The 257,636-nt window shown below is 38.8% G+C and overlaps 6 protein-coding genes, 1 long non-coding RNA gene and 3 other non-coding genes across 15 annotated transcripts; 5 read left to right on the top strand and 5 right to left on the bottom strand.

The window, feature by feature from the left end:
* Positions 1–27,816: 27,816 nt before the first annotated feature.
* Positions 27,817–87,237, top strand: MROH2B (maestro heat like repeat family member 2B). Its single transcript, XM_032468249.1, has 42 exons — positions 27,817–27,844; positions 28,959–29,020; positions 30,573–30,683; positions 34,891–35,050; positions 35,755–35,853; positions 38,669–38,823; positions 40,938–41,078; positions 41,452–41,544; positions 41,637–41,706; positions 42,811–42,924; positions 44,973–45,046; positions 46,657–46,779; positions 47,972–48,085; positions 49,746–49,899; positions 50,047–50,087; positions 50,709–50,850; positions 51,406–51,449; positions 53,315–53,422; positions 57,257–57,373; positions 59,870–59,977; positions 60,498–60,650; positions 61,544–61,570; positions 62,305–62,424; positions 62,642–62,721; positions 67,415–67,550; positions 67,646–67,741; positions 67,994–68,083; positions 68,418–68,538; positions 71,256–71,353; positions 73,736–73,888; positions 75,982–76,139; positions 76,582–76,708; positions 77,218–77,405; positions 78,616–78,756; positions 79,165–79,279; positions 80,059–80,205; positions 80,694–80,876; positions 84,506–84,661; positions 84,993–85,127; positions 85,525–85,627; positions 86,580–86,645; positions 87,091–87,237. The coding sequence occupies exons 1-42, from the start codon at positions 27,817–27,819 to the stop codon at positions 87,195–87,197; spliced, it is 4,758 nt and encodes a 1,585-aa protein (XP_032324140.1). The 3' UTR covers positions 87,198–87,237.
* Positions 87,238–95,993: 8,756 nt separating this feature from the next.
* On the bottom strand, positions 95,994–143,664 carry C7 (complement C7). The gene is made up of 18 exons (XM_006193051.3): positions 143,471–143,664; positions 141,526–141,581; positions 139,581–139,656; positions 136,610–136,751; positions 134,314–134,461; positions 133,139–133,277; positions 126,555–126,725; positions 125,057–125,300; positions 122,786–122,896; positions 119,488–119,654; positions 116,554–116,782; positions 114,356–114,527; positions 112,023–112,110; positions 109,658–109,790; positions 105,132–105,323; positions 101,439–101,529; positions 98,977–99,161; positions 95,994–97,259 (listed from the first exon to the last, which is right to left on the bottom strand). Exons 1-18 carry the CDS (start codon positions 143,474–143,476, stop codon positions 97,078–97,080), a joined length of 2,532 nt encoding a protein of 843 aa, XP_006193113.1. The 5' UTR covers positions 143,477–143,664; the 3' UTR covers positions 95,994–97,077.
* A 605-nt stretch (positions 143,665–144,269) lies between these two features.
* LOC116660907 lies at positions 144,270–163,943 on the bottom strand. Its single transcript, XR_004316554.1, has 3 exons — positions 163,167–163,943; positions 158,801–158,922; positions 144,270–144,959 (listed from the first exon to the last, which is right to left on the bottom strand). It is a non-coding gene; the product is annotated as an uncharacterized LOC116660907 (long non-coding RNA).
* Positions 163,944–163,949: 6 nt separating this feature from the next.
* Positions 163,950–167,334, bottom strand: CARD6 (caspase recruitment domain family member 6; the record flags this gene model as incomplete). Its single annotated transcript, XM_032468236.1, is given in 4 exon segments — positions 163,950–164,844; positions 166,754–167,167; positions 167,170–167,230; positions 167,233–167,334. Coding segments are annotated over 4 exon segments (675 nt in total), but the record flags the coding sequence as incomplete, so codon positions are not given.
* Positions 167,335–171,389: 4,055 nt separating this feature from the next.
* Positions 171,390–173,948, top strand: RPL37 (ribosomal protein L37). Its single transcript, XM_006193050.3, has 4 exons — positions 171,390–171,544; positions 172,136–172,271; positions 172,496–172,580; positions 173,831–173,948. Exons 1-4 carry the CDS (start codon positions 171,542–171,544, stop codon positions 173,898–173,900), a joined length of 294 nt encoding a protein of 97 aa, XP_006193112.1. The 5' UTR covers positions 171,390–171,541; the 3' UTR covers positions 173,901–173,948.
* Positions 173,672–173,750, top strand: LOC116662860. The gene has a single exon (XR_004318949.1). It is a non-coding gene; the product is annotated as a small nucleolar RNA SNORD72 (small nucleolar RNA).
* A 1,794-nt stretch (positions 173,949–175,742) lies between the features above and the next one.
* On the bottom strand, positions 175,743–175,814 carry TRNAT-CGU. The gene has a single exon. It is a non-coding gene; the product is annotated as a tRNA-Thr (tRNA).
* Positions 175,815–191,445: 15,631 nt separating this feature from the next.
* Positions 191,446–218,880, top strand: PRKAA1 (protein kinase AMP-activated catalytic subunit alpha 1). Of its 3 annotated transcripts, XM_032471442.1 has the most exons (9): positions 191,446–191,602; positions 201,191–201,332; positions 203,016–203,109; positions 206,388–206,532; positions 207,885–207,972; positions 209,897–210,121; positions 211,948–212,434; positions 212,547–212,673; positions 215,381–218,880. In XM_032471442.1, exons 1-9 carry the CDS (start codon positions 191,476–191,478, stop codon positions 215,623–215,625), a joined length of 1,680 nt encoding a protein of 559 aa, XP_032327333.1. In that variant the 5' UTR covers positions 191,446–191,475; the 3' UTR covers positions 215,626–218,880. The 3 variants fall into 3 exon arrangements, with proteins under 3 accessions (XP_032327333.1, XP_032327345.1, XP_014421810.1); XM_032471454.1 differs by lacking the exons at positions 201,191–201,332; positions 203,016–203,109 and having other exon boundaries at positions 191,506–191,602; XM_014566324.2 differs by lacking the exons at positions 191,446–191,602; positions 203,016–203,109 and having other exon boundaries at positions 201,194–201,332.
* On the bottom strand, positions 214,122–214,193 carry TRNAA-UGC. Its single transcript has one exon. It is a non-coding gene; the product is annotated as a tRNA-Ala (tRNA).
* Positions 218,881–221,741: 2,861 nt separating the features above from the next.
* Positions 221,742–253,022, top strand: TTC33 (tetratricopeptide repeat domain 33). Of its 4 annotated transcripts, none has more exons than XM_014566329.2 (5): positions 221,742–221,872; positions 225,932–226,153; positions 243,385–243,466; positions 244,907–245,038; positions 248,134–253,022. In XM_014566329.2, the coding sequence occupies exons 2-5, from the start codon at positions 225,933–225,935 to the stop codon at positions 248,485–248,487; spliced, it is 789 nt and encodes a 262-aa protein (XP_014421815.1). In that variant the 5' UTR covers positions 221,742–221,872; position 225,932; the 3' UTR covers positions 248,488–253,022. The 4 variants fall into 4 exon arrangements, with proteins under 4 accessions (XP_014421815.1, XP_014421814.1, XP_006193110.1 ...); XM_014566328.2 differs by lacking the exon at positions 221,742–221,872 and adding an exon at positions 221,911–221,958; XM_006193048.3 differs by lacking the exon at positions 221,742–221,872 and adding an exon at positions 221,963–222,101.
* The last annotated feature ends 4,614 nt before the right edge of the window (positions 253,023–257,636 follow it).

Below are 257,636 nucleotides of genomic sequence, written 5' to 3'. Positions count from 1 at the left end.
TAAATAAGACTCCAGTTTAAAGAACTTTATAAATAGACATGACATATCTCAGATGTCCGAGAAGCAGAGTTCTAAGACTATGATTTTTCTAGTCCTCTGGTGAGGTGACTGACAGTCAAGCTTAACCAAATATTTCCTCTTTTTGGCAGTCTTCAGTAAAGCTCTAACTTCTAGACTAAATTGTTACTGTTTTTTCACTTTCTACAAGAGCCTGCAACTTGCACTATTTACAAAAGCTGAGACAGAAGCAACCTAAATGTCCATTGACAGATGGATGGATAAAGAAGTTGTTTTGGAATAGATAGATAAATAGATAGATAGATGATAGATAATAGATAGATAGATAAACATAATACTACTCAACCATTTTTTTCAAAAGAATGAAATAATGCCATTTGCAGCAACATGGTTGGACCCAGAGATTATTACACCATGTGAAATAAGTCAAAGACAAATATCATATGGTATCACTTATATGTGGAATCTAAAAACTAATACAAATGAACATATTTATAAACCTGAAACGGACTCACAGACATAGAAAACAAACTATGGTTACCAAAGGCTGTAGGGGTGGGGGTAAATTAGGTGTTTTGGATTAACATATACACACTACTATACATAAAACAGATAAACAACAAGGACATACTGTAGAGCACAGGGAACTGTATTCAATACCTTGTAATAGCCTATAGTGAATATATGTGTAGAACAAAAGGATCTGAAAAATAGTATGTATATCTTTTTCAGATTGTTATATAAATGTATAACTGAATCACTTTGCTATACACCTGAAACTAACATGACATTGTAAATCAACTATAATTTAAAAAAATTTTTCTGAAGACTGCAACTTCCACAACCAACATTCCTTAGTTTTAGAGATTGAATTCTTCTGTTATTTCCAGAAGAGCACCCACAAGCTGAACTAAATCCCTTCCTAAATTCTAATTCTGAGCAACAAAATCTGACAGAGCATGATGGCTCTGGTTGGCGCTGGGCACTGAATATCCTGGAGCTTGATTAATTGGATTCTAGATGGCTGGCTGTCTCTAAGGTCACCTTCATTCTTTTGGGATACATCTTGTGTGGAATCAAGGAGGCATCAGCTTCTAACCAAACAAATGGCCTGCAAAATCATAGTTATATCCATTTTCTTTTATGAGCATGAGACAGGCCACTGCTACACAATTTGTCTTCTTGACAGGTTCTAGCTGTACATTTCAGCTCCATGTGTCAAATGTCAGTAGGAGTACATGTCAGCAATCAAGGGACTCCAAGGGATGGACGGTGCTTTGAAAATCATGCTCACGAAGATTTATATAGACAGATGTTCATCACAACATTATTTATAATACAAAAAATGACAGAGCCTGAATGTCTAATAATAAATTGCACCCCCTCTATCTGCTGGAACAGTACAAGACCACTGATAAGCACCTTCTAAAAAGATTTTGAAGGACATAATAAAAAGTGAAAAACCAGGCTGCAATACTGTGTATGCTTACAGCTATGTAAATTGTGTGTGTATACATGCCTTTAAAACAATGATTGGGAAAACAAAATTCTGGAATTTGGAATTATTTTTATTTTCTTATTTATATTTGTCTGAATTTGCTACATGTTCTATAATCAGCATGTAAATTTTAAATATAATTGGTCATGAAAATCATTCATAAAAATGTTCTCTTCTTCTTAGGTAGAGAAAGGAGAGAGGTAATTCTTGTAGAGAAAAACGATGGCAAATTGGCCTCAGAGTTCAAGCCAGCCCAACTGGTCTGGATTTGCACACATGAGGCAGGTAGTAGCTTCCAGCCAAACATGTGAGTCTCATACACATTCATTTATTCATCCATGAGCAGACATCTGAATACCTGTTAAGTCACAAGAGTTATAGTTGTGCAGAGATTTTGGAGGTACTTACAGCACCTGGGAAGACTTTAAATGTACACTTAAACCAATACTATACAAAATAGAGAGCTGTTTAAAAATTACAGGTGTAGATAACATCTTTCGGGAATTAAAAAAAATCTGGACAGTTAATAAAATACAATCAAACTTAAATTCTCAATGTTTTATAACATTTGGAGACACTGAGTAGCTGTTTGAACTTGGATAAATATCTGATACTGTTTCCTCATGTGAAAAGGGAGATAATACCAGCTAACTCACTCTACTTGTTCTGAGGATTGGCTGGAGTATATTATATATATATAATGTATATTTGTGTAACATGTATTTGTATAATATTACATATATGAAACAACTACTAAAGAGCTTAGGATAAAATGTGCATTCAACTACTAAAATGTTTTATTATTATTATTATTATTATTATTATTATTATTATTATTATTATTATTATTATTATTATTATATACCAATGGAGAGGAGTGACTGGACTTCTGCCTTTATTTCTTGTCAAGTGAGACACCCCTCTATTGCCAATCTTGCCACTGAAGCGTGATTTATTAATGAGCCCATGGGCTTATTTAGATTGTTTGCAGGAGAGAAATGGCTGGAGTATTCAGACTAAGTATTCAGATTAACTAAGCTGATGAAAGGTGCTTGTTCCCTGTGCTCAGGCAGGCATGACCACGATGACAAACATTACCAATAAAGGTTTTAAGTTCTGTTTAGAATGAATCACCCTTTATACCAAATAAATGCAGATGGCCCAATGTTTGCAATCAAAAACCTAACATTCTATGATATTCAAGCAATATAGACAGAAGACCCAAAGTGAAGAGGAAACTAGACTGGACAGCTGGAAGTACACTCCAAGGAGCACTTGCTTAATGCCACCCCCCCACCCCAGTATGCAGTGACATAGTAGATTTGTAATAGGCTGCATTTTACCTCAACCATGACCTTAACACGAGGGAAAAGCCATGTCATTTTTCAGAGTCATGAGATGAGATTTCACTGTCCTTCATGAAGCTCTCTTTGTAGTAACAGCAGGGTATAGAGCTCAATCCCAACTGAAGCATTACCATCTTGGTGATAACAACTGGAAACTAATTGTTGCTTTGGAGCATGTCTCCCCTTCCATTGAAAGGCAGTGATCCACACTGGTACATCTCTGCAGTTGTCAGAAATACTGCTCACCAGCGGCTCTCCATCTCCAAGGGACCTGGTAGGAACATACTTCTTGGCCTCCATGAGTTGGGGGCCCATGTAATTGGTTCTGACCAATAAAATGTAACCAGAAGTACATGTGTGGCTTCTGGACAAAACATGCACTTGCTGGCATGAAGATTTCCCCCAACCGCCTCCTCCCTGTGGCATGTTTGAATGGTGGCTCCTCCATCAGCCTGAGTCCTGGAGTCACTAACAGGAGCAGAGTCCTCCATACTGCAGTGAACTTCTATGGGTATGTGGCATGAGCAAGAAATAAACTTTTCTGAGATCTGAAGGTGGTATATTTGTTGCTGCATTACCTAGCCTACCTGTCTGAAAGTAACTGACATCAGAAGCTGTTCTCTTTCACTTGTCCAAACTGCATTCCAGAACACTGCTTCCTACAGGCGTTACCAAGTAAATAGGAATTACTATTGCTTTGAACATGAACTATAATCACTAGGATGCTTGGGGGGAAAAAATACAGAACAAATTAAAATTAGGAAAGAGTGATTATATTTAGCTCTTAAATACATTCTTAATTGCATCCATCATTTTATAGAGAAATTGATTAGTGGAAAATTGAAGTTAAAAGAAAATAAATCCTTATATAGAAAGTTTACCGGCTAAGACTGAAAAGAAATATAAATGCAAAAATGGTGAACACACTTTTAAGAAACTCCTTATCATATTTGGTAAATTTGTTAGAATCTGAGAAACATTTATTATTTTAAAAAGCATTTCAAAGTTAATTAAATCTACTTCATATTTCTTGATTACCAAATCATTCCTATTATATTTTATGCCAATTGCTTATCAAAGCTGCATTCTAAAGAACTCCAGGTATTTGCTAATGATGCAGATATACAAAAATGGATTCTCCATTCCAATTTCTAATGCTTGGATATACTAAAATCTAACTAGTAAACTATAGCAGGTAGTATTTATTGCCCCTCCCCCCAAAAAATTTATTCAGCCCCCAGCTAATGACCAGTAATTCAGAAGAGGCTGATACCAGTCCCAACACTAGACCCAGGAAGTAAACCACAGTTGGTTTAAGTCAGTCAGTAGGGTTCCATTTCCCTTTCCCATGTGGTTTGGGCATGTGCAGGTGATGCAAATCTGACGAATGAGAGGTGAGGAGCATCTTCTGGAGGGCTTCTCAGAAGGAGATCCTTACTCTTCAAGAGTTCACAGGAAGAGATGATCAGTTCTGAATGGTGCCATGTCTGAAGGTGATGCTTGAACCTGTCGCAGCCGTCTTGCCACCATGAGGAGGTTTCCACTTATGGTCTAAGCCAACATTTGAAAGAGGCTTCAATAGAGACATAGAAAAAACCTAAGTGAGAACAGATTAGAAAACAAAACAGGCTGGATTCTATTCAACTATAAACAAAAATTTTTTAGTACTCTTTGCCTGGCTGCACTTAAGGGCTGACAGCAGCTGATCATTCGACACTGAACATTAGTGATCATAGCCCTGATTGTTCACAAGCCTGTGTTATGGAGCAGAGCAGACAGAGGTTAACAGCAGAGCTATGAGGTTGAATTTCCCTTTGTGGGTGGCTGTCTTCTTCACTTGATCAATATGCCCATGTTACTCAAGACTAGAGATCTCATTTTTCAGGTTGTTATGTTTCTCCTCTTAGTTCTAAACAATGCCTTTACTCTTTGGAGGACTTTATTGCTCGCCTCCCTTCCCAAAGAGAGTGACTGGGCAGGAATGAAGAAGGAGGACTGAGCCCAAGCCCAGGACCTCTGTCCATCAATGCAAGGGCTCCAGAGTAGATGACCATAAGACTGGTTTTCAAGGAGCTAAGGACAAGTGAACTGAGAGTAACTCAGGAGTGTGGTTTCTGTGTCCTCAGTCACTGGAAACCATCCCCTTAGCATTACAGGACTGGCCAATAACACTAAGAAATTCTCAGTCGTGCCTTTGTTTTCACCTGGTGCTGCTGCTATAACAAATTAGCATAGGTTTAGGGGCTTAAAATAATACACATTTATTATTTTGATTCTGGGAGTCAGAAGTCCAAAATGGATCTCACTTAAAATTAAGGACTGCATTCCTTCTTGTGGCTTTATGGGCAAATCTCTTTGCTCGTCATTTCCAGCTTCTAGAGATTGTCTGCATTCCCTGGCACGTGCTTCCCTTCCTGCATCTTTGAACCAAAATATCTCATCACTTCAAACCCTGCTTCTGTCATCTCATCTTCCTCCTTCTCATTCTCATTTTTTGTCCCACTTTCTCTTAAAAGAACCCTTGTGATTACATTGGACCCACGCTGATAATCCAAGATAATCTCCCTATTTCAAGATCCTTAACTTAAACACATCTGCAAAGTCCCTTTGTGCATGTAAGGTACCATATTCACAGGTTCTGGAGATCAGGGCATGGACATCTTTGTGGAGCCATTATTCTGTCTACTACATCTGGTATACTTCAGCTATCATTAGCCATAATAGATTCAGAGTACTCCATGAACTTGGGAGTTTTGGGTGTTTTTTTTTTTAATTAAAGAGAAATTATTTTACAAAACAAAAGACAAATATTATCCTCATAAATAGTAAGGGTACCCTGCCCTCTTTGCACCTGACCTAAACATGGGACCAGAGCTGCCAGAACCTTCCAAAATACTTGGACTTGACTGTTATCAGGACTATCTCCCTATCTCATATTTAAGTTTCTCTATGCATTGTGCTTTATTCTCTAGTTCCACGGGTGAGCTTTATCACCTAGTAGAAAGCATGGTAGCCAGATTTTAAAGAAATGGTAAGTGGGTATATCTTGCCTTTCTGAGTCTCAAGTTAAAACCCCCAAGAAAGATTCTTATTAATCCTGCTTTAGTAAGATGGTTACCTCTAGACCAAGATTGGACCAAAACTAATACAGCAGTACAATGCCACAACCAAGCTTCTACATTTCCACTGACTTACCAGACACTGAAGGGTCTTACAGCAGAATAATGTTACCTCTTTCAGAAAGTAGAGATATTGTTACAATGAGAAATCTCCCAGCAGTGGTTCCCAAACCTGGTAATCATCAAAACCATCTGGAGAGTTTTTAAAAATATTGACTCCCAGCCCCACCTTGAACTGCTAAAACAGAATCTCCAGAACCTAGAAAATAGCACAGACTCATTACAAATGCAGTCAGGAAAGCTGTTTCAGATCCGGGCTGAGGCCGGCCATTTATAACAGGGATCATCTACCAACTCTGCCCTGAGCCTTTGAACACGGGCGCTGATCCAAACTCTATCCCTCCCCCACTTCCTTATGCCTATCCCAAGGCCTCCACATCTTCCCTAGACTTGTGCCGGTGCAATAAGATCCAGGGCTACCTGAATCTTCTTCTGAAAGTTTGTTCCTTTAAACATTGTGCTTAAGTCCTGTAGCTTGGCTGACTGCACTAGCTGACTCTAGCTTTACTTTCAGGACTCGCAGAATTCTGCATTCACTGGTTCAGGGAACTGTTTCATTCCCAGCAATTACCCCTAAAAAGCTTACTGCTCTAAGATAATAAGGAAGGGAGGAAAAATAAGGAGAGAAAAATGGTGGAGAGGAAAATGAGAGGACTCTGACAGACGAGGATGAAAGGGAAAAGAAGGTAGGCAATTTATCCCTCACACTCAAACGTTGGTCCCAAGGTCACCTGCACCAAAATCATCTCAAGCAGTGCTATTCAAAGTGTTTGTCTTTGAATTATTTATTACGGCTTCCAAAAAGATAATGAGCTAGCACCCAAATGCAAATCAACAGACTGCCTCCTTCATCCACGAAGTCTTGCTACCAAAAAATAAAAATAAATAAAGTAGGCTAAACTAAGCTGTGTAATTAGTAATAAAGTTCATATACATTCCGTCTTAGGCTCCTTGTCCCATGAACACCAACAAAAATAAGTTCTCAAAAGGCATTTACATTTACTATATGCTTCTGGGTCTCATGTATAAAGAGATAGTGTAAGTTTTATTAATTGTCCACTAAAATTGATAGCAATATATGTGAGGAAAAGAGCTATGCTAAAAATCTTCTTAGTAAACCTCAAAATAACTGGCATGGAGCAAGCAATCAAAATATATTTAATTGCATAAAGTAAAAGCATAAGAAAAATGAAGAAAATGTTGGCTTAGAAATATAAATCTGGAGGTCATCTACCAGTGACTCCAAAAATCATGTAAGTAAATGACTTCCTCTAAGAGAATAAAGCCCAGTTTTCTCTTCTGAATTATTCATTCACTAATTCATTTTAGTATTTATTCATTCAATTCAGAGCTTACTAAAAGCACTATTAGGGACAAACATAATTCTTATTCTCATGGAGCATGAATTATTATAGAAGAGACAGAAAATAGCTTAATTACTAATAAGTAAGTTACTACCAACTGCAATGAGAACCGAAGAGTGGGAAGAAACCAGACAGTATGCGAAGTCTTGGGGAGCATGGAGCAGGCAGTTCTAACAGCCCATGCAAAGACTGAGGTGAGAAAGAGTCTGGGTCTTGCCAAGAAATGAAGCTAATTTGACTTCTGTTTTCAAGTAGATCAGAGGCCAATATGCTGTTGAAAACAAAAAGAAAGGCCAGAAAAAAATTTAAGTCATATAGTGAGGCATAAGAGAACTGTAGAAGTAATAAAGACCAAAAGGGATTAATGTTTCAGAGAAGAAACTTTCCAGAGGTGAACTGAGGATTTGCACCTGTCTCTAGGGACACATGCTGAGCCTGGACATTGACTAGAGGCCAAGAATCAGGGCAAGGCACAGGCCAGGGGCCAGTGTTGGGGGCAGAGAAACCAGTGGGATCTTTGGGTTGTGCGGATAGAGTGATCAAACTGGAGAAGTGAACAGCCTCAGGCTCATGGCCACTTTCTCCCTAAAATACTGACATTCCAAAGATGTAGAGCAGGAGACTAAAATATTAAGCTGAGGCATCAGAAAAGCAGAGAGGGATTCCCTGCAGTCTCTCAGTGCTTAGGGGCAAAAGACCTGGGAAGAAAGGAACAAGTGAGAGTCAAGAGCCCTTGAGTGAGTGATGATGATGATGATGCTGGCGATATCGTACCACTTCTTACATAAGGGCATGTATGGGAGCATCAGCACTTCTGGAGGCTGAAAATCCAGACTGGTTCCCAGCAAAGAGTCACTGCGGGGTATTGAAAAGCCATCGGAACTTTTGGCAGTTCTGTAGGCTAGGCGTGACAAAAGTGGAGATTTATGGGTTCAGCACGGAAAGTGTCTTCCTCAAGACATCTGCCAGTTCTGGATTTACGTGGGGTAGGAGGCTAAAGGGCCAAGTCGAAACCCTTTCAGAATGTCCTAAAATTTGACTGTGGTGATGGCTGCACAACTCTGTAAATATAATAAACACCATTGTACACTTAATGTGAGTGAATTTTATAGCTCAATAAAGCTGTTAAAACTCTCAAAATCAGAGTAGAAATGTCACACCATATCTCACCACTGAGAAGAAGTTCCATACGACTTTCAGTAAAAAGCCCCAGAGGACCAAGTCCTAAGACCAGGGGTGACCTGAAGGCACTCCGCAACCCAGCCTCGCTCCATCAAAGAGTAGGTTAAAGTCATCAGTTCTGCACTCTATCTGCCTAGCAAAGAAAAGAGTGAAAGTTCCTGGGTGAATAATAACATCAACTGGAGTTTCTACATTTTTAAATATATGTGTGTGTGTATACATATATATGCTGTCTGATATTTAACTAAAAATTACTAGACAGGACCATATAATGGTTTTATAACCAATAACCAAGAGGAAAAAATAATAGACAATAAATACAGACCCTCATGTGACCCAGATATTGAAGTTAAGACATAGGACATTTAAAGAAGTACAATTATTATGCTCAATAATATACTTTTAAAATTGGGAAATAAGGCTAATGTGGCTGGGCCATACAAGAGAATGAAATATAAAACTGAAGATATAGGCAGGGGCTGATCATGCAGGGCCTTTGAGGCCATGATAAAAAGTTTTAATTTTATCCCAAGTCATGGTTTTAAGTAAGAAAGTAGAATAATCCAATTTGCATTTTAAAAGGAAGAATCAAGGAACTCATCTAAGAATCTATAGCTCTTACCTAGATAAGAGACGATGGTAGCTTGGACTGAGATTGCTGTAGAAGATACGGAGAGATGTAGCTAGATCCAAGATCTATTTTGGAGGCATAATCTACAGAACTTGCCAATGGTTTGAAAGTAACTGATGAGAGAAATAAAAATGCCAAAGGTAACTCTCAGGTTTCTGACTTGAACAAGATGGGGTAGAATGACAGCAGAGTAGGTGAGGGAGCTGAGGGAAGTCCCATAGAAGCTGCGAGGCTTTCTTGAGATTACCAACCAGTTAGTAGCAAAACAAGGGCTAGAACCCGAGTCTCCTGATTCTTGTTGCAGTGCTCTCCACCACGCGAACTCCCCTTTAGGAATTCTTTTCAGTAGTATTGTGCCTGTCTGTATGACACAGACCCTGCACAGAAACATTTTGTGTTTAGAAGTCCAGTTTCCAGGAGTAGTCAAATATTAATTTTGACACTTTAAACGTGGATGGCAAATTCGAGTGCATTCAGAGCCAGGAAACATGAGGTGAGTATAGATCAGGTTTTATGCTAATAGAGAATGTGGGGCAGGGGTTTCTTTTGATGAACCCGCAGTATATATACACCATCAAAAGCCATTCAAATTTAATCTCTCAAATATTTTTAATTACTCTCCTGCCAATTAAAACATATTTATATGCAGTTTACCAACTCCTGCTAATTAGATGCAAATGTTTGGTGACACCTTATTTTGCCTTTGAACATAAGCAAAAGATAGAGTTCTGTTCAGGGACTCTACTCTTGTTTAGCCACTTATTGGAAATGGCAGTGCATTCCTAATTGCATGAATATTTATATTTAAAATAGAAGTCTAATGTTTATTCCATAAACAAACAAAGAACTAAAAGAAGGCCGTGCATAAACCAATGCATTGTGATCCAGGGCTTATGATTAATCCAAACTTTTACAACTAAAATCCACATAAGTTAACTGGATTATCTTGCCCGATGCACTTTCTGTTCCCTTGAGATCTGATGCTGGGAGCCCTCAATCTCGTCACCTAGGAACAGACAATAGAAAGAGGAAGAAAAGGATGATTACAAAAAAGAAGCTGCCAGTGATGAACTAACATAATGGGTAAGTCAACAAGAAAGCAATGGGAAAAAATTGTGACAGAAAAACCTAGTTTGCCCTTGCTTTATAAAATTGCTTAATACTTAAAGAAAATGTTTAATTCATGTATGTTTCAACCGGGAAGTCATTCAGCTTAAATGTGTCTTGCCAGTTTTGTAATTAAACATTGCTTCTATATTTTCGCCATTGTAAATAGTGGTACTATGAACACTGGGGTGCATGTATCTTTTTAAATTAGAGTTTTCTCAAGATTTATGCTTGTTTCTGTTTTGAAATAAGTTCATTTGTATCATTTTCTAAATTCTACATATAAGTGATATCATAATATTTACATTCCTTGTGGCAGCTTCTCTCATAAAAACATATCTGAGCAATGTAGCTCTCAGATGCTGCAGTCCCCCTTCTATTCCATGCGGATCCATATTCCATACTTGTTCAAAGAGCACCTTCTTGTGGGCCTTTCTTCCTGAGGTAAACACGGAAGAGGACAAGCGACAGCCCCTGTCACTACAGTTGATCTTGGGGCACAACTAGTGCTCATCGTCTCTCTGCTCCGCTATTGGTTTCAGTTCCCCAACCCTCAGCAATCATCTGCAAGTTTGAGTACTTACTTGGCAATACTACCCACAGCCTCATTCTGGAAACGTCTGAGACTCAGGTAATCACACTTCTCTGGACAGGGTTGCTGCTTTTGTCAGTTCACAGGTATAATAGAGTAAAGGGGGGACAAAATGGACCCAGGTGGATCATTTGCATTCTGCATGTATTCTTCCCTGCTTTCACTGTGAAAGCAGCCCTAGCTACTCAATCCTGGATGTATCATTTCGACCCCTACTGTCTCAATTCTGGGTGTCCAATTTCCATCCTACGATGGACTACTGCTAGGTTTCAAATCATAATAGGAAATGAGAGATACATGGTCACTGGGTGCCAAGGTCAAGTGTTCTACCAGGACACAGTAACACTCCAGGGGCTGATTCTCAAGCAATGTTTCATTCTCCACCACAGATGGCTTTTCTTTCTCCAGAACACCAGAGGTCTGCATTAATCCTTCCATTGGTGCTTGTCATAAACTCCATAAAATGAATCCTTTTTTCACCTGATACTTCAATACCTTAGTGTTAGCTGGATCAAATGGCCCAAGGGGCAAGGGTGTTTGTGTCAAAGCCGTCAGCCTTCCATGTATATTTTAAGCTGGAGAACAATTCCTAAGTACAGAATATGCACCTGCAGAACCTGAAAAGGACCACCAGCCATGGTGCAGTAGTTTGTCTTTTACCCCTGACTATATCCTCTAAAAACTTTACAGAAGTGTCAGGTCCCTGAATCTCTATCATATTTATCTCTCATCCTCTGAAGTACCATGGCTTCCGGCATGTCAGTTACCTCTTGCTCATCTGGCCAGTCAGCATGATATCCATCAGTGTACTGGATCAGTGTGGTGCTCTGTGGGATAGCCAGACCGTTCAGGTGGTCCACATCCCTTTGAAGTACAATATGACAGAAGATGGGAGAATTAACATAGCCCTGAGGCAAAACTTTAAGTAAATCGTTTATGTGGATGCAAACTGTTTCTATTCCATTAAGAATGGAAACGAACACATTTGCCCAATAAAAAACCACATAGGATGTGCCTGAGACTTTATTACTCTGGTCTACCAGTGATATGAGGTCTGGTATGGCCGCAGAAATCGGGGCTCCTACATGGATGAGAGCGGAGTAGTCCACACTCACCAGCATCCGTCAGATTTCTACAGGTGCCAAATTGGCTAATTAGAGGGATAGTCAGGAACCACCAGCCATGCATCTTTTAGATCTTTAAGTCTGACACTAATACCCACTCTCCTCCCAAGATTTTATGTTTAATATCTTCTCCAGGATTTAACACAATTTCAGAGTCTTAAAACATTTGTCCTTCCCCATCACAGTAGCTGCCAACCCACAGGCCAAAAACTCAATGTGAGGATTACTCTAACTGCAAAGTATATCAATTCCAATTACATACTCTGTGACAAGGAATGGATCCATTGTAAGGCAGGCTCTGGCCAGGACTCCATTTATTACTTAGCTCCATCGTGTCTCCACTCTAACAGGGAGGCTTTGAATCTCTGTGTCACCTCAGACCCTGTGTCCTACAGTCCTCAAAACATTTGGCATTTTTATTTCCACAGTGTAGAGTGACCTGAGTAAATGGCTGTAAGTTTTGGGGGGAAGTACTAGAGGTACTTTTAAGTGTGCATTTGCCATGCCTTTTTAAGGTCCTTCCTTTTGACCTGACCTCCCCTTGATTCACTGAGTCCCAGATCTGAAAATGGGAGGAGAAACTGGCTGAGTAAGGGATCATGATATTTTATTGAGCAACAGTCCCCACCTTCTTGCTCCTCTATTCTTGCCTTATTCTCATGGTTGATGTAAGTAGCACCCTCATTGGCTGCCTCTCTCAGTCTTAACTGATGGTCTTAATGAATGGAGTGTCCTCTGGGTCATCCCATGTAATGAAATCTTATGGTGGGTCTCCCAGCCTCACATAACATACCTACTCCAGCATGCTTACCTCCCTCAGCCTTCTTGCTTCCTCTACAATCTGCCCTAGTAGCTCAATCGTTTCATTTTCACCCAGGGTGGGCCACTACTTTCTCCAGGCTCCTAAGAACCACCCCAGCAGTTAACTCGCCCCATTTACTAGGATCTTGCCAGGGTGTTAATTCCGTGTTTGAGAAAGTGTTCCTAAATCACTGAATTCTTGCTTTATGCTGTCTTACATTCCAACCACTAGATCAAAACCCCTCAGGGACAACACTTTAAAGCCTTTAAAAAGACATCGGATACAAACTCCAGTACTTACAACTGAAATGGTATGAGAGCTGTGATTTTCTTTAAACACTCAGTAGAGGAGACGGATAAATTGGGAGTTCAGGATTAAAAAAAAAACACTCAATAGAAAAGTAAATAAAATAAAATATGTGCTTAGAAGGTGCTAGATGAAATTAGAATACCCAAATGTTGGTAAGTACTGAAGCTGGTTGACAAAATCATGACAGTATATGTGTGGTCCTTATTACATGTTCTCTTTTTTGTGTGTATGTTTGAAATGTTAGATGATGAAAAGATAAACAACAAAAAGATATTAGAGAGCTTCAGATTTTTTACATTCCTATGGAGTTTCAAGATGAAAACAGTTTCGATTTTTTTTATAAAAGGTAGGAAGGAAGGTTTGAATGTAATAAGATTGGGCAACGTGAGAGAGAAGGAGAAAGCCATGGAAGAGAGGAGAGGGAAGAGGAGGAGAGGAGGTGGAGGAAAGGGGGAGAAAGGGAAATCTGACATATAATGTGGGGTGGAGATCCAAAACTTAAATGTAACTTAAACACCGCCCATCAGATATTCCTTTTCCATAGAGCTTCGTCCTTTGGGAACCCTGTGGGATGGGCAGATGCTGTGTATGAGAGCTCTTCTAAATCTCTTCAGTGGCTGCATGAATAAGATGACGTGATCCAAAGTGATCTTTGGAAGATGAGAGACCGGTGTTCTGAAATCTCCAAGAGCCTCAGGCATTTTACATTGAGGTAATATGCCTGTGGTTAAGGTGTGGAATAACTTGCTTTGCATAAGGGATTCTAATATACAGTCGGGGTTGAGAACCACTAGATTAAGAGTTAAAGTTGTGAGTGCTGCCCTTCACAGGGAGGTGCCATTGAATCACGCATTAGGAGCTTTATCTTGGATTCAGACAGGCTTTTATTTGGATGCTATTCTTAGGCAAGTTATGTAACTTCTCTGGACCTCACTTTTCTTGGTTTGTCAGATATAAATAGTGATACTGACTTCATAAAGTTGTGAGGTTGAATATAATACCAAGTACTATTGTTTGGGACACATCTAGCTGTCTACCCCCTAGGTAAGTGTTCAATGAAGAGTAGCTATTGTTATTCTACAAAAGATTAATGAAACCAGAAAAGCCTTCTAAATCCCAGAGGGAAAAAATCTCTAATTATGAAATAGCATTAGAGATGAGTAGGGGACATCTTTGGGGATTTTCATAGGAGCCCTCAAGTTACACAGGAGGAGGCTCCAATCCATGTGGTTGTAAATTTGACATCCTCCTTTTCCACATCTGCCTGTATAAGGTTACGGCTGAAAGGGGCATTTCGTAAAAGTGTGAGAAAATGCAAATCAAGATCACAGTGAAAAAAAATGTACCTCATCTTATTAGGGAAAACTAATCTGTCAATACAGAGTGTGAGGGAATAGCTATCACTGGGGTCGTCTATATGCTGCTGATGGGGTGTAATTAGGACACCTGGGGAAATACTTTGGCTTTCTATCGGATAGTTGAGCAGCCATGCACCCTATTATCTAGCAACTCCACTCCCGCAGTTGTAACCAGGAGACGCTCCAGCGCATATTACCTAAAGACATGAAAAAGTTCATATCATTTCTACATTGTAATAACAAAAAACCGGCAATAGCCAGAGTGCTAAAAAAAAAGAAATCTTATTGTAGAAAATTTAGAAAATATGGGCCAAAATAACAGAAAAATATAATTATGATATCTTTAGTATTTTTCCTAGATATAAATACAATTTAATGAGATAATACTATATGTACAGTTTTACACTTTATCCTTTTGAGTTCTCATATGGGCTGATACTAAGCTGGAACACACAGTACAACCATTTCAGTCACTGAACTATTGAATTATTTCCATAGGCTTGGAAATGGTTGCTACCCCAAGGCTTCCATATGCCCCTTCTTGAATTTGGCATGGCTCCATCCCTGGGACCTACTTAGACTCCCTCACATTTCAGAAACTAGAGGAGTATGTCTGACACTGACAGAGGGTTTCAGAATGCACTCCAGCACAATGTCCAGCAACCAATCGAATAAATTAGCACTTGTGCCATATCAGTTAAATACTTCTACTATGCCATGTCATTAATTTTTAAAATTTGTATAATGTCCATGTGATGGGTATGCTATAATTTGTTCAATTACTTCCTTACTTTTTAAGAATTAGGAGTTTTTAAAATATTTTTATTTTGTAAATATTACTGTGATAAGCATCTTTGTTTCATTGCTTCTTTGGGAGACTACGACTAGGTCACACAAGGATGAACACTGCTGAAGCCCCTGGTACATGCTGTGTAACCTTGGTAACACTTTTTAAATATGGCAATGGGTTGACTTGAAAAGAAACCCATGAAACAAAGGAACTCAAAGACCAAAGGATACTGAAAATGTAAGACTCTCAAATGGGGGTTTTCATGACATAGGTTACAACACTTTAACATTTAAAAAGAACTTTTCCATTAGGTATTGTTTCATTTGATACTCAAAACAATTCTGTCGAAGTGGTTAGACAGATATTACCATTGATAATGTTTCCAAAACCAATCAATTAATAATCTATATAGCTGAGACTAACACAAGCCTTGTGAATACACATGCACTCTCCTCATTTCACAGCTTTTGACTTGATATAATATTGTATATATACATGGGTTAATACTAACGCTTTTTAAATGAATGTTGCTGAAGTTTTACTCTCATCCTTGTGCTTATTTGATATTACAGAAAATCCACTGAGAACTAATTCTGAAGCAACAAGGTCCTACTGTATAGCACAGAGAAATATATTCAATACCTACAATGATAGCCTATAATGAAAAAGAATATGAAAAGAAATATATATATATATGTATATGTATAAGTGAATCACTATGCCATACTCTGGAAACTAACACAACACTGTAAATCAACTTCAATTAAACAAAACAAAAGAGCCAGTTCTGACTTTAACCAGATAATGGCCATACCATCCTTAAAGTCGGATGCTTCTCTTCCATACGCGTAAATAAACTCCAATTGATGATGAGTTTAGACAAAATGTCATGGATAATTCTCATCTCTAATTTAATAAAAGTGATTGTATTACTCCTGCTCCGCTTGTAGCGGATAAAAATTACAGAACTCTAGGAAAGGAAAATATGACAACAGACCTAATGATTCTCAAAGAGAGGGACACATTCCCAGAGTTATTTTTTTCACTTTGAGTGGAACTTTCATTTGGACTCATCCTTCCATTCTGCCTCAACTACACAAACCAACATCCTTTTCTAGCCAAAGCCTATATTCTTAGCACTAGAAATACTCCTTCTAGAAACTGATATATTTTTGTTTGTTTGAGGAAAACTTGATTCAGCCCTTGACAATCCGGCCATGACAACAAGTTTGTTTCCATCCAGTTCTGTAATGTCTATTTGATTTCAAACATACCACCTCATGCATTCCCAGAATACAGCATCTCTCTGTTATTTTAGACTTCAGTCTGCTGCAGGCCCAGAGAGCATTGTTGTGTGTCTGTAATTCATGTTTATTTTTAGAGCTATATGACTTTCATTAGAAATCACAAATCTATCCTAACCCAGTTTAGACTTGTGTTCTGACAAAAATATTCATGCCGAGAGAGTTTCAATGAGCAGGCTTTGAAAAAATAATTGAAGGACTTGTTCCTAAGGAGATATGATGATGGTGGAATATGTTCATCTATCTGCATCTCTCTTGTAGGATTAAAAGAGTCTTTTCAGGTATTTGATTCACACCACCAAACAATATCAAGTGAGGGTTTCTTTAAAGACAGAGATTACAAAATGAGTCTGATAAATAAACCGCAGCCCCATAAAGCAAGACAAAGAGATATTTACTGTGGTCGCCTGAAATTTAATCATTAGAACCTAACACTCTCACGGTATGCTGTCACTTTGAAAGAAAACATATTTGAAGAGGGAAGGGCTAGCACTCATTAAGTGCCTACCAGGTTCCAAGCACCTTCTGCAATATAAGAAGTAAGTATTGTTACTATCCCCATTTTAGAGTTGACAAATCTGAGCAAATAAAGAGCAGAGCCAAGACGTGAATCCTATTCTGTTTAAATTCCAAAACCATTGAATTTTCCAGCCTCAAGTACTGTAGTGCACATGTTGAATGACAGTGTGATCTAGCTCTTAGTAAATTGCCTTAATGCTCCCAAATGTTCACCGTTCCTGTACAACCACACTTTGCCGTGTACTTCCCAGTTTTTGTTTTACTACTTCCTGCATATATGCCCTCTGCCTGGTAGCTTTCTAGGGCCTTCTCACCAGCGGCAGAGAGTAAACCCTGTATCTCAAGTCTGGTCTCAGCCATGTGACTTGCTTTGGCCTATGGAATATTAATATACATAATACAAGTGGGTGCTTTAAAGCATTTGCATGATTGGGTTTGCCCCCTTGTCCCTCTGCCAATGCAATGAGATAGACTCACTGGTCTGGAGGGAGGATGAGAAAAACATGAAACAAATCCCCCAGGCTGGATCAGCTGAACTCTGCAAATTGCAGACACATGAGTGAATAGAGCCAAGACCTGCAGAACCACCCTGTCACACCCTGCCTAACTCAGCCACCATCAGCCAACCTATAGACTTTTGAAAATAAATCTTAGTGCTTTTAAACCACTGAGCTTTGGAGTAATTTGCTACACAGCAGTTTTGTGGCAATAGCTGACTAATCTATCCCCAAAACCCTGTCTCAATATGGCACAGGAACTGGGTTGTATGTTTTTGTTAATACTGCAGGTTGCAAAGCCTATAAAAGATTGAATACAGCTTCTATGCACAATGAAGGAAAACCCTTCAGTCAAACAATTAATCCTAGAAATGTTCTCTAAGAGTTCTTGAAATATTAAAACATTAGCCACACTACACAGTTAAGCAACTGTGAAATAGTAAGTCCTAAGATCACCAGCTGTTTCACTTCCTAGAATGTAATCAACATTCCAGGGACAAAGGTGATGTGTTTCTAAGAGACACTGGCAAGCTGTGACTCTGAAAGAAGGGGGTATATAAAAATTTCAACCCATAAAAAAAAATCACACTTTAAAATAACTGATAGGGAAAGTTTGACTAGTTTTTATCTTTTAGCCTTAGTTTCATATAGTCTCTCTTCCCCCAAAGAACTTACTTAATTCTTTATGTAAGAGAGAAATGATTATGTGAAGATAAACAGATTAGTCACATCTTTTCTTTTTGCTTATTGTTGCCCTTATTGTAACACCCAGGGCTTGTTTCTATTTTGCATATTCTTTAGTGTCTGCAAACCACACATTAGAATAAGACTTTTTTGCTGTATAGTGAACATTTACCCATGCTTTGAGACTCAGCTCCAATTTTTGCTCTTTAATAAAGAGTTCCATAAACTGCTCTCTCTTTCTATCCTAATGACTTGCCACTAGCCAAAAATAATCTCTGTCCCAGAGTTCTCCCCTTGTAGCTTTTTGACACTTTCCAGTTGGGTTTTGAGATATTTTGTACCTTTTGATACAACAGGTCATGAACCTAATTGCCTCCAAGCACCAGAAGGGTAATGATGAGTAAGGAGGGCTGACAAATGGCAGTTGTGGGTGATGGAGTTCCTGGTTAAATCAAAAAGCAAATCCCTTCTGAAGGTAAGAAGCTACACTCAGGTACACCTAATTTTTGCCATTAGGAAAATAAAGGCTCAGAGGTGACAAATCTACCAAATTTTAAGATTTGGAAGTCCAGATTTTTATGCATTTCAGGCCCAGGGAGGAGAAAGAAAATAGAGGTCAGTGTCCTTACCTTCTAAAGGCATGACCCAGAAGTTGTATATGACAACTCTGCTCACATCCCATTGGACAGAGCATTGTCACATGATTCCTTGGTGGCAAAGAAGGCTGGGAAATGTAATCTTTCTAGATATATTGCTACCCAGCTAAAGCCTCAAATACTATAGAAGGAGAGAATATATACTTAAGAGAGAATGTTCTCTGCAACATGCACATAAAGTGAAAACATTTTGACAAGTTTTTAGACATCAATTTTGTTTTGGTCAGTGCATGTAAATTTATAAGTAAATCTGTCTCTAGGTACACTTCTTTATCAAAAAGGGCCATTTTTTCTCCTTACTTCCACTAAACATTGAAAAGAGATATTTAAAGAAATACATTTAAAACAGTACTATAATTTTAGACTGCCTGAAATGGCCAGAGGATTTGATCTAGCCTTTTGCTTGCTCACTACAAGATTGATATTGGGTACACTTCATTTTTAAATGAAAAGGGGTGAATTTCACAAATGATACTCAGGCAGATGAGCTATATTTATTCATTAAGTGGTTAGTGGTTATCTGTTTATTGAAGGACAGCCATGGCAAGTTACCGTGTTGGGCACAGATGATACAAATGGATCACAAAGCACACATGGTCCTTGTCTTCATGGAGAGAAGACAGACATCAATCACATGATCATGTAAATAGAAGCATGATTACAAATGGACATAAGTAGAATTAAAGTTGATACAGAGCACCGGGCAGTGTGTAGGCAAAGGGAATATGAAGATAAACCCTAAGAGAACACAAAAAGCTTCTCCTTTCACACTCAAGCACCAATTCTAGCTCTCTCTTTGTGCACCTTTTGTTTTGAGGGGAAACCTAAGGAATTTCCAAAGAATATGCCACTCAGAAATGTAGATGATTAGCAGCCAAACATCACAGTTATGTATTGTAGGCATGCTTTATTGATAGAGCAATTAATTTTTACTCCAATCTAGATTTCTACCAAAAAAGCTGAGTAGTCTGTATGAATAATAGAAAGCAGCTCAGCTATGTGTTTGTCCCAAGCCATACTCCCTGCTTCTTCTGTCATGGAAGTCTTGTTGAGCTGCCAAAATGATATTAGACTTCATTAAAAGCATCCCAACAGTCAGTGTTCAGCAGCAATTCAGGAGGAGAATGCTGGAAAATTACCATTGCCTTGCCAAGATGCTGGGTATAAATCAAAAGAAGCAGGTTTTTCCTGACAGGAGAGTGAGGTCCAAAATAAATTAACACTTCTAGATTACACATTATCCAGGATATTTTAGAGTACTGTGGTTCCTGTTTTTTAGGGTTTCCACTAAGCACACTATTTTTCTTTCTTATTTTGTTGTTAATATCTTCTGACTATTGCTCTTGCAAAATCCCACTCTGTCCCCTGCCTCTAGTTGCCCCCTTTCTGCACTTCTGTCTCTTCTGTGGCACTCAGAAGCTCCCAGGAGGACGTTCACTCACCTCTCAGCTCTGCCTTTAAACCCCTAGAAGTGCCCTGATCCTCTTCTACTCCTCAGTGTTCAGCAAAATAACAAAATTTTTAAACACTCAATAATTGCATTTTCCAATAAAACATCGAGCACCCACTGGCTTCAGCAAGGAAATTCAGAAAGGGGGATGTCCTTGAAGTCAAGAGATGTGAGCAAGTTGCCGTGTCAGTGGAAGCTTTCGTTTCCTCAACAATTAAATATAGTTAAAATTAGCTACCTTTCTTTACCCTGTGGGGCTTTGATGAGATGAAGTACATGAAAGCACTTGAAAGACGACAATATATATTATATGAGCCGAAGGTGAGAGAATCAGGGTATCCCCTGAACACATTGAGCGTGAGACATTTTAAAGACTGAAAATCTTGCTGCCTTCATAACTTCATTCCATCCTCAAATCTCAAAATAATCCATTTTATCCTGATACCTGAAATTTGCACACTTGCCATTTTCAAGGGTCTCCAGAAGCCTCCCTGGAAATACACAGATCTACCCAGTATTGGTAACAAGTGAACCTCAAGGGCAGATGCAGAGAGAAGTTTATCAGATTGTTCCAAATGGATGATGTATATTAGAGAGTGAGATATGACATGAGCAAATTTGGACTAAATTCAAGCTTGCCTGAACTACTTATGCACATGGGTAGAACACAAGGAGAAAAGAAATTGGAATCAATCCCAAAAGGGAAATATGAAGGCAAATACTATAGAGAAACTTCTACTTAACCACTTGACTCAATTCTAGATGATAAGGACCAAGTTTGGCTGTGAAAATCAATTATCTTTCTTTCCAATTCCCTTTCATCACCTCCTTGGTCAGTCTTGTTTTCCTTGCTTGTAAAATAAGAATAAGAAACCTTATAGTTTTGTTGGAGGATTAGATATTAAAATAACTAAATGCACTAAGATACCATATCTAGAATTTAGTATGTGATCAATAAGTCTACTTTCTTCCCCTTGTACTCTCTAAGAAATTTTACTGTATGAAATTTTGATTAGGGGTGCAGAAGGGAGAACTGACTTAAAGGGGAGAAGAAAAAGTGAAAGTGAGAACTTGGCTCATGGACAGTCACTTTAATGGGTGTGAACAGTCATAAATAAATGTGCAATCTCTCTCTATAGAAAAACCAAAAACACTACACGTGCCATAAAGAACATGGTTTTATTTCAACTGAGCAAGTAACAAATACTCTCACAACCATATGGTCAAGAGAAAGAACTCTATAATGGATACACGCAATATACAGATAAAAAGGAAAATCTGTAGAAGTATTGAGAATTAATCCTCAAATAACTGGCTCACCCATGTCAATAAGGACAGAATAATCTAGGGCCCAGCTACGAACTTCAATTCCTGCTTGATTTTCCTTGCCCCATCTGCCCCATCGCTAGAATGTGAATCTCCATATCCCAAGCCAGTCTTGACAGCAGCATATACACCAGCTTCTTGTAACAAAGAAGGCTAGAGGGCTCTCTGGGGTCTCTTCTGTAAGGGCACTAATCCCACTCACGAGGATGCCATCCTCATGACCTAGTCACCTCCCAAAGGCCCCACCTTCTATACCATCATGTAGGGGGTTAGAATTTCAACATATGAATTTTGAGGGAACACAAGCATCTGTTCCATAGCACTGACATGCCTATCCCTCAAGGTCTTCTTCAAAGCCAATTAGACCCAGATTTCAAGAGCCAGAAGTAAATCTTGGGCCCTTGGGTAGCAGTCCTCGAATTGTAGTGCTAGCCTCACTCTCTTCTTCACACAGTCCATCTATAAACCAATATGATTTTAAATGTTTGTCCATTAATTATTTTTCTGTTCTGTTCCTTCTAGTAGCTGAATTTCACCAATTGGGTTGGGATTTAGTGGCCACCAAGCTCCTGCTGTACTCCTCTCTGGGACAGTCCCTGGTCCTCACACACTCGCTTCTCCAACCTATTGACAAAGATCTCTCTCTCCTCATATCATTCACAGCTATGATTTGTTCTATACTTGTCTGCCACCTGAAATCCCAGGCTCTAGAACTCTGCTCACCTTTTTGTGCGAGTGCAAGCTTCCTTTCTTAGTTCCTCTAAAAACATCTTTCCTTCATCTCAATAAACATGTCTCTGGTTCCCTAATATTCTCTCCCTACTGACTGGCCAGTGTTATCAATTCCTAAGTATTTCTGTGGCTGAGGCCACTCAATTTATAAGCTCTAAAATATTTTTAAATGTTTATTTGCAATTTATCTATTCCACAAATATTTACTGAGCACCTACTATATGTCTAGGACTATTCTAGGTAGTAGGAACAGAGAAATGAATAAACAAGTGAAATTACCTGCGTTCATTTAAGGTCGATAGATTTAATCTAAATTTTTTTTAAAAAACTAGAAGGTGTATTCAGTAAGTTAGGAGACAAAATAATCAAAATAAACTATAATGATAAATCAAAACAAATAAGACTTTATTTAGTAAAGTAATACATTTTTAGATTGACTTTAAAACCTCCTTTGTTCAAATATAAGTTGGGGAAGATCTGGTATGCTGGCAGTTCAAGGAAAAAGATCTATGAGTTAATTCGAACATAAAAACCCAATGTGATAGAGGCTGCTAACAACTACAACAACAACTACCCAAAAAAACTTAAATCTTAAGCTGAAGTAAGAGAAGTTCAATGTTCACATCAGATTGAATTTTGTGATCAGTTACAGAAAATATAGAGGGGCTTTTAAACACTAGAAAGTATTCAGAGGAAAATGAGAAAGGTGGTAAGACACATAGAAACCACTGATTGGAGGAACTATTGTAAGAGCTCATTTGGAGATTTTGTCCTAGCACATAGAAAATCTGCAAGGTGTGGAATGGTTCTGAAAATCTTTCCAAATATTTGAAGTACCATCATATGGAAGCAAGAACAGAATTTTCCTACTACAAAGGACAGATCTGCAGCTGAGCACAGGCATTCCAAAACCAAAGAAATTGGCTCATAAACTGGGCTTTCGAATGATTTGACTTGTGTCAAAACAGTGTAGTCTGGCCGTGTAGAAGCAGTCAAGTCCCGGAAGTTTTCCAGCAGAGATCAAGTTGCCACCTGCCAAGAACTGGAAGAGTGGGGAGGAAGAGCACAGTAGGATGTAGGTGAGCCTGTTCGACCAGCTAACATCCCTGCCATTTTAATTTAAGGCTCTCTCACCATACATGGTACTCCACGACTTACCAAAGAAAAGAGAGAGATTTCCCAGTCAGTAGAAAAAATACTCAGACAAGCCTGAGGATCCTCTTTCAGTGGAGAAAATTACATCTAACCACAGGGCAGTCAGCACAAATTGAGGCAAAATGGCCCTTGTGAGAACTGCTAATTCAGTCGCTTAAATAAAACTGTCTAAATTTAGATGTGCATATGGTACTCATTTAATAAATCTTAAAAATGACACATCTTGACAGGCAAGGGAAATATTTAAGTGCCAACTTCAGAACTATAAATCTGTCTAAATTCTATAACTTGTGAATCAGATACACTGCCAATTTTTAGTGCAAATAAGGTATATATACACACAGACACAGACACAAAAACACACACAGGGGTGTGCACTTTTAAAAGTATTCTTTCTTATGTTGTGCAGGTTTGTCTTTATAAGGCAATTGTTTATGACTGAAAATGTACAGTATTGCTGTCTTTAAGCTTATTTTCTTTTTTCCTTATTATTTTTTGTTATTGCACCAATGTTTTGTAAATAAGGAAATAATTATTCTGTTATAGCTCACATGTTGTTAAGTCACAGTAGGCAGTAGTAGATTTTGTTTCATGTTAACCTTAAAACCATATGCAATATTGTTATTTATTAATATATGTATGTGTCCAATATTCAGATGACCAAAATATATTCAGTGTATCTGTAGTCAGATGTATTTGGGTTTCACCCATGGTTCCTGGCTCAAAGCTCTCCAAACCCTCGAAATTTCCTGTGTTGAGAGTGATAAAGAAGTTTTTGTCGTGTTCAGGAGGTAATTTTAGAAAGCACCAAAGGATGGGGGCAGGTTGCCCATGGAGTCAACTGTGTGCTTAGAGGATTGGAACTTTCAGTCCCACCCCATGGTGTCTCTGCAGAGGGAAGAGAGGCTGGAGGTTGAGTTCAATCACCATTGGTCAACAGTTTACCAATCACACCCATGTAATGAAGCCCCTATAAAGACCCAAAAGGACAGAGTTCAGAGAAGTTCCAGGATGCTGATCAGTGGGAGAGGGCTCATCTGGAGACAGCGTGGAAGTTCCAGGCCCTTTCCCTATATCTTGCCCTATGCCCTCTTCCATCTGGCTGTTTCTGAGTTATATAGCTTTTATAATAAACTAGCAATCTAGTAGGTAAAATGTTTCACTGAGTTCTGTGAGCCACTGTATCAAATTAGTGGAATTCTAGAGGAGGGTTGTGGGCAATTCTGATCTATAGTCTGTTGGCCAGAAGCTCAGGTAATAACCTGGGCTTGTGACTGGCATCTAAAGTGGAGGGGAAGTGGGGGCGGGGAGGAGGGGGCAGTCTTTGGGGACGGAGCCCTATACCTGTGGAATCTGATGCTATCTTTGGGTAGATAGTGTTAGAAGTGAATTGAATTCTCAGAGAATCCAGCCAGAGTAGAAATCTTCATAATTCATGAGACAATGCTCAGAAAGACATCACCTCAGTAGTGGGGCCAGATTTGCCCTATATTAAGATGGCCTGATCCTCACACTATATAAAACTTAAAAGCAACCTTGGAAAGGATCAAAATGTTTCCAAGTAGTTTAGCTGTGTCACAGAACTAAGTTAAAAAGTACTCAACACCCAACAAGGAAAAGTTCATAAAATCTGTCATCCAGTGAAAAACAAAACACATTCAAGAAGCAGGAAAAAAAATCAATAAAAAGAATAAAAAGAATCAATAAATAGAAACAGATTTAAAAATTGCATGCTTTAGGTTGTAAACAGCAAAGGATTAGGCTTATATCATGAAACTAACAACCAAAAAAATCAGAACCTAATTTCATTTTTAATATATTTTATAAAATCCAACACTTCATTTAAAGAATAAAAGGATTCATGTCAAGATTTAAATGAATTGTACTCTATAATCAAACCATGAAAACCACAAAAAATTTTAAATTTTATTTTCACAAAATTTAAATTTTTATAATTTTTGTGTATCTATTCTCTCATAGCTTTATATGTTGCCTTTACTGCCTTATTGATATTCTTGTCCAATAAAATGTCATTTGGGAACGTAGTACTCCTGGGGTTGGACAGTATCATTTGACAAGTTACACTGAAAGGGGGTTGGGTACACCCAGAGAGACACCCCAATCCTTAAGTTAAGTTGAAAATCAACTCCCCTGCAATCAAATATCTAGAAACAATACTTCACTAGTTAGCACATGCCATCCTATTAGCTTTGAGAATTAGGGTTTAACATGTTTCTAGGCCTTCGGAGAAATCAAACCCATATTACGCTAGCCTACCATAAAGAGAAGAGTAAGAAATAATGGGGAAATACAAAAGCAAGCCCAGAAAAACAGAATAAAATGACAGCAAGTTTGCTGTTTTGAGGTTTGACTTTTTAAAAATCTATCTACAGTATCACTTTATGAAAAGAGAGATCCATGGGTAAATTGCTGTATCTTAGAGAATCTTTAGCAAAAGGATGCATTTTGATTGCCGTGATGAATAAATTGCAAAGTCAGTATAAATCAATCATCTCCTAACTTCTACGAAATCAGTAAAATCTTTATGTACAGACATTCAAAAAATTCATTTGCCACTATTCACAAAAAGAATAAGAAACTGATTATTACAATAACCTAAATGGCTGGCTTTCTTATTATTGATTCTATTGCGCATTGTTCTTTAAGATTCTAAGAGCAAACCATTTTCAATGTTTTTGTTTCCCTATAAGACATTAAGAGTTTCGGGTTGCCTCTCATCACCTCGGTACCTCTCTGACCCACCAGTTCTCTGCCTTTTCTCCAACAGGTGAGTGAATCATGGTTCTGGAGATGAGCAGCTGCTGTTCTTGCCCAAACACAATGAGCATCTTTCAAGTAACTGCCAAATTTTCAATTATCCACTAATGGGGGATTGCACAAGGACCTTGGCCAGTGCTTCTCAGACTTCAGTGAACATAAAAATCACCAGGGGTACTCATTAAAAATACAGATTCTAGCCCCCTCGGTAGTTCACCAGGTCTGCGGTATCATTGGGACTGGTCATTTTAAATAAGGACACCAGGAGATTCCTGTTACAAGATACTTGTGGACCACACTCTAAGAAGTAGCGGTGCTGGCTTGGGAAGCTGAAAGTGTTTTCAAGCACCAACCTACTGAGGGCCATTGTGAATAGATTCAGTGCAAAATACCTGTCTATGAAAAGAATGATGAATCCAAAGATTTAGCTGGAAGCATTCAACTTTTGAATCTGAACTATTCAGTAATGAAGGGAAGATAACTGAAGCAGCAGCAGCAGCAGAGCATTGTCATGAGCCCTTCTCATCAGCCCCTTTCACACCCAGACCTATAGACTGTTGGTACCCTCTTCCCACTCTCTGACATCTGCCACATTAACATACAGTCTGGACGTACAACTGGAAATTGTGGTGTATAGAGATTTAGGATTAGCGGGGCATTGAGACCAGATTTATGTACTAGTAAAGTTGAAAGCATTATAGTCAAGAGGTCTGAATAAAGAATGATTTGAAAACAAGAGAGAATGGAGTCAGAGAAAAAAAGCCTGAGTCCAGAGTGAGGGCAGCATCCAGATCAAGTCAGTGATGGTGAGGCTGAAGGGGTGGTTGGGGAGGGAGGCTGAGAAGATTTTCCTTTGCTGCTGTCAGTTGGACATTCCACTCAACTGCCCCTGTGGGCATTCCGGTCCACTGAGCATGCCCAGTTTGTGTGACTTACTTTCACCAAGTAGAACAACCAACAAGGTCACCATAAAGGCTTTACCAACACCAGGCCAGTCAAGTGACCACGGGAAACCATTCCCAAATTTGAGATCAATGGACCCAGGTTTAGGGAGAAGAACTCCTTTGATCTATGAAAATGGTTTCAGTTTCAGTCTCTAATTTCTTCCTTCTCAGATACTCCAGTCTCCAACAAAGGGACAACATTCGGTGAGATGAAGCCATTTTGTTGGTCAGCAGGAGCTCAGAAGCAAGAAAATGTCAGAGTGGTAGAACACAGCATCATCTTCCTCTGCAGCCGCCCAACGCTGGAAACTTCCAGATCACTGTGCCAGTCAAGTGGAGGAGGGACTTTGATTTAGAGACCCTTATGTGAACCTTATATGAGAAACTTGCTGACCTGCTTCTTCGATTTGTTAGCCTTATTATTCCTGATACTTAGGTGCTATCTCTTAGAGACCTTGAAACAGCCAAGCCATGGCTGAGGACGTGGATGAATCTGCAGGTAAGCATCATCAGATCCTGAGGAGTCAGGCGTTTTGTGTCTGTGACCATATGTGTATGTGAGGTGAGGCATGGCATGCATCGTTAAGGGAGGGTCTGCACACCTTAAAGGTTTTATGAAAAGCTATCCTAAAGTAAGATCGTTTGTCTCTATTCTCCCTTTATTCCAAAATAATAAAATCACATGGGTTGTAAAGGACCAATGACAGACTAGGAGCTTGAGAGATGATTGTGCTTTACCTTCTTTAAAAATGTTTGGTCCACTTGAGGAGAAAGTGACTACAACACAAAGAAAGATAGTTTCTTGTTTAATCTTAAATACTGAAAGAGTCCTTTGGAAATACTCTGCTTTGCCAAAAAAAAAAAAAGGCTATATCCAACAGTTATGTTGTTTGATTTGGAGCCTTGTGGAAACTCACCTCATCCAGAAGTATCCCTCCTGCCAACTTTCCACATAGCATGAAATTGCTCAATATCTTTGACTCAAATATGTCTTCTCAGTTTTCCAAAGAGTTTTATTCAAATAATTCCTGGAAAGTGCAAGTCAAAAATAGTTAGGTCATTATCAGAAAAGAGCACGTTTCCATGAGCATGGAACCAGAAGAGAGACCTGGCAGAGAGCCAGGAAGGAAGACAGAGAGAAAGAGGATGTGGAGAAATAAGGTGGAGCATTGAGGAAGGAGTGGAAATTAACTATGTTACACTGTTGCCCTCTCCCACTCAAGTCATGTGTAAGGGAGTCAGCCATGGAATCTGAGAGCTGAGCTTTGCTAAAGTGGATATAGGGTGATGCCTATATGACTGGAGAGATAAATAGGAATCTAGCATCTTTTCTCTCCTACTCCACATTTAACTCAGGTTTTGAAAAAAAAAAAAACTTAGCATCTGCTATTTTCAAGTATCTCAGGTACACAAAATAAGAATCAGACACAGTTCCTGCTATCAAAACACTGATAGTCTAGAAAGGAAGAGTGGGAAAGGGGGAGAGGGGAAAGAAGGAGAAAGAGACAAGGAGAGAGAGAAAATGAGAAATAAGCTTTCTGTGTCTGTTGCATAGCAATTAATAGGAAGGCATTTCAGCACATACTTAATGCTTCTTTTTCTGTACATTTTAGAGATTTTTGGAGATATTAACCTCACTCTCGGCATGCTGAATAAGGAAGATGATATTAGCAAGGTAAGGAAAATAGAGAACAATCTCTTCCCCATTCACTTTTTCTAGTCCAGTTACTGCAACATTTTTCACCTACATCCCTCTTTGCCTCAACTTCCTCTTTTCTCTCTGGCTTCTTAAGTGGCATTCAATTTTTCAAAAAAGGCAGTTATAATTGAAGTCATTGTCATGTTTAAGTAATGGTATTTGGCATTTGAGGATTCAGAGTATACAATTCTAAAAGCTAACAAAAGAATGCCCCTTTCCCTAACCATATACAGATAGATGTGGAAGAGGGGGATGTCACGTACAACCTGATTAGATTAGAGCCTCCTCCGGTGTAATTTGAGGGTTAGCAGACCTTTGGTCCCATCCAAAATGTATCACGGACTTTTTGGTGTGGACCAAATATCTTGTGGATGTTTTGAACAGGACCAAATGTCCTGCAAAGAATTTGAGAGTTCCTATGAAAATCCCCAAAGATCTCCCCTACTTATCTGAGATGCTATTTCACAATTAGAGATTTAGTTCTCTGAGATTTGAAGGCTTTTCTGGCTTCATAACCTTCTGTAAAATAGCAATAGCCACTCTTCACTGAACACTTATCCAGGGAGCAGAGAGCTAGAAGCTTTCGAAACAGTAGTGCGTCATATTATATTCACTCCTCCCAACTTTATGAGGTAGCAGTCGCCATTTCCATTTGAACACTAAGAAAAGTGAGGCCCAGAGAAGTTACATGACTTGCCTAAGGACGGCAGGAATGTATCCAAATACAAGTCTGTCTGACTCCAAGATAATGCTCCTAATCATGATTCAATGTAGCCTCCCTGTAAAGGACAGCACCTAAACCTTTGTCTCTTAATCCAGTGGTTCTCAACCCAAGTGCATACTAGACTCCCTTAGGCAAAGTGAGTTATTTCACACCCAATCATAGGCATAGTACCTCCAGGTAACATGCCTGAGGCTCTTGGAAATTTCAGAACATCAGTCTCTCATCTTCCAAAGGCCATGTAGCCACCTAAGAGATTTAGAAGAGCTGTCATACACAGCATCTGCTCAAGCCACACAGTTCCTGGAGGCTGCAGCTCTATGGAAAAGGATCCACAACTTCTTCTCCACAAAGGCATGAGTGCAGCAATGAATAAATCCCCTGTAGGAACAAGTTTCATAACTTATCAGCCTTTGGGGGATTGCACTGTGTTCCTTAATGCCACATTCGTTTCCTGGTAGTCAGAGCAACAGTTAGGTTGTTGGGCATTTCCATTGCCCTGAGTCCCCTACAGCAATGAGTTTCGAGAGAATTTGCTAAGTCAGGTAGTCCGCCCCTGCCTTCAGTTAGATTTTGCCATAGAAATGTAGTCAAGTTAAAATAGTATTTAGAAGGGACTTTGCTCTACATATAAGCCTTGACTCCTAAAGATGTATGTTATGTTCAGGAAGCCCCAGTTAGGATATATAAAATACACTGTGTAGCAGAGATACATTGATTAGTTTAATGGTGTTATTCATTTGGACTTTATCTGATTCCTTTAGTTTTGTAACTCAAATTTCTGTATATAACTTTGTATGTTTGCAGGAAGACATTTATAGTCATCTCACTTCCATCATTCAGAATACTGACATCTTGGATGATGCAATTGTCCAAAGGCTGATTTACTATGCTTCTAAGGACATGCGAGATGACAGCGTAAGTTTGATCTTTGATGATGAATCAGCGTCAGGGCCAGGAACACGTCTTTAAGTGACCCACTGCACCCATATAGATGGCTCCATAAACTTTTATGAACCATAATCTTTTTCTACATCACTTCCAGGACCACAGATCACTTTTACTTGTTCTTCATGGTAATTTGGATACTGTTACAGCACCTATTATATACCCCTTCACAGATGATGAAACTGAGGTAGAGCTAAAAAAGACTTTAGAGGTAATATCCAATCCACCTTTAGAGGAGGAAGTTGACACTTAAGAGAGGTTGTTTTCAAAGTAACACAGCTGTCCAAACAAAATACAACAACACATAAAAAAGATCACATACTGTGATCAAGCTGGATTCATCCCAGGGACACAAGAATGGTTCAACATACAGAAATCAATAAACACCACATCAACAAAAGAAAGAACAAAAATTACATGATCATCTCAATAGATGCAGAAAAAGCATTTGATAAAAGTCAACACCCATTTATGATAAAAACTCTTACCAAAGTGGGTATAGAAGGAGCATATTTCAACATAATAAAGCTACTTATGACATATCCACAGCCAAAATAATACTCAACAGTGAAAAATTGAAAGCCTTCCCACTAAAATCTGGAGCAAGACAAGGATGCCCACTCTTACCACTTCTATTCAACAGTATTGGAAGTCCTAGACATAGCAGTCAGGCAAGAAAAAGAAATAAAAGGAATCCAAACTGGAAGAGAAGAGGTAAAATTGTCACTATATGCAGATGACATAATAATATATATAGAAAACCCAAAAGGCTCCACACAAAAACTACTAGAGCTGATAAAATAATTTGGCAAGGTAGCAGGATACAAGATTTAACATACAGAAATCAGCTGCATTTTTTTTAATTTTTAAAAAATTTTTAATTGAAGTGTAGTTGATTTACAATGTTAGTTTCATGTATACAGCAAGGCAAGTTAATTATACATATATGTACGTTTTGGGGGTTTTTTTTTTCAGATTATTTTCCATTACAGTTTGTATCTGCTAATCCCAACCTCTTAATCTATCCCTCTCACCCTCCTTCCCACCTTGGTAACCACAGTTTGATCTCTCTGTTGCATTTCTTTACACTAACAATGAAATATCAGCAAATGAAAGTAAAAAGAAAAATCTCTTTTAAAATTACATCAAAAAATAAAATACTTAGGAATAAACCTGACAAAGGAGGTAAAAGACTCAGCAGAGAACTACAAAACATTGATTAAGGAAATTAAAGATGATTTAAAGAAATAAAAAGATATCCCATGCTCTTGGATTGGAAGAATTAATACTGTTAAAATGGCCATAGTACCCAAAGCAATCTATAGATTTAATGCAATCCTTATCAAATTACCCAGAACATTTTTCACAGAACTAGAACAAATAATCCTAAAATCTATATAGAATCACAAAAGACCCAGAATTGCCAAAGCAACTCTTAAGAAAAAGAACAAAGCTGGAGGCATAACCCTCCCAGACTTCAGACAATACTACAGAGCTACAGTAATCAAAACAGTGTAATATTAGCACAAAAACAGACATATGGATCAATGCAACAGAATAGTGAGCCCAGAAATAAACCCACAGACTTAATGGCTGATTAATCTTCAACAAAAACGGCAAGAATATACAATGGAGAAAAGACAGTCTCTTCAGCAAGCAGTGTTGGGAAAGCTGGACAGCAGCATGTAAATCAATGAAGTTAGAACACTCCCTCACACCCTACACAAAAATAAACTCAAAATGGCTTAAAGATTTAAACATAAGACAAGACACTGTAAACCTCCTAGAAGGAAACATAAGCAAAACATTCTTGGACATAAATCTTAGCAGTGTTCTCCTAGGGCAGTCTACCCAGGCAATAGAAATAAAAACAAAAATAAACATATGAAACTTATAAGCTTTTGCACAGCAAAGGAAGCTGTAAGCAAAACAAAAAGACAGTCTATGGAATGGGAGAAAATATTTGCAGATGATGCAATTGACAAGGGCTTAATCTTCAGAATATACAAGCAGCTCATACAACTTAATAACAAAAAAACAAACAACCCAATCAAAAATGGGTAGAAGATCTCTAAGCAAGCAATTCTTCAATGAAAACATACAAATGACCAATAGGCACATGAAAAAAATGCTCAATATCACTAATTATTGAAGAAATGCAAATCAAAACTACAATGAGTCTATCACCTCACACCAGTCAGAATGGCCATCATTAAAAAGTCCACAAACAATAAATGCTGGAGAGGGTGTGGAGAAAAGGGAACCCTCCTACACTGTTGGTGGGCATGTAGTTTGGTGCAGCCATTGTGGAAAACAATATGGAGATTCCTTAAAAAACCAAAACTAGACTCACCATATGATCCAGTAATCTGACTCCTGGGCATATGTCCGAACAGAATCCTGTTTGAAAAGACGTGTGCACCCCGATGTTCATAGCAGCACTATTTACAATAACCAAGACTTGGAAACAATCTAAACCTCCATTGACTGGATAAAGAAATTGTGATATACTTATACAATGGAATACTACTCAGCCATAGAAAAAAAATAAAATAATGCCATTTGCAGCAACATGGGTGGACCTGGAGATCGTCATTCTAAATGAAGTAAGACAGAGAAAAAAAAATACCATATGATATCACTCATAGGTGGAATTTTTTTTTAAAAAGACACAAATAAACTTATTTACAAAACAGAAACTGACTCACAGACATAGAAAACAAATATATGGTTACCGGGGGAAAGGAGGTAGGAAAGGATAAATTGGGAGATTTGTGGATACTAACTACTATATATAAAATAGATAAACAACAAGTTTCTTCTGTACAGCACAGGGAACTATATTCAATATCTTGTAGTAACCTATAATGAAAAAGAATATGAAAACAAATACATGTATGTATATGTATGACTGAAACACGCTGTACACCAGAAGTTGACACATTGTAAACTGACTATACTTCAATAAAATACATATATATATAAAATGCTAAAAAATCTTTTTTTAAAAATGTAACAGCTATCTATCAACAGGACAAATAACTAGAACCCAGATTTCTAGACTCTCACATGAATTCTAATTTGTTCATATGCCTAATTATCCATGTATACTAGGCATTGTATCTGAAAAATTATTTGTTGAAATAATTTGAGTCTTGAGATAGTTATTTCCTTCCAGAAAGGATTTTTACTTGTTTACCTGCCAAGGGCACACACAAAAAAATCTGTGATTAATTTCAGAGCCTAAGATTTTTCTAGGCAGCTTCTTTTTGGTGTGGCCCAAATGTCTTATGGACATTTTGGATAGGACCAAATATCCTGCAAGGAATTTGAGGGCTCTTAGGAAAATCCCCAAAGATCTCCCCTACTCACCTGTAATGCTATTTCATAGTTAGAGATACATTTCTCTGAGATTTGAAAGCTTTTCCTGGCTTCATTAACCCTTTGTAAAAGAGAGCCAATTTCACCTTTCATCTCAATGTAGCCCTTTGGGGTCTTAGCCCCAAAGATGAGAAGTAGGATGACCAGGTTCTCATCACTGGTTGGCAATGAATTCTTACTATTGTTCCAAATGCTGCAAAGCAGCCTCAAAAGCAGGGCTTATCTCTCTGGATTTCCAACCTTGCCCAGATCTCAATTCAGTAACTCCACTTTATATTGTGATCTCTTTGACGTTTTTATGAGTATGTTTTTTAATATCTTGCCCAGCACTTTTTTTCTTTTTAGCAGGAAAGTTGATCAAATTGCCTCATCCACCGTTACCAAAAGCAGAAGTTCCTCCAAATAGCTCTAACATCAAGGATAATTAGATCAAGACAATGCTAAAACCCAAAGCTCTAGACTCCTCACTGTTTTTCTTTCTCCATTCCCTTCAGTAATTCATATCACTTAAACAGAAAACATCAGTCTTAACATTCACAGTACCTGATATCGTACCAAGAAACGTGTATTGCGTCAAGTTTACAAGAACTCTATTAAAAACTGGGTTGAGGTGACTTTTGAATTACTTCTGCTTTGCTGGCTGCTCCCACCTATGTTAGAGCCTTCCCCACTGGGTCTGTAACAGCCTGTTCTCGCTCCATGGAAAAGGTATAAATACTATGTAAACTATTTCCCCTCTGCTGACTCGCTCTGCTCTTCCTGTGGTTGTTACTGTTATTTTCCATTTCTTCGTCAGCTCCTCCGAGAAATCAGAATGCTAGCTGGTGAGGTGCTGGTGTCTCTTGCTGCACATGACTTCAACTCTGTGATGTATGAAGTACAAAGTAACTTCAGGATCCTGGAGCTACCAAATGAGTTTGTTGTGCTGGCCCTGGCTGAACTGGCAACCAGCTATGGTACGGAGGGACTGCTGTCCACATCTTCCCTGGGAAACAGTCACCCTGACTAACCGTCTAAACCCAGATGGGAGCCGAAGCAGAAGGGAGAGGGGTCGAACTGCTTCTGGACTAGAGAATACTGACAGGGATTTGGGGGGTTGTTCGTGAGCATGGATGAGCCTGCTGGCCAGTCGTGGGTCCACACTGCTCTGAGTTTGGCTGGACTCTCCCCCACCCTCATCTTCCCTATCATCTGGCTTTGTGTTTCCAGAAACATGTTTTCACAAGCCGTATTCTGCAAACCACTGAATTCTTGCAGGAAGTAAGGGGTTCTTAGGATGTTTTTTTCTAGACCACTTTATTTAATGGATATTTATTGAGACCCCATCACCTGTGCTAGGTCCTGGGGATACAGGCAAGTTCTGGTGGGGGGGTGAACATTAATATAATCTTATTCAAGTCAGTAATTGCTACTAAACAACAGGTACAGGTGGCTGTTATACTGAGTATCTTATTTTAAACCAACCACCCCTTGACTCTCTAGCGACAGCCTGGCATCATGGTGGGGGAGGGGGGAGGGGATGGAGGAGCACGACTGCTGCTGCACCTCACCTGCCTCCCTCATGCAGCCTTGACAGGCTTGTTGTTGACATGAGGGGGAGTCACAGAGCTCCCCAGCGTGGGGAGGTAACGTCCTTCTCCTCTTGTGCCCCTCACTGCAGTGTCTCAGAGCATTCCTTTCATGATGATGACCCTGCTCACCATGCAAACCATGCTCAGGCTGGTCGAGGAGGAAAGGATGAAGGGAGCGTTCTGTATCGGTGGGTATCCCTGTGGTTTCCTCTTTGTTAAGACCAGACTATGAATGGAGCAAATGTCTGAGTTTTCCTTTTACTCCAGTCTTGTCCTTTGTAGTAATAGTAGCCACCAGGTATTGAGTGCCTACCACATGGAAGGCCCTCTGCAGGGAGTGATCGCTGTCAATCCTCACAGCATTTCTGAAAGGTAAGTATTATTAACCCATTTTACAGATGAGAAACTGAGGGTCATGAAAGTTAAGCGATTTTCTCAAGGTGGTGACAGCCAATGAGATGGAAAGGTGGCATTCAGGTCTATATGACCACCCCATCTATATTCTTTCCACTCCCCTACACTGTGTCCATTTCTATTAGCCTTCTTCAATTAGATCACACTTTCTCTACAATGAACATGAGAGCTCACCAGCTCTTAGTCATAGGCTAAATTTTGGCATCTTCTTATAATGCAATGTCATGAAAATGATAAGCAAACCATCTAATCAAAATACAAGCAATCCTAAAGTCAAGGAAAATTGGTAAGGAAATTACGGTCACAAATTCCTTCTACCCCCAAACTGAGATGCATCTACAGTAATCAACAGTCTACAGAGAAGAACAAGCCTTGGAATTCCTTGAAAAAGCATTTACAGCACAATGAAAGGCTTCTTGAATGAGTCTCGAGACCTAGACTCTGGTCTCTGATCAGCCACTGAGCCATCATAGGACCTTGCCCTTCTCTCAACCTCAATCTCACCTCTAAAAACAACAAATGAAGTGATTGCTAAGATCCCTTCCACCTTTGACATCCCCAGCACTACTATTTTATGATATTTTAAAGCCCAGGCTGTCCAAAGTGTCTTCTTTACCTACCAACCTCTTCTTTTCTGTTCTATTTTGCCCATTCCCTCCTGTTATGTCCTCAATGAAGGTAAATATGTATATCTGAAATTTTAATATGTGTATTGAGAATTTACTGTGTGTCTAGGAACTGCCTTAGGTATTTTAAGATCATTATTTCATCTAAACTTCACAGTGACCTACCTAACACAATATTAGGTAGATAACATTTTCCATTCATCTTACAGATGAGAAAATTGAGGCTTAGAAAAGTTAAACAGCTTACCTGCAATCACACAGCCAGTATGTGGCAAAGCCAAGATTTGAACTATGAGTTTGACTCAAAGACTCCAACAACTACACTAGATTAACCCATTTTTCAATACTTTTTACTTTTCCCTACTTACTTTCACTATCAGCTAACATTGTGTTCCCGCAAATAAACTTTGATGCCTCTAATAGTATTTCTGCCTCCAATACTAATAACCAAGAAGATAAAAGAAAATAAAACCAGAAATCATCATGGCAATGAGTAAGGGAATTCTCTGTCTTTGTGTTATAAAGTTACCTAAGTGCCCTTTGGCCCTAAAACAACTTTGATCTGATTGCCACTAAAGAAAAGGTGTAAAATTTATTTCTTTAATGGAGGTACTGGGGATTGAACCCAGGACCTTATGTATATACTAAGCATATGCTCTACCACTGAGCTATACCCACCACCCCCAAAAAGATATAAAATTTAATAGCCAGCCAGCCATCTATGCATTCAATCAAATTGGCAAATAAACAGAGATTGTGTTTGTTGCTTCGGCTACCATCAACAGACAAGACACCATCCTTTCTCATTAGTTTATAGGCCAGTGCAAGATACACACACACACACAATGGATTTGATAAAATACAACATGAGATTATCAGAGTTTGGAGGGAATGGGAATGAACTGATAAATTACCAGCTCCAAGGCTGAGATACTTGGGATATTTTCTATGATGTTTGCACATGCAGTATCCTTCAGAGAGCAAACTGCAATTATTTTTTTTACTATCTAATGAAAGGGGTAGCATGAGGAGCTGAAGGAAAAAATATTATTATTTTAATGCATTTGATGTAAATATACATGGATAAGTAGCCAAAATGATATTTTTGCAGGCCCAGGATTTTTTAATTGTATTAAAGTAAAACAGACATGGAGAAAAACATACAAATCAGAAGTATACAGATTGATAAGTTGTCACAAACTAAATTTATCCATTTGACCACCACTCAGGTCAAGAAGCTAGATATTACTAACACTCTAAAAGCCCCCCCCCCTTATCTTTTCTCCCAGTCCTCACCCTCTCCATCCTCTTGAAGGGAAACCAGTCCTGAATTCTAACACCACCAATTAGTTTTGCCTATTTGTGAGATTTGTACATGTTGTTTTGTGTACCTGTAGTCCATTTTCATTTCTGTATACTATTATATATCTATACTACAATTTATTTTTCCATTCTACCTGTTGACAAAAATTTGGATCTTTTATTTGTTTGTTTGAGGTTATTACAAAAAAAATGAATATGAACCTTCTCGCACAAGTTTTTTAGTGCCCATCTGTATGCATGCCTAATGGCTGTATGCCTTGGAGTGGAATTTCTGGATCATAGGTAATGCATATTCAACTTTGGTTGATCGTGCCGAACAGTTTTCTATAGCGTTTGTATCAATTCATCCTCTAACCAACAGAATGTAAAATTCCAGCAGCACCTTAGTCTTGTCAACACTTGGTACTAACTGTCTGAAATGTTAGCAATTCCAGATGGGAGGTTGTAGTATCTCATCATGGTTTTCATTTGCATTTCGCTAAAGTGGCTGAATACTTTTTATATATTTACGTGATACAGTCATAAGATTTTATAGAAACTATTACACATTTGATAATCATCAATCCACCCTTCTCATATTGTCTTATGGTCCTTCCCATGTTTATATTTTTCTCACTCTGTGGTTGTTTCTTTAATGCAGCCCTTCAGAAGTTCAGCAAAGCCATTTATAAATATGTCAACCACTGGAGGGATTTTCCCTATCCCAGGCTGGATGCCAATCGACTCTCTGACAAGATCTTCATGCTGTTCCGGTATATCATGGATAAGTGGGTCCCCACGACCTCGCCTATGCAAGTGAGTGGGGGCCTTAGCATGCCTCAAGCTAGCCATCCTTGCATGTTAATTGGACCTCCTCTTCTCTTTTTGACATGATAATTAATCTTAGTTCTTTTGGAAAGCTATGGGTTGTATTTTTATCAGGTTTATTAAATCTTTTGTTTTTCCTGTTTCAAATCACTATTTACTCATTATTTCAACTGATATATTTATTAAGTCCCCATGACATGCCAGACATCATTTCATGCTGGGGAGACAGCAGAGATTAAACAGACCCAAGTCCCCACTCTCATGGAACTGACATACCAATGTGTAGAGAGAACAATGAATAACTAAAGTGATCAAAATTATATAGAATGTCAGCTATTTCATGTCTTATATATCATAACCCATGTTTGAGCTGAGTCACTGACTAGGAAAACATCAATCTACCAAAATTTCCTGTGTCTAGGAAAATCACATTTAATTTAAATGACATATAAAGAAAGCTTGACTGCTTCAAAATAGTGTAATGCCTTATAAAGACTAGGTTACACAGTGCATTCACATATGTAATCCCATCCTTGTCTTGCTTAATAGCTACAATTTTTTAAAGTAGGCTAAATTATATCCTATTTAGATCTCTTTATTGCTATATTATAAAAGATTTAACACTTAGCTACCTTCTCTGATTCAGTTTCTTTTCTGTGCTTTGAGCTATTAAAGCTTTTATTTTTTAACATGCTGGGATAGTTAACTCATGAGCCAACATGGAACGTTTAAAATATCTTGTAGAAGTCTTTTCTGCAAAAGCAAAATCCAATGCAAATTTGCTGACGACTTTCCTGGCTTCCCACAGGAAGACAGAAAGTACACAAAATAATAAGGGAGCTCAGGGAGGGAAGCACAGGAAAAGCCTTGACATTGGAACTTAGCTTGCAACCCATGAAGTCATCCATTACAGGGGAGGTGCAGTCCCTAAAGAGGGGATAAAACCCACAGAAGCATAGGTTGGAGGTAGGGTAACGTCCACACTTGAGTGAGTCCTGTGGGAGAAGGGCAATCAGACAGGGGAAAGGGGATATAAAGAAGCAGAAATAAAAGAAACCAAAAAAGGTGATCTTGGCCACACAATAAAAGCCTTGACTACACAGGCCTTTTTTTTTTTTAAGAAGTAAGAAACCTTAGAAGGGCTTAAGCAAGAAAAATGAGATCTTAAAAATGAGAAAAGAGTGATTTTCAAGAAACAAAGGCAGATCTGCAGAGTCCATTTCTGTAGTGCTCAAGCAAGAAAAATCTTTAAACTTGTCCACTGCTGGGAAATGTGGTAGAAGAACCTCCCAAGTGACACACAGTCTCGAATGACATAAATGGTTATTATTACTAGCCACTAAGTTTTGAGGTAGTTTGCCATACAACAAAATGTAGCTAATAGAAAAAGAAATCGTATAATATTAGGTAGAAAAAAAGCAGAATATAGGACTATCAAGAGTGGTGTCAATCTTTAAGAAATTAAAATACATAGAAGGAAAGATGGAAAAGAAAAGTCAAATAAGGAAATAACATGTTGAAATTATACCACACAGTGATTACCTGTGACTGCTGTGGGAACCATGTTTTCTGCTTCATCTTAATCTTTGTAATTTCTAAATTTTTATCATCACTACATATTGCATTTATATTTTATACTTGTTCATTTTTCATGTCAACAGAAGCCAGTTATAGTGGATTGAGAAATAAATGGGTGGCGGGGAGTGGAGACTGCAATGGCAGAACACTCCTTCAAAAAGCTTTGCTCTGAGAGAAAAGAAAGAGAAATAGAATCAAATGAAGATAATAGTGGGGTCGAAATGATATGGAATCAAAGTTTTTTTTAATTTTCAATTTATTAACATAGAAAAAGAAAGTGACAGAAGAGCTGGGCAAATATTGAAATGAGTATCAATATAGATAATAGATGTAGATATAAATATAAATATAACTCTACCTCATACAATGATCTGAACATAAACATTTTTTAAAGAAAACTTTCTTGGTTGAAAGCAGTGGAGAAAGTTTTTTGGGGGGAAGTATCTAAAGCTCCTGGTATTCTGAGAAATGTACAGAAAGCATGATGAAGTATTAGAAACGGTATCTGTTTGCTGCCTCTGCAGGCTTTGGCCATCATTGAGGCTCACGGACCCGCTGTGAGCTTGCTCCTCCACCGGGAAGACCTCTGTGAATACGCCCTGGGCCAGGTCCCCTGGCTCCTGAACCAGTATAAAGACAAAGAGATTGATTTCCACGTCACTCAGGTGAGCATCGCACCCTAAAGAAACTGATGCCAATAGTTGACCAGCAATTGTCCTGGAGGATATTAAGTTGTAAGAGGGCCTGAGGAACTTAAAGGCCTGTTTGGGCAGCTGAACTTATATACGTCTTGCGAAATATGAAGTAGAGAAGAGCTGGGTATAGCTGGAGGGTGGAGACTCCAGAAAAGAATTTCTTCTTAAGCTGCTGGGGCACTGAACAAGGTAGAGAGGCCGGAATCACTACGAAAATCTGGTAACCACAGGAAGGCTATGTATGGGTGTGTTCTCCTCACAAAATGTAACTGTCTGCCTTCCACATCCTGTCCTGCTGCTTTGTGGGCAGCCTCCAACTAACCTTTGAGAGCTTCTTTCCCAGAGTCTAAGACAAATACTGACGGCGGCAGTCCTTTATGACGTTGGTCTTCCGAAAGCCTTGAAAAAAACTATCTTTATCAATTTACTCCACCAGGTAAGAAGACCATGCGGTCAAATCTGATTGTTTCATTTTCACCAGTTTTCTGTTTCTAACATGAACCACCTGATTTTTTATTTGTCATCCAGGTGTGCAGAATTCCAGAGCCGCCAGTAACAGAAAATGAAATTGAAGCTTCAAGCTGTTTCCTCATTCTAGGTAGGACCCAGCATCCAGAGGGTTTTTAATTAAAATATCTCCAAGTGATGCTGACGACAAGGATGCAGTGTGTGCAAACTGTCACTTTGTCACTTTCACACATACACACAAAATGTTTCTTCAACTCACAGTAGTCTGCGCCTTTCCCCATTCCACCTGTTCCTAAGAGGAGCGCTATAGGTAAGGTGACCAGTCATCCTGGTCTGTCTGGGACTAAAGGACTTCCAGGGAAATAGAACTTTCAGTTCTAAAACCAGAAAGGTCTCAGGCATATTTTGGACATTAACTCCTTACTGGATATATGGTCAGCAAATATTTTTTTCCCATTCCATATGTTACCTTTTCATATTTTGTTGATGGTTTCCTTTTCTGAGCGGAAGCCTTTTGGTTTGATTTAGTCCCACGTGTTTATTTTTGCTTTTGTTGCCTCTGCTTTTGGCATCAAATTCAAACAATCTTTGCCAAGACCAATGTCACAGAGCTTACGCCCTATGTTTTCTTTGAGGAGTTTGACAGTTTCAGGTCTTATGTTTAAGTTTTAAATCCATTTTGTTTTAATTTGTGTATTTGGTGTAAATCCAATTTCATTTTTTTTCATGTGGCTGCCCAGTTTTTCCAGCACCATTTATTGAAAAGACTATTCTTTCCCCTATTGTATATTCGTGGCTCCTTTGGTGAAAATTAATTGACCATATATGCATAGGTTTATTTCCAGGCAAACCAGTATGAGTTGGTAACCCTAAGGCTAGGAAATGCTTTTTTTCTTGGTATTTGAGATTATTTGAAACTCTGTCAAACCCAAAGTCACCCTTTCTTCTTCCTTGTCATCTCTTAGTATCTATTCCTTGACTCTCTTTTCCTTCTTCATTCTCTCCCTTTCCTTCCTGCTTTCACATCAGAGTCCCACCCACTACATGGTTAGAATACCTGATACAGGTTGTAGAAGAAGCACCAAGTCCCCAGGGTCAGGATACAAAACTAATTCAATTACCAGCTGAAGGGTGACTTTGACAATCCTCATAGAATTATCCTCTTCCCATTCACAAATATCTTACCTAAGGTCAAAATGAGTTCTTATGATGCCAGTATTTCTTAAACTTGCAGCCCATTCCAGCCCAGCAGACCTGATGGAATTTTTTGATGAACAGATGAGAAGTAATAATGAAGCCATTCGTACGGGAATCTTGTCTTTGTTAAGATCGGCTATCAGTGCTGAGGGTGAGCAATCGTGAGGAAGCCGGAGTGGTCTGTTTTGTACAAAGAAGCAAACTGAAGCCTATGCATTCTCTAAGTTTATCCTGTGTCTTTGGAATGTTTATAGAACATTATATTCAAATGAAGCTCTGTTTTCTTAGTTGTCTACAATCTACTACTTTTAAACAGGCATTTCCAATTACCTCGCTTCTTTCATGATATTTATGGATGCACCCATTAGATGAGTAGAATATTTGAGAATTGAATTCAGAATTTAAGAGCACTAGTAAGCTGGTTAAGTGGGCCAATAAACAGGGGGTGCGTAGAAAGAATGCACAATGTTCCAAAAATTAGTAAACTTAGAAAAAAGTACAACTTAAGATTTTCATATCTAATTCCAAAAAGCACATACTTTCTTGTTTTTTCTTTTTCAGTTTTATTAGGTAGAATTATTATAGTTTGATTGCACATACACATTATATTGCATGTAAATACATATATACAGTGCACTGCACATTTTTTTAGTTTACATGTATGGACTGATAATAGTTTCTAAGAACAGGTTAGAGCTTTAGCTTTTTAATCTTACATAGTTATCAAAGGAATAAAGCCAACTACAAAATAAGAATCAACAGAATTCGGTAATCCAATCATAAAGGACAGTCAAGTGTGCTTACACATATTCAAGAAATCAATCATCTTAGTTATAAATAATAATTAGTTCATTTGTGTCTTTATTATTATTTTTATTATTTTTTAGATTCCTCATATAAATGATGTCATATGGCATTTTTTTCTCTTTCCGGCCCACTTCACTTAGAATGACAATCTTCAGGTCCATCCATATTGCTGCAAATGGCATTATTTTATTCTTTTTTATGGCTGAGTACTGTTCTGTTGTATATATGTACCACATCTTCTTTATCCAGTCATCTGTTGATGGACATTTGGGTTGTTTCCATGTCTCAGCTATCATAAATATTGCTGCTGTGAACATTAGGGTGCATATGTCTTTTTCATTTTATTTTTCTCTGGTTATATGCCCAGGAATGGGATTGTTGGATCACATGGTAAGTTTATTTTCAGTTTTTAAGGAACGTCCATACTGTCCTCCATAGTGGCTTCACCAATCTACACTCCCACCAACAGTGTAGGAGAGTTCCCTTTTCTCCACATCCTCTCCAGCATCTATCATTTGTAGACTTTTCAGTGATGGCCATTCTGGCTGGTGTGAAGTGATATATCATTGTAGTTTTGATCTGCATTTCTCTGACAGTTAGTGATGCTGAACATTTTTCCATGTGCCTATTGGCCATTTGTATGTTCTTATTGGAGAATTGCTTGTTTAGGTCTTCTGCCCATTTTTAGATTAGGTTGCTTCTTTGATATTAAGGTGTATGAGCTATTTGTATATTCTGGAAATTGGTCCCTTGTCAGTATTATCATTTGCAAATATTTTCTCCCATTTTGTAGGCTGTCTTTTCGTTTTGTTGATGGTATCCTTAGCTATGCAAAAGCTTTAAAGTTTAATTAGATCCCATTTGTTTATTTTTGCTCATAAAGTACATACTTCCCTATTATTGGGATGCATCTTATAATTGATAGCATCTTTAATTATCATCAGCCACTATAGTTTTTCACTTTGGGTGCAATATAAAATAATGATGCCTCATAAAATTGATATCTTGGATTTAATATAGTATGATAATTCATTTTTACATTATACTAGTTTTTAAAACCTCAGCTTGCCCTGAGATTTATTGGAGAATTGGCAGAAAAAACATGAAGTGGTCTATAAAACTTAAAGCCGATCCATTAGGCTTGATGTATTGAAGCCACTTAAGAATCTAACATTTTAAACAAGGTGAAACAAAATGTAACAGAGAACCCAAAAAACAGCAATCAACATCTTTAAAGAGCTGGAAAAGGGGAGGGTAGGAGGGAACTGAATAACATAAAAGGTTAAGGATCAGAGACTTTGCAGTTACATACTATAACTCTAATGGGTTTTCATCAATCCAAATGTATTGTACTGCTACTGAAGCAGACCTCTCAATCTCTCCCTCTTTCAGAGCCCAAGCTGAGGGATCATATCACTTCAATTGAAAGAACAGTCAAAGTCGTCATGGGTGACCTCAGTATTAAAGTAAGAGGATCAATGGGGGCTTTTATTTGGATAATGACAGTTTTAGGAGTAAATGAAATGGTTTTGATTATTTAAGGATCTGCTTATGAGAATGCTTTATAAAGAGCTCACTGATCAATTCTCCTTTTAAAAGAACTGTATCTTTCCCCAAAAGATAAGCTATATCAAAGTGAAGTTCTAAAGCACATTTAATTCAAGGGTTTCTCTGTAAGGGGAAAAAACAAAGATTTTTGCCCTGAACATCACCATGCCATAGACTTCAAATAGTTAAGAAATTAATTGTTCATTATAAAGATAACATATCTTCCTCTAGAAGAGAATAACCCTTGAACTTTGTTCTGAGCATAGACACCCTGTTTTCCACTCAGGGAGCACCTAGAGCAAGTTTTGCACACAGTAGATGGCTCAATATTTCCTGATTATTTGATTAAAGTATTCCATGTTAGAAAAGACAGAATTCGTACAGGAACAATTTTTTAAATTAGCAATTGTTGTATTATTTGTATGAAAACTATATTTTGTTTGGATCAAAGCCCTACACAGAAGCAAAGGAAGAGGAGAAAATTCCCCTAGAGGCTTTAGTCACCAACTAACTGCGGTTAAAATAACCAAAGCTATGCAATAAACAACAATGGAGTGATTTAATATAAAGGCCTGACCCAGTAACTGGCCAAGCCAATCGAAGAATTACTAGTAGATTTTAAAGTAGAATAAAATAGCACGGGAACGTTAGGGAAGGCCAGCTCCTCAGGCAAAAACAGAGAGACGTACCTCTGTCTCCTCTCTTAGGGCGATCACTGAGTGCCTGTATGCTAACTGCTAATTGCCACCATGTAGCCCTGCCTTCCTGTTTAAAAATATTATTTTCTTCCCACTCTCCATTAAAAGACCCATTCACTAAGCAATTAGATCTGAGCTTTCTATCCTCCAGGGAAGCAATCCAATAAACTAATTGAAGCCAAATTATCAAAAACTTGTAACACAGGTTCATAAACCTTTATTCGAATCCCTAGGGCCAGGCGTATTTCAGAATTCACAATTTTTCAGATGTTAGAAAACCATTACTGTGACTGTGGCCCGCTGTCAAACCTATCGATATTTCTTCAAGAAAATGTATGCATACCCACACTTCATAGAATACGTAAAGACTACAAATAGCTTTGCAGCCATTCAGATTGGGGTTTGCCACCAATGAGATGGGAACACATTTAAGAAACAAAATCCCAAGTTTTCAGACTTGTTCGGAGTTTGAATTTGTGAATAAGGAATTGTGAAACTTTATTTAAATGTGCCCCCTTCCATTAAGGATTTTTAAAGCGAGGCAATGTTTTAGTCCAAAGTTGCTAATGTTTCACAGGATGTAGTAGTAGAGGCTATGTCTTGGGAATAAGGAGAAAGATTTGGGTTAAAGAGAGCTTTTCCAGTGACCCCTAAATCATAGCCTATAGATTACTTCCTGCTCCATCTATCATTAGTCACATCATTCAATTTATACTCTTTTTTGGAAAGATTCTCCCTGAATGATCCATGAAGGTTAAACAATAGGAGAATCTAGATTTTTATTCTGCCGAACAGAGCAAAATGTTGTGAATGCATTTTCCGTACTCTAGGTGAGGAATTCCACCCTCCTCCTCATCCAAACCATGTGTGAAAAATGCTACATTGAAGCCCAGGAAGGATGGCCACTGATTGATTACGTCTTCTCCCAGTTTGCCATGTCCACCAAGAATCTGGTATGAAGAGGGAGCCGGTTTGAGTTCTGCCCTGAAATAAATGCAGTTGACTCAGCTGGATTTAAAAAAAGAAAAGAAAAGAAAGAAAGAAAACAAACAAAAAAAAAAACTGTGGTTCAATTCGGTAACTGGTTTAGAAGTTGTATTTCGGTCTTATTTTTATTTATAGATTTTTCAGCTTCTAGTGTTTCCAGTTCCCGTTCACTGATACCATTTTTAACTTATAATAAATGCAAGGGAGGTTAAATCACAGTTTTCCCTAAGGAGGAAGCAACCTGGCCTCAAAAGGTTTGGGGATGGTTTGGAGGTGGGCAGAGAAAGGTAATTGTTTCTAGAAAACAAGAGACATCCATACCTGTTGCACTGGTTCCTTTCAATGAATAGCCTGAAAAACATGTGTGTAAGAGACCAGTGATCTTAGCAAGTTCATTGCAACCAGAGCTATAGTCCACTCCACTAGGAAGCAGTGTCTTTGGAAAGTTTTGCCCCAGAGAAAATGGGGAAAGGCCAGAGGGAAAAAGGGAGTATCTGAAGTTTAAGGCTCCTCATGTTTGCTTTTCTGCTTTAGCCAGGGGTCTTTTTTCTAACCCATTCCTCCAAGGAGCACTTTATTTTTTTTCTCTTGCATTGCTTCTTTTTACTTTCTAATTTTTTTATTGAAGTATAGTCAGTTTACAAAGTTGTGTTAATTTCCAGTGATCAGGAAGGGGGTTCAGTTATACATATATACATATATATATATTCTTTTTCATATTCTTTTCCATTATAGGCTATTACAAGATATTAAATATAATTCCCTGTACTATACAGTAGGTCCTTGTTGTTTATTTATTTTATATATAATAGTTAGTATCTGCAAATCCCAAACTCCCAATTTTTCCCTCCCACCACCCCACCGTCCCATAACCATAAGTTTGTTTTCTATGTCTGTGAATCTGTTTCTGTTTCTTTAAAAGTTTGTGTCATTTTTAAATTCCACATATAAATAATATATGATGTTTGTCTTTCTCTGTCTGGCTTACTTCACTTAGTATGACGATCTCAAGGAGCACTTGAAAACACGGATCAGATACTGAGACCAAGATCACTGGGTTCTATGAGCCCACCCCAAAGCCTGAGACCACATCCAAGTAAGGTCGGGGGACCAACAGGAGGGATTATTAACAAGTTACCTATTTCATCTTTCTTAAAGGAGAAACCAGTAAAACCTAACTCCCAGGAGAATGAAAAGGGAGAGAAATCTGTCCAAGAAACAAGCTTGGAGATCTTAAAAACCCTGGACCCACTGGTCATTGGCATGCCTCAGGTAAGGGGTCTTCTGTCTCCACTTACCAGTTACTCTGATGACCCTTCTGAAGCCCTGTGCACTTGGGAGTGAAGATACGAGTTTGTGCTCCACGTGTCAGCAGCTTTTCAAAGCTCCGACTAAAGGAAATATATCGGCATGCTCAGTGCCAGCACATAGTAGTTCCTCAAAAACAGATATTAAATAGTCTTTTATAGCTGGATCGCAAATGGCCGTTTATAAGCATCTTAATATATTTCTCTTCTTCCCTAACATACTTAGACATATTGTCAAGTAATGGTTGATGATTTGAATACAATGAATACTAACCTTTCCCCATTCCTCTGGGAAGGTGTTAAAAGCACACATTCTCAGGTCTCCCTGGAGGCCTGATATGACCTGGACCTCAAGGGGAGAAACCTTGGAGTCTCCATTTTCCTTAAGCAGAACAACTTGGGAAAGGATTGAATGGCCAAAAATACATGGCACAGCCCAGAGACAATCAACAGACCAATTTAAGTGGCTCTGAGGCCTTATCTAAGATGGTATTTTAAGATGTGGTTCTTGGATCATCTGGGGTATTTATTTAAAATGCAGATTTCCAAGCCACATACCAACCCTAAATGAGTCTGCATATCTGGGCATGGGGCCCATGAATCTGCATGCAAATGAATTCCAACATCTCTGGTGCATACTAAAGTTTGGGAAATTCTGATCTAGTAGGAAATAACAAAAAAAATAGTCTATGACAAAGGGCCAGGCTCTAAAGGGTCTGAAATGCCAAATTCTACCTTGTCCTTGATGAGCCATTGAAAATTTTCAGCAAGGGCTGAACTTTTAAAGTGATGACTGTCGGAAATCAATGGATGGACATGAGTAGACAAAGCATAAAGAGACTGAGATCAGATGAGGTTCATAGGAGCCGGAACTGGGTCATAATAGCAAGAGGGAAAATATGGAAGGGCTTGAGAAATCTTACAATGAAAACAGGACTAGGCTTGGTAATTAAATACAGATGACAAGACAAAGGGGAGAGTCCAAGCTGACATCTAGGTTTCCATTAGGAAGTAAAACTTACTAAGAATATGAAAACAAATACATGTATGTATATGCATGACTGGGACATTGTGCTGTACACCAGAAATTAACACATTGTAACTGACTATACTTTAATAAAAATAAATAAATTAAAAAAAAATACTGACTAAAGAAACTAGGTGCTGCAGGTTTCCGGAGCAAGAAGATCCGCACCTGAAGCCTGGACAGTGACAGCTGCCCATTCACTGTCCATCCCATCCTCACTTTGGACAATCTCACTCTAGTCTTGGAGTCTGGAGAAATACATGGGGTATTTTTGGTTGTCACATCAACAAGGGGCTTACCGGCACATGGTGAGTGGAGCTGGCACTTCCTGCAGTGACCCACAATGAAGAGTTGTCCTGCCCCAAATTCCAGCAACAACCCCATGGAGAAACACTGACCACCACTCACGAAATCTAGCACCTGAAAGCTCGTGCGCTGTGCAGAGACTGTATTTCATGATCTCATTTTGATTTGGCCTGAAAAGCAAAATAATAAGTGAGAGAAATTTTTCCAAATTTGAGGGAAACACACGGCAGACCAAGGAGGAATAAAGGAAAAGCATAAGTAATCCTTGCATCTTGCCTTATGTTTTCTACAGGTGCTATGGCCAAGAATCCTGACTTTTGTGGTACCTGCAGAATATACGGGAACTCTGAAATACCTGTTCAATATCATCAGAATTCTGTTCATGGCAGAGGAGAGGAAGAAGAAAGACAAGGAGTCAACAGCCCTTGTCATCTCTACAGGAGCTGGTTTGTACTTTCAAAAACAAAGCAAAACCTTTCTCTCCTGAGAGACTCGTTTCCAGAAAGGCCACATGGCTTTGCTCGTTTACCTGACCCCAATCTAAATTTTCTTAGCCCCCACAAGCAATAATGAAAATTGCTCTCTCTTTCTAGTGAAACTTCCTTCACCACAACAGCTGCTGGCCAGACTTCTGGTGAGTGAGTTATGAAAAACCAACGTGAGATAGACTGAAACCAATATAGATCATTCAGTTCCAAATAAACGCTACTAAAATTACATAGATATTCCAAACCCAAAGAACCACTAAAATGGCATAAAAATGTTCTGCGATACTAGTGACACTCATGAAGATTTATTTTGTCGCAACTGAAATGTTTGTTAAGCTTTATTTATAATTTTAAATAAGCATAGACTGAATCTGATTCATACGAACCATTCAAATAAATTCCACATCTGTTTGTTTACGTTTCTCTCTCTCCTTTTGGCCACATACGTGTCATTCACTCAAGCACCGTGTCCACATGCCCTCATTTCACTAACAGATACATCTAAGTGTTGGTACCTTTCATTTGTTTCTAGTTGATGATTTCCCTGTATTTTTTCACCTTTATCCTCAGAAGAAAATTGGGCAGATGGATTGTCTAAGTATTTATTAGCTTTGCTCCAGAATAAGTAATAATAGACTGTGATGATTTGTTAAAAGATCATCTAATGAAAGATTCAAGGGAATCCAGAACAATGATCAAAAAGGAAAAGCTAGGTAAGCCTTATAAATAGCTCTGAGTTGATTAGCATTTTCTCTTCTATCCTCCAGGTAATATCTATGCTCACCAGTTTAGGGAAATTATGTGGTGCTGGTGCAATTGGACTTTTGAAGATACTGCCTGAGATAATTCACCCAAATTTGGTAGAGCTGTGGAAAACACGCATACCTGAGCTCCTGCAGCCTCTGGAAGGTATAAGGGAGTGGGATCAGGCCTTTATCCAAGGTGGCAAGAACACAAAGAAACACTTCAAAGTCTTAAGCCACTGTTGTTCATTTTAGGCAGTAGAAACAATGAACTTGATATGCAAGCTAACAGATGCATTTTCTCCTGGACTCCTTATGTTTTATTTCTCTATGAGATATTTAACACTACAAGAGGACCTGGTGGGTTATATACTCAGCAGGAACTTTTACTTTTGCTCTGGTCTTTTTCTTATATGTAGGGAAGCTCTTTTTTGGTATTGTTCTAAAAACTTATTGTTCATTCATGCTAGAATATTGAAATATGGTCATTCAATAGTTAGTATTGCAATTGGCAAAAAGCCCAGATTTTATCATGAATCTGAAGAGCCTGTGTCGAGCTAACTAGCAATTTAAAATTGCCAGCATAGTAAATTTAATCTGAAATAACCATCCTGCATAGAAAGAAAGCTTGAAATGGAAATCTAGCATCCACTGGGGACCTGGCAAGGGGAAATTGTCTTGATATTTTTTTTGCAGTTATTGCATCAATTTCTGTTTCTAGGAAAGAACACTAGTATTGTGCTATGGGAGACCATGCTGCTTCAGGTAAGAGTGGCTCCTAGACTAACTGCTGATGAAGGGTGATGAAACCACCGAAAGTTACCTGTCTTAACTAAAAGGAGTTAGACTCCCAAGGGCAGGAAACAGCATTTTCTTTTCTTGAGAAAAACACTAGACTGTTAGATATGATCACATTAGAATTATGCTCTTTGAATCACTGAAATTTGAGCAACAATCTTTAGCCTTCGATTTGATTCAGAGTTTCAGACAGCTTTGAGGATTTCACTTTATAGAATTTTTCTCCATGTCTTTCTTAAATCTTCTCTAATTTTTAGGGGTTTTTTCCCTCTCCTTGTAATTGCATTATTTTACCATTTATATAAAGAAACAGAGATTAACATCATTTCTGGTTCTTTACTCCTAAATATAATTCCATTTCCTCCTCATTCTGCATCTCACCATCTATTTCCTGATATCTAAACACCAAAAGGCCACATTGTAACCCTTCTCCAGAAAAGTATTTTTCTCTCATTCATAACTTTTTGGACCTTTACAACTAAACAGTGCCACAGACAATGCCAAACCCCCCAAATGGTAAACTGCACACAAGAGTTGGATGGACATTGGCTTTACTGAGAGAGTTTTGATTTCAAGGACTCACGGGAGCCCAGAAGCAGGGAGATTTTAATCCAGCAGAGTTTTGGTTCATAAGCTACCGATACAGGAATTAACTATGGCTTCTTAAAAATGTCAGTTTTCAGTGACCTCTCCACAGCACCTCCATCTCCCAACACCACCCCTTCCAAAAGCAGAATCTCAAAGAGGGGCACCTGAGAGCTCACGTGTCTTAACGACTCCCACAAGTGATTCTTACCCAAAATGAGATTTGAAAGCAACTGCTCTACGTTTCCTGGTCCCTAATTCTAAGACTTACCTCTCCTCCTATATTTGTGCTTGTTTTATCTCACTTTCCTTCTCTCAAAATATCAACCTTATTTTCCCCTGCCACCCTTTTAAAATAACTGTTCTTACTAGGAAGGAAAGTTCTTTTTCTACAGGGAAATCTTAAGATCAATTCGTTTCCTTCTTCCAATCTTGAGTATACTTCGAGGCTTCTTTTTCCAAAATGGTCTGCATTTGTTTTCTTCCCTTAAACCGCCGAGGCTGCTTAATTCCTCCTTAAAGAATTCACTGAATGAGTTCTTATTAAGAAAATACATACAAATCTTTTCATTGGCTTTGACACTATGTCGTTTTTAAGCTTAGAAAAACACAAGAGAAATCATAGACCTTAGAAATTGCAGTGGATTTTGTCCTCCAAAAAGACAAAAACAACTTTTTAGGTATTGTTCAATGAAGGACACGGGTGCAGACAACTGATTGTGGCCTTGGCTCAAAATAATTGGTGAAATCAGGAATATTTTGTGACTCCTGAAGTTGACAACGTGTGCTTGTACATATAATTGGATTTTCAAGGCATTTAATTCACTATTCCACAAATGTCCTTTTTCTTAACATGTAATAAAAATAAACTAACTTTGACAAATGGAGTTTTTTCCAAATTGACTCGAACCTTGAAAAACATTAACTTCAATTTAAGTTTCAGATTGGATTCATTCCTATTTGAAGCCTTTCAGCAATTTTTATTTAAGAGGAAAAAGTCAGGCACTTACACAAAGTTACTGCCACTTCTCATGTATCTTATTCTTAATAGGAATTTGGAACATAACAGAGTACAGCTTCTAAAATAAACTAAAAGGGAAAGTTCCAAAGTAATCAGTTTTTTATGGGAAAAGGAATAATCCCATTTAATGTTGACTTTGTACTTTTAGAAGATATTGTAATAAAAAAGTACCAAGAAAGCACATTAAGCAGTTACAGTCATATCTGACTTTCACTTCCTACAACAGTTGCTCAAAGAATCTTTATGGAAGATCAGTGACGTAGCCTGGACCATCCAACTGATTCGGGATTTCAAACAGCAAATGGACAGTTACAGCAACACCTCCGTTGAGAAGGTTGGTTTTTCAGCTCAGAGAACTTAGCTTCTACTTCTGAACTGAAATGGCTGTTCAAGTTCCAACTTGTCTGCACTGCAACCAAAAGGAGGGGAAAATGGTTGAGGAAATGCTACCATCTCTTCACCTTACGTATGACCAAAAGTTACAGGGCTGCACCTATTTGCGAGGAAAACTGCGTAGTGCCTTCAAAACAAATATGTGCCTGACTCAAATTTGAGGGTTCTGTCATAGAGAAGGAAGAAAACATTGGATACTGGACAGCAAGTAGCACCCCCCTACCATAGCACTGGTTTAATGCCAGCTTATGTCTTAGTTTCCACTGGGTCACTCTTGTGAAGCTGGCTATGAGAAATAATACTACAATTCTTTTTTTAGTTGAAGTATAGTTGATTTACAACCTCTTAGTTTCATGCAAAGTGATTCAGTTATACATCTATATTCTTTTACAGATTCTTTTTTGTTATAGGTTATTATAAGATATTGAATATAGTTCCCTGTGCTACACAGTAGATTCTTGTTGTTTGTCTATTTTAGATACAGTAGTATGTACATGTTAATCCCAAACGTCTATTGTATCCCTCCCTATTCCCTTTCCCCTTTGGTAACTGTAGTTTGTTTTCTATGTCTGTGAGTCTACTTCTGGTTTGTAAATAAGTTCACTTGTGTTATCATTATTTTTTTAGATTCCACATGTAAGTGATATCATATGGTATTTGTCTCTCTCTGTCTGATTTACTTCACTTAATATGATAACCTCTAGGTCCATCCATGTTGCTTCAAATAGTATTATTTCATTCTTCTTTATGGTTGAGTAGTATTCCATTGTGTGCATATGTGTGTGTGTGTGTGTGTGCGCCAGATCTTTATCCATTCATCTGCCGATGGACATTTAGGTTGTTTCCATGTCTTGGCTATTGTAAATAGTGCTGTTATGAACATCAAGGTGCATGTGTCTTTTCAAATTAGAATTTTCTCCAGATATATGCCCAGGATTGGGATTACTGGATCATATGATAACTCTTTTTATTACAATTTTTTTTAAACTTGAGAAACAATGCTCAAAGATCAGTTCTTTCATTCCTCTGTCTCCATATGACCTCTACAAAACCTTCCACATTGTAACCATCCATTCCACATGGTGTTACTGATTCCTGTTTCTGCTACTTACTACATTACTTTGTAGTTTTAGGTAAATTTTTTAACCTCTCTGGGACCTCAATATACTCACCAATAAAATGGGAATGCTATCCATTTCTGAGAATTGTAGTGTTATGAAGGTTCAATGAGATAAAGTATATACAGTCCCTAGAATGTGCCTGTCATGTGGTGTGTGTTCAATAAGAAGTAGATCGTGGTTATCATTGTGGTTAGGTTATTTTTAAAAATTTTTTCCTGGAAAAACATTTCCTAAGTCATTAAGTGTTCCCAGTATTGAGTGTCTCTTCCTACAAATTCTTTATTATCAACCTGCAACTCTTCTATGTAATTTTCTAAATTTCCCCTCACTGATTGACTCTCTAATTAGGTACAAAGTACCGATTCTCCAAATTGGTCCATCCACCTACAGACACATCCATCAGGCAGATTTGGTGAGCAATGCCTCATCTTCTTATACACAAACCAGCCTTGCGCCTCTCGTGTAATATCATTTATCCAACAGCTTCCAGACCCACAGGATTAGTCCAGGATAATGGTGGTATGAGTAGGCAGAGCAATTCATGCCATTAGCTGCCTAAATGGCTCTCAACCCTTACACTTAACACCAGAAAAGTGAGAGTACCAAGGAGCTTTAGGAGCATAACAAACCAACTAGTGGTTTAAAATAACAGGCACCTAATTAACTTACAATTTTGCAGGTTGACAGTTTGGGCGGGGCTCAAATGGGCAGCCTTTTGATCTCAACTAGTCTCACTGGGGGCTACTGGGGATTGACTGGTCTGGGATGATCTTAACTAGAACAGCTTGTTTCTGCTCCTTGCAGTCTCTCATCTCCCAGGCTAGCTCAGGCTTGTTCTCATGGTGGTAGGGATGGAGTATGAAAGGTGTCTTGAGGTCTAGACTTCGAACAAGCATACTGTCACTTCTGCCACATTCTAGTGACCAAAGCAAGTCACAAGGCCAGCCCAGAGGCCAGGGATGGAGACAGATTGACAACATTTCTTTCCCAGTTCTAGGTTTGTGATTTATGGGATTCACAGAAATTCTGGGATTCAGCCAAGACCTCAAGTAGAATGCACCATACGCTGAATCTGACCAAATTCAGCAGAGAAACAACAGGTCAGCAGTACCGGGAGGCACTGAGGCTAACCCTTCACCCATAAGTCATACCTTTCCCTTCATGGAATCAATTTTTTCTGCAGCACAAGACTTTTCCAGACTCTCTGAAATTCTCCCAAGTTGGAGTTAAATAGACTCTAGCAGCTTTGTTCCTCATTAATATTTACTCCAGTGGTGTACACAGTTTTCCTCATTATGATTCCATTATCATGGGTTCCTTTTTCCTGAATGACCAAGAGTGGATTGGGTGCTACCTTGTCAGATTCTTACTCTGATCGAGGCCACTCTTACCTTGGTGGTTGTTCCACATGTTTTATCACCTTATATCCCCCTCTCATCCCAAGTCAGATAATGGGTACAGTTTCTCCTGGATGTGCTCATTTGACTTCATCTGTTACTACTAGAGTTTCCTTTCCTCCTGTGCCATAGATGCCTTCTGATCAAGAATGACCACTCAATAGCTACAGTCCTTTGAGCTTTGCAGAGTCCTTGGAGTAGACCTCCAACTGGCCAGTTTTTCATATGTGTGTAACAAGATGGACATTCTAAATAAAGAGATGCCAATCTGGTGCTATGTAGCTGTCCATGCACACATGCACATATACCTGTTTCCATCCCAGCATATGCTGTAGTGTTCAAACACAAGCCCCTGCTGGGTTGCCCCACTCCCCTACTCAAAGCTCTACATCTCACATGGCTTCTAATGAATGGTAACAGGAAGCCATGTCTGTCCTACTGGTCTTTTCTCCATCCTGACACTGCAGAAGTAACCAGGGTAGGGCTAACATGATGAATCCCACATCCTCACCACCTATAAGGGAGGTGGAAGCCACAGAGTGATTCCCCACCTGCTCACACACCAGTCTGCCTCCATTATGAGCTTTCCCTTCCCGACTTACTCAGAGTTCCTTACTAAAGACACAGTGTAAAAATATGCATGCAAGAGTTTTTATATGACTTTCCTTCTTCACTCCTAACACCGTCCCAGCAGCACTTCTGAACAACTCACTCTAATCCTGGGACAGAGATAATAGCAGACCATAAGATAATAGTAGAGAATGTTATTTTCAAAATTATTTTGAGTAAAATCTCCAAAACTATAAATTAAGTTAATATACTGTGGACTTTGAGAATAACTGATGACATCATCTTCATAATGACCCAGTTTTCATTGAGCATGTTCAGTCAATAAGCATGTACAAGCACTTACTAGCTACCAGTGATGGAAGTAAGCAATAAGACCCTCTGCTACCAAGAACTGAAGTTCAGAGCACAGAAACAAACAAGAAAATAAAAATTACAGTAGGGAATGAAATGTTCTGTGATGACAGGGCACACAGCATAGAGGGGGGCAGAAGAACACAGGTAGAGGACAGAGCCTGGGGTGGGAAGGGGGACACTTGGAAGAAGAGATAATACTTGAAAGTGCATGGTTCTTAAGCAGTCATAAGTCACCTCGATTTCTTTTCTTCAAATGATTGTTTTAATTCCACTTTTCATCAGAGTCTTGCTTTCCAATCTTTAACATTCTGTTGCTTGTCCTTTGTTTTCCAGAAATTCCTTTGGAAAGCCTTGGGGACCACCTTAGCATCCTGCCAAGATACAGACTTTGTAAGCTCACAGGTTAAGGAATTTCTGATTGCGCCCAACCAACTGGGGGATCAACGACAGGTGGGACCCCTTTCCCTTGAGTTCCTCTCATGACAGTGACAATGAATCTCTTTCAGAAAACCTCTGACAGTTTTTATGTTAGTCTTACTTATGCAAAATTTTCCATCCATACACTCAAAATAGTCCAAAAGAATTTTTCAGAAAAAAAATGAGGCTTCCCTATTTAAATATCAGTGCTTCATTATTTAATCAAGCTTGTGAAAATATTTTTTAAATGGATTTCAATCACTCTTACTAAACAAGAGTATTTTAAGTCTGTTTTGGCCTTGGCTTTATAACTGAAGAGTATAATCATCAGCATCAAAATCGCTGCACTTGTAAGCTGAAATTAACCTTATATACCATTGGTTCTTCAACCTAGAGAAAATATAACTATAACCTGGAAAGCGTTTGCAAAGTGCTTTTGCCTGTTCCCTACCTTAATCTAAGCTGGCGAGCATATGTGAATGTGGAGAAAGAAAAGGATGTCTATTAAAAAAAAACAAAACTCCCAGGCTAATAAAGACCAGCTAGTGAAAGTAAATTAACATAGTGTGTTTTGTTATATACCGTCCTCAGAAATTCTGACACGTTTAGAGTTCTTTCTCCATCATAAATGACTGAAAACCAGTAGACTTAAATAACTGAACTTTTGAAACTGCTTTTATATTGCTATTAGTTCTTTTTTTCTTCTCAGATATTCTGCTATTACTTATTCCTCATAGACATAACTCCTAGCACCATTTTCCCCATCCTGCTTGCCTTCTTAGTTCTGCTAGAGGCTGGGAAACAACATAAGCTTATTTTAAATGTAGGTATAAATATGGTGCCCACTCAAGGTCCCAGGGGTTCTTGGGTACGTCCCACACACGCAAGTCGATTTGTCAATGACCTATGGATGGGTCAGAGTCACGTGTTACCATGTTAAGGTTAACATATAACTTTCTTAGTCTCACTGAGCTGTTGATCTTCCATCTCATACGGATGCCTCTTCCCCTCTGGTAACACCAGAGCTCTGATTCTGGTGTCAGATTAGCTGGATTCAAATCTTGGCTCTGCAACATATTACCTATATCCGTCAGGTTCCTCAAACTAGAATAAGGGAAAATGGAACGCTTCTCAAAGTTCGTATTCATGGAGAGTGCTTGGGGAACAGTTTTGGGAGAGAAGATTTGAAATAGCAACTGTGAGGAACTGGAAAGAGAAAACAGACTAAGGGAAAGTAGTGGGACACTTGTGTGGATCTGAGGGCCCAGATGGGGATTAAAGTCCTCCTCTGTTGTCACCGATGTTCTCAGTGATGTCACTTTTTTTCCAGCAGCCTCCAGCAGATGAGGTGCAGGGATAGGTGATAGTTAAGGGCAGAGTCAGATTTGTCCAGGGCTTTGCCAGACTTAAATGACAGAAGGATGGTGGGACATAGGTCACAGAGTGGGAAAGTTGGGGAAGGACTTAAGAAGTCAGGGGGATGGACTGGGAACCCTGTAGGATGAGAGGACCCAGAGGTTAAAAGATAGAGATGTTTGTATCTTGAGCCATGACCAAGGGACACAGAGATGTCAGGTCATAAGCCTTTAAAGAATTCTTCCAAGTGTCTTCTGGTTGTGGAGGGTGTGTGGCCTGTCTCTTAGGACAAAGAACAGTGCTGGCTGAGGCCTTGATGACAATGGTCTAGTCCCTGGATTGTCCTGCTGGTTCTAGCAGGGTAATTGAACCAGATGAATATGACAGGATTCATGAACAAACTGCCAAGAAGGCACGTTGGTAAAGTCAGCCTGGGGCAAGAGAGGCAGAAAAAATGTGGGCCAGGGTGGCTATGACCATCGAGTGTGAAACAGGAGCTACCAGCTGTCGAAATTTTAACCACTGAAGATGGAATGAAGTTTCAGCAGAATAGTGCAAGCCTTGAAAAAGCATCAATCAACTTCAGCTCAAAAAACTCTCCATTGGCTTCCCACTAATCTAAGATTAAAAATCCCAGCTCTTGACTGTGACCTAAAAGGCCCTACTCAGACCAACGCCCTGCTTCCTCTCTGACCTCACCTTGCACTTTCCCTTGTGTGTCCACTCTACCTCCCCAGTAGACCTCAGGGCCTTTGGACTTACTTTCTCTCTGTTTGGAGCTCTCCTTCCCAGATCATCCAATGGCTCCCTTCCTTGCATAGCTCTTCTCCACGTCACCCTTTTATTGAGGCCATCTCTGGCCACCCTGTTTACATCACTAATTCCCCCAACCTGCAGCAACTACTCTCTCTTTTCGCTTTTTCTGTCTCCGTAGCACTTATTGCCATCTGACATATCACATATTTATATGTTTACCAAATTTATGAGTTAACTTCATGTCAATTCTCTGTGACTTCCCCTGGTTGTACACTCACAAGGACAAGGAGTTTGGTGTGTTCTGGCCACTAATGAATTCCCAGCCCCTAGAATAGTTCCTGACACATAATAGGTGCTCAATAAATATTTGTTAAATAAATAAATAAACTCAAAATCTCCTATCTCTTCTGATTTTAGGGGATAACGTCTATTTTAGGATGCTGTGCCGAGAACCACTTTGATATTGTTTTGAAAGTTCTTAAAACATTCCAAGATCGGGAAAAGTTTTTCATGAATCGATGTAAGGTAAGAATAATCTCCTCCTTAAATGACCCTAATTCCTTCGGTGAGTCTCCTTTCTCCATAGTATACTGGCTCCTGTCCCCAGGTCTTTACTCCAGATCAGAACCGTCCAAGCCCAAGCCCTGGAGATGACCGGCTGTATAGCAAGTCTACTCCACTTTCTGTCACTAATGCTGACCTGGAGGGTCCAAAGGAGCCCCGTGTGTGCCTAGGTTTGTCCCTCCGCCAGCTGCTCAGGCCTCGTGGACAGTTTCTATTGTGTGTTCCTGGAAGGAGAGGGATTAAATAAGTAAAAACTAAACACAAGCCTTCTCACAGTTACCTCTGTGATAGCCTGATAGCCCCACCACCCCGTCCTGGGTGTTTACATTTATATCAGCAAGAATATCCGTTTTTGACTAATTTTAATAATCCCAGTCTCATTTCTTAACCCCCATCATAGTCCACAGGATTAGGAAAAAACATGAAAGAAAAAGAAGCTCCTTCAATCACATTTTTCATGTCTCTCTTTCCTCCTCTTCAGGGTCTTTTTTCTGGCAAAAAGAGCCTGACCAAGACTGACGTCATGGTAATCTACGGAGCTGTGGCCCTCCATGCTCCCAAGAGTCAACTCCTCACCAGGCTTGATGAAGACATTGTGTCCCAAGTCCTGTTTCTTTATGGCCAGTGCTCTCAGGTAACAGCCAACACAGGGCCACCTCAGTTTCCCAGCAGGAGTTCCCAAACCTTGGAGGGTCTTAGCTCTTGGAACTCTTCATGCTTAAAAGATAACAGATCAGGGGGGTAGGTATAGCTCAGTGGTAGAGCACATGTTTAGCATGCACATAGTCCTGGGTTCAATCCCCAGTACCTCCACTAAGAAAGAAAGAGAGAGAGAAAGAAAGAGAGAGAAAAAGAGAGAGAGAGAGAGAAGGGGTGTCTGAAATCTGACGGACGGCTGTAATGCCGGATTTGGATGGGAGCAGCTGAGCCCACACAGTGAACTGAGGCAGTCGACAGATGCTTGAGGTATGTGTGTGCGTGTTCCTACGAGGCTCCGTTCAACGGGTGCACCTTTTTACTCTCACGACAAAACTGCACATAAGCAAACTCAAGATTCAGAATATGCTGAAAGTACTCTCACCACGTATCAATTTCATTGGAACCAATTTGCATTTTTAACACAAGAGTTGTAGCAGAATCGACTGTAGCTCAGTTCCAAAGTCAGCTGCCCTATTAACTTTCATTTTGTAACTTTTCACTGCCCTTTCTGCCAGGAGACTACATTTATGCCTTTTTTCTTACCAAAGTCTGATAGAGCCTCTTTAAAATGAGAAGCCTGAAACCCAAAGGGCTTGAGGTCTTTGCGCTGCTTCTGGAGCTTAGTCACGATTCACCTGGGGCAAAGAATCTGCCAATGTACAGGGTCTCACTTGGAAAATGGGGGAGGGAGGCAACAGCCCCTGCCACTTGGAAAGATAGCATCCTGCTTCACTGCTGTCCTTCAAGCTGATGGGGGGATCTTTTCACTGGGATGAGGGAGATTTCTAACTGCTGCTCTAGTACCTGCTTTTGCCTTTGATTTTTCAGGTTCTGGGCATGTCTGTGATGAACAAGGTACGTGACATATTTGATATAGTGGAATACACATATTTGAATATAAATATATTTGAATATAAATCATGATCCCTGGAAGTGCAGTAAGCATAAACATTCTCTTGATTTGATTCCACAGGAAAGGATCCCAATAGATAACTAGTTAATCCAATTCTGAAGCCAGGATTCCTGACCCTAATCTAAGACAGAACAAGGAGCTGTATTTGGTTCCAGGTGGTCTGCAAGTTAGGCTGTGAACTAGAACAGTGTTCTTAGGACTGTGGGTTGTGAACCAGCTGTAGATCATAAAATCAATTCAATATATCTAACAGATCACAACCAGCAAATTTTTTGTAAAGAAATAAAATAAAAGAAATAGAAGAGTATGTTGCATATAGCAAAAATAAGCATCATAAAACTCTCATTTCAATTGTACATTATATACATAAATACATTGCATGTAAGTACTGGGTAGAATGGTAAATTGTTTACTACTGTGATTTCTGGTCAAAAATGTTCAAAAGCCACTATTCCAGAGAAACCTCAATCTACGGTGGGGGGGTGGGGCTGGAGATTGACCTTAGTTTCTCAATTGGATCAAATCCCTGCAACTTGGATCCTAAATTCAGGTGAAGATGACAAAGGTTGCGGACTCTCACCCCTGTCTGGGCATGTTTCAACCCCAAGTTGAACATTTGTAGAACTGGGTGTGGTGTCTAAGACCTTGGCTTGCATTATGAATTGTTTTACTCTAGGATATGGATCTGCAAATGAGTTTTATAAGAAGTATCACTGAGATTGGCATTGCTGTCCAAGATGCTGAGGATGAGAAATTCAAGTTTTCCTACAAGGAGGTGCTGCTGGGTTACATGCTGGTGAGTGTGCAGCGAGGACACGGCAAGACCCTGAGAAGCTCATTACCAAAAGTGCAGGGCTGTCTTTTTTTTAGTGTGTAAAACTTGCCAGTCTCAGGAAACAGATCTTGCCATATTTCTGTCTGAAGACACCCAATGGCCCAATGAGGTCTCAACTACATCTAGAACCTTCCCCTGGTCCTTCCTGAGACATTTTGCCTCCTTGTCTGTGTTGCAGGACTTCATCAGGGATGAGCCCCTGGACTCCTTAGCAAGCCCTGTGCGGTGGAAAGCTTTAATCGCCATCAGATACCTCAGGTAGAGAATTTTTTGTTGCTTTCATTTTTAAAAATATTTCCTCTCCTGTATGCTTCTTCTGATCAACTGACTTATTGATCGATGCAGACTCTAGTGCACCCTCCCAAAAATGAACACAGCTCATCGATAGATTATTTCAAATGGGGGCTTTTTCTCTTTCCAGAGTTTCAGAATTGCCCGAGAGCCTGACCATTTGATGTCTGACAGGGACTAACCAGGCTGCTTAGAGGAGTCAGATTTATTGATATATGAGGACTGAAAATTCTGTGCAAAACAAAATTTATCTTCACCCACAGGCAAACTTTAATCTTCCCATTAAAAACGTATGAAAGCCTTAATCACATCCTAGTTTGGTTAGCAGCAAGCAGTAAGCCTGAGGAAGGAAATAAATTTAAGCACATTTTAAAAATAATATTTTCGCCCTGCAGTAAAAGAAGTAGAAGTTCACTGTTAAAACTCAGAAACTATGGAAAGTTTTTAAAAATAATAAAAATTAAAATCACCCCTAACTTCCCCCTATTGTCAACTTCTGGTGTGTCTCCTTCGAGTCTTTGTTTCTAGTCTTCCATGTTGATTACAGAGTTGAGATTCTACTCTGTGTATGTTTTTTTAATCCTGTTTTTTCTCACCTCACCTTACATGTTCCCGTGTGATTACCAATTCTTCACAAACGTCATTTTCTTCTCATTAAGTTTTTTAAATTTTTAATGGTGGTAAGATATACATGGTATGTTTATCATCTTAGCCATTTTTAAGTGTATAGTTCAGTAGTGTCAAGGGCATTCACATTGCTGTGCAACCAATCTCCAGAACTCTTCTCATTTTGCAAAACTGAAGCTCTCTGCCCGTTAAACAACTCCTCATCCCCTCCTTCCACCAGCCTTGGCAACTACCATTCTATTTCCAGTCTCTGTGAGTTTCATACTTTAGGTAGCACTCATCTGAGTGGCATCATACAGTGTTTGTCTTTTGATGCCTGGCTTATTTCACTTAGAATAATGCCCTCAAGGTCCAGCCATGTTGTGGCATGTATCAGAATTCCATTCCCTTTTAAGACTGAACAATATTTCATTTTATGTGAATACCATAGTTTGTCAATCCATTCATCTGTTGGACATTTATCTGATGGGCTGTTTTCACATTTTGATTATTGTGAAAAGTGCTGCTATGAACATAGTTGCTCAAAGATTTCTTCCAGACCCTGCTCTTAATTATTTTGGGTATATCCCATAAGTAGGACTGTTGGATCATATGGCGATCATATGAGGAACCACTGTAGAGTTTTCCATAGCAGTGGCACCATTTTACATTCCCACCAACAGTGCATGAGGGTTCTAATCTTTTTTATAATCTTGCCAACACTTTGTTATTTTCTGTTTGTTTGTTTTTATAGTAGCCACTCTAATGGGTGTGAGGTGGTAGTATCATTTTTTTTTTTTTGAGGGGTGCAGTTAGGAGATAATTAGCTTTATTTATTTACTTATTTTAATGGAGGTACTAAGAATTGAACCCAGGACCTCGTGCATGCTAAGCATGCACTCTGCCACTGAGCCATACCCTCCCTCTTCACTGCAGTTTTGAGTTGCCTTTCCCTAACGATTACTGACCTTGAGAATCTTTTCATAAGCTTATTGCCTATTTGTGTATCTTCTTTGGAAAAAATGTCTATTCAATCTTTTGCCCATTTTTTTTTTGGTTCTTTCTTTTTTGTTGTTGTTGAGTTATAGGAGTTATTTATATATTTTATGTTCTTTCTATTCTACATAAGAATATTAGCCCCTTATCAGGTATATGATTTGCAGATTTTTTTCCCATTCTATAGGTTGTCTTTTTACTCTATCAATTGTGTTCCTTGATGCACAAAAGTTTTTCATTTTGATGTATTTGTACTTTTGTTGTCTCTGCTTTTAGTGTAGTATCAAGAAATCATCACCAAGTCCATTATCATCCCCCACTGAATGGTTATGGAGCCCTTGTTGAAAATCATTTGACCATTCATACTAGAGTTTATTTCTGGGCTTTTTGTCATATTCCATTGGTCTGTGTGTTTGTTCATGCCAGTACTACACCATTTTGATTACTGGAGTTTTGTAATAAGTTTTGAAACTAGGAAGTGTGAGATCTCCAACTTTGTTCTATTTCAAGGTTGTTTTGGCTACTTGGTGTCCCTTGAGATTTCATGTGAATTTTAAGATGGATTTTTCTATTTCTGCAAAAAGTGCCATTGGAGTTCTGATAGGGATTGCATTAAATCTGGAGACTGCTTTGTATGGACATCTTAACAATATTAAGTACTCAAATCCATGAGCATGGATTGTCTTTCCATTTGTGTCTTCTTTAATTTCTTTCAGTAATGTTTTGTGATTTTCACTATACAAGTTTTTAACCTCCTTAGTTAAGATTATTTCTAAGTGTTTTATTCATTTTGGTGCTATTTTAAGTGGAATTGTTAACTTCCTTTTTTGATTGTTCACTGTAAATGTACAGAAATGCAACTGATTTTTGTGTGTTGATTTCGTGTTCTGCAACTCAACAAATTTATTAGTTCTAATAGATTTTTGAAGATTTTTAAGGTTTTCCTATGTATAAATCATGTTACTGGGAAACAGATAATTTTACTTTACCTTTCCAATCTGGATACCTTTTATTCAGTTTTTCTTGTCTAATTCCTCTGGCTGGGACTTCCAGTACTATATTAAATAGAAGAGAGATCATTGTCTTGTTCTTTCCTGATCTTAAAGGGGAAGTCTTCAGTCTTTCACCACTGAGCATGGTGTTAGCTATAAGCTTTCCACATATAGCCTTTATTATGTTGAAATAGCAAACATCATTTTTAATGGCTGCCTAAAGTCTTGATGTATAGATATGCCTCATATTGCTACAGTTAATTCTTTCTTGTTTTTGAAAACCATAAGACTTTGGTGAACACCTTTGTGCAAAATGTGTTCTCTGAACTTCTAATTATAAAAGCTGACAATTTGGTTCAATAAATATTATTGAGTTGCATCCATCTAGTAGACACTGAGCTACATTCTAAAGGACAATGTTGAACAAAATATGGCCTTGCCCTGAAGGAGTTTTATCCTACTGAGGAAAATACATGCAAAATACACCCACATAATTTCTCTAAAATTTGATAATAAGCAAGATAAGAGAAGGCACAGGTTGCCATGTTTACAAAGATGAAGGAGGTTTGAAGAAAGCTCAAATAAATCTTGAAGATAAATTAAGAGTTAACCAGGCTCCAGAGTAGTGCTGTCAAGTAGAAATAAATATAATACAAGTCACACGTGTCATTTAATTTTCTAGTAGCCACTTTTAAAAGTGTTAAAAGAAACAAGTTAAATTAACTTTAATAATGATTCTTAATCTAATATATTCAATATATTATCATTTCAATATGCATTCAGTATAAAGAAATAGTAAGGTAATTTACATGATTTTCATACTAAATCTTCAAAATTCAGTGTTTTATAATTATAGCATTTTTAAACTCAAACCAGCCACAACTCAAGTGTTCAATAGCCACGTGTTACTAATGGCCACCCTCACTTGGACGGGACACCTGTAGAACTCACAAACTCATCTCTAATGACAGAAAGTAAATCAGTGGTTTCGTGGGGCCAGAATGGAGAAAGAGATGAGCTGTAAAGACGCATAAGGATAGATTTGGGGGTGGGGTGGGGTGGGGTGGGGTGGGGCAGTGTGATAGGAATGTTCTGTATTGATTATAGCGGTGGTTTCATGAGTGTGACACTCATTTAATTGCACACTTTAAATGGATGTACTTTATTGTGCGTAAATTATAGCTCAATAGGTTGATTTTTTTTAAAGCCAGCCAGACAATAAAGATGAGAAGACTGTTCAGCATTTTTCAACACACTTAACACTTTCAGTAGAGCTGTCCCAGCCGGTGCTGATTTTACTCCCCTGTGATAGGACCAATTTCACCCTTCCCTGACGGTATCATCATTTTTAATTTCTTTGCTAATTTGGTTGCTGACATGTGGTATTGTATTGTTTTCATTTATATTCATTTAATAACAAATGGAGTTTCTCCTGTTTATTGAACATTTGTATTTTTCCAAGTTATGTCCAGATTTGTTTATATCCTCAAGATGTTTATAATAAATGTCAGAGAAAGAGACAGAAAGGAAGAGGAAAGAAGGAAGGAAGGAAGGGAAAGAGGGAGGAAGGAAGGAAGATTCCAGTATCGTTTGTTCACTTGTGCATTCATAAGATCCTGTAGGACGTGAAGATCCTATAAGACGTGTGACACTACATGGAACATGAGAGGACATATGACATTGAGAAAACTCATTGTTCCAAACTTAGAACCTCATTCTGTCTCTCTCTCTCATTCACACACATACACACACACACACACACACACACACACACACACTGAAGAAAACAAGTAGATTGCCTTTAGATCATATAATAAAGGGTTAAGTAATGCAAAGCCAGCTCACACTAAATTAGAACTGAAGCACTTTGACTATGCCCATCACTACAGTCTGGTTCTACGTCCCCAATCTCTCTCTACTCCTGTCACCACCTCCCTCAGCATCCCAACACTTCTGGGACTGTATCTGAACCCTTCAGCCCCTTCAGATTGACGATTCTTGGAAACTCCTCTGGGTTATGTTTTCCTGATCGATTTAATATCCACTCCATGTGGTTCTCCTTTCAGTAAACTGAAACCTCAGCTCTCACTGAATGACCATCTTAATATTCTCGAGGAGAATATCCGGAGGCTGCTGCCCCTTCCACCTCTGGAAAAACTCAAAAACGAGGGCGAGACGGACAAGGACAAGGAGCACATTCACGTACGCGGGGGCAGGGTCCGAGTGGAGGGCAGAACCCAGTAGCGTGGATGAACTCCTGCCCTCAGCCCGGCACTCATCCTCACCTCTGATTTCAGTTTCTCTACGACCGCTCCATGGATGCTCTGGGGAAGCTGCTGAGGACCACGGTGTGGGATAACACGAGCGCAGAGGACTGTCAAGAAATGTTCAACGTGAGTAGGGCCACCGCGCAAACCGACCCCATGTTCCCTCGTCCGCGCTCCCACGCACCCTCCAGATGCTGCCTCGTCCTGGTCACAGGGGCTCGCCCAGCCCGACCCGCTTAGCCCACCACGTGGGGCCAGGCCACCTGAAAGTTGTTCTTGGGGAGGCGAGCTCCTTGTGCCGGAAGAGGCAGAGCGAGAGAACTGGACAAATGAATCCGAAGGACACTAAGGGGAGGACTTTTACTCTTTGACTAACAGCTTCTCCGAATGTGGCTTGTTTCCCAGAAAGAGTGGGAGAGAGAAAGAGCTTTCCAGATCACCGCAAAAGTGCTGACAAATGACACTGAGGTAAGAAGGGATGGATGTCGTTTCTTGCTAACAACAGGGCCCTGTGAGGCCTCTGGAATCCAAAACTCTGCGTGATGAGTCTGGGGTCCCAGCTGGAGTCTCTCCCAAGAACCAACTGAGGGGTCTGTCCTAACCACGAGCACTTACTTGCAAACACGCTCGGAAGAAGCTATTTGGTTGTCTTTGCTGGCTGACTCGTCTACGGCCCTTAAAGGGTAGCTTTGAGAGTCTAAGGGCCCGCCCGGAGGAAACAAGGGACTTAATAGCCAGTGTTGGGAATCTCCTGGGACATCACCCTCACCCCATCACCTTTGGGGCCCCCTTCGTCCTGCAGGCACCAGAGAACTTTAAAATCGGCTCACTCCTCGGCCTCCTGGCTCCTCACTCATGTGACACCCTGCCCACCATCCGCCAGGCAGCTGCTAGTTCGGCTATTGGTCTGTTCTGCATAAAAGGTGAGGGGAGGATGAGTAACGCACAAATGAGAGAAGATGTCTGTTTGCTTTTGTTCTCAGCTTTTCTCCTGGTACATTTACTCTCCCTTCCTCTTCTCTCTCCCTCCCTCCCTCTCTCTCTGAGTTCTAATACCTTAATTATGTCACAGCTGTCTCTTGGGTCCTTTTTTCGTCAGTGGCTCTGCTTTTCGGAGTTTTTTACATAATAAAGATAATAACACCAAAGCATCATAAAAATCTACTAAAGTAGATAAAATGTTTTGAGACTGTCCGATTTAAATCGCATAGCAATTGAACATATTAGCAAAGCTTTCTCTCACACACATTTTTCTTCTGGAGGAAATTGCACTATTATTATGGTGCTAAGTGATTTTCAAAGTTCTCTAACAAAGATAACTTTGTGGAGGTTTTTCCAGCTTTCATAGCAGGACCTCTGCTCTCCGAGGACATGTGAATAACTGTCAGTGTCAGAAAAATGTAAGGGACTTTTTTTTATTGAAGTATAGTTGATTTGCAATGTTATGTTAGTTTCAGATGTACAACAAAGCAATTGAGATATATAGATATAGATATAGATTCTTTTTCAGATCCTTTTCCATTATAAGTTATTACAAGATATATAGATATGCAGATTCTTTTTCAGATCCTTTTCCATTATAAGTTATTACAAGATACTGAATATAGTTCCCTGAGCTATACAGTAGGTCCCTGTTGTTTATCTGTTTTATATATAGAAGTGTATATATGTTAATCCCAAACTCTTAATTTATCCCTTCCCGCCTCCTTTCCCCTTTGGTAATCATAGTTTATTTTCTATGTCTGTCAGTCTATTCTATTAGAGTCTATTAGAGTCTAAAACTGTAATTTGAAGAGATACATGCACCCCAATATTCACATGAGCACTATTTACAATAGCCAAGACATGGAAGCAACCTAAATGTTCATCAACCTAGATGAATGGATAAAGAAGATGTAGTGTGTGTGTGTGTGTGTGTGTGTGTGTGTACAATGGAATATCACTCAGCCATAAAAAAGAGTGAAATAATGCCATTTGCAGCAACATGGATGGACCTATAGATTACCAAGTAAGTGAAGTAAGTTAAACAGAGAAAAACAAATATCATATAATATTGCTTACATGTGGAAATCTGAAAATATTCATACAAATGAACTTATTTACAAACCAGAAATAGACTCATAGTCATAGTAAATGTAAGAAATTTTAAAACCTCAGTCTCAGACTGAAACCAGAGTTCTGGGCCTTCTGATTAAATCCAGGTCAAATCAGCAGGAGCTTCAGGCGAGGTTGGCCCTGCGTCGTGTGCACAGTTGTGAGCAGACCGGGTGCAGCCAGGGGTGCTCGGTCCAGGTTTACTGCCTGCTCATACCTCATTTCCCCTCCTCACCCTTTTAGGTACCTGGAAAATACTTATTGAGTGCCTTTCCACGTGTCAAGCACTGTTCTGATGCTGGGAACACAGATACTACAATTCTAAGATTCACATAAGCAAAATGTACTAAAGCCAAAAAGTTGGGGCAGAGAGTTTAGTCAGTCAAAAAGAAAAAACTATTCAGCAGAGCAAGAATAAGTATGACAGTTTCTTGGGATTTGGGATGATAACTCATTAAGGGTATATGTTTTTACCAAAGCCAGGAGAAAAAAATGAATTAAGCAAGTGAGAACTAAAAGACTATCTAATAAGACAAGATATGCCCCAGAGAGGGACCTCCCAGGAAGAAAGGAATTGGAATTCTATTAGTGTTCTACCGATTCTCCCGTTAGCCCTTTTTATTTTTCTGAAACACACCAAGTTCAGGTCCTCAAATATTCTTTGTTAACAAGAAATCCCACACTTCTTTGTTCACCTTAACTCTTTAATTTGGTTCATCAAATAAACGTGGTAGAGAGAGAGAAAGAATATGATTATTCAATACCTACTAGATAGAAGTAACTAGTAGGATACTAAATTAAATACCCATTTAATGCACATGAATGTTATGCAGTCAGTTTAGAGATGAAGGATCTGAGGTTAAGAAATTTACCAGTTGCTTGGACAGTTGAGAGCAGTGGGGCTGGACTTTGAGCCCAGGTCATCTGTCTGAGCCTGGAGTCTGCGTGTCTTGCACTGGGCTAGTCTGCCTCCCAAAGACTGGTTCAGGTGTGAGTTTCCACAACTACTATACTTCATTCAAACAACAAAGGGAAAATCATTACCATTTAAGTCTGTGTTTATGAACTGATATGAGCAACCATTTACACAGTCGCTGATGTTCCTGTTACAATAGTCACTTTACCATCTGCAGGTGGCCCACTGCAGAGTGGAACTCGAAGAAAGACAGTAGCATAGCATAGTAGTAAGAGCCCGGGCATCAGTGTCAGACCAGGGTTCAAGTTCCAACGTTCCTACTTTTACTCACTGCACGACTCGACCAGATGGCTTTACATCTCTCCCCTTCAACTTTCTCAACTGCAAATAACCTCAGATGAGCTCTAGGAGTAATAAATGAGATCACTGTGTGCAGAGTACTTAGCCAGCTGCTAGCATGCAGCAACTACTCCATGAGTGTTTGCTCTGTGCTCACCCTCTCATCAGACAGGCTTTAGTGCATTTGTGAAAGGCATCCAACAGCTGAATTAGTGTCACATCAAAACATAGTCAGCCTCTTCTACCCTTATCAGCTCTATGAACTCCTGTGTCGCCCTTTGTTGATTTTAGGCATTCGCCTGGAAGTGGACAGACTACAGGATTTGCAGGAAGGGCTGCAATGTGATGATGTGGAGGTCCAGATCAAGATTTCCTCTAAAATAGCAAAGGTAATAGATATGGAGGACAGGCCAAGGGATGTAAGGATGATTCTGGGTTGGTTTCCAAATGGGTAAGCTGGATACGCCCACTACCAAGGCAGGCAATTGTCTAGCCATTCTAGCAGAATGAGACATTTGTCCACTCATTTATTAATTCTGGGTCCACGCACTGATCATTTCATACCCTAGGAAACCTCGTGAACCAAGTGACCCTCTCCAGGGGAGGGAGGCAGTGAGGCGGAGTAGAAGGGGCAGGGCTTTGGAGTCGGATCAGATGTACTCTGAGTGCACTGCTTGAAGTGTGTCCACTGTGTGATCAGTCTCCTCATCTTAAAAAAAAAAAATGCATAAGCTCCATCTCAGAGCTGTTGTGAGGATTGATCAATCAACTCATTCATTTATTCAGTCATTTATTCTTTCACCTAATATGCACTGTGCATCTACCATCTGCCAGACTTTGTTCTAGGCTCTAAGGACAGAAAAAGGTAAAACACCTGCCTTCACTGAGCTTGTGTCCTAGTAGATAGAGCAGCCAGAAAAATATGATGTCAGCTAGTGATAATTGAGAAAAATAAAGTAAAGGAAGGGAATAAAGAGTTGGGGGGGAATCCCCTGGGAAGACCATGGAGACATCTGGAAAAGAACATTCCAGGCAGAGGGGGAACAGCATGTGCAAAGGCCCTGAGGCAGAGAAAGAAGTGGGTCCTGCAATCCAAGAGATAGACCAAGGCTGATTGAGGAGCCTTCCAAGCCTTGTTAAGGACCTTGGTTTTTTCTCCAATTGAGATCAAAACCCAGCAGAGCTTTTGAGCAGAAGAGTTAGGACCACTCCATACAATGGTGGCAGTTGTGAAGTGTACAAGGGCACCCTCATGTGAGGCAGCATCATTCCTAATGTAGACATTGTAGATTTGCATGTGTGCTATGGCAGTTATCCACAGAGGGAAGCATAGGGTCCAACAAAATCAGTCACTATGACAACAACAGAGAGGAGTGACTATCTTGAGAACAGGGCACTTTTCCTACTTTGCAGAAGTTCCTCACTGGCTTGTGGTGGTTCTCCAAGGAGGAACATGATTGTACTTAAATTTTTGAAGGGTCATCTGGCCGCCATGTTGAGACTAGACTGTAGGCTGGCAAGAGTGAAACTAGTGAGATCAGTTTGAAGGAAACTACAAGAACCCATGCGTGAGATTAGGTGGCTTGGATCAAGAAGGCAGCAGCAGAGAGGAGAAAGCGATGAGACTGCAGGACAGAGGCCCATGGGGAGACGGGGCAGGAACACGTGTCAAATGCTTAGAAAGTGTCTGATGCATGGTAGGTGCCCCAAACATGAGTTCTCTTCCTCCCTTTCTTCCTAAACCAATATCCATCCCAATATGAGAAAAATACATGTGACCATTGAGCTTGGACCTGTTTGGTGTTACATAGAGCAGATGCCCTAGTCTGGTCCTTGATCTTGGAGCTATGGTTACTCAGAAACTGGCTGGGATGTGCAACTACTTTTTTTTTTTTAATCCAGAAGGTACATAGAAACCTTTTCAGATTTTTAAGAAAAGGAACTCATTTTCTCTCAAAGATGGTTCTATCAAATATCATTGGGCCATTTAATACAGGCGGAATTCGGTTGTGACTAGGAATGTTTTTGTATGCACAAACTCATAATCATCACTGTCTTGCTGGTTAAAGCCCTCGCTAATGCTCCTGGAATTTATTCAAACTGCTAACTTTCTCCATCCCCTGCCTGCCTTTTCATTCATACACACACAGCTATATATATAACCAAACATTCTGTAGAGTTCTTGTTTGGAGACTGAACTTGCAAAGGTGTTTTTTTCTTGACCTTTTATTGACTACTTTTAATATTGAACCATGAAAACGCACAAAACAGGGTTCATAATAATTCACACCCTGTACAGATACGTGAGACACCTGGTATTTAGCATTGCACTTGGTACATGGTGATGGATTTCCTGTATTCTCAAGCTTAGCTATTCTTTGGCAGACACAAGACTGATTTCTATGATATATGAAATGTATGTGAAAGTACTTTCAGCGTATAAATTGCCATATAAAAATTTGCATGATTTTTTCCTTTGTGAGGTATACCATAACCTCAAGTTCTGAGAGGAAATTGCCTCAGCAGGTCTGGAATTCAATACATATGAAATGATAAAAAGATAACTTCAGAGAAAGTTTGCTTAGAGTTAAAAGATCATGTCTATGTCCCATTTTACTATTTTCTCTAGTTTCTCTAGCCCCATACATACGCCAACTGTTTGGAAAGGCTGGTGGTTTCTAATACCCTAAAACAAAGAGTAACGTGTTGTAGGCGTCCAGGCAGGAAGTGAGGTTGGTTGATGACCTGAGCCTTTTTGGGTACCTTCTCAGATAGTCAGTAAACTCATCCCAAGTGAGGAAATCCTGATGTTCCTGGAGGAAACCCTGGATGGTCTGGAGAGCCTCAACCCCACCTGCACGAAGGCCTGCGGTGTATGGATGATCGCCGCCCTGAAGGAGCAAGGAGCTACTTTGGAAGATCAGGTGAACTGACAGCCAGTTTGACAACTGAGCATAATTTCTAACACCCCTGAAATACCAAATAGGCCACCACCTCTCAGTCGGTCCTCTGATGGGCTGCAGGCTCATGCTGAGGGCCTCTCTCCACCTGACTCGGTTGCCTCCCTGGGCTGGGATGATAGGAACTTTCCAAACCGCCACTCTCTGGACAGAGGAAGAATCTCTGAACCAAAGGCATTTGGATTATGGAAAACTGGGTTGCGAGGTCTGCAAGGATGAGAGGGGCTTTGTGAGTGCATGCCTTTGAGATTGTCCCTGAGGGCCAGGAGGGTCTCCAATTCCTCTGCCACTCTTCAGGCTGCTCTTGGACACACCTTAGGTCCTTTCTGATAAAGGAGGCTGTCACTGGGGACTTGATTGAAAGAAAAGTCCTCAATCCTTCCTCCCAGCTGGAGAGTTAAGCAGAGAGAACAGGATTTAAATTCAGGAAGCCTGATTAAAAGCTCTAAATAGAGATGCTCTATCCTCTCTCTTGAAGTCAGAAACAATACCAGCAATTCAGAGATGAATGAGGAGGAAGAGAAGTTTTAACTCAGTAAAGGCTTCCCAAGGGGAACAGGAGAAAGAAGTTATGGTCCCCCAAGCACCAGAGTCAACTACCCTAAATTAAAGAATTCTCAAATGCATGGCTTTAGGAAATGACCTCTGTGCTAATTACTATTCAATCAGGTTTTTTTTCCAAAAGCATTTATTGAGTACATACTATGTGCCAGGCACTGGGCCAGGCATGGAAGAATCAAAGGTTAATAAATTTGAAACGTTCGTGTATTTGTGTGTTTAGCATAAAAGGGGAGTTGTTCACACACTAGGCAAAAGTTTACAATAGGGACCTAAATCCTCTCCAAGAATTATTGAAATGGGACTCTGTGGTAATCGTGTTTACAGGATATTTACAATAAAGAAATCATAATTTTGAGATGTTACGTTTAACCTAAAAATGTCTGTCCAAAGTCAGCAAGACAAATATTTACTAGGAGCAAAGTTACTTTAGCACAGAGACGTAGAGACATGCCCTTCCCCTTGTCAAAAATCCAGTTGTATAAGTTCATCCCCCACTGCACACAGGTTAACACCCCAATTCAGAAAGAGCCCTCAATGTCCCTTAGATTCTGGCTGCTGCTTTTCCATCAAGTTATCTTCTTTTATCACCCTCATTCTCCTTGTGCTCCAAACTGGACCATTCTTCTATTCCATAAACCTTTTCAAATTGGCTTCTAACATGCTCTCATGCTATTTTTCATATGGACTTTATTTTTCACAGCCACCAGGTTCACAGCAAAATTGAGGAGAAGGTACAGAGTTCCAAATACCCTGTCTCCACACAATCAACCCCACACCACAGTGGTACATTTGCTACCATCAGTGACACTACAGTGACACATCATATGATCACTCAAAGTCCATAGTGTACATTCGGGTCCACTCTCAGTGTTGACAAATGTATACTGACGTGCATCCACCGTTGTGGAATCAGACAGACTAGTTTCACTGCTCTCTAAACCCTCTGTGCTTTACTTTCGTGGTTTTTTTATTTTAATCTTTACCTGTGCTCTTCTTTCTGGGGAGAATATCTTTCCCCAAGCAGATCTCCACCTTGCTTTCTGAGATTGCTATATATCCTTTGAGATCCAGACCAGATGCCCCTCCAGAGTGACCTCAGTTACTCCTGGATTCCCCATCAATCCTGTGCACCTCTTGTTTACCATTTGCCATACACTGCCTTGTGCCCAGGGCTCTGGGCATAAAGCTGAGGTCCTGTACTAGACCACTCATTCCTTTTGAGAAAGGGCTTCATCTTATTGATCCTTGGTAAATTCCCCACAATGCCTAACACAGCATCTGGTATGATGCAGCCTTTCACTAAATGTTTGCTAAATTGATTTAAGCATAAATGCCCAATTTGTCAGTAACAGCCCTGAGGAAGAGATAAGCCATGTATGGAATCAATTACTTTCATTATTTGTAATTCATCCACCACCACTTGTAATATGCTGACCGTCCATGACCCAAGCCATCCATATAGAGGGAAAATGTTTGATTTGGCTTTTTCTTTTTAGCTGTTGGAAATCTTGGGCATAATTTATCATCACATGCCGGTCCTCAGACAAAAGGAGGAAAGTTTTCATTTCATGCTAGAAGCCATCTCCCAGATAGCCAGCTTTCACATGGATGCAGTTGTTGCCAACCTTTTGCAGAAGCCTCTGCCCTTTGACAGGTAGATTCTAACTGAGCTGGTCCCTTCTCCCAGGGAAGTCCACTCTGTAAGGCATTGGGCAAGAATTTGTGGTTTGAGAGAAAGACAGCAGACAAAAGTCAAAAACATTGCATCTGAATAATTTCAGAAATGGTGTTTGAACCACAAGTAATGGTTTTCCAAGTGTTTTTCAAATACACGTCTTCATTGAATAATGATTTTATATATATTTACATCTATAATACATCTATATGAGAGGTTTATGTCATGATGGACATTAACAAACCCAAGGCCAGTAAGCTAGACTGTTGAATAAAATATCCTTATTATCCCTGGGCAAGTTGGCATGTCCATCTGACCTTGAAATTGTGATGAGCCATAATGTGGTTTTAGAGCAGATCAGCTGGAAAAGCTCACGTGCCAAGGAGTTGTGCCTTATCGGCTCCCTGCCTTGCCTCTCCAGGGACACAAAGACACTGTGGAAGGCTCTGGCTGAGAACCCAGCCTCCAGTGGCAAACTCCTACGGGCCTTAATAGACAAACTGGGGAACGGACTAGAAGATGATTTAGCTGGAATAGATGCAATTTCCGTGAGTTGTACATCCCATCAGCGCCTGGAATGGCGCCCCACTCCGCGATCGCTCCCGCCTGGCACCTGGTGATGTAGTGTTATTCACATGTCTCCCCCCCTCATATCCTGGTTTTAAACTGACTCCAGTTTATATTGGACAAATAGTGCAGTGATTTTTGTCCGTCACTGATCATGTTTAGAAGCAAATTTTTCATCAGCCCAAAGAAAATCTGTGTATCTCTATTTCCACCTCAGTCTTCAAGTTACCCAAAACATCCCTTTTTTGTTGAAATACCCCAATACTGGAAAACATTCCATTTTACATGACTGGTGCCCCCCTAGAGTCCGGAGTCACCCCACATGGCAGTCCTGAGAGAGAAACACAGTATGAATTGAGACGTTTCCAGGCGAATAAGCCCTCCCTTTTCAATGTATTTTGAACCTTAAGTGTGGTCTATCTGGAAAGCAGTCATCTGGGGAGAAAACAAAGCGTGAAGATTAGTCATGACAAGGCTTTTCTCCCCTCAGGTGGCCTGTGCGATCCATGAGGTGGTGTCGACCGGCAGCCCTGTCACAGGCTTATACCCGGAGCTATTCACCCTTCTCCTGAAGCTGGTCAGCTGCACGCTGGGCCAGAAGTTGCCCACGACGACCTTGAACCGCAGGCGCCGGGTGATGCCACAGGGAGAGCGACAGCAGATCTCAGACCCCAGCAGGTAAATGGCCTGGCGGGGAGGGAGGGCCTTCCAGAGCAGTGCTGACCCCAGACTCCAGAAAAGGGACTGTGGAAGTCCAGGCCTGCGCCTTCTGGTAGGGCCCTGACTGCCTCTAGAAACAAGGCCCCTCCATCCTGAAGGCTTGTAGTTCTTCCCTGAGCCAGTACCCAGGCCCCAGCGCGGCTGCCCAGAACAGTCACGTAATGAATAAGCAGCTATGTCCTCTTCCCTCGAGGACCCAGCCCATTTCCTTTGTTTCCCTTCACTGAGAACTTTCAGGGAGAGCTAGAATTCTGTGATATTCAAGGCCACCAGGGAAAGAAGAAAAATAAAAATAAATACCCTATTTCATCAGATCGAAGACTTCACCAGTTGAAGGAAGCAGAATTATTTTGGATACCACTGAGAAAGAGAAAAAAAAGAGTCCCCATTTAGCCATGAATCAATGCTCTCTTACATTTTTTTATTGAAATATAGTCAGTTTACAACATTGTGTCAATTTCTGATGTACAGCATAATGTTTCAGTCATACATACACATATATTCCTTTCATATTCTCTATGATGTTCTCTTATATTTTTTAATTTGTATTTTATATTGATCCAAAGAGCTCCTTTAGGATTATTAGGCATAGATTTTTATCCTGTGTTACACAGCTGTTTCCTTGCTCTTGCATAACTTTTTATTCCAAGGTGTCATCAACCTTTTTCTAGACAATGTATGCAGTAGTCAGGCTCAGCACACATAGTTACGCTAACACACATGGCTTCACTAAAATGACCGCAGCATAAAGAGGCACACCTAACTCCACGTGTGTCCATGCGTTGTATACACAGGCAGCACGACCACATCACCACGACTGTCTGGCCAACGATGGTAACGCGCTATCCATTGCGAGATGCATCCTGATTTCCCAGCTACTGTTTTAAAATCAGTGAAACATGATATTTTGCACTGTCCATCCTTAGGGCTTTATTTTCTCAGGAAAGATTGACAAGATTTTGTGGCATCATTTACCAACTCAAATCATCCCAATGCCCCCTTGACCCCAGAACTAAAGAGTGAGAGCCAGCTGCCTGTGTTTTCCTTGCCAACATTCATTTACCCAGGATTGAGGGAGCATCATGGGGAATAGGAAGAGTGAACATGGGGATTCACAGTTCCCTGCGTGGGGTTGACTTACTTTTGTGATGTCAACTGTCTCCTCCAGGCTCTCAGCGACAACTCTGAAGTGTGTGCAAGCCCAGGCCATGAGAGAAGGCCTGGCCAAAGAATCTGACGAGGGGGACAACGTATGGACCCTGCTCAGCAGCCCCGGTACCCACCACCTGGGAGTATGTGCACTGGCCAGGTAACGTGCAGATATTCTAGAACTAGATGCAAAGGGAAAAAAAACCTAAAAATTAAGTAAAAATGCAATGCAGGCAACTTCACTGAGAGCAGTCGACTCACCAAGGACCTACAGTCCAGGGAAAAAAAATAGGGAAGAAAGAGCAAAGTGGTTTGGGAAGAGCTGGTGGAATCAGCCGTAAACTCACCAAGCCCTCAAAACACAGTGATACAACCAATAGCTTTAGGCAAACGGCACTTCAGTCGGGACCTTGGATAGGCTATTATAAAGCTTAAGCCTTGGTGCTCTTTCCTTTTTAACATTCCTTTTTAGATCATTTATTTTCCTGATAGAGAAATAGACTGAAGTGTCTTCCATCATTTTGAAAAAAAATGATCTCTGCTACAATGGGAGGCTTGGTTTTTCCAGGAGCATGACGGTGTGGCAACACGGCATCATACTGGACATCATGGACCAGCTCCTGCCGTCCCTCACCTCCTCCTCCGAGAACTACCGGATAACTGGCACAGCTTTCTTCTCTGAGGCAAGGAGGGCAGCCATCCCAGCAGGGTCATTGGGTTCCCCGGAGGGATTTCTCTCGGGACTTCAGTGGGAGCTGGAGCCATGGAAGAGGGACCCTCCACGGGAGCTTTGGGAGTAGAGACCCAGCTACAGGCAGAGACACGGCACTTGATCAGGGAGAGAGAGAGGAAGCCACATCCTCTCCCTGCCCTCTGCTCTGCAGAAATCATCTCCCAGGACACAGAAGGGTAGAGAATAAACCCGGAAGGAACAAAACAAAAAGTAACCAACAAATGTATTACTGTGATCCTTTCAAACTCTGAGATAACGGGCTGACTCAGACGATCCAGAGAAGGGACGTTGTCAGTACCTCGTTTTCCCTGCTGCATTTTTCCTCTTAGATGGGAAATATCTTCTCTTTTTTTATATTATTACTGAAGTAGAGTTGATTTACAATGTCATGTTAGTTTCTGGTGTACAGCACAGTGATTCAGTTATACATATACAAATATCATGTGATTTCACTTATTTGTGGAATCTAAAATAATGACACAAATGAACTTATTTAGAAATATCTTCTCAACGAGGTACTTTGGTTTCTCATCACCACGTAGCCTTGATCCGTGAGGCGCTCACAGCTAGAGCTTAGCTCCTGCGAGATGTGCTAACTCACCCAAGGGCTCCCTCCTCTGCTCCCCAAGCAGCTGAGCCCTACTCCTTAACCTGAGTTAGGATGCCTTTGACACTCACCAGAAGGGAGGCCGTGCCCTGATCTAAAGGGGAGGAGCATGTCGTTTTCAGCTCATGAAGGAGCCAATCCTCTGGAAGCACGGGAATCTGCGGGAAGTGCTGATCCTCATGGATCAGAGTGCCTGGGACTCCAACGCCATCCTGAGGCAAATGGCCATCCGAGGGCTCGGTAATACGGCTTCGGGAGCCCCTCACAAGGTAAAAGGAGTTTAGTGGGGACAAAAAAATGGTCCATCTAAGTAGAGGGTTTTTTGGTGGGTTTTGGGGGGTTTTGGGGGGGTTTTTTTTGTTTTTTTTTTTTTTTGGTGGGGAGGTAATTAGGTATCTATTTATTTAAATGGAGGTACTAAAAATTGAACCCAGAAAAAAGAAAAAAAAACATAGGTAAAAGCTAAAAAGAAAAAAACAATTGAACCCAGGCCCTCGTGCATGCCAAGTATGCATTCTACCACTGAGCTATATCCTCCCCGCTTAAGTAGAGTTTTCAAATAATTATTGACTCACTCCTCACCTCGTGGTTGCATGGAAATGAAGTGAAAATCCAAATAAATTGCTGAGGTGGTGGCTCTTAGATTGAAGTACATGTGACCCCAACAGAATTTCAGTCCCCTCGTCTGAGGTCTCCTACCCTGTTCCAGGCACACATAGAACAATTTTTGAGATTAAAAGACCGTATTTCGAAATAGGTGAAGAAGCATAAGCAGATAATACTAGAATCTGTCATCAGAGGCCTCTACCACCTGGCCCGCACCGAGGTTGTCTGTGAAAGCTTGAAGGCACTAAAAATGATCCTGGAGCTGCTCACAGACCGAGATATCAGCTTCTACTTCAAAGAAATAGTGCTGCAGACAAGAACCTTCTTTGAAGACGTAAGTGAGTCTGGTCAGGAGTCTTCTCTCCCCAGAAGGAAGGAGTGAACAGAAAGAGGCTCAGATAGCGCTGGTAGCAGACTGTGTCGGTGTCCAGCTGCATGCCTGGGCCTGCCCCTGAGGTCACCTGTTCATTTCCTGGGAGGCTGTTGGCTTCCTGGGTCTCTGCCCGAGGGTACTCTCCCGGCCAGGGAATCACGATTGGGCTGAGCAAGGTGGGCCAGACCTGTTGGGAAGGGACCCTCAAACAATAAGAAACAAGCGTTTGAAGGATGGAGTGCTCCTTGCCCATCAGGGGGCCACATATGACAAATCCCCTTTCGTATGTTTCTTCTCTTCCCTGTCACTCTTCCTGGGCTCACCTCTCAAATAAATTTCTTTTTTTTTTTCTAACAGAGGTACTGGGGATTGAACCCAGGCCCTCATGCATGCTAAGTGCAAACTCTACCACTGAGCTATACCTTACCTGCTCCAAATAAATTTCTTACTCCTAAATCCTCATCTCAAAGTTTGTTGCTGGGGGAAACACAGATTATGACAGTACTCAATACAGGACTAGACGTTGTTGCTTCCAGCACTTTCTTTCCCACATCCAAGATCTCAAAGATTCAAAATGCCTGTGCAGTTCATTTCATCCAGGAGTTGGTCAACTGACCTGTGGTTCATGGGCCACATTTGACCCAGAGCATCTTTTTGTAAATTAGGTTTTATTGGAACACAGCCATGCTCACTGGTTACTTATTATCTGTGGCTGCTTGCACACTTCATCCACAGAGCTCATTCATTGTTACAGAAACTGGCCTGCAAAGTCTGAATTAGTCACTGTTTGGCCTTTTACAGAAAAAGTTTGTCAACCCCTGATGTGGTGTGTAGCCCTCATTTCAAAAAACATCAGTCCATGATCTTAGACAAAGGAAGGTCATTCTCCTTTATGTCTTCTGGGAAACTAGATTTTCTTAGTTCTTTTCGGTTTATTCATCGTCATCAATGTAAAAATCTATTTCACGTCTAACTTAGATCTATCTTTTGTGATCTAAACCTGTCTGCTCATGTTGTGTTGTCTGTCAGAGGAGACAGAAGCCGCTGGTTGCCTCCTCTAGTGCATCCTTCTTAAACATTAAGGCTTTATTAAATTACCCATTCACCTGATAGTCTCCAGACTGAAAAGTGTTTATTTCTGTCATTATTCACCATAAACCTAATTTTTCAGCTCCTTAAATATTTTACAAGCCAGTGACTGTGTTGTATCTCTAAATGAAGCCTGAGAAGTATTGAATAGAATCAAAAGAAAAATTACCTCTCAAGTCCAATCTTTTTCTATTTATTCTCTCCAAAATTTTTTTAATCGTGCCCTTTCTTCATGACTCCTTAGCAATTGATTAACCACACAGACCCCCAGATTTCAGTCTGCCACGCATGCCCGCAGTCAATAGTCCTCCATTTTTGTGATTTTCCATTTCCCTTGTTTGTGTCCAGCCTAAACCTAGCCTTTGAGAGCCGCTTTCTGCTGGTTTCCAACTACTTTCTCCAATGTACCAGTATTACTTTTAATTTTCATCTTGTCCTCAAGTGTACTTACTGGGATCTCAATCTTCTGTAAAATAACAAGGATGTTCTTTTTGTTTTCATTACACAGATAACAGATGACAATCTTTACCAACAAAGGGCTGAAGTCGCCCATACAGAGCCTCACCTGCTAGGTTTCCCTGGGCTGTTGTGGATCCAATGATAGTAACTCTCTTGGATCTGAGCCTCCAATGATCACAAGTCCATCCATGAGTTTTGTGATCAAGAGAATATTTCTGTCTTATTGTAGAGGAGAAAAATCTAAAGTCTCTCTGGTTGTTAGATTAGAACTTTCTCATTCCTAGTAGGTATCAATTTCATCAAATTCACATAAAAGTCAAGTTTGACAAAACTTGAGTCTTCATTATGCTCTCTTTCTGCATCTAACGATGATATTTTGCCCCTGTATTTTTCTATAGATTAAGCATACAACTCTGCAACCTCCAAGTTTTTCCTTTCTTTTCTTCAATATTTAAGCACTTTCTTGAAAAATCTCAGAATACAGCCACACTTTGATGAAACAGTAGAACAGCAAATGTGGCTGCTGTCCCAGGCTCCAAGTCTGTGCACTGCTGTTCCCCACACTGTCACCCTGAGCCAGCACCTCAATCTCCGTGACAAGGACATTCAACCCTCAGATCCCTCCTGGCACCCAGAACACTTTGCCCCTTCTCTTCTCTGCTTTTTCATCATCCCAATTGGCTGATTCTCTTTTGACCTAGCATTAGATCATTGATTTTAGAAAATTCAAAAAATTCTTTAAGAAGTGGATACCTCTCTACCTTTTGGATACTTTGCTATTGGTTTTCTTTCTTTTTCTAAAAAGAGACCTTTTAAAAATATACCCTGACCTTACTCCTGGTGCATTTAAGGCACATTTCTACTTCGATTTCCATTCTGTGAGGTCCCAGCTCATGTATTCAGTTAACTTTTCTGGACTTTTCTCAACAAGTCATCTTTATTTGTTATGGAAGACCTTTATTAAGTTCCTTTTTCACAGCATTTTGTTGACGCGCCCACTTCTTATACATTTTGTTTTGCCATCAAAATTAACTCCTCTGTTCTGTAGTTCTGCATCCTTCAGATGCAGACCTTTCAGATCTGCTGATCTGAAAATATCTTTATTTCCTCTTGTAGTAATTTGAATGAGAACAGAATTCTAGAATGAAAAATTTCTACCATTAAAAAAAAATTAACTCCTTCCTCTCAATTCATGGGAGTGCTTTTTTTGTTTGCCCTTGTTCATTGCTAATCGAAATAATATTCTGCTATTCAGAATGACTTTTCCCTCCATCCCTCTGCATTCATATGGGTATGTTAAACTACTTTTCTAGGTCACCTCCCCCACAAAAAAAAAATAAGAAAAAAGGATGAAAAAAGAAAACCTCCAGAAAATTCATCAGAGTCTGTTAGAACTCTGGACCACAACAACAAGGTGTCTGAGATCCTAGAAGGCCATCTTTCTCTACCACCTTTTCCTTTGCTGCTAAAAAGCATCACCCACCCTCCTGGACGGCAGGCGGGGGGCTCCATAACGTCACATATGCAAGAGTACAGCTAAGCTCTTGTTTGTTTATCCTCCCTCTCTGACACCCAAGGCCCAGATTTTTGAGCTTCCTATAATCCCTTTGGAAAGTACTTGGGGTCTCTGAGGGAGTCCTAGGCCTTGGGCAATTTAGATCAGAGGCCTCCTAATTTCAGGCTAATGATGCTATCAGGCTAATTTGTGTAAAATACAGAATAAACAGAACCATCCCTAGCTGCCAGCACTCCCTGTTTCTCATTCCTGTGGTCACGGTTCCCCATCAGCTACTGAAAAGCAGAAACCAAACCTCTAGCTCCACGGTATCACTTACACCCCAGACCCGTGGTCATTTAAACTCGTGTGGGTAAAAGCTGCTGGGTGAGCATTCTTAGAATCCACAGGGTTATGACAGGTGTGCATCAGTGCTGGGTTCCAGCCTCCCTTTACTGAAGTGGGGCAGGGCGGGACGGGGTGGGGGCCACCAGCAGCGGGTGGCCTGCATGGGGGACTCACCCACAACATGCCTCTGTCACCACAGGAGCAGGATGATGTGAGGCTGACCGCCATCCTCTTATTTGAGAATCTGGCACGCCTAACAGGAAGAAAGTGGAAGATCTTCTTTGCTGAAGAAATAAAAAAGAGCATGATTTCATTCCTTCTCCACCTCTGGGATCCCAATCCCAAGATCGGGACTGTAAGTGGCCCTTGCACAGAAGCCTGTACCTCCCCACAAACCCATGGCCAAGAGGTGCTGGGAAGCCTAGTCTTCCTGGACCAGAAGCCAGATTTGAAGGCTCCCCTCTCAAATGAACCTGAAACCACTTCACCAATCCTGGGGGCTTTTTTGCCATCCCCTCTGGAGTTTGCGTTTCCATCCTTGAAACTGGGAAGGTGGCAGCACTGAGTGTGAAGCCCCGCATGTCACTGACTTTTACTGTTCCTTTCCCAACACACCAGTCAGTATTTCTCCCCTTCTGGAAGGGGATCCAGCATTATGGACCGTGACGCAGAAAACTGTTTTCCAGGCGTGCCGAGAAGTCCTGATCATCTGCATTCCATTTCTGGGTCTCCAGGAACTCTATGGGGTATTAGATCATCTCCTTGACGGTCAAGATCTACCAAGGGCCAGGGATTTCTATAGGCAATTCTGTGTGAAACTGGTGAGTGTGCAGTAGAAGCTGCTTCCAAAAATGCCAGACAAGAGTCCAGACAAATCCCAGAAGGCAAACAGCATAGCAAGGAATCCTGGCCAGAGCCAGAACTGTCCTAGAAGGATTCTTGGTGGCCTGCCACATTACCCTCTGTTCTTTACCCAAGTCCCAACTGTGATCCGTTCTCAGTTCCTGAAACACATCTGTTGATTTGTCCCAAAGCCCCAGTGCCATGCTGATTAAATTGAGAATGAAACAGCCGTAAGACATCTTCGAACAGAGTAATTAATGGCTGTATGGGTGCTTGCTGGCCTTTAGAAGTCTCTCCTTAGGACCTCTAGGATGCTGAATTTCACAACAGGTCACTTTCCAGTTGCCCTCTTTGTAACACACATCTCTCTTCTAGGCAAAGAAAAACCAAGAAATCCTGTGGATCCTCCACACACACTCATTCACCTTCTTCAGCAGCAGCTGGGAGATGATCAGGAGCGCGGCCGTCAAACTCACAGGTGAGGGCATGTCTGCCTTCCACACTCCTAGGTCTGCACCTTGTGCTTTGTCTGGAAGCTACCCCAGCGTGAATGCTGGCATGATTGGCATGACCCAAAAGACACCAAAAAACAAAACAAAAAAAGCCAGAAAGGAATCCATTTCATGTCTTGCAACATTTTGCCTCCAAAGAACCTGTTCTCTTTTGCAGATGAAAACATAGCCTGCTGTGTTTCTCCTGGTTCCAAGTCACTGCTCTTTCTTTACCCCAAGTCTTTGCTCCAAGCCTGCTGCTTTCGCCTCAATGTCTTCCTTTGCATTATCCCTTAAGATTAAACTGGAGTCAACCTTTAAGCTCAGTTCAAGCTGAGAGCTTTAGTAGCAATATGATCCTAGTAGAAAGTGTGTGGGTGCAGGAGCCAGCAGACCTTGGCTCTGCTGTGTGATTCTGGACAGTTCATATCTCTGTGTTGCCTCTTGGTCTGATCTGTAAAATAAAGGAGGAAAGTCAGTGAATCTCAGAGGATGCCTCTATTAGGAAATTCTAAGTCTGTTCCAACTAATCCAGCGCACCGTGAACAGGCCCACTCAGTTGGCCACCTTTAAGATTGGGTTAAAGCCTGAGATTCCTTATGGATCGTGTGTGTGACCCTCCCTAACTGCACTGCAAACTTTTTGAAGACAGGGCCCATAGCTTACACATGTTTGAAACCCTGACAACTGGTGCCCCCTAGAGGACATAGTGTGAGTTTTCCCAAATCCATGGTGAGTGGCTGACAGCTTCCAGCCGTGGCACTCAAGACCCAGCAGATGTCACCCTCACATCCTCCTGGAGATGCAGAGGGAGTCTGTAGCTTGTTCAGTCACCAGCCAGAACATTAACTTACAACCAAGTGCAGAGTCTGACCTGACCTGCTTTTCATGGCCTGTTCCTCTATAATGAAACCAGTAACTTCCTCCTGCTGCTTTTAGATGCTATCGTTCTTAATTTGACCAACCAATATGTGGAGTTATTGGACAGAGAACAGCTGACCACGCGTGAGTACCAACCCTGGCTTCTGCCCAGAGCACTGTCAAGTTCTTAGAGAAAGAGAAATCAATGATGATCCAAGTTCCATGTCAGCCCTGAAGTTAAAAATCATAGTGTCCCCATTAGCAATCGCCTCTGATACTCCCTAGATACTGGAATTTCTCCAGAGTGTAATGCAACCTGGCTCCACTTCGCTGTGGGTGTCTTTCCCACCAGACCTTGATTTTCCAATTGTAAGCCTAGTGACCACAAGGTCAGGATCTTCTCTTCCCTTATTTTAATGTTAAAATAGATTCTCAACTTGTGGCTTTAGACCCTACATGTTAGGGTAAAACGTGAGCCCAAGGGCCTGAGCCCCACACAGCATAGGCCCTCAGTGGGGGCCTCACTGTGCTGCAGAACTTGGGCCTTGGCTTCCTCATTCACTGGATGTTTCTAATCTTTCCATTTCAGGGCTCCAGGCACTTCGGCAAGACCCCTGTATCAGCGTCCAGAGGGCAGCGGAAGCTGCCTTGCAGACCCTCTTGAGAAGGTATAAAGAGACAAGCATCCGTCCGTAAACCATTGGGAAATAAACTGCTAGGCTTTTTCTGTAACTGACTCCTGTCTCCATCCTCGTAACTGACGAAACTGCAGCACCTCTAGGAAAGAGATGGCACCTGGGGTGGAGATGTTGAGGGGGTAGTGCATTCCTTACCCTCCAGGGTCTCCCATTAGTGAAAACCAATCGCACCAATGCACCTGAGGGGAAACCTGTGATCTGAGTGTGGACAGCCTTCACAGCTTTGCATAGGCTAGCCTCCGGGCTTGGGAAGCTTGCCTCCCAGTGGCTATCAAAACAGGACAGAACGTGAAACAGTTCTGCTGCCATTAAGAAAAGGACCACTGCTTGTTTCCACACATAGCCTTTTCGTCTCACATCTTTGCCAGCTTTGAATTACGACCTTCACTCTTCCCTTTCTAAAAAAAATAGTCTTATAACAAACTTTAACCTGTCTGTTCTTTCTTAAGTTGTAATTTATGTTTCGAGACCACACGGGGTGTTTTTCTACAAAAAAAACCCTTTCTGACATTCTACTAAATCTCATAGTTTCCTTTCCATTTTTGTCCTAAAGCATTCCTCCTTTTGAATTGTGTGTGTGGGTGTGCATGTGTTAACCTTCTCCACAGCATCTGAATCATAATTCTTTACTCTTTTCCACAATGAACACCTGAAAGGTCACCTACAGGAAATTATGTACATAAAAAGAAGTTTCTAATGCAGAACCTGGCACACATTTACAACGTTATTAAATTGATGTATCTCTTTACAAATTCCTTTTACCTATGTCCTAATCCCTTCGTCCTCAAGCCCTTTGGGAAAGCATCTTTTGTTTCTACAAAACCTTTTAGGAACCAAAGGAATCTTTTTGTTCAGAGATTTTAGGCCAGAGTCCATTTTTTCATTCATGTAACAAATACTCATTGAGTGCCATCAATTTATAAGGCACTATTATAGCCACTGGGCTACAAATATGAGGAACAAAATAGAAAAATTCTACACTTATGGAGCTTATATTCTATGACATCTGCGTACAAATTCCAGAGGATGGAGCCAGCCTCCAAGACGGCTCCCAGTGATTCTTGCCTGCTGGTGTTGTGCTCTCCTCCCATGCTCCACAGAAATGACCTGTGCAATCAACAAAATGGCTCAAGGGGGAGGGTGTAGCTCAGTGGTAGAGCGCGTTCTCAGCATGCATGAGGTCCTGGATTCAGTCCCCAGTAACCCTGTTAAAATTAGTAAATAAATCTAATTACCTCCCCCTCCAAAACAAAACTAAAATACAATAGTTCAGAGATGAGAGAGTGTGATTTCCAAGGCAAGGTCATAAATGGTATTGCACTCTCTTGAATCACCCACTCTGGAGGAAGCCAGCTGCTAATATAAGGAAACTCAAGCAGCCCAAATAGAGGTTTGTGTGGCCAAGAACTGATGCCTCCGGCAAACAACCGAAGCTAACTTGCTAGGCTCGTTTCGTTAATGAGCCACCTCAAAATGAATCCATGAGCCCCAGTTAACACACTGACTGGATTAGGAGATAAAATACGGAATGCCCAGTTGAATTTGAATTTCAGGTAAACAATGAATATTTCTTTAGTAAAAATATGTCTTGATTATTGCATGGGACACATTTATACTAAATTATTATTTGTTGTTTTTCTAAAATTCAAATTTAACTCAGCATCTGGCATTTTTGTTTGCTATATCTGGCAACTCTAGTGCAATCTAATGAGAGTCCTGAGCCAGAATCACTAATCTAAACCACTCCTGAATTCCTGAGCCACCAAACTGTATGAGATAATAAATCCATGTTGTTTTAAGCCACTAAGTCCTAAGGCAATTTGCTATGCCCCGGTGGGTGGGTAACTATTACATACAGAGTCCATGATCCCACTGAAGTCAAATGCAAATTTCTGTGTATAATTGCATAGGTACATTTTCTGGGTAATGGCTTTCATTAAATTCTTAATGGAGCAGAAGCTATTCTTAAGCATAACACCCATGAAACAGAGCAAGAAAAGGAAGGCAAGAGATAAGGGTTTAGTTGACTTGTTGGAAGGTTATTTTAAGTCAAATGACATTTCCAATAGAACTTAGCAATGGTGGAAATATTTTATATCTGCACTGACCAATATGGTATTAAAAACTTAATTCCTCATATTAGACCAGCCACATGTGGCAACTGAGCACTTGAAATGTGGCTGGTCCATCTGAGGAATTAAGTTTTTTATTTTAAGTTTAATTAAATTTAAGTAGCCATATGTAGCTAGTAGCTACAGTATTGCACAAAATGACTTCAGAACATGGGGCAAAGAGTCATCACAGAATTTGGGCTGAGTCACCCAGAACAACAGGACATTCTCACCAAGAGTCTAAGTTCACTGACACAAGACTTTCTGCATATGTCCTTCCCCACCATCTCTTTCCACCCATCTCGGCAACGAGAAAAGAGGCTTCCTTACTATTGATTGGTGGAAATTAGGTAGAATGGTCACGTGAAACACCGATCACAACTGAATCTTTATCTAAACCCTAATCTTAGAAGGATTCACCCCAACAAGGATATCCAAGACTCATTTTATCACATTCCAGCTTCACCCGTTTCTAGCTGTGTGACTTGGGAAAAACATTTAACCTCTCTGTACTTCAATTTCCACACCTGTAAATTGAGCTACTAATTATCTACCTCAAGGTGCTACTGTGAGGATTAAATGGATTAAAACATACAGGCAAAGCACTTAGAAACTTCACACAGAATCATTATTGAGTAAATGTTAACTATATAATATAAATGTGAACAATATTAACAGATTTACTATAAGAATTGCACAGTTTAACATAAACTCAGTGATTGGCACCTAAAGCCAGCTGCTGATCCCACTCCCGACCCATGTGGCCGTGTCCCTTGCCCTGGGAATGTGGTGGCCATTCTCGGGGGGCTGATGATAAGGTGGCCTCTCTAGTCTGAAGATCCCAGCTCAGTAGCAGGTAATTCCTGCCCTGACTGCTTCTTACTCACTGCAATTCCTCATCAAAGCCTTCTTACTTGCTCTGCTATCACTCAGAGTAAGCCACGTGAGGCTGTGTGATGGGAGAAATTTAGATCTACTTGCTCTCCCCAACATTTATTTCTATGAACCCCTCCCAACCACTACTGTTCACTCTCAGAGAGCTGCCACCAGCCCCTCTTGGTGCCTGTCAGTCCTCCAGTGGCCCCTTCACGGTTCATCCGTATGGTTAGAACACAGGCATGTTACTCAGGGCAGAAAGACTTCTTGAGCGTCTCAGGGAACTCAAGTCATAGAAGAAAAGGATGGTCGAGTACTCTTGAAGAAATTACAGATTTGTTTTTCAGCCTTTCTCCCGTTGCTTGCCTCTCTCTTATTTGCACATGGAATCATTTTTCAACTTGTGTTTACTTTAGGATAGAGATTCTGTGATGTTCACAGACTGCCTAATGGGCTAGCACTGCTTGGAAGCACTCTGAATCACATTATTTTGCAATTCAGTACTCTGCCCTCTAACCCAACAGGGAGAGCCCAGTGTTCTGCTGGTAAATCAGGGACGTTTAGCTTGGCTGACCCTGCTAAGAAGGCAGTTTTACCAGAAAGGAGGAGAACAAAATATCCCAGATGGGAAGAAAGAAATAGGCTCCCAGAGAACGAAGCCATGGGGATTGCTTAATTGGAATTGTCCTGCACCTCCATAGTTTTAAAAGATAAAGTAGAAGACCAGGCGCATCTTCTGGGGCCCTCCAGAGACTCCAAGATTACAGCAAAGATTATCTCACAGTGTTTTATTATTACCTGATGTAGTCCCAACCCCACCACCATCCTTCAGATTAACCTAAGCAGAGACCTGGAGAACGCACGTCAGTGAGACGTGGTAGCAACGACCCCAGAGCTCATCAGGGGCCTTGATCTATGTCCTTGACAGAGAGCAACTCTCTGATGAGCAATTTTCTATAGCTGCAGTCTGGGAATTATCGTTTCTTGGAATTTCTCTTTCTTTCAGATTTATTGCAGGTATCCCCAAAACTGGGCCAATAGAAAACACTGTTAGAGTCCAGAGCCACACGAGGGAAGGACGGTGGGATTCATCACAAAAACTTGCACGTCTCCGCCTGTGCCTGGGTCTGGGTCTGGGTCTGTATGTATAAAAATCGCCAAGTCATGACCTGAAAAATGGCGTTTGCTTCTTATCTCTACTTTGTCAAACTTTATTTATCCAACAAAACAATCTTACTTATTTGTATTCCTTCTGGACACACTGTCCTGGATTTTATTTATTGAATTATGTGGTTATCCTGAAAGCAAGATAAATTTGGAGAACACATTTTCTAAATACATGTGACTCATAGCTTCTTTTTTGATTTGGGAGCCACCGAAAAACACAAGATAAGAAATCCTTCCTTCTGCCTTACCTACCACTTCCTCCAAATAGTCTCAGAAGTAAATCCCGAGGATTAGCTTGACCAGCGTTCTAACACCTCAGCTGCACAGTGGTCAAAAAGAGGCTCTATCTTTTTTTGTTGTTGTTGTTAACAGCATGAATTAAATATTTATTGGTATGGTGATTAAATCACATTGCAATGTATTTCCAGGAAATTTTTTCTTGATTTCCCTGCTTACTAAAGCCATGGGTTTTGTTCTGTTTTGTTTTGTTTTGTCCCCCCCCCAGCACTCGGTATCTGTGCAGAGAAGAGCTTCCTGACTTAGGGTTCAGCTGGAACCCTTCATTCACTGCGTCATGGTGCGTACTTGAGTTGCATGTGATCTGATAACACACCAGCCCTAAGACTTTCACGCTAATCACGTTCTCCTTAGGATGTCTGGTAGGACTTTCCTCTGATGAGACAATTCCATTTCACTGCTACAGAAAATTCCTTTGGCGTGTCTGTGTTCCCAGCCAACTTGGTTGGCAGATCACTCCGTAATGGACCCTCATTCAGCGGCAAGTTGGCTTTATTCTTTCAGTCAGTGCTTCTCTGTTTTGAGCATCAGTGATCGGTTATAGGCCTGAGGGCCCTCCCACAGAACTCAGCACCAGTCCCCTCTCACAGGGCTGCCTGGAAACAACAATGATAACAGCACAGTTCTTCATGTTTTTCCTTTTACAGGAAATTGTCCTCAGCCTGTGAATCAAAAAGAACATTTTATTTTTCTTTCTTCTGCCTACCTTCTCCCTTCAGCCCACCCCTTCTGAAACAATGACAGTCTTGCCATCTGGTCTTCTTAACCCTTGGCTGAAAAGCAAAATTTTTATGTGATTGATGTTTTGAGTATAAATTTGGAGCTTGGCCTGACAGGAATAAATAAAAAGACAAATTGTAGGCGCTTTGGTTGTCACAGCAGGGACTCCTATCACGCCATCAGCCTTCCCATCCCCAAACGAGTGAACTGCCTGAAAGACCGAGGTAATTGAAAGGCATGCAGACACCTCTGGTTTCTCAGATATTAACGGAAATTGCCTCCTACTGCAGCTGCTTTCTGGCTCAGTGTTTTCTGCTTTCTCTTTCTGCTTTCAGTGTTCTGAAAGAGAACAGTTCATTCCATTTCTAGCTGAAGTATTAATAGCCTTTAACTAGTCTATGAAGGGAGAAAAAGCTCAGTGGACTGTTAGGTAGTAGGATTAATGTGGCTGCTCGATTCTGCTGCTTCTATCCTGAGAATGCTCCAATCTCTCCCCCCCACCTCTGTCCCTCTCTCTCTATCCCTCTCTCTCTCTTTCCCTCTCTTCCTTCTCCTTTTCATTTTTCTTCTGTCTCTCCTCCCCCTCTCCTACCTCAGAGAAAGAGTCGTAAATACACCTGAACACCCAAGAGTATGTTGCACCTTAATTTATCTTACCTTCAAGTTTATGGTGGCCGCCCTCACTAGCTGTTATGTTCATCTTACTAATAATCCGGATGCCTATGGTGGGTCAGTATGGGTGTGTATGGGGGTGTAAGTTGGGTAGGTATAGGAAGAAAATATAGAGCAAATGATAAACTGTGGGGTTCAAAAAATATTGATTAATATACTTATCTTAGCCAAAAGGAAAAGTGATTAACATTTTACATGCAGACACATAAGAAGCTATTTTAGGAAGTGTTGGTGTGAAGGAAAAGCCAGGCTGGGCCTACTCGTAAATCTAAGTGTAACAGGTGTCGATTACTGATCTGAGTTTTGCTGGGCCTAACTCATAAATCTAAGTTTAATTAGTGTTGGTAACTGATCTGTTCTTATTAGAAAAGTTCTAGTTTACTGATTCCCTGCTTCCCTTTTGTGATATTGCTGAGCTGTTTGCGCCCTTTTGGCTAAAAATCCCACGCTTATAATTAACCCTATAAAACCTCACACACACGTCTTGAAGGTGCTTAGAGCTCCAGAGCAGAAGCCCCTCTGAGCCCACCGGCGTAATAAATCTGAGTATTCCAACCCTCCGAGTGGTGCTTGTTTCTTGGCTGGTCTGTTGTTTCCATAACATTGGGTGAACCAGCTTCTCAGCACCTACAGCTCTGGTGGCTACTTAACAACAGGATGGGCTCACAAGTCCCACGTGAAGCTGGGATTAGCCACGAGCTGCCTAGCTGAAAGGGGGAGCCCTCAATCAAATTAGCCAGTTACCTGGCTCGTTGCTGGGCAGGCGACTCAGGGCTCCAGGAGAAATTTGTCAGCTAGTCCGCAACCCCACCTTCCCCCATCTGAATACCAAGAACCCTCCCTCTGTTTCAAGGGGATTCCAAGCATCCTGGACTGTTGATGGTGGGAGGGAGGTTACATACAGAGCAGTTAGGATGGGGCTCAGTAAATCTCAGGGCATTGATAAGCAGCACTTCTGTTGGTCAATTATCAGGAAATGTGTGGAGTCACAAGAAGGCATATTCCGCCACAATTAGAACTTCCAAAGCAGCTTCTCTTCCCTGGATGACTTACAGTGTCCACTTAAACTGTGAGTGATGGTCTGTAGGATGTGGCTTGTCTCCCACATAGCTCCCTGATGCTGGTTAATGCACCAGCTGATTCCTTCCTTTCCCTGTGTCCGCCACTAGGTCCTGATGACTTTGACTTCAGCACTTTCTGTTTTCTCCTCCAAGGCTAGAGCCCAGCCCAGCCAGGTGGCCCTTACCTGGTTTGAGGCAAAGAGCGGGGCAGATGGGGAGATGCTCACACTCCCTCTGTTCTCCTTGCAGTCTATTTTCATAACATAAATAATCCTCCCAGCTTTCCTCAAAGCCTTCTCTTTAGATATTCTAGAACTTATTTTGGAAGTTTCAAAACATTTTCAAAGACAATGTTGAAAGTAACTTTCCTCTTGCAGTCCTGCTGCCACTATCCCACTTCTCTCATAGACAATTGTGAGTGTCTCTGTCTAACTAGAGGAGAGGCCAAGTATAAGGATGTTTAGAAAAGAAAAAAAAAAGGCATGAAATTTAGTATTTCAAGACAGAATCTCTCTGCAACCTCATTCACTGGTCCTTTCCTTCTCCACCAACTACTCACCCAGCCCTTCCTTCTCCTTCACTAATTCTGTGAACTTACTTCTCAAACCTCTTAGTTGTCAAATCTGCTAATTAATTTTTTTCGTTCAGACCTCATTCTCTTACAGCATTGATAATGCTGACCATTTCCTCGGTATTAGTTAGGAAAGGAGGGTGGCAGGACATAAGTAGTACACATTTAACTTCATGTAGCTTAAGATGAAAGGAGAAATTCGGGGAAGGATACTGATCTGTCTCCTCCCAAATAAATTATTTGTTCAACTCTTTGTCTCAAGGTCTGCCTCCAAGCCTGGACTTTTCAAACCTATCCCCCTACCCAGGGTAGAAAGTAACCCCATAATAACCTTTAACAAATGCAGTTGACCTCTGGATTGTCTGGATGCTGTTGTCTTCAATCAATTTAAACTTGCCTTCTTCAATCAATTTAACATGTAACTTCCACATATTATATCTGGATCTTTCCTCAAAGGACAATTTGATATATAAAGCTGGACCTAGATCAGACTTAAAACTTCAGACAGGAACTTATAGGTACTGCCATTATGGAAAACAGTATGGAGGTTCCTCAAAAAACTAAAAATAGAAAGTATAATCAAACAATCCCACTTCTGGGTATTTATCCAATGTAATTGGAATCAGGATCTCAGAGACATACCCGCACTCTCAGGTTCATAGCAGCACTATTTACAGTAGCCAAGGTAAGGAAATAACTTTAGTGTCCATCATCAGATGACTGGATAAAGAAAATGTGTATACATACAATGAAATGCTATGCAGCCTTAAGAAAAGAAATTCTGCCATTTATCCCAACATGAAGAGACCGGAAAAACATTATTCTAAGTGAAATAATCCAGACACAAAAAGATAAAAACTGTATTCTTACTTATTTGAAGTATCTAAAATAGTCAAATTCATGGAAGCTGAGAGTCGAATGGTGATTTCCAGGGGCTGGGGGCCAGGGAGAATGGGGAGGTGATGGTCAAAGGATAACAAGTTTCAGTTACACAAGATAAGTGAATTCGAGAGATCTACTACACAGCTCAGTGCCCACAGCTAACAATACTCTGAAGAGGGAAGTTCTTATGTTAAGTTTTCTTACCATTATAAAAACAACGATGAGGGTGGGAAGAAACTTTGGGAGATAATTGGATATGTTTATGGCCCTGATAGCAGTGATGGTTTCACGGATGTATACTTATCCGCACTCACGTACAGCTCTTTACATGTCAATCATACCTGAATAAAGTAGTGTAAAGAATTTAAAAATATTTTTTTAAAAGCACATTAGCTATTCTTCATGGAAAGATTCCTTAAAATTAAACATAACACAGATTTTTCCGTTTCAAAGGACAATATCTTTAATGAGTTTTTTAATCAGTATTTAAACTAAAGTTTTGTTGAAACATATTTATCAGTATCAGAAAAGTACAGATATTATTTATATATAAAAGCACATTTTTAAATTCCATTGAAGCCCACTCATTTCACCTCCCACAGCTGCTATTTTGTTTTGATGAAAGATGAATAGGGAAGAAACAGAAGGCTAATGCTTCAGGATCTACCTGTAGAGCCCCCTGAAAAATAGTTGTGTGTCCCCTTTAGAGAACATCATTCTCCCAAATACGCAATCCCTCAATAGCTGAGGCACGAATGATGCTTCCTACAAAAGCAGAGGGGAGGAGGGGGGCAAACTGCAGGTCTCGTGTTTGGCACACACTAAAGAAAAGCCCCAGACAGAAGCCTGAATTGTATTTGTTGTCAGACAGGAAGGTAGAAGGTGCCCCTGTAACCGTTACGTGATGAATCTCACTCTGACACGACCATGGTTCAATCTCCTCACACATCCGCGATCCCTAGGCGTGGTGCTTGAGTCAATAGGGTGAAGTCTGAGATTACCTCTTGGGATGCAATAATCATATCTGACTTTTTCCATTCAAGGTCCCCTTCGTATTTGGTTTTAACTGAGGGAAGCCAGCCTCTCTAATCTTTCTGTTTTCCGAATCAACGTAGAGAGTGTACTCTTGACCAAGGGCAGAGTCAATCATACTTAAAAAGAATCACAGAGCATTCAGATTTCTCCAGTCTAATCCTGTAATTTTCAGATTAAAAAGTCAAGGGCGAGAAAAATTAGCAATTTTTCCAAGAACACCCAGTTAGTTCCTGCAAAGGTTCATCAATATCCTTCATCCTGACTGACATTTAAGAAAAAGAAGAAAAAGAAGACCTGGATTCAGATTTGGGAAAACAAAGGTTTGCGTGATTATACAGGCGGCTGGGAGTTGGGAGAAATGGACCTCAGGGCAAGGACGAAGAACGTGCCTGCGCGCTGAGAAGCTGTCTGCGGGCCGGTTGTGCGGAGGTTTCCACTCGGCCACAGCGGCTGGGGGACTCCGAGCACGGCCACGGGCACCGGGAGCTACGGCGCTTCGGTGGCGCAGGGCCTTATGCTGGTGACGGAGATGCTCTGCCCTCGGCATCTCAGGACCCCGGCCTCACACTCTGTCATCGTCCGCTCCTTGCCGTTCACATCCACGCAGACACTAAACCCTTCTTCCTCGCACTCCGAGGCGGCTCTGCAGACACATTTGCTGCTCTGGGCTGCAATAAGAAGCAAGAGAGGCTTGAAGGCACATCGCAGAGGTGGGAGAGGCAAGGCGCGTTCCATCCAAAGTCACGATGCGGTGGTTGGAGAGCTTTGGACGCCTCTGCCTCGCGTGACACAATTGATTACATCCCCCCACCCCCACCCCGCCCTCCGGGAAAAGCAGCAGGACCAGGAAAGGGAGGCATTTCGCTCCACTCAGAATAAGCAGCTTTTGAGGCTGGAGCCAGGCTTCCTACCGGACCCAGAGGGGCAGTTCTCTTCCCCTCATGAGCTCTCTACCTGCTGCCCAAACCTGGTGTGGTCCTTCAGCGCCCAGACCAAATGCGGACACCTCAGCAAGGAGCTGGGCAAAAGGCTCAAACAGGGAGACAAGAAAATAATTCAACTTGCTTTTTTGGAGGGTGGGGAGGGGTGAATTATGGATTTTTTTTAATTGAAGTATAGTCATTTACAATGTTGTGTTAGTTTCTGGTGTACAGCATAGTGATTCAGCTATGTATATGTTCCTTTCACACTTTTTCATTATGAATTATTGCAAGATATTGAATATAGTTCCCTGTGCTATACAGTAGGACTTTGTAGTTAATCTATTTTATATATAGTAATTAGTACCTGTAAGTTTTCTATTAAATTATTGGAATAAAACTTGCTTTGAGAGAAAGGGCAGGAATCTCAAAAAGCCTCAGATCTGGTAAAGACCAACCAGAAACAAGCTGGAGAGGAAAGCGGTGTGTGCACAGAAGGTGTGAGGCTGGAATACCAGCCAGGTGTCCGTAGAAGAAAGGTAACAAGGTCAGCCAGCCAAGTGTGGTGACTGCCAAACCAGAAGTGGCCCAGACGTGGCTGGAGTGGCATGTGTCATCGTCTCTCGAGTGAGGGAAGAGGTGCCCGGCGGGGACCAGCCGGGAGGGGGAGGGCCTGAGGAGCTGGCAGAGACCTTGCAGATCACACAGTCCAGCTCCCAAATTTGCAGACGGGGAAACTGAGGGCAGGGACTTGGCTCCAGGAACTCCACTCTTCCCCCTTGATAGTAAAGCCCAAACCCTGAGAGGTGGACCAGCCGGTGATGGTTATCAAGATGACTGTGAGTGCTACGTGGACACAGCACCAGCAAATATTGAGAAAGTGGTACCTCTTTTTCTCTTCTCTTCACATCCTTCTGAGTACTTCTGGGAGAAAGTGTCAGCTTGGCATTGGAGTGCTTTCAACATCCCCCAACACTTGCCAAACAACCCTTATCACAAAGAAACATCATCCCCCAAACTTTGAGCAGCATCTGACTAGTATCACCAAAACTTGTTTCATTTCATTGTATGCATTTTTACGGTCACCCAATATTTATGACAAGTGATATTTCCTGTTAAGGATGTGATAAAAACTTCCTTTTTTAAAAAAATTGTTATTTTTGTTATTTTTGTGTGAGTCTGTTTTTTTAGATGAGTACAATATGGATAATACCAGGACAGAACAAAAATCATGAAGGTGGAACATAATGTTTGGGAGGACATTCAGACCCTCAGGGAAGGTTCTTGATCCATTCCTCTTCCCAGGGAAGGCAGTGGGAAAGGACAGTTCACTCTCAGACTAGCCTCAGTCTTTGACATCCTCAGGGATCTGCTTTGATCTGCTGCCAAACTAGAAAGCTGCATTTCTGAAAACTTCACTATGACTTTAGCATTGTTATGGTTACAAATATGAAATGCCCCTTACCATCACATTTTCCCCACAGTGGACACACTCCGCAAGCTTTCTCCACTGAGGCAGGCAGAGTACAGCTCTCTCTACCAGTAACGGTGTAATTTCTCCCCTGACACTGGAGAACGTGCATCTTGCAAACGGTCAGAGGTAGTATCCTTTTGCTTCTCTCGTCTCGAGCACATACATCCAAGGAGGATCTGAAACAAATGTTTTAAATTACTTTTTTTTTAACAAGATGTTCATTCTTCAGAGCTGAGAATGAGAAGTAAAAGGGGAGGCTTTGAGCTCAGCGCCTCCAATGTTATCACCCAGAGCAAAACAATGAAACGGAAAGGCAAGTCCCCTTCACTACTTCAGCCTGACCCCCTCCAATCTTCAAAATGAACATATTTTGCTCTTTATTTGCTCACAATTTTTACAAGCTTAGATATCTACTGTCGATCTAGTTTCATCTAGAACAGATCAGATACAGCAAATTAGAAGAGAAGGCAACGTATGCTAGCAACAGCTGATGGACTGAGAACAAAGGAGACAGAAAATCAGCAAAGATCAAACACTCAGAGACTTCTTAGTCAAGTGGCACCACTGACTGCGGGAGAAAGTAGCTCCTTCCAGCCCAGCAGCCCTGAGAGTGCATGTCCACAACACTATCCACAGTTGATGACTGAATCCTCAAGGGAAGATGAACTCTTTTTTTCAATGCCATTTTTAGAGTATCTATGTTTGCAAAATAGTTTAGAAATATTTCCATAAAATGTGTTGCTTTTTTCTTAAGCATTGGTGCTAAAATAGTGCCAACTATTTGAAATGTCACTAACTAAAACAACCACATTTCTGAATGCTGATGGGTAAGGAAGCCATTACTATAGTGAAACCTTAGACAACAAGGCTTTTTTTTAAGAAATTGCACTTTTTTTTTTAATATTGGGGATTGAACCCAGGACCTCATACATGCTAGGCATACACTCTATCACTGAGCTATTCCCACCCCCAAGGTATTTTTGAATAGCAGACAGAATCTATATTTACTTATGTATATGTCTAGCTCTAATGTTTTCTTCTCTGACCAAGAGCTAAATTTACTTGGACATTTACATAATAGAAACAAATCCTTGTACCTCTTTTCTATCTGTTTATTTAAACTTTAAATAGAATGACTCAGGTTAAAGGGCAGAGACCTTACAAGGTCACCTACCTTGTTATCAGTATTTGTTAAGAAAACTCATACCATGTCTATAAACAACAGGGTGCAGATAAACTAAATGAATCAGAGAAGTTGGAAAGAGGATGAAAGTGAATCAAAGTAAAAAACGATTAATAAAACAGCACAGTCAGAATATTCTGGGCTGGCCATTTCCATCTATACTATTCAGTTATATTGTCCTTCATACAAGAAGTGATTTCTTACAAGACACCACTGCAATCATCATTAACCAATGTAGGTGTTTAAGGAGTTGGATATATGTTTTAATGATCATACTAACTGAAAGCCAAGTAATTGGCTCATAAATGTGTGTTTCTATTCTTAACCTTAAAGATGGCCAGTAAGTCTGTGGCATAGGATATCTCCCATTTGCTTTTCCCAATTCACCCTCCACTCTTTTCCATCTTGCTTGAGAGGCTGACATGTGTGGACCACATCAACAGACTTCCTTGTCCTCTAGTTTCAGGTGTGTTTGATCAATGGTCAGGGAGCAGGGTGGGGATCAGGGGGTGCAGGAGATTGGAGGGAGGGAAGAGAGTGTGGGGGGTATTCCCCTGAGGGGTCACTGAGGCCCCTAAAATGAGGGACTCAGCCCCTTCTCAACTCCTCCTCAGCTAGCCCTCTCTGTCTCCAGTTGTTGTCAAGGCTCCTCTCTCCCCGCTTCAGGCTTGGACATGGATATACTGTGTACTCTAGCTCCTACCAGTCCAGGAGGACTGCCCTGCCCTCTTCTCTCCCCACATTTCTGTAAACAGTCCCACCAGTAAACCTCTTCTTGTCCCCATTTAGTTGTGCCATCTGCATCTGACATCTAGTAACTGCTTCAGATATCCTTCTACAATGGAGGGGCTTCAAGTTGGGTGATGTTCTTATAACACAAATCTACTTCAAGAATCAGAAAAGCAGCTGCTTTATTATTGCTTTAAGAGTTTACATGTCAAGGGAATTTCAGCACTAATCTCCTCAAGCTCTAAATTCTCAGGTGACAGTTTTGTCATTCTGCCCCATTTTACACAGAGAACGAGCAGTGCTCAAACACTCCTTCAGCCTCTCTCACCAGCCAGCTTAGAACACTGCTTTACACCACCAATCCATCAGTCCTGGTAACCCAGGCAAATGACAGGCAGCACATGGACCAGATTAAAATGCAAGAACCCTTAACCCTAGGTAGGTAACACCTTCCATCTAACAGAGACTACTGTCTTAAGAAATCATCCCATTTACTTTGAATAAAATAAAACAGACAGAGGTGAGCCTAGAGAGAGCTTACCCACATTCATAGGGCATTTTACAAACACATCTTGAATTCTGCAGTTTCTCCCAGCGCTGACATTCAGGCACTTTCTGTACCAAAGGGGCGTCTAAAAGAAAAAGATAACAGAGATGCGGTTGTTAGGAGAAGAGCTTCTTCGTAGCAAACAAGGTATTATTTTAATTGTTGAAACAGGCTCTGGAATACTCTGAAGTGCAACAAGTTTCTAAAAAAAAAAAAAAAAAGCTTTAGCTGCAAAGCATTTTATAAGAGATAGAGTGTTTCTAGAAGCACCCTACAAATAATTTCATTGGTCATGATAGCCACCATTTCTTCAGCATTTACTCTTGGCCCTGCACTTTTTATACATGGTGATATTTAATCCTTCTGAGCAATGCCCACTTAAGAGATTAGGAAATTAAGAGTCAGAAAAGTTAGGAAATTCATGCTAGTTAAATTGGCCAAGCCAAGGTTTAACTCCAGCTGTGTCTGAATTGAAGGCCAATGGAGTAGGCTCCCTTTCATCAAGACAGTGGGGTTTACTCTAATGGAAAAAAAAAAAATATGAAAACGAATACATGTATGTATATGCATGACTGGGACATTGTGCTGTTCACCAGAAATTGACACATTGTAATTGACTGTACTTCAATTAAAAAAAATTAAATTAAGTTTGAAAAAAGAAGGTGGGGTTTAAAAACCATTTGCTGTGTGGACTGAATTTTGCCCGCTGTGCCTATAACAGGACAAAGCAGCAACATAACTTGACCTATATGTGGAGAACTCTCAGATCTCAAGGACAGCTATAATAACCTCTTAACATGTAAATGATCAAGTGGTCTTCCCTCCACAGTGAGTAAATGTCTAGAGATACTTACATTAATAAAATCCTCTCCACCACTTTATGTTTTCTACAAACTGATAGAAAGCCAACCATCATTCTAATTTTAACAGGTCCAACTTACAAGAGCATAATTTGCCATGGCCTGGGCTACGCCTGATTCCAACACAAACCATCTACAACACCCTGCTGTTTCCACCTTCCCACCAGCTTCATTAGATGGAATTCAGCGGCCTGTATTTGTGCATTATAAAGCTAATTACCTGTTTCCTATATCTGTAAGAGTCATTTATCTGAAGGACATGTTTAATGGGTGCACAAGCCATGGAATTCCTTACTTTGGAAAACTTAAGAACTTTAGACATGACAGGAAAATCTCATGAACAAGGAAGGCATAAACTTGAAAATATGGTAGCAAGGTGAAGTATGCCTGCTATGTCTAGCAACGTCTGTAGCAGGTACTTATTCTTTGAACGTTTTTCTTTGAAAGGGTATTATCCTAAATGCAGTGTAGTGTCCTGAATTGGATCCTAGACCATAAAAGGACACTGGTGGAAGAACTGGTGATAAATGAATAGGGCCTGTAGTTTAGGCAATAGTATTGTAATAATTAATATTAGCAGCTGGGTTTTGACCAACAAAACTGTCAAGGGGTGTGAAATGCTAATATTACAGGAAGATGGGTAAAGGGTATATGGAAACTATACTTGCAGTTTTTCTAAAATCTAAAATGATTCCAAAATAAAATATTTTAATGGTATTATCTAGATCAGTGCTTCTCAACCAGGGGCAATTTTGCTCCGCAGGGGACATTTGGCAATGTCTACAGACATTTTTGGTTGTCACTCCTGTAGAATGCTACTGGCATCTTGTGAGAAGAGACCAGATTCTGCCAAACATCTTACAACGCACAGGACAGGTTCCCACAACAAAGAATTACAGGCATTTCAGTAATGTTGGGGTCGAGAAAGCTTGATCTAAATGTAAGTTCAATGATTAAGCCATATAAGTTAACTCTTCATTTGTATTCGTTTATTTGCTAATCATTCATAAGGATGGAATTTCAGATTGTAAATATTTTCTAAAAGTTATTATAATTTCTCAGTGAAAGATCACTTGTAGAATTACCTAAACCAAAGACTTTGGCATTTAAAAAGAACACAGCTTTGTTATCTTCATAGTATAACTCTTAGGGTCCACCTACCGTATGCACCTTTACTATTTTAAAATCAAATATCCTCACATCAAGACTAAATACTGACAGGGATGGGGACAAACGAGGGACTAGTGTTTAGTGGGTACAGAGTTTCAGTTTGGGAAGACGGAGAAGTTCTGAAGATGGATGGTATTGATGGTTGAACAATAATGGGAATGTCCTTAATGCCACTGACCTGCACATTTTAAAATGGTTAAAAATTGTGTATTTTACCACAATAAAAAAAAAAAAAGACTAAACACTTATACAACAGATATTTTAAAACTCTGGAGGCTGACAAGATTCGGATTTTTTGTTTGTGATGGGCTTAGTTTAAGGGGAGTTATTACTGTTATCCACGTCTTCTGAAAAGCACACAGGTCTCAAAAACATCCTTAATTAAAACCATAATAAAATTTGCTGCTGAGAAAATTCATACCAAATTGTGCTACAAAGTGATTGAAGAAGACATTTTAGGAAAACAAGTATTAATCTCATTTGGAAGAAAAGAGCACCGTCATCGACTGCACATTGTTCTCTTTAATGTCGGCATTATTGGTACAGGTCCATTACTTTATCCTCAATGAACTCACGGTTATGCTGCAGTGCACGTGGACAACAAAGCAGTTGTCTCTGATGTGGGTCTTTGACAGCTAAAGTGCACGCGGGAACCAGCATGGCGGGCGTTCCGGTGGACACACTGCCCTCCCATTCTGTCATCTGTGACTTGTTTAACATCACAGCCCAGGTCCACCATCAGTCACAGAGAGCCCCATACACCCTGCTCTCTTTTCAGTTGTGAACATCTAATCCACCTACTACTATTACTCATGGAATCTTGTCTTCATCTTCAGCACAGAAAACAATTTCAGCATTGAATTAAAAATCATATACTCAAGAAATAAGTAAAATAAAATGCGAGTGTGATTTTCTTTTTTCATTTTTAATTGCTATGAACCTGATATTTTCCATTTATTAAAAAATGTAAGCAAAGAAGTTTGAGGTTATTTTGAAAACAAATCCACCCCCTCTTAAGTATCTCTAAAAAGAAATAGTTTGACTTTCGAAGTCTCTTCCTGCCTTAGCTTCTTAAAAGAACATTTTAATTTTCCATGTATTCAAAATACTGGATATTTTGATTTCTATTATTAAGAACAACTTCACAAACTACAATACTTTTCCTTCAATAACTCCTGCTTTGCAGTGTTAAATGTAAAGGCTTTTAAATTTTCAACTTCAATAATACTGATAAACTCTGAGAGCCCCAAAATGAAACATGTAGAATTTTATATAAATTTTGACCTCAACTCTGGACTTTATAAAAGTACATTTAAAAAGTCATGAGGAAACCAGAAATCAGCTTTTTGAAATTCTTTATTTTCTTGGCATCCTAATAGATTTAAAGCTAATCTTTGATATGAAGGATATATGTTAAAATTACAGAATCACCAGGGCTAGTCTTGCCTTTCCTGGAATTCTGTGAGTCTGTCTGTGCCACATGAAAAAAGTCTGTTACCCGGTCTATGAACTGACCTCCTTCTTGTAGGGAGGCAGGGAGGGAGGGAATGACCCACAGTTATGGTGGTCCGATGCCTTGAAGAACCACCACAGGGACTCTCACTAGCCCGAGTTCACCGAGTTCAGTTATCCTTGGACAGAACCAGGAGCCACTCACCTTTTTGCACACACTGGACATTCTTCATCTCAGGGCTCCACTTAAGGCTGGATCCACAAAGAAACGTTGAAGGACCTTCTACGGACATGCCACCTGAACAGGAAATGGCCACCTTCTCGCCGACTGTGTAGAAAGCTTTGTGGGGATGACTCTGCATGCCATCCATCAGTGCAGGCAGAACACAGGCAATTTCTAAAGAGAACGGAGAGCAGAATGCAAGGGTCATTGCTTTCCTAAACCATCTTTTAAAAAAATTGACAGTCTTGAACGGTGCTGATACACTTGTTCTGCTTCTTCAAATTAGCAGACAAGGAGGAAGAGGTGAGTTCACCCTGAAGACAAGTCCCAGCGTGCCTGGCAGATAATGACATTAACAACTGAAGACCAATACAGTCCCCATCCTCTCACCTCTGCCCTCAAGGCAATGTGACAATTCAAATTGAATAAGCCCTAAGTCCAGCCTACTGTTAAAACCAGACTTTGCATAGCTGCTACTTCTCTCTCTCACCTGGTGAAGTCCCACCAGAATTTTCCCAAGAGCTGTGTTCATTTGCATGTCATTAGCATACTTTCAACTAGATATTTTACTACCTGAAATTTTAAAGAACCACCTTTAACATTGCAATCATAAAAATGTTAAATCTTCTTTGGTTTCCCATTTCTATTTTTTCTTATCCCATTCCATTCCTTAGCTTAAATCTTCTACTTGAAAAAACAAGGAGAAAAGTGAGAAATATGCATAGTCATGAAATCAAGTCAGAATTCAAGCTTAAAAAAATCTTGCCAATCTCTCTAATGGACTTTGGACAATATTCTATAAAGTACTATTCTATTTCTGCACCATTTTCATCAGAAAATCCATTTATTCATTCAAAATCAGCATTTATTGAGTGCCAATATTGTGCCAATAAAGTTGTACACAAGATGCTCATCACATATTCTGCCTTGAAAGAGCTAATAATCTATCTACTCAGCCATAAAAACCGACAACATAATGCCATTTGCAGCAACATGGATGCTTCTGGAGAATGTCATTCCAAGTGAAGTAAGCCAGAAAGAGAAAGAAAAATACCATATGAGATCGCTCATATGTGGAATCTAAAAAACAAAAACAAAAACAAACAAACAAACAAAAACAAAGCGTAAATAAAGGACAGAAATAGACTCACAGACAGAGAATACAGACTTGTGGTTACCAGGGGGGTGGAGGGTGGGAAGGGATAGACTGGGATTTCAAAATTGTAGAATAGACTACACTGTATAGCACAGGGAAATATACACAAAATGTTATGATAACTCACAGAGAAAAAAATGTGACAATGAGTGTGTATATGTCCATGAATAACTGAAAAATTGTGCTGAACACTGGAATTTGACACAAAATTGTAAAATGATTATAAATCAATAAAAAATGTTAAAAAAAAAAAAAAAAAAGAAGAAGAAGAAGTTAGTGAAGTGGACCAATCAGAAGTGAGAGTAATAGCCAATCAGAAGTGAGAGTAATAACCAATCAGGAGTGAAGGAAACAACCAATCAGAAGTGAGCTCAGAGACCCAATGGAATTCTAGGTGTAAGTTAGCCACTTTAGAGGCAAAAAGTGAGAGAGAGCTTCCCGGCCAGGGAACCAGACGGTGCTGTGAAGACAGCAGCAGCCCTGCCTAGGGGTCCTGCCGGTCCTTTTATGGGGCTTCCTGCCTCACATAGATTGTACCAAATATGCCACATTGATGAGGGTTGTTGAGGGCAGGGGAGTATATACGTGTGGGTGGGGAGGGCTATGTGGGAACTCTGTATTTTCTGCTCAATTCTGCTGTAAACCTGAAACTGCTCTAAAAAAATTAAGTCTATTTTTAAAAAAAGAAAAAATTCAGTGGTGGGAAGGGTATAGCACAGGGGTAGAGTGTGTGTTTAGCATGCATAGGGTTCTGGGTTCAATCCCCAGTGCCTCCATTAAAATAAATAAATAAATAAACCGAATTACCCCCTCCACACCAAAAATAAATAAATAAAAATAAAAAAACAAATAAAAATTTTTAAAATGGGAAAAAAAAATCTATCATCAAATTTGTTTATCTCTGGCCATGACACATTTCTTGCTTCCACAATCTCGTTCCCACCAAGACAAATAGAAAGGCTGTACAAAATTATAAGGAAAAATATTCCTGACAGCATCAGAGAAAAACCAAAGCAGTGGAAGTTTGGAGGTCCAAGATTCCAGAGAAAAGGGAAGTCTAAAGTAGTGATTACAATATTTGGTAATGCCTTTGTCCTTGAGGTATTTATAAATTTGAAAAACAAAAAATTTTTTTAATGTGCTGAAAGACAGCTAAACTAAGGAGAAAGCTGCAGCTCAGAGGCTGAATAGCTGGATACAGTTTTTAGCAGTCTCACAGGGCTGGGAGATCAAAATTAGAGTCCAGTCCTCTACAAAGGGGAGGCCTCGGTAGAAATCCCATACTTTCCTTTAGAATCCTTAACGGTGACAGCCGAGGGCAAATGGAAACTGGACTTAGGTCAGCCACATCACTTGCCAGAAGCAAACCAACATCTTTACCATCATCTAAAGTCTCAAATTATTTCTTTAACTTTTTTACATGTGAAGTCTGTAATTCAACCAAAACTCATTTAACATTAAAAAATACGACAGAAACAGACCTATAGCAGATCCAGACAATGGGATTAACAGTCATGGACCATGAAATAACTATGATTAATACGTTGGGAAAAAAAATAAATGACAAGATGGAGAATTGCAACAGAGAGCTAGAAGGTATAGAAAAGTAGGCAAATGGGATAGCTAGAACTGGAAAGTGAAATTAAGAACTCAGTGGAGTTCCGGAAAGCAGAGTAAGCTCAATTGTTCAGAGAATTAATAAATGGGAAGTAGATCAACAGAAAATATTTAGAATGAAACAGAGAGAGAAAAACAAAGATATATATGTATACATACGTATGTACATGTATATCTGTTCTAAAAATGTATCATTTGTGTCTCATGAGGAGAAGTGAGCAAGAATGAGACAGCAATATTTGAGGACAAAGGTCAAGAATTTTCTAAATTTGACAAAAGACGTTAAAGCACAGGGTCAAGAGTGCTTTGACTATCAACTACGATAAAGACCAAAAAAATCACCTCTAGGCACACCAGAGTAGAGCTGCTTCTGAAAAACAAAGACAAACAACAAATTGACAAAAGCAGCCACCCAGAAAAGATATGGCTTCCAAAGGAGAAACAGTAAACCTGAGAGCTGACTTCTCACCAGAAAACAATGAAGTAAGAAGGCAGTGCGATAAAATCTTTAAAGGGTTTAAAGAAACCAACTGCTAACCTAGAATTTCTTATCCTGTAAAAAATATCCTTCAAAAGTAAAGATAAAGTAAGAATATTTTTAGATGAACAAAAACTGGAACAATTTTTCACCACTAGATTCACAAGAAAGGAAAAGAAGTTCTTCAAGCAGAAGTATCTTTGAAAGCAATCTTTTCAAAGAACCAACTTTTGGCTTTATTACTCCCAGCTAGGGAATATTTATATTCTATTTCAGCAATTTCTTCTCAAGGACTCCAGGGCAGAGAGGCCGAGAGACAGAGAGACAGACAGAGACAGAACAAGAAAAGGCCTTACAAATCAGTAAGAAAAAAGACAGACAAACCAACAGAAAAAATGCCTCCAAAATTGGACAGCCACTTTACATACACACAAAAAAATCCAAATGGCCAATAAATACAGGGTTAACATTAGTCATCAGAGGAAATACAAATTTAAAAATACAGATTAGAAAATAAGATATCACTACACACTCACCAGTATATCTAAAAATTTTAAAGATAGATGATATCAAGTATAGGTGAGAATACAGAGCAACCTCAAATTCTCAGATCCTGGTAGGGATGTAAATTGGTACAACCACTTGGAAGACTGGTGGTATCTATCAAGCCTAATGATTCAGAAATTTCACTAACAGGTACGTATCTCAGAGAAAAAATGTACACGTGCAGTACGGCTTTCCTCACAGAGCACAGACTAACTGGCACAGGAAAAATACATCCCTGTAGCTCTGTCTATCCATCTGCTGAACAATCTTACATCGTAACACCTGGGATGGAAGCCAGAGAATTGAGTTAGGGTGGAACAACATGCAGAAGCACTTACTCAGATGCCTACATCTGAACAGAAAAGGATCCAAAGCATTTAAGGAAGGAGATTGTGGTAAATCCCCAGTAATTGAACTCTAAAGACTGTCTTGATGGTCTTAGCCAGAACTCAGCTCCCTGACCTATTCTAAGTTGCAGCAGAAACTTTAAAATTGCCATAAAATGTGCCTTACCTAACAGAAGCACCATCAACTAGAGAAATCTGAGGGTTTTTTACAAAGTATTCCTGAAACTTGGACAGGATCGTATGAGCCTTTCAGGAAAAGGAAATCGAGACATACGGAGAGTGGTTATCTATCCTGATTCATTCTCTTCCACGTTATCTTTTCATCTTTCATCTTAAGTTAGATCCTATATCCAAGGCCACTCACTCTGACAATGCATTTCCCCAACCAGCCACTGTAAATTTTCTCCACATCTGGCAACAGGGTCTCCAACAAGAGAGTATCCTTCATTGCAAGTATACACTATGTCTTTCCCAACAGGAAACATGGCACCTTCATCCTAAACAGAAATAGAAGATGGAGAGAGGAAGAATATGTCCATTTTGCATTAACAAAATGTTTCTTTAGATATACTTGGCCCATAAATTATGACTTATTTCATCATCAGGCAACCTACATTCAAGTAACCCATTTTGAAAATTGTAAAATTCTTTTTCCCTGTAGAATCCTAGCCAACAACACTGGTACCACCATTAACTGAAATAAAGTTATTAATGCCATTGTACTAGAATTTTTTGATTGCTCCCCAAACACCAAGCACTGACCTAAATATTTTACTAAAATTATTTTAGTGGGTACTGTCCAAGTAACTTTTTTCACTTATATTTTCAGGCAAGACTGTTATATTTTGAAAATATCCTTGTCAGTCAACTCTTCATAGTATTCATAGTAAGATGTTATGGGCTGTTCATTGACAATATTGCCCAATAAATGCTGCTATGAACAGGCAGAAATATTCGATATCTATAATTGTGTTCATGGAAGTTTAAGTTCCTCACTGATGACTTTTAGAGGAAGCACAGTGTTGTTGTTCGCCCCTCACTCTCCCCAGCCCCATCCTGTAAGGGACGTGCCTCCATGGCTGGGTCAGATTCAAGGACTTGTCTTTAGCCTGTAATGCCAGGAGGTAAGACTCACAGTGAAGCAAGGAAGAATTTGAAGGCTGAGCCTTGGGGGAGTATTCATGCTCATGTGTGGTCTCTTTTGGTTCCTTTCCTTATCCTTCTAGGTCCCTGCGACTTCAGGGCTTGGTGAAGAAAGCTGGCCCAGGAGAGGGCGCGGAGCTGGACCAGCTCTGCTCTAGGCATTAGGACAAAATTCTGTGGTGCCTTCTTCTTCTCACAGTCCAGTCTAGCTCCCCCTGGCCCAGTCTGGCTCTGCCATGGGAGTTGGTAGGAAACAGGAGGTCCACGGTGGTGTTGAGGTTTGAAGAAAACGGGGAAAGATACTTGATCTGCTTTGGTTCTAGCCCCTAGGCTTTCCTCTGCTTGCATAGGGACTTCTATATGGGAAAGTCTAACTCAGCAGTGTCTAAACCTGGCCGGCTTTGTCAGAACTACAAGTAACAACTGAAAAAAAAAAAAAAAAGGCTCTACCCCAAACCCACAGAATGAGGGGGGAAAAAAAGGAGAACAAGGGGCAAGCCACAATCTATTAAGTTCCCCAGATGCCTCTATGCAGCCAGTCCACGAGACAGTGTTTGGAATCCCCAGCTCCTTACAGGACATCACCTGCGCTGGAGTTTAAGACAGCAGCTCCATGATCTGCTGCAGTATGAGTTTGCTTGGCCTCATTCTACAAGAGTGTTTCCTTGAGGAAGTTCCTGGATTGTGGTGACTGTAGTGGGACAGTGTGAGTTTTACCGATGCTAAGTTCATTCTCTCTCTCTCTCCTTACACACACACACACACACACACACACACACACACACACACACACCCCTCCATCTTCCAGCTCCCAACTGTACCTACATTTGGGGAAACTTTAGCAAATGCTTACTGAGTATATGTTCAAGGGCCTGGAATCTGAAAGGCAAAATCCTTCCTGCAGAAAGCAAGGCTGGTGGCAACAAGAGAATGACGAAAAATAGCTCCTATGTGAGCCATGAGGAGACTTACTGGGGTTTGGAACCAAAGCCTCATCATAACAGGGAGTGGGAAGAGTACAAATTAATACGACCCCAAAGACAAGAAAATTCCCCAGAATTACAAGTGGCAGATGACTTGTGTTCCTTCATGAACAAGAAAATTGCTCAAAGTACAATGACCCACATCTCACCAGACACGGACTGAGAGTCTTACTGGCTCCTGGAATAAACCTAATGCTTCACCCAACTCCCATATTTATGAAAAATTTAAAAAGGTTTCTTTCAGTGGAAAGAATAGGGAACATTCTCTATGAAGAACTTGCTTATAGATTCTTATTTTAGTGTTCAGGATAGGAATAGTTTAGCAGCCCTCTGGCATGATAACATTTCTAATTCATTGGGTGATGATATTGATTTCCCTTACCACAGGAGATGTACTGCGTTCTGCAGAATTCTAATCACCTCAAGCCAAAGAGGAAAAGTCACAGACTAAAACCCTTACCACTAAAACTAAGATGCACACATAAAATGTTTTTAGCACCATTTCATCACGGAACAAGGAAATAGATTATGACATCAGTAGAGAGCTAGATCTTGGAGCAAAGAGTGTATGTAAAGGGAAAAAAAAAGTCTTTTATAACCAACTTGAACAAATCCATCTTTCAAGGCAGGAGGTGATGGACAGAATTCTGTTGGAACCAAGGACAAAGGAAAACAATGTGGTTCAAGCAATCTGAAAGGAAAAAGAAACGAAACATAATTAACGTGATGGATTTGCACACTTTAATAAACATTTTATACCACAGTGAACTTTTCATTTGCCTCTGAAAGGACTCCATTCAGTAAGTACATTAATGTGCTATTTTTGTCATTCTCAGAACCAAATATCTGATCACACCCTGGGATAAAAAACACAAACATAAACGCAAGCTTCCAAAAACTAACTAATAGATCAGTAGTATGGAAAACAGAAAGAAAACAAAAAGAAAAAGAAGACACTGGACAACACACGTGCTTTATGCGATATCTAGACATCACCTATTTCACACCTACTTTATCTCCTTTGTTTGGTTCTTAAATACCTTTAACACAGAATTCATTCTGTACTGAAAATAAGGTTGAGATCGTGATCCTGCAAGAGAGGTAACAAGATGATAACTACTTTTGACCGAGCGCTCACTGTGTGCTAGGCACCGTGGCAGTTGGTCTACTAATGTGTTCAGTTCACACTCACAGTACACTGTGAGGTACGTGGAGAAAGGCTCGGAAAGTTTGAATAACTAGCCCAAGGTTACAGAGTAAAAACTATCAGGGCTGGATTCGCATCTAGTCAGTTAGGCTCCTAAAATCACGCTCTTTCTGCCTCTCACGCGGCAGTCCCTGGGGGCGCTCACAATAGTCACAGTGATGACTTCCTTCGTTAAACAGTGGTTTTCAATAGTCCCTCTGAGGTCAGTGTACCACCGGTAGTATCTCTACTCCAGAAACTCGAAATCTGAGGGAGAGAATTACAAATAGCCTGTGACTGTTGCCTTCTTCTGAGCTGGGTTCCTCCTATTCTTGACACACTGAGGAAACTCAGAAATGTGAAGTATTAAGCGTAATTGTCCTTTTTGTACTAAGGGAGAAGTAGATATTTCCTCTCTTTGGAACACCAAGAAGAATGAGAATTGGTTCAATGCTTTCCTTAGGATGCTCCTGTCCTTCTCCTTCCAGCTTTATGTCTAAAGGAAAAGGAAATATGCCCACATGGGCAGAGGTCTCCTCAGGGGCCCTCATCTTCCAACAGATTCATCCCTGAAGGCAGCATTCTCCACCCACCATAATCTCATGTTTGCCAGCTTCCTCAGTTAAGAAACAGTTTATTCAATTTCTTATAATGAGCTGTAATTGAAAAAAATCGGAAAATACGTGTATTTATATATATACATATATGTATGTCTGTATATGTATAACTGAATCACTTTGCTATACACCTGAAACTAACATTATAAATCAACTACATTTCAATAAAAAATAAGAATTTAAAAAGAACCCTATTAATTGGAAAGAAAACAATAAACACATTAAAAGAAAAGAATTATTAAAAACAAAACAGCCTATCAATAAAATCACACTACATGAATTGTAAAAAAGAGAGAGGGAGAGAGATACTGTTTATTGTTGGATTATGAGGCACCAAAGACCTAAGAATAAGACATCCCACCTCCCTAGACCAGACACCCAACCATCTTACATCTTTCTTCAACTCACATGACCCTCAAATTATCTTCCCAGAGTTTGTGACAACCCCTAAATCAGAGAGGGTTACAAGGACAATGTAAGACAGTGGGGTGTGGATTAAGAACTCTTACTCAGGGGTATGGTTCAGCAATTAAGCATTTTTGAAGATAGCTTTTACAAGATCCTGATGAATGGGAAGGTGGTGTCAGCCAGCTGGGCTAAGCAGTGAAGATGTTAGCCTCTCAAATTTGTACTTTACGCTTAGTCCAAAATAAATAAATAAGAGGGAATGGTGTGTCTGAAGTCACACAACCACAACTGAACGCCTGCTACGTGCCAGGCACTGTACTAACCATCTTATACTCTTAACCTCAGACAATATCCTACCATCATTGTGTCTACCATTTTTATCCGTATTTTTGAGGTGTGGCAAGTAACTTGCCCAAGATCACGAAGTAAGTAAGTGGCAGATCTGCTTGATGCCAAAGCTGCTGCTCTCATCCACTAAGCCAGAAGGCCCCCCAGTTCCCCAGCCTTTTGTTAACACCCGCATCAGGAAAACTGGAAGCACACAAGTGCAAATTGGCTGCGGCATGTCCGTCCCCTGTAACTGAACCCAGTGCTAAGGGCAAAGTACTCACTAATAAAACCATGATTAAGGTTTAAATCTTTCAATGGCAGCAGGTGTGTACTCCAAGCTTACTGCAGAGGGCACTGTGTTTGATGTAGCTGCCAGGAGGTCTCGTCTCAATTACCGAAAATGCTCCAGCTCCTCATCTTCGCATTGCCTGCTTTCTGACGTTTCTCCAATACAGGATTTCCCTCCCCTACTGGGAGGTGGGTTATTGCATTCTCGGCGCCTTGTTTTCTTCCCCTGAACACAGGGTCCCCAAGAGGACCAGCAACTCCAACCTCCGTCAACCCCTCCTGTGAATAAGGGAGAGGTTGTTCAGAAAGTAAGGAGAGGAAGATTTCAGAGCTTAGTGCTAAGCTTCCTGCCCATGTAGTTGCTGGTGGAGGGGACCATCTGGGGTTTATTACCATCCCTCTGTTCACTGAGGTCTTCTACAATGGCCAGAATGTCTCCGCACACTGACTAGGATCGTCAATAGCAAGGCTGGATTAATGAACTTCTTGCAGTAATATCTTAAATTTGTTTATTATTTTACAATCAAAGCACTTTCACATGCATTTTTTCGTTCATTTACTTCTCACAAGAATTGGGGAGAGGGTGTAGCTCAGTGGTAGAGTGAGTGCATGTGTGCTTAGAATGCACAAGATCCTGGGTTCAATCCCCAGCACCTCCACTAAAACAAACAAACAAACAAACAAACCTAATTACCTCCTCCTCCCCACCAAAAAAAAATGAATGGAGGTGGGCAAGAGATCTGTTAACATTCTCTTTAGAAAGGCATGGAATCTAAGACAAAGTGGTTAAATGCCCAGTGCTGGACGGCCACATCCAGACCATGACTCAGTCTTACGGCTGAGTCCAGGCTCTTCTCATTACCCACTGCCTCTCGATAAGACAAATAAGTTCCTATTGGTAAAGCAGTCATTGGGCATGAGAAGAACATAATCTATTGGGTACTCCGGGCTGTCAACCCCAGGGCTGTTGCTGCACAAAGTGAGGAAATGTGTAAGCAGGAGACATGCTTCTACCTCCTGTCAGCATCCTTCTCCAATCTACAGACACCTCTTCAAACCACCCTGGCCAACTTCCTCCTCAGGGCTGATTCATGATGAACACAGTTGTTTCTTTTAATATTTTACCCATCATATTCCTTGGAGGAGGCAAGAGAGAATTTGCAGCATATTCTAAGAGCTTTGCATTCCTAGTTAGAAACTGATCTCAGAAACCATTTCCCCAGAGCATTATTTCCTGATAATAGACGGCTGTGTTTACGGCTCCTTAGCTCTTTCTGCTGTGTGACCTACATCCCTCTTCCCCCCATTCCCTCCACGCCCATTCCTCAGTACCACACACAGCAAAATAAAAATAATGTGTGTAATGTTTTCCCATGATCTTCCTTAGCCTTTCTTCTGCAATTAGAAACTGAGTTAATAAAGTAGTCCCCTATGAATATTAATAGTACTTAATAACAGCATTTGATGTATTATGAGTGCTACTCCATTCCTTACCAGCAGGGGGAGCTTCGCTTTTATCAAAGAGCTGTAAATCCAAACCACAAAGGAATTAAGCAGAGTGATGGCATTTCAATTTACCAGGACAGGCCACTTGGGGAGATATTTGGAGGCAGGGATGCCTTTCTGCTTGTCTATAGGCAACCATAGTTTAATCATGTACTTATCATTTATCAAACATTTATTGACTTCTATGAATCAAGCCCTATGCAAGGCTCTGGAAATAAAGGAATCAGTCTTGACCTTAATAAATGAGCTTTCTAGAGGAGAGAGACGTATAAATAAATATAAAAATAAATATACACAAATCATCCCCTACTTTGCCTACTCATAAAGTCAACTTCACATGATAAGTACTTAAAGCACCAAGTGCACTGTTTGAGCACACAGCCGTCATTCAACAAATACTTGTGAATGGTTGGTTGATGGGACATAATACAAAATAGAAATAGAGGTGCTTCCAAGAGCTTGCCACCAGAAAGCTTAGTGACTGCTAACACAAGCTCCGTAAACCTAAGTTATGACAAAACCTTAAAAAGATGACTAGGGAAGGATGGAGGTCCTTTAGGCATAAATCGATTCTAAGGGAGAGTGAAGAGTAGAAGGCATGGTGGGTCTGTTAGTTCAGATGGGAAAATGGACAGCAAATAGCCCTGACCCCAGTAGCTATGATCCAGAGGTGGTGTAGGGAAGGCGATACTAAATTCAAACCCTGATGAGATTCCACCTCTTCATACACAAAGAAGCACAATCTCAGGTGCCCTTTTCAATGTGTCCAGCATAACCAGAGGAAATGCAGTACACTGACCTGCGTGATTCCCTACGAGGGCTCCGCGCTCACACGCCACACCAAATGTGTATGGTTTGCAGTGGCACTGACACTGGGTCCCCTCCACAGTGGCTATGCCACCATTTTGACAAGGCCGGCAATGGCAGGGGTCAAATTCATCCAGATACTCCTCCATGGCCCGTTTCAGGTATAGCCTTTTCACAGAGGCACAGGGTACTTCCTTTACCAGCTCGTATAAAGGTGTCAGCTACACAGATAAAGACATCACGGTCAGTAATCAGGGTTTTAGGCGAGAATACGTTCAGCATTTTGACTCAATCCTCATTTAAAGAAAGCCACTCTTACATTAATTTCAATTATTTCTTGTTCAAATAAAAAAGAGAAAGCAATTCACTTTCTTTACTAGATAAATCTAGGGTAAATTAAGACCACACAGGGAAGGCTTTTTTTTTTTTTTTTTTTTTTGGTATCTTGTGTGGATCATTAAAATTTTAAAAAACCAACAGGACATTCATTTTCATTATTGAAAGATTATTTGCAGAAGAATACATTTCCACCCCTGCAGAGGACAAAAGAAAACGAAATGCACTTAAATTACAGTGAAGAAGCAAGAGCAATTGAACTTAAGATTAAATATCTTGACTCTGAGATACTTAACATGTCTCTCCAGTGGACACTACGACTCTTTCTCCCTGAAGAAACTGAAAACAGGTAGGCGTTATTGCTCCGTGTTGGACAGGTCTGATGAAGATTAACTTCAAGCCCAGAGATGTGCTGGCTAAGCTCTAACAATTTGCTTTCCCAGGAACCAAAAGGCTCTGATTTGTAGCCTTTTCCAATTCCTGGGTGTAACTACTCTCACCCTAGCCAGTTTCGGACTCAGTTTCAGGCTAGCACCATGCTAACACCGAGCATGGAGCTGGGAAGAGATGTGCACCATTGGCTGGAGAGACAGTCCGTAGGAGCTGGCTGGAGCACACCATTGCCCTCTGTCTCTGCCCAAGCTCTTCTGAACTGAAGGGCCTTGTGAGGTCATCCACCTGCAAAATGTCTCTTCTTTCTCCGTCCCTTTCTTGTCCAGCTAGTAAGCCAGCACTGCTATGATAGTTACAGTCCTCTGCTGGAAAGTGCATAGTTGAGAATGGAAAAGAACACGTTTCTCAACAGTTTAGGATTTTTAAAGATTTGTATGAGATACAATGAAAAATAGGTCACTTTGAATATTAATGGATGACACGCTAAGATAAGACTTCCCAGGAAAAACCCCCTCCCACGTTCACCCTTACTGGGAGGCAAATGCGTTTAGTATATTGTTAGGACGGTCCTTGAGGAGCTATCGTGATTTTTGTATTTATAAGTGTGTCCAAGTTTCTTAATCTCAAAAAGCAAGTGTCATCTGGGACATTGCCTGACTTCTGTCGACTGAAATAAATGCACAGCCTAAAAGTTGAGAATTATGTTTTATTTGGCAAACATTTCTGAGGACTCGAACCCCTTCGAGCCTGAGATGACAGCCTCTCAGATCGCTCTGAGGGACTGCTCCAAAGAGATAGGGGAGGAGCCAGGATACATAGGAGCTTTACAACAAAGACCAGGTAGTTGGAACATTAAAAGATTACTTGTTAACTGAAGAAAACAAGGCATCTCAAGTTAAAGAATTTAGTGCTTTTCTTTGTATAGGAGGAAGCAAACATTTGGGCTCATTGAATTCATTCCTTTGACAAGCACTTAGCTATCTAGGGCCAGTATCCTGCCCTTTCTTATTCTAAGTCCCCTCAGGGTGCACCGTTGTGAGTGGCTGCAGAGGCCTGGCTGCAGGCTTGTCTTCCCTGGGGGGTGGCAGTAGCCGCTGATGACTTGATGGATTCAGTGTTCTTTGTTTACAGATATGGTTTGCAGTATTTTTCATTCACAATTCCATGGCAGACAATAAGTCAAAGAATCACTTCTGCTCTATCATTTGTTTTGAAACTGTGAATTTGTTCCATTTACATACATCTGAACCAAGCTGCAGAGGGATACACAAAACGCACGCACATACGCACACACCTCAAAAATCCACCTAGCTCGCTGCCTGTATTGTAAATTACACCCATGTACGAATGGTTTTACAACCGCCTGTCATTTCTGATACCTCTCCTACTACTTTACAATAATTCACAAGCTTCAGTTCTTTTTCTAGGTAATGTGCCACATTTATTGTAGTATATGCATTTCTGAACAACTTAACATATATAAAACTGCTGCTGTTTTTATTGGTGCCTTTTCTAACACCTTTATTGTGATACGATCCCCCCAATTCTTTTTTTTAATTGAAGTACAGTCAGGTGCCTCTTTTTTTTTTAATGAGTGTCACAGAACAAGTTTTTGACTGTTGTGTTCCTAACTGCATTTTTCCCATAAGCTCTGTGGTATTCATTGTGCAATTTTTCCTAGCTCTCTGGTTTTTAGGAACACATACATTGTGCTATAAAAGAACTAATTGTACCAATAAAACATTCTAAAATTCTGCCAGCCAAATTGGTTCTCTTAATTTGCATGACTCCAGGAGCCTACCAGCTGTGGCCACAGGAAGAAAGGTGATCTGATAAATGTAACACTGGGCAAACCTAAATACCTTCCTCTTGCAAGAATCTGTAACTCCTCTGAATCTGGGACCAAGGAACACATGATTAAATTTAAGTTAAAAGCTTGAAATGCAAATTTTATCTTCAATTTCTCTTGGGATTTGCAAGACATTTAACCTTTACAATGGAAATATGGACATACAAGATAACAAACCTTCTGTTTCCTATTACGTATGCATTCATTTTACTATACAAAACATAATTGGGATACAGAAAATGCTAATTACAGCCTTCTCTGTTTAACCACCTTGATTTAATCTTGTTTTCCCGGTGCAAATAAACATGATTGCTTTCTGGTGCTTTCAACAGAGCATCCATCACATACCTTTTGTTTTATGACTTGGGGAAGATCAGTCACTGAGCCTGCCCAGGAAGAATAGCGCTGTTTATTTCCAGCAGGATTGTCCAGCTCCAGGTAACTAAGGCCAGACACGAGGCCAGACCGTCCCCCAAGGACAAATGGATTCCCTCGCAACACATTGCCTTGGGTTTCTACTCGAGGAGAAATCAGACGAATTAAGTCAGGATGCACAAATGAAATGAAAATGAGAAAATGAAAGTGAGAGTCAGGCAAGTATTTCAACACAACCCATCAAACTGTACAACATCCTGGAAAAGGCGAAACTATGGAGACAGTAAAAATAACCTGTGGTTACCAGGAAGGAGGATGGGAGAAATTTGGGGGATTTTTTAGTGAATTTTTAGAGGATTTTTTTAGGGCAGTGAAATTGTTCCATATAATACTGTAATGGATCATGTCACTAAGCATTTGTCCAAACCCATAGAATGTACAACACCAAGAGTGAACCTTCATGTAAACTATGGACTTTGAGTGATTATTATGCGTCAATGTAAGTTCATCAGTTGTAGCAGATGGACCACTGTGGCACTGGAGGCTAATAGCAGAGGAGGCTGTATGCACAGGGATGGCAGGTATACAGGAACCCTCTGTACCTTTTGCTCAGTTATACTGTGAACCTAAAACTACTCTAAAAAAAATTATCTATTAAAAGAGGAAAGAAAGACACAATAACTACCTGACAGTAAATAATTATTGAAAAATTATTATTCATATTCTTAATGTTCTTAACGTAATAAGATTATGTTATGTTATACTGTCTTGCTTCTTAGTAGATACATGCATTTATTTAGGGATGAAACATCATGATGCCTGAAATTAATTTCCCAATGGTTCAGCAAATATTATAAATATTTTAAATATATTTTATATAAGGCTAAATAGTCAACATTATAAATATTACATGTAGATATATGCCAAAATGTCAAAATAATAATTGTTACATATAGGAGGTAGATATATGGGTGTTTATTCCTGTATTCTTTCAACTTTTCTGTATGTTTCAAATTTTTCACAAGAAAATGTTGGGGGTGGGAGAACTACCAAAAAATATTAAACAAACTGAAAAAAAAAAAGGGAATAGTCAGGGAGGGGGAGTTCACTGTACCTGGAATACTAACCTTAAGCAAAACATGATTAATTAATAGGCATACATTAACACATAAAAAGTGTTCTAAAAGCTCAAATACTAATCAAATCCTTTTTTACATTAATGTGCCTTATAATTTCAGAAATATTTCATCTCTGTTTGTAGTTGATTTTCATACTGGTCATGATTAGAAATTCCTAGCTTGCTGATCAGATTTGGGGTGATTTTCATTCCCTTTCTTTTAACCACATTTTGCAATTTCACAAAATTTTGCAAATTCAAATATTATGATTTTATCATCAGAAACTACTAAAGCCTCCTATTTTTAATAAATTGCCTGAGTGCTTCCTCATCTTCCTTGCTAGCTATGTTTTCAGTATGCAGACTGACACACTTTTAACTTAGTGAATATCCATGTTCAGCCCCTGAATGATAGGAATCAGAATTACCCAGAGAGACTGCAGATTCCCGAGCCCCTACCAAGACCTAGGAGGAAATAGCTGAGAGAGAAGCCTTGGAATCAGCATTTGAATGGCTGCCTCAGGTAGTCCTCATGCATCCCAAAGTCTGAGAATCACCACCTTAACTGACATACTTGTTCACAAACCACAGATATAAGTAATATATAAGAAATCAGTTTTTACATTTATTTTTAAGCCTGTAGCCTCTGTCTCTACACCTCGGTGAGCTCGCTGCTCCAGTGGGCCCCTTCTTCCCCTAGACAGTCTCCTGGGGCGACAGGGAAGGGCCTAGATTATGAAGCCAGACATTGGAATCTCATGCCTGGCGCTTACCAACTGCCGTCTTGGGCAATCTTTCTGTGCCTCAGTGTCCCTGTTGGTAAAATGAGAATATGAATAATAATACCCAACTCTTAGGTAGGAGGAGTACATTGGTTAATTTTGTAAATCGCTTTAAATTGCGCTGGGCACATAGAAAGCATTATCTGTTTGTTAAACACACAATAAAACCAATGAGTGGCTTCCAATGGCCAACCCATCTAAAATTGATGTCAATATCTTCCCAAAGCACTCACTTTCATTTCTATTTCCAGGTCCTTCTATTTCCATCTTGTTCAAAAACTTGTCCACCCCCTTTGTCATGCCAGCTCCAAGAAGACAGGCACTTTCTCTGGCATAGTCACTGCTGTATCTCCAGTGCCTAGAACAATTTCTGGCACATACTATCAGCTCCATAGTTGATGAATAAAGTGAATGAATAAATAAACTGGGTTTTACTACCCTGTCTCTCTCTTCCTTGCAGTCATCTACTAATATGCCAAGAATCCCCATTTCTTTGATGAAAACTCTAACATCTGAGTCAGTCTTCACCTTCCCCGCAATTTCTCCCATCGCCCCAGGAGAATTTAAGCTCTAATACTGCTCCGTGGCCTCACACAATGCACCGCAGTCTCATTTCCATTGCTACCACACTAAGAATCTCTTCATATTAAAGCAAACTAAGTCTTAATCACCAAATCCAATGAAGAGTCTTCAGTTCTTCTCCTACTTAATCACTTCTCTCTAGCATTACCCTCTGTTGACTTCTCTTTCCCCTTCCATGTTACTGACTTTTTTCTGGTTCTTATCCTATCAGATTATTTCTTCTCAATCCCTCTTCTTTCACTACAACTTTATCTTTGTCACCTTTGATTTAACCACTCCCTGTACTAAATCCTTTCATGGCATCCCTTGCCATCAGGATGAAACTCAAACTCCTTGACAGTGTATCTAGAAACAATCTACATCTGTTTACCTTTCCAGTTCCTTCTTCGATCACTCAGACTAATACAGCATCTCCCCCACTCCACCACCATCACCACTACCACTGCCCTACACCAAGAACTTCAGCTGCACTGAGCATCCATGTCAGAGTGAAACTGAAGCTTCTCCTCTTGGTGTCATTCTTCTATGTTTGCCAACCATCCTCATGGGAGACAAGGGTGGTGTACACTGAGGACAGTATACGGGACATCCCCAGTGAACTTTCCACTCTGCATGATGTCTCACTGCCATGACATATGGGAGAGAGACCAGAGGTAAAAATAACCGAAAGTTTGAAAAACACAAAATAGAACACCTGCTAAAATTTCAAAGGCCCTTGGAGACCAGGAATTAACCACAGAAAGAGGGTTGGAGGTAAGCTTGTAATGCACATTGCCCTCTTCTCATTTACCTGAAGCCAGTTTTAAGGCCTCTTCCATCTCCTTGCATTTGTGCTTTGATAATTTAAACAAAAATTTGAAGTGTGAGGAAGCACATTTCTTCTTATCCTCTGAACTGAGACCTGGGGAGGAAAATGTTAAGGGTGCTTAATTTCTGCATTTGTTGACAATCTCCTCTGAGATGCTGGCCAGGTATGAGAGTGGGGTAAGAGGTTGTTTTCTACCACTGTGGCCATATAATCAAAAGTTACATGGTATGTACATTTTCAAGTGCTCTAGAAGGGTCAAGGGTCAGAAAAAGCCACATTTTACTTTTTATTAAGCAAAATAAAATCCAAGTATATACTTAAAGATAAAGCATCCTGTATCTGAAACTTACTTTCAAATGGTCCAGCCAATACTGGCTTTTATTAGCCAGAGGAGTTGGGGTACAGGGATGATTTATACATGAAAAGTGGAGGGAGCAGAAATTGAACACCTCAAAGAGTGTTGTCTTTAACCCAACCACAGACAGCTTCTCAGTCATAAAGCAAATAAATAAAAGTAGACATGCAATGACCTCCAGCCCACCTCCTGGAAACCCCAAAATCTGGGTTCTGACTCTCCAGTAATTAATTCCTAAAACCCTAGTTCTAGTGCCCCACTCTCTTCATCTGTAACATCTCTGGTTTCTACGTTTTCTTCCTATGACTCAAAATGACTGTGACTATGACTTAGACTGTTACAATTTCTACTCATTATCAAATGGATTTTTGCCACTACATTTTTTTAAAAGAGGTTAGAAAATAATAAGAGTAGAAATATATATTTTCTTGTATAATTTTACTGACAATATTGTAACAGTGTCAATATTTCATAAAGAACAACTGGGGACATATGTCCCAGGAGCTTTGATTAATTTTAATTAAAACTTTTAGGAAGAACAGAAACTGCTCAAGAGTAAAATTTGTACTCAAAATTTTTTTTACCAAATTTTACTGACTCAGAAAGCTTTAAAAAAAAAAATCCTCTCCATTTCTTTTAAGTGTTAAGGGGGAAAAAATGGTTGTGAAACTGAGTTTAGATAAAGCCACTTCCTGGATTAATTTCTAAAGAAATATTGCCTCTGTCATCACTACAAAAACTTGTGCTTCTGCATTCATTTCCAACATGTGAGATTAGAAAAGTTCACATTCTAATTAAATCTTAATTAGTAAAAACTAAGTCCAATGGGGAAAAGGTAGCTAATGGAAACACAAACAAATATTGTAGTTCGCCCACAATGGAAGGGAAGGCTACAGGACCTCCTCTGAATCTCCTAAGAAGTCTTACTCTCCTCCAAGGTGGAAGAAGACTTGACTGAAGAGTAAGACCCCAAATGCAGAAATAAGTGTGGACATCCACTTCAGGACAAAGCCAGGAAGGAGCAGGTGTGACTTGGAATATTAATAAGTCAAAGCCAAAAGGCCTCTGGAGAGGAGGAATGGATACTAAGAGATCTCTCCCCTCCATCTAGGGGCAGGTGGTGAGGAACACCCTCTCACTGTGAAGTCAGCAAAGCATGAACTCAGTAGTGTGCCCTGATTCTAACAAAAATCAGGCAATTCCGGCAGCAGCACAGCATAAGGAGAAAGGTAAGCTGACATTGAGCCAGTGAGACTTCCTTACAATCTGTGTGCCCTTGGGTGAGTCTTATCATAGCCCTGAGTCTCCCTTTCTCAGCCTGTGGAACAGGAGTCCTAGTGGCCATCTCCCCGGGTGGTAGGGAGGATCACTGCTAACAGAGGTTACTTCCCTGTCAAGAGAAAGGCCTCCAATACATGTAAGCTATTGTCACAAGTCTTAGGCAGTAAGCAAACTTGTAATAACCAGAGCAGATTTTTTTTTAAAGAACGTGAGTGGTAAAGAACAGGAGTAAATTTAAAAAATACTTTGTTAAAACGTTCTGATTTCTGCAATATCAGTAAACTCCTCGTTAGTTTTCCTCAAGGAATATTACTTAATCTGAGAAACGGGGAAGATTAAAAAGTATTCTAAAAATTTAATCAACAGTCTCTGGAGAAAGCAATAATGATAATGGCTTAATTCTCATTTCAGGGTACTATCCAAAAAATAGGCACACTTTTTCTTGAAGCCTGGAAGATTTGGAGTAGAGTATAATGGATTCTTGCAATTTTGGATTCCTTTGCAATTTAATCTCTATTTTTCATATTTTAAAGCTCTAAAGTTTAAGTTAACTACATATTATTTCCCCCATTAAAACCCCTGCAACACTTGTATATAACATTTTTTTAATACTCTACCTAGTTCTTTGGATTTTTCTGAGTCCACATGAAATATAATTTTGTATTCTCCTCCTAAGGACCCAGACTGCAGATAATGTGTCCCATACTTGTCGATTAATCTTCGGTAGGCACTGTAGTCATACAGAGAGGGAAGGTAGGAGAGTTCCTTCCAGAATGGCTCAGCAAGTTGTAAAAATTCCGGATTGCTATTGATAAACTGAGCCACTTCAACCGTGTTCTGAACAACCAACAACTGATAACTCTACAGGAAAGAAGAAAGAGTAAAAGGAGTTTTAGGTTGAAGATGAAAAAGCAATGGAAATAGTTCCCTCTCCAATATCTCCATCAACAGACACCTCTATCAACACAGACTACATGAATTTTTATTTTTTAATGCATGATAAGGTCTCTCCTGTGTCCATCTACTTGCAGCAATCTAAGGAATTTTTGGAATCCCAGACAGGAATAACATCTGAGTGATGACATGGTAACTTCTTTAAATATGACCTTTAAAATCCCAAGACCCAGTTGTTATGCCCTCCTCAACTAAAAAGAGAATCAACTTCATTAACTGCTAAATAATCTCACAAATAAGGATATAATGTCCCTAGAGTGTACATCTTGACAATGACTTATAGGTAGAGTGATCATATAATTTATCTCCCATACTGGGGTATTTACAGGGTAAGCCACTTTATAATGGGGTCTTTTAAGCCCTTCCTAAGTGTCTTTGCATGATGTCCAAGACAGAGCTGCCTTATACCAAATCCTCACTTATGTGAACAATACAATATGGATAAGACAAATGTTTTTACCGTTCATATTTCCATAGTAGCCTTCTTAGTTAAGAAACAAACAAAATCTATATTCCTAGTATGATTTATTAATCAAGTTACCCATTTTAAGAATGAGATGAAATATTCATATTGTGAATGATGATTAAGCTGAAAAGTTCTTCAGTGGTAAGTGTGCATCAATTAGTACAATCCACCTCAACCATTCAGGTTGCCCATGATGAAAGCTGTAGTCTCTCAAAACAACAGAGTATCTAAAATTAAGTCCTTTAACCCGCTCATATGAAAATCTTGATATCTCCGAAGTAATAAAGTGTTTTAACATCTTTCAGTTTCATGAACCTTCTAAAAAAGACTCTTGCATTAATGTTTCAGAAGCAGATCTTAATTGGATTTTTTAAATTGTATATGACACTTAAAACAGTCAAATCAGTAATCGTGAATTAGGAATTTAGGCTACTTTTAACAAGATTTGAAAATAATAAGCTTTTTTTAAGATTTTAAAAATAAGACCAAATACTTTAATAAGAAAAATATAATTGTAAACAGATATATTATCAAAGCAAATTCACAAGACAAAACCATACCTTTTAAAGAAATGTATTAGATTGTTTCTTTGAAGAAGATATTGTGACCTAATTAAAAAATGAAAGCTGACTCTTTTGTTAAAAAATACGTAAACCAGTAAAATATGGAAAAGCCAACTAATATTTCATACTAACCTTTGTCTTATGGATTTCATTGGTATCTGAATTGTGACTGGAAGAAAAAGATGATGAAGAAGTAAAAAGAAAACGTCCTTTACTAGACGATGTATGTTCTATCGATGTATGTTTTACGTAAGACCAAGTACTGTTGTAAAATTCATAATTAAAATCATTATTTATTTTCACCTAAAAAGAAAATGAAAAATTTTGCTATGAGCTAATTAAGGCCTTAGATATAACCAAGGATCTCTTGTCATGGCTCCTTAAACGTGAATACATTCTTCATACAAGCTTCTCCAAAAGACAAAGCTCTTCATTGACATAAAACAACTGTGACTCTCCTTAAGACTAGGCCTGGATAAGCATAAGGAATAGAGCTCATTATAATAACTACTTAATTCACTATTATAATAACTAGTTCATTATTAAAATTACTCTTCCTTAAGCAGGAGACACGGTATTAATAACAGCAATCCCATGTGATTCACAAAACATGTTCACATACAAACATCTTCCACTTCCCTTTAATGTCAACATTTAGCCAGAGGTGAGCAAATTAACAAAGCTAGACTAACAGAGACCTGCAAAGCAGTAAGTTCTTGATTTTTCATCTAACAGAGGGGAAGAGAGATGCAAATTGGGGATATGAAGCAGTTAGACCTATGGGGCTTTGCTTTGAAATGCTCTATGTGATACAGTAGTAGATTTAAATTTCTAATCCTGTTTGGCTTGAACAAATGCTAAGATTGGAATAGTTTTTTCCTGTGCTAGATGGTAGAAGAAAAAGCCATCCCAAAAGAATTTTTAAAAACACAACAGGATGGTCATATGTGGCTGAGAAGTGACAGCTCCAGCATCCATGAAGAAGACTATCCATTTCTTTATCCCTTATTTTGTCCTAGATCAAGTGTTCAGATGAAATGCCCACGGAGGGCTGGCAAGTAGTATAAATGTTGGAAGCCTCCAGTGGAAGGTGGGGTAATAAGGAAGTGAGTGCACACCCTGTCTAAAATCCATCAGACAGTTGCTATACCTAACTGTAGACTTTGGCATTAACAGGTTATCTGATTTTTCAAGACAAGAGATAAATCTGAATCTTTACATAAAAATCTCTATTTTTTTGAATGATAGGCAACTAATTTGCTAAAATGTCAATCACCATGAGAATAAAATAAAACATGCAATTTGACACTCTTTGTTCAATGTAAATTCAAACCAGTAATTCTCATACGTATTTGTGTTTTTATTAAATAGCCATATGCATCTGTTTGAGTTCAAAAAGCCTAAATAAACATGGGGAAAATTTAAATGATGAATATGATCATTTTAAAAACAAAGCTAAAAAGAAAATGACAGAATATTACGCAGCCATCACAAATGATGCCTATGAGGACAAACTATTCATGTTAAAGCAGAAATGTGGTGTCTATAAATCCTGTTAACTACAAATATGCAAGTATGTGTCCAGTCAAAAAAAAGACTAGAAAGAAATTCAACAAAATGCCAGAAAATATTACATCACTTTAATCACTACCATGTTAAAAAATTAGGCATGCATGATGAAAAAAGCAACAGAAGATAAGAAAAATGGGTTTGGTCATACCTCTTATTCAAACATTATTTTCATTATATTATTAAATCAGTTTATTTCAAAATCAAATGCAAAAGTTCAACATTATTGACTGCAAAGAAGACATTATTAAAAATCTGTCAGAGATTTCTAGAATCACTAGATAGTGTCTCAGTCTTAATTTGGTTTTGGAGAAACACAGAATTTAGTTTTTTCTCTCTCCTGAGAAAAGGAAGTTACCTATCTTCTTTTCAATGCAAAAAAAAAAAAAAAAAAAAAAATTAGCCTATTTTACCTCATCTTCAGATGCACATTTCAAATACTTGATTCATGATTTCTGCAAATAAGCCTCTTAGGAGCTCCTCACTCCCATGTACTCTACACATGGCCACAGGAATCATTGCTCAAGGTGGTGTGATCTCAAATTTTCCTTAATACCCTCTTTCTTTCAGCTGAGATATTGAATTGCTCCAGACTGAATCTACCTCTGAAATCACAAAAATTCATTCATCTTACACTCTGATATCTCTTATTCTTTTGACTCTCATTCTGTTACTGCCATATCTATTTTTCAACTTCATACAGAGAAGCTCTTCAACTTATTTTCTCTTCTCTTTCCTTATCAGCATCTTCATTATTTTACTTCCTTCCTGTTGCAGTTGGGCTTCATGGTTCATGACTTCAACCATTCTCTTGCCAACAAACCTAACTTCCTTGCTGAGGTATGGTCTGCCACCATGTCTGCCAGGCAAAAACCCAACCCTTGTTCAATGCTTGCAGCCAAGCAGCTTAGCGTTCTTACAGAAAAATCACACAACTGTAGACTGATGTTACTGTAATTCCATTCATAATTTCTAGCCTCAGTGGAACCCTCAGTACTTTCCAGCAGTCCTCTCTCTAGCCAATTCTCTCTCTCTCCCATTCCCTACAGTATCCATTTCAAAAGTTCTGTGCCCACCTCCATCCCCCAATCTTACAACCACTTCCTTCACTTTTAGAAGATAATCTTAACCTCTTTCCTTACAAACACTCCCACTATTAGACAGCGACTTCTTACACTCCAGCTAACAAATCTACAAACTTATGAAGATTTCTTCTCTTCCTTTCCTCCGCAGGTGTTCCTCCGCCTGTCTAAGGCTACTTTCTCTGTCTCTTCTCTGGATTGTATTCCCTCTCACTTCTTCAAAGGACTTATCCAATTGATTAATTGTTCCCTCTCTTTCAGCTTCAATTTTTTTTCTCTGTTGGCTTATTCCCGTCAACACTCTAACCCCTCCAAAGAAAACTGTACTACACTTGTAGGGTTCAGCTCACACGGTTGTCGTCTGCTACCTCTAGGATTGTAAATTATGATGGTAAATTATTCAGCATTCTTTGTCTCATTTTCCTCATCTGTAAAACAGAAGATGATGCCACCTACCTATCTACTTAAGTTATTATAAAGAAAAAAAGAAGATCCATTTAAAGCACTTGAAATAGTGCTTAGTATATAAAGGGCTCTTAATATATGTGAGCTATTTTCATCATCATTCAAAATTTGTTTGGTTAACAAAGTAGATTCAGAAACCTCAGATATCTAGATTCACACCATCAGAGAAAGCACAGGATCAGGTAACTAAGCATTAGTTAATACTGCCTTGGGAATACATTTTTGTTTTTCATTGGATATGCATAGAGGCTCTCTCTTCAAAAAATACAATGAAGTACATTCAGGACCAAATACAAGAGGATCCAGGAAGTTCTTTTCTCCACCCTAATCTTTGCTCACTCCCATCTGTAATTCATTACATGCTGAGAATAAACACGTTAGTCTTTCAGCAGTCTCCCAGGCTGAACTAAGTGGAGTGGCACCTTTCCAAAGCGACCCTGGAGCGGGAATGTGCTTATGTTTCAAAGGCTTCCTTTGGTATGAAAAATATGAGAAAACAGAATGTGCATGGCATCAAAGTCAGTGTCTTATTCAATAAGAAACCAGGTTTGTCCTGGATAAACTACCCTGCTGATAACCAAAACAGAAATTATAAGACAGGCTGACTGAGTCTTCTTTATGTTTATTTACTAATAGTTATGTTCCAACAAGCCATAAGTCACATACCACCTGTAGATAGCTGAATGCCTAGTGGCCGTCAGTCTACCTGAACTGAGGAGGACATTTAACGCCTCCATACTGGCATGTGGGTTCAGCACTTCAGTGATTGACGCTGCCTCTTGCTTCCACCTCACTTCCCTCTGGCTGGATCCTCAAAACAGCTCTATTCTTCACTAAATAACAGCCTATAATTTCCCTCTACCTCTGACAAACACTTTCAAATTCAGTGACAGTAAAGGCATTTCAGATGTCAATCCAAAAACCAAGCCATGCTGAGGAAAACGAATGTCAGGATTACGCTGTTACTAAATTATTTCTCTTCTTCAAAAGCTGCAGACTTGCAGCATGTTTACCTTCCAACTATGTCAAAAATCCTCTCCCTTATTATTCCTTCTGCTCTGGAACTTTCTAAATTTGACCCTTGAAAAAAATATATATATACATGCAAATCTCCTCCTTATAACTAGCAACACACCCTCCTAGGAATAAAAGGAGAAAAAATTCTCAACATACGCCTATTTCACATTCTCCTTTCTGGCCAAAGGTTAAATTATAAAACATATTTTCACAATGTAGAATTTAGAATTGAAAAAAAATTTAGTATAATACATTGGCAGAGTAAAATATGGTAGGAAAGTGAAGGGCTATGAAGTCTGACAGACTGAACCCAAGCTCTCCTGCTTATTATTTCTGATGACTTGGAGCAAGTCAGCTGAAGTCCTCTGAGCCTTGATTTCTATGTATATAAAATAGTAAAGTATTAAATATTTTAATAATTAAACATTTAATAATTAAAATATTACCTTCTACAGATGTCATGAGATTAAAACTAAATAAATTGCCTAAAATAGTACAGGAGGGGAGGATATAGCTCAGTGATAGAGTGACTAGCATGCACAAGGTCTTGGGTTCAATCCCCAGGACCTCCATTAATTAATTAATTAATCTAATTAAAAACAAAACAAAAAACAATTAAAATAATGCAGATGCCACAGTAGATATTCAAAACTTGGTAGATATGATTATTTTTCAGATCAGTTTCACTTTCCATTTTCATGATTCAATGGCTCTTAAATGTAACTTACTCTATTGTAAGTTGAAGGATGGTGAATTTGCTCTTTATAATCAGAACTGCTTTCTGGAAATCATTAATTTTGGTAAGCAAGAGGTCCTTCAATCTGAACAACCTAATAGTTTTGGTTTACAAATTCAAAGGTAGTAAGTCAGAAGGGCTGAATTGGAAATTTTTACGTTCTGGAAAAAAGGGAGGAAAGGAATGAGAGACGAGATCTTGGAAGAGAAGAGGAGGAAAGAGGTTAACACAGGATGAGACCAGAAACTTCATTTTGTTGAGGTTGTAGAAGGACAGATTTTAAGCTGGAGGATGTCAACTCTTTTCATCAAATGTGTTAGCACTACTGCAACAATCTCTCCTCCGTATTCCCTCCAAATCTTCAGGAATGTCTCCTAAAGCCAGTAATGTTTTGTGTGAGTAGATCCTGTGCTGAAATCAAGGAACAGGATGAGTTTAGGTATCTATCACAGAAACAGCCTGCGAGAAGCCAAAGCCTGCAGAGGAGACCTTGAGACCATAAACAAGATATAAAAGTTTGGCAATACGGATGCTGGCAAAGATGTGGACCACAGGCCACTCTTCCACACTGCTGGTGGGGTATAGATTGATGATCTATCCCTCGTGGAAACTTCACCTAGTAAAGTGTACCCTACACATAACCTACAAAGCAGCAATTCGAGTTCCAGGTGTGTGCCTTAGAGAAACTCTAGCTGATTAGCATGGAACTCATGCACAAGAAAGTTCGAGGCATTTTCATAAGAAAAAATTGGGAACATCACAAAAAATGCCATCTACATTGGCGTGAATAAATTTCAAAGTGCTAATTTTGAGTGAAGGAACAAGTCACTGATTTATTTATTTAAGTATATGATTTAAGTATATGATTTATTTATGTAAGTAGCAAAGAACAGGTAAAACTAAATCACAGATTTTTCTTAGGGACAGAGAGGTATGGGATAAACATACACAGAAAAACAAGGAAATGACTAATACAAAATATAAGACAGTGGTTGCACAGGCAGCACAGGTGGAGAGGATGCGATCAGAGTGGGGTAGCTGGGAGCCTTTAAGTCACCGGTAATATTCTGTTTCTTAAGGTAGGTGATAGGCATACATGATTCCTGTTTGTTTCATTAGATTCCTCCAAACTGCAACTATAGGTTATTCACACTCTTTTGTACCTATGAACTATTTCATAATTTAAAAATAAAACCATTTTTAAGTGAAGTGACACTAGGGCAGTGATTTGGAGCTTATCACTAGTCATGACCAGGACCTTGGGTTTCAAGTCCCATACAGGGACAGACACCATCAGGTTCTGGTCCCACATGGAGCATGGAGTTGAAAGTGAGACAAAAGGACATTTCAGCTTGAATGACACAAATTAAAAGCATCATTGCCCTGAACCTCAGAGTTAAAGAATATGTGTACTTAACAAACTAGTGAATATAACAATAAAAGAAGTAGACTCACAGATATAGAGAACAAACTAGTGGTTACCAGTGGGGAGAGTTGTGTGATGGGGGAGCAATACAGAGGAGTGGAGCGATACTACTGGGTGTCAGATAGGCTCAAGGATATATTATATAACATGGGGCATACAGCCAATATTCTGTAATACCTATAAATGGAAAGTAACCTTTAAAAATTGTATAAAAATAAAAATTTTAATAAATAAATACTTTTAGAAAAGAATATGTATTCTTTTAAAACCCATGACCCATATAACATATTTCTAAGAATTGACCACGTATGAGGCCATAAGTAAATTCTCAACAAATACTAAAAAATCAGTATTATATAAATAATGATCTCTAATAACAATTCACAGATTAGAAATAAATTAAATGATTATAATTAAGTACCTGGAATGAATAGGAGAGGATATTTCCACTCAGTCTGTAGAAATGTCTCCCATCCCCACTAAATACCTTTCTGCACTGACCACCAAAACTTTTAGTGTTGAGGACTCTGCTCCTAAACTGGCCCGTGAGTGCATTATAACTGTTTTAAAAAAAAAAAAAGAAAGAAAGAAGAAAAGGCTGTTAAAAACCAGAAAGAGCCTTGCTAAAACAGGCATCATTAGAGAACTCTAGATATTCTTGAAATATATTAAGGTTAAGCACCACTCTCTGTGAGATCTTGAATAAAAACAGCCTCCTAAAGCACATCATATGTTGCCCGACCCCCCTGCTTGGTATAACAGCTAAAACTAGTAGCTGGGAAAACCCAACATCCTTTCAGCCTGAGAATATATTTGGGAAACATGCAGCCTTTTTGTATCTATGGCAACAGCTGGTTTTGAATTGAATCTATACATAAAACCAATACAATTAAGATTACTCAAGGAGAGAGGGCTCTCTACCATGAATTTCAACTAATTGGCCTCTTAGCATACTCTTTAGAGTAATTTCACCACTTTTCTGTTAATGAATTGTATAATAGTATAGAAAGATCACATCCAACTATCACTCTAAAATAGGTTATTTTAAAATCTTGAAAATTTTTACCTTGGGTCTGACCCTTAAAAGTTTTTCAGAATTCTTTTTGAAAAGGCAAACACAGGATTGTCCCGACTTCACTCAGAAATGGAAGGTCCCAGCTCATTTAGGCCATTACTTTTCAGCCTAAGTATCCAACACACCACGTTCTCTCTTCTCCTGCTCTCATTCTCTGGTCTCCTCATTTTCTTGAGTAGTCTCACATCATTAACCCACTTCTCCATCTCCATCTCCATGTCCCATAGAGTGACTGACTATCCAGATTTTCCCAGCTCTGATTGGTTTCCCTGAATGCAGGAGTTTCAGTGCTAAAATCAAGACAGTCCAGGGACAATTGGCCCCTCCACATTTTACCACATATATTTACAGGCCCATAGCTATAAATAAAATAATTGTTTCAGGATGTGGCAAAGAGCTCTGAGCCAAAGCTTTGGCTATTAGGTGATTTGTCCTTAGACTTATCAGACCACAAAATAAAACAAAACGAAATGAAAAACTACAGCCCATCGATGTGCACAGGAAGCTGCCCAGCACCTTACCCATTTCCAGTAAGTTCTATGTTGGGAGGAGGTTGATAGAGGTCACAGGAAGGTCTGCTTTCTGAGTCCTCGCATCTGTCTTCATCAGCACTGTCTTCTTCACAGTCAGAATCCCCATTGCAGACCAAAGATTTGCTAATGCACTGACCTGAACCCAAGAAAAGCCACCACACAAAAATAAAAGGGTAAAGAAAGGAAATGCTACCTGGGATCAAAAGGTTTTGCCCCGACCCCCAACACTGCACTGATATTCTACTGTGAATTTGAGATACAACCTCAGTGTCCAGGGAAAGATCTGTTGATTATTTTGGTCCTCATTTTGCAACATGCAGAATTGATTCTGACTTTGGCTGGACACAAAATTGAAAAGACAACCTAAATTCAACTTCCAGGCTCTCACCCATAATCATCAAGCATCTGAATTCTGAATTCTTTGTCTGCATTCTCCAAAATCATATAATGCCAACCACTGGGAAGACAGATTGACCCCCTCCTGCCCTTCAACTTTCCATTTCTTTTCTGTAATCACTGACCAAGATGCCTTTCTTGGTAATTTAGACACGTGCACGTTGAGAGCGTGGGAACTAGATCAAAAGGTTAAAATTCAACATTTCTTTAGCACCTAGTCTGTGCAGGACACTCTTTTGGGTGTTGGGATGTGAATATAAATTAAAAGTGTGCTCCTCAGGCTTTGCATACACTTTACAATCTAATAGGACAGACTAAGAAGATAGGTAATTACAATTCAGCAACATAACTGTGATACTTACAAGCCCAGGGTACCAGCAGCACTAGAAGAAGCACTAGAGGAAGCACTAGGTACCAGATGACCTAGCCCCTGCCTACCTCCCCAGCATCGTCTCCAGCCATTCCCTTACCAGCCTCCTATGCCTGGTCATGCTGGATAACTTACATAAATCAAAGGCCAGGCTTTTTGTCATCTCCACCGACCTGGCACCTACAGTTCTCTCAGCCTAGAAAGGTTTTCTCTACCTATTACCTATTTGCCCCTCAAGAATCAAATTATACATTATCTCCTTTCTGAAACCATCCTTGCCCCTCAGGCTGCGATGTATGTCCCTCCTCTATGTCATTATAGTATGGACTGCACAGAGTTACCCTGATAGCATCCCATTATGCTGGGACTTGACCCAATGCAGCAACTATTTGTTGAGTCTACTATGTACCAGACACTAGATGCAAAAATAAAAGAAATATAATTGACATCTTTAAGGAGTTCGCAATCTACCAAGAGAAATCCAGGGAAACAAATTCAGATTACAAATATAATGCATATAGAGAACACGGAAAGTGACTTGTTAAATAGCTCTATCAGTTGGGGGCTTAGAGAAGTCCTCCCGGAGGAGGCATCATCTGATTTCGGTTCTGAAAGTAAAATAGGAATTTGACAGGTATTGTTGAGAAGCACATTTAACACAAGAATTATTTATGTACTGTTCTGCCCATAAAACTTTGAGAGTTTTGAGCAAAGAGCCTATGTGTGTCATTCTACATTCACAACTCTCATCACTATACCTGGAACATAATAAGAACTGTTATTAAATTAATTTAACTGTTGTTGAATTAATTTATCTGCACAAATGCAACATAGACCATAGGTCAAATAACTCTCAATCCAAAAATTACGTTTCAGTCACCACGCATAGGGATGATCTATATTGCTCATTGATTAGCTAATTAAAATTGCTTTTCTTGTAAACATAAAAATAATTTGGGCAGTAATATTCTTTTTGCCCAATCTCAGTGTACATTCCAGGCTCACTCTCCATTTTCACCAAAAATGCAATGTCAAGAACCATTTGGGTCTGTCAATAGCCATATTTCTTTTCAAAGAGGCAAAGTTTATCCCCCACTTTTATTACCAGATGCCACTGATGCATTTGAAAGAATAATAGTTGAGTGTGCAATTAAATGCCAATAAAAATCCTATTGGGGGAAGGGTATAGCTCAGCAGTAGAGCACATGCTTAGCATGCATAAGGTCCTGAGTTCAATCTCCAGTACCTCCATTAGAATAGATAGATGAATAGATAGATAGATAGGTAGATAGATAGATAGATAGATAGATAGATAGATAGATAGATAGATAGATAAACAAATCTAATTACCTCTGCAAAAAAAAAAGCAAAACAAAAAAAATTTTTAAATCCTACTGATTTGGGGAGAAATTAATTTATAGGTGAATTCAGTATAATTCAACAAATATATACTGTGCAAGTTAAACAAATAGTATTTGAATTTACACTGTGCATGCCAAGCCTATGGAAAACAAATACCTGAAGAACACCTGAAACGCTCTCCACATCCTTCTTCTATTGGACATCCTCTTGTAGGTTCACATGATTGTGTTTCAAAAGCACTTCCTACACAAGGTTGGCCGCCATACTGCCCATAAACAGCAATTGACCGTCTGCGAGTCTAAACACAAAACAGATAGTACTTTTCAATATCTCCAGTTTCCTTTACCTGAGAAATAAAATCTGAGAGAAAGTAACACAATTGGAGAAATAATGTTCATGAAACGGTTCTGGTATCCTACAGAAGTAAAACCTCCCAAATCAGTGAACATAGAGACCCCCTTGTCTTTGAGTCTGGTGACACTTAGATTATTATTTATAGAGCATTGCCAACTATATATTTACTCTCAGGGTTGAGTGAAAAAAAAAATAGTGAATCTTTAAGAGAATATGCTGGATAGATCTATAAGCAAATAGATCACAGTACAGAATGATTACTGTTTTTGCCAAAGCAAGGTACCAAGAGCTAATTAGAAAAGGTGAAGTGAATTTTTTTTTTGGAGGGAGAGTCAGGGTATCGGGAAGGGGAGCTGAGATGATGTGGCATTAAGGAAATCTTTAAAAAAGTGGTGGTAATTGATTTGAGCTGAACCTTAAGCTTTCTTCAGGAAGAGAAGGCAAGGCAAAAAGGAAAAGAATTTAGAGAGAGATATGTACTAACATGGAAGCCTAATTTACAAAACAGAAGCCTAAGTAGTCCACAGATGAAGCTATAACTACAATGAAACTTTACTCGACAATCAAAATCATTGACCTCTGAAATGGGAAGTATGTCAAAGGCATATCCTTGGGCAACGGAGAGGCGTGTGTATGAAAAAAACTGAGGAAATCTCTAAGCCAAATGAAAAAATTAATTCATCCTAAAATTATTTTACACAATATAAAGACATGTATCTAATGTTTAAAGCAAAAGAAAGATCTACAAAATCCTTTTCCTCCTCAAACTCAAGCAAAGGTGCATGTTTTAAGCCTCTTCCTATACTCACATCTTACCCGTTAATAAAGCTGGACAAAACCTGAGATTCCAGAGATTGTAAAACTTGAGCAAAGGCCAACAGGGAAGACTAAATATACAAATCAATGTTGAATGTATTCGTTCAACCTAACTGGGACAAGGGTCACAGATATGTAATCTAAACCCAGAGGAGGTTTACATCGGCCTGGACCTGGCGCTGGCACTTTTCACTGCATCTAAGCAGAAGGGTCATGGAGGGATATGAGTGGGGATGGAACTCAGTACAGTTTCTTAGTAAGTTTTTGGTTTCTGCATTTAATTAATGAAGACACCTCTTGCATATGGCTCAGTAATGTGTGCTTTTCTGAAGTTCCAAAGCACAGACTGTGGTGCTGCATTAGTAACATTTTCCCTCTCCATAGGTTCCAGGATGACCTTGATGACTGTCTACTCTCAATAGTCTCACTCTCGCCTGTCAAGTCCTGATCTTATGACCCCCCTTTCATTTTCACTTGTCTCTTTCTGGATGAAAATTTTGTTTTTATAATCTAGGCATGATGACCCTCACTCAAAAAAAATTACTCATGTGAAAAATATCTTCTATCTACTTCTATTTAGTGTTCTTATTTAACTTGTTTTTAAATTATAAAAATGTTTTCTGAGTTTGATGTTTGTTTGACCTTTGTCTTGTTTTTCATGTACCTGTTTGCCTGTAATCAGAGTTGTCACTGATTATATTTGCCAGAAGCCAAATTCTACACTTGTGTAACTTGTTCTGTAGATACCCCTCAGGTAGGTACTAAATAGATATTCAATGAAATGATGATAATGATGATGCTTCAAAATAGAAGTTATCTCCTGTAATATGGTTCTGTTATTTTAAAAATTAAAATGATTTTAAATATACAGTTTTATCTAAACTGAACCACCTTTAAAATACTTTACAAATATCAAGTCATGTTGTACACCTGAAACCAATATAATGTTATATGTCAACTGTATCTCAATAAAAAAAATTTAATCAATCAAACATTTAGAACCTTTGAAACAAACATTATATTTTTGGAATTTATCCTAAGATAATTATCAGAAAAAAAAGATAGATATCTATGTACAAAATGTTCATTACAGTTTTATTCATAATAACAAAAAATGTAAATAACCCAAATCTCAAACAATAGGAAAGAGAATAAATAAGATTGGTATATTCATATAATGGAAAATAATACAGTTGTTAAAATTCATGCTGATAGTATAATGTTAGGTTAAAATAGTAGAATACAAAACTATAATCAAATAATCCTATTTTTAAAAATCATAAGCACACAGAGAGAAAATAAACTGAAAGAATATATATTAAAGTGCTGATACATTGGTTTCTTCTAAATGGTGGAATCATTAAGTAGTGTTTTCTTTATTTATACTCTTCTATGTTATCTCCAATGAATAATTTATAATGAGGAAAAAAAGACATTTTTAGAAGCACTCTATAATCTCCAAGTCAAGTCTGGTATTTTATTTATAATACTTTTGCATTAAACTTTAAAGCATTGAAAAATGTTTGACTTTCCATGGTCATTCACTATCTGCTGGGTAAAACAGAGCAACTATTTCACTACTTGTTAGTGTTTGTTTCAAACGAAAAGAAAAGTTGAATCCAGTAACTATGAAACAGATTTTGAATTATCTACTAACTTCACTTCGTGCTATTCTTATTTCTCTAATAGTTAAAGAGTGAGTTGCTTTTAACTTTTCTCCTATGCATATTTCTAGGTTCAAATGTAAGATTTAGAAAAATCCTGCAAGAAAAATGAGAATGCATAAATTATTTTATTATAATATTAATTATTAAGTGTTATACTTTTTCCCTTCAAAATTACTAATTACATTTTCAAGAAACATAAAAAATAACATTCAAAAGTTAATGCCATGTTGTCCATACCTAAGCTATTTCTGCACATGGATAATAAATACAAAGTTTTCATACAGTCCTACCTGAGTCTTGATACAACCATTGCATTCTGACCAAGGGGCATAGGAATTCCACTGGCAATTGACTGGAGAGAAGGCGCTGTCAGAGTGTCAAATTACCCATCATAAAACCGATAGAAAGGTAAGAAAGAAGACAAAGAATAGTCAAAAAGAGTCAAAAAATTGCTTCATCTTTTTTTTCCTAAGAGGCACTCAAAATATCCCCAAAATATATAAAAATATATGTGGGAAGGGCTCACTTTTTCGGAGATTTGTTAAATATCTAGAATGTACCACACACTATTTAGACAGTAGAGTTGTAGACACAAAAGAGACAGGTCGTTGACCACTGATGGAAGGGAGGATGAAGACACAGATGTGTGAACAAATAATCATAACACAGTGTACAATCACTAGCCGTTATACAATATACCTAATTGGATATATTTCCTAACAGAAATGTGTATAGTATGATATATTATGGAAGTACAGATAAGAGAGTGTTCAGAGTTTGGAGGATAAGTGAAAACATAGAGGAGGAGGGCATTCTGGCTTTTGAAGGGATTCTGGATGATGAATTGAAGAGTTACACAGAAATTTAACTGAGAGACAAGAAGCTTTAAGAAGACTGCATGAGAAGGAGGCAAGTCAAATCTGGCAAAGGTTAGATGGACAGAAATTTACTTGTACCTGATCCCCCTGTTGATGTAGGCCACTTCTCAAGCACATACGTAAGTAGGGGCAAGTTGAGCTCAAACAAGTTCACTCAAATAAAATACATGTGGAAAATGGCGAGTTGACTCACACCGTGCTTAATTCTGGCTGTGTCGAAGAGGGCACATTGCTTAGTCCTAAGAGTTTAAGGAAGCCTTACCTAAAACCACATTTTACAAGGGGTAAAGGAAACAGGACTCCCAATTTCTGGATTTCAAGTACATTCCTAACCTGGGAGGCATCTCAAGGCAAACTGAATGCTGATTACGTTCAGCATTGTCAGTTAGCCCTGCAGATAAGGAGTCCCATTTGTGCCTCAGGTGCTTTGATGGGACCAATCTTGCTAATTTGTAGTCTTGATATGGCATCAATAATCCAAATGCTTTAGTGTCTTTGACCCTTAAACAATCTGAATTTAATGTTATTTGTCTATTTTGTGTCCCAGGGACAGGTGGAGGCTTAGGATGGGAAGCTAGCTTGGCCTCACCTTCTCTGGGCACCCCCAGCAGCCTGTGCAGTCCCCTCTCAGAGCCTTGATCATTCTTGTATTGAATCAGCTGTTTCAAGATCTGAATCATTCCCATGATTCTCAGTACCGTCTTGCTCCTCTGTGTCCCCCGTCACTAGCACAGCTCCTGATTCATGTCCTGACAATTTGATAAGGTGAACCGACCTGGTCCTGTCTCATTAAACTGACAGTGAAAGCACAACAAGGCTGTGGGTAAATGATGCTGGTTTCTTCCAGGTCCCAAGAGCCGATAAAGCTATTTCCTTAAAAAAAAACTCTCAACTTTCAAAATCCTAAGACTGTTTTGCAAGAATTACATTTAAAGACCAAATTCTAGGATATATAAATCAGCTGTGATCTCTGAACTGCAGGTAAAACTGTGGTACTGGGACAAGCAGAAAACCTTGAGGTGTTTTTAGTCTTCAGGTTTCTTCCTTACAGGAATAAAATAAAGTAAAAAAGCCAGAGCGGGTGAAGGGTAGTCTAGTCCAAGAATTAGAGTGCATGCTTAGCATGCATGAGGCCCTGGGTTCAATGCCCAGTACCTCTATCAAAAAAAAAAACTAAAAAGTAAAATAAAACTTCCTTTCGCTATCATTGACTTTTCTAAAAACATGGAAAGAAAAAAGTTTTGAAGGGATAAACATGCTCAGGCTGTAATGTAAAAATCAGACCATTTTAAGAATTTCCTAAAATTAACAGAAATAATTTTTAATGATTTCCACACCCAATCCAAAAAATTCTCACCTTGAAAAAACTTGGAACTCTCCTATAAATCCCACCAAGAAGAATAAACTTATTGCCTAGGAGGGAAAAAAAAAAACCAATAAATCAGTATCTTCATTTGCATTGCTTCAGTGAGTTAAAAGTGAATACATTTTGTGCAAGCCAAGATTTGTGAACTGAGACTATTAAGAGTAGAAGAATCACAGAGAAGCCTCTATGATTCTGCTTGTCTTTTACATTTCCATTTTAAATAAAAGTTTAATACAATTCTCTCGAGCTGACTTCCCACTGTTCATTTCTGGAAAGACGAGTAGGGGAGAAGCGAAGTCATGGACAAACTATCAAATGCATTCAATTCATAACCCAGAACAAAAGTCCTTAAATCATATCACCCCACATTTTAGTAGGCCAATATTATTTCTCCTCTGACCTCCCCATGCCTCTCTTCTCTCAGTGTAACTATGGAATGTTTCCAACATTTTTGCAGACCCTTCTACTCACCTTCCTAGATTACCTATCTTCTTCTTAGATATCTCCCTTTCAGTTGTAAAATCCTAGCTGCCTACCTCTGTCTTTCATACGTCTACAAATCTTTCAGCCTATAATCTGATCAGCATAATCAAAAGGACAGAGAGGTACCAACAGCTGTGGGTATCCCAGAAATGAGTAAACAATGGTGGGAAAGGCTATGAATATTTTTCTGACTTTTCGACAAACGTGTGAAGCACATAGTGTAAACCAACACCTTTTAAAGTGTTTGTTTGTTTGTTTGTTTAATCCTAAACTACACAGGGTTTTTTTTTCAGCAGTACGTCTTTACTTGTGCTACGTCAACTCATTTTTCCTGCCCCTGGGCAGGCCTATCTCATAGCTTTATTAGTCATTCCCAGGCATTAATAAGTAGTCACATTTTCAGAAAATAAAAATTCTGGAACCATCTAATCGTCTGATTTAAATTTATCATCTAGTTTTAAATTTCTCTCCCATGCCCAGTTCCTGCAGGAAGGAGTCCACTTCAAAATTCTTCTTCCTCGTTCTCCTGGTTTCCTTCCCCATCTCCACAAGAAGCCTCTCTATCTTCAACTTCAGCAGGAGTGAGGGGAGCAAGAGCTAAAAAGGATCTTGCTTGACCCATGTAGCTGGAAACTGGTGATGGTAAATCAGGGTGTGTAGGATGTTTGAATGCCAGTTCTTTGACCCTCACAGTGTTAGGGCTTTTGTTTTAAAGGCACAACCACCACCACAGTATAACTGGTAGAAGACAGTGGATACCATCAGATCAGCTCTGGGTGTGGCGAGGAGGCAGAGAGGACCCTCCCCTGAGACATCACGGTGCCTGACCTCACCCCAGCCCCATGTGAATCATGCCTTAGGTTGACAACCCCCTCTCTTCAGTCCTGTATTTTTTTTTAACATTTGGCCAATACGTGTTTTCGGTAAAACGTTAGTTTAATTCCATCTATCTGTATCTTCCACTCTCACAATCCTGATCTTCTCATCCAGATTCCAAATTCTAAAATTCCAACTCTCCAAATACACTTTTCTATAAACCTCTTAGATAAGTCAGATCATGGGGGATCACTGCATGATTCCAAATCAACAAACAAACATGAATACACTGGAATTCTTCCCTAAGAAATACCACAGAAATAACAACAGTTTGGAGTATTTCTTAGCAGCTTTCTTGGGATTTTCACAAACATTGTCTTCAGTCTCTGATTCCCAGACCTCTAAACTAATAAATTAACTGCAAGATGAAAAAAAAAAAAAAAAAAAAAAAGGAAACTCACTTTGGCTGAACTGCTAAATAAATATATTTAATTAAGATTTTTAAAAAGTCACCCTCAAATCTTTCTCTTTCCTATCTTCCCATGTCTTCTTTTTTTTTTTTTTGAGCTATTTCAGTTAAGCCCTATTCCCTTTTAAGATAGCTTTGTTCACAGAAGTAACGAAATGACGATCTTACCTTCATGTTTAGGAAAACATTCGGGGGGAAGAGAGGAGGAAAATGTCCTCCTTCAGTGCCCAGTGAATTTTCAACAGGAGGAAGAGCCCAGCAGTCGGCTGCCTGTCTGCCTCTCTCTGCTAGGGATTAACTTGGCACTCATATATAGAGCAAGTGGTTCCGAGACCTACTCCTACCCCAACCCTATCCTCCGGGACAGAGAGCCTGCCCGTCCTCAGTCTGTGTCCTGAAGCCAGATGCATCCTATCAATTTACAGAGGTCTTAGCTACAGCCAACTGGGACTGTTTGGAAGTGTAGTTCTGAGAAAACATCTGTAAATAAAGAAAGGCAGCCAGTGTTCTCAGTTCAATGTTTAAGTGGTTTTCCACCAAAGGAGATTCTGCGTAAGGCAAGGGATAAGCCTTTTCCTGTTTCAGTCTGTTACACTAAGCAGATGCTTTTATGATTATCTAAAAGGGTGCTGTACAACAGATTTTGAGATTAAACACTTTGTGGAAGAAAAATTATAAATGCAGTTCTGTCCCTCAAAATGTAAATGGAGCATTCTGGAGTGGAATCCCCCAAATATACATACGTCTCCTAACACAATATACTATAGAGTCCTTCATGCTTGACTTTTGCAGAATGATCAAAAAGAGCATCATGTTTTGCAAACATATTTCAAGGCATCACTGATTTCCCCAAGAACTTCCCTTGATGCTGTGATGTTCAGATCACTCTGTTGGAAAGTTCTTGTCACAGTCATCACCCACGTCCATTTTCTCTTCTTCGATTGCCTTGTCTTATTCTGTCAGACTCTCATTTTCCATGGCTTTGCATTGATTCTAGCAGTTCTCCAACATCACTTTAGAGATTTCGTGAAAGGCTGCATTTTTGCAAGATTTCAGATTATCTATTAAAGTTGAGCTACAGTTTCATATGCATGGTTCACCTTAATATTAGGATTCTTGCTGCTAGGGCACTACAGGTAGGAGTAACAGAAGTGTGAATTGGGAAAAGAAATTTGAGTTGAGAGTAATCTTATAACTAATCTTATAACTAAACATTCCATTAGTGACTATTCTTCAATTTTAATAATTTTTTTTCTTTCTATATCCAAAAAGTTTTTTGAATAATAGAGAAAAACCCCCACCCTATCTTCTTAATTTAATGGTGGTCTTCCAGAGACAAAGCATCCACATCTTTTGTTCAAACCATAGTGATTTCTGTGGGAAAAATTTTGCCACAGAGAAGATGATGTCTGATGCCTAAAAGGTAATTTTTTAATTCAAGTCCAACTGCATGAATTCTGGATGTCATGGACTCTTCTTAATGTACAATTCCACAGTCAGTGGCTGTCTTATTTTGGGGTTCACCAGAAGCAGATTCTGAAACAAGAATTCAATTGCAAGCAGTTTTTTTGTTTTTCAGGTTTGGGGTTCTTGTTGTGTTTGGGAGGGTTTTGTTTTGTTTTGAGATGTGATCTTGCTGAGGGATGGCAAAGTGAGTCTGGAAAGGAAAGGAAGCCAATAAAAGGTACTTTAGCATGCCAGATACTGAGGAAATTAGAGTGCAGCCCCAGTGAGGAAATCTGGGAGACACTGAGTAGCACACCTCAGAGTCACTCTAGCTAAGAGGTAAGGAAACTGGGGATATATTTACCAACACCCTGTTTATCGTTGGTTGAGGGTGGCTTCTGTACTCACCAACTCTCTGACACTTCCAGCCTGAACTGAGGGTAGGTTGAGCACACACTTGTGGCCAGGGAGGGAAAAAAAAAAAAAAAAAAAAAAAACCACAGAAAAAAGATTTCAAGTAGAGAATTGCAGGTATTTTCAGTATTGGAAGGTGTGTGCAGGCTATAGGCAGGACACCAACAGCCCCCACTACAGTACTTTTCCATTCATTCATGCATGCATTTATTAATTTGTTCATTCTAAATTCAACAAATACTTACTGAAGACGTAAAATATAGGCTAGGGGCTTTGACAGATAGAAACCTTGAGCAATAGTCTTTTTATTTTCATTCTTTACATGTTCTAAGGATCATATTAGCCCATTTATAGAGTATCCTTAGCCCAAAGGATGTCACATGCATACAGGTGTTATCTGCAGTAGTTTAGACCTTAAATTGTTCATCTACCAGAGACTATATGCCAGAAATTAAATCTAGAACATTTATAAAAACTTCCTTTCCCCAAGTGCTTTGCATAAGCCCTTCTCCACAGCTTTGCTCTCATATGAACAGTATTTTTTCTTTCTGAAATTTCAATGGAGGAGCCATTTGGACAAAGGTTTCAAGTACAGGTGGGAGCCACACTGCGGGAAATTTCCCTGGCAATGTACGTGGTGTGGATTTTATTCAAAGGGCAATGGGAACTCACTCACTGGAAGTTTTTAGGAAAGAATCAAAGTGATACTTTAGGATGGTTGGAACAGTGGTAGCATGCAGGCTACATGGAAAGTACAAGAAGGGGAAGCAGGAAGTGTGTGATTTGGAATTTATTTCCATAGTCAGACAAGGGGCAATCACGGTCTCATCTGAGAAGAAAGAGAAAGGACCAGAGACTTCCCAAGTCTTCATGATTAAACATGGCTTCACATCTGATTGAGAAAATTGGAAGAATTTAAGAACAAATTAATAAAGGAGAGAAGTAGGAAGTTTAAGATAAAGAGATAGTTTTAGAAAAGGGACATTTTTATTTTGCAGAAACTATCCAATACACAGCTGGAAATGTAGCTCTCTTTGGGAAGAAACATCTTGGCATGAGGGTACATATCTAAAGCCATGGGAAACTAATCACAATGAAGTATAAAACCACAAGAAGTGCCCCTATTCTGGAGCAGGAAGAGGGAGAGAAGACAAAAAAGGAGACAGAGAGGTCACAGATGGAGAAAGAAAACCAAAACAATTCAGTGTCAAGCCAACTGAGGGGAATTTCAAGGAAAGGCCAGCCAACAAAGACAAGTGCCATATGGAGGTCAAAGAGAAGGAGTATTAAGGGAAGACCACACCACTCGGCAATTAAAACATAATGAAAACATTGTGGATAAACTGAAGGCAGAGTTCCCACACATTTTCCACTCTTGCTACAAGACACTTCAAGGAAAAATAATTAATTTGTGGGTTCAATGAGTGTAACAAGCTGTGTATATTATAGAGCAGAGTTCCTCAACCTCTCAATTGCTGACCTTTTGAACTTAATTATTCTTTGTTGGGGTGGCGGGGGATGGGGAGCTGTCCTGTGAGTTGGAAGATGTTCAACAGCATCCCTGGCCTCTACTTGCATGACAATCAAAAATGTCTCCAGACGCTGCCAGACGTGCCCCAGAGGCAAAATCACCACCCTCCAATGAGAACCCCTGTCAGAGTGTCTACCTCTAGCAAATGCCCAGCCTTAGATTCACAAATATAGTACACAGTGCAGTGCGAATTCAATGTTCTGAAAGTTCTACACCAAGTAAAACTTTTAAAAACTTTTTCAGACTAGAATTTACCGAATTCATATGACCATAGAATCTGTATTTCTAACAACCCCTCAAACTGGTACATATGACAGGCCAATGGCGTCTGAACCAGTTCTGAATCAGTAGAGGTGGGAGTAGTAGACTTCTGCCAGACCGCGGAAGAGTCTGCAAGGACCCAGCCCTCTCTCTTCCTGCTAGACACGCCCCCTGTTCCCCATTAGTCCTCACTTCCCGAGGTAGTAGTTTAAAAACGGTTACTATCCCCAGACGGTAATGAAACTATTAGGCACTGATGATGTCAAGAAGCTGTTCTGGTCCACCTCGGGGAGACACTGGAAAACATTTTAACAAGCCTATTTCATTTACTAGCCGCTTTGTTTTATTCTGAATTGTTCCAACAAATTCCATTTTACTCTGAGGGTATAGGAGGAATGAACCCACCGGGGATGGATAAAGTCTCCTTTTCTTTCCATCGCTGAGTCTGAGGTCAGAATTGAAACTGCCAAAGGTTGGAGTAAAGAGGCAACAGCACCCCCTAGTGGTAAGCCAGCTCCAGTCCCTTGAGTTGAAGAATAATATTAGGCTCTGAAGTTGAGCTACTCCAGAGGGAATGAGAAGTACTGAATCATCTTAGGCTAACAGTCAAGGGCTTGTTAAGCTAATAAGCACTCCAGGTGGTATCTCTTTTACCATTAAAGCGTCACTGTGAATAGTTTGAGCATGAAAAATGGCTGCTAGGCAATGCCTTATCTAAAGGAAGATTCCAGCAAAATAATTTTTGTTAAATGCTTTATCATTACACCTAAGAAACTGCTGTCCATCTCTGCTGGTAATACTGCATTAAATACTGTGATTTGTGCATTAACTTAAAATGAGGTCACTAGATGAGTATTCTCTGTTGGCATCCAGTCCTTCATAAGAATGTTGTTAAAGTTTTAAATAGATGAAGAAACATGTACAGGGCTTCACACTTCCTGTTTAGACAAGATGTCCTTGCCCTTTACAGCACTGGACATGCCTTTGCCCTGGAGGTTCTGATGGCTACAGATGGCAAGGACCAGAGGACAATAAGGAAGTGAGAAGACGTTTTGTCGTGATGGTTTTCAATAGTGACAGGGGCTTGCAAAACTTATGAGAGGGCCTAGATTTGTCTGGGTTTCTGTCATCTGAGTTTTTCAGTTATCTGCAATACATGGCAGGAGCCTGCAAGTCCAAGATACATTTCATTTGGTTTACATTTGAATTAAGTCGAACAGCTCTGAGAAAGAAATGCAAAGATTTCTGTGTTTCTATAACTGCATTGTGTAAAATCTTGCAGAGAAAGGATGAATATCAAAAGGCAAGGTCATTTATTTGATCTTCACTTTAAACTTGTGCTGCCCAAGTTAAAAAAAAAAAAAAGTGGATTTTTTTTTCCCTCAGACCAAGATTTTAGCATATTATAGCCCTAAAATTAAAATCAGTCACTTTCAGAAAATGTCAATCTTCCCCATAATTTTAAACTTTACCTCCTTAAACTGTCTTTATATTTTGATGTCAGATTCATCATTACATGTTCTACAGGTCAAGAAAAAATAAAGAATGAGTGGTAGAAAGGAGTAAAATCCTGAATTGTACAAATTTGTCAAATGTTTGTGATAAAATTTTAGAAATCAATGGGAAATAAACACATTACTAGAAACTTCTCCTTAAAAGTAGGAATTTTCCTGAAAGCAATAAAGGGTACTAATTTGTATTTCACTAGTACTAATATGTACTCTAAAGGCAGACAGCCTGGGTTCAAATCTTGAACAAGTTGCTTAGCCTCTTTGATTCTCTTGCTTCCTTATCTGAAAAGTGGAAATAGTATTATTTAACACAAAGGGTTGTTATATGAAATGAATCCAAGTAAAGCAACATAGTAAGTTCCATACACCTGGAACATAGTAAGTTTAGTCCACTACATGTGAGCTAGCATGCAAAAGGTTAGGAACAACCCAAATATTCACCAGTTGTGAATTGGTTAAGTAAACTATAGTATACACGTTAAATAAAATATTATGCAGCTATAAAAAAAAACAAAAGTTCTCTATGCATTGGTATGGAAAGATCTACAAGATACACTGTTAAGGAGAAAAAGAAAGATACAGAATAATGAGTTAACTTTGGGGTTAAAAGGAGGAAGGAGAATAAGAATGTACTTTCATACTTGTTTGTATTTGCATGAAGAAACTGGAAGGATACACAAGAAACTAAAAAAAAATATATTATCTGATGTGGGATGCATATGAGAAGGAGACTAGCTGAAAAGATGGAAATAGGTTAGATTGAAAAAGAGACGGGACTAGATAAACAACAAGGTCCTACTGTACAGCACAGGCAACTATATTCAATACCTTGTAATGGCCTATAATGAAAAAGAATATGCAAAGGAATATATATGTGTGTATATGAATCACTGTACTGTACACCAGATATTAACACAGCCTTGTAAGTTAACTACTACTCAATTTAAAAAACAGAGACAGGACTAAGACTCCGTGCCTTATACTAGTTTATAGTTTTAATGAACGTATTACCTATTCAAAAAAGAAATTTAGAATTATTTAATTTTATTTTGTTAGGTATTATAACTTTCTTATTCATAGTGCCATAAAATAAGCATCCTAAAGATTCTCTGTCCTTTAACTGTCTGCTTGTTTGTTCATTCATTTGTTTGAAGGAACCAGGATATATTGTAGGGACACATGTAGCCATCATAGAAACAGGAATCTTACAGAAATGCTTCATGGGCACCAGAGCCAAAAGGATGGTCTGGATGCAGAGTAGATCTAGTGATGCATAGCTTTCTGCTTTAGTGCACTGCCGATGTATTTCCTTGATATTTACATGACCATGTTTCCAAGGTGCACATATGAGTGAAGTGTACTGATCATGTGTATTTAAATACACAAATACATTTAATAAGTTACCCATACTCATAAAGAAATTACTTTCACTCTCTTCTTGTTCTTTCTTCAGCTTCTTACTGGTATGGGCCTGCTTTGAGGGAGAAAATGTGGCTTGCCAGAAAAAGCATCAGACAAATCTTGTCTCAAAAGTAAGTTTTACCATTTGCTATCTGGGTTATCCTCTTAAGCCTCAATTTTCTTACTTAAAGGATAATGAAACCTTCTTCATAGGGTGGATGAAATTCAGGATATATAAACTACGAATTGCAGCATGTTGAACACGTATAGGCTTCCACACGCTCCCCATCTATGACTAATAAGTGAGTTTTTAAAACATACGCATAAGCAAATGTGAGCCAAAGGAAATTTTTGCAAAATAGCTTATCCAGAGATATTCCTCCAATGATACACAGTTTGGATGCCAAACTTCCTGAGGACAATCAAATCAACTTACCGACACTCAGTCAGAAGGAACCTGGTTAATAATGACCAGGGAGACTACCAACTATGTGACACTAGATTCTGATAGGTCTGTGAGGATAGCCATTGTGGGTTCTAGTGCTGTTTTACTGGTCTAAGTTTACACAGTCTAAAATGAAAATATACAGGCTTATCAAAGTACCGAGATCATTTTCTTTAGGTTGAAATAGTATCAAATAACATCATGGTAGTGATTGTATAACTCACATCGATGAGATGGTTCCAGTTGACAGTTGCATTATTATAACTTCAATTAGGCAAAAAGTGAAACCAATTATGTTACTAAATGCTCCTAGTATCAAAAAAAAAATCCTTCAAAATATGTAACCCAGTGCAGGGTGAAATGAGGGCATCTCATTTGTGAAACAGTCAGCAAGAACTCTGAAGAACATTTAGCACTTAATAGAGTGTCAGTAGAGGTTAGTGGGTTCTCTCATCAAGACTCAAGTGGGGAAACCTCAAAACGGGAAGCAGACTTTTAACACTGTCCAAACACAGGAAATAACCGCTTAGCTCACAAGGGAAGTTGAGCAACAGTCTTGAATTGTATGAAACAGACCCATGAAAACGGACATACTGTTGGTATTTTACCTAAAGTGTGTCTAAAAACTGCCACTTACTTCTCCCCTGCTTAGAATAGACCCTATGTTTTTAGCCAGGGTAGGCTGAGAAACATACATTCTAATGCGATGGGCAAATACAGAAATCAATGCAATATAAGGTGATAAGGCACCTCTGAATCATTCTTGACTTTTTCCTTCTTCTCACTGCCTCCCACACCCAATTAGTCAACAAGTCCTGAGAACATACTCCTCAATTATATCCCCCCTTCATTCAGTCCTGCTGCCAGTGTACAGCCAAGCCCTCCATATCTGTTACTCCCCGTCTCCTGTCTGGTGTCTTTGTTTGTTGGGATATAATTCACATACCATTTGGTATGTATAATTGAAATTGTATAATTTGTATGTATGTATAATGAAAATGTATAATTCAGTGGTTTAAAAAAATATTCACATGAATGTGAAGCCATCACCCTTATCTAATTCCAGAATAGTTTCATTATCCACAGGAGAAATCCTGTAACCATTAACACACAACCTTCTAACTCCTGGAAACCACTAATCTACTTTCTGTCTCTGTGTATTTGCCTCTTCTAGACATTTTATATAAATAGAATTATACGATATGTGGCTTTTTGTGTCTGACTTCTTAGCATAATATCTTCAAGGTTCACCCATGTTGTATCAGTACTTTATTCCTATTCTATGTCTGAATAATATTCTAATATTCTATACCACATTTTATTTATCCATTCATCAGCTGGTGGACATTTGAGCTGTTTCACTTTTTGGCTGTTATAAATAATGCTGCTATAAACATTCATATACATGCTTTTATGTGGACATATGTCTCCAAGTCTTTTGAGAATATACCTAAGAGTAGGATTACTGGGTTATATGGTAATATCCTCAAGTCTTCCAGCATAAGAATTCTTGGAGCCCTACAGTCAAAACTACCCTCGCCAATTCTCCCCATTTCACCCCATCACTTGGCCCTAACTGCATATATATATATATATATATATATATATATACACACACACACACACACACACACACTCACACACGCACACACACACATCAAAATCACAACCCTCATTAAATTCAGTTCACCTATTCTTTTCCTGTACCCTGTGATTGGGTCTTACTTTAAATTCACCGACCGTGAACCTCAAGTGGGCCTGTAAATAGTAATCACACTACTTTTCCTAGTCCATTTGATAGTTCACTCTATTTTACACTCTTTTTCTAAACTTCTTTCCACAAACTCACTCTCCAGTAATAACCTCTTTCTCTACTTCACTGAGAAAACTGAACCTAGAGCGAGAGCTTCCCCACACCTACACTGAACCAGTGTACTCTGCTTTCTCTCTGGTCGTAGTGTATTGCTTCTTTATGCTCCTAACTCGGCAGCTAGAAATTCTACCTCACATTTCTCTACTAGAAGCCACTTTGGACTCATACTTTTTGAGCTCCAGAATCCTTGAGATGCCTATCAAAGCAAATTGGTTCAGAATGCTCTCAAGTAGGCATTCTAGACAGGAAAGGAGCCTCTGCCCCAACCCTCAGCCCTGGTGTCTTATGGGGCACAGGATGGACATAAAGTTGAGTGATAACAAGACTTTAAATGGCAGGAACAGAGCCCCCCCCCCCCTTAGCCCCGTAGTGCTTAGTAGAATTGGTAATGGGCTTAACCAGTGTTTGTCTTGCATGTCTATCCCCTGTGACATTCCTCTCTTGTTAATCCTGTTATGAATCTTACTGGTTTCTACTTAGTATTGATAATGGGGATGCTAGGGATAGGTAGGGGGTGCAGTGGGGAAAGTTGGTGAGTGTAACTTAGGCTGAAAAAATTCAAGAATTCTTACATTGAAAGACTTGTGGATAACTACTTCATACTTACTTTTCCTCTCCTACTTCCAATATTTACTATTTCACAATCATTCTTAATCAATGACTTTCTGTTTCATTGAAAAAATGGAGTCCATTACATAGAAAACCAACTATGATTACCAAAGGGGAAAGCTCAGGGAAGGGACAAATTAGGAGTTTGGGATTAACAGATACTAACTACTACATATGAAATAGATAAACAACAAGCACCTACTGTATAGCACAGGGAACTATATTCAAGTTCTTGTAATAACATATAATAAAAAAGAATCTGAAAAAAAATATATATATATACACGTGTGTATAACTGAATCATTTTGCTATACACCTGAAACTAACATGGTAAATCAACTACATTTCAATAAAAAACAAAATTTTTTAAATCATTAATACTCTTTTAAAAAGTAAGTATTTGGAGTCCATTATAAAAGGACTTCCACACACTCCCACTGTGCATCCACGCACCTACTGACATCTGTGCCCAAGCACTCTGCCTTACCCTTTGTTACCACGAGTGAACTCTGCATGCTCCTGACTGAGGCCAACTCCTCCAGTTGTTGCCCAGACTCTACCTTGTCCACTCACAGTTAGAGCCTGAGGAACCAGCCTTCTTCATCCTTAAACACTCTGCTAAGAAACACTCTGCACTCAGTGAGATCACATCCCCACTCCCTTTACAATTAAGCATTGCATGACGGGGTGATTATGTGACCCTTGTTCCAGCAGACGTATTTAAGTGTTTCCCCAAACAAGTAAATTTCCAAGACCAAATATGCTCTGCATCTGGGCCCATGCTTAGAGCATTTTGCAGAATGAGTGATGTTCATAGACAACCCCAGATCCCAGGGTTCATCTCCAGCCAGACAGTTTCTAACTCTCTCAGGGAAAGCTTTACCTAGTGTTTGATTCATTATTGATGAATGACCCCAATAAAGTATATTGATTAGGCCTATTTCAAGAAGAAAGCTTGTCATCCTTTCTAATCCAATAGATTCCCCACACCTTCATGCTCAAGGAACTTTTTTTTTTCACTTTCACAACAACCAAGCACTCTGATGAGTGATGTGCCCTTTTGGTTTACAAAAAAAAAAATATATATAAAATTGACCTTCCATTCACCCTAAATTTCTTCAGCAAGAATATAAAATATATGATGCTGCCTATAAATAAAATTGAATTTCTAAAGCATTTTATATTCCATATGAAAGCAGCTTTCAAAAATGTCTGGAAAAAGATGCCACTGATGATTTAAGCTCCTAGGTAATGAAAGGAGTTATTGAGCCCGATTTTCTAGGATAGATTCAATACATTAAAGCAGCATTTCTCATGAATTAGTGGCAACACTAGGTCATTGCAAATACTTTTCCATGTGCCCTGGTCTCTGTCATCTGCCCTCTCTTTTTTCAGTTTTCTTTCAACCAAAAAAAATTCCCTCATGTCAATTTTCAGGCATGTTTTCCAGATACCCTAAATAAATTCCAATATTTATCGCTCATGAGGCCTGAAATTATAGCTTTAACAATTTATTCTTTGCTTCACACCATCCTCCTCCAGGCTGGGCAACTTAAAAATCCTACTTGAAAAGGGTACTGACTCTGTGGACAGAAAGAGAAAAGAAGGGTAAGGAAAAGATACAAGAAAGAAACTAAGCAGCATATTAGCTACCCCCTGATGTGTGTATAGCATCACCAGTCCTGATGTCCAAACCAAATCTGAGGTGAGGTCCATGCATGAGGGTATAAAAATACACAATGGGGCTTTTTGACAAGCTATTGTTTTTCAAGTACCTACATGTTTAACAAGATCCCATGAAGTTTCCTAACCACTAAAGCATACAAATTATCTGGAAGAGCAGAATAACAGTAGGCTAACATGTCACAGTCAAAAAGGAGAAAAAAGGAACAAGAAAAACTTCTGGTTTCTCAATCTAGTTTGTCAAATGTTTGCTGAGCACTTAATATGAGTTCTCATATAGGCCTCTCGATAGAGCAATGAACAGGACAGAGAGAACTCCGGCCCTTGTGGGGCATATGTTTTATACTAGTGGGAAGATATTACAATGCAATTGAGAATTTTCAGTGGGAGGATTCAGTGGGAAGGATGCTTACCCGTGTCACTCAGAGACCTACCTTTATTACCCCTTCAACATAATAAAAATAACAAGAGTTATAGTCAATATTGAGTACTTACAACATGCCAGGCATGTACTTGGCACTTCGTATATACTACCAAGGATTCTAATACAGACATTTGCACCAATATGGTTTTCCCTTTTGACACACTTCGGTGTAATAAAAAGAGCACTGCATCCTAATTCAGAATATTTGGACTCAATTCCCGATTTGACCATGTGCTGAACTTAACTCACTTAACTTTCCTCACTCTCAATTTCATTAAATAGAAATACTGCCTTTATACTGTCTTCTTATGGAGAAGATCAACTGACTTTTCATCTGCTAAGTGTTTAGGACAGCACTTAGCACATAGAAAAGACTTGATAAGTACCTGTGATTACTGCGACTCTTCAATATTTTATTATTAAATTACAAAGGTAAGTAAAAAGACATTGCACTGTAAATTTAGCCTCATGGTATAGATTTCATAGAGCATTAAGTTTTTCTTTCCATTACTTTAAGTTTTTCTTGAGTAGAAACCACACAATATAACATGAACTCAAATCATTTCTCTTATTGTACTATAGATTATGAATCTAAGATTTTACTTTGTTTCATGTTCTAGTTTTTAAAGCCACTCTTCTAGTGGCAGAAATCCAAAGGTAGCTTTTTTCCTTCTTTTTTTTTAAATTGACGTATAGTTGATTTACAATGTTGCACTAGCAAATGTAATTTTTGCTATATAAATATATCTGCTAGTAAAAAAAATATGAAGGAGCACTTTTTTTGCATAGAATCTTCCAGTTCTAGGTCAAAATATTTCAAACAAACCTCTTATAATATCGGCTATTATTAGTTATTATTACCAGCATATTAGAACTACATCATTGTTCTTAGACACCTACATAGAACCACACTGCACAGGTGTAGTAGCATCATTTATTTAAGCATTCTGGGTTTTTCTAGTCCTTTATAAACAATGTAAGATTATGCATCTTATACAAAGATATTTACATCTTTGCATACATTAACAGGAATATACATGTATGACAAATTCATAAAGTAAATTTACTGGGTCAAAGTTACAGTTTATTTATATTTTTTAAATATACAATCAAATTACCTTCCCACAGGACTGTGACAATTTATGCTCTCATCAGCAATAGAAATGCTCTTCTTAACATTGGAGGAGGTTGAAATTAATGGCCAAAGGTGGAGGTTGAATTACTTATAAATTTTAACTATGTGTGTTTGCTTCCATCCCCTACAAACAAAAATAACTGACCTCTTTAAATCAACTATACTTCAATTTTTTAAAAAAGTTGACCTCTGAATACATCTACCTTATAGCCTTAATATTCGACATGTATTAAGTTGTTAAAGAACTTTTCCAATTAACTAAGGAAATAATTTTAATTATGCAAAGTTTAATATGTCAGCCTCAGATTAGAAACAGTTGAACAGACCTGGTTTTAAATACCTATATTGGCATTGATCTGTTAGCCTTCAAAAGATCCAGAAGATGGCAGTATAATGATGTTTTTCCTAAATTTTAAAGAAAAAAATTTAAGTGGGAAAATCTGAAAGTACAGATTATTCCCACTTTTATTTTCTCTTTTCTTAAAATGATGCAAGATCACGAGATGCAAGACATTAAGGAATGAGTAGAGGAGATCTCACACTTACAGGAAAGAGAAGTCCTGACGCGTGGAACGCGCACCAGGCAAGGAATTTGACTCCCGCTTCAAAGTTGAGCCCTTTGGGCAAGTACACTCTAAACCTATGTTTTCTTGTAGGTGAAATCATCTAGCACTGCCCTCTCTGCAAGACCACTATGAAGACTAAATGAGATAAAATATATGAATATGTACAGCACACAGGGGTACTGAGAATATAATGAGCATTCTGATTTTAATTTTTTAAGTCCTCCTCTGTTAGCAATATCTCCTGAAATATTCATGGCTGAAATAATATGGCATCTTAAATTTGCTTTTAAATGATTTTGAAAAAGAAAAAAAGAAAAACGTTGAGGTCTGGAGATAGTTAAAACAAGACTGACAACTGATAATTTTGGGAGTTGCTGGGATGAAATTAAGGGGGTTTGTGATACTACTCTGTGTATATGTTTTAAAATCGCCATGTGTATACATACACCTCACTCTGGCTGAAATGCAGAAACAGGGATGCAGGGGGCAGTAGTGGAAGCAGAGAAGACAGGTAGAAGGCTATTGCAGCGGTCCACACAGGAGGTGATGGCGGCTTAGATTGGACTGGTAATAGTGGAGATCTTAGAGAAGTGGGTGGACTCAAAATACTATGGAGATCCAATTGACAAGACTTCTTGGTGATTTGGAAGAGGAAGGAATGATTTGGGATTGGGGGAGATGGAGGGAAAGACGCACTGCCAGAAGTCCTGGGTTTGGGCGTTATTACAACTGGGGAGGGGAAGAGAATATGGAAGAAAGGCTACAAGTTTGGAAAGAGTTCTCTTTTGTCCATGATAAGTTTGAGATTTCTATCAGGCATGTTATGGAAATGTTGATCAGACAATTGAATGGAGTTCACAACACAGGTCAGGACTAGAAAAGTAGATGGGGGGAGGGTGTGTGGGCAGAGTCATGTAGAGAACATTTACTGTCAGGGGACTGAGTGATGCCACCAAAGGAGTGAAGAAATAGAGAGGGAACCCCAGGATAGATGTGTAGAGACAGCAAAGGAGAAGCCAGCCGAGCACTGACGTCTCCGTCTGTATAACAGAATGGTCGTAGGGCTATTGGAAGGACTGTATGTGGTTTCTGTATGTAAAGCCCTTTGGGACACATAGTACACGTCAAAAGCCATTATTCGTCTTTGTTCATTTGTTTTGAAGTTGGCCTCCTCCCTTACTCCCCTGAGGAAAGCAGAAAACAGAGGAAGCCACACTATCAACTTCTTGCTTCCCCTCAACCATGCAAGCCACTTGTAGGCCTACCATCCATTCCCTCTTCCTTTCAATGTCAGAAGAAGACAAATTCTCTTCCCTCTTCAAAGTTCTTTTTCCCAACAGGCTGTCAATTCTATTCCTCCCACCCCTTCTGGAATGTTGCCCTGCCAAGTATGACATTCTGTCTTATGCTTTCTGTTCTTTCCCCTTTACAGATTCTTCCTCTCAGTCTCTAAGCACAAATTCATTCCATTAAAAAAAAAAAAAAAAAAAAAGTCTTCCTTATTTGTTTTAGAGATTTTTCTCTAGAAAGTGCTGCTCAATTTTGATTGTGCATATGAAACATCGAGGGATGTTGTTAGAATGCAGACTGTGATTCAGTAGGTGGAGGGGCTGCGGAGCTCATATTCTGCTGAGCGCTGATGCTGATGCCACTGGTCCACAGACCACACGCTGAGCAGTGGTTCTCAGCCTTGACTGCATGTCAGAATCACCGAGAGCTTTAAAGAATGCTGATATCTGGGTCCCACTCCCAGAGATCTCGGTCTCTTTGACACAGGCTGTGGGCTCAGCATCAGGATTTTTTAAAGCTCGCCTTCTAATTCTAACACACAGCTAATATTGAGAACTCCTGCTATCCAGATGGTGGAATTATGAGGGACTTTCTACACCATATATTTCTACAGTGTTTGAAATTTTTTCCAAAGATTATGTTACCTTCTATTTTAAAAAAAGAGATGAATTAGAAGAAGAATGAGGAGGGAAAGGAAGGGAGTAGGGGGTTTGGGAAAAGAAGAGAGGAAGAAACAATTTTCTTGACCCAGTAGGCACAGCACTTTCTTTTCAATCAAACTTCTTTAAGTGTCTGCTTCCTCACTTTCCATTCACATCTTCACCCTCCCCAGCCTGGCTTCTGTGCCCTTTTCTCCCTAAAGCTATACTGACAATCAAACAACGCAAGGGAGCATGTCTCAGTTCTTACCTTAATGATCTTTCTGATATATTTGACACAATTTGCCAAAATTCCAAGAGATTCCCACGAACCTAAAGTAATATCCCGGCATACATCACATGATTAATGATTTTTTTCTTCTTTCTTGTGGGCTACAAATGAGAATAGCAAATTATGAGTGGTCTTGTATTGTCATTAAGCAAGGAATAGTGCTTATGCAGATGAAACATGCATGCATGCAAGGCTCCTGTTAAAAAAACCTCTCCATATCCAAAATTAATGTTCATCCTAAAGCAGATAATTAAAAAGATTAAAGCATTTCTTCCTTTTTGAACCAGACTCTAGGAGTTACAGAGAAGAGCCCCAGGGTCTGCTTTCTCACAAAGTGGGAGGGGAAGAAGAAGGTGTGTCCACAACTGCTCAGACATTGAAAGAAGAAATACTTTTTGCAAATAACTTGTGCCAGTTCAGGTCCTCCAGGAAGCAGATGCTAAGATGGAATTCAAGTGCATGAAAAGCCTGTGGTGCAGAAAGGGAGGAGGGGGCAGGAGTGGGTGGGAAAAGCCTCACACTGCCTGCAGGTCTGACACCTGCAGAGGGAAAGAGAAAAGGGATGGGGGACTGGGGAGAAGAGCATCAGACTACAAGTGCGGCTCAGAGAAAGTCACAGCCAGGCCAACAAGGGGACCCAGAGCAAAGACTGCCTGGTGGGGTCCCTGCACGTGGGAAGGACTGGCCCAGCTCCAGTACCCCCACCATGCTGAGTCACTGGCTCACAGCAGCCTGACCAGAGTGCGGTTTCTGGAACACTGCAGTGGATCCCTGAGGCAGTGCAGCAAAGGGCTTCTCACAGCAGGATGCCCAGGCAGCATACTCCAATTGCCACCCAAATCTGAATCTATATGGTTAGTATTTGAATAATTTTAATATGGTTTAGGAAGAATAAAGAGGCAACAGAGTAATCCTTTGGCAGTTCTATCTGCTAGTTTCTGAAACTTTCATCTCATTCTTTATCTTAAAAGCATCAAAAGTAGCTCTAGTCTAAAAGTATGGAAATTGGCCTTAATTTGATAAAATGCCCAAGACAGTCTCTGTCTTCTTGAAACACCCCATCCAGGGCTTCCAGGCACCCCTCTTGGCTCTTCCCCATCCAGTCCTCCTCCATATATCTCACTGATCCTCTGCCTGTCCCTTAAATTCTGCCCTTCCTCAAGCTGCTCTTGTCACTCTGTCCCCAGTACCCAGGCTACTGTTGTGATGGAATGATACTTGAAGTATTACCTGATACACATTTTTATTAATAGCATTTCCTCCTCTACCTCATCCCTTCACCCAATCCAGTTCATGAGAAGTGGGACAGATATTAAAGGCATGCAGTATTCGAATCTCTCTTTGTGTATTTATTGCTCACCCTGGGAACTAGCGGTAGCTGTAGGGGTTTACCCAGGATTGGGGGTAGAGAGCAGGGTCCCTTCTGGAGGACATGCACAACATCTCAGTATCCTCACCTATTCTCCTTTCTCTCTGCCTCTGCATCCCAGAGAAACTGATCTTATCTGCGAGGCTTAGAGTTGTAGGGATATCAAATCAAGACCCAAGCCAAAAATTATAGTGCATTTAGCATTAATAAAGTTGTCTCCCATTAGTGAAAGAATAATATCATATATACCAGTGATATTGGACAATAGGAAGGAAGGATTGAGGTCTAAGGGAAAAAAGTCAAGTCTTAAGCTGTGAAAGAGAGAAAGGAGCACATTTTGAAAAATAAAAGGATGTCTTTTAATCAGATACAAAATTTTCAGGCAAAATGATAAGTGTTAGATATAGAAGCCTATAGGTAGAACAGCCCCAATCTTAAATGGCTAGAAGTTTCTACCTCATTATCAAATTACAGGAGCTTTTAAATGCCCAATTTTCCAGCAGGGGAGGAATAATGAGTTTAATAAGAATGATAATGAACAGAAATTATCCCAACCTGGATTCCTGGCCCAGATGAAAATATCTTTCTCTGAGCACCAGAAAACAGGTTTGCAGCCCAGGCTATATCTGAATTTTTTGGAATATGGCCCCAGAGACTTTTGCTTCAATGAGAGTTCCTGTTAAAAGGCTATTCCTGCGGGGAGGGTACAGCTCAGTGGTAGAGTGCATGCTTAGCATGCATGAGGTCCTAGGTTCAATTCCCAGTCTCTCCATCAAAATAAATAAATAAATAAATAAACCTAATTACCTACGCATCTCAAAAAAAAAAAAAAAAAAAAAAAAAAAAAAGAGGCTCTCCCTCAGACCTACCCCAGACATACTGAGTCAGAATCTCTGTGGGGAGCCCCAAGAGTTTTAACAGCCACCTCAGGTGACTTTTTTACACACATTCAAATTATAGAAACACTGCTTTAAAATTTAAGGAAATTTGACAAAAGGGTATGAAGAATGTTAACACCTTGGATTAAAGAGACAGTTATTTTATATTTCCATTATAGAATAATAAAAAAACTTTATGTCCCTCGTGTATAATTTAGGGTTAGAACAGGCAATACCCAGATCACAATAGTAGCCTCATCTTATTTAAAAGAGTGAATAATCTAAAATCCTGTCTTTACTGCAAAACAATTCAAAATCTTCTCTTCAACTCAGGCAATTACCACACCTCCCCATCACTAAAATAATTTATATCCTGTAAGTAGCCAAAAATTATGATTAAGGTGACAGGGATAAACGTTTGATGTTGGTTTGGGGGTGCCATCTGGTGACTTCCTCTTCTGGGTCTCTGATATTCTTGGTATTTCATGATGTGGTGGTAAAGTGCTACCTTTCCTCTTCTTCCTGGAGGCACAGGCCCTCAGCTGGTGAAATTTCCCATCCTCATTTGCAGCTATATGTGGCATGTGCTCTACCACTGAGCTATACCCTCCCCCTCCACTTAAATATTTTAAATTTAATATTCCTTCTACTTAATGCTTCTCACTAGCAGAACTTAACCAAATGGTTAGAACAATAATAAATCTAATAAATTAAAATTTTTAATTGTGTGACTCAAGTCTTCTTAAATATTTCAATGCTTTTTTACAAACTTTGTAAACCTATCATAATCTTTTCAATTGAAAAAAAATCACAACTCTAAAATTAAAAAAATCAATTATATATTTTAAGTTGGAGTCATGAGGCTAATATAGCAGATCCTCTTATTAGCCAAATTATCTTAACTACTACAAATATTTAAAATATGAAACATACACAGATCATTTCTCAAGTTACTGCAAAATAATTAATTTTATTGTTTGTTAGTTCATTATTTCTATACATAAAGGTCAAATGAGTGTGATTTGGTGCTATTATCACAAACAAGTTTATCTGCTTAGCAGCTGATATAGAACTAAAAAATTTTTAACCAAGACACCTCTAGAGCAGCCAACATCTAGGGCAAGTTTTCCTGCAACACTGACGTTATGTGCACCCTACTTTATGTTCACTTTGCAATTAGAGGCTTCATCCCCACTCTTTCCAAGTGATACTATCTTACAGCCCCCATTCCCAGGGTTCAGGTTATATATTACCTAATATTCAAGGTCGGATTCAATTCATTTATTTACTGCTTGATTGTATTCTTTATTCTTTTCATAGTTTTCCTCTTTTGTAGGGACACAATTCTTACAGATACTTTCGTGATATCCAATCAGGCTGTGCAGATCATGTTTTCTGTGTCAAGCTAATGATAGTACTCTCTTACCATCGCTGCCACTCTTCTTCAAGTGACTATATATATGACAGGCAAGGACTGGGCAACGGATACACTTCATAGGTCTCTAGAGTAAGCACTTTAATGCTTCCCTACCCTCTTGGGCTCTGCTCTTGGGTAATAAGCCTGAGCCGGTGAAGGACTGGTCTTAGATGACTTGCATTGAGTGGGTCTGGGCTGAGAAGTCTCACCTGGGGAGGACTGGGACTTGGATGGCTTGGACTGAGTGGATGGAGAACATTCAGTTTGGGTTGGCTGGGGCTGAGGGGGTCTTGTCTGAGTGGGTTTGGGTTGAGAGAACACAGACTGGGAGTGGTTTTGCTGGGAGTGCTTGACCTGGGATAACCTGGGTTGATTGGATTTGAACTGAGAGCTGGGCAAAAATGTGCTTTTGGACATGGGATGGAATCCCATTTGGAAAGATGGACTTGAAGGTCCACCTTGTGTCTTCAGCTTGGCTCCTTGCTGAGAGGCAGTTATGGGTTTTTGTTTGGCTCCTCATGGTCGAAAGGCTTGAGGGTGAGGATTTTTCATATGGGATGTTGTTCTCATAAACTTTCCAGTTGCCTCAGTTGGCTGTGTTCCCCATGCACAGGCTTGCCTAGGCTGTGACTTTCCAACTGCTCCTGCTGGCTGCAAACCCAGAGAATGGAGGTGACCTACCTGGGAGACCAATGCCCCAGACCTTTCAAGGGCTCCCATTGTCTGTGGTCTCTTGGGCCAGGCCTGTACACGTTGAGAAATGGGTCTTGGTGTCTCCCAAAAGTCCTATCCACATGATGTCCCTGTGCAGTTCTCGAAAATTTCATAAATCTTTCACCAGAATAAAATCTCTGCGGTTGGAAGTATTGAATCCCCAAACTTTTCCTTGGACTGTGGGCCCCTGTATTCTGAAAGGGCAAAGGATGGAACCACTTAGGTCTCTGCTCTGATCAAAAGTGGGAGCCCATAATCCAGGGGGCTTTCAAAGAAGCATGGTTAAAGTAACCTCTAATTCTGGTTGGTAAAGGGTGGGAGTTTTTCAGATAAGGCATGAATACTGAGGTAAGATGGAAATTCTGAATATTCTGGCTGATCTCACATATAGCCCCAGGCTCTCTTACAGACATCTCATTGGGGCTTTCAGATGAGTTTTTGGCTGACTGTGTCTTTGTTGTCCCTCATCTTCAGCTGTTCCAGCCAAGTTTTCCCCAGGGGAAACTTGAATCCCGAATGTTCTCAAAGTCTTGGTCTACCTGTATTCCCAACTCCCTGGCCAGGAAGGCCATATCCTCCACATACACATATCTGAATAAACAGGACATCACTTCCTGGAGGGCAGCTTGAAGGCCCTCCATGTTCTTCCCTCTCTCCCCAGCTTCCTCCTCCTCCCAAAACAGTAGCTGTGACGGCTTCAACTTCAGGATCCTGTGGAAAATCTGAGCCTCTTCACTCTCCCGACTTGTGGACTGAAGACAAAATATCATCTTTCAATCGCAGCTTCTCCTAAAAACATTAGCAAGTCCCATTCCTTCTTACCTAGGCAGTCAGTGAAAAAAAAACACAGCTGAGGAAACTTCCATCAAGAAACCAAACTGTGTCCAAAAGCTTTCTAGATCTCCACGAAGGTTGGCCGCAGCAACAGGCTTCTGGAAGAAACTGGGGTTTTCCCTCAGACTGTCGCTATCAGGAAAACACCAGGTTATCTCAACCAGGCCATCAGAGATCTGCCGGGGAAGCACCAGAACAGGCAAATCCTGATGGAGAAAGATTTTGTGTGATTTCAAGTGGGCAGGGCTGAGCAGTGTGTTGAGGATTTTGGACTTGGAGAAGCTACAGTATCCTAGACGCACAAAAGAGATGACAGGCATCTTCATGAGAGCCAGAAACTTTTCTGTATCCCTTGTTGACTGCTCCTTCACAATGTCCTTCATGGCACCCAGCATCAAAATGGTTTTGTTGTTTTCTGCATCTGGCAGTAGCAGGGAAAGAGCAAACTAGCACTGATACATGTTTGACATGATCTCGCACTGCAAAGAGCTGTCTGAACACAGCAGAGAGGCACAGAGGACATCAAGGGGATTAATGGTTTCCGTTTCTCTAATTTCCAAATCCTCTGATCCAGTCAGCAATTCCCCTTTGCCATTCTCACCCAGAACCTTCTGCCTGAGGATTGAATCTCAGGCTGTCACATCCAGTGCTTGAACTTTCATCAGGAAATTCCAGGCTAAGTCACCTGGAGTTTCAGGCATCCACCCACATCCTCAGTCTAAGGAGAATTGCTTAATGAAATCTGGCAGAAGCTTTCTGCTCCTAACCAGGTTCAAACAGGACAGGACATCTTTAAACACTTTTTTTCTTTCTGTAGGAAAGAAGATAGTCAGTGAATGTTATGTTCAGCATCCAAGCTTCCTTCATTGGCTTTTAAAATTAAATAAGTAATTGACATTTTCATTGGGGAAAAAAAGGTGAAATGATACAAGTGAAAGTTCCCTTTCACCACTCTGCCAACTCTAAGAGATACATCAATTTCCTTCTAAGAGATATGTCAATATGGTATGGTATGTTTCCTTCCCATCCTTTCTCTATGCAAGTAATAAGTATGCTTGCATATATAGAAATACAGTTTGGTTTAATGGATGCCATTTTAGTTTCTAAATGATATTATTCCAAATGACCCTTTAACTTCTTTTCACTCAATTGTATTCCTTGCAAATTCTTCCAAGTCAGTATATACAGAGACCTACTTAATTCATTTTAGCTAATCTATTGTATTTCCTGGTTTGGAAGAACCATTATTTATTTAAACATTGTCTACTGATGATCATTTAGGTTTTCCAAGTTTTGGGCTAATGTTTGTATGCAGCAATGAAAAGCCTTGTTGATGCTTCATTATACATAAGTATGAGGAATTCTCTAGGTTGATACTGATTTCTTTCTTAAATGCTATTTCTTGCTAACATTTGGAGAAATGGAAGATTTTATTTTCATTAAGGTTTTCTCAAAATTTACACGTTGTACCTAATTTCTCTTGATTTCCCACTTTATAATTTATCTTCTAGCCACTTCTTGGGAATACAGAGATAGTTCTTAGTAGAGAAAGGAAATCAGAGAGCATTTTCTGTTCCTGATGGATAGCAAGTTAGCACAAGCTTCTTGGATCTCCTATAAAAATAGCCTAGAAGATACAACAGACGTAAGAGACAGTATGGATTTCAAGAATTGACAAAAGTAACTCTAAGAAATCCTTGGATGGTCTGAAACTGGTATATACAGCTATCCTTATAAAAAGGGGAAATTTTAACAGAGAGATAAGCACCATGGAAGACAATCACGTGAAGATGAAGGCAGACTCGGGGGATGGTTCTACAAGCCAAAGAAGGCCAAAGATTTCCAGCAAACTACCAGAAGCTAGGAACAGATTCTTCTTCACAGCCTTCAAAAGGAACCAACCCTTCAGACACCTTGATTTCAGACTTCTGGTCTCCAAACTGTAAGACAATACATTTATTTCTATTGCTTACTGTTTAAGCTACCAAGTTTGTGGTACGACTTTGTTACAGCAACCCTAGTAACTACTTCCAGGTGTGCTGAGCAGGAAATTACTCTTTTCTGATCCATAACTAGATTATGAATCCCCAGAATTTGGACTCAGTGTGAGTCAGTAGTTACCTTCCCCCTCTCTACTCAGAACTTGATGTTTATTTCCCATGACAATATGTCTCAAAAATTAAACATTGCTCATATTTTGAATTTTCATTAAGAAATATTCACACTCAACATATCAGTTTAATTTTCTTCATCAAGATGGTAATATTGGGACTGGATCCAACCAAGCAGCAATATTTTGGGATCTTACCCATTCAGCACAAACTCCTCCCCTGTTTCCACTTCCACAGTCAGGCCCCAAATCCCTATTTTCTATTGGTCACAACGGTGCAAAAATGTCTAAAAAGGCTTAATCTGAGGAACAGAGGTAACAGCTAAAATTAGTGCTTAGCAACTTCTTATATGTATGATGGAAGTGACTGCAAAAACAGATAAGCTGATAATCAATATTTACTTTTGCTTATCTGACCACCACTTTTAGGTTCAGGCTCTTCTGTCACCACCTACTCCTGAGAAAATCCCCAGTTAGAGAGGGACAAGTAATTTCTCAGTAGCTCTTTTTCTGCTGACATCTGGTGCCCATCCTCAGCCCCTCTCTCCTTTATGTCATGGCAACCTAGAGGTAAGTCGCCTGAGTAACTACACACACATCACTCCCATACCTTCCAGTCTTTTCTCCTCTTCCTCCTCCAATGACACGCCAGCTTCTGAATCCTCATCATTCTGTTCTTCATCAGAGAACTCCGTGGTTTCTGAATACACAGAGTCCTCTTTGCCATCATAGATAATGCACTCTGGGTCATCAGAATCCTCCTCTTCCACGGTGGTTTCTGCATCTTCAGAGTATCCAACAGATTCCAGATAGTCCTCTTTTCCTAAGTATAAAGAATCATCTGGCTGCTAGTATCTCTGTCCATACTGTAAATACTCAATAGTTTTTGGAAATTCATATTCAACATTCTCAACTGATTGTGGCGATGTGAACTTTGGTGTATTGCATTCCTTCTTGTCTTCCTTTGAGGACCAAGCAGTTTCCTGATAACTAACTTTCTTGTCCGTGAAAGACTCAAGAGTTTTTTCTCTTTGAAGGACTTGGTGATCTCAGGAGTTTCAGGCTGTTTCTCTCCAGGAAAAAAAAAAAATCTTCCTTGTTTACTCCCATAGATTGAGGTGGTTCTATATTCTCATGTTTTAAAAATTCTGAAAAGAACAAGAAAGTTTTGGGGAGTTTTCTTTTCTTTTTTTAAATTAACAAATGTTATAATAACTTGAGTTTCCATGGCCTGAAAGCATCACCTCTCTTCTTTATTTCACTGGATGATAGGAATACCTACTACCTCCCACAGAAATGGCAACAAGAGCTTTCAGCTGTAAGAGCTTTCTCCCAGCAAAAAAAAATCAGATTACACCCCTGCCTTGTTCAAAAGTTCAAAATAATGTCAATAGACACATAATACACATTTTAGGAATATACATGGAATCAATATATTACATAAAATGAAAAGTTAGGAAATGAAATTCAGAAGGATGGTTACCTTGGTTGGGGGATGCTGGGGATGGGATGGGATTGGAGGACAGGAAGATCGTGGAGTAAGACATAGGATATCATCTGGGGATAAGTTTATAGGTGCTTATTGTATTATAAAAAGTGAACAGTTAAACATGTAAATGACAGAAGGCCATGCAAGGACCAATGCTGAGCATGTATTAGGAACCAAGGGTGATGATTCATTAAATTCTGGTGTCCCTAAGTTTGAAAAAGAATAAGAAAATCCTAATATGACATTAAAAATTAACTTCAGGTTAAGAGTTTTAATACGTCACAAAGATACGGGTTTCAAAAGATGCATCCTATCTAATACTAACATTTTGATTTGCAATGTTAGTAAGCTTGCCAATTTTTTTTGTATTCAGCTTGGTTGGTAAGGTATTCTAATAACCAGCTTCTCAAACCCCGTCTCCCCTCCGCTGCTCCCCTCTAAATACTCTCCTTTCCCATAACCTGCTCAAGGAGATCTCACAGCTGATGGGAAGAAGTCTTTATCTGAACTGGATATTTCACAGCAAGATTAAATTTAGGGAAGGAAGTTTAAATTCAGCTCCTTGGTAACAGGAAATCTGCACTGCACAGGCTTAGAATGCAAATGAAAGTGAGATGGGGGAGGGTGACCAGGAGATGCAGATTTGAAAATAGATCCCTCAAATCAAATCCAATACAACAGGAGTAAAAATTTTATTTGCATCTAGGAATTTAAGTTAGATGATGTTTTTAAGAGAAAATTCAGCAGTAATTTTGTTTCATCTATCATAGGGGAAAAAAAGGCAGGTCTACTGCAAGTCCCAGTGATTGAGACTTGAACTGTATCAGAGATGCAGGATTTACGTAGTCTTCATCACTCTCTGCCAAAAGGCGAAATGCCATAGGGCCAATACCTAGGAAACAGCATTGATCATCTGTTTCAGAAGTCAATCTACTGCTGAGCTAAACTTGGCATTTGAATAGAAACTTGGAGGTTCTAAACTGGTTTCATAGGCCTCTGCAGAGCCACGGGCCTACTTGACCAGGGCCAGAATGGTGTGATTTTAAGCACACCAAAAAGGGAGAGGAGGCAAAATATTTCACTCTGATGTTTACAAATTTGGGGAATGTCTGGGGCAAAAGAGACTCTCACACAGTGCCTGCCACACAGTTTGGCTCCTTGATGGTTGCTACCTGTCCTACCCTTTCTGAAACCCAGCAGGACACTGTGGGGCCCTCCTGGGTACAAGTATTTCCGCGTCCCCCTTTTCTTGTTTGTAGGAAACGCTTCAGCCTCCTAGACCTTCCCTGAGCTCCAAAGGACAAAGTCACTAATTAGGGAAGTGGAGGAAGGCAGAAACAAAGAAAAAGCAGTTAAGTGTGGCAATAATGCAGGGTCCTGGTTCCTTGGTTCCTCCTCAATAGAGACACATTACAATCTGATATGTACTTTTGAGTTCTTCTAAAGGAACTAAGGAAGCTTTAGGCTAAGCCTAAGGAAGCTTTAGGCTGAGCACGTAATCCCTGGAACACCACTGTTACCTCACCACCAACCAATCAGAAGAAAGACACACCCTACAGCCCTCACCTCAAATTTTGCCTTTAAATATCAGAGAGTTCCTGTCTTTTGAGCATGAACCGCCCCATTCTCCTAGGTTGGCCCTTACAGTAAACCTTTCTCTGCTCCAAATGCCAATGTTTCGGTTTATGTGGCCTCACTGTGCACCAGGCACACAAACTTGGGTTCAACATGTCTACACTGATCTCACTTCTCACAATACTGTGCTAGGCAGAATAATGATCCTCCCTAAAGATGACTATGTCCTAATCCCCATACCTGTGAATCTGTTAGGTTACAAGGCAAAGGACAATTAAGGTTGCTAATCAGCTGACCTTGAGATAAGAAAATTGTTTGGGTGAGGCCAAGGGGCTGTTAAAAGATAAACTCAGACATATTACAAATGTTAAGTTTATTTGAGCAAAAATTGATTCAAAAAGGGCAGTAGCAAACCAGAAGTGGTTAGTAGCATTCCACCTCTATGCCACACTTCATAAATAAAGCAAAGAAAAGAAATTATTTGATTGGCTTAAAGACTAGTTGGCTGTGATCATTGTCCTTAGCGCTTCATAACCTGGAGGCATTTACGCGCCTAAACGTTGGTTTGCTTACTAGGCAACTAAAGCATTAGAGCCACCTCCATCTAATGGCTTTCTCGTTGAATTAATTCAACAAGACCTTAAAAGTAGAAGAGGGGGACAGAAGAGAGTCAGAGCAATGTGATGTGAAAAACTCTTACTGCCTTTGAAAATGGAAAAGGGCTAGAGGCCAAGGAATATCAGCAGCCTCTACAAACTGAAAAAGGCAAGAAAACATATTCTCTGCAGAGCCTTGAAGAAAGGAATGCAGCCCTGTCCACACTTCCTTAGTCCAGGGAGACCTACATCATGCTTGACTAAAACTATAAGATAATAAATGTGTTCTGTGTTAAGAACATTTAACATGAGACCCACCTCTTAACAGATTTTAAGTGTACAACACAGTATTGTCAACTGTAGGCACAATATCGTACCACAGATCTCTAGAATAAACTCATCGTGCATAACTGAAACTTTATACTAGTTGATTAAATTTATTTTGAGCCACCGAGTTTGTGGTTAATTGTTAGAATGGTAATGGGGAACTAACACAACGCCTAATCCAGAAAGTCTCCCCTGAATCGCAGTTTGGTCCAAGCACTCATATTGGCCTTCTTTCTCCCAGGCTGCACTCCCCCTCAATCCCCTACTCTCCATCTACCACTTCCATGAGGAGGGGGACTATGAGGACATTGTCATGCTTCTATTCTCAGCTCCTGGAAGAGTCTAGTACTGATTAAGCACCAATCAACTGTTAACCTGTCAAAATTAAACCTCTAATTCCCAGACTCGATCTTGTTCCCTTAGTGGTTAGTCAACCACCTTTGCTAATATTTCACAAGTGACAGGTTATGAATTCTGTTTCCTTTAAAAGCACGCACACTTAGGATAGTTTTTCCCTATTAACTCTTAAATGATGGGATTTTTTTTTAAATCATTTTGCAAGGGTAGGGGCTTTCCCAGGTAAGAAGGTTACAATTGGATTAGCGTTTATCAAGGTCTAGGAACCGCCAACACTAAGACTATTACGTGTTTTTTAAAAAGTACAGATTTCCACGCCCTACCCAAAGCAGCTGAACCAATTTCCTCACGCTGGAGTTCAGGAAACTGTATTTAACAAATTCCACGTGTGATTCCTTGGCATAATGAGATTTGGGATCAAGCGATTTGCCTCTAAATTACTATAGTTAGAAAAAAACTTTATTTGCCTTTCTCTCAATATTCTGAGCCCAGCTCCTTAAAGGCCGGTCGTGCCTCCATCCTCCTAGTGAGCATCAACGTGAGCCAAAAGCTTCCGGCCGGAGTGAGGAGGAACCTGGAGAAGCAAATTGGTTTCTCTCGGATTAGGACTCCAGTCCCATCCCGACCCCGACACAGACGGCGGCAGCGATGAAACCGCGCGGGAACCCCAAAGCAGAGTAGCCCCTCTCTCCAGGCTCTCCATCCGCTCCGGGACCGGATGTAGCCCAGCTCTGACTGAGAAAGCACGAAAGCCGGAGGGAAACAACTGCAGGAGAGGGAGTCGAGTTCCGGCCTAAAGGAGGCTGCAGTGCGAGTCCGGCGGGGATACGCCCACCTTGGTCCCAGGAAGCTGTTAGCTCCGCCCTGCTGAACCCTCTATTGGCCCCGCCTGCCTCCGGCTCCTCCTCTTGCCCCACCCACACTGCGGCGACGGACGCTTGAGAACGGTGCACCGCGCTCCGCCGGAAGTACTTTCCTGGGCGGAAGCTTTTGAGCGCGATATAGCGGAAGTACCTTCTCTTCCGGCCTCTTTGCCCTCGGCTGCAGAATCGCGATGGTGAGTTGTGTGCAGGAGCTCTTGGAATCAGCTTCCATCCTCGCCCCCTGCGCCCCGCTCTTTGCTATCCGTGGGGGCCCCGCGGAGTTTTCAATAAGGGGAGCCGGAGGACAGGAAAGGGATGTGTGATTGACCTCAAGAGCCAAAAGAATGGCTCCTAATTATCTGGGGGTGCACAGTTAGGACTCGTGGAGCTCCAGCTCTTCTAGGCCCTTTGCTTTTGTCTGACCTTTGGAGGGTCCCGCACAGTCATGCCCTCGAATGAGAACTGACGGAAGAAATACGGTTTGAGAGTGTTTGGCTGTGAAAGCAAGGGTATCAGTTGGCGGTGGTCCTTGGCAGGAGCTCTTAGGTTTTGAAGTAGGAGAGGGTAGGAAAACCACATTGTCTCGTCTTTCACCTAAGGCTTTTTTTTTTTTTTTTTAAATAATGTAGCAGATTAGAAGACAGCAACTCTTGTGGCGAGCTTCAACATTTAAGAAAAGGCCTTGTGATTGTCATTGAATCTTACCAGTAGTTTTTAAAGCTGAAAACATAAGAATTTGTCTAGAAACTACTAGGTTTTAGAATCGTTTACCCTTTAATTTGTAGACGAAGGGAACGTCATCGTTTGGAAAGCGTCGGAATAAGACCCACACGTTGTGCCGCCGATGTGGCTCTAAGGCCTACCATCTTCAGAAGTCGACCTGTGGCAAATGTGGCTACCCTGCCAAGCGAAAGAGAAAGTGTAAGATAATGTTTATTAGACTGTTGATGTATTGAGGATGAGAACAATCTCGTTTGTTTTGTACCTAGGCGGGGCATGGCTTTGCACATTTTTTGGTCTCTTGCAAAATTTTGCTTCTGAATGCTGCTGAAGTGGGTTTAAATCCCAAAGAAGACATTCTTAAGTATCTTGAGAAGATGTGTAGGAAAAACCGTTTAGAACCTTAACCTGAGTTTGTTCTTTAGATAACTGGAGTGCTAAAGCTAAAAGACGAAATACCACCGGGACCGGTCGAATGAGGCACCTAAAAATTGTATACCGCAGATTCAGGTACAGTTTTGTTTCAATATTAGTTGGTTCTGTGAGGTTGGGTAACAACCCTGTCAACTACCCTGGTGGATGGGGATGAAATGTTGCAGGGTACTGTTTTCTTCTGCCAACATAAGCTTCGGATGAGTTGGTTTAGATTTTACTAATCTTTCAGTAAACAAAAATATGAGCTACAAATGTCTGGAGTGTAGTTTGAGCTAGACTCTCGAGAATGTGATGACATTTATTAGCGTCCCTGCATTTCAGTGTCTTACCAATGTTTGGCAAGATAATTGTGCATAAATGAGGTCTTCACTTTTGTGGCTTTGGGTAAATCTGGTTAGAATAGTGTCATAGTTGCTATTGCGTTAGTATAGAAATAAGTTTTACTGTCTGGTTGCTTAAAGACAAGCCTTAGAGTTTTAATTTCAGCTCTGACCTAGACTTACAGAGGGACTGCATTTTAGTGGTAGTAACTCTTGAGGGCTTAACCCATGTAAGATCTGTACTGAGGTGATTTTTTTGTTGGGTGGCAGGCGTGTCTTGTGCAGTATAGGATATTTAGCAGAATTTCTAACCGCTACCACTCAATTCCAGATTTTCAGGTTTTAAAAGATCACAAGACAGTTTGGAGCTTTGTAAACACCCTTAAGTGTGCTTGTGTTCATGTGCTGAGGTGACCTTTCTTTGCACTTTCCGTCTTTGCATTTAAGACCATCATATGGTAGTATGGGCTTAGGGGTCAGTGGTCTGCTAGTTCAGTGGGAGAATTAAGAACATGAGCTGAAACCATCTTTAACCTGTCTGTCCCTGTGCAGTTTCCTTTGAGTAGGTGTGAATATTAAATGAGTTAAGCTGTATAGTTAAGCAGTTGAGAAAATACCTACCATTAAACATTTTGCATTGACTGGCTAAAGGAAAGTAGGATCTCTGGTTCATGGTTTAAGAAGCCATTTTCACAAATACCTTAGGAATCTTAAAAAGCAGTGGAGAAATAAGTGGCCCAGTGATTAGTACCCCCAAATAAGTTGCCTTTTTGTCAGTTGTACTTAACGATATCCCCTAAATGGATTATCTTGAAGGAGAAGGAAGTATTTTATTTAAAATACTGCAGCTTATCAGTGATGTTGTAAAAATAAATGTCTGAACATATGAATTCAGTATTGATTTCAACATTTACTGAGATAAGCTTGTAAAAATGTTTTAACAAAAATTAAACCATGTATGTAGACATTGCTGAAGTAACCATTCTTGTTTTTAACGTGGTGCAGGCATGGATTCCGTGAGGGAACGACACCTAAACCCAAGAGGGCAGCTGTTGCAGCATCCAGTTCATCTTGAAGATTTCAATGATTAGTTGCGCAATAAATGTTCTGGTTTTGAAAAATATCTGGTGTGCTAAGGTATTTTTAATAGGCTTGTGGTATCAATGATTTACTATACGTTTGGGAATGGGACGACTTCTTAAGTAGCTCTTTTAGAACACTACTTTTGAACTGGGTTGTTGCACTGCTTAGGAGGACAAGGAACAAGCAGAATTCTGGGATTTCTTCAAGCAGACAACGCTGGAGATGATGTGAAGAATATAATGAATTAACATAGCATAACTTGGTTTTGAATTTCATAACATTCACCTGTAGTCTGGGAGGTTTCTGTGAGTCCTGCATGAATAGGGGTTTAGAGCACCAGTGAGAACATGAAAGAGAGCTGTTGAGTTAATTCTGTTTTGGAAGGGTGACCCCAGTATCCAAAATACTTGTGGGAAAACTAGCATAATACAGCAATGTGGCCAAGCTGTGCTTTCCTAACTTGTAGCTTCCCATTGTGTTAAGGATAATGTGCTTAATTTGACCTTGAGGGGGTTTCATGATCTGCACTGCCTCACCAGCCTTTGAGTGCATTCCCCAAATATAGTTAATAGCTATTCTTAACTCCTAACTTGTCCTTCAGGTCTCAGCTTACATTTACTTGTATAAAAGCCCTTGCTGATCTAAATCTACATTGGACTTCAACATATGAGACTCAGTATAATGACTCAGTGCTCTGTACTTGAGGGATGCATAGTTACGTAAGTTTCTGGATACAGTTATGTTTGTTAGTGTGATTAAACTGTAGGGCTAACAATAACTTTATGGGCTTGTGAGCACAGTAAACAGCTGAGTAAATGAAGGTGCTTTTTTATAGTGGCCACAACCTAAAGTTAGTACAAGAGGTTTGAGTTTATGAAATTGCTTTGATGTACAAAAAATAGCAATTTTAATATATTTTGGATTGAGGCTACTGAAACAGTTTGACTTGATCTTAAGATCCTTCTGAAATCTTCTAGTGTTGCTAGTGGTTGATAACTAAGTGATGCAGATGCCCATTAAGATAGGAAGATAGGTAATGCCCAGGATGGAGTAAGTGATAGACTTTGGGGCAAGTGGGCACTGACCTGAAGACCTTGCAATTTCTGAATCATGTGTTAGAAAAAGCAATTAGCGTAAAGGGGTTGCATGAGATGGGCAGTGATGCAGTAAGACAGGCCTGTGTTTTTTGAGTATAAGGTGAGCTTATCTTGCTTGCCAGTACACTGCCTATGGCCCTTAACAGATTAGGTTTCAGTGGGAAATTACTCTGGTACAGTGGAATCCCATGCAGCAGAGGAGTCACAGACCAATTGAATCTGCTTCAATCACAGTTAATTTTAAAGCCCAGGGAGAGGCAGTGGGAAAGATGGAGCTGGGCTAACACATTCAGTGTAGAGCGCAAACAGGTAGATTCAGTTGCTCATTGAAGACTAGTTTGCAGAGATTCCATCTCTGGCATACAACATGTCTTGAGAGCCCGAGTTGGTTTGGGCAGTGGATCAGTCTGACAAAGGATGCCTTGGGCTAATGCCACAGCTAAGGAATTTGTGTTCCTTGGGCAGAGGGTACTCAGGACCAGATGGTTGTCTTCATAACTTGTGTGTTTACTTGGCTTTTCAATCAGATATTGTCTGTCAGGTCAAGAGAATGGGAAGGAGTTGGCAAGAGAAGAATCAGGAAAGGTAAGCAGTGATAGATCATGAGTTTGTACTTCAACCTTAAGCAGTGATAAATGGAAGGTTTTAAGCACACAGTGGTCTCATTAGTAAAATTAATGGTGTGGATATAAGTCTTGAAGCTGGAAAACCAGGCAACAGGTTTTTTTCCCCCTTCACAGAGGCACTGGGAATTGAACCCAGAATCTCGTGCACACGAAGCATGTACTCTACCACTGAGCTATACTCCCTACCCCCCAACAGGTTCTTAAGTAGTCCAAAAATTACGAGGTCATGGACTAAGGTAACAGTGGGGCTGGCTGTAGGTTCTGGTTCTACTGAGAATATATAAAACTTGAGTCAAAGGGAGTTGCTTCCAAGCCTCTGTTTCCCTCTAAACAGGAGAGTGGTTTGTTTGTAAATAAATGTGACAATGCTACTATGTGCTCAGCAATGTTAGAGATACAGTGGGAGCAAAAACACACAGTTGAAGTTGACAGCTCTAGTGGTTGCAGAAATAGCCCAGGAACTAGGATAGAGTTGAGTCACACAAACCAGGAAAGGAGATATTTTTGAGGGAACATGTGGTAATATGTGGCTACAACCGAGGAGAAAATTAATTTTTTTTTTAATTTGGCAAAATTTAGGTTAATGTCTACTTTCCATAAACCTTATTTCGGTAGAGCCTCAAGAATACAGCCAGCTTGCTAGAGGCTCAGCGGAGATTAGGCAGTGAGGAATGGAGAATTCAGTTTATGCAAAAGACACTTGGAAGGTTACCTAGATATTCTATGGTTCCTTTTCATTTCTATTGATACAGTTCCTAGCTCATGAACCAAATCCCTTGTGACTGACCTCTCTCTGCCAGAAGCAGTTCTAGGCCCAGGAGATAGAAATAGGAAACAAAATAGACAAGGATCCTTCTCAGACAAAGATTTCAATTGTGTGTGTGCTTACGCGTGTATTGTGTTGGGTGACAGACCGAGAACAGGTAAGCAATTCAGGTGGTAATAACTGCTGTGAAGACAAAAATGTGGTAATAGTGGGCTGGAGAAACCTTAAGGAAGGTGCTTAAGAAAGTTCTATGATAATGAGCCAGCCCTGCAAAGGTAAGAACAGACATTCAGGTAGGGAGATTGTTCTCAAACTTCTGAATTCTAAGTTGGTTGCAAAATTTAACCTTGCTACAATTAGCTGAAACTTTCTAATACTGTATATTCATCTGAGAAAAAGTAATGCATTATAGAATTGTTTTACTTGTTTCAAAGAAAGCTTTCTCTTCACACATTAGTACATACAGATTATGTTTTTTGGTTTTCTCAAAACAAAAGATAGTTTGATAAGATTCAATCATAAGAAGCACAGGGCATTCAACCTCAGAAACCAAGAATGGAATTTGAAGCAAACACTTCCTTGCATAGTAAGGATGAGGGATGTTTTGTCAGAGAAAATACCAGTGAAAAATGATTCTCCTGTAGTATGTGAGTGGTTTATAGAACAGGCGTGGTATGTGGATTGAGACAAAAAAAAAAAAAAAAGCTTCATTTTTGTGTCCTTTATATAGTGGAAATATACTTCAGTGCCCCCAGGATGAAGACTTGGTGTGACCCTTGTATTTTTAGATCACTCAAAGATAATAAAAAATGTCTTCAGTCATGATTATTTGTAAAAAGTTTTATTTCAGTAAGTAAAATGTCTGATCCTGTGTAATAGTCAATTCAAAGTTGACTTAACCTTAAGTCACGTCTTCCCACTTGGGCCTCCTCTGGGCTGGAGCCAAGAGTGGAGAAGGGGACTTGATCTCTCTGATCTCAGCCTTCTCCCTGTATTCTCTGGGGCCTGTGAGCTGTACTTTCCCTCCTTACTGGGGTTAGAGTAGATAGCAGAAGGAAGGCGAGGTGAAGGGATGGGGTGGTTCTTCCTTGGCTAGGTGGATAGACAGCATCTGGACCCACAAGATGATTAAACTTTTTCTCTTGGGCATTTGTATGACTTCTATAGTTCCGATCTTAATTCAAAATCATCTTTTGTGATCATTGCTAGCCCCTAGGATCGAACCTCTTAAGTTTTCTCTACCTCTGAGTGTCCTATAGACAGGATCCAAAATTATCCCATGCTGTCTGTCTCCTGAGTGGCCCACGTCTGGTCCCCAGGAGACATGCCCACATCCCTGGCCTGAACAAATTCTTAAGTGCAGGGAGATTTTGTGGCAGCAGCTCTCTCCCAGGCCCCACCAAAACAGTTGCAGGAAACAAATTTCAGAGCTCTCCGAGTGGTTCCATTGAAGTTCCCTTTACCAGATTTAGAGCTAGAAGGTAGTAACCTCCTTTTCCAAGAAGGTTGGGTTGAATGCTAAAAACTCCTAAAAACAAAATTTACCAGTCTGTCCCTTGGACCCCTGTATATCCTTGATCTGGCTGAGGATTCTAAAAGCTGTAACCAGGTTCTTGGATACATTTCCCATGTGTGTGTCTCATTTGGTAGTTCCCCAAGCAAAAAGAGCCCTATTCTGAGAGCATGTTAATTTATATGGCTCTGCAAATAAAAGTCTAGTGCATGTAAAGTGTTTACGTTGCTCTGAAAAATGTTTAAAATGATTTGAACTCTAGAGTTACTATGTGGAGAAAAAAGTCCTTTAGGCGAACAGTCTTAAAAAAAAAAAAAGACAACTGGTGAAACAGGGTATTGAAGAAAGATCCAGCTTTCTTAAGTTAGGGCAGGTGGTAGAGGTGGCTAAGGAGGAAGCAAATGGTATTGACACCAACTGGCAAATAGTACTGTTTCAGAAACACGACTATCTTGGGTGAATGGGGGGAAGGAAGGCTTGGCAGTATATGGTTCAGCCACCTCAGAGTGGAGAAGGCACAGAGCAGAAACTGTTTATGGTCTGTGTGCTGCAAGGGAGCTGCCCTCAGAGGAGAAGCAGCTCCCCAGGCAGGAGAGACAGGAAGCAGGAAGCCTCAGAAGTGCTGTCCAATTAGGGCTGGCTCCGGAGAGAGAAACCTCTGGGAACATGCCCTGTGAGGCAGTACAGCGTGGCACAGTGCTTTTAGAGTTTCAAGAGATTTGAGATGGTGTAATAAAACTCCTTTATTCTGGAGAGGAGCAAACTGAGGCACAGAGAGTTTATTTGTTAAATTTGTATATATTTTCTTTCTCTGGTGATATTCTGACAACAGTGAGTACTGTTAGAATGCACTGCTTTAATAAAGACATTGTACAATGTAAAATTCCTTTTGTAGCCAATCTGTCTTCATTAAATATAATCCTTACTGATCTAAGGCCTTGATGTGGAACCACAGTACTAATTATACATCATAAAGTACAGAGATCTAGGATACCACTTACATATGTAATTTTAGCATTGGATTAACGTCTTAAAAGGTAATAATAGCAAGCCGTTTTCCAGTCATCTTGATCAGAGCAGATCTGCCCTTTCCTGATTTCCTCCCACTTGCCCCCCATCCTTTGGGAATATATTAAGGAGTAAAATTGTCAATAGTTTTAAATTTTTTTTAACACTTTTAAATTTTTAATAAATTCCATATTCATCAAATAGACAACTCTTAGAATCTGAATAGATGAACTATAGGCAGATTTAAAGACAGTTACCACATTATGCCTTCTGGCATTTTTCAACTACTTGAGTTTAGGCCAATGCTAAAATCTATAGATGCAAGCATAGACAGGCATTTAATACTGGCAAATAGGAAAATTTCACTTATTGGACTAAAACGTAATCATTATATAAATACTAGAAGTAACATAATAGAGTATACAAATATAAACATCCAATAAAAATTTTTGGTAGTGAGGGTTCAATGAGGAGACAAATCACATAGTAATTCTCTAGAATAGTAATTCTCTAGAATACAGGAAAAGCAGAAATAAGGAGAGGCCCCTACCCCTAGAGCTGAGATAGAGCACCAAAGGAAGAGGCCTCCCCACACTGGGAGTTGAGATCCAGATGTCAGAGAAGGTGCAGCACAGCGCACTGGATGTGGAAGTGTCTTGCTCCTGGGACTTGCAAGAAAGCCACCAGAGGGATGACACTGGGGAAGCCATTCATGGGGAGGTGCCTTGCTCAACAGTGTTCTGCTGTGAAGCTGCCAGAAGGGTATCTGAGAGAAGCTTCTGGTCATTAGAGGCCTTTGGCCAGTGCACAAGGCAGGAACCTGGCACTGGAGAAGCCACCAACACTGCAGGGGCCTGACAGAAAGCCCCCCGTACTGTAGGAACTTGGCCCAGGAGAAACTGTAGGCCTCTTTCTGAACCACCAAGAATCATTTTGTTACAGCTCTAGAGCTCTTTGTCAGATTCAACCTGAGTAAAATCTGTGCTGAGCTGGCCAATATAAATATCTAAAATGAGCTAGAAAAGCACTGTCTAGTAGAAATACAACATGAGCCAGAAATGCAAACCACAGATGTAGTTGTAAGTTTTCTAAAGCCACATCTAAAAATGTAAAGTGAAGCTAATTTTAATAGTATGTTTTATTTAGACAATTATGCCTAACACAGTATCATTTATGTAATTAGTGTAAGAATTGAGATATTTTGCATTCTTTATTTTTTATACTAAGTCTTAAAAATACAGTGTGCATTCTATGCTCTCAGTACATCTCAGTTCAGACTAGCTGTGGGTGGCTGGCGGTTACCCTACTGGGTAGCACACACCTAGACTATAACAAGTTTAGTGTTCTGGGGTTGAGTGATCATTTGGTAAAGTTGTCTTCATCTAAAATAATACTGCATTCACCATGTAAATATATAGATAAAATCAAAACACACAAAGTTACTAGCTTTTAGGTCAGTTAATTAAGCCCAGATTTTTAACCTGTAAAATAGTAGATCTCTGTACCTACCTCATAGCATTGTTTGTTTTGAAGTGTTGCTATGAGAATAACAGGAGATGGAGATATAAAGTGTTTATGCTGCCTGGCACAGAGTAAGAGTCTGATAAATGTTGGTGATCATTATTATTACTAAGTAGGTAATATTCCTGGGTAATGGGTATCACTTTGACAATAGCAGGAAGACAAAGCCCTACAGACAACATGTATCTTGGTGAATTCCCCAAGGTCGGCAGTCTATGCTATATGCCATAGACTCTATACCATGATATGCTCCGAAATTTGATTTGATCAGAATAAGGAGGGTGGCTTATCTCAGTGAAGCTCATGTTAACCAAGTCATCAGGATGAATGTATATTCAATAAACTTATTTTTAACAACATTCTATCTACAAATGTAAATCGTACACTGTGTACGTGCCAGGCACTGATCTAGGCATTGGGAATACATCAGTGAACCGAGAAGGGTAGGAAGAAGGTAGAGTGGTTATGGATAAGCCCAAGTCATGTTTAAAACAAAATTACAATCAACTCATTATCCAGGTAGGGGTGGGTTAACCATTTGGGATTATCTATAATTGAGGTTTAGAAGCTACTTGGTGAAGATTAGGTTGAAAAGCAGAGAGAGCAGAGAAGGCATGGCCTGAGATGCTTACCACCTGAGCTCAGGTTCAACCTCAAGGTCTTACTTTTCCCACCTACTCAACTTCTCCACCACACAATGCACTTCATCTGCCTCCGTAGCTAATCAACAAACTGATTAATCCACTCCCAGATAATTAAGAGTTGTTTGAAAATAGGCTTGCCAATTGATCAAAAGTATAACTGTCAAAACAGGCAGAATGCTCCTCATGGCCTGACAAACACTCTCTTTAACTCTGACAGCACTCTTAACTTTTGTGTTCTTGAGGAAACACCTCTCTCTAGCTTACAGGAACTGACCAAAGAGGAAAGTAGGAAATCTTTGCTTTAACACATGGCCCCAAGGCACTGTTTATGATCAGACACAGTACCTTAGAACACAGCCAAGCACAGCCCAATTAATTACATTATAAGGCTTACCTAAATGGATCTGGACCTGAAACTAGACCCAATCACTAGGGGAAGCACGATCTAGCACTCCCAATTCTAAACATGTACCCTACACAAGTACTGTCACAAAGGCACAAAGTTATATGCCTACAGCCACTTGTTGCATTATTTGTAATATAAAAAAATAGAAACAACTAAATCCCCTAAGTAGAGGTTTAGTTAAATAAATTACAGTACATCCTTACAACGAATAGCAATATAGCTGTTTAAAACAAAACAGAAACCATAAAAAGAGCCTTACTATAAAGCTACAGTAGTCAAGAAGTATAGTACTGGTACAAGAGTAGATATAAATGAGTGGAACATAATAGAGTCCAGAAATAGGTCCATAAATATATGTAATTTGATTTTTAACAAAGGCACCAAGTTAACTCAATGGAGAAAGAATAGTCTTTAACAAATAGTCCTAGAACAATGAATGCATATACAAAAAAAAAATTTTAATGAAAATAAAGGAATTTCAAAATTTGTCTTGGATTATGACGTCAAGATGGATCAAAGGTCTAAATGTAAAACCTAAAGCTATAAGACTGAGAAAAACAGAAGAAAATCTTTGTGACCTTGGGTTAGGCAAAGACTTCTTAGATATGGCATATAAGCACAATCTATAAAAGAAAAAAATAGTAAGTTGAACTTCATCAAAACTAAATATTTCTATTCTTCACAAGTCAGAATTAAGGGGGAAGGGTATATAGCTCAAATGGTAGCGCACATGTTTAGCATGCACGAAGTCCTGGGAGGTCCTGGGTTCAGTCCCCAGTACCTCCTTCAAATATAAATAGATAAATAAACTTAATCACTTCCCCTCATAAAACAAACAAACAAACACTTTAAAAAAGGTCAGAATTAAGAAAATAAAAACACAACATTCAGGCTTGGAGAAAATACATGCAAAACATGATAAATGATTTGTATTCAGAAGAACTTAATAATTCAAAAAAATGCCCAATTTTTAAAGTGGGCAAAAGATTTGAACAGATAGTTTACCAAAGAATGAATATGCATGACAAATAAACACGTGAAAAGATGCTAAACATCAGTATCAGGAAGCGCAAATGAAAACCACAATGACACAGCACTACACATCTACTACAATAGCTAACGTTAAATAAAACTGACAATACCAAGCACTAATAAGGAAAAACCGCTCATTCACTGCTGGTGGAAGTGCAAAATGGCATAGCCATTTTAGAAAACAATTTGGCTGCTTCTTATAAAGCTAAACATACACGTACTATACAGCCCCAGCAATTCCACTCTTGAGTATTTATTCAAAAGAAATGAAAATGCAGACACTTATATGTGAATGTTTATAACAAGCTATTCCTGTTCCAAGAATTACAAACAACACAAACATCATAATAAGAGAATGGATAAATAAATTTTGGATTATCCACACAATGAAATACTATTCAGCAATAGGAAGCAGTGAGCTACTGACACATGCAACAACATGGATGAGTCTCAGAAGTGTTAGGCTAAGTGAAAGAAGCTGGATGCAAAAGGCTACATATTGTATGATTTTTCTTTATATGACATTCTGAGAAAAACAAAATTATAGTGACAGAAATGAAAAGGGCACAGGGAATATTGGGGAGTAGTGCAAGTATTCTGTATCTTGATTGTGGTGGTGTTTACACAATTGTATACATTTTTACATTTTACAAAAATGTATACATTTTTTCAAATCTTGTTGAAATCTATATATAAAAAAAGTGAATTTTATCGTATGTAAATTACACTTCAATAAACTCATCTAAAAGAAGAAGGGAAGTTAGAAGATAATGGAGAAATGACTTCAAAACTCTCAAGGAAATTCTTTACCACTTAAAACACTGTACAGCCAAACTATTAAGTGTGAGGGAATAATAAAGACATTTTCAAACATAATCTCTCAGAAAAATTTACTTCCCTGAGGCTTTCTCATAAAAACACTGGTGGGATATGTTCCATCAAAACTAGGGAGGATGGACAAAACATTAAACAAACAGAACGAGGGAAACCATGGTATACAGGAAACATTAAACCCATAATAGGAGAAAGGTAAAGGGCCTCTCCAGGATTGGGGTGAAGAGGATGCTCGGATGAGAACTCTGAGACAGGTATAGAAGGCAAACAACTGAAGCAGGTAAGAAAGCTCTAGCAGAGTTCAAGAAACTCAAACTGATGATACGCATCACTTGTTCCCATGCCTCGAGAGATTTCAGACACTTGATGCAAGTTTTGAGTCAAATCAATGAGTACTTGGAAATCTAAGAAAGTAAAAAACACAACAAAATATTAATTCCAGACAAAAAAAAAGCCTTTTAGTAAAGATCAACAATAATGTATTTAATCCAATAAGGCACCCAGAAGATTCTCCATGTTAAAATTCTAGTCAAGGATTTTAGAAGCATTTCAGTAAAAATATACTAAACTTAGAACAAATTCCTAGCATACAAAAAATCCCAAAATTCCCACATATAACCAACTTAATTTCTGAAATTAAAAGATCTATACATTTCATAATGTAGTTGAACTTTAATGTACTTGAATTTAATTATATAATAGATATAAAGAATATGAGAATTAAGTTAGTGGCCTCATGTAATGACTACATATGTAAAGAATATTCTGCACCAAAAAATCGTCTTTAACTGTTTCATTTCTTATATAATTTATTACTTATTGAGGAATCCACCAAAGCTATATAATAGCTTAGTTCTTCAAAGTATACCCTCAGTACATTCAACATAACTTTGAATAAATCTGTACCATAGTAAGATTCTTTTAGAAAGTATAAAAGATTTCAAATATTTAAGAAAATATTTTAGAATGGAGACACTTCTTTAAATTTGAAAAATATTTTATATTTTCCTTGTTTCAAAAACATTTAAGGATGACAGAAGAAACAGATGAACCTTAGTGGATATTGCTAAGGAAAAGAAGCCAGTTTGAAAATATATGCTGTATGATTCCAATTATATGACCTTCTGATAAACAAAATTATAGAGACAGGAAAAAGAAGAGAATGGTTGAATAGGTGAAGCAACACGAGATTTTTTAGGGTGGTGAAACTATTCTGTATGATACCATAACAGTGGATACATGACATTTTCAAAGCCCACAAAAATTAACAACACAGAGTGAACCTTAACATATGCAAAGTTCTAAAAAATCATTTGGAAGGTTGTAGTATAAGGCTTAATATTAAGGCTCAGTATTATGTGTTGCCTTGACAGTCATGTTTATTTAACCTGGTAAAATTGGGAGAGCCTACAATAGCCCAACTCTAAGTTCCTCCCCCTTCTTTTCCCACAGGTAAGTTTCTCTAGCTAAACCTCGAAGCCTCTTTACCGAAGGGACTAGGCACAGTCAGGGCTAATCCCTGAGTAGTGGGCTCAGATCTTTGACAGTTTATGGGATTATTCAGACAACTAATCATATTCTTCACAGGAATCAGGGGCACTTTACCCTCTTGGTATTACAGAGCCTGCCGCCCACAGCCTCTGGTTGTTTCTCCTTCTCCTGAGTGCAACTTCCGTGTGGTCCTGAGCAGTATGTGGTGCCCTCCTGCCCTGGGCTGTAAGTATATGTGACCAATACACTGTTGTTGACAGCATCTGTCCTGTGTCAGGTGTTGTCTGTTTGGCTATTCCCATAACCCTAGGGAGGGAATTCCTCCCTCACCAACAGGGTGAAAAGGAGGCAATTAAAACAGAGGGTGGGGGATCTGAGGAGGGAGTGCAGATTGTGACATTATCTGTCTGTATTATACATACATAAAACGACCTCACTGAAGAGAGTGGAGGAAATGGGTGCTTACCTAAGGAAATGGTGGAGTTCCAGATCACCACCTGGGAAGGACTGGAGTCTGTAAAACTAACGACAAAAGGAACTGCACTGGACTCAAGTTGATAAACCAGTATCCACAGGGGTAAAGTTAACAATTCTGATACTTCCATAAATGTATACTCAAATTGAGCAATTAGGTAAGTGGATGTTAGATAATGGAAGCTGTTTCTCACTGTTGGAGAAGGAATTTACAGATAAACAAAGGGAAAAGGCTAGAACAATCTATGTGGCAATGGATGAGAGTTGGTTGTGTGGATCAGTCTGAAATCATGTTTAGCTTAATACAGATGGGATGGTTCCAAACACAGAAACAGAGCTATGGGTATATTTATTAGAATACACACATATTTCCTTGCTCTGTCAGCTGAGAGGGTCTAGAAGCAATTACCCACCAAAAACCAAATTTTAGTCTCTAATACCACTCTCCTATAAAATAACAAGGACATCTTCAAGAAATAGCTGATCCTAGGACAGGACAGGAAATATACAAGCTGAGCATAGAGCATCTTGCAGTGTCAGAAAATAAGGAAGCGACAAACAAACAATAAAAACTACATTGATGGAAGCAAGTCAAGGGGATATAGAGCCAACAGAAGGAGCACCCAAACTATCAAAGCTGGAGCAACTTAAGCAATAAAGTGAAGGAGTACTGGATTACAACCCAGTATATAAAGGAAATATTCATGACTCCATAGTGCTGTCAACAAAGATCAACTAAATAAACAAATGGGAGAAAAGAGAGAAGTCTCCTTGTGAAGATTTCCAAATAATTTATGTAGATATCTCACTCTAAAGGAGAGCAGGGGCGGGTGGGGGGGTGGATAATGGTAGAGCACATACTTAGCATGCATGATGTACTGAGTTCAATCCCCAGTACCTCTATTTGAAAAAAAAAGGGGTTGAAAACCGACTGAAAAATTTGAAACACAATAAAGGAGAGAGAGCAAAACTCCCCAATCATTAAGTGTGGGCTGCACTTAGTGATTTCCCTCAGAAGAGTCCAGCATGGAAAGGAGGAAAAAAGAGTAACATTACAACAGAGAAAAGCAACAAACACAACCTTAGCCGTGTAATCAAAGCCAACATCAACAGTGATAAATCATGAAATCATCTGGCTGGTATGAACCCTCGATAGGGTGCAATTAAAATGGACCATTGTCTGTGTTCTTCCTCCCCAAAGCCCATCATACAGTCTAGCCATGAGAAAAACACCCAATTCCAATAAAGGGGCATTCCACAAAGTATCTGACTGATACACCTCAATACTGTCCCAGTCATAACAAACAAGCAAACAACCAAAATCTGAGAAACTGTCTCAGCCATGAGGAGCCTAAGGAGACGTGACAATTAAATGAAATGTGGATCCTGAATGGGATCCTTGAAGAGAAAAAGGACATCAGGTAAAAATTAAAGAGATTGGAATAAACTGGACTTTAGTTAATAATAACACATCAACACTGGTTTATTTTTTAATTTTTATTTTTTTCATTGATTGTAACAAATGTACCATAAAATGTAAGGTGTTGATAACGGGAAACTGGGCATGAGTATATGAGGACTCTGTACTATCTTTATATTCTGTAAATCTAAAACTGTTCTAAAAAATAAAGTCTACTTACAAAAAGCATCTGAGAAGCCTAGAGAGTAAAAATATCCAGCAAAAATAAATAAATAAATAAATAAATAAATAAATAAATAAATAAAGGAAATAAGGAGCTGCAGGAAGGAAAATCCGATAAATCCAGGAGTGAGGTTAGAATACTAACATGCATGCCTTTAGCAACTACGTTCTTTGTTAGAGGTAGGCTGTAAATTTGGGTCTGCGAAAGTAAAGCAGCTTTGCGTGTCCGTTTCTCAGAGCCGCCCTCAGCATGCTCCTGCACTGAGCACAGGGGCAGCAGCAGCAGAACAGAGGGAGCTGAGCCAGGCTGCTGCCCAGGAGTCAGTCTATAAAGGATACTGCACATCTCTGGGGCGCCAAAACATTGCTCAAATTTGTATTCACCTGAGTTCTTCTAGGAATGATGTGGCCAAAAAGAACTACTTTGGTAAAATGCTTGGGGTGTGATAAGACCTCCCCCACAAAAAGGATGCTCAGATGGCCTGTGAACTGCTGCCTAAGAAGTTAGGGTCTGGTAACTTGAAGGTTTTAGTTCCCTGAGACACTGTTCCAGCTGTTTTTTCTGCCTTTCCACTTAAATAAACATTGAATACATTTTTCAAGAATATGGTTTTGAAGGAGACCAAATTACTAGTCGGATTGGAGGGCCAAATTATTAGCTTATTCAAGGCATCCACGTGTTGATCAGCCCCTTATATTACCAAACTGAGTAAGAACAAGGCTAACAGCGACCAGAAATGCGACAGTCCAATGATCTCTCTAGCTGATTGTCTCAGAGGATTCAAGGGCACATTTAGATAATCAGCCCATCCTTCGGGCAACTATCCAAGGAAATTATTTCCCTTAACTGATAAGCATAGGGCAACAAAGAGTTTGAAGTTACATTTTTTTGGTGAATGACTATTCTCCGTGCTGCTGATCATGGACAGATCCAAGTTCCTTCATTCCCCATGCCACCCTTTTCTTTGAGTACAAAGCACCCCCTCTTAGTAATCCCCTAAATATATTCAAGTTCAAGATGCTGTGGACCTCCACAGATAAAGGTTATGGTCTCCTCTCATGAAGCCCTTCTAGGACCATATGTATATGTATTTTTATTATTGCACCTACCAGATTGCTTTGCCATGTTAAAGGCAATACTATGTTCCTTTGTTTTTTGAGTCTTCAGAGTCTAGCCGTCTGCCTAAAACCTAGTTACTGTTTAATAAATATTGAATATTAATTACAATGTAACTGCAACTAAGGAAATACCAGGCTGCATTAATAGCAGCATGGTAAAATTTTTTAGTTTTGGCCACCATATGTATAGATAGACATCAAGGAAATGTAATATTTCCCTGACAGAGTAGGGTTTTACTAACACTCTGATGGCCTTAAGATGGTAAGACTAAGAGAACACATGGCTCCCTCAGAATTTCTGTAGGACTGAAGAGAAAGCAGCTGACAACTAATAATGAGTTTCCCCACGAGGTCAGAGGTTCTCCACCACAGTGTTTGGTCATCCTGGCTTGTCTTTATCAGTGCTAAGATGTACTTGTAATTTATTTGCACTAATAAAAGTTAAAGTAGTGAAGTTTGAAAACAATTGATCTTTCCCCTTTCTTAAACTAGAGTGGATTCAGGGTTACTTCTATAAAGTTACTCCTGCCTACTAATATTCCAATATACTTTGTTGAGATAGGGGTACAACTGATGGGTCCGGAAACTGGGTGTAAGTCACAGTTTACCTTATCTTCACTTCCACCTTGGAAGAAAGTTGAGTATGTGAATATTATCTATTGTGTGTGGGACTGGGGGGATTCAGAGAACTGCCATCCTAGACTATGAGATCCTCCAGGGTAGGGACTATGACTTTTCCTCTTGTATCTACCCACAGTGTCTGGGTGGAAGAAAACATGACAAAACCTTTTTAAAAGGTTGAAGAGAAAAAGCAAAGGAATAAAGGAGATCTGTTACTTACTTTCTTAGATACTGTTAACTGAATTCACTTTTTAAACTCAACATAATAAAAAAATCCAGCAATAAAAGCTGCTTAAACAGAGACTCTGGGAGACTGAATAAGATGATCTCTAAGTTCCTATTCAATTCCTTGATCTATGATTATTGGTTTTATTTACCTAACAATGCTTTTGAGCGAATAGTGGCATTTAATGAATATTTATTACATAGAATTATAATAGAAAATAACACCAAAAACAAACTGATGCAGAAACAAATTGATGTTTCTGCTAAAAATGAACTGATAGTTTCATGAAGAGATTGGCAATAGGCTTGCAAAATTCAGTGTCAGATTGCATCCTTGTAGGATGCTCTGTGGCTTAACTGGCAGAGTACAGAGTTGAGATACCTTGTGATTTTCTCCTTTTAGGTTAAAAGAAATAACAGAAATTTGCTAGGCTAAATTCCAGATGTGATGCAAATGTAAAGTTATTTAAGATGCTATTTCGGGTGGGAGGGGATGATTAAAGTTTTTTTTTTTTTCCCTAAGAGAATCCAGAGAGTTATTTCTGCTATTTTGCAGAGATCCAAAAAGCCTGAGCTGCAGAAACTCACAAAACAAACAGGTAAAGGTGGAAAATGAGAGAGCAAAAATTACAACAGCAACCACTGCCTGCCCCCAAGTATCTCAGTAATTAAAGATTTCTTAACTTTTTGGCTCTTCAAAGTATGTGCAAGCCATAATCCAGCAGAAACTGATTATCTATCCAAGGCTGACTGTAACTGTTCCCTGATTATTTCTGTAATTCTAAACTCAAAGGTTTTTTTTTTCCTTTAAAATTGTTAATGATTATGTCATTTAATCACAAAATTAATACATGCTTATTAAAGATACGTTTAGAAAATCAGAATAGAAGTCATAATCCCGCCCTCCAATTAGCATCATCACAAGACAAAGAAACACTTTGTTAATGAAAGCAAAATACTATAGCAGACAAGTTGACCTGACCAAGGTTGATGTTACAGTGCTTTGTGGCATTTGTTGGAACCAGGGTAGCAAACTTTCAGTCTGGTGAGCGAGGGCAAATTTTCTGTTGAAGGAAACAAATGTGCTCTGGTTAATTAACCCAGAAGGTGGTTAGTCCTGAGTCAGTGAACCAGGTAAATGGCTTTCACTTCCTGCTGCTGCTTTAACGACTCATCCAAACTTAGAGGCTTAAAGCAACACGAATTAATTCTCTCCCAGTTCTACAGGTCAGAAGTCTAAAATGAGTGGCAGGGCTGTGCCCATTCTGGAGGTTCTAAGCAAAACAAACAAACAAACAAAAAAACCAAACAAACAAACAAAAAAACCCAACCTTGAAACTCAAAGGTTTTTGCCTCCCCTGCAGTACCTTGCTTGGAACAAAGCTGTGCTTAATGAATGTTACTTTCATTTCATAAATTTAAAGTGCATCAAAATCAGTAGAGTTGAGTAACTTTCATCGGGAAGGAAAAAGATAATATTTTGTCTTTTACTTTTTTATGTTATTTTCACGGAGTCCAACTCTGCTCAATAACACCACTCCGAATGCTATGGCACTGCAACACACTCATTTAAACATTCTATTACAAATAAGCATACTTTCTCTATATCCCCTGTGATATGCCACGATCCCTTTTGTATAGACTCTTACTTCAAGTACAATTCATACTTGTCGACTGCTCTTGTCGGTGCAAATGTAAGCCTTATTTTTAGTTCAAAGCCTACACTTTACTGATAATCTAAAAATATTAATCCTATACATCCAAATGTCTGAGTAACATCCTACTTTCCGAACACAATACATTCACCCATGTCCCCAACCTGCTTCTTCCAATAGAGCTTGTTTTGGGGAGGATATTTCAGGAGAGCATTCAGCAAGACCGACAACACTGCTACTTGAGCTGCCGAGGTGCCCAATAACAACTTACTGGCTCAAAGTGAAAAAGAGCAGCGGGGGGTGGGGTGGGGGTAGGGGTGGAGGAAGAGGTAACTTCATCAAAGATGCAAGCGACAACTCCCAGTGGCTTCCAGATTCCATCCCAACAAGAAAAATGAAAAGGTTAGAAAACAGTGATAGGGCGGTGTCCCCTGACATGTTTGAATTCACGCTGCACTAGTAACAAGCCACATATCTGCTCTACCCGCGCAGGCTTCCCCACAGCCCATCTCCCTCCTTGGAATCACAAGGAGAGCGGTCCCCCTGACCCAGGAGTAATATTAAAGGGAGACCAATGCGGGCAGAGACTCCGCCAGAGAGGAAAGGGGCCCAGGGACTGCCGCCCTCCTTCGCCATCCAGGAAGCCCCTTCCCGCGCGCAGGTGGGCGGCCGCCCCAGTGGAGTGGGGTACCGGTACCCCTCCTAGCGACCCCCGCCGGCCCGCCCGCCAGGGGGAGCATTCTCGCCCGACTGCCGACTGCGGGGACCCGGCGGGCGGCGCAGGGCGGCGGCTGGGCGGCGCGGCTCCCCTCCCGCGTCCCCACCCCCTCCCCGCCCGCCCGCCCGCCCCCGGCGCTGCCCTGCCCGCCCCCTCCGCCCCCTCCCGCGGCGCCATGCGCAGACTCAGTTCCTGGAGAAAGATGGCGACAGCCGAGAAGCAGAAACACGACGGGCGGGTGAAGATCGGCCACTACATCCTGGGGGACACGCTGGGGGTCGGGACCTTCGGGAAAGTGAAGGGTGAGGAACTCCGGGGCAAGGCTCGGCCCCCGCCCGGACTCTGGGCGACTTCCGCCTTTCGCACCTCTTCATCCTCCCCCGACCCCGGCGTTCCGCGGCAGCTCCCGTCCTGGCTCCGGCGGGAGCGGAGCCCGAGGCCGCCGCGGGGCTGCGGCGCAGGCTCCCGAGGCGGGGTGGGGGTGGGGTGGGGACTGGTCGCCATGGGGACGGCGCCGCGGCCGGAGGGGCTCGTCCGTGCGAGGGGCGGGGATGCGGAGGTGCGAACTTTCCCAGGCCCGGCAGTCTGGGGCTGCGCGCCGCGCTCCGGGTGCTGGGTGCGGGCGCGGGGTCTCCGCCGGGAACCCAGGGCAGGCGGCCTCCCGTTCGCCCCGGCTGTGCTCCTTGGCTCAGGGCCAGCCCGTCGCTTCCCTGGCGGTCCTCGGCATTGTCCACATTTCCGTCCTCTTTAGGACTTACCTGCCCTGGCTGATTCTCAAGCGTGAAATGTGTTCCGCCGAAGTAAGGTTGCTTTGGGAATAGTTTACAAAATTAAAAAAAAAAAAAAAAGGCCATCTCGTCAGAAAGTATCATTAATTTTTTCGGAGGAGTTAATGAATATAAACTGATCGTATATATATTTGCGATCCATGCTTTACGGTCTGAATGCAGACTCCGTGCCTTCAGTGTTTCTGAATTAACAGTTTGGCAGTCTCAGTGCCAAACCTGGTTGGTAGTGCAGATTTTGCCTCCAGACAGTGTTTATTAATTCATTGATGCAGTTCGTTTGCATTTATTTTCACATGATATTTAGTTTATATTTTAATAAACAGCCTAGTGCACATAATTTGATTTTTTTTTTTTTTAAGAAAAATGTGGAATCGCTTACCCTTGTGTTTCAAGTTAGTAGTCTGGAAATAACAGACTTGCTCTCCAAGCCACCAATTCTGGCACAAAAAGTTTAATGCAAATTTGTGAGGCATAAATATTTTTTCTTCAAAATATTTGACTTTATTATTGGGGATGTAGAGGAAGGAAGTATGGAACTGATAAAAATATTCTGTGCATTGGCTTTGGATAAATAGTAGCCTGTGACTTGCTTATAAAATCTCTTGGTTAAATATTTGACTTGAAAGAAAAAAAGTTTGTGAAAGTCTGTACAGTGGATTAACTGAGCCTTGCTCTTCCAGAGCTAAACAAACATTTTCTGATTTCATCTAGGGATGGAAGAGGAGAGCCCTTCCTTCTCTTGCCCTTTCTGAGTCATAGAACTAGAAAGTTGCTGTATAGGCCGCAGAGAAGGAACTGCCTAAACCTTCTTAGGAAAATCAGCAAGGCCAACAACGTAAGAAAGTAAGAAACAAATACCAGAATAGGGTAATAACAGCCATTAGGGTGGGTCTGTATTAGACCAGTAAGATGTTTCTGTGCCTTGAAGTTATTTATTTTTGGCGATGTGTCTCTATTTGTTAGCAATTACAAACTGCTTTCAGTTTACAAGTATTTGTAAGAGGTACTCATTAATGCCCCCAAAACAGTGATGACAGTCTTGATGTCCTCACCCCTCCCAGAGCTCTGCTTGGATTAGGATGCTCATTATTCTCCTAATATAGATCTGAGCAGAGTCAGATCTCGCTTTCTTATCTGCCAGGTGGCTTTTGGCATGGCAGATAGGAAAGAGGACATTTTTCATTTTCCGGATTTGATCTGTGATGTGGCTCTGACATGAATCCCTCCAGTGACTGCTGTTCCTTAACCTTCACTCCTCCACATGTGCCTCTCTTGAAGTACCACACACTGTTAAAGTCAACAGTCTCTCCAAATATAGGAAGGCCAGTATTAGTCAAAGGGTTATGGGTTTCATAGTCATGGTTATATTTGTTCATAAATACATTAGTTGATGATGGTCAAAATCCTCAACCAGTGCATCTTCTAAGTTGTTAAACAGTTGGGTTGCTTCTTGCCCCAAATAAAAGAAAATCCAACTCACCCTAGCCAAGAACATATGTGGTTCTCTGTCAAGAGCAAGGAAGCCCCAGCACAGCACTCCTCAGTCTCACTGACTCATTCAGCCCCTCTGGCCAGGGATGCTGTGTGCTAACTGACTTAGGTTTGTGTTCCTGTAAGCAGGGAGATGGCATTACCCTTGGAGGAATATGGCTCACTCTTGGATGTGTGTGTGTTGGGGGAGAGCATCTTCTGAAGTGCTTGGATAGTATGGGGGACAGGGTAGATACCTACACAGAAATGAGTATTAGAAGAGAAAAAGAGGGACACAGATGCTCAGTGAGCAGGCAAAAATAGCTACTATAGTGGTTGTTGGTAACTCACAGCCAGGAATTTGACAAGAATTATTATAAATTATATGATTAGCCATATATTTCAATGGAGATACTTTGGAATAGAGGTTTTAAAATCAGTCATACACATTGGTAAATTAAACATAGAAAAGGCATCTAGTAGAAGATGTGCTACTGATAAGCAGAAACATTCCCAATACGATATTCCATCTTAGAGGAAACTTATTGGGGGAGGGGTGCAGAGAGGCCTGTAAATTCGTAGGGATTATTTTGTTTCTTGTTACAGGCTTTAAAAAATCCTCTGGTAATTTAATGGTAACATTTTGAGTGGAAACTTTAAACAGACAATTAGGGTTAGTTCGGGATTGTGCTTGAATTATCTTATTATTTCCAAGACAGCTTTTTTCCCCTCCTGGTTTTCAAGGTGTTAGTCTCTACTCCCCTTGTGGGGTCTACGCCCCTTTCCTCTCAGACAGAACAGTTATAAAAGCATGAATGAACAGAGTCATGTTACTATTGCAGTAAATTAAAATGGCAGTTTTTGTTAGTTTTCCAAGAGAAGATGCCTCTTTAGTGGGGTGGGTAGTCTTTGGCAAACGAGTTGTTTATACGTACAATCTATTTATTGAGTTGGTGAGTATTTATATATAAAACTGCAACTTCAGGTAAATAGGTGGCTGTTCTCTTTGGCTGAAGGGTCACAGAGTTATTTTAAAGCTTCTTTAAGTAAAAAAAAAAAATCTGTATATGAATTAGATATATATATATATATATATCAGCATGGGTGAATTTCAAGTTTGTAAGGTTAGGCCACAAAAACCAGAAGAAGTGGAAGAGTATGCACCGTCATGTTATTTATATAAAATTTAAAACCATGCAAAAACACTCATACATTGCTGGTGGGAGTATAAATTGGTACCACCTCTACAGAATGTGACAGTGTTTATTAAAGTTAACCCAGAAATTCAACTAGGAATTTATCCAGTAGGTGTATGAAATAATGAGTTATTTATTGCCATACTGTTTACAAATACAAAAGATTGGAAGTAATCTTTCTAGTAGGACAGCAGTTAATTATGGTTATCCATACAGTGGTATACCTTGCAAACATTTAGAAGGAAAAAAAAGCAAGAGATTATATAATATAGGGAACAATTTCCTAGGTATATTTTTAAGAGGAAAAAGGGGATAGTAGAACAAAGTGTATAGTATATCTACCATTTGTGTATAAAAATTCAGGGGCAAATTAAAATATCTAAATGTGACTACTTGGTATGTATGTGTCCGATGTCTCTTTAAAGATACACATGAAACTGTGTTGCATTAGTTGTTCAAGGGAGGGGACCTAGGCAGCAGGGGGACAGTCGCTGTATATCCTTTTGTATTTTTGAATTGTGTAGTCAGGTGTTATGTATTCAAAAGAATATGTAAAATTAAATTTGTAAAAGAAAACATGAAAAACATTGTTACTATGTCATTTATGGATTTATACATGTGGGAAAGACAAACACCACCTTCAAGATGGTGGGAATCCCTAGGGGGAGAGAGGATAAAGGAATCTGGAAGGAGTCATACAGGGCTTCAGTGCATCTGAAACGTTTTATTGCTTAAGTTGCTGTTGGGTGGAACATGCGTATTTAGTTTGCCTTTTGGGATGCTTGAAATGTTTTGTTCCGAAAAGGGGCCTTTCTCAAATTTCCTTCAATAGCTTTTAAAATTCATCCTTCTACAGGATTGTTACTTCTGTGATACTTTTAGCTGTGAGGTTTTTATGTTTTTAATTTTAGAGCAGGAATGAATGGTGAGGTGATTAGAATATCTTTAGTAGGTACTTTTATCTTTGTGGCATCTGTCAGTATTTAAAATTCTTCCTTTCAGAGTATGATCTTGTTTCACCTCTGATTAGAAGAGCATCTGTTACTGTGTGCTTCAGTCAGACAGAGTTCCCTTTAGAAAGCAGTAACAGGTTGTTAGCTAATATTTAGTTGACTCATCTGTTGCTGTTGTTGTGAGGGAGACGTGAATTCTGGTAACCTTTGCTGTGAGTGACTCATGTCTTCCATGGCAGAAATAACCATCTTCCCTTTCAATCAAAAGTAACATCTTAACATTACCGTAAAACAGTGACCGTCTGAAGAGTCCAGTTTTAGGCTTTGGAAAGGGGAGTGATATCTTAGTAATGCATTATTCCTGACCAAGTCCATTTACTGCATTGATTGACCATGGAGCACCAGCTAATTTGTCTGCAACTGAGTTTAGTCAGTGGAGAATCTTTAGCCTAGTTTTGAGAAAAGTTAGGTTTTTGATATTGTGCTAAATAAGGCTTTTTTCCCCCCTCCCACTGCACATTGTCAGTGGGGTAGAGTGGATAGGTCAAAGACTGGGAATTCTTCTAATTAGAAGACCAGTCCCACCTTCAACAAGTTATATCATCTCTCAGAGCATCATATTACCTGCATCATAGGTTTATTGTGAGGCTTGGATGTGATAATGTGTGTTTCCTAAGCTATAAGAAGATAACTATTTTCAAAAGTATTATGCTACTGAAATTCTAATATTGAAGTATGTCGGCAGTTGGATTCAAGGCAAGTATCTCTGTTCCTATAAGTAGGGAAAACATAACATGTTATCATATTATGGCCTTATTTAGCAAGACTGTTGGGAAGAAAAAGGGAGAAAAATAATAGGAGATACTGTCTACTTTGAGAAAATATTTAGAGTCATCAATGTTGGGACGTTATTTTAAAATCATGGAGGGAAAGACCTGTATCCAGTTAAGACTGGGAAATACCAGGTTAAACATTTAACAGGTTTCTTTACTGTAAGGCTTTTCAGAGCTATTACTGTGTTAATATGTATAATGAGTTTCCAAGAGGGGAACATACATCCTTTCTCAGACTCCTTCATTATGAGGAGACTCTTCCGCGGAGAGTCTCCAGTCTATTGTTTTGTAGAGCCTACTTTAGAAAATCTTTCCTAATAATTCTACTATTTATGTTTTTGTTGTTGTTAAATTATAATCCCTTCCAAGGATTAAACAGTGGTGAGAAGTCAGTTGGAATGCCTACTCAGCAGTTTAACTATAGTGGAGTTGCAGGTATAGAACTTGGGGCCTCATACATGCAAAGCATGCCCTATTCTAATAATTTTAGTTTTATGATTTTTCTAGCCCATAGAAAATTAAAATCCTGAAATTAGATCATTGGAGAGGAGGCTTTAAGAGTTGACTCCTGATAGGCTGTGAAGGATGAGACACAACTTCAAAAAGCAGAAAACCCTAGGAGCTGCAACGTAATAGCCTGGGAGCAAGATGTCCTATCCAGCTGAGTAACTCCCATGGGTGTCACTGTGTGAGGGCACAGGGGAGTATCTGGTGCTCATACAAGGTGAACGTTTGCTTGGTTCTCTGTCATCATGTGTTCTGTTTAAGAATTCTTGGACATGCGTAGTGCAGTTTAGAAAATCTGTTTTCAAAAAATAATTACTTTTGTTAACTTGTTAACTTTAATGGTGAGTACCATATTTTAGAAAAAAACCCAATCAGTTTCCTAGGGCTGCATGAAGTGGGTGGCTTAAAACAACAGAAATTGTTTTGGAATTCTGGAAGAGAAGTCCGAAATCAAGGGGTTGCTAGGGTCTCGTTCCCTCTGAAGGCTTTAGGGGAGAATCTGTTTCTTACCTCTTCCAACTTCTGGTGTCTCCTGGTGTTCCTTGGCTTGTCATAGCAAAACTCCAGTCTCTGCCTATCATCACGTGGCTGCCTGTGTGTGTGTGTGTGTGTGTGTATGTGTTTGTGTTTGTGTGCGTGCGCCTGTGTTCTCTTCTTATAAGGACACCAGTCATTAGATACAGAGCCCACCCTAAATCTAGGATGATTTCATCTTGAGATCCTTAACTCATTAAATCTGCAAAGACCCTGTTTCCAAATAAGATCACATTCTGAGGTTCTAGTGGACATGAATGGGGGGGGGCAATATTCAACCCACTATATTTGTCATTATATTTTATATGCTTTTAGTTTTATGCACTTCATTTCTCCCTTATGATGCAGTCGTCCCTCAGTATCTGTGGGGGATTAGTTCCAGGAGCCCCTGAGGATACCAAAATCCACAGTTGCTCATGTCCTTTATATTAAGTGACATAATATAGTTAGTTGGCCCCCCATATTCTCAGGTTCTGCATCCAGAGATAAGGAGGCTGAATATTTATTTACTGAAAAAAATCCTGTAAGTGGACCCGCATGGTTTAAACCCATGTTGTTCAAGGATCTGTTGTACTTTTTGAGTAACTTTTCAATTGGTTTGATAGAATGAATAAAATGTCTTCTTGGTATCTTGTCTTAAAACATTGAAATTGATAGGAGGCAGGTTTTTGGTCGACCGGATTTATTTTCTCATGCAAGATAAAGTGACAGTAGCAGTGCCTGGCACATAGTAGGTGCTCCAGGTACTCAATAACTATTTCTTATATTAATGAATGAATTTTTATAATAACTCTTATTCTAAATGGAGGATTCAGTCTATTCTTTTCAACACCGTAAGACTGTAAATTAAGAGTTCCTCTGATATGTTCAACTTCTGTTTATGTTTTACTAAAAGAATATTTATATTTGTATTATTATACCATGTAATAGTCTTTTGATGATTATCTCTTTAAAAGTATCACATTTCACTTACCATTTTTGGAAAAGGCACAAGTTTTTGAGACAGACCTGGGTTTATATCTTGGCTTTGTCCGTCACTAGCTGCGTAACTTTGGGCCAGTATTTCATCTTCCTGTGCCTCAGTTACTTGTTGCTAATAATACCGGTCTTCCAGGGTTGGTGTTTGGGTACAGAGTGTTATGTTATGATTAACTAGTGAGTTGTATAACTTAATTGTGTTACATATTATAAATCAACCAGATTTATAATTTTAAAATAGTAATCATTTAAAAAATCTGATTTAAACTTAAATCAGATGAACCTGTTTTTACCTCTGCTCTTCTATGACCGAGTAAGTGTTTTTACAGTTTTTGGGTAGTAGGTGAAAACACTGTATAGGATCTTGGCGCTATGTGTATGTATGTCCTAGCAATATTATGTTGAAAATTAACCAAAGTCAGGAAATGGGTTGAACTTTGGAAGCTAGAAATATCTGGTGTTGGCAGGGTGGGGGAGGATGGAGCAGGTTAGTGGGATTGAAGTTTATGGGGATGGAAGCTAGATGTATAGAAATTACAGCTGTTATTTATTTATTTATTTAGTACTGATGTGCCTGGACAAGGGCATGCTACTGACTCTAAGTGGATAAAGGGCACAAATCAAAGAGCTGAGATAAAACTGGCTATACAGGATTAAACTAGAAAACACAGGACTGATTAGATAGGAATAGGGGACAGATTTGGGAGCAATGGAAAATAAATAACCCTAAATAGTAATAGCCACCATTTATTTATCCAGCACTTCCCGTGCCGGGCACAATGGAAATTGCTTTACAAACCCTACTTCGTGTCACCCTTACGGAATATTTTGTATTCTTATTTTAAATAGAAGGATGAAGTAATTTAACTTGCCCACGTCAAACATTTAGTAAGTACCTTTATGCGGGAACAAAGCCCAGGTCTGTGTGACTGCGAAGTCTCTGCTTTGTACACAGATTTCCTTCTCATGTGGAGGTGGAATTGGGTGCTCAGCCCTAATCCAGGAAGAGGTGAATCTGCTAATATCTATTATTTTTTTCTTCCATTTGGAAATTTTTTTAATTGAAAAGATATAAATAAGTAAGTAAAATTCGAAAACAGATCAATGTAGAATAACTATTTTAGCACATTATCATTTTTATGTAAATATTTTTGTGTAGCTGGAAAATGTAGAATGCATATACAATTTTTGTTTGCTATTTTCATGTTTATGAGAACATTTCCCATAGTCTTCCTCTCAGACTCTTATGTTGGAATGACAATGTATTAAACTGTTCTCTGAAATTGGTCATTTAGGTTAACTGCAGTATTTTTCTTACATTAGACACTATAATAAACATTTTTATGCACATCGTTCATCTACTTAATTCTAAGTTAAATTATGAGTAGGGGAACTACACATTTTTTAAAAAATGAAATATTACCCTTAGTACTATTGCAGGACATGAATTGCCTTTTTATTGCCCTAAGATGTTCTGTTGGTATACCCAGCCATGGAAAAGGAATTAGTATCCTAATTTTCCATTAAAAACCAAACTGATCATGTACCCTGCCTGTTTACTTAAGTTGTAATGTGTATGTGTGTGTATGTGTGAGAATTTGAATGATCTCTTTACAGTTGCTGTCACAATACCTTCCTTCCCCCATCACTGTCTTGATTTTTATTTGAATATTTATATAATTACACTTTTGTGATTTCTTCCACCTTTTCAAAACTGGAAAAGTTATGCCTCTGTACTTCTAACTAATTTATAATTTGATGAAATGCTCAAGTATTAGAGGAAAGTCAAGCTATACCATGATTGGTAATTGATTTCATTCTGTCTGTTCTGCCTTTTTAATTTTTTGGTGGGAGGGCTTCTATTATTTATAGGTGGAATGATACTCTACTCCTTACTATTCATGAGTTGAATTTTACTTGATTCTCTGCGCCTTGTCTATCACCTTCCCTCCTATTCTGCTAATTTCTTCCAAATTTTTTGGTATGTGTTCCATAAAATTCTCTGTCACATTTCTGCTGCAACTTACTGCTTTCTAAGTGGTTTCAGTTCTGTTCTAAAATTTGCCTTGCTCTCTCTTATTTCATAACCGCTGTATTTTATCACTATAAAATAGTCATTCTCATGAACCAAAATATAAAAGATTCAAGGGAATATGGATAGAAGTGTGTCTAGCATGAGGGAGTTTTTTGGAATGATGTGATGGAATTATTCTGTATCTGATTATAATGGTGGTTACACCAACTTCTGCATATGTTAAAATCCATAGAATTGCCCACCAAAAGAAAAAAGTTCAATTTGTAAATGTGATAGATTAAAAAATGAAGAGTAAATTAAGATCATTTAAAAGTACAAAAAGGTAGAGAGCCAAAAAGGAAGTCTCTTTCTTTCTCTCTTCCTTAGCCTTCCAGCTTTCCTTTCTGGAGGAAACCACTCTTAACTAGTTTCTTATGTATTCTCCCATTTAGTCACTCTTAAACATCCAGACATTCAGGGGTAAATCAGGAAGAACTGAAAGGAACTTAGAATTTCTCAAGTGTTTTCAGAGAACGCTAAGACTACTACTCTTAGAATAGTTCTAAGTGTTATTAATCAAACCTGGCACTAATTTATTAAAATTATTTCTCCTTCAGTTGGCAAACATGAATTGACTGGGCATAAAGTTGCTGTGAAGATACTCAATCGACAGAAGATTCGAAGCCTTGATGTAGTAGGAAAAATCCGCAGAGAGATTCAGAACCTCAAGCTTTTCAGGCATCCTCATATAATTAAACTGTAAGATCCAATTATATTTAATATAGTCATATCATTTATTCATCATTTTTGTTCACGTGCTTAATCTAACAAGTGAGACAGATGAGTGACATTTCTTAGTCAGCTCCTGAGGGTTTTAAAATTTCTTCCTGTTCTTGTATTTCTCTAACCCCATTCATGGTCGCTTAAGCCTGTATTCATGTTTTGCCCTTGTGCTTATCAGCTGTCATTCTTTCGCATTCTCTCTTACCTTCTGGATTGATGCCCTTCCAATAGGTAACTTTCAGTGCCCCTGTTGCTGTAGAACCAACAATGATTTGGTGGTAACAACTCTTGACCTCCCAGTTTCCACATGATGTCAGTTAGCCTCACTAGAGACAACGCAATAGAAAGGGATCCCTTCTACACTGCTTATATCTGATAAAACAAATCACAAATAATAGAATTTCAGAAATCCAACCTTTCAAAAGGCCATAATAGTACTGTTGTTTCACAGTTGCCAATTGTAGGGTCTACAGATAACTTATTTACTGCTCAGCTTTATTATGCAGGCATAAATTTAAACCAGTTAGGTTTCTGTACTGAACTGGCTGATTCAAACTCTCACCTTTGTTTCAACTCTCACCTCTTCTCATTTGTTGAGGTGCCATGGTTTTAAATACCATCTTTATGCTGATGACCCTTAAATATACATCTCCTGCTTTTGAAACCTCTTCATGGAACTCCAGACTCATATGCCCACTGTCTATTTCACATCTCCATTTGGATGTGTACGAGGCGTGTGAAACTTGACATGGCCAGAACTGAACTCTTTATTAACCTCCCACGCCTCGTCTTCCAGTCTTCACCTTCTCAGTTAACATCCAGTTCCTCACGGCGAACTGTCCTTAACTTTCCTATTTCTCTCACTCCCTACCCTCCATTCCATCTCTTCCTTTAAAAATGTATCTAGGATCTGAGTGTTTCTCAGTTCCTTCATTGTCATCAGCCCAGCGTGAGCCCCCTTCATCTCTCTCATGGACTGCTGCATTAGCCCCCTGCTCCCACCGCATTGCCCACGGTCAGTTCTTCACACTGCTGCTGTAAATCAAAGTCACCCTTTTAATCGGCCAGATCGCATGACTACTTTGCGTAAAACCTTCAATAGCTTTCTTTCTCCCATAGAGTAAAAGCCAAAACCTCATCATGGCTTTGTCAGGTTCTATGTCCTCTGATCTCGTTACCTTTTTGACTCCATGTCCTGTTTCTCTCTCCCTGCTCACTCTGCTTTAGCCTTCTTACCATTGCTCAGACAGGCCAGGCAGGCTTCCACCTGGGGGGCCTTTGCACTTGCTGTTCCCTCTGCCTGGTTGACCTTTTTCCTAGAAAATGGCATAGTTTGCTCCCTTATTTCCATCAGGCTCTGCTTAAGTGCTACTTAATCAGAGAGGCCTTCCTTGAACACCCTGTATTAAAGATTCCCAATAGTTTGCTTTGTTTCTCTTCATAGCATGTTCCACCACCTGAGATACTGCTTTTTTATTTAGTGTCTGTTTCCTGGCTCCTGGAACATGAACTCTATGAGAGCAAAGAATCTGTTTCGTTCCCTGTAATTTTCCCAGCTCCTAGCACAGTGCCTGGTATATTTTAGGTGCTTGGTAAATATTTATTGAATGAATGAATATACATGTTTTAATACTGGTAGATAATGTTTTCTCTTACCAGGTACCAGGTCATCAGTACACCATCTGATATTTTCATGGTGATGGAATATGTCTCAGGAGGAGAGCTATTTGATTATATCTGTAAAAATGGAAGGGTAAGCAGTTCTGATTTAATCCTGTGTATATTTGTAATTCCCCTTATCACTTTCTAGTATCAGAATATCAGAAGGCAGTTTTGTTAAGAGGTCTATTTAACAACCAGTTCCCTTAGTCATATATTTGCCTAGAAATACAGACTACTTAGAGCAAGGAAGGATCCTAAAGATTATCTCCTTAGCCTACTTACACAGATAAGGAAACTGAGACTCATAGTTGATATATTTGCTCAAGGTCACATGATTTACTAGTGACAGAATTGGACTGAGACCCCAGAACTCATGATCTTCAGACTTAACTTCTGGAGCATACAGATACTTTTAATATATATCTGAAAGTATATATTTAATCCTTAAGAAATATATTCTTAAATACTTAAAGATCTAGGCCTTGCTAGTCAACCCTAGCCACATTTAAATTGCATTCATTTTTCGGTTTCAGAAATCTGATGTACCTGGAATGGTAAGAACAGGCACCATGAAGGAGGTAGGAATTAGACTTAAAGAATTTAGAGTTGGAAGGAACTTCAGAAGACATTTTGAATAGTATCTTAAGTTACAGATACAAAAACTGAACACTGCCCCTCGCCCGTCCTTTTCTGAACACCCAGAGTACATGGTATGCACACCTCTTTCTGGAAGAGCTGTGTTGAGCACTGAGAAGCCAGTTTTTTTCCCTCCCAATCTATAGTTCTTTATATCATACATTCATTTGTCCTGTATAGCATATCTGTTTCCTTTCATCAAAATCAAAATCATTAACCAAGTTACTTTTGATTTTACCATTTCTTCGTGTGGTTCATCTCAGTGTCAGGTATTCCTTGTGTTTTCACTCCCCACATCCTCCCCACCCTCTTCCCTGCCCCAGTGTTCTGTCTAAAAAAATGAGAGCAGGCACAGGTTGAATTGGTATCTTGCTTTCGTATCTTTTTCCTTCTGTTTTTCATGTCTTGATCATTTTACTTTACATGATGGGAGTTTTCTTCAGTTTTGCCTGTTGCATATTAAAATTGCAGCTTTCATTTTCTATTCAAAGGTCTTTTTTCTTGCTTTCTGAAATTGTCTTTAAAATAGCTTATTATTTTGTTCCATGGAGATAACAAACTTATCTGAGGATGACAGTTCGTTTTTTAAAAAACGTTTTCTTCTGTTTCCTTCATTGCTTCTGTACCTTCCGTGCTCCCTGCTCCCTGTTTTTTCTGTTCATTTTATTGGTCTCTGTCTTTTGTGCATGGCTCTTGCTCAGCTGTCTGGTGATTCTGGGTTGTCCACTCATTTGAGAGATACTAAATGCCAGGCTCACATGGATGGAACTTACGGATTGGTGGGCCTTCCCATAGGTCGCATAGGCAGGGACCTGTCCGTTTTATTAGGGAACACCAAATATCAGTAATTACAGGTATTTTTCCTTGGATCAGATAGTTGCTCCAGAAGAAACCTGCAGTTTCCTTGAGGGTATTAGCTTAGGTGCCAGCACTCTGGGAACTAAATGGGGGAAAGGCCCACAAACCTCACTGGTTAGTATGTTGACTTTCACTTAATCCCCACATTTTCCTTCTGGTGCCTCGTTCCTACTTTGGTGTCCTTGAGAACAGAGCTGGTTCAGCCTTACTAAAGAGTAAATCATGGGTCTTACTCCCCAATAAGGGTGAGCTTAAAACTTCCTTTTCAACCACTTGTCCTGTTTTCAGCCCACTTCTCACTTCTACCTTCAGAAGTTCCCAGCACTTCCCATATCTAAGCCCTTCCAGGAGTCTGTGTGGACGAGTTTTACTGCTGGTTTCCACCCCTACAGGCTTAGGTTTCAGCTTTCTGTGGTTTGCCAAGTCTCATCAATGTTCATCTACTCTCCAGCTTAGTGACTCCTTGATTTCTGTTCTCTCTTCTCTTGCTCTTTTGTCTTTACATGCTGTCATTTTAGTGATACTTGAAGGAGTGGGGACAAAAGATTCCATCTGCCATGTTTAAAGGAAAATATGCTTTGACTTTTCTAATCTTTCTTTGTAGACTTCCCCTTTTTGATCCTTTGTACTGTACTTATTATTAATATAATTTTCATTTTTTGTAGCCTGTCTAGTTACTTTACCTCTTGTATTTTGTATAATCAAATGTTTTTCACTTTCACATTTAGAACACATTCTTTTTTTCATTTACTATGTTTAATATAAAGTTGTATTAAAAAATGAACCTACATTTCTTCTAGAAATAAAGGTGTTAGATTGCTAATGTATTATTTTTTCTAGAGGGAGGGTATCTCTTGGTATTTTGATAGTTTTAGTTTTGCTTTCAAAAGAAATGACTGGTTTATCTTCCAGATTATCCATGCCATTTAAGGTTGGAGAGTCTGATTTTAGAACCCTAATTTGTGACCTCTGTTAGAGAACTGCAAGTTTAGAGTCCTTTGCCTAGAGGAGTAATAGCTCCTTTATTAAATATGACTTCTTGGGAGCAGGTATATCCAAATAATGGTTTTTACTTATGGAAAAAATATAAAATAAAGTATGGATAAATGGAAAGAGAAACTTTTAAAGAATATTTTAAAAATACAATTACAGCATAAGATAAAATCTTTTCAGTAAGCAAAGATAAATGCTGTTATATTTTATAAAGTGAACGAATTAAGGCTTTTCTTTCATTAAATTAAAACGTCTTTTATTTCAGGATATATGATAACATGGTTGCTTGCTAATTCATTAACAATGCTTAAATGTTGCTTCCTCATATAGTCCAAAACCGTATTCCCCGCTTCAGCATAACTCTCTGTACCCTTATCCTGCTTTATTTTTCTTCAAAACACTAGCACTACTTATATTTATTTGTTTATTATATATTTTCTTTAGATTAGGGCCTTTGTTTTATTCATTGCTAGATCATGAGTGTCTAAAACAGTGCATGGCACATCAAAGGTGTTCAATAAATATTTGTTTAAGGAATCAAGGATTAAACATTTCCAGTTTATAGGAGAAAACATGTCTAGTTTTAAGTAGAAATTGAAATTATTTGAAATAGCACATGAGAGTTAGATGAAAGCAAGCTGTTAGAGTATAGTCAAGAGAGTGATGATATTAGGAAGCTGAGTTACTGGTTTGAGCTGTAAGGTCCTCCTAGCATTTCCATTTTGCATTGCCTATATCTTCTCCCCAGTTCAAAAGTATCTCGTGAGTGAGGTTCGTTTGGAAGGTTTCATGCATTTTCACAGTTATATAGGTTGGAGAATTATAGGTAGAATCATTTCTTTTGAAAGACACACTTTTCAGATGCCTCTCTACTTTTCTTAGCTGGATGAAAAAGAAAGTCGACGTCTGTTCCAACAAATCCTTTCTGGTGTGGATTACTGTCACAGGCACATGGTGGTGCACAGAGATTTGAAACCTGAAAATGTCCTGCTTGATGCACACATGAATGCAAAGATAGCTGATTTTGGTAAGGAGATTTTCATAGTTTCATATATTCTTTATGTTTAATAAACATCAGTAGCATTCTTCAGATAACTTTTACTTTTATATAATAGACTGAGTATCCTAAAGTGGTATATCTTCACCATTTGTCTGAACATACAAGAAGGAATAAAAATAAAGAATACTCTTTTCTTAGCTTTATGTCTTTAAAATTGAATTTTATGACATTAGGTAAACAATTTAAATTGGCAGCATTAGAGACATCATTTGAAAAGAGACTATTATTTATGAAGGAGAAGTTAGCAACCTATTTCCAGTGTGTTCTTTTGATCGAGTATGGAGCAAGAGGAGAGAGACTGAGAGAGACTGGGATGGAGTTATTCATACTTTGAAAGCCAGAAGGTAAATTATATGAACAAAATTATTTTAAAAAATAAAATATTTTAAATGATAGAAAAGCATAACTTCAGCTCGAGGAAAATTTAATGAATTTATTTCCTATATAAATTGCTATTGACATTATTAAACCTAAGAGAAAAGTGAATCTCTAAAACTCTCTTTGCTTAGTTTCAGTTAAAATCAGAGGAGATATTTTCGAATTATATTTTCCTTAGTTTTGTATATGTATATATGTTTTTTAACCTATAGAGTTTCACTAAATAATGCCAAATAACTCTGAGCTACTGGGTTTTTTTGTTGTTGTTAACTGACTAAATTATTTGACTTCCTTATTCTTTAATTGTCATTATTTTTATACATTGCAGTTTTGAGGAGGCAGAGGTTCTTTTTGGAGTAAAATTATGAAGGAACTTTGATATTCAAAATTATTGTTTTTTTTTTTAAAGAATCAGAACAAGGGTTAATAGAAACTTTCCATTTTAATTCTGCTACTCCTCTGTCCTCCATTTTTTTCCCTAGTATTCTATGTTAATAAAACTTAACAAGCCAAGTTTATTCTAGTAAGCAAAATAACAAGTAGCTTAATATGTACTCATTGTGGGGGAGGGTATAGCCCAGTGGTAAAGCACATACTTAGCATGCACAAGATCCTGGGTTCAATCCTCAGTACCTCCATCAAATAAGTAATCCTAATTACTTCTTCCCTCAAAAAAAAAAAAAAAAATATATATATATATATATATATGTACGTATTCATTACACTCCAACAATGCACTAAATTTAAAAGTTGAAACAGATTACAACTGTTTTCCAGAAATAAAAGATTTTTGAACAGTGAAGACTATAGGACTCTGTTGAAGCAAAGAACAAAATGATGGTTTATCATGTTAACACAAACTCAGTTTTATTTTTTAATGGAGTTTTGTTTGTATTTTTGTCCTTGGGAAATCTTGAGTAGTGGATTTTGTGCATTTTCAGGTCTTTCAAACATGATGTCAGATGGTGAATTTTTAAGAACAAGTTGTGGCTCACCCAACTATGCGGCACCGGAAGTAATTTCAGGAAGGTAGTATTTGACCTTTCCCTCACCAGTATATTTGTAATTGTCTTTTTCTCCTACATTTTGTTAGTCTATAGTATCATATTCAATTCTAATGAAAGGAAAGAAATTTAAGGCTTATTCTTTTCTTATCCAGAAAGTATTCTGTTTTAAGAATAAAACATAAGTGAATAAGGATTAAGGACTCCATTTATAGGGGAGAATGTTGGTTTGCAAGTCAACATTATATTTGTTAGATGAGAGTACTTTCATTTTTTTCCCCAGTGAAAGAAACTGAAGGTTTAAAATTACTGAGTCTTAAAGATAAGCAAGACATTAAAAACTTGAATAATACAGAATTATCTAGTAGTTAGAAATGGTTTACTATTTACTTAGATGAAAAATTAAAATGTAATGTGTAGCTTTAATTTTTTTTAGTTTTTAAAAATTTATTATTGTATTATTTTAAAATTATTATTATATTATTATTTTTGTCAGGGGGGAGGTAATTAGGTTTTATTGTTTATTTAATTTTGGAAGGGGTACTGGGGATTGAACCCAGGACCTTGAGCATGCTAAGCATATGCTCTACCACTTGAGCTATACCCTCCCCCCTTTAATTTTTCCAATAGATGGAATTTTGTAGTAGCTTTAGCTTTTATGATAGGGGGTCTTGGGGAACTGGACTGAAGTACTGATAAAATCTTCAGATATCATTTATTTTGAATTTTCATTCTCTGAATCTTCTAGAGACTGAAATATTATAATAATTTTAATCTCTCTATTTACTAACCACCAGCATTGAGAACATGAGGATCTTTGGACAGGGCAGCTTTTTTAATAGTTTAGATGACAGGAAAATTTAATTTTTTTCAAGAGTAATTGTTCTTCACCATACCACTGAAATTGAAAACAGAGAGGCTAAAGTTTGTTTACTAGTTTTTTATAATTAACTTTTAATAACTTTTCATTCAAACCATGTTTCTTTGTTTGAATGCTTTACATCCTGATTAATTCATAATGCAGAAATATAGTAGTATTTTTTTTTACTGTTTTCATAAGCTTGCTTGCCTAGACTGCTCAGAGAAATTATATTTGTGTTAAGACATGGCTATGAGTAAGGCAGAAATATCTAATTTTAGATTTATCAAGGTTCATCTTTTTTTTTATATTAACATAATGTTTAAATTATTTCATATGAGTTGTCTAAATTATTTTGGTAAGAAAACAATTCAGGACCTGGATGCTGGGGGCAATGTTAATTAAATAAATAAAAAGAAATGTAATTATGCATATATGCCATGGACCATTACTGGAGTCTAATTTTCCCAGTTTGGATAAAGTCTTTCTGTGAGGTCTAAAATATGGAAACTTTACTTTCAAAACAGTATTTATTGATCAGTTCAACAGTTCATTTGACCAATTGAAAGAAATCCTTTCCCTGAAGCCAGGCTTTGACTTAGTTATCTAACTAGTCTGCAGTTAGTTAAGTCAGTAGTCTACAGTGTATTGCAAATAAGAGTTTAAAATCTTCTGTGAATCAGTTAGCTGGACTTCCTTCTACCGCCTCTAATCCTTTTGACTTTGGTATGAGGTCTTGGGTTACTGGGGGGAGTGGCTTTAGAGTCATCAGTAAGGAACATTCTCTGTTGATGAAAGATCATTTAATCTCTCTGTAAGGAAAAAAACAGTGGTTTTAAATTCAGTAATGATGTTTGTTCAAAGTTTGGCCCTATTGGTTGGATATCATGATGACCCTTATAAGATAGTGAGAAGAAGATTTTAGCTATAATCTGTACCTTAAAAAAATTCTTAATTTTTGCTTTTAAAGATAATGATAGAATTAGTACAGAATCTTTATGTATAGTATGCAGTGGTGACTTATAGAAACCATTGGTTGACTCTTGAGTTGCTAACAATTGTGTAATGCTGTTGCTGTTTCCTGTTACAGACTGTATGCTGGCCCAGAGGTAGATATATGGAGTAGTGGCGTTATTCTCTATGCTTTATTGTGTGGAACCCTTCCATTTGATGATGATCATGTGCCAACTCTTTTTAAGAAGATATGTGATGGGATCTTTTATACCCCTCAGTATTTAAATCCTTCTGTGATTAGCCTTTTGAAACATATGCTGCAGGTGGATCCCATGAAGAGAGCCACAATCAAAGATATCAGGTACATAAAGCAACTTGGTGATCAGATCTGATAGTATGAGTGATATAAATTAAGTGAAAGAAAAAGTTGCAGGACAGTATGTACAATGTAATCCTGTTTTTATGTTAAGGATAGTATATAGACTCATTTGTTTATTTTATTATGATATTTAAAAATACACACCAAGCTGGCCGCCTCAGGGGAGTAAGATTGGTAGGTGGGAGGGCTTTAACGTTTTACTTAGGCTTCTTTATTGGTTCTGAAATTCTAACAATGAACATTTCATAACTTTTTAAATTAAAAAAAAAGCTAATGAAAAATAAAAAGGACCCTGGTGGGGTACTAGATTTGGTAGTGATTCTTTAAGATTTTAAATAGTATGCTTCATGTTTGACTTTTACATATTCTCATGGGGATTAATACTTTGAGGAGTAAATTTGTGTATTGTTATTTGAGTTCTGATCTCATGAATTACTGTATTTTTTCCTTTTTATTTTAAAGAATGAGAAAATTTTAATGCAATCAATGACACTTTTTGGGGGGCAGTAATACACATTGAATTTCATATGAAATTGCTGTTTTGTAGGTTAAAAAAAATTCAGTGTTGCCAGTTTCATATGATTCAACCTAATAGTTTAAATAAGGCAAAAGTGATGATGACAAAATCCCTTCTCAAATTTGGGGGAGCCATTTCTGATGAAGATTTTTAAAAATCACTGCAAACTTTGTTTCTTCTGCCATCATTTCCGCTTCTTTTTTCCTTATGGAAATTTGTCTTGGTTTTCTAATGGCTAGAAAGCATATTTCTCTGAGATGGAGGGAGAAGAGACAAAGAAATCAGATGTATGTCTGGGAGTAGTAAAGAAGAAAGCATTAGGGTAATGAGGAAGAAGGAAAGATCATAAGTAGAACTTAAAGCTTGATTCCTTCTCATTTACTCCATGCTGTAGACTCGCTAAGAAAGAGACCATGAATGGCAGGGCATGATTTTACCACTAGAGGAGAGGGATGAATCATTCTCTAAAATTTGTATTTTAAAATATCTCAGTGAGAGATGCTTTTTCTTGTGTTTTACGTATTTTTTTCCAATTTAAATGAAATATGTGGCAATTGAAAAAGACTTAGAAAACACCAAAACATTAGAAAAGAGAATTACAATTCCATCACCCAGAAGAATATTATTGTTCTTTTGGGTGTTTTCCTTACTTGATGTTTTTAGCTTCAGCTTATTTTTTAATGTAGTTCAGGTCAAAAATATCCTTTTATGTATGACTTTTTCTGTAAGCTTTTACTATTAAACTTTTATATATGAAGTTAAGAAATCCTCAGTTCCTTCATTTAACATAAGGGGATATTATTTTCATAGAGTTGTTTGAAAATGAGGTGAGATAATGTTTTTGATGGGTTTAGCTTAAAATCTGCCACATAGTAAGCACTCAGTAATAGCCATTTTTGTTGTTGCATTATTTTTTCACTTAACATTATATCCAAAGAGTATTATAATGAAACCACAGACTTATGTTCTCTTTCCTAGCTGGAAGTAAGATGGCCTTTGCCATTTGTTTCTCATTGCCATTTGTTCCAAAGCTTTGAATAAAAGTGTAGACACTTCCTTTTCCGGTTGCTACAGCAGGGTTTTCTCCCTCATACAATCAGAAGAAGGCTGTAGCATTTCTAGACAGTATATACAATGAAATGTGACCCAGAAGAGGAAAATCTCAGTTTAAAAAAATGGTAATACAGTATAAGTCTAAATATAAATGAATTCATACCCTAAATTCCCCAAACTGTTACTTTCAGTCTCACCTCCACTCAAAATCCTTCTGACCTCTGCCATTTTCTCTCAGGGAACATGAATGGTTTAAACAGGACCTTCCAAAATATCTCTTTCCTGAGGATCCATCATATAGTTCAACCATGATTGATGATGAAGCCTTAAAAGAAGTGTGTGAAAAATTTGAATGCTCAGAAGAGGAGGTTCTCAGCTGCCTTTATAACAGAAATCACCAGGACCCTTTGGCAGTCGCTTACCACCTCATAATAGATAACAGAAGAATAATGAATGAGGCCAAAGATTTTTACTTGGCAACAAGCCCGCCTGATTCTTTTCTGGATGATCACCATTTGACTCGGCCCCACCCTGAAAGAGTACCATTCCTGGTTGCTGAAACACCAAGGGCACGCCATACACTTGATGAATTAAATCCACAGAAATCCAAACACCAAGGTGTAAGGAAAGCAAAATGGCATTTGGGAATTAGAAGTCAAAGTCGACCGAATGATATCATGGCAGAAGTTTGTAGAGCAATTAAACAGCTGGATTATGAATGGAAGGTAAGAAAGAAAGGGCATTCTGATTATTAGCATACATGACAAACCTGTAGTCTATAAAATGTTTTTAAAAAGGATTGCTTTTGACTTTGTTTTTGTTCATACCATATGCTAGGTTGTAAACCCGTATTATTTGCGTGTTCGAAGGAAGAATCCCGTGACAAGTACATACTCCAAAATGAGCCTACAGTTATACCAAGTGGATAGTAGAACATACTTACTGGATTTCCGTAGTATTGACGGTATGTAGATCACACAAACAATATAGATGACACATTAGACCTTGTTACCCAATTTGGCGTTTTAGTAAATCTTTGTTTCTTTTGAAGCTTCTAGAATAGTTCTAGTAATTCAATAGCAAAAGAACATAAAATGTGAGGTTTTGTGCCTTTGTGTTATCAACATCTGTGAATATTGTTAATAGTGTTTTGTCCTTTGGAGATTATCTTGTTTTAAAATCCTTAAAGCCTGATCAGTCTGATCCTAAAGTGATAGTTTCTGCTACATTTTTGTTGTTCAGTATAGTTCATTTTGGTAAGATGAAATGTTTTATTTAGAAATAAATGTTGACTTTTCTGTTAGTTTTTATTACTAAACTTAAAAAATCTGATATCTAGTAAAATTCATTTAAGAATTAGAGAACAAGGGGGAGGGTATAGCTCAAGTGGTAGAGCACATGCTCAGTATGCATGAGGTCCTGGGTTCAATCCCTAGTACCTCCTTTAAGAATGAATAAATAAGTAACCTAATTACCGTCCCTCATCAAGAATTAAAGAATAGTTATTAGCTTTTAGAGTTGAATACAAAGCACTATAAATAGATTTGATTTATAGGACAAAGAATTATTTGCTGAGTAAGGTTTCTTGCAAGGGCTGGGAGAGAAATGTTTTGTACAGTTAGGAACTTATGGTTCTTCTGGTTATTTTTCCCCTCTGAAGCAGCCTTTTCCTTCCTTCTGATACTAATTTTGTGAGAGTTACATGATTCCAATTTCATTTACCTTTCAATAAAGTGTTCTTAAGTAATAGATCATTTTTATGTGGAATGCACTGTGTAAAGACTCCTGGGACTAGAGCATTTTATGTCCCAGATGACCATCATAGTTAGCTAAAATGACATTGTTAACCTTAAACCTAAACTGCTATACATTTCTATTTCCCTGCAGTCATAAATAGTCATAGACAACCTGATGATCAGATCACTGAAATATTTAAAAATTTTAAAGTTAGATATTTTAATTGGTTGTCAAAATATTAATCCTTCTACACTATAAGGCTTTAAACTATCTTCTTGAGTTTTATTAAAGAAACATTATATTGTTTTACTGTTTTAGTAGTTTGAAAATGAAAATCTATACTTAGAGTATACATCTCTGATTACCATTATGTGTAGTTTGCCAGAATATCTCCTTCTCAACTATTCAGATTGGTTAAGTTGAGGTAATTAATTAATTGCAGAAAGCAGAAGTTTTTTTTGTTGTTGTTGTTACTTTTATGTTAAATGGGAAATATATCTTATATGCCAAGGTATATATGAATAGACTAGCAGACTTCTAGCAAATGGTGCAAGATCATACCATGGTTTAAAATTTACGTTAATTCAGATTTCCCACACATATACATTTTTAAAAAAAATTTTTTTGGGGGGAGGTAATTAGGTATTTATTTATTTAGTTAGTTAGTTATTTAAATGGAGGTACTGGGGATTGAACCCAGGACCTCGTGCATGCAAAGCATGTGCTCTACCACTGAGCTATACCCTCCCCCCCCCCACATATACACTCTTAAACCTAATTTAACTTGTCTATTAAAAAGACTGATGGAACACTTGACTCATAGTTCAAGTAAATATGTATTCTTTTTCTCTACCCCAGCATTATAAAAGGGTACAGCTGTGTGTGTGTGTGTGTGTGTGTGTGTGTGTGTGTGTGTGTGTATGTATATATCTATAAATGCTGTCTCACAAATAGAGCCTTTAATTAAGTATAAGTTTATGACAATTCATCATTGGCCAAATCAATTAAACTAATATATGTTGCCACTTTCGTTCATCTAAGATTGTATGGAATTATTAAGATGAATTTACCTATGAATTTTTTGTGTTCTTTATAAACTCAAAAGATCATACCTACATAGTATCAGAAAGACACAGGTTTGAGCTCTGATGTGGTGGACAAACTCATTTGTCTGCTTATCTTTATGTCCAGATGATATTTTTCTACTAACACATCCTCATGCAGTCTGAGATATGGGACAGGTTTTAGCTTTTTCACTATATTTGGACTAAATTTGTAACCTTAGGTTATTAGTACCTGAATTTACCGACTGAATGACCATTTTCCGTTTTTGTATTGTTTTGCCAAATTTAGTTTTTCTTTGATTTTTGTTCACTGGAATTGTTTTTTTATAAGACCCTAAATCAAATATGAAGAGAAGGTGGCAGAATGAAAAGCACTGAGATGAGAGTTAGGAGACTTGGGTTCTGGATTTACCAGTCTGTTCATTACCTATGGCAAGTCACTTAACTTTTGGGGGTTTATGTTTTCTTATCAATAAAATGAAAATTTGGATGAGATGATTTCTAAGATTCCTTCCAAATTTTAAGTTCACTTATGATTTTAATATAGAAAGATTGACTATGATTGTTGGGGAATATTTATCAAGCCTTATTATTAGTTTATTGGGCTCTTAATCTTGATTGCAAGACTGATGAGTAGCTACATATGCACCCAGTCTTACATATGTAAAATTACATCAGGGGAATACATTGCTGTGTGTAAAAAAGGCAAGTGGCTTAATCCAGACTCATTGTCTCTATTTTGTAGGGTATTTGAAATAAACATGCTCTTGATAGCTGGCAGTGATCTCACTTAAAGAAGCAAATTAAATACCTTTAAAATTTTGGGGAGGGTCTCATGGATTGTAATAAGTTGAAATATTTTTTACCCAGATGAAATTACTGAAGCCAAATCAGGGACTGCTACGCCACAGAGATCGGGCTCAGTTAGCAACTATCGAGCTTGCCAAAGGAATGACTCAGATGCTGAGGCTCAAGGAAAATCCTCAGAAGCTTCTCTTACCTCATCTGTCACCTCACTTGACTCTTCTCCTGTTGACTTAACTCCAAGACCTGGAAGTCACACAATAGAATTTTTTGAGATGTGTGCGAATCTAATTAAAATTCTTGCACAGTAAACCTAAAACTTTTCTTATTTCTTTGATAGCAATAAGCATGCATAATAAGTCATAGCCAAATGCTTCCATTTATAATCAAGTTATACATAATTATAACCGAAGATTGGCCTTTTGGAATGCAGTTTGCACAGGGATTGGAACATGATTAATAGTTAAAAGCATAATGTGCAAAAGTGAATTAAGATAATTTTGTTGTTCATTGTTCAGTAGGTATATAGCATAATATAATATACACAATGAATTATAGGGCTCTCAGGCTCACTTGATTTTTGGCTGTTTTATATTTAGTGTATACAGGGCTTTGTTGAATATTAATTTACCACAAAGGCCTTCATGTGTTATTACATATTGATGTGTTATATATTTGCTTCATACATTTATTCAGTAAATATTTGCCTAGAATCCCCAGAGACCTTTATAGGTGATTTTGTTTTCTGGGCTCCTTCTTGAATAGCAAACATCTTCAACAGTAGGGACAGTCTGAATAATTTTTCCATATCCCCTCCTTAATATTCTGTAGTATATGGCAAGTCACATTAAAGATATTGGACATGGTTAAATTTTTTTCTTTAGTTTGGTAAGTCCAAAAACACAGAACTTACATATTCAGATACTCTAGGCACTAAGTTTAATTTTACAATTTGTCCCACTATATTCTATACATAAATTACTCTTTGTCACAAGAGCTGAGTTGGATATACTGTAAATAATCTTGTTTTTGCCAATATCACAAATTCCTCTGCTCATCATGTCAGTCAGTGTTGAATGTATGCAAAAATTTCTAGTCATTCAATCATGTATCTTTTAAATTGATTCAGTGCATAAAACATCTTTTACAAACTGTTTAAATGCTCTGATACGGCTTTATCTCCAAATTTATTATGGACATTTTTAAAAGAACAATTAAAAGGCTGTAAGGTGATCACATCTGTATCTACCACTTAGATTCAACACTCATTAACATTTTGCCATATTTGCTTTATCTCTGTCTGTATCTGTATGTAGGTACAGTTTCACATATATATATGTGTGTGTTTATATGCTTTTTTCCCCTGAACCATTTGAACATTGCAGATACACTCATCACCTCTCAACACTTTAAACATCTTCTAAAAAATAATGATGTTCTCCTAAAAAAATCATAATACCATTACAAAATTAATATTTCCCTAATGCTATCTAATCATGCATATTTAGATTTCCCCCCATTGTCCTCCAAATTTAAAACCAGGATCCAGTTAAAGTTTACACATTACATTTAGTTATGTCTCCTTAGTCAGATATTACATTATTATTATTTTGATAAAATATGGAACAAATCAGTTCTTCTAAATGGTGACATTTATTTTGGATTTTAATTACTTTTTAAAAGGCAGCATTATGGGAACTTCCTAAAGACGCTTAATCTTCCTAAGAGCTCTGATTTGTGTTTTGTTTTTCTTGCTCTTAGTATAATGCATTGCATAGTAGGTGTAAGAGAAGATTTAGAGTCACCTCAGATAAAATTTGTATCATGGGAATGCTGATAAAAAATAAAATACTGTATCACTCATAATTGCCTTATACTATTTTCACTTCAAGAAATTTTTTTTGGTATTAATTACTTTTCCATTGCAACAGAACCATCTTTGTTTTCTATTTTAAGACTCTTTGTATTATAGGATTGTTTTTGGCAAATACAGTGAGCACCTATGTAAACAGACGATAAATAATGTACTCAAATGTCATGACAGCTTGCATAGTTACTGTCGTTGAAGATTTGGCTCCAGCACCCTTAGAAACATGCACTGAATTCAAAAGAAAAATCTTGCTTCCTTTGTCCAGGGTTTGTTCTATTCAACTTAGAATCTGAAAGCTGAATACAATTATAGGAGTTCTATTTAAATATAAGTTCCAATTGTATTTATAACTTGTATTGGCTCTCTGTTTTGGGGATGTTGACTTCGTGTAGGCTCTCTAAATGCAGCATTATGTTCCTAATGTTAAGAACAGAAGACTGTATTTTTAAAGCTACAGATTTGTATATAGAACTAAGACATTGTTATAATGTCTTCATAACCTGCTATGGGACGTGAGAAACAAAAAGAGGAACCAGTTAAATAGGATCTTCTAAAAATTGTTAATTTTGTAAACTTTGCTTCTTTTTTAAGTTATTGTGATTCCTTTTAGTTACTGAGTTTTATTTTGAAGATATTTAAATATTGCACTTGTACAAATAGTATAAATGCACAGTCTATTGCAGTAAATTCTTTTTTAAGGTGGGATATTTGAAATGACAACTTTTGGATGAGTATGTCAAGGTTGCATCAGAATTTTCACAAATTTATTGTTAGCAAATTCTTACTAATTGAAAATGTAAGGGAGTCAATGCAAATGATTTTTAATCTTTTTTTATTATGTTTTCAGCAATTTATATTTTTTTGTGATTTTATGCAACCATATTTTTACTTTGTCTTGACAACTGAAAGATGTATAAGGTTTCTGCCAGAAATGTACTGTATACATAGTTTTAAATATAACAGATTTTACTGATATGTAAAAGTTTTGCCATTTAGATAAATGACTTCTCGCTGAGAGGAACTTTTCTACCAGGTTGGGGAATATGGGAGCTTAATATATCATAGCTAATTTAAAATAATTTCACTGAAATAAACTCCATTGCTTTTACTTTGATTATATTTTCTCTTGGGATGGTTTTGTAGTTTTTCAGAGTTTTAAGTGATTTTATATAAAGTCCAGCCCTCTCACCCAACCCCTCCACCCTTTTTGACCTTGCAGAAATACCATTCACAGTAAGTTAATGATTGGTGGACTGTGGGTGGATGTAGAACTCCATGCACCTTTAAGATGAAAGGGGAAAAAAATGTGTTTAAATCTTTCCCTCTTGACTCCTTCCATCGCTCCCATCTACAATAGAAATCGTATTTTCATTGTGAGTTCTCTTGACCAGATGAGTGAAAGTCCACATACAACGTAACCGTAAGTTGGTAGTAGAGTAGAAATCAGTCTTTGTGGTACAATATTTCTTAGACATGTTCATGTATGTTTTGACCAGAGTATATTAAACAATACAATTTCAAATACTTTGATTTGGAAAATGGATAATAAAGAAAAACACCATTTTTCATAGGTTTATAATGTGCTTAACTGTTTTAACTTCTGGGAAAACTAAATTGAAAAAAAAAAAAAAAAGGCCGACTATCTGTGCACCTTTTAAACAATGTGCCTAAATGTAAAATATAGTGCTTGACCAAATTTTAGCTCTTGAATATTGTGACTTTTGTCTCATCTAAATTAGTGAGTTTTTGTTTCCTCTAAAATTTAACCACCTGAATAAAATATTAAGTTGTATTCAACAAAAGTTAAAGCAAGTTATCTTTGGCTGCTAAGAAATCTTACATCCCAGGGGGCACTGTTGGCAGGGTTTGTGTTAAATTGTCAGCCATTCTGAATCTTTAAAGTAGCTTTATAATTGTAACAAAAGGAAACAGTACCAAAGAGTGTTATGGGTGAAGATGCAGCTCAGCAGTAGAGTGCATGCTTAGCACGCACAATGTCCTGAGTTCAGTCACCAGTACCTCCACTAAAAAATAAGAAATTAATTTAAAAATTCATAAAGAAACCTAGTCCCCCCCCCCCACCAAAAAGAAAAACAAAAATAAGAGTGTTATGAACAGCACATAGGTGGTTCTTTTAGGGAACTTATTTACTCTGGGTAAAATCATTTACCTTGACTGAACGAAACTTACAAGAAATTCAAGAGAATTGAAAAATCATTTATTGAACTGTTCTAGTTGTTCTGTAAACAAATAGACTGTTCTATTTATTATGAATGACAATAAACATTATAACAAATTTAGAGGATTTCTAGCAACATGGATGATGATCATGCTGTCTATAAGCAGACAGTATGGGAAATTATTAAATAAATCAATAGATGCATCATGATCATAGACCAAAGTGAGTAAGGAAGTGGCGGTGAGGTGTAAAGACTTAGTATTGGAGGTAGCCTTTACCAGGGTGGAGTGGATCAAGGTTAAGTTCTTTGAGAGATTTAGGGAAGACCCCTAGAAAGGGGTACAGCTTCAAGCACCATTTAATCATTTGCTCCACAAGGTATATCCCCTTATATGGCTACTATAAGCCAAGCACAGCATATGTGACCATAAGGCGTAAATCCTGAGAGCCTTGTTAGGGAGATAACCTGTATTTTAAAGACTTTTATAGAGGTATGATGTACACAGAAAAGTGCACAAATCATAAATATTTGGCTTGATGAGTTTTCACTGTTTCAGGTTTGCAATGAACGTGGCCAGGTAAACCTCCACCCAGATGAAGAAACATTGCTACCCCCTTAGTAGTGTCTTTTATATTAATATCAGAAGTGACATATTATCACTTCTGCCCTATTCTGTAGGCAACGCAGAACAATCTGGGTGTAAGGTGGGAAGGAACCACCAAGAGTGGGAATCCCAGGAGCGGAGTCATAGGCAGCCACCTTGGAGGCTGGCTACCACAATTGTGTATTGATCGTCTTGAACATACTGGTTCACTTCTGCCGCTCTTACAAATGTTGAAACATTTAATCCAACAACATAAATAAAAATCACATCTGATACCACCACCGATCTCATCAGAAAAGTCTAGAAGTACTGGGAAGCAGGCAAGAAAATTATGGCAAATACAAGTTTTCCAAAATCATAATTTTTGCTTAATTCTTGAATTTTATCATTGGCAACACTGTTGGTTGTTTTTCTTGAACCCTTTGTTCACTTTTAAGAAAATGCCTGTCAGGCCCAAGCCTGAATAACCAGCAGGTGTGTCAGTCCTTCGAAGCGCATGTTGTATTCCACAAAAAAAAGTTACCTACTTCAGTTTATAATTTAATCTCACAAGTCCTTTTAACTTGAGACATCATACTCCAACACACACCGTAAGTACTTTATGATTACCTCCCATTTTTTCATACAGAATATTAAAAAGAATTGTGTACTCAAGGGTCATTTTAATAAGAGTTTTTACTGCTTCATCAAGGACATTCCTGAGTGACTGCATTTTCCCCCTCACTCAGCATGTGCTGGTGAAGGATACAATGACCACTAGTACAGCTTGGTATCATTGCTTTGATTCGTGCTGAGCGCTAATGGTTTTAGCCACCAGTTTTCCCACTCTCAGTGTCAGTGTCAACACCGTGAAAAAGGCAAATGATGTCTTCATGTTAGTATGAAAATAGTTTGGACTCAGAGGATCTTGACGACCCTCAGAGGTCTGAGGATCACGTTTGGAGAATCACTGCTCCACATCAGTGGTTCTCAATGGGGCAAGGATGGGAGACCCATCTTCCTTCCAGGGACATCCGGCAACATCTAGAGGCATTTTTGGTTGTCACCGATGGTGGTGGTGGAGGATGCTAATGGCGTCTAGTGGGTGGAGCCCACATATGCCGCTGAGCACCCGGCAGCGCACATGACAGCCTCCCTCCCCTTCTCCCAACAGAGGTTTATCCAGTTAGAAAAGTTACAGCGTTGAGATTGAGAAAACCTGGTCTACAAAAATGTTCTTCCTCTGCACAAGACAGGAACATTGAGAAATCAACAATCTTAATTTTTCAATCTTCCTAAAATACTTCCCTGTGTTACATGTCCCCACTTGTTTATTTTCAAGGCAACTACTTTCAGGCCATAATTCTTTAGAGAAGATGGGTCCAACTTTTGGGGGGTTTTCCCCCGACAGTTGAGCCACAGACGTCCCTGAACCCGTTTTCAATCGAGTAATGCCTCTGTCCTCTGCATCTGGCCGACCTCACCACTAAGCTGTAAACTCCTTTAGTGAAGACCACGCGTCAGTGCTCTGAATTACCCGCCAAATCGTTTTCCCGTGACTCGTAGGCTTTACCTGCAGACGGGATGGGTCACGCGGTACCGCCAGGGCTGTGCTCTGGGCGCGCACTCGGCCCGCACAGCCGCAGTTTCCAGCGCTCCCGCGATGCGTGCGCCGGCGCGTCACGCTCCCGTCCGCCGCTAGAGGGCGCTCCCGCCCGGGCGTCCCCGACTACCAGCCCCGGAGGGTAATGGGGTGGGGGCGGCCGCAGTGACTTCTGGGATTTGTAGTCCTAGCGCGGGAATTGCCGATGAGAAAAGCGCAGAGAGTCGCCTCTTCCCTGCCCCTGCTCGCTTCTCTGGACGGTTCGGACGCCTGGGGTCGACCAACCCCCTTTCTTGGGAGACCAGGCCCCAAAGGCAAGCAGGTAGGAGGTCGGGCATGATCATTTCCGTTTCCGGTGGGCAAAGGCCAAGCGGAATGTAAACACGGGACCCGGGGAGTGGTCATCAGGTAACAGGGGCTCCCGGGTTGGTGGCGGACGCCGGAAGAAGCGGTGGAAAACGAGGCTCGTGGGTCCTGTGGTGACGGGAGAAAGGAGCTTCCGAAGTGGGAGTAGGGCCCCAGCGCGGGTGTGGCAGAGCCGGGACGATAAGGTTGGTCGCTAGGGACCAGCAAGTCTTGGGGTCGGGCCCTCCCTTCACCGGCGTCCGGGGCGGCTTCCGAGGCAGGTGGCGCGGCCTGGACCTGCCCTGAGCGGTGGGAGGAGCGGAAGCGAGCCCGCTCTCCGCCGCGGGCCGGGAGCCTGCGGCGGAGGGCGGGGCCGTGGACTCTCGGGTGACGTCCAGGCAGCCTTTTGAACTTCGCACGTTTTTATTGTTGTGGAAAACGAAGGGAAGTCGCCGATACTGGCTTCTCTCTTGCGGTAACATTTTCGGGTAAATCGTTTCTTGAATTCCTCACCTCCGAATACGGCCGTATACCCGGCAGGGTGTTGTTTTGATTACCTGATTGTGTTCACCAGGTTTCTCGCTTTGAGTGTTGCCTCCTCCCACGCAGTGAAGGGAAGCATTCTCCAGCTTGTGGCAGGGTAAAATGTCAAAACATCGACGGTCATTGAGCGCCAACTATATGGGTCATTGCACTAGAAAAAGAGTTTGGAATGCAGCGTCATTGTTTACAATTTTCGTAGCATTCATTATAATTCTGTGTAAAAGGAATTTGTGTTTTTTCATGAATTTAATATGAAACCCGTATGATTATGACTCACCCATATGATTTCTTATCCCAGTGCAAAGAAAATGTTGCGCCTTGTACTTGTAACTGTAGATTCGGGAAAGCTTTCTTTATAAGGACTTTTAATTTCAAGTTCAGATAGCTTTAGAGGAACAGTGAATTCGTACTGTTTATTTAAGATACCCGAATCAACTCCGACTGTTAGATTTTCCGAGGCGGAAAGTGTTTTTGCTGATGTCTTGGGATCCACTCTCCATTTAAGCCGGGCTAACTTTTATTCACAAAAATTTAACGGCCACCACGAAGCCTCAAGTGTCTCTCTTTGACGTCATAGCATCCTTTGTTTACTCTGCAGTAGCACTTATCCTGTATTGTATTGACTATAGTCTTGTGGTCCCTGGACAGTTTTGAAGAAAATATAAAACTGTACTAGTGGTTTTGGTAACAGCAGACTTCTGCTTTTTAACCTCTGTGGGCCTTTGAGACTGTTTGCTGTCTTTACTCAGCCCTTGTTGCTTCTCCTGTTACCAACAGCCACTGTTTCAGATTTTTTTCTCTTCTCAAGCACTCAGATCCATTTCTTTTCACTATACTTGAAGCAGATGACTAGCCTCCTATTTCTCTGAAAAATGTGAAGCTTGGGGTTATAAAATCCTTGGTTTCCTTTTCCCTCTATCCCCAAGCTTCCCTATACTTTTCACACAGTATTAACTCTTGTCTGAGAGGAATGTCTTCTTGTCCCTCTCTTCAAGGCTAAACCTGTCAATTGTTAGTGATCATCAGGCATCTTACACCCCTGTAACCTCATTTTGGCCTGACTTCCACAGCCTATGATTTCTAGAAGGTCTTAAAGGATTTGTGGAGGAGAAAGGCAGAAACACCTGAGGCCGTGCTGAATGTGGATTTTTCATACGTGTTTGAGAACCATCTGGGGCCTTAACCTGGCCTATCCTCAGCATTTGTAACAATGGTTTGGGTTGGAGGATGGGGGAGGAATAGGGGGCCTCTTGTTGACCTATTAATTTTTTTAAAATGTGTGGATCTGTCTGTTCCTTTTTCCTTTACTCCCCACCCTAACCCCTGCTCCCAGTAATCTACAGACATGATCAATGATTTCTAATGTAATTTGCCTTTAGTAAACACACCAGATTTCCATCTGTATTGCTAGGGTTTCCACGCTAGCTGGTCTCTCACGTTGGTGCTTTAGAAACAAAGTTCCATTTGGAAACTTGAAGCCAGAAAACTTAAACATCCTCATTCTTGTCACCTTTAGGGACAGTCATAAATATAAGACTTGTTTCTTATCTTGACATATTCTGATAGCTTGTGAGACTTTCCTAACGATCCATGCTCTCTTGTGGTCCCCCTTCTGTGCCTCTGGACTTTTGTTCCCTAGTAACCACACTTCCATTTTCAGCCATTTCTTAGTTCTTTCCCTAAGTTACTTGTAGTCATTTTCAAATATAACAAACTCATTCTTCCATATTGTAATGGGTCTGGGGAGAGAGTTTGGCCTTGTCCTGATTCCCTAGTATAGTTTATAATTTATTGCTCCTACAGGTTTTTCTAAAAATCCCTGCTCCTGTGGAAAGCATGTGATTCATTCATATCAGTCTATGCATTTCTTGATTGCTATGATTTATTGGCATTTTGTCATATTCATTAAGAACTTAGATTCATGATCCACAGTCTTCTTACCCCTCCAAAATCTGTTATTATCTTGGGCCTTTCTATGTTAGTGACCTCACAGCCACCCTCACTTTCTTTGTCTCCTTCATCCTAGTGATTAGTTATACTTACTTCACCATGTGCATCAGTGATGAAGATCTTGATGTCTGCTAGGACTTATTCGCTGTTTCATTTCTCCCTCCCTTACTCCCGCAATGCCCATTCTTTGATAGTTTTATGAAGACCTCTGGTTCATTGCTTTTCCTTATCCATCTCATTGATCAGTCAATTGAACATAGTCTTCTTGGGGTTATAGACTCCTTTAAGAATAGAATGAAAGCTTAGAGACTTGTGCAGAGTACACAAAAGCATGTAAAAATTTATATACCATTCCAGGGGTTTTTCAGTATCTATAACCCCATCCATGTAACTGTAACTAGTAAGAGTTCTCTGATGCCTCCGTAAATCCCTTCTCTAAATACATATTTGTTAAATTCTTCAGGGTTTCCTTTAACTTTGTTCCATCAATTATGCCCTCTCTTTTAGCCCTTTTATTTGTATATCATTGCAGAGTTACAAAGCAGTTTAACTTTTGTTCTTTTTGATTAACCTTGTAGTTCTGTGAATTAAGTACATTTACTGAGTTTGACTCTTTGAAAAACTTTTTTATTATGGAAAATTTCAAATGTATGTGAAAGAAGAGAGGAATCCTATATACTCATCACCTATCTTCATCACTTATCAACTCATGGCAATCTTTTTATCTGTATCACTGTTCCATAGCACCCTTCCTCCTGCTGATTACTTTGAAACAATTCCTAGATATCATGCAATTTCTTGTAAGCAATTTTAGTATGTATTCCTAAAAGAACAGTGTTCTTTTTGTAAACATAATCATAATACTATTATCATACTTAAAACAGCAGGAGTTTTTTAATATTATCAAATATCAAATCACTGTTCTGATTTCCCCTATTATTTTATAATGGTTTCTTCCTCCATGGACTTACTGAAAAACATCCAGACATTATATCTGGTTAGTATGTCTCTTAAGTCTCTTTTAATCTAGGGGTTACCTCCCAATTTGCCTTTTTTGCTTGAAGAAACCTGGCAGTTTATGTCTTAAAGAAACCAGTTTTATTTTTCTTTCGTTTCTGTTTTTTTGCTGTCTGCATCTCTGACATTTAGCATGCTCATCTGTAGCCCACATTTCTTTTTTTTTTTTTTAACATTTTATTGATTTATAATCATTTTACAATAGCCCACATTTGTTATAAATTGGTAGAGGCTTGTTCTGATGTAACATTAACTTTTGGCAGTAGTACTTCACAGGTGCTGTGTCACCTCCACCAGAAGATACATAATGTACACCTGTCTTTTTTTATGTTGTTAGCAGCCTTCGATGATTATTTAGATCCACTATTGAATTAGGGGCTAAAAATGGGAACAGTCTTAATCTTTCAATCAATTAAACAAAAATGGTGACAGTATAATTTTAGTATCCCTTCTTTACCTATTTGTTGGAATACTTCTATAAAGGGCCAAATTTGAAATTTAAAACTCTTTCTTTGTAATTTTCTAGAATGGCTTCCTTCGGATGGAAAAGGAAGATTGGCGAGAAGGTCTCCAAGGTCACGTCCCAGCAGTTTGAAGCTGAAGCTGCTGATGAGAAGGATGCAGTTGAAAACGATGAAGGGAACTGGCTTCATGCTGTTAAACGGAGGAAGGAAATTCTCCTTGAAGGCTGTGCTGAGAAAAGTAAACAGTTGAAGGACGAGGGAGCCAATTTGGCAGAAAATAAAAGGTATGTTTTTAGGAGTTTTCTTATAGAGAACAGTTTTGGTTTTTGGTAGGGCAGAGTATTCCTGAGATCACCCAGAGATCTAAAGTCTGGCCCATGTGCCTTTGACTGGTGTCTCCCGTGTGGTGTCGAAGAGTTTGAGGAATTACAGGAAATAGTGCTAAACGGAAGCACTTCTTTTCCTTTTCTGTGTTCTTTTTTCTTCTTTTTTTTTTTTCAGTCGGTAAGGATGGTTGTAAGATTCCTTGTTAATCATTTTTGTCATAATTAAGTCAAAGTTGAGAAACCAGCATTTTTGTTTCTAGGCATGTTATTATTTTTTATTCTGAGAGTAATCTTTTATTAATGTATTTTAATATAAAGCATAACATGATGCTTAAACCGTAATAGCTCCTCAAATTGGGAGTAAGGGTAGAAAATAAATAACAACTAAGGACAATTAACAGCTTAATGGCCTAATGTTAGGCTGTGAATTCTCATTTGTGGTGTTCTAGGCATAAAGTCTCTTCTCTTGCAGAACTTTTCAAGATTGGCCATTCTGCCTTAGAAGAAAACCAGCTATAAATTTTCCACATCTATGAAATGACTTTCAGAGTGTCCATAAAACATCTTTAGAAATGCCTGTAAATGCCTGTTAAAGGTTCATCGGCTTTGTTGTTTTTTTCTTTTTCTCTAGACCACACTAGTGTGGAAGGGAAAAGCTATTCAGTTATTGCCATGGGATTCCCTCTGAAATTTCCTGTGGTAGATGAGAGATAGCAACTTTGTGGATAAACAAAATCACTCTTGTTTTTTTTTTTGCCTACATGTCAAAACATTGACTCATTTCACTGAAATCAGCTGGATTGGTTGCTTTATTTTGAATGGAGAACACTGTGAGATGATTAAGTTTTTTAGCTCTTTAGCATTTGTTTTGGAGTAATGTATACACAGCTTTAGAAGATAACTAAACAGAATTAAAGGAATCTGGTAGAAATTAGTCTTCTGGCTACTCTAAGCCAAAAATAAATAGAAATAATAGTTTAAAATATCTAAGAGAGTATTAAACTTGATTGAAAGTAAGATGACTAGAAAATAACATAAGGAAGAATAGTGAAGTTAAATAAAAAAAGATACAACTCAGTCCCTGTCTTCCAGATCAACTTCACTTTACCCCACCATCATTTTCGCTGCATTTTTAACCATGTTGGCTTTCCTTATGTTTTTGAACACAGTTCTTAATACAACTTTGTCTTATGACTCTGTCTGAAAAGCTCTAGTTTCCTGTTTTCTGATGCTGTCGTCTTGTCCTTCAGCTCTCTGCTCATGTGTCCTGTTCTCAGGGAGCCCCTCCCTCCCAGACCATCCAGTTGAAAGTAGCACCCCTGTGCTCCCTCTTTCTCCATCATAGTGGCTTTAAGATTTTTAGTATGTCTCCCGTTTGAAATTACCTTACACACTTACTTAGTTATTTGTTTGTGTTTGTCTCTCCTCTATGGAACTGTAAGCTCCAGGACAGTAGGAGCTTTGTCTAGATAGACTTTGTACTCTGTCTGCAGCTCTTAAAACAATTTGTAGCACCTACCAGGCCCTCAATAGTTACTGAATATTTATAAGCCTGCTATGTTTTGCTATATTATAGTTAGATAGGTTTTTGTGTATTAACTACCATATATTGCATTATATCTATAGGAATATACATTTTTAGATTCCAGATTAGAACATAGAATTCTGAGTACCTTTTTTATTTCATCTCCCAACCACCAAGAGCCTTTGGGAATAGAATTTTCCTGCTCTTCACCTGCATGAGAATATGACACTTGAGAATTATTGCTCTTTTCTGAGTCTCATTCCTTTCCCCACAAGCTATGATGGTAAGGATTAAGTAACAAAATATGGGACAGCTTTGAACTTGGAATGAGGAATAATCCTTAGACTGTAGAGAAGTAGGGATGCCTCTGGAGGAGTTGCTGGAGAAGGAGGGAGGGAGGTTGACAAAAGGAGGGAGCTACTTCTACTTCCTGGGATACATTCTTTTTTTTTTTTTTTAACATTTTTTATTGATTTATAATCATTTTACAATGTTGTGTCGAATTCCACTGTTCAGCACAATTTTTCAGTTATTCATGGACATATACACACTCATTGTCACATTTTTTTCTCTGTGAGTTATGGGATACATTCTTTTGCCTCCTTGTGAGTTTCTTTTTTTTTTACCCTCAAGATTTTCTCATTTGGTTTTATTTAGCACTTTAAGAGAGTTGTCTCAACACACTAAATAGAGCATGATCCAAGTGTGTTAATTGCATTCTTTCTCTGAAGGAGGCCCGATTCTTAAGCATCACAGAGTCTCCTGCTGTCTGGTTTACTTCACTAGTAACTAACTATAACTACTCTGAGAAAAATTTGGTTTGCGGTGGAATGGTTTTTACATTCTGAAGTTGTGCCTTGTAGTATTCATGATTTTTTGTAACAAAAGACTGGTTTACTTTTCTACCCAAGACCTTACAGAGACAATATAGTGAGTCTAGTGGTTATGAGTGAGGGTTTTGAAGTCATTTTAAGTCTAGTTAGATCCTAGCTTTATAATTTCTATCTGTGTAAACTTTGGGCAGATTCTTAACCTTTTACGTGTCAGTTTCTAGTTTCCTTATATGTGAAATGGTGATACTTACCTCAGACTGTTGGGGGATTAAAGAACAAGTCCAGGGAAAAGAGCTTAGCATGCCACCTGGCACCTAGTAGGCACACGATAAATGTAGTTTAGGTAATTTATTTTAAGATTTTATATGTGATTGGTGTATTTCATATAGTATTAAAGTTTTTAATAAGGTATTTTGATCAGGTATCTTTTTCTAGAATTATTGCTAAATGGCATATGTTTTTTCAAGAATTACCGTGTGGGTCCCAACTTTGATATACTGGCTTTTAAGGTTTCAACCACTAGATGGTGATAATTGGTTGTGCAGCTAAATGATCTGATGTTTTTTTTTCTCTGTGAGAGTTAGTGTGTATGTGTGTGAAGCAGGAATATAATTAGAATTAATAACATGAATTTTGTCTCTTGTCTGGAAAAGCATACCTACCAAAGTGAACTTGAGGGTGATCTGGCCATGTGAAACATGTTCTGTTGAGTGCCAGCCTGGATATATTTAATGACAATGATCTCGCCTCACATTCCGTGGAAGAGGATAGATGCAGTCAGTGTAGAATGCCTTTATTTTTCTCACCACCACGTCTTTCAGTCTGAGTGTGTCTGCATGAAAGCTGTCTGCACTCACTCTGTGGTAATGAAGGCCCCTGCTTTTACCAAAGGCTCATCCCTCCACTCCTGCCTAGGCCTCACCCCTCCTTGCCTTTTCAGGAATATTGTTCCTAAAATCCCCTTTCATTTTGATGTCACCTGTTCTTTCCCTGTTTTTTTTACTCTATTTTTTTTAATGGCATTATAGTTGATGTACAGTATTATATAAATTAACAGGTGTGCTGTATAGTGATTCACAATTTCTGAAGGTTATATCCACTTATAAAATATTGGCTATATTCCCTGTGTTCTACAATATATCCTTGTAGCTTACTTTATACAGAATAATTTGTACCTCTTAATCCCCTACTCCTGAACTGCCCCTCCCTGTCTCTTTTAGCCCCCCTCACTGGTATACAAACATATCCTAATAGGATCCATTTAAAAACCTTCCCTTGACTCCACTCACCTTACCATTTCTCTGCTTTCCCTTCACCACAAACTCCATTTCTTGATGAATCATCATCCTTTCAGTCCATTCTAGTCAGCCTCTGTCCCCACTCATTCACCGAAACCACTCTTGAAAAGGTTATCAGTGACCTCCATGTTGTGGAATCCAGTCATCGTGTCTTGGTTCTTACTTGCTGTACACCTCGTCACGTCCTCAACACAGCAGAGCGCTCCTCCTCAGTACACTGCTCCAGTTTGCAGCACCACACTCTCATGTGTTTCCCTTTGTGTCAGTGTCCACTGCCTGTCCATCTTCCTTGCTTGCTCTTTTCTTTTGCTCACTTTCTACATATCGGTAGGCCACAGTATTTAGACAATACTGTCTCCCTTTTCCGTATGCATTCTTGCCCTTCTTAAACATACAAAGTCGCTTGCCTTCAGTACCATATCTGTGCCAGTGGCTGCAGTGGTGTCCTCCCACCTCATTTACAGACTCTTGAGTCTCCCATGCTTGCTTTATACCCACTTGGGTGTCCAATTAGTATCTCAAACTTAACATGTACTGAGCAGAACTCCTGATTTTTCTCCCCAACATCTGGCCCTTTCCAGTATTGCCCATGTCAGTAATAAAAGGTGCCACCATTGACCCAGTTGCTTAAGCCCAAAAGCCAGGAGTCATCTCTGCTGGTTTAATGGGCCAGTCCAGAGCCAATCAGCCCCACTCACCTCCAAATGCCTGCTCTTGAGACAGCTCATGACATTTTTTTCTATGTTTTGTTTTTTTTAAGTGAAGTACAGTTGATTTGCAATATTGTGTTAGTGTCAGGTGTGTAGCAAAGTGATTGAGATATACACACATATATATTTCAGATTATTTTCCATTGTAGGTTATTACAAATATTATTATTACCATGAAGTGCTGGCAGCTGCTGCTGTCATCACAGGCCAGAGAGCCCCCACGAATGGTGCTAACTGATAATGAAAGACCATCATACCTTGACACTGGCTAGGTTGGACCTAGAGGTGCTCTAGAGGGACAGGGTCACCCACCCAGAAGTGTGAGTGGGTTAAAGCCTTGTGGGGCCAACTTTGACTGATGGCAGACAGGTTATGGGGAGGGAGGCTGCAGATAAATTTTTCTTCCTTTCCCCACTGGACTGTTTCCAATACAAAGAGGTTTCACACTGTCTCTGAAGAAGTTCTACAAGATTAGCAATCATCTCTGTTTGTTCTTGAAGCTTTTGCCAGCTTAGCATATGCCTTGTATTTATTCTCCCTCTTTCCTGCCTCACTTTTCTTTTTTTTCTCCCCTTACTCCTGCCTCCCTTGAATCCTACCCTCCACAGAGGGTCAGCTTGTATGCTTAGGCCTCACGCTTAATTTCCCAGGTCACCCAAGCTAAGACAGTATCCTGGATTCTTTGCTTTTTTTACTCCTCATACCCTATCCAAGTTGAGGCCACTTTACTTTTTAACATATTCTAAATCACTTTTATCCTCCCGTCTGTTTTCATTGCTGTCATCCTAGTCTAATCTACTGTCATCTCTTACCTAGATTAATTACCCTGGTAGTCTCCTAACTAACAGGTTTCCCCTGCTCATTCTTACACCCCTGGAGTCCATTCCCCTCCCCTGGGCCTGACTGATCTTTTCAACATACGTATCAATTCATGTCTCTGTGTTCCATGGAAACTTTACAAATTCCCCATAATTCACACAGGTAAATCTGTACTCATGATCAAGGCCTGCTAGTTCCATGATCATGGCTTTGGACTGCCTCTCTGACCTCTCACAACCCTTCCTTCTTCCACTGGAGCCATGTTGGTTTTCTTTCCTTGCCTCAGAGTGTGGGGTGTTTGATCCTGCCTTGGGCTCTTCCTTTGTCTGGAATGGACTTCTCCAGATTGTCTGTTGGCTGACTACTTTTTGTCACTCAGCTCTCAGCTCAGATGCCTTCCCAGAGAGATCCTTCCTGACCATGCATTCTGAGTAGCCACCTGGTCACCCCCATCACATCGTTCCATGTGTTTGTCATCGTGGCATGTACCATGTTTTAACTTACATTTGTCTTTCTCTGCCTTCTTCCTATGCACATTCTAGGATGTAAGCTCTAGAATAGTAGAGTCCTTTTATATCTTATTAAATCCTGCTTCCTGAGTACCTAGAATACCACCTGGCCTGGAGTTGTATTCTACTCTGGTGCTCAATAAATGTTTATTAAATGAATAAACTGGTAACTATATAGCTCATTAAACTTGATGCTGTAGTAAATTACAGATCTAATTGGAAGCAAACATGTTAGCTAAACATGTTGATATTTCTATCTGGTAAATAAACGTGCTAACTTATTTGACTTGATCACCAGCTGTTCTTTACCTCAGTGTAGGGTAATATCTCACCCTGCCCTGGTGCAATCCCTGAACTATTCACTCTGCTTCCTTCTTTGTGCTAGTTCGGGTGCGTACTGTTAAGGTTGTCTTTAAACAGCCTGAATCAGACTTTGGTCACTTATTAACCACAGTGACTTTAAACCAAGTTTTTATCTTTTAATGCTTCCTATCCAGCAGCTGCAGTAGGGCAGTGTCTGTTCAGTCTGTTCCAAACCAAGGTTGAATTAAGAGATACGTTGTAGAGGTTATGTGAGACCATTGATTTAGTAGGTGCCAAGTTTCCTATGACCCCAAAATAGAGGAAGTAGGTGGTGCCACCTTTTATTTGTAGGTCAGGAGAAGTAAATCAAAGAGAGAAATGAGACATGAAGGAGGGGAAGGAATTCAGCAAGCTGGAGTGAAAAAGGAGTGAAATCAGTATCTGCCAGTTCTTGCTTCTCTTTAACCAGTAGCAAGCAGCTCACTTGTTTCTTTCAACCTTTGTACGCTGTGGGCGACAAAGCATATTTCCTTTAGCAGTTCCTCTGCTGACAGCAATGGTTATGTTTTCAAGTCAAATCAGTGCAACTTGGAAAGACATTTTTCCTTCAATCTGTATGCCTGTGTTTGCACAAATTCGTGTTTGCATTCTGGCTTCAGGAAAAGAGAAAGCAGACCTAGTGATGGTCAGTGTCATCTTGAACTTCTTGGTTTATTTTGTACTTTGGGACAACTTAAGCTTAGGTGTGTAAGCAGCTTTGTGGGAGTGAGTGGGATGAGCCAACATGATTCTCAGTAATAGTGCTGTTGGCGTTTTGGGCAGGACATTTTGTTTTACAGGATGATCCTTTGCCTTGCAGGATGTTAACATCCCTGATCCCCTGACACTAGTGCCTCCAAGTCTTAGTGACAACCCAAGGGCCTCTATAAATTGCCATCAATACCCTACATAGGGTGATAACTGCCCCCAGTTGAGTTAGGCAGAAAATAGTATTGAAAGTTTAAAAAAAAAAAAGGCATTTGACAAATGTGACAAATTCTAACAGTGGTTGGGCCAAGTAAAGTAGGAGATGGCAAACCACAGTCTATTTTTATAAATAAAGTTTTATTGGGACACAAACACGCACATTTGTGTATCATCTGTGGCAGATTTTGTGCCACAGCAGAATTGAGTAGTTGTAACAGAATGTATGACCCACAAAGCCTAAAATATTCACTGTATGCTGACCTTGACCTTTAGCTCCCTCCTCAGAAACCACAACAACTCCTGAAACCTCAGATATCCCAGGGTCTTGCTTTTTTTTTTTCCTTTTTCATGATGGGGGAAGGTAATCAGATTGATTTATTTATTCTTAGGAGGAGGTACTGGGGATTGAACCCAGGACCTCGTGCATGCTAAGCATGCACTCTACCACTTGAGCTATGTTCTCCCCCCTCAGATATCCCAGGGTCGTAAGGTACCTCTGCTATACCTGGAATTCCAATCGCTTGTTTTTTTTCCACACATGTTCATTCCCCTAGTCTTGACTTATCTTATAATTTCTATATCTGGAATGATGAGATCAAACAGAGTAAGAATTAAGGTGTTTGCTACTCTTGTCTTAGGGTAGAATTTGTTTCTACTCTTTCCGTGTGTCCACATAATTTCAATAAGTGATAGTGACTGAAATCCAGAGCAATGTAGTACTTATTTTTAAAGCATATTTATATCATTTCCCTCACTCTTGCCTGATAAAAACGTACTCAAACTCTACTGTGAGCATCATCTCAATGCTTCCTCCTGCTCCAGATCCCCTTTCCTTAAATATGACTGTCCTGAGAGAATATGCCACTGGGAAGTATATTTTTTCTCTTTCATTGTTTTTGCTTTTTTTTCCTTTCTTTTTTTCTAAGCCTGTCTGATTTACGAGATGTTAGGTTTCTTATGATGAATGCTCATTGTGTGTAACCACACAGTATTTTCTCCTTGCTTTCTTCAGAATGCTACTCTATAAATTCTAGATAGAGCAAACTCAAAATAATTTAGAGATTTTCTTTTTTGGTTTAATTCAGGAAATTGACTATTGCCTAAAGATTGGAATCTGGTCTACCCACGTTGGAAATCATACAATTTTCACTTAAAGCTGTCTAAGACTACTTTCAGTTTTATTATAATTTCTCTATGGAAGCTTCCACAAAACCAAGGAAGTAAATTAAACTTTAATTCAAATATTATATGCTGAACAAAGGAAAGTCATTTCCAAAAGCAAAATCTAAACTGAACCAGAAAAGTTATTTTTGTCATTAAACATTTTGAGGCACAAATATTATAAATATTAGAAACACAATAGAAAATAAGGTTAAAACTTTAATGTTCTTGACAACATAGTTTTTAATAAGAAAATAAAATGAATCTTAATATTAGCTACTTATGTACTGAAATGTAGCTGTATAGGAATAGCTTTTAAATTCGTTTTGGTATTTCTACGTGAGCACATAAAATTGTACAATAGGAGTCAAATAGAAATCTTATGATATTAGTGGAAAGTGATGATCATTTGTGTTTAGTTATTTTTGACTTGACATAGACAAAAATGCTATAACATTTCTTCTTATATACAGTCAGTCCTCATTCATGAATTCTGTATTTGTGGGTTCGCTTACTCACTAAAATGTATTTGTAACCCCCAAATCAGTACTCATGGTGCTTTCATAGTCATTAGTGGGCATGCACAGAGCTGTGAAAAATTTGAGTCACCAGATGTTTATGTTCCCAGATGAATCAAACAAGACGATGCTCCCTCTGCCTTCTTGTTTTATTTGGCTCTTATACTGAAAGCAAGCGTCATCCCTGTGGTCTGTGTAGTGTTATGTTTTCCACATTTTTTTGCCTTTTTTTGTGATTTTGCTGTTTAAAATAGCCCACAGGTGTAGTGCAGAAGTGCTGTTAAGAAGGCTGTGATGTGTGTCATACGGAGAAAATATGTGTGTTAGGTTAGCTTCGTCCAGGCATAAGTTACAGTGCTGCAGGCCATGAGTTCAGTGTTAGTGAATCAGCAATATATAATAAGTGTCTTTAAACAGGAACACACATAAATCCCGTATTAATCAGTTAGTTATATATTAATCACTTGATAAAAATGTCGAGACCAGAGGCTGGCTGGTCTGGAACGTAACCCCGAATATCTTCCAGGAGCGATGATTCAGTATTTGCTCATTCAGACTTTATGGTGACTTTACAGAACATAACTACTGGGAATGAGAATCAACTATATATAGAATAAAGCTTTTGAGTTTAGCAGTGTTTTAATGTATGCAACTTTTCTTTTGTCAAGAATTTAAAGTATCAGACAAGTAATTAAAATTTACTTTAAAGCTGCGTAACATCTAAAAATCTCTGTGATTCAGCAAAGATAAAATTATGTTCAACATCAGTTGCCATTGTTGTTTTATATTCTGCTCCCCTCACCCTAATTTAGTTTAGTGTATTAATTTCTTTTATCTATTTTTACTCCTTGAGTATTTATTTAGTGCTTTTGTTAGGCATTGATGCCACAAAGAAAATAGTAGATGAGCATCTTTTGTGGAGTGACACAAAGAGAGAAGCTGTTTTGATGTGGAGTAAAGAGTACTGTTTTAGAGAGTTCATGGGATAATATAAAAGGAGGACATTTAATTAGATGGGGGAATGGAAGAATTAAAGAGCGTTTGGGAAGATTTTGGGAAAAGATAGCATCAGAAGAGTCATGAAAGACAAATGAAAATTAGCTGAAGAAGGGACAGAACAGTGTTCCAGTCTGCATGTGCAAAACCAGGAGGAGACCAGAGAAAATCTCTCCCATTGAAGTATTGAAACTAGTTCAGTACAGCTGGAAGGAACATAATATACAATGTCTGGTGAAAGAAGTGTCTAGAGGTAAATGGAGACTTGGGAGCAGAGACATGACTGTTAGGTGCATAGCTGAATTTAACAGGCCTGAACTCCAGCGTCCTTAAGGTAACCAGGAGCTACTGAAATATTTTAATCAGTAAGTGAACTTACCAAAATGGATTGGAGTCAGGCAACACTGGTCTCGGGAAGACTGGTTAATTGAATTTTTGACAGTCCTGGAAGACTGAAGACCTACACTGAGTCGTAGCAGTGACAGTGGGTTCAAGGAATGGAATTAGAGAATTGAAGACTAATGTGACCTGGGTGGGGCAGGGAGAAGTGCAGTGAAGAATGGCTTCAGGATTCTCTCTTGTGACTTGATGGTGCTGTTCTTTAAGTCAGGGATATAAGGGTGGAGTAAATTTGGAGTAGGAGATGATGGTGAGTTCAGTTTGGACATTTCGTTTGAGGTTTATGTCAGCCACCTTTGATGTAATATTCCTGCCCAGTAATCTTCTCGTTTCTCTCTTTGGAATTCTCAGAAAAACTTCCCAAATGAGTTGTCATCACTCATTGTCCCCACTTCCTTACTTCTGCTTCACTCTTTGGCCTGGTTTCCATTCCTGCCATTCCAAGAATACTGCTTTTGATCAGTGTCACCGAGGACCTACATGGTATTGGATCTCTCTGAGGTATTCAGTAACTCATCACTCTCTCCATGACAGACTTCTCTCTTGGTTTCTGAGAAATCACACACACTCCTGAATTTTCTCCTTCCTTTTTCCCTCTGCTTCTCAGTTGTCTTTGCTGGTCTTTCCTTCTTTGCTTGATCTCTGAATTTTGAAAACTCCAGCCCTGGCCTCTTTTCTCTTTCCTATCTACTCTCTCTCTCTTTATGTGCTCTTTCCCAGATTCATGATTTGTTTAATTCTCGAAACTTTTAATGAAAAAGACAATGGTACATACTCATGATTTTAAAAAGCAGATGCAGTAATAACAAAGGACATGCAGTGAAGAGTCCTGCCCTTACTCCTGTCCTCTAGTCTCTTAGTTCACTTTCCCACAGGCAGCCACAGTTACCAGTTTCTTAATATCCTGCCAAAGAGTATATTTATAAACATGTGGGTCTAATAGATCTTTTTTTGTTTTGTTTTGGTTTGTTTTTTCTTTAGGGGGGCAGTAATTAGGTTTGTTTGTTTGTTTGTTTATTTATTTATTTATTTTTAAAAGAAGGGACTGGGGATTGAACCCAGGACCTCGTGCATACTAAGCACACACTCTACCGTTGAGCTATACACTCCCCACCCTATAGATCTTTTAAAACATCATAAATGATAGCATTCTAAATATAATATATATACCATTCTCTCCCTTGCCTTTTTTACTTAATATATCTTAGAGATCATTTTGTATTCTTACATAAAGAACAGTTTTTTTTTTAATAGCTCTATAGTAGATCTCTTACTCTCCAGGCTTTTACTGTCTAAAATCAGGAACTAGAGAAATTTAGATATAAAGGATTATTTGTATTTCATTATATGATGTATTAAAATATGTTAACTATACCTCTTTTGAAATAGGATATTTTCATCTTTAATTTTTACAAGTGATATAGTGGATATCCTTCAAAGGTCTAAATGTGCATACATACAGTTCAGTCTAAAAGAAAGATTTATAGAAATGGAATTACTAGATCATATTAGATGTACGTTTAAAAAAATATAGTTTACTTTTTTCTTTTTTGTTTTTGAGTATATTGTTATCAAGAAACAGACTTGGATTTTAATGGCTGTGCGTGTGTGTACATGTATGAAGATAGGGGTCATGCATGTAACTTTCCATTAAAAACTTTTAGTTTCCTAATAATATTCTAGTGACTCATACGTATTTAGTTTTGCAATTGTCCATAAAATGTTTTTTTGTAGCTGATTTTTTGACTGAAGACCGATCAAGACTCATAACATTGTTATAATGTTACAGGTTATGTGCTTTTAGTCTCTCTCTCTCTTTTTTTTTTTTTTTTTTACTTTTGCACAATCTCTTATTTTTTTAATTTTTATTTATTTTTTACATTTTTTTATTGAGTAATAGTCATTTTACAATGTTGTGTCAAATTTTAGTGTAGAGCACAATTTTTCAGTTATACATGAACATACGTATATTCATTGTCACATTTTTTTTCGCTGTGAGCTACCACAAGATCTTGTATATATTTCCCTGTGCTATACAGTATAATCTTGTTTATCTATTCTACATTTTGAAATCCCAGTCTGTCCCTTCCCACCCCGCCCCCCGGCTTTTAGTCTCTTTTAATTTGGAGCAGGGTCTACAGACCACTGTTAGTGGACCAAATATGGTGTGCCCATCTATTTTTCTAAATAAAGTTTTGTTGGGACACAGCACCACTCATTCAGGTTTTCTGTGGTTGCTTTTACACTACAGCAGCAGAGTCAGGTAGTTGGAACAGAGACCATCCTGCCTCCAAAGCCTAAAATATTTACTGTTTGGCCCTTTACAGAAAAAAAGTTTGTGGACCTGTATTTAGAACATTAGAACAATTCTCTCACCTTTAAAATTTTGACTTTTAGAATTGACCAGGAAAATTGCTTAATTGAGTGTCTCAGACTCTGGATTTGCTTGATTTTTTTCCTCTGAATCATTTAATTTTTTTCCCTCCATCTCTTGTATTTTCTAAGCTGGAAGTTAGGTCTAGCAGCTTCGATTCAAGTTCAGGTTTTTTTTTTCCCAGAATATTCACTGTTTTTTTTTACTTTCTATTGCATCACATCATGATGTTTATAATGGCTGGGTGTACCTTGATGCTAAGATCAAGAGCATGCAGCATCCTCCCATTATACAGTTCTGCATCCATCTTTTTTCCCTAATGGTTTTTATTGATGATCAATGCTAGATCCGTTATCTCACATAAGTAATGATTTTTAAAATTCTAACAGTGCATTTATCAGCTGTTTTGCCCCTGTTAAGAACTTTCCCTCATCATTTGTTTAGAGATTTAGTTTTATATCTAGGTTGTTGAAGGAAAAAGTTCTATCTTTTACAAAGGTTTTGAAAATAATTAGTGTTCATGTACATGTCCTCTTATTGTTTACATAGTTTAAATTAAAAGTAGTTGTTCATTTGAAGTAGAGCTTTTAAGTGTATCTGTCTGTGTGAACGCACATGGATTTTGGAGACTAGATTGAAGGGAGAAGACATGAGAATCTACTGCTTTATTTATGTTCCATTATAAGAATCTTCTCCCTTTTCTGTCAGACTAAAATTTTAAAATTGTAATTCTAATTGGTAAACATGTAGGCTAGCTTCAGAGGATTAAACGGCCAGAAAATGATTTGTATTTTAGATATAATCTTACATTTAAAGAGTTTTAGTGTCATTTGAATTTTTGATTAATGTAGACATTGCTAGTCCTAATAACACAGTCAACCTGGAACTGAAGTTATGTTCCTTGTAAAGCTGGCAGATGATATTAATAGAATCTGAAGGGGGGTTGTGTAGACAGGTAAATATAATATTTGTTTTTCCTCATTGGCTTTTTTTCTTAATTAAAAGAAATCAGTGTGAATGATATCTTGAGTTATACAACCTTCCTTCCAAGATGATCTCATTTCCAGTCAGTTTTACATCAGATATAATATATGTATTGTATTTGTCCTCCAAAATACAATTTTTTATCTTTAATAATTATTATTCATGGCCCACTTTCTTCCAAGACAATTATAGCCAAAGGGTAAATTTTTTCTAGCTTTATTGAAAGATAATTGACATATAACATTGTGTAAGTTTAAGGTGTACAGTGTGATGATATGATACATGTATATATTTCAAAATGATTACTACAATAAGGTTAGTTAACACATCTGTCACCTCACAAAATTTCTTTTGTGTGTGGTGAGAACATTTACGATTCACACTCTTAGCAACTTTCAAGTAAATAATACGGTATTGTTAACTGTAGTCTCCATATAGTGCTGTACATTATATCTCTAGCATTTATTCATCTTATAACTGGAAACTTGTACCAAAGGGTGACTTTTAATGTCTAACAATAGAGGATCCATTTGAATGAAGTTTGCATTGGAATAGTAGTAATCAGTCTTTAAGCATTATGCTGTAGAGAGAAGCATTTGATGATTTCAAGACCTGAGAAAAATGTTTTGTGTGTGTTATATACGTTATATTAAGATAAACTGGAAGTATATATAATAAAATGTTGTATTAACTGTAGTTATCATCTTTGGGTGGTGAAATCGTGTGTGGAGGGGGGCACTTTCCTCTGTTATCTGATTCTTCTCTATTTGTATACCCAGGAAACAATTTTTTATATCAAAGCAGGTGTCATTTACTCAGGTAATAAATATAAGGAAGACCTGATTTCTTTTAAGAACATTTTGTGTTAAAAAATATTGAATATGCAATATAAGCCATCATTGTATTTTAGTTGCCAGTATAGATTTGAAGTCTTGGGCTGCCTTAATAGATGTACATGTGTAGCTCAAAGAAGGATGAGGTCCACTGGGATCTGCAGACCTTGTCTTCCTCCTCTTTCCCTCCTGTCTGTAAGCTGTGGTGTTTTGTTGTTGTTGTTTTTTTTAATCCCTGTTTAAGAGTCCACTGGTAGAATTCAGACTTTCTCCTTCCTTCTCTGTGTGTTTCTTTTTCCTTTTTTTTCTTTCTTTTTTTGTTTTGCCAGGTGAAGTCCTTGTATCTTTTCTCTTCCATCTTTCTTTTTTTTAAAGTACATTTGGGTTAAAGGAGGCTGTTTTACCTGAGGGGCTGGGAAAGGAAAGACTATAAGAATGGGCCCCTTTAGGGGTTAGTATATTAATCCAAGTAGTATTATTGTCTGATAGGTGGTGATGCTACAGAGGCAGCTAGTTAATTAATTCTGTATAGTTGATAGTATTTTAATAGAGTAATTGGAAATTACAAATAAAGAATTTTAATGGTACCTGAAAAGATTCTTAAATGGCTTACTTTGAAGTGCACTAGGCAGATCTAAGCTGACATTGACATGAGAATTATTTTAAAATAACTGTGAACCTCAGATTCCCATGAAGGATAAGTAGAAGTGGACAGTGGTACACAGTGGTTTAGCCAGCCTATGTCTACCAGCTACTTCGCAGAGTTTGTATGGAGAGTCGTGCAGGCCCGGCAAGTGGGCATAGCCTGACACTGCAGAGTGCCAGAGTCCATGGGAAGCAGAGTGGTGTGTGCGGCACTCCAAAGGGATCTCTGGGTGAGGTGGAAGGAGGTGAGATGGAAGGGGACAGCAGCCAGTGAGACGCCTGTCTCCACTATTACGTCCCACTTGTGGATCCTGGCTCTAAACAAACGCTTGAGCTTGGCAAAATCTTTGATAGAGAAGTAATTTTCACTTAGTAAAACTCTTAGAGATTTGATTCATAACATAAGAATACTGCGGATAGGTAGAGGCAGGGAAAAACATACAGCGTTGTTGTAGCACATCTTAAAAATGAGGTCAATAATGGTCACAATGTCTTCAAATCATTGGTAGTTCCTAAAATTCGAGTAGTCTTTCACCCAGCTTCAAACACAGTCTTCAGACAAATATCTCCTCAGGACTCAGCCAGCGTCCCTATTAGGGAAGAAGTTATTAACAGTAGTTCTGATAATCTGCATATTCAGATGTGATTTGTCTGGAAACAGAGAGTGCCAGCTATTGTGGAATGAATCTTCAGTTTACAGTTATCCGTAGTCTGCTGCTACAGAATAACAGTAACCATTGCTACAACCCACGTGGCAGTTCAGGCAGGCTTTATAAAGTGCACTCCTGTCCACCCTCACCCCTGCTGCTAGCCTGCGGTTGGCAATGTGGCAAACTTATTCTAAGATGGCTGAAGCCCTTTTGCCATTTTGCCATGATGGCATAAGATCCTGGACATGGTATTGCCCATTTGAACTGTTTACCAGTAAAGGAATGCTCTAGCAAGGTGAAAACAGAGTGTACTTTTTTTGTGTTCTTTAACTTTGTATTTTCTACCAAATTCTGCCTTTCTTTCTTTCGTTTTCTACTCCCTCCTTAAATAATAATCAGTGCAGATCAGCCCATGTTTTGGTTGTTATGTTTGGTTTGGATCTTTACATAATAGGTTGGAAATTATGTACAGAGGAAATGAAAGGTAACAGAGTGATTTAAGAGAAGGCAGTGCATGATGGGGCATAATATCCTATGAGAGATATTATCAGTGGTTCACAACCCTGATTTTTATTAGCATAACTTGGGGAACTTTTAAAAAGTACAGATGCCTGGGCCCTACTCCAAGAATTTGTTTTTATTGATCTGAGGCAGGAACCAGCATATATGTGTGTTTCCCCTCCAAAACCTCCCTAGATCATCTGTATGTAGCTAGGACCTTGAAAATTGGCGGATTATTTATTTTCCGTTTAGCTTTACAAAGAATGAGTAGCTCTGAGGGAAAGGTACAGGATAGAAAGTTTCATGTCATTATAATGAAGAATGTTCTGGTAATTTGAACTTTCTCCTAGAAATATTCAAGTATACATGAGTTAACCACTTGGGAAGGATGCTATGAAGATGACTTCCTTGGATAACATGTAGGACTTAGTCATTCTTTAATTTTATTTTTTTTAAAAAGTTACGCTGTGCTTCTGCAGATGTGGCATGGAGTATGCTAAGATCAGTTTGGGGCATATTGAGTTTGAGGTGTCTATTTGGCATCTAGGTGGAGATGTTAGCTCAAAAGAGTCATGACTGGGAGAGCATCAGTGAAAAGGTGATAGTGGAAATCAGTGTCTTCACACTATTTTTCATTCATGTGGCTCATTTCTTATAAACTTACCGTATATTAATAGTGATGAACAAGACATGGTCCCGCTCATGGAGCTTATAGGAATTGAAAACTGAAAAATCTTTACAAAATGACCTGGCAGCATCTTAAATTGTCATCTGGGTCAGCTAGATTGCTGCAGTAGAGCCAACAGTTGCAACTGGATTATAAATTCTTGAGAGAAATCCTTTGTATTGCATTTAAAATGAGTGACAACATATGCAGACATTGATGAAAAAAAACATTTTGGTGGTGACTTCTTAGCCCAGAAAATAAAATCTTGGAGAAAGATTTCCAAGGTCTTTTTTATTTATATTTTGCTTTTTTCTCCTTTCCTGTCCTTTCCTTTCATCTCCTAAATTTTTCTGCTTTTGTAACATCATCATTATCAGTTCTTGAATAGAGCTATTTCTTTATAAACAATTATTCCTTAGTATCTGATTTTTAAACTTGGTCATGTACTTTCAAAGAATTACTGAAAATATGATATTAATGTAACCTTAACAACCATAGATATCGAGAGGCGATTCAGAAGTGGGATGAAGCACTACAGTTAACCCCAAATGATGCTACCCTGTATGAGATGAAATCACAGGTAATGATTATGAAGAATTTCACTTTCATTTTGCACTGTGTTGGGTGAGCAGTGATGACCCAAAAGTGTTTCCCCCCATTTTCTCTTTCAAATGCAGTTTGTTTGGGAAAAAATATGTCACTATATTATTTATGGCTCTTCCTTAAGCATCAAATTAAGAAATTTGTTTACCTTCACAGTGAAGTTAACTTTTATTTCAACCTAAACTCTGGATGAGATTTGAGCAGATGGATATCTTTAGAAAAGTATCTGGTGATCTCTTTATATGTGTTAGCTTTCCTTGGATATTAACTGTAGTGTTTATAGTAATAACTCTGTCTCTTCAGAATGAGGATGGATTGGATTCTAAATGATAATTTCTCTAGAAATGGCTTAGTCCTTAGCTAGCAAAAGGTCAGAATAGACTCAATTTGCTAATAGTTTAAAAACAACATTTGTTTTTAAAAATACGTTTCTATTGTTTTGTGGGAAAGTTCATAAAGGAAACCTCTAAGCACTTGCATTAGATCATCCCAGAGACTTAAAATCTCTAACAGAGCATTAAACGTACTTTTGGCAGGGAATACTTGCAGTTCATCTTCGATCTACACACCGTGTAACAGATACCTTTCAGATGCTGATCCCCAACATAGGGCATATCCTTTTTTAGCTTTCAGTTTATGCAGGAAAAACCTGAATAAATTATATCCACCAAATGAAGTGCTGTGAGGACCTTCATTTGGATATGTCTAATTTTCAGTCATGAATATGTATATATTAAATGTAGGATTTGTGACAAACTGTATGAAATGAGTTATTTAATTTGGAACCTGATATCGATGGTTGTGTCACAAATCTTGAAATGTGAATGGTCTCAGAGATTATACATGAAATCCAGACCTTTTGCATAAATTGAAGTGGAAGATTCTGGAACTCCCTGATTTTTCTGGTTTGTATGGTTTGAAGAACCCAATTGTGAGGAGGCTGGTGGAGTGTTTAAATGATTTTTATAGCAGGAGGATGTTCACTAGGGACAGGATGGGTGGTTGAAGAACTTTAAATTTATCTAGTTGACAGCAGGAGCCAGAGTTCCCTAAAAACCACATTGTGATTAGAATAAATAGAAGAGGAATTGAGAGTTCAAATAGCTCTGAGCCACCGTGGCCAGAATATGACCACCTGGTTTTTACTAGATAGACAATAGGGTTCAATAATTGAAAAAGAAGTGATATATATTTTTCATAGTTATTTCAGTTAGGAAGAATATAATTACTAATCCTTAATAGCAGAGGAGGGGGTCAAAAACCACAGAAATGGTATGTTTACCAGACTAAAAATATATTTTTAAAAATGAAAAGAGTTGTTTTCATACATTTATCCTTTTTTTTTTTTTTTCTAATTTTTAGTTTGCAAGTTTATGACTATTACTGATGGATTTTGTTTTTTCTTTTTTGGCTGTAGGTCCTAATGTCTCTTCATGAAATGTTCCCAGCAGTTCATGCTGCAGAAATGGCTGTCCAGAGAAATCCACATTCATGGGAGTCTTGGCAAACTTTGGGACGTGCTCAACTTGGATTAGGAGAGATAGTCTTGGTAGGGAAGTCAGATTATTACAATGATGACATTTTATTTTGACATGTTTTTGATCAGCTGAAACAAAAAGTAAATAGCCATTTATCAAATCTACACAAAAAGTAAATAGCAAATAACCTTTTAAAGGTATTAATCAATAAACACAGGTCAAAGTTGTTACCGAACAATTTTTTTCATTACAAACACCAGTGACATCAGGGTCAGAATGTTTTTCAGGTATTTGGCATCGTGGGAATTTAAAAAAAAAATTAACAAAACATTGGTATTTGGTAAACCGTATTTAAATATAAAATCACTTTTAGGTTAGTTCCCTGCATCATTAAATTTACCACATTATAAAGTGCTATCAGTGTCACCATGGAGACAAAACCACTGAAAGATTATGTTGAGGAAGGAACAAAGTAGAATATGGGAGAGTGTGGTGATAAATATTTAGACTGAAAAGTTGCTGGGCTCAGTGAGAGGAGAAGTGGGGAAGGGTAGAAGCTTATGAAATAATTGTGTAACATTTAGTAAAACTGATACTTAATGCTTTTTTCAACTTGTCTGGACTATACCTTATAGGCAGCAAAGGCCAAGTAGGTCAGAGTTGGCTATGAGAATTGTCCTGTTTTTGTGTTTGTTTTGACTGAACTATATATACCTGACAGCTAATTTCCTAAAAAATGTTTGCAAATCTAATAAAGTAGTGCCAAATTTCCTTCTTGTTATTAAGTAAATTAAGATTTTTCATTCATTTATTAGCTTTTTACAGTTAGAAATAAGGTAAACAAAAAAACCCAAAAAAGTTTCCTAAAGGTTGAAATTATTTGCAAAGCCTGAATTTAACTTTACTAATCATGGTTCTAGTAAGTTGTGGATAACTTAGATTTTTCTGGTACTCTTATAAATATATCATTATTTCTAATTACCAAAAAAAGGTGTTTGTTAAGTTCTTAGAAATAATAACTGATTTTGATTAGAACAGAATTGATTGAAATAAAGTAACTTAAAAATCTGAATAAGATTCACAGTGATGGAAACCAGTTTAACCAAAGGTGGTTTTCTTCCCTTGCCATTTAATGTAGTAGTCCTCTTTTCTCTTTTTTATCTAAAGATTTAAATCATATCAGAGTTGGGAAAAAGAAATTTAAGGAATTTAGTTTTCTAATAGGTTAACAGCAAAACAAACAAAAAACTATCCTATAATGCTTTTTTCCCATTTCTCCTTTATTAAAAACTTACAAATCATTATTTGTTTTGCTTATAAGTGCCTGTGGTAATGGGAAAAAACCTCTAGGACATAATGTTCAACAAAGATTACCCTATAAAGAAAGAAAATATACTGCAAATGAGACAACAGAGACACTTCGAATCAGCCAGTAGAAGTAAAATTATTCAATATTTTAACCTTTTAAAATAGGAGTACCAGTTGTTGATCTGGTTTTTTTTGTTTTCCTCCTCTTGATCCTTATGTTGTAAAATTCTTGGAGGAATTGAAAGTGTTTTTTTTTTTTCCCCATTTAATATAATTTTAGGGCTCTACTTGAAAAAAATCTGAATCTATAATTTTTATGTAAATTTAAGCTGTTCTTTTGAAACACTAGAATGGTTAAAAAATAACTTTGCTCAATGTCATAATGAAGGGATACTGTAAAGAAATATATTGAAAGCAAGCTAAAATTTCTAACATCTAACAATTCTTACTATATATACATATGGACAAAAACATAAGAAAATACAAAGATAAATGGAACAGATAGTAAATTAAAAGTCAATGGTTGGATATATCTCTGAGTAATTATTTAGATTTTTATACGGATGTGAATGTGTATGTTGGAAAATGGCTATAGGCTTAGTTTGTTCTTTATTTTCCAATTCTTTGAGGGTAAAGTTTTAGGTATTTTTACTTGAGATCTTTCTGTTTTTCACATAGGCATTTATCACTGTGTACTTCCCACTGAGTTCTGCTCTTGCTATATCCTGTAGTATTAGTATATTGTATTTTCATTTGTCTCAAGATACATTTTAATTTCTCTTTTGACTTCTTCTTTGACTCACTGGTTGTTCAAGGGTGTGCTGTTTAATTTGTACATACTTGTAAATTTTTCCAGTTTCCTTCTGCTGTTGATTTCTAGTTTTATTCCATTGTAGTCAGAAAAGATACTTGATATATCTTCTTAAATTTAAGGCTTATTATGTGACCTAAGATGTGATCTATCCTAGAAAATGTTCTGTGTGTTCTTGAGAATAATGTGTGTTCTGCTGCTGTTGATTGAAACATTCTATATATGTCTGTTAGGTCCCTTTGGTTTAAAGTGTTGTTCAAGTCTTCTCTTTCCTTATTGATCTTATGTCTGGTTCTATCCATTATCGAAGTTGGGGTATTGAAGTCTACTAATACTTTATTGCTGTCTGTTTTCCCTTCAGTTCTGTCAGTGTTTGTACACTTAAATGTTCTGATGTTGGGTGCATGTATACTTAATAATTGTTGTATCTTTCCGGTGAATTCATCCTTCATTATTATATAATGTTCTTCTTTGTCTCCTGTGACACTCAAGATACGTTATCATTATTATAATCTAAACTCTTGGCTTCAGAGATACGTGTTCCTGGTATGTTTCTAATCATGAGTTTTCCTGGAAATCTGCACATTCGTATGTTTGCCGAACTGCAGAAGCTGAGCAATGCATTTGCCTTGTTCTGAACCGTAGTAACAGTACCTCTGTTTTAATAGACTTTTAGTCCTCATCAGCAGTTTGTCAGTCACTTTCTTTCACATTCTATAACTTTTTTTTTTTTAACCACAATCATCATTCAGTGGTTAGAGCATAGCTCTAATTTTCATCTTTATAGTCTAATATGTTAAGGAAAAGAAGAGACAGAGCTGTGGATATTGTGTGGATTATATTAAATACACTCATTTTTCTTATTTTCTGTTTTTTTCAGTTAAAAATATTATTCATTTATTTATTATGGAGGTTCTGGGGATAGATAGAACCCAGGACGTTGTACAGCTAAGCACCTGCTCTGCCACTGAGCTATCAGCCTCCCCACAAATACACTCATTTTTCAAAACAAAGCAGACAAAAAACTCTGACCTTATTTCCCCCTAGGCAATTCGAAGTTTTCAAGTAGCCCTTCACATCTATCCAATGAACCCTGAAATGTGGAAAGAAGACCTTTCTTGGGCAAGAACACTACAGGAGCAGCAGAAGGTAGCACAGAGGATTAAAAAAAGTGACGCATCCGCAGAGGTAACGCAGTTCTCACCAAAGTCAATTCCTGACTATGACTTTGAAAGCGATGAGATTGTTGCTGTTTGTGCAGCTATTGCTGAAAAGCAGAAGACGGTTTCCGCAAGTAAAACAATGGTTATCGTGTCGGCATCCGGGACTGTGGAGACTGTAACTGAGGAGGAAGATGGTGCTGCACCTCCAGATGGCTCTGTTTTTATCAAAGCCCGGTGAAGCTTAGCAGGCAGCGTTTGAATCTGTGTTGTCACTTACACAGTTTAAGGCTTAGGGACATTTATTCTGGAGAAACAGGGTAAAACTCCTGTTTGTAAAATATGTTTTTCAGATGAGGCATATGAAAACTAAATGAAAGAATTATTGTACAGTGTTTGGACTATGCTTTCATAAGTTATGTTTTCAGCTTTTTAAGATTAAAATTCTGAGTACAGTGGGTTTTGATTAATAAACTTAATTTAATCCAGATATATAAGTGAATGCATTTTAAAGACAACTTGGAAAGTACATTCTCAAATAGTGAATAACTTCATGGCCAGTGTTATTAAAATGTTGACTTGTTGACTTTGTGTTCTGATTAAGGAAGTAGGTGATATCTTTCCCTGCTGCAAACATACCACTGCTACTGTTCACTCTTCTATTTTTCTTGTTTCATTAGAGTAGAGTCACAAAGCTTGAATCTTTTTGACATTCATTTTGATTCAAAGTTGGTTTTATGTGGAATCTTTGAAAGTCCAGCTGGAAATGCATGCAAATATGTACATTCTGAACATTTTCTGAAGTTTCTCTTAATTCTGATTTGTGCTTATGTTTTGACTTAAAATTATTATAACGATGGTAAGTTGCCACCTTCAGTATTTGTTAAATGTGTGAAGTACTGTTAAATGTCAGAATGTTTTTTTTTTTAATATCAAAGTAGGTAGTCCTTACCACAAGCAAGTCATTTTTAAGATGTGCATTTTTTTAAATGAATGGCTCTTATGGATAAATCATAACAAATTGTACTGCTATATTGTCCCAGTCAAAAGCAGTATTTTCTTTTCCTTGCTTTTAAAAGGTTAAAAACCTTGAACATAACTTAATTTCTTTCTTATAACTTTCTAGCTGATGGTTTAGAATTCCTTTTCTAGATAACTTTTCTAGAACTAGTCAGTGAATTGAGAAACAATCACAGTTTTAAATAGCTAAATTATATCTTTCTATAAATTAAAATGTAGGAGTGTTATTAAAGTGCCAAAGAGTGAATACCTTAGGCACAACATACTAGAAACTGAAATGTGATCTACAGTGCAATCCCGTGGGTAAAAGAGGATATATTGAAGAGGATATTTCATTGAAAGGCTATAGTCACATCCACAAATCAATACTGTCGTTGCTAATGTTAATTATTATTTTTATACTACATATGTTATAGTACAGTTATATAGAACTGCTGATACTGTTACTTCTGAAACTCAGGAAGCTATTATTAGTTGAAAATTAATTTTATACTTGTTAGAGATGAAGTAAGCTTCTTTATTTTAAGGAATTGTACCTTACCCTCTTGGAGCATGTGCATAATGGAGTACATTTTTCTGTGATGGTTTAGAGAACATTTCTTTTAGTGGAATGCTTACCTCTTTTTTTAAGAGTTGGAGAAGTCAGCATTTGCATTGGAAAGTATTATATTTTTCTCCAAAGTTATACCAGAAAGTTAGTTCTTGTTAGAGAGATTAGTTTTAGAATGATCCAAAAAACAAATATTAATTATACTTTATTCTGTTGAATAAGGAATATTGTCAAACGGTAGATAGTTGGGTATCTAGAGAGGTGAGCACTTACCATCTGTTGTTTTGAATAATGAGTGTTTGTTTATTGTGCAATTTGTGAATAAATAGGTTTTTTTCCTCCATTTAAAGATTTGCCTATTATTTTGTGTTGTTAGCTTTTGAAAAATTAAATTGCTTTATTTAATTTCCTTCTTATGTGAAAATAAAATATGTAAGCCCCTTGTATGGTGTCTTGCATGTGAGGTATTCAGTAAATGCTATTTCTGTAGAATTCTGTAGAAGAACTTGAGTTAATTTTGAGTTATTTAACCTCCTTTCTTTTCATTTTAAGAAAGGAGAAATTCTTTGTAATCTTTTCCTTACCTGAAAGTGAAAATTCACTACTTCTGGTATCATAGGGCAGAAGGGACTATTCTTGGTATAAGATCTATACGTCAACCCAAAAGAAGCAAGACCGAGGATGGAGTACATGTAGCCACTAGATTCTGTTTATGAACCTCTTGTTTCCTCTGTATTGACATGGGGTAGGCCAGCTTAGTCCCTTCCTTACTCAGAGATAAGACATAAGATGGTTTAGATGTAAGATGGAGTAGAGAAAGAAATAATGAATTATGGAGAAAGAAAGCAGCTCATTTCTTCGGCCCCCAAAGATGCTTAGCTAACACTCTTCTGTGCATGAAGAGAAAATGCATATGTTATTTTATAAGGATGTGAATACTGATAGATCTTACTAAGCTTGCTTATGGCAATAAATTCTTTTGAATCTGAAAGAAAAATAATTGATGTTCATGATAGTGATATAACTAAAGATATTTAATATACTTCCTGAAACAACCCTGTAAAGACTAAAATTATATTGAATATAATTTGTATTTTTCTTGTTTGAAAATTGTATGGCATAGATGCTCATTGGTCGGAAAACCACACATCCAGACCATGCCTGATAATTTGAGAATTATTTATTATTCTCTAGACATCAGTTCTTAGATTATAGAGTATTTGTCTTAAATGTGCTAACAAAGTCACACACGAAATAGATCACAGAACCTAGATCTACTTTAATTGGGGCCTATGTACCCAATTTTATGGTAGTCAAAGTATGAAATCAGCTTTTAAATTGGTGTTCTGTGTTGAAACTATAATGAAGACTTTAAATAAAAAAGTTTGTCTCAGAAAGCTAGAGTTTCCACGATTATAACTGACCAGTATAGCCTTTTCAGTTTGAAAATTGTGTTTTATATAATGATGTCAAAAGCTTGTTTCATGAATAAAGAAATAAATATTCTTTATTTATTAGAATAAAGAAATGATTATTTCTTTAATTTCAGGCTTCATGAGTCAGAAGCCCTTCTAAATTGACTCTGGACTTTAATTTCATGACATACCTGTATCTAAATGAGTTATGAGTTGACACAAGGACCATAGTTCTATAATGATCTTAAATCAATGGGTATATTAAGTATCTTTTTCCTAAGAGATTATTATGAAACTGATGGTGTATTTTGTAATTGATGACATTTTAGGATTGAGAAAATAATGTTTTTTTAAAATAATAAAATTCACAAATTTATAATTGATTTACTCATTACCAGAGTAAATTAAAACAAAATATGTCATTTTAGTCACATGCGGTTAAATATGCCCACTTGAATGGAAGAGAAGGTTTAGCCCTGTATCTAGTGTACTGTGAATTGTGCCTTAACGTGTTGTTGTGTTAACTTGGCTGCTGTGTGTGCCAAGGTGGAAGAAAGGTTGAGAAATGCTGATCTACATTGTTGGGAAGATAGAAGGTGGGAATGGCCTTTTTCCTACACTGTTGCTTTGGACATCCATTAACTAAGGAATTCCAGTCTCTCCCTTTTCCCCTCTCTCCCACCTCCCCAGTCAAGGGAGTTTAGGATAAAGAATTGGACATACAAGCCCTGGTCTGCCTTTTTTTTTTTTTTGGATGCCTATAGAGAGCCTATGTTGTGATCTCTTGCCAGAAATGTTGTATGCTTTGCAGTGAAGGCTCTATGTCCCTGTGAGAGGAGACCTGTGGTTGTGCAGGACTGCCCATGCCGTAGTGAACATGTCTGATTCTAGGTTTGATATTAGGTGGCCATTGTTGGCACAAACCTAAATTACATCCTCTAACCTAGACTTCTTCAGCAGTAAATCTGACATATTAAATCTCTGCATGACTCTTTTTGTCTCTCAAGTGGCTCAGAAGTCAGGAGGGGACAAGGGGTGTTATTTTGACTCCCTCAAACCCTAGGAAAGATTAGTGCAGATTATATTTCAAAGTAAGCTTGAGACAAAACCCAAACTGGGAACTTTTCTCTAATTTTAGATTTTTTTTAAGTCACGGCAATTCTATTGAAAATGGGTGATATTAGTTACAAGGCAAAATGCAAACGTTTGTTCAGGATATTTAAAAGGGCTACTGACTTGGCATGATAGACCATGATTTTGACTCTAGATTTAATTTGAAGGAAAGAATGTAAAACAATCATGGTTTCCTCTGCCCACCCTGTCAACTTTCTTGAGAGTAATTTACATATAATAAGAGGAACTCATTGTAAGTTTACAGAGAAGAGTTTTGACAAGTGTGAACACCCATGCCATCACCATTATCATCAAGATGTAGAATATTTCCATCCCAAAAAGTTCTCTAATGTTCATCTGTAGTCAGTTCTCCTCCACTGCAACAACTATTCAACTACAATTTTCATTCTGTGACTATGAATTAGATTTGACTTTTCTAGAATTTCAAATAAAGACCCCATGCAATATATACTCTGACCTTTTTCACTCAGCATAACACTTGAAATCCATCCATGTTGAGATTCATCTGTGCATTGTATGTATCTTATTGCTGGGTATTATTCTGTTGTATGGATATACCACAATTTGTAACTGTTCACATCAATTGATGGACATATAGGTTGTTGATGGACATCTAAGTTTCGACGTATTATGAATAAAGCGGCTACATACATATGTCACAAGTCTGCGTGTGGATATATGTTTAAATACTTGAGAGTGGAACTGCTGAGTTTTACGGTCAGTATATGTGTAGCTTTAGAGGAAACGGAATCTTTCAAAGTATTTATGCCGTTTTGCGTTCCAGCCATCAATGTGTTGTGCCATATCCTTGTCAATGCTTGGTATTGCCATTGGTTTTCATTTTAGTAACTTTAGTGGGTGGGTAGTGGTATCTCATGGTGGTTTTAATATGCATTTCCTTGGTGATGTTGAGCATTGATTGCTTCATATGTTTATCTGACATTTTTATATCTTTTGGGGAAGTGCCTTTTCAGATATATTGACCATTTTTTATTTGGGTTATCTTGTTGAGTTGTAAGAATTTTTGTCCATATTCTGGATAAAAATCCTTTATAAGATATGTTTGTGAATATTTTATTTCCATGTGTGGCTTGCTTTTTTTTTGTTGTTTTTTTAATGATAAATTTTGCAGAGCAGAAGTTTTTAATTTTGATGGAGTCCACTTTACATATATTTATATTTAATGGTCGTCCTTTTTTGTGTGTTGAGAAATCTATGCTTACTCCAAGTTTGGAAAGATTTTCTATGTTTTCTGCGAGAAGTTTTACAGTTTTATCTTTTATAATTAGGTCTGTGATTTAAATTAATTTTTATGAAATGTATGAGGTAAAGGGCTAGGTTCATTTTTTTGATTTTCAGTTGGTCAAGTACTATTCATTAAAAATCTACCCTTTCCTGTCAAAATACCTTCACCACGTTATTTGAAGTTCTGTCTGAATTCTTCATTCTGTTACACTGATCTATATTGTATATATTCTTACGCCAATACCACACTGTCTTGATTACCAGAGATTAAAACTTGTAGTTTTAAAAATCAGTGTGATTTTTCCAACTTTGTCTTTTTTTTTCTCAAGTTGTTTAGCTATCCTAGTTTCTTTCATATACGTTTTAGAATCATTTGTCTCTATCTACATGCAAGTCTGCTGGGATTTTGTTTGAAATTGTATTGAATCTATAAATCAGTTTGGGAAGAATTCCTGTTTTAACAATATCACATCTTTGAATCCATGATCATGGCATAATCGTCATTGTTTTGGGTCTTTAATTTCTTAGTGATGTTTTTTAGTTTTCTGTGAATAAGTTTGTTTCCCATGTTTTTGTTAAGTTTATTCCTAAGGATTTCATATTATTTGATGATGTTACAAGAAGTGTTTTTAACATTTCGTTTTCCAATTTGATATTACTACATAGAAACATCAGTTTTTGTATACTGACCTTGTAGCCTGCAACCTTGATCATTCACCTATTAGTTGCATTAGCTTTTTTAGATTCTTTAGGCTCTTCTACATATAGTCATGTGAATAAAGACAGTTTTCCTTCTTACTTTCCAAACCATTTGGCTTTTATTTTTTAATTTTTTTGGATTGTATATTTTATTTATTCATTTATTTATTTTTATTTAAGTATAGTTGATTTACAGTATTGTGTTAATTTCTCATGCACAGCATAGTGATTCAGTTATATATTTCCTTTTCATATTTTTTCATGATAGACTATTATAAGATATTAAATATAGTTCCCTGTGCTATACCAATAGGACTTTGCTTATCTTTTATATATATAGTGGTTAGTATCTGCAAATCCCGAACTCTCAATTTATCCCTCCACCCCTTCCACTTCCCCCTTGGTAACCATAAGTGTGTTTTCTAGTCTGTGAGTTTGTTTTTGTTTTGTAAGTTTATTTGTGTCACTTTTAAAAATTCCACATATAAGGGATACTATATGGTATTTTTCTTTCTCTTTCTGGCTTACTTCACTTAATGGGACAATCTCCAGGTCCATCCATGTTGCTGCAAATGGCATTATTTTATTCTTTGTGGATGAGTAGTATTCCATCGTATATATATATACACACCACAATTTCTTTATCGAATCATCTGTCGATGGACATTTAGGTTGCTTCCGTGTCTTGGCAATTGTTAGTGTTGCTATGAACATTGGGGTGCATGTATCTTTTCAAATTATAGTTTCTTCTGAATATTTGCCCAGGAGTGGGATGATTAATGACATGGTAAGTCTATTTTATCTCTTGCCTTATTACACTGGCTAGAACCTCCAGTACAATGTTAAATAGAAGCTGTGAGAATAGACATTCTTGCTCTGTTTATAATCTTTTGGTCTGTGACCATTAAGTATGATGGTAACTATAATTCTTACATGTCCTTTATTAAATTGAGGAAGTTCCTTTCCTAGTCTAGAGAACACCTTTTATCATGAGTGGGTATTGAATTTTGATAAATGTATTTCCTGCATCCATCAGAAGATCATACATACGATTTTTCTCTTTTATTCTGTTAATATGATGAATTACATGTATTTTTAAAATGTCAAATCAATTGCATTTCTGGGATAAGCCCTACTTAGTTATGATGGAGTATCCTTTTTAGGTCTCATTTGATTCAATTTGACATTTCATTAAGGATTTTTATGTCTGATTTCTATGTTCATGAAAAATACTGGTCTATGGTTTTTTAATGCATTTTTTAGTTCTTGAATCAGGATAATGCTGACCTCATTTTAAAAAAAAAAGCTGAAAAGTATTTCCACCTACTCTTTTCTCAAAGAATTGCTGTAGATCTGGTATTTCATTCAATAGTATTTAATAGAACTAACAAGAATTATCCCCTAGAGCTAGCATTTTGTTTGGGGGAAGGTTTTAAGTTAATTACAAATTCAGTTTCAAAAATAGCTACAGTGCAGACCTTGTCAGTTGTGTCACACTGAGTGATAATACAGTTTGATTAAATTAGGATCCAAAAAAAGTCCATCATTGCATTGTTATGACTCTTAGTCTTTTGTAATCTGTAGGTTCCCCTTCCTTTTTTTTCCCCTTGCAATTCGTTTTTTAAAAACTAAGTCATTTGTCCTATAGAATTTTCCACATTTTGTATTTTGTTTATTGCATCTCACCTAATGTGATTAATGTTCCTCTGTACCTGTGTTTCCTATAAACTGATTAGATTCTGGCAAGAATACATCATGGGTGGCTTTGGGTACTTAGACCAGAAGTTAAATATTTCTGGCTCTTTCTCTTTGTAATGTCAGCAGCCATTGACTGTCATTGCCTAGATTATTAGGCACTACAAAGTTGTGGTAATTGTTAGACTTTTGGCACTAGAAAACGCCTTTGAAGAAAAACTTCCTCTTGTCAGCTATTTTGTTACCTTGGAAACAATGTATGTGGTACAGGCAGTTTATGTAGTGGAGGCTTTGTTCTTCCCCTGTATTTAGCACTTTTCAAAATAATAGGTCATTTTCTGCCTATCATTAGGATTACCGTTTTTTTGTTTTCCTTAGGAAGGCGAAGGAGAGTGGGAATAGATGAGTATTTTATGCATCAGCAGGCCCAGCAGTGACAAAAAAAGGTGATTCTCTAGCATCTTCTAAAGGTGAGTGGTGAGGTGTTTTGTTTTATTTTTGTATCATTGTGAAGTCATGTGCTGAGACATACATGTTTCAGTCCCTGCAATTACTATACTGAATTGGTGTTGTGTGTATCCTGAATTTCAGTAGATAATGCCAAGGTCATTTTCTCAAAATGGTTCTATCAGTCTTATACCCCACTTACAGTGTGTTAGAGTTTCTAAAGCATACTAGGTATTTTCAGACTATAAAATCTTTACAAATATGATTGGTGTAGAAGGGTATATATACACCATTGTGATTTCACTGCTTATTCACTTTTAGAAATTTATGACATGAACTATTGATTTTTTATTATAGAGGAATTTGACTTAGGTCTCTTACATTTCCGCAGTATATTTACTTACTACTTCTGCTTCCAATCCTAATAAAGTTGATTATAATTTTGGCTTCAATCTATATTCGTTGTTACATACGACTAATTATTACTCACAGTTGATCTCACCTTGTCTTTTATTTTACCTTCCTTGTACTTCTCTGTTTTTCATGGAGTCAATAATTGCCTTGTTTTTTTCCATTTTTTAGTTTTCCATATTACAAAATTCTCCCCTCAGTATTGCCAAAAATCAAATAATCTGTTCATTTTCCTTTTCCTAGCCTAGGGACGTCCTAGAGCCCCCTCTCCTGCCTCAGTCTGATTTCCCTGTGCTCTTGACCTGCTGCAGGCTGTTGCCTTGAGGTCTCTTTCATCATTATTCTTGGAAATCTTTTTGTCTCTCCCATGCATTGAACTCAAGAAAGAGAAATATTTACCTAATTGTTCAGATTTGAGTGTATGGACTTGCTGTGGTTGAAAGTTGTTAGGATACAGGTATGTCCAGTACGCTCTTCTGTCCTCTTTCGTGGTGTGGAAGGGGGTGGGTGGCCTGGAGGGATAAATACAAAGTTGTGAGTGAATGGTAGAGATACTGATATTGATATTAGGACAAGAAGCCCAACTATCTCTCTCTCTTCTCTTCTTTTCCAAAGTGCTTCCAGCCTAGGGTTAAAGCCCCAGGTGTGGCCCAGGGCAGCTCCAGGCTGAACAATAGGGTCAAATGTTCTCTCTCTCCTTTTCTCTGATTCCATTCTGGTTCCCATTTCTTGGGATCCCTGGAGAGTAATTGTGATCTTATAGATCATACTTAA

The sequence above is a fragment of the Camelus ferus genome, chromosome 3 (assembly GCF_009834535.1).
Source record: "Camelus ferus isolate YT-003-E chromosome 3, BCGSAC_Cfer_1.0, whole genome shotgun sequence".
NCBI lineage: Eukaryota > Metazoa > Chordata > Mammalia > Artiodactyla > Camelidae > Camelus > Camelus ferus.
This window is presented reverse-complemented; position numbering and strand designations above follow the sequence as displayed.

Bases quoted from the DNA above. Each gene is read 5' to 3' on its own strand.
- MROH2B (XM_032468249.1), top strand. From the start codon at position 27,817: ATGGCTGAGGACGTGGATGAATCTGCAG. The intron at 62,722-67,414 runs GTAGAGAATTTT...TTCTCCTTTCAG, and splicing joins ATCGCCATCAGATACCTCAG to TAAACTGAAACCTCAGCTCT. The intron at 85,628-86,579 runs GTGAGGGCATGT...TGCTGCTTTTAG, and splicing joins CGCGGCCGTCAAACTCACAG to ATGCTATCGTTCTTAATTTG.
- C7 (XM_006193051.3), bottom strand. The intron at 109,791-112,022 runs GTTGGTTATAAA...ATTTCTGTTTAG, and splicing joins TGAAAGATGGATTTGTTCAA to GATGAAGGTGCCATGTTTCC. The intron at 101,530-105,131 runs GTGAGTGGCTCC...TTTTTCTTTTAG, and splicing joins TGTCCAGTGTGTGCAAAAAG to ACGCCCCTTTGGTACAGAAA.
- RPL37 (XM_006193050.3), top strand. The intron at 172,272-172,495 runs GTAAGATAATGT...TTTGTTCTTTAG, and splicing joins TGCCAAGCGAAAGAGAAAGT to ATAACTGGAGTGCTAAAGCT. The intron at 172,581-173,830 runs GTACAGTTTTGT...AACGTGGTGCAG, and splicing joins ATTGTATACCGCAGATTCAG to GCATGGATTCCGTGAGGGAA.
- PRKAA1 (XM_032471442.1), top strand. From the start codon at position 191,476: ATGCGCAGACTCAGTTCCTGGAGAAAGATGGCGACAGCCGAGAAGCAG. The intron at 203,110-206,387 runs GTAAGCAGTTCT...TACTTTTCTTAG, and splicing joins ATATCTGTAAAAATGGAAGG to CTGGATGAAAAAGAAAGTCG. The intron at 207,973-209,896 runs GTAGTATTTGAC...TTCCTGTTACAG, and splicing joins CCGGAAGTAATTTCAGGAAG to ACTGTATGCTGGCCCAGAGG.
- TTC33 (XM_014566329.2), top strand. From the start codon at position 225,933: ATGGCTTCCTTCGGATGGAAAAGGAAGATTGGCGAGAAGGTCTCCAAG. The intron at 226,154-243,384 runs GTATGTTTTTAG...TAACAACCATAG, and splicing joins AATTTGGCAGAAAATAAAAG to ATATCGAGAGGCGATTCAGA. The intron at 245,039-248,133 runs GTAGGGAAGTCA...ATTTCCCCCTAG, and splicing joins GATTAGGAGAGATAGTCTTG to GCAATTCGAAGTTTTCAAGT.